The sequence below is a fragment of the Schistocerca americana genome, chromosome 5 (genome assembly GCF_021461395.2).
Source record: "Schistocerca americana isolate TAMUIC-IGC-003095 chromosome 5, iqSchAmer2.1, whole genome shotgun sequence".
In the NCBI taxonomy this organism is placed as follows: domain Eukaryota; kingdom Metazoa; phylum Arthropoda; class Insecta; order Orthoptera; family Acrididae; genus Schistocerca; species Schistocerca americana.
Window position 1 is genome coordinate 480,076,406 of NC_060123.1, and position 288,358 is coordinate 480,364,763.

A 288,358-nucleotide genomic window follows, 5' to 3' on the forward strand; every position below is an offset into this window, starting at 1 on the left:
AACGAACACGTGAAGTTTTAACTGCTGAGATACTTACAATCGAATCGAATACTCAAAAACTTTGTAAAGATGTAAAAACACACATTTTTGAGCATTTCCAGTCTATTTCTTCGCGACATGAAAACGCATTACAGAATCATGAAGCAGACATAAAAGAACTGCAAAACATTGTGCACGAAAATCACTTCACTTTGCAAGCTAAAATTGACTCTGTTGCATCTACCGATACGGTCGCGCAACTTATACAAAATCAGGAAAACTCAAAGGAAACAGTAGATACTCTAAAACTTGGTTCAGAAAAACACGCGGAGGAAATCAGCACATCACCGGAAAAAGTATTCGAACTTTCGGATCAGCAACCTAATTTATCTAAGAACGGGGGAAGTACAAGATCAGTTGGTACAGGTGATACAAGAACTACACATTTCAGATGAGACTCACGCTCCGACATGGGAAGAGGGATTTAGAAACACAGAAAAACCACAAAGTAATAACACAGGGTAATTTAGAGATTTTGAAAGGCGTTGGCAAGGTGCAGCGAGCCTTCAGATGGAACCGCCGACACGACGTAACAATGACCGATTTGTAACTAGCCGACACGATGATTTTGACTATAAGCTCTTCATCACTACGCGTAAATTTAAAAAATTCAAGAATTCCAGTAATGACATAAATCCACGAACTTGGTTCCATCAATTTGCTCTTTTTTTTCCTCCCAATTGGTCATTTGAGCACATATTAGAATTTATGCGTGACTATCTAGAAAATGAACCAGCTGTGAGAATGCGATCAGTTATTCGCGACTGTCACAGTGAAAAAGATTTCTAACATGCCTTACTTTCTGCGTATTTGTCTCAGGCTACTCAAGATCGAGTAAAACTCAGCATTATAATGATGAAACATTCCGAACAGTCTGAATTTTCCAGCCCGGTAAACGAAGATATGTTGCACTCAAACCAGTATTTGTCAAACCCGTGTAGCACCTCAGAATACATCCGCATTTGGTTAATTAAATTGCCTGAACATTTGAGACATATTATTTTAGCTGGACGTTGTAAAGATGACATCGAAGCTTTTCAGGGACTGTTGCAAGAACTGGAAATTGACACAGACAATCGCATGACACGAAAACAGGAAAATAACAACAATTACAGGTCACATCCATCACAATTCCGTGACGATAGAAGTAATAACCAGAAGCGACAAGGCTTTTATTATAACGTAAATCGCCCGCATCTCGTGGTCGTGCGGTAGCGTTCTCGCTTCCCACGCCCGGGTTCCCGGGTTCGATTCCCGGCGGGGTCAGGGATTTTCTCTGCCTCGTGATGGCTGGGTGTTGTGTGCTGTCCTTAGGTTAGTTAGGTTTAAGTAGTTCTAAGTTCTAGGGGACTTATGACCACAGCAGTTGAGTCCCATAGTGCTCAGAGCCATTTGAACCATAACGTAAATCGTTTCCAAAACAGACACTACCCGTATGACAACCATTGGCAGAATAACAATAGTTACAGGGAAAGATCACCTCTCTGTGGTAATGAATATGACAGAGATAAGCGTAAAAAAAGACAATAAGGGAACCAGAACAGTTATTATCAAGAGAGACAAAATGACTTCACACGCAACGGTCCACCTTGTAGTTATGATACTGGGAGAAATCATCCACCATATGATCGACAAGAATGAAATTACAGAAATTACCGACATGACGACAGACGCTATAATAATGACGACAGACCTGAATTTAATCGGAACTGGCGTGATTCAAACAGGGCAGGGCCCTCTCGACAAGTTGAAATTGTACAAGTTAGATCTCCAAATCCCAGTAACGATGTGCGACAACAAAGAGAAAACAGAGAATGACTTGCACCGCAGGCAGCCACGAAACGCACTTTCGAAGCTGACGACGTAGTTGCCGTGACTTTTAATTACACGAAAATGGAAGACTTTAGGGACATCTTACGCCAGGAACATGACATGAAGCAGAACAACATTGCATATCCAGTAATTCACATCACAGGAAATGACATAAAATTTTCTGCAGTGCTTGACTCTGGCAGTCCTATTTTAGTAATTAGCGAAACAGCTTTCAGTAAATGCAACAAATCGAACAATTGCCTCACACATTTTTTACACAAAATTAAATTACGAGTTGAAATTTTTAGAAAAAGTGTAGATGTACGCCAACAAACTAACTTAGAATTCTTTTGTCAGAGCCACAGGTTTACTATGAATTTTCTTATTGTTTCATTACTGTCGACGGAAATTATATTGGGTGTAGACTTTCTGAATGAATATAAAGCAATTTTAAACTTTCACGATGCTGAAATAAGTTTATAGAAGGAAGGTAAGTCAATAGCTTTGAAATTTGAAGATTGGCTTTCAAACCATTACGAGGAAATTAATCAGCTTTACCTCTTGTTGGATCATAGTTTGGAATTTTCGACGGAATTTGACACTATTAATCACTTTGCAAGTACTGACAGGGATGATATTGATGATGTATTAAATACGAACGTTTTAATTCAGAAAAATTCAAATATTGAGAACTGTAAGGACACTGATAGGCAGGACCTTTTTGACATTTTACAAGCACATTCCCAGTTTTTGCTCACAAAACAGGAACAGTTGAAGGATTTCAATATCAATTTCGAGTTCGTGAGCACACTAAATTTTGTGTCAGGCCGTACGTAATTCCGGCACATTATAGGGACCGTGTTAGAATGGAAATAAAATCTATGCTTGACGAGGGCATTATTGAACCAGCAGTAAGCTCATACAATAGTCCATTACGTGTTGTTGAGCAGAAAAACGGATCAGTCAGACTTATCTGAGATTTGAGACAAATAAATACCATAATCATTCCTGAAACAGACAGGCCGCAAACGTTGGAAGAATTTCTTAAAAATTTTAATGGCTTAGAAGTATTGTCTTCTATTTATCTCTGATCCAGGTTTTATCAAATTGAACTTCATCCAGAATGTAGGAAATATACGGCTTTTCTTTGTTTCGCCGTTTGTTATCAATTTCGGAAACTTCTTTTTGATGTGAACATTTCTCCTGCAGCATTTATTCGTGGGCTAAATTCCATATCACCTGAGTTCTCGAAACATCACATCATCTCGTACGTGGACGATATTTCAACAGCAGAAGCATCTTGGGAACAACGTAATCGTATCCTCAGAAGTGTGTTACGTATTTTTGCACAATCTGGAATTACAGTTACCTTGGAAAAATCTGAATTCGGTAGGACAAAGATGAGGTTTTTGGGTCATATTATTTGTTTTTAAAGTATTCAGCCGGAAAAGTTGGGTGCAATCAGAGGCATTCAAGTTCCATCCACAAAGAAACAAGTTCGCAGTATTCTAGGTTTCGTGATTTCCTGATTATGCAAATTCTTGTAACACGAAAACTTTGTTCTCTCAATGGCGAAAACACTATTAGGAAATGGGACGAACAGGCACAGTTGGAATTGAATTCTTTGAAAGAAGTGCTACTTAACGCGCCAATCTTAGCTCATCCAGATGTCACAAGATTTATGCCTCAGCACGAATTCTTCCAGAGTTGGTCTTGTTGCCCATTTATTTCAAGAAGCCATAGAAAATGACACTACTTATCAGAAAACCATCGCCTTTGCTAACTGCATGCTAACAAAATCTGGAAAAATTATTCCGTCTCTGAATTAGTAGCTTTAGCTATCGTTTGGGCATTTGACAAATTTCGTTTCTTTCTTTCTGGCAAACACGTAGCAGTTTATAGTGATCATCGTGAATTACAATTTCTTCAGTCATCAAAATTAAATCATGACAGGCTGAAACGTTGGGCACTGTTTCTGCAAGAATTCCGCTTCAAAATAGTGTACATTCCTGGCAAGGCAAACATTGTTGTGGACGCATTTTCACCTGCACCACCTGGCCCTTAGAAAAGTAACACAGAAACTAAAAACTAACCTCAAGAAAAATTTCAGTATACTTTGCATTCAAAAAGTAGCCTCTGAAAACTTTATCACTGCATCATTAAAAGACATTGGTTATGAACAAGACAAAGATCCGATTTGGAAAGACATCAAAAGCAAATGGCATGAAAAGACACACACGCAGATTCGTCATTATTATCTGGTTAGAAACAACATACTCTTCTAACGTTGCACTGTTTATGACAAGCTATGGGTACTTTGTGTCCCTGAAGATTTTGTTAATAAGCTCATCTGGTACACTCATTTCAGTTACGCACATTTGGTCCACGAAAATGTTATCGTATTCTTCGGACCACTTCTTATTTTAACAATATGATAAACAGGATTAGGAGAGTCTTCTCTATTTGTAAAGTTTGTCAAAAAGCTGAACCATCTACCATCTACCATCTCACATCGTGCTCCATTTTTTCCTATCATTCCTAGCAGATTAAAAGAATTTGCTTCTGTTGATCTTCTGGGACCCCTTGTCAAAATACTGAATGGATTTTCGCACGTTCTAGTCGCTGTGGAACTTACTTCAAAATTTGTTTCTTTCACACCGTTACGCAAAGCGACTGGGCGGTCTGTATGCAACACCTTTGTTAAAAATTTCTTACGTGAAGTTGGATACGTTTCTAAAGTCATTTCAGATAGCGGACCACAATTCAGGTCTGTTGTTTGGTCACGAATGCTTCGGAATCGTAAAACCAATCATGTTTTTATTTCATTGTACTAACCACATCGTAACCCATCTGACCGGATAATGAAAGACATGAAGAAGCTTTGCAGACTTTATTGTCACAGAAAGCATCAGTATTGGGGGTAGATACTTACACTTATTTCAAAACGTACGGAATGAAATGCCTCATTACTCGACTGCTTTACCACCTATTCTTGTACTGAAGAATGAAGAACCACCGAACAGAATCAGAGAGCTAGTACCTTTTCCAAATACACGTAAACTTCGACATAAAGACATAATTGATTTGGCTATTAAAAATATAAATTCTGCTGCAGACATAAGGAGAAAACTGCGTGGTAAAACAAATGCAAAAAAATTACTTATTGGTCAGAAAGTTCTCATTAAAGCCCATTCATTGTCACACAAGAAGCAACTTTTTTCTGATTTACAATGGACCTTATAGGATCCGAAGTACACTGCATAATAATTGTGCAGAAATTGGAACTCTGCATGCTAAGAAAAGTAAAGTATTACACCACATTTCTCATCTAAAAGCGTTTATTGAGAAATAATCTGCTTTCTGACTTAGTCGTTGCCATTAAGTTTTTCACTTCAAGTTAGTATTACGCTTTGTCACATTTCGCATACAGCGATGTTTTGAAGTTAAATATCTAGTCAAGAACTTATGGGACTTACTAATACAGTAATTTTATGAGTACTTTTTATAGGGAACAGACAACACAGTCATATTATGTGCACTTTTTTGCTTGTTGGTTGCAGGATTACGTAAAGACTTCAAAGTCTACATTCTTAGAACATATATTGCTAACGAAATTTTACTGCAACATTTTGGTTTATTTGAAAAGACATTTTTCATTTAAAGTACATTCTGAGAGGTCACAGATGACAGAGTATTTGCTTGAATTGACAGTTGCACTATTATACTACGATGCAACTTAGAAGTGACGCAATCTTCATTATTGCTTTTTGGCTATATCTGTTTGGTCTGCACAGTTTTTCTACTTTCTACTGGAAAGTAAAATATGTTTTGGTTATGATTTTGTGGGATACCTACAATGAGATAATTATTTTTCGTAGCAACGATACGTTAAAGTATACTACTTTCAAGGTCACAGCAATGAACGTAGTAAGTATGACATTTTTAGGCATAGCACATTACTTTTGTAAATGACAAGGCAAGTACATTGACTTCTGGAGAACTTCGCTTATGGGTGACGATAACTATGACACTTCGTACATTTTTACCGTTAGGCAATGACAGAAATTGTCTTACAGCATGAAGCACAATTGAGCGCTACATGACACGCATTTGCGAGATTGACAACCTTTAGCACTTGGGACATTATTTTTAAGAATATTTTTGAACAACTGTGATACAGAGAAGGTTTTCGGCGATACATTTTATTCCGCAGTTTTAATCTGTAATATCTGAGGGCATAGTTACATTAGCTGTCATAGGGGTACACCTACTTCGTGTATCATGCCTGTGGCAAGCGCAAGGAGCCCTGGCTGATATGGTATTTGCTTATACAGTTTTACTCATCGGTACCATATTTCTCTAACACAGAATTACACAGCTATCTGATCATTTAACTGAGAGAGACAAACATTATTTTTTTTACTATGTCGCTGACATGTCTATGTAATTACACAGTTGGATTACTTCACACTTATGAAATTGTACTTTATCACCGTTTTGGGAACTGTTCATACATTTTTAAAACCATTGTGATACTATGAGAACTTTAACAGATGTATTTCGTATGGCATCATGATTTTTGAAATACGTTTGAGTTAAATGATACTATTGGAACGAGCAGAGAACTTAATTTAAAGTTTTGAAATTATTGAAAGAGGCTACAACGATTTTGAGATTTGATTGATGTGCTATGATGATATTATTATGGTGATGGTGCGTATTATGATGTTGAGATATGGTTGTGATCGACAAGGTGATGCTATATGTTTGTTATGACGAAATATTTAATAAGTATCGCCGAATATGTATGTGTAATGAGACAATGAATAATGAGTAATGGTTAGGGATATTGGTTTATCGACAAAATGTTGGAAACCAAGAATTGTACTTGAAGAGTTATGAAAGATGAGTATGTATGTGAATGTGAGGACCACAATGCCGACGGAAATTTTTGGACATTCGTTTCTCTACACTTCCAACATAAATTTTCAACCTGTGAAATTTTTTATTTGTATGAAACTGTCATTGTAGCTCAAACTGCTGTTGTGAATATTTCGGCAAAGAGTACATGCAACCTCGACGTAAAGCTCTGCTGCGCCCAGCTGTGGACTAGCCGCTTTGAAAAATAGCTATTGTTATGTGGACTTCCAAGTTTACTGGTGCCGTGTAAGCCACTTTTAAGTTTGCCGCACTTCCATAAGTGCTCGCATAGCTGTAGAAAAGAGAGGCCGTTGATCTTGCCATTGATATTTCTTTATAGAAGGTACCACAAACACGACACGTTATTACTTGAAAACGTATGATTACACTGTGGAACTCGTACTTAGGTGCTGCTTGGTGAAATGGTTATGAATTGATGAAAAATATTCTTATGTCTACACACTTGATTATGACAAGTGTCTTTCTAAGAGAGTTGCAAGGATTGTCACTGACTTATGAAATTCCATATGGTTACTGAATGATGTTTTCATGCTTTGCTTTGTACATATTTGCTTTTCTTATTTGATATATGGTTTCTAGCTGCACTGCAGCGTTGATTTTATAAAATGAAATGTAATACATATGCTTCTGTAAGCACTTTCTGTCTACAGATCCTTTAAATAATAATATTATGATCCACATTCTTAAAAAAGAGCACTAGGTAAGGAAAAAAGCAAAAGCAGGAGAAGGGACTAATAACAGGAATTGCATACATAGTTTTCTTTTCAAGGACTTGGTAATCTTTTGGTACAGTAAGTTGTGGTGCACCACTTTAGTGTTAAGATGTGACATAGACATTAAGATGTGAATAGACATTTCCATTATGTGCGTTGTTGTCTTTAGTGTAATACTTTTTCTGCTTGTTCTTTGTCATGTTTAGGTATAAGTTACTGCATTTGCTGCTGCTATTTGTCAGCCATTGTCCTACTGAACTTTACTTTGTATTATTGTGCAAAGCCAATTTTACCACTGATTTACTTTTCTTGTTTGTTTCAAATTGATTTATATTAGTTGCAATGTTGCATTTGCTTTGCTAATTTAGATATACTGCTTCTTGCTTTGCCACTTTGCAATTTGTTTTTAATTCTTGTTTGTGTTAATTGTTTTGTGCTGCTGCACTGCCTCGTTCTCTAGTTTATATAGTGGAGCTCAGTATATTTAAGTTAGTTTCAGAGGGGTGGGTTATAGAAGAAAATGAGTAATGATGAGTTGGGAGGAAATGCATTAAGAAGTTAAATGAAAAAGGTTTGGCCAAAGAGTATTTTACAAAGAGGAATAATGGTTATGAAAGAGGAAATTAACAGAGATTAGTAGGATATGATAACAACGTGTTTAGGTAGGATTTTCTTGGAAAAGAATGATGAGGTAAGAAATATATAGAAAGCATAAATCAGAAAGCATGCTTAGATTGGGCATTTTTTGAGAGAACAAATGTTGAAATAAGAAGAAAGTTATGATTGCTAATGAAGTCCCACAAGTACTGGAGGACTAAATGCTACACTGAAAACAGAACCTGTCCTTTCCTTTTGTGTTATTCCGCCATATGTTTTTGTACCCTTGTGTGTCTGTGTTCTCCCTGTCTCTCTGTGTTTACCTGATGAGATAAATTTGGTAGAGTTTTTCTTCTTCTAATACTAAGCTGCATGCACTATGATGAGGAATACTGTTATCCTCAAATTCTGTTTTGTGTTGTAACATATTCTTTACTTTGGAAAGATGTTCAGACATTATTTATTCTATTCTGTTTTGTTTTAATGCTCGTGTGTCAAGTTAATGTTTCAAAGGATATTCTTATTCTTCATTTATTTACTTATGTCACAATTATTGCAATACTCATGCATACGCTATTTCTGTTCTTTTTGTAAAGCCTTTATTACAACAAATTTAATTTGTATTATCATATTCTTTACTGTAATGATGTTTTCTGTACCTTTGTAATTGTATCCTTTTACTATAAAATTGTAATTTATAGACACCAGTTCTTCAAGTTAAGTAAATAGTAGGGATTCATTTTACTGCACTCTTCTGTTGGTCATACTATATGTATACAATGCCAAAAGTCATGTTATTTTGTTAGTGCTTGACACATGCGTTGATAATTTAACAAGGGACTGGTTAATAGCATTGCTGGTTCTAAGGATGTTGCAAGTAAATTGTGAGAGCACAAGTGTTGGTTCATAGACTTTCTACTTTGTCAGCCAGACTCTTCAATCGTGATTTTGCACCTGCACAGTCGCAATGGATGGCTGCTGGCCATCTCTTCAAGGATTACTGTGGCTCTGCACCTTTGGTGGCCCATTACTGCCATAATCTCTACAAGACATACTGTGCGTCTGCTCTGTGGTGACCTACTAATTCTACCAATATTCTTCAAGACTTCGACTGACTCTGCTGTGGGTTTGTTCTGTTGTGGCTCATTACCAGTCTTCATGTCAAGGGTCAACATTGCGTTTCTGTTGGGAGAACTTTACTTATTCAAGACTGCATGAAGGTCTACTTTTTGTTTCTTTTACTGCTCAGACTTTGTGCGTAAAACTGTCATAGATTACTCTTCTGATGAATGATTAGGACTGTCTTTAGGGACTGTGAGGACAATCTTTGCTTGTGACCAACAGTGTATTACTAATTGTGTGCATTTCATCTGTTTGATATCGTTAATATCAAAAACTTTTTTACAAATTAGTCTTGGCCACTGCCCAAACCACTTTGTAAAATTTTTTGAGTGGAGCAGTGGGGCTACGTAAGTAGGCTGTTTATGTGTTTGTATGTTGGCAGCGCTATGCAGTGCTCTGCATTAAGAAGTCTGACAGCGCTGTGTGCACTCTGTAAGAGACATGGTGGCTGGTCGTACTCGCACTTGGAGGTGAACAGCCAGCAGTGATGGTTGTTGGGAGTGAATAGTCAGCAGTGATGGAGGTTAGAAGTTAATAATTAGCAGTGTTGGAGGTTTGCAGTATTAGCACTGGTGGACAGTCTGAACGTGTACCCGTCATGGAGATTTACTTCTGATGATTATATAATTTTATTGATCTGGTTGTCAACTGACTAAGGTAAAATTTGCTAATTACATTATTTGCTCTGCAACAAAATCTTTCGTTTGCTAACCACATGCCTATTAGTAGTTAGATTCTTATAGTAGTTAGAGCCTGCAGTTGTTAGAATCTCTTATTTAGCTGGAAGTATTGGCGCTTGTATAGCTGCAGTTCGTGTCATGAAGATTTTCTGTGAGGTAAGTGACTTATGATATGTGTGGGTTATTGTTAGGATTTCTTCTAATACAGGGCCATTCTTTTGAGTTAATTTTAAAGGGGTCAGATCACGTTACCGTTGAATATTGTGGGTAATTAATGAATAGGAAAAGTTTTAGTTCTGTTAGTCATGGCAGATCCTGTAGGTCAGATATGAAATGATAAATACTAGCAAAGTAACACTTGCTTTCAATCTCACTCAGCAGTTTAACTACAAAAATTAATTAAGAAGTTTCAACTTTACTATCTGTACATCATAGTAGGAAGATAATGATAATTATAGGTACATGATTACTAATAGTGGAGCACTACTGACTTGGACAAGATATTCTTTTGTCAGTTTACTTACTGGAAATTACTACTATTGAAATAGGTATGAAGTAATTGATTCTTTTGTAATGATTATTAATTGATTTCTCGAGGAACATTCACTTCTTTATATTGTTTAGCCCAAGTGGATACCTGGAACTCCCATATTTTGGACATTTGTAGCCAGTTTCTTATTCTTGACTGCTGTTATTGTATATTGGGCTCATCTGTTAGCATGGGGACCGAGAACCTAAACCATCGGTAGACTCAGATAGAGTCTGAACACTTTAGTCACAGCAGAATATGGGAAACACTGTTAACTACATAGTACATGAAATTGTAAATACTATTGTTTCAATAAGCAAAATCCTTGAACTGAATACTTGAAATCTTCTCTTAGTACTTGTACTACAACGAAACTTTAAGTGTCCATTTAAGAAAACTACGTGGAGTATTTCAAAACTTACTGTCACAAAATAATTATGTACTTTAGACTCCACAAAGTTTATTAACTTTTGTTAGGGATGCAAATAGCGTTTCAGTTCAGTATATTAGGATGCTCGTATTTATCGTAGCACTTGTGATAGAACCCTGTCTAGGTAAACGACTAAGGATAAAGGACGGTGGCTCAACAGAAAATTTACAGAACACGAGATTATTACTGAAAACAAAACCACAGAACTGGTCCATCGAAAGATAATGAACCCAGCTAAAAAGTTGAGTTGAAGGTGTTGGCAGTGTCGATTCCTGTGCTATTAAAAAAAAAAAAAAGGCGGCAAGAACATCCATGGCTCTTCTTGTCCAACAAGCTCTGAAAATTCTCTTCTTAACGTCGGATTTTCATAGAACAGACCTAGCCAAAGTATGCCACGAATAAAAGGTCGCATTTTTTCCGCAACCGAGGCTATATTATATAATCTTTCCGTTCTTCTCGCCTCTTTCAGTTCAGAAGATGGGCATTCTTTACTAGCTATCCGCCGACTGACTCGTGCCACATCGCAGCAGTACAGCCGCCAGATCTGCCTTTTCTATTCCCGCATAGCGGAGTTCCCTCCAAGTTCTACATGACTACAAACCCACTTTCCCTATGCATGAACCAGTAATACAATTAAAGTCTTAACTTTAATATTTTTAACAGCACATTACTTTCGAAATTACAGTCGTATGTTAATTACAATTTCATAAATTATCGTAAATAATGAATAAAACACATGAATGTTACGTCGGAGAGCACGGTTATACAGTAGGCACATTAAGTAAAAAACAAAGAACTTAGATAAGACCGTTATAGGTAATATCGATAATGGTGTTACAAGCTAAAAAGGAATGGACATCTCCAAATAATGACAAACGCAGATGCTGGAAGAAAAACAGAAGTACAAAGAAGGTATCTGCTAAGAAATCATGAATAACAGAAGAAATATTTCAGCTGATCTACGAAAGGAGGAAGTACAAAAATGTTCAGCTAAATTGAGGAACACAGAAATACAAGTCGCTTAGAAATGAAATAAATAGGAATGGCAGGGAGGCTAAGGCGAAACATGAAAAATGTGAAGAAATCGAAAAAGAAATGATTGTCGGGAGGACGGACTCAGCCTACGTAAAAGTCAAAACAACCTTCAATGAAAATAAAATCACGGGTGGTAACATTAAGGGTGTATTGGGAATCCCATTGTGAAACGCAGAGGAGACAGCAGATAGGCGGAAAGGGTGTTCAAATGGTTCAAATGGCTCTGAGCACTATGCGACTTAACTTCTGAGGTCATCAGTCGTCTAGAACTTAGAACTAATTAAACCTAACTAACCTAAGGACATCACACACACCCACGCCCGAGGCAGGATTCGAGCCTACCGTAGCGGTCGCTCGGCTCTAGACTGAAGCGCCTAGAACCGCACGGCTTCTCCGGCCGGCGGAAAGGGTGTACTGAAGGCTTCTATCAGGGGAAAGACTTGTCTGATGACGTGACAGAAGGAGAAACAGGAGTCCATAGGGAAGAGAGAGGGGACCCAGTATTCGAATTTAAAAGACCTTTACAAGACCTAAGATCGAATAAGAGAGAAGGGATATATTACGTTCCATCAGTATCGCTAAGATCACTAGAGGAGGTAGCAACAAAACGTTTATTCACGTTAGTGTTTGGAATGTTCAAGTCTAGCGATGTGCCATCTGACGTTCGGAGAAAATGTCATCCACACAGTTCCGAAGATTGCAAGAGCTGAAAAGTGCAAGAATTTTCGAACAACCAACTTAACAACTTACGTGGACTGATAAGGTAATAAATGAGAAAGCTCTCCACAGAATCGGCGAGAAAAGGAATATATGGAAAACACTAAAAAAGAAGAAGGAACAGGAATACAGGCCATCTGTTAACAAATCAAGGAATATTCTGTATGGCACTAGGGGGAGAGTAAAAACTGTAGAGAAAGATATGGATTGGAATACATCCAACAAATAATTGAGGTTGTGGGTTGCATTCGCTACTGTGAGATGAAAAGTTTGGTAGGGGAGAGGAATTCGTAGAGGCCGCATGAAACCCGTCAAAAGACAAATTACTCGAAAAAATTTGTATTTCCTATGTTAGCGCGAGTGACTAGTCTCAGCAAATGTCACTCTAGCATAAGCTGATTCGTTGAAATATCATTCTACTAAGAGACAGCAACGTTACTGTTCCTACCACTGATGGAGCTAGTACTACAGATCAAAAGGCTGAAACCAAATGAAAAGTTATAAAAAGAAACTGGATACGTCTCCCTAGCATCAGCCATTACTGTCATTTATCTGTAAAAAAATTGTTCAAATGGCTCTGAGCACTATGGGACTTAACATCCGAGGTCATCAGTCCCCTAGAACGTAGAACTACTTAAACCTAACCAGCCTAAGGACATCACACACGTCCATGTCCGAGGCAGGATTCGAGTTTGCGACCGTAGCGGCCGCGTGATTCCGGACTGAGGCGCCTAGAACCGCTCGACCACATCGGCCGACTATCTGTAAAACACAGAATTAGTGTACAGTTGATGTTTTAAGGTTAACGGATATACAGACTCTCTGAACACAAGCGATTGAAGAAATAATACCGTATGAAAGACAATTACGATATGGACAGTCACAAGAACAAAGTACTAATCAGGAGGAAACTAAGCATACGAGATGTATTTAATACATAGAGGTACGTCCCAAAGATGATCCTGTAATGCCGTATCTTCTTCCCTCATTCGTCATCGAAGTGCTAAGGTAGAAATTCATTTAAATGCCTAAAACACAGCGGCATGGAGCAGCTCGCGGCAACAACTTGGCTAAAGCCACGTCTAGATTTATTGATACTAAATTACTGCAGACATATATGTGGCACGTAGATATGTTGGCGTGGTTAAGTGCTCATACTGTTCTCGTAATATGTGTAGGATCCGAAAAGGTTTGTAGCGAACTGCACAAGATGTAGAGTAATGGATGGTAATTGGCCGTCGGCAAGCCGTCATTCCAAAACGCGTTATAAGTACTTACAGAAACTGGAACCTCTCGTTCCTCAGCTGTGAAAATAGTATTATTCCTCTTGAAATAAACACACGTACACCATTTCCAATTAATGCAGTTTTTGCTTAATAAGAATTATAAATGCTTACATGAACGAAGGGAAGACAGGAGAGGGATTAGGCTAGCTGAAGCAGAAGCAAGGGAAAAACAGAGAGTGTATCAGACCGGCCGTTGTGACCGAGCGGTTCTAGGCGCTTCAGTCCGGAACCGCGCTGCTGCTACGGTCGCAGGTTCGAATCCTACCTCGGGCATGGATGTGTGTGATGTCCTTAGGTTGGTTAGGTTTAAGTAGTTCTAAGTTCTAGGGGACTGATGACCTCAGATGTTAAGTTCCATAGTGCTCAGAACCATTTGAACCATTTTTTTAGAGTGTACCATAACAAGTGATGAACAACTTACAAAAGTTCAGAGATGGTACTTTGTTTATTTTTGTCGCAATTACTGTTACGTATTAAGTTTGTCGTCTCAGGCCATGCATATAAAAGGTCATTCAATTACAAATTCCTAATAACATTTATAACACAAAACATATACAGCACTAAGAATCATTTGATGTATCGTTTCAAGGGATTCGGTGGGCTGGACCAGAGGACTGGCAAAGATATGTTTTCGTTCCATCATTCAGATAAGCGGGCATTAAGTAAATCGTCGCGTTTCTGCTCAGCGTGTATCCTCGGGCTGTGCAGATAACGCAATGCAGGGCTGAGTTAGGGCTTATCTCCGTCGTGTGCCCTCTCGCTTGCCCGCCTGCAGCCGACTTTTGCGGCAGCAGCGATATTCTTCCGAGTCGGCGGGGAGCGCGGTGGAGCAAGAAATTGCTCCCGCGGTAATCTGCTGCTGGATGGTGTCCAGCGCGCCGGTATATATCAGGGCTTATCCATCACGGGCGGCGGAGTGCAGGAGCCATATGCAGCGCCGCAATACGTCAGCTACCTGCATGTACGAGCCAGCTCTCTGGAAAATTGTCGTCGACATTAAGGGCGGAAAACCTGTCTTCTTTACAGTCACAAGTTCTTATAGGTGAAAAAAAAGTTCTCTTACACAAAAATCACTACGGGACTGCTGTACTGTCATCATATTTTTGCATATATTGGGCTGAATAAGCTTGCACTGCTCTTCACAAACTCCTGATATATTTTGTTTTAAACATAATCCTGCTTGCGCCTCCCGCATCACATACCTATCACATGCTGAGATCCTGGACTTACTGCAGCCGATAATATTGAGCCGTGCGTGGCTCGTTTTCCCGCCATCATGTTTTTTACACCCTGTTTTTAACGTACTTTCACCTCACTACGTTAATTAAATTACTACTGTCGCTGGGTTGCTGCTTTGCCTGATCGTGAGCGGCACTAGCAGCGCGTATCGATATATCCCCTCTCTTAGTATCTTTGCTCGACTGCTATTACTTCCCGGTCGTTGTCTGTCGTAAGCGAGTTCGGGTCTGCCAGTCAGTTGGAACGTGTCTGAAGCACAGTCCGGACCTGCCAGTCGGGGAGTTGCAATGCGGCTCTAGTGCAGTCGGGTTGGAGCAGCAGTGAAGTCTGCGTCGACATGGCTCGCCCGACCATTGCCGCCATGCATCACTTGAACCAGGCCATAGTCTTGGTGGATCGTCGGTCGGTCGTCCTACCGGACGACGCGTTTTGGCTCGCCGACCGTTGATGAGTTACTTTTGGGTGTTATTCAGGTCTTCGTGCATGTGTTTGTCACGTTGTATGTGTAGTTGGCGTTATTTCCACTTACGATTACTTTAGATGTTGTCGGCATTCTGCGGCGAGTCGGTCGGTTACTGCGGACCAGGGAAGATATCTCCGTGCAGTGCAGTCGGCTGGGTCCGCTGGCGGTCCCTGCTCAGAGTCGGAGCGTGTGTGGAGCTGTCTGATCGCTACGAGCTTCGTGGTTCACCGACCCAGGACGTCAAAGTTGAGTAGTGGTTTCAACTACCCAAGCCACGTCCGTTCATGTTGTGGTGGTTCGTTTCGGTGGTTCGCTGTTGGGGAGGTTATGCTGTGAGCAACACTGTTTCTATTGCTGAAATTTAGCCGCCATCCGGTGCAGTTAACTATATTAGTTGACTACAATTCGAGTGCACCAGTGGAATTTTCTGACTTGTGGTCGTTAGTGTTTCGGATAGCTGCCCTGGCCACTAACGTAATTTCAGGTAGCGTCCTTTCCTCACCTGTTGTCGCTGTCCAACATTGTGTGTAATTTTGACCGCTAATACGTACTTCATTGTCGTTTATCTCATTCGCAACCTTTTATGTTTGAGTTATCATGTACTGATTGATGGCAAGCAAGTCGTGTCGGTCGGGCCGTAGCCGCCCCCTGGTTGGGTTCCGACGGATCAAGTGTAGTTGGGGCTCACCACCTGTCTCACCTAAGTGAACGAGGGTAGACCGACGACCCTGGAGGCTTCTGAGTGACTTAAAAAGTATCTTTAAAGCCTAAAAATTGAGGCCTTCTACCTTTAAAAGATTATGGTAATATATTTTAAAATTTTGAAACTAAATTCTGGCCTCCAGACATTTGTATTGCACCTTGCATATGTTTGTTCTATCTACCTTGCCTTGAGGCTTTCCATCTAGCGATGATATATGTTTTTCTTTATTACTTTATTTCCTATTTTAAATACTTTTTTATCTTGTTGATTTTTAAGATTTCTTGTTTGGAGGCCTCCGGCCGTGAAAGAGTCGCATTTGGTAAAGGTTCGGCTATGAGCCGTATTGGTTGTAAATGTTTTATTAAATTACAATAAATTACTATTAGAAGGTGGAACTGACCCCAACCTTATTTGGCCCTTTCGACAATCCTAATTACCTGTTTTGCCCTGCGGGTTTAGCGGGCGTTTCTCATATATTCATGTCAACTAAAAACGAACTTATAGTTTGTACTTCCCATCATGTTTTTCGTATTGTTTTTACATCAACAGGTAAATTTCTCTTTATTGATTTACAAAATCATGGGATACCTCTCAATATCTTGTCAGACTTCCTTTTCCCCGGCGTAGTGCAGCAACTCGACTTGGCATGGACTTCAAAGATCGTTGGAAGTCCTCTGCAGAAATATTGAGCCACGCTGCCTCTATAGCTGTCTATTATTGTGCAAGTTTTGGAGTTGGATTCTGGGCACAAGCTGTCATCTCGATATTATCCCATAAACGTAGTTCTTGTGGGGCAATAAGGCTGGCCAAATCTTTCACTCGAACTGTCCGGAATATTCATGAAAATACTCTAAAACAATTGTTGACCAGCGGAATGGTGCGCATCATCCGTAAAACTTCCTTTGTTTTTTGGGACCATCAAGTCCATGAACAGCTGTAAATAGTCTCCAAGTGACCGAACATAACCATTCCCAGCCAATGGTCGGTTCAGTCGGACAAGAGAATCCAGTAAATTCCATGTATACACAGCCCACACCATTATGGAGCCACTACCAACTTGCACAGTACCTTGCTGACAACTTGGGTCCATGGCTTTATGGAGGATGCGCCTCATTCGATCTGAAATCGTGACTCATCTGACCAGGCCACAGTTTTCGTGTCGTCTGTGGTCCAACCGATATGGTCATGAGCCCAGGAAAAGCGCTGCAGGCGATGTCGTACTGTTAGCAGAGGCACTCGCGTTGGTCTTCTGCTGCCATAGCCTATTAACGTCAACTTTCGCCGCACTGTCCTAACGGATACGTTACTCGTACGTCCCACAATGATTTTTGCGGTTATTTCATCCAGTGTTGCTCGTACACTAGCACTGACAACTCCAGGCAAACGCAGCTGCTCTCGGTCGTTGCGTGAAAACCGCCCTGCCACGACCTTGTCCGTGGTGAGACGTAATGCCCGAAATCTAGTATTCTCGACAAACTCTTGACACTAAGTTTCTCGGAATACTGAATTCTTTAACGATTTCCGAAACAGAGTGTCCCGTGCTCCCACTCCAGCTACCATTCCGCATTCAAAATCCTTTAATTGCTGTCGTGCGACTATAATCAGATTGGAAACCTTTTCACACGAATCACCTAAGCAGAAATGACGGCTGCATCGATACGATGCCCTTTTATACCTTGCGTGCCCGGTACTGACGGCATCTGTACATTTGCAAGTCGCTCTCCCACGACTTTTTGTCACTTCAATGTACAGTAAAGAGTTGTAAGTCACTATAATTGCCTATGAAAAATAATAATGAAGTCATAAACCTGCAAGAGGGTGCTTAAAGCTTCCCTATATTGCGCACGCGCGAAGAGTGGCTCCCTTATTGTCAAGTTCACGAAAGTTTTATGTTGAAAAAATCTGCAACCAGTTGCACAAAAGAAATTTTGTTTGTCCGTTTCAGGCTCCTAGTGCTGTTTTTCAGAAGACTGTATTAAGACATACACCACAAATACGTAAACGCTCGATATTAACAACAAAAACTTCCTAAAACGAGGTTTTAAAAATTTATGGACAAAAAGTTTCTAAAATGGTAAAATGAATTTGTTCGACATTACTCTATAAATACATTTAATTTTTTCTTTCAGTTTCTAACGGAAAGAAAAAAAATTAACTGTTTTATAGAGTAACGTGGAACAAATTTCATTTCTGTGTGCTCATGAAAACAACTCTGAAATTATGAAACGGTCGAACAAAGAAGTGGGTATAATGAACATATGTGTAAGTACAGTATCGCGGACAGTTTCTGTTTGCTTGGCGCAACTGCTTCGGGCGTGTACAACGCGATTTTGTAAACTTCTTTCCGGCAACGCTTCTTCATAGTTCTATACATAACTATTACTTCCGTCTACAGCCATTTGAGCTTCACGGGTGAAAGCTATCTAAAGCACTGCTAGTTGTCAGGAATTTCCTTAAGCTGACCAACTGTTAGTGTCTCTTAGTAGTAAAGAATAAATGTATTTAAACTTAATGTTTTATGTGGAAAGTTTCCCACGCTACTCAATGTGGTACCATGATATAATTCTGTATGTGGATTCAGCAGCATATGTGGTTACCGTCTGCGAAATTTTTTTGTGAACGTAGTTGGTACCAGAGAGTCAATAAATTTGAACGTCACGTATGATGCGGCAGTTCTTCACGCAGCTCAATGGTATGTCGTCATATCTACTGAACTACAATAGGTGGGTGGTCCTTAACCCGACAGCAATTGTTGCGTGACGGTAACGAGTAGGTGCACCAAGTTTGGTTGAAATCTGTCCAATGGTTTAGGAGGAGACATGGACATACATACACACATACATATACCATGTTTATAGTATGTATGGATTAGTGAGCGTCAAAAAGAAGTAGATATATACAGCTTAGTAATTCAGTCCTATCCAAAATTAATAACGATACATAGTATAATACTAACATACTTTAATCCAGAATGAGTTCACCAGTCCTTACATTTAACCATAGAACTGGTATGAATGTCGTTATTTACAACTCTTTCACAAGACTTATTTGCGATCTTGCCTATGTTCCGAAACTAGCTGTTTTACTACAAAGACGCATACTACTTTGGCCACGCTACCTTTTCTTCATTTTCTGACTCTACATTTTAGTTACTGATTGTGCATTTATTTATCCACTTACTCCACTCACCTGTTCCGGCCCCATGATACGCTTCTCACTTCGTTTTCGCGTTAGGTTCCCTACTAGCGCGCTACTGACCCCACAACAGCTGTTTCGACGATTACCTCTAACAAGGGAACCTCCCCATCGCACCCCCCTCAGATTAAGTTGTAAGTTGGCACAGTGGATACGCCTTGAAAAACTGAACACAGATCAATCGAGAAAACAGGAAGAAGTTGTATGGAACTATGAAAAAAATAAGCAAAATATACAAACTAAGTCGTCCATGCGCAAGATACGCAGCAACTAGGATAGTGTGAACTCAGGAGTGCCGTGGTCCCGTGGTTAGCGTGAGAAGCTGCGGAACGAGAGGTACTTGGTTAAAGTATTCCCTCGGGTGAAAAGTTTACTTTCTTTTTTTCGCAAAATTATGATCTGTCCGTTCGTTCATTGACGTCTCTGTTCACTGTAATAAGGTTAGTGTCTGTGTTTTGCGACCGCACCGCAGAACCGCGCGATTAGTAGACGAAAGGACGTGCCTCTCCAATATTCATTGAGAGTCGCGAGCTATATTTGCTGGATTCATATTGCCGACGGAATACATCTCACGTATTTAATGCACTCTCGTCCAAAATAGCGAACAGTCAAATGCCAGCCAGGGTCCTTCGTTAGCAGGAATACTCTTTCTTCCGTGCGCTGTAGTCGACTGACGTCGTGTGTTTCGATGTTTGTTTAGGTGTAGCGTCCCCATACTACGACGCAGTTACCTCGCATCGGACGGGCAGATAATAATTGTCTGAAAACAAAAAATTAAACTTTTCACTCGAGGGATGACTTGAACCAAGAATCTCTCGTTCCGCAGCTGCTCATGCTAACGACGGGACCAAAGGGCACCGGAGCTCACGCTATCCTTGATGTTGCCTATCTTGCACATCTTTGTATATTTTGCTTATTTTTTTCATAGTTCCACTCAACTTCTTCCTGTTTTCTCGATTGATCTGTGTTCAGTTTTTCAAGGCGTATCCACTGTGCCAACTTATAACTAAATCTGAGGGGGGTGCGATGGGGAAGTTCCTTATCGTAGCGACGCATGTCTTTTGTGTCACTAACATGGAGGATTTTATACGAGGGGCGTTCAGGAAGTAACGCAACACTTTTTGTTCTCGGCCAATTTCGGTTGAAAAAGTGCAGAACTTGCTGTGGGAAATGATGGAATATTTCTGCTTCATTCCGTATAGTTTCATGAAGTTCCGATAGATGGTGGCGCTGTATGTAGCCTTCAAAGTGGCGTCTATACGGAGCTGCGTTCGAAGCGGAGAGCTGTAATCGAATTTATTTTGGCGGGAACCAGAGCATCCCTAGTATTCCTAGACGCGTACAGAATGTCTTCGGAGACTCGGCAGTGAACAAAAAAGCATGACGACTCATTGGGCGAGGTGTCTGTCATCATCACAACAAGGTCACGCAAATCTGTTCGATGCCCCGTGTGCTGCCTGGCCGCACATTGCTGTGATTCATGCAATGTCGGAACGTACGGACACTCTCTTTCGAGGTGATCAACGGATCACACCCAAACACCACGCTGCACAACAGGATGTCTCTTCGATAGTGCTGACACACTCGCCCACCTGTTGGGATACTCAGAGGTGTGTGCCCGTTTCGCTCCTCGCCGCCTAACGGAAGACGATTAAGGGCAGCGAAGTACCATCTGTGCGGAATTGCTTGCGCATTGCGAGGCTGAGTGTGATAATTTTTTGTCCTTGTCCAGCATTGAAACTCCATGGAATGTCGCCACCCCACCCCACCTCACCCCCCCCCTCCCCCGCCCCACCGAAGAAAAAGTTAGAAGTCGCCCTCTCAGCAAGAACCCGTGGTGATGGTCTTCCTAGGACTCTGAAGGTGCTATTCTGCTTGATTTCTTCCCTCATGATGCAACAATCAACACTGAAATGTACTTTGCCACCCTCAGGGAACTGAAGAAGTTACATCAGAGTGTACGCCGCCACAAAAATGCAATCTAACTCGTGCTTCTTCATGACAACTAAAGGCCGCACGCAAGTCTGTACACTCGAGAGGAGCTTACAAAATTTAGATGGACTGGCCTTCCTCATCCACCCTCCAGCCAGCATCTCGCACCTTCCGACTTCCATCTGTTTGGCCGATGGGGAGGTTATTGATGCAGCAAGACATTGGCTCTGACGTCGACTAGTAGACCGGTTCCACGCGGGCATACAGACTCTCCAAGTAAAGTAGCGTAAGGCCGTCGCATTGAACGCAGATTATGTTAAAAAATATAATTTTGTAGCCAAAAGAGTTGGTAATAATATGGTGTATTGAAATATTCTACAAAACCAATCTGCTTTCAGAAAGAAAGTGTTGCAATACTTATTGAATAGCCTTCGTGTATCTGTCAATACGTTGGTTATACGCACTTAGATCTTCGTTTATGTTTTAAGGCATGCATAGTTGCGTCAGTTCCTGTTTTAGTACTTTTCCTTTTAATGCCACACTGAAACCATGTCAGGAGCTGATTACCTCTAGTTCTTGTATGATGTCATCTGCACTTATTTGGTGTCCTTATACCATATTTTTACATGTAATAAGATCCATATGTTGTCACCTACGCGCTCTTTCTGCATTAACCCATTTTATTGTTGTATTAGTGTTATTTTTGTATTATTGTAGGACTACAGCACTATGCTCCATGTACCTGATAATTTTTGATGCTCGTTAACAATGCGATAATTCTGAACGTTTACCATTTCTTTGTCTTGAAATTTTTAAACTTCCTCGTTTTGAATTTCCTGATATTCTTTTCCCGCTTGCACTTATTTGTTGTATATTTTTCTGTACAGTCTTCTGAAGACGGACACTAGATGCCTGAAACTCGTAGATCATTTTTCCAACAAATGTGCTTACCGTTGCTGAAGATGCATAAAATACTAGGTATTTTTGAATGTTGCGTACTTCATTTAATCACTTATGTAGCCAAGACGGCGAAAAGCAGTGATTAATAGCTTCAACCGCTTAAACAGTTATCTAGAGATCTTGCAAACGTATTCACAATATGCAAACAGCGCTGTAATAATTTGAATATGACTTAAGATAAGTCATCCCGACCGGCCACACTATCACTGAAAGTTACACAGATCTAGGTAGCAGCAGTGTTCAGTAGACGGCCTACCTTCATATGGCCAATTTGACTGACTGTGTGACTGGCCATTATGGCTTATATTATGTCACATTCAAATTACTTTAGCTACGATTTACAGTGTGTTTTACGCAGTCTACATAAGTTGTGGTTGAAGACGACCGTTTACGCGGTTCAAATTAATAATCACAGTTCTCTGCATTGCGATCTTGCCCAAATAAAGTTTTAACAAAATCAGCAAAAGTCAGGTTTATATATCCCTGTCTCCATATTGACTACGTCAGATAATGACAAAATTTGTTTTCTGATGGTTCCGTACCTCAGTCGATACAAACGGAACCCTTATATGATTAGATTGTTGTCCGTAGGTCCTTCTGTCTATCTGTCCGACTGTTAAAAATCCTTTTTCTCAGGAATCGGTAGATGTATCAAGTTCAAATTTAAGCAACGTACTAAGGCCTATGTTTCCTCAGCCGTGGACAGACCTTAAGCTTCCAAGTCAGTTCAGTCTAAAGACAGAGCCATCTATGTCAAATATTTTGACTGTGAAAATCTCACTCATCAAAACCTATAGGGTAATTCTCGTTGACCTACATGCATTAATTTGGCAAGAAGCAACGCTTGACAGTAAAAGTTACATGAAAAGCCCGAATACGTTAATTTGTAATTATATTATTGACTAAATGCTGTGAGATAATGTGAGCTTGCACCTTTTCTGGGGATCCGGATAACTGAAAATTTGGAAATTCTTAATAGCGCAGTAGCTAAGTCACTGTCTCTCTCACTCGAACAGAGAAAAATTACAGACGCCAGAAGATTTCCTTGCAAGGTAAAGAACGTGTTATGTACGCGTGAGGATATGCAAAGACCCGAAATAATGTGTGGCTTCTTGCGACTGAAACGTCGAGCGGAAAAAAAGAATAATTTGAAAGCAAAAGGATATTTTGATATTTGCAACAAGTGAGAAATAATGTTACACCGGAAAAATGCAAAAGATCTGTAGTAAGATTGGGAACAACTGTCCACACGCAATTTCATAGTCTACATATATACTGTTCTTTTTCTATGGGGACTCCAGCAGGAGCTGCATGCACCAGTATTAGTAACAGAAACAGAGTTAGCATTGGTCGCTGGATTATAAATCTGTATTCCTATTGCAAATTGATTTCAGTCGCTGTCAAAGGAAGAAATGCAACTCAATTATTCTTTCGGTCTGACAAGTACTCTTGATTGATGTGTGCAGATATTGCAATTTTACTGCTTGTATTCATGAGTCGATAATGCTTTGATACTAATACTGATGATGGTCACGCGATGATGTAAATCTATTTCTAACAGAAATAAGGATTTTTACTTCAACAACCGACATTGGCTCTCATTTTGTTACTAACTAAAAATGTAATCAATTGCACTCAAGGGAATGAGAAGCCGTGATGCTGTCAAACTGAAGGCTTGTTGGTCAATAAGATATCACTAATATTTAAACAGTATTCCTGTAAATAAGGTGCGACAACAAGCTAGACAACGGCTAATTCAGATATTTAGAGCGAAAGTGTATAGTTAACTGGAAGAGCAATCTGTTGTTACAAGTAAGTGAAGGTGTTATTTTTGAGGCTACACGGGTATCAAAGGTGAGAAGCTGTAACATTTCCAGATGTTGGGCTCTCTTACTGGTGACATTTAAAAACATCTCTATGGAATTTTAAGACTTGAAGACCACTGTAAATTTCCAATATATAATAGAAAGATAATAAGTATTTAGTGTCGCAATAAACATGCACATTTTATCATTCAGAATTTGCAGTTGCCATTAGACATGGTATTACAACAGGTAATACTAGTTAATAAACCCTTCAGGCAGCAGCAGCCGGCTGCGACACAAGCAGCAACAGAGAAGTAACCGATTTTGTGACTTTTACGAGTTCCTAACCAGGGGCCAATTTTATAATATCATCTGTGTGCTTTAATATTTTAGTTATTTACGTTTCTGCGTGTTTATTTAATTGCTAATAGCCACAGTTCTCACGTTTTAGTTTGAGTCACAAGGTAAACCGATTTTGTGGCATATTACAAGTTCCTAACCAGGGGTGAATTATTCAGTTCCTGCGTTTTCGTCAGGGTTTACAGTAGATTAGCGCAGCACATGCTGATAGTCGGTTTATCTGCATACTTTAATTTTTCATGGTCTTTAGTATGAACCGTGACTTCTATTGTTATGTGAAGATGTGAGCCGAGTAGGTGACACTTCGCTCTCAGCTGCAGGCTGTGATGGCTTCAGTTACACAGCTTGAGGCAGCAATGGATGGGCACCACTGTTGTGGGCCAGCCGTGGGGATCCAATGGACGTCCAGCATGGCCGAGTCCTCCGATCGGTCCTCACTGGTGGACAAACCAGTTACTGCTCGCACTGAGGTTGACTCCTCATCTGCAGTCGAGTGGGAGAACACCCCGGGCATGGCAGGCGGCAAAAGACTTCCCAGGCGGCCACACGTAAGGCCTCTCCAGTTTGTCTGACAAACAGGTTCCAGGTGCTGTCTGTGGCTGACACTGTCGCTGAGCCAGATGCTGTCGCTTGTCCTGTATTAGAAGAAACCATCCAGTCTGCAAGATCCGGACAATCACAGAGGGTGGAAATTATTGATAGTTGGGAGCTCCAACGCTAGCTGCGTTAGAGGGCCCCTTATGGACATGGCTGCCAAGAAGGAAAAGAAAACCATTGTTCACTCCGTGGGCATACTGGCTGGAATCATTCAAGAAGTGGGACGAGTCCTCCCGGACGCCATGATGAGCACAGAGTGCAGCCAACTGCAGGTGGTTGCTCACGTCGGTACCAATGATGTGTGTCACTTTGGATCAAAAGAGATTCTCTCAGGTTTCGAGTGGATAACAGAAGTAGTAAAGGCTGCCAGTCTTGCTTCCAAGATGAAAGCATTTGCAGCATAGTTGACAGTACCGATTGCGGACCTCTGGTACAGAGCCGAGTGGAGGGTCTGAATGAGAGGCTCAGACGGTTCTGCGACCGTGTAGGCTGCAGATTCCTCGACTTGCGCCAAAGGCTGGTTGGGTTTCGGGTTCCACTGAGCCGATCAGGTGTCCACTATACGCAGGAGGCGGCTACACGGGTAGCAGGGGCTGTGTGGTGTGGACTGGGCGGTTTTTTTAAGTTAGAGGGTCTCGGGAAAACACAAGAAGGGCTTCAACCACAAAGGGTGCAGGCCGAACACAGGAAGAACGTAGATACAGTAACCATCGGTATAGCAGTTGTAAATTGTCGTAGCTGTGTTGGGAAAGTGCCAGAGCTCCAAGCGCAAATAGAAAGCACTTTTGCCGAGATCGTTATAAGCACTGAAAGCTGGCTAAAACCGGAGATAAAATAATTTTTGCGAACAAAGTGTTCCGAAAGGATGGGCTAAACACGGTTGGAGGTGGCGTGTTTGCTGCTGTTAGAAGTAGTTTATCTTGTCGCGAAACTGAAGCAGATAGTTACTATGAGTTACTATGGGCAGAGGTCGTGGTTGGCAAACCGGAATAATATAATAATTGGATCCTTTTACCAACCTCCCAATTCAGATGACACAGTTGCTGAAACGTTCAAAGAAAACTTGAGTTTGATTCAAACACGTACCAGAATCATACCATTATAGTTGGCGGTGACTTTAAATTATCCCCGATATGTTGGCGAAAATACATGTTTAATTCCGGAGGTACGCATAAAACATCATCCGAAATTGTGCTAAATGCATTCTCTGAAAACTGTTTCGAGCAGTTAGTTCATGAGCCCACGCGAATTGTACAGGATTGTGAAAACACACTTCGCCTCTTAGCAGCAAGTAATCCTGAATAAATAACGATCATTAAAACGGCTAGAGGGATTAGTGAACACATGGTGGTCTTAGCGAGATTGAATAAAATAAACGAAAAATATAACCTATTCAAAAAATCAGATAAAAATGCACTTGACGCCTTTTTGAGATCAAACTCCACTCCATCGAAATTAACTAAATAAGTGTAGACCAGATGTGGCTTGAATTCAGAGAAATAGTATTGGCAGCAGTTGAGAGATTTTACCAAATAAATTAACAAACGACGGAGCTGATCCTCCTTGGTACACAAAACGGTTCAGAACATTGTTGTAGAAACAACGAAACAAACATGCCAATTTTAAACAGACGCTAAATCCTCAAGACTGCAGAGATGCTTATAACAGTTTCCACAACATAACTCTCTCTCGAAACCTGGCAGAAAATCCAGAGAGATTCTGGTAGTATATGAAGTATGTTAGCGGCAAGAAACAATCAATGCCTTTTCTGCGCGATAGCAATGGAGATACTATCGAAGACAGTGCTGCCAAAGCGGAGTTACTAAACACAGCCTTCCGAAATGCCTTCACAAAAGAAGACGTAGTAAATATTCCAGAATTCGAATCAAGAACAGCTACCAACATGAGTAACGTAGAAGTAAATATCCTTGGAGTAGTGAAGCAACTTAAATCACTTAATAAAAGCAAGATTTCTGGTCCAGGACTGTGTACCAAGTAGGTTCCTTTCAGAGTATGCTGATCCATTATCTCCATACTTAACAATCGCACACAACAGTTGCTCGACGGAAGATCCATACCCCAAGACTGGAAAGTTGCACAGGTCACACCAATATTCAAGAAAGGTAGTATGAGTAATTCACTTAATTATAGACAGGCCCATGTCATTAACGTCGCTAAGCAGCAGGATTCTGGAACATATATCGAGTTCGAACATTATGGATTGCCTCGAAGAAAACAGTCTATTGACACACAGTCAAAATGGGTTTAGAAAACATCGTTCTTGTGAAACACAACTAACTCTTTGTTCGCATGAGGTGCTACTGACAAGGGGTTTCAGATCGATTCCGCAGTTTTGGATTTCCGGAAGGCTTTTGACACTGCTTTTGACACTGCTTTTGACACTGCTTTGACACTGCTTGTAGTGAAATTATGTGCTTATGGAATATTGTCTCAGTTACGTGATTAAATCTGTGATATCCTGTCAGTTCATTGTAATTGACGTCAAGACGTCGAGTACAACGGAAGTGATTTCTGGCATTCCCCAAGGTAGTGCTATAGGCCCTTTGCTGTTTCTTTTCTTTATAAACGAATTGGTAGACGGTCTAAGCAGCCATCTTAGGATGTTTGCAGATGACACTATCGTTTATCGACTAATAAAGTCATCAGAAGACCAAAACAAATTGCAAAACGATTTAGAAAAGATATCTGAATGGTACGAAAATTGGCAGTTGACCCTAAATAACAAAAAGTGTAACGTCATCCAAATGATGAATCAGTCAAATCTAAAGGCCGTAAACTCACATAAATACCTAGGAACTACAATTACAAACAACTTAAATTCGATGGAACACACAGAAAATTTTTGGGGAAGGCTAACCAAACACTGCGTGTTCTTGGTAGTACACTTACAAAATGTAACAGATCTACTAAGGAGACTGCCTACACTACGCTTGTCCGTCCTCTTTTAGACTACAGCTGCTCGGTGTAGGATCCTTACCAGATAGGACTGACGGAGCGCATCGAAATAGTTCAAAGAAGGTCAACATGTTTTGCATTATCGTGAAATATGGGAGAGAGTGTCACAAAAATGATACAGGATGTAGGTTGGACATCATTAAAAGAAAGGCGTTTTTCGTTGCGACGGAATCTTCTCACCAAATTCCAATCACCAGCTTTCTCCTCCGAATGCGAAAATATTTTTTTGACACCCACCTACATAGGGAGAAACGATCACCACGATGAAAGAAGCGAAATCAGAGTTCGTACGGAAAGATATAGATGTTTGTTCTTTCCGCGCGCTATACGAGATTCTAATAATAGAGAACTGCGAAGCAGGTTCGATGAGCCCTCTGCCAGGCACTTAAATGTGACTTGTATAATATCCATGTAGATGTAGATTGTGTCTTTGCAAGAGAACCATTTGCAGGGGTAAGTAGCACAAGAACTGATTGAATTCATTATTTGTCAGTAATCTGGACGACGTAATGGTAACATGCCATTGGCGTAGCGAACATAACTAGCTCTCGGTGCTCGACGCATTACTGGCGTCTCCCGCCTCCTCCACGTGGCACCCGGTATGCAACATTTTATTTGCTCTCCCACTCCCCCTACTCGGCAGCCGGGGTGCAACACTGCTCTTTATTGGATCCCTGCCCCCCGCTCCAGGAGTGTACATAGTAATATAGTAATATGACATATAGTTACATGGCAGCTTGTAATATAATACATAGAATTTACACTATTGATAATATATTTTCCGGATAACCTTCTTTAAATTGCAGACCATTTTGCATCCCTCTGTCAGTGGCATCCAGCGCACAGTAGACCCAATTCCCGCTAATATACACATTTTGACAACAGAAGAAGATACCAGAGAAGACAGTTCGATGATCACAAAGATAGATATTATTTCAAGAAAAATATCATTGCAATATTGTTTATATGCCAACAGTTTACAACTTCAGTAAGATACGAGCCAGCGTTTGCAATTACACAGAGAACTTCAAGAAGCATTAGCCTACTTCCTCTGACTGCTCACAACGTTGCATCATTCCACCAGCAGGGAGAACACCCAAGCGAAGGCTGTGTTAGTGGAGGCCCGGAGAGCATTGGAAACAGGGCTTTGCACGGCCGTTTTTAAAGTCTATTTGTTTTATTGTGGAGTACAAACCGTCATATTTTCCGTATACCATCAGCACGCAGACTATCACGATTGACGGAATGAGAGAGCTGTAATTATTATTCTTAGAAAAAGGACTCCACATATTATATTAACTAACAACAGACCATAATTTATGTCAAATACTTTTAAAGTGTTCAGCTATAACCATTCCATTCAACAGTCTACAGTCATAGGTACAGAGAAAATAGTGCACTAAATCAAGCATCAAACGTGCACATCAGTGGCTTACACACAAATAGGAGCTTTTCATTAAATACGCGATTTAATTATTTTCCGTTTTTCCTAACTAATTACGGGATATATGCATCTCATCTTCACAAATCTAATATAGAATCGCATTTCAAAAGCTTCTATTCCCATCTTGTCTGAACTGCTTACAGTCTACGTTTCACTTCCATACAAGGTCACACTCCAAATACCTTCAGAAAAGTCTTCCTAATCCCGCGCACGTCCAGCACGAACGCTGGTGCAACTGAGGCGCCAGGTGGAAATGGCATGGCAAGCCGTTCCACAGGACTACATCCAGCATCTCTACGATCGTCTCCATGGGAGAATAGCAGCCTGCATTGCTGCGAAAGGTGGATATACACTGTACTAGTGCCGACATTGTGCATGCTCTGTTGCCTGTGCCTATGTGCCTGTGGTTCTGTCAGTGTGATCATATGATGTATCTGACCCCAGGAATGTGTCAATAAAGTTTCCCCTTCCTGGGACAATGAATTCACGGTGTTCTTATTTCAATTTCCAGGAGTGTAGATAAAATCGCAAATAAAAAGCTATTGGCGGAAAAGAAGAACTTGGAAAGTGCACTTACAATATTACCGGTTCCGTATAGATCGGAGAAGTCAGAGAGATAAAGTGCCCCAACCCTCTGTTACACATCAGATACTCGCAGACGGACACGTGTGACCCTGGTAGACAAGGTAACGTCGTTACCCTCTCGCAGAAGCTCGGGTAACGCTAGCTTTTCGGCGGCGCAGCGAGCACTCGCTGTGAAAGAGCTGTCCCTGTAGAACGGCAGAGCGCTGCCAGATTAAACGCCCGCGGGGATTAAGTGGCCAGCTACTCCTAATGGATGCAGTGTCTCCGCTGCGAGCCAAATTGCTCTCCTAGCATAGTAGGCGTCGGGCTGGAAGCATGAATGGGGAAAGAGGTCACACGGACTGTCCGTGTGTTTTTCTGTTCTTAACTGCATGGGTTGTTCCGTACCAGAGATGACGTAAATCATGCCTGATACTACGACAGCTTTTTAACAGCGACGCACAACAGTTAAAGGTAACAGTCAGACTAAATATTTGGTTCCTGTGGTAAATCAGGGTGAACCCGAAATTTGTGGCAGACTTTCATCCTCCATAAGATCTATCCAGGGACATATTTTCCATTTATTATCTGTGGATGGAATGCTAATGTACACTACTGGCCATTAAAATTGATACACTACGGAGATGACGTGCTACAGACACGAAATTTAACCGACAGGAAGAAGAAATTGCTGTGATATGCAAATGATTAGCTTTTCAGAGCTTTCACACAAGGCTGGCGCCGTTGGCGACACCTACAACGTGCTGACATGACGAAAGTTTCCAACCGATTTCCCATACACAAACAGCAGTTGAACGGCGTTGCCCGGTGAAATGTTGTGATGCCTCGTGTAAGGTCGGATTGTAGTCTATGGCGATTATGGTTTATCGTATCGCGACAATGCTGCTCGCGTTGGTCGAGATCCTATGACTGTTAGCAGAGTATGGAATCGGTGGGTTCAGGAGGGTAATACGGAACGTCGTGCTGGATTCCAACGGCCTCGTATGACTAGCAGTCGAGATGACAGGTATCTTATCCGCATGGCTGTAACGGATCGTGCAGACACGTCTCGATCCCTGAGTCAACAGATGGGGACGTTTGCAAGACAACATTCATCTGCATGAACAGTTCGACGACGTTTGCAGCAGCATGGACTGTCAGCTCGGAGACCATGGCTGCGGTAATCCTTGACGCTGCATCGTCGACAGGAGCACTGCGATGGTGTACTCAACGACGAACCTGGGTGCACCAATGGCAAAACGTCATTTTTTCGGATGAATCCAGGTTCTGTTTACAGCATCATGATGGTCGCATACGTGTTTGGCGACATCGCGGTGAACGCGCATTGGAAGCGTGTATTCGTCATCGCCATACTGGCGTATCACCCGGCGTGATGGTATGGGGTGCCATTGGTTACACGTCTCGGACATTTCTTGTTCGCATTGACGGCACTTTGAACAGTGGACATTACATTTCAGATGTGTTAGGACCCGTGGCTCTACCCTTCATTCGATCCCTGCGAAACCCTACATTTCAGCAGGATAATGCACGACCACATGTTGCAGGTCTTGTACGGACTTTCTGGATACAGAAAATGTTCGACTGCTGCCCTGGTCAGCACATTCTCCAGATCTCTCACTGGCTCGTCACAATACGCCAGTCATTACTCTTGATGAACTGTGGTATCGTGTTGAAGCTGCATGGGCAGCTGTACCTGCACACGCCATCCAAGCTCTGTTTGACTCAATGCCCAGGCGCATCAAGGGCGTTATTAGGGCCAGAGGTGGTTGTTGGGTACTGATTTCTCAGGATCTATGCACCAAAATTGCGTGAAAATGTAATCACATGTCAGTTCTAGTATAATATATTTTTCCAATGAATACTCGTTTATCATCTGCATTTCTTCTTGGTGTTTTAATGGCCAATAGTGTAATATTCGATTTTCAGCAATTTTAGGATTCTGGACCTCAATCGGTAAAAACGGAACCCTTGTAGGATCACTTTCTTGTCCACTTGTTGGTCTGTCCGATTTTTAAAAGCTCTTTTCCTCAGGCACATGTAGACATATCAAATTGAAATTTATGTCACATACGACGGTCTACAGGTCCGTGGCGGTGTAAAGTAGGGGACTTTGAAAGTCAATGCAGTCAAAAGATACGGCCGTTTATGTCCATATTCTGATACTCGAAAACTCACTATCGAAACCTTCAAGGTACAGGTACGGGAAGTTTGTGTAGAATCTAGATACTTGGCAAGAAGTAAGGTTTAACTGTACAAGTAAAGGAAAAGAAAACGAAAATTGTAAACTCGTAATTATATCACACAAAAACTTGTTGTGTCATCTATTATCAGACTATGTCCATCCGTCTGTTAAGATCATTTTTTCTCAGAAACGGGATGATGTATCAAGTTGAAATTCATGTCGCATACTGACGTCTATTGTCCTTTCGTGGTGTTAACAAGTTGAGCTTCTCAGTCAATGCTATCAAAAGATGTGGCCGTTTATGTGATATATTGTCATACTCCCAAACTGATTCATGAAAATGACAATTCCGGCTGAGGTAGACTTATAAAATTGGGTAAGAAGCAAGGTTTTACGTTAGAGTTAAACGAAAAAATTAGAAAAGTAATCTGTAGTTGTACCACACGAAAAAGTTTATTATCCGACGCCAAACTTTAAATCAAATATTCTCAAAAGTCTTGGAATCTCAGAGAACGATATCATGCCGCCAGTTGATAACTGACAAAAACCGTCGTGATTCTCGATTTCCGAATGTAAGAACTGTCCACATTCTTAATTATATTTGTAAGTTGGTTGATTCGGGGGAGGGGACCAAACAGCGAGGTGGTGGTGGTGGTGGTTTAACGTCCCGTCGACAACGAGGTCATTAGAGACGGAGCACAAGCTCGGGTGAGGGAAGGATTGGGAAGGAAATCGGCCGTGCCCTTCCAAAGGAACCATCCCGGCATTTGCCTGAAACGATTTAGGGAAATCACGGAAAACCTAAATCAGGATGGCTGGAGACGGGATTGAACCGTCGTCCTCCCGAACGAGAGTCCAGTGTGCTAACCACTGCGCCACCGCGATCGGTAGTTATACTTGTACAGAACCATCAGTGCGCGGCCTTACTGACACCGAACCATTTTTTCTTTTTTTTAGGTTCATAATCTTGTAACTAAAGTATGTGATATTTTGTGTAAATGCCTGTTTTGTAGTGTCCACGTAAAGTTGGTACTTTATGTAAAAGAATGGCTGTGGCCACGAGGATAAAATTATCATCTGTGTAATTAAAATGGAGAGGAAGGCAATTGAAGGAGGTCGAGCGAGATTTTGATGTAGACGCGTTTGCCGAATTACTACCTCGGTAAAATGGAAAGAGTTAAGTTCCAGACTGTGACGAAACAAGAAAGAAGAACGAATACAACATGAGGTCAAACTGAGGCAGTTTTGAAACATTCGATTAGCATAATGAAGAGGTTGCGGGAAAAGGTGTAGTGACGTTATACTACAATGAGGCAGACTTTTCGGGAGAGCCGTTAAGTGTGTAAAGTATTCAATGGAGAAGAATGCAGCACGAGAGGTAGTAGGCAAAGACTAGGACAAAATGTAATAAAATAAAGTGTAGCTGAAGGAATGTGGAAGACAAAATAAAAGAAGAGAAGACATCGCAAAAACGTTTAATGACGGACAGTAACTACCTCGAAGAAAATTAGTAGCTGGTATTGATAATTTGCGGACAGAAGTAGTGGAGACCAAGTTTAAGTGCAGGCGTGACATCTGTTATTTTGTCAGAATAAATGAAAACGTGTATAATACGGTGTAGAAATGCTTACAGTGTATTTTAACGGGACACATCAAGCTTTATGAATTCTGTCATAGCTAACAAAATACTAACTGGAGATACGTTTATGGTTGTGAGAGCACAGAACGTACGTTGAGAGAGGAAACTTAATAAACTAATGGTCTGCCAGTAAAACTCACTGTATTCTAAAATGTTCAAATGTGTGTGAAATCTTATGGGATCTAACTGCTAAGGTCATCAGTCCCTAAGCTTACACAGTGCTTAACCTAAATTATCCGAAGGACAAACACACACAACCATGCCCGAGGGAGGACTCAAACCTCCGCCGGGACCAGCCGCACAGTCCATGACTGCAGACCCTAGACCGCTCGGCTAATCCCGCGCGGCTCACTGTATTCTATTCATGCATCTTATCTAAAGTGATTTAAACCGTTTCCCGTCGACATACAGCACTACAAAGTTTTATTTCGATTAAAGAAATGGGTTCAGAAGTAGCGCTGGTTGAAGAGCCAAGCGACAAAGGCCACCGATTGGAGCGCCAAGCTGAGAGGGTCACCAGAGGCACCGTAACTGCAAGTTTCAACGCGTCTTTAGAGGACGCATTACAATTTGAGACCGGAGAGGTCGACAGTGCAAGATTTGTATATGCTGCGTATTACTATTAGGAGCACCAAAGACAAGCGTGGAGGGAGGGAGAGGAACGGGCGTCGAATGACAAGTCGCTTGTATAGGAAAAATGTTCACGAATCTGCTTTCTCCAGAGATAATCTAGTCAGTGGTCGGAGACAGAGCAATTTCGACAGCGTAAGGTACGGAATTCCCTGATATCAAATCGTTAGTAATCAAATCAAAATAAACGGATCGCTAGTACAGAAGGACACGAATGCTATACAATGAAATGAGAAAAGTCACGCAATACTCCCTAACAACGTGTCGAGCCTCCTATGGCCCTGCGTGGTGCAGCAACTAGAAACAGCGTGGACTCAACAAGTCCCTGTAGAAATATAGAGCTATGCAGCCTCAAAAACCGAAAACCGTCTATAATTGTGAATGTGCTGCCGGTGCACAATTTCGTGCAAGGACTGACCTCTCGATTATGTCCCGTAAATGTTTGATGGTATTAATGTCTTTCAATCTGGGCGGCCAGATCATTAAAATGGTTCAAATGGCTCTGAGCACTATGGGACTCAACTGCTGTGGTCATAAGTCCCCTAGAACTTAGAACTACTTAAACCTAACTAACCTAAGGACATCACACACATCCATGCCCGAGGCAGGATTCGAACCTGCGACCGCAGCGGTCGTGCGGTTCCAGACTGTAGCGCCTTTAACCGCTCGGCCACTCCGGCCGGCCAGATCATTATCTCGACCCATCCAGAATATTCTTCAAATCAGTCGCGAACAATTGTGGCCCAGTGACAAGGTCGCTCTTTCATAAAAACTTCGTCGTTGTTTGGGAACATGAAGTGTGTCAACGGCTGAAAAATGTCTCCACTTAGCCGAACATAACCATTTCCAATCAATGATCAGATCAGTTGAATCAGAGAACACAGTACATTCCGTGTAAACACAGCACACATCATTACGGAGCCACAACCAGCTTGCACAGTGATTTGTTGACAACTTGGGTCCATGGCTTCTTGGAGTATGCGCCACACTGGAACCCTGCCATCAACTCCTACGAACTGAAATCGAGACTCATCTGACCAGGCGACGATTTTCCAGTCGTCTAGGGTCCAACCGGCGTGGTCACGAGACAAGGACAGGCGCTGTCGGTAATGTCGTGCTGTTACCAACGTCACACGCGTCGGTCGTCTGCTGCCATAGGCCATTAACGCCGTATTTCACAGCACTGTTCTAACGGATACATTCATCGTACATCCCATATTGGTTTTTGCGGTTATTACACTCAGTGATGCATGTCTGTTAACACTGACAACTCTACGCAAACGCCGCTTATCCCGGTCGTTAACCGAAGGCCTTCGGCCACTAAGTTGCCCATGGTGGGAGGTAACACCTCAAATTTGGTACTCCTGGTTGACACTGTGGCTCTCACCATCTTGACTTCTCTAAAGATTTCCGAAATGGAATGTCTCATGCTTCTAGCACCAACTACCATTTCGCATTCAAAATCTATTAATTCCCCTCGTGCGACCGTAATCACATCGGAAACCTTTTCACATGAGTCACCTGAGTACAAATGACAATTCCGCTAACGCACTGCCCTTTTATATCTTGTATATGTCGTACTACCGCCGTCTTTATATTTGCATATCGGTATCCAACGACTTTGTCACCTCAGTGTATGTATGCAAAGACTATTTCAAGTCGATTTTGGAGACTAAACTCTAAAGATAGTGAGCAGTGTAAATAGTGGTATCTTACATTAATAACCAGACTCTCGCTCGCAGTTAGTTATACAATACTTGTTTATAAATTTTGCCATCTTACGAAGAAATTCCCCCGCCCTGGCGTACGGGACTACAAGTCCCACCGCCACACCTTCACCCGCCCATGTTAGGCAAAATTTTTCTGCCTGACTCATGTAGTACCATCACCGTTAGAGGGTGGTACGGGACCACAAGTCCCACCGCCACACCTCCAAAGCGAATTGCAGTGACGGAGTCACTGCCCTGTGGAAATTTACTGCCTCACCAACACAGTTAGACCGCAATAGACCGGTGACGCTGTATTGCAACATATCACCCCGGACTACAAGTAAGAGATTCTCGTGGTATGATTGATCAATGAATGTCTTGTTGCAGACGCTACTTTTGAGCAGAACTATGTCCTGCATCTGTCCGAGGGAAACCCTCATTACATTAGTTGGAAGTGTAAGGCCTCACAATTTTATTACGTCTACTCTTCGATAAGTCAAGATTTATTTGCATGTGCCACTGTAGTAGCATCTGCGTAGAAGCAAAAGCAATAATTACAATATGATGGCATTTAGTATGGGAAGAATTCAAGTAGGCATACAGAGATCGTATGTGTATGAGTAATAGTCTCTCAGCAAGTTTACAATTACGACAGACAGAGAATACATATTTACATTTAGCACCGTTTTATGTCCACCGACTAGTTTCCGGATGACTTCTGACTGTTTTGTTTAGTAGACCAGCGGTCTTCGGTGACTCGTTACAGAGTAACAATGTATTTTTCATTTATTCGGCTTGTTGCTACAAGGCCGGCCGCGGTGGTCTCGCGGTTCTAGTCGCTCAGTCCGGAGCTGCGCGACTGCTACGGTCGCAGGTTCGAATCCTGCCTCGGGCATGGATGTGTGTGATGTCCTTAGGTTATTTAGGTTTAAGTAGTTCTAGGGGACTGATGACCACAGATGTTAAGTCCCATAGTATTCGGAGCCATTTGAACCAAATTTGTTGCCACAATTACCCTTGTTTCTGTGAAAATGCCTTATCACAGTAAAAACCTTGTAATAGCCTATTACCAAAACGTATAGTACAGAGTAATACTACAACACGCAGTAGGCAAAGTATTGCCCTGTAGTTGTCGTCGCAGTAGAAACAGTTCAGCGTAGCGTCACCTGGCCACTCTTCTATTGCACTCAATGAACACATACACATGGTACTTATCGAGCAACTCTACATCAGAAACCTATTCATAGTGCTGTGTATCACTCTCTAAGTATAGCTGACACTACGAGAAGAAATAAGCCTGGGACATAACCGAGCAGTACTGACTGCAAGCGTCAACACAGAGTTGACAGAAAGTATCATGAGTGACTGAACACGTTTTTTCCCTACAGCTACACATACTGCACATTACCCATGTCTGCATTTTTGTACAGGTGGTTTTAGCTTAGTATGGATTCAAACCAAGTGCAGTAACGAATAATCGGAGGCCTAATGTCCCTCATACTGAGTCGACAATTGTCGCGGGATTGCGATTTGCACATATACAGATAGCGGCTACCGCGTACACAAGGTATAAATGCGGGGTCGTCATTTGTACTGAAGTGATTTATGTGAAAAGGTTCCGACGGGAATTAACAGAGTTTGGGAATGATAGATGGAGTTAGGCGCGTGAGACATTCCATTTCGAAAATCGATAGGGAACTAGAGATTCTGAGATCAAGAGTGTGCTGAGAATACCAAATTTCAGGCATTACCTCCTGGTATGGGCAACGTAGTGGCCGGTGGTCTTCACTTAATGACCGAGAGCAGCGGCGTTTGCATAGAGTTGTCAGTGCTAGCAGACAAGCAATACCGTGTGAAATAATCGCAGAAATCGATGTGGGACGTACGACGTACGACGAACGTATCCGTTAGGACAATGTGGCCAAATTAAGCTTCAGTAGCCTATGTCAGCAGACTACCGTCACGAATGCCTTTACTGACACAACGACATCGCCCACACCTCCTGCCCTGGGCTCGTTATCTTATCAGTTGGGTCCTAGACGACTGGAAAACAGTCGCCTGGTCAGAAGGGTACCGATTTCAGTAAGAGCTGAGGGTAGCTACCGAATGTGGTGCAGACCGCACAAAACCATGGACCCACGTTGTCAATAAGTAATTGTGCAAGCTGGTGCTGGCTCCATAATGGTGTGGACTGTATTTCAATGAAATGGAGTGGGTTCTCTGATTCAGCCTCTCCGATCGCTGAGTGGAAATGGATATGTTCGGCTACTTGGAGACCATTTGCAACCATTCAGGTGCTTCACGTTCCTAAAGAACCATATAATTTTTATGGCTCAAAATGTTCAACGTCATAGGGCCATAGTTTTGCTCCGTTGGTTTGAAGTATATTCTAGACAATTCGTGCTGATGATTTGGCCACATCTCACCCAACACGGATCCCATCGAACATTTATGGGACATAATCGAGAGGTCAGTTCTTGCACGCAACCCAGCGCCGTCTGCATTTTCGCAATTACATACTTCTATAGAGGCACCATAGCTCAGTATTCCTACAGGGGACTTCCAACGACTTGTTAAGTCCATGACACGTAGAGCTGCTGCACTAAGCCAAGCGAAAAGGCGGTCCGACACGATATTAGGAGGTGTCCTATAATTGTTGTCACCTCAGTTTATACCAAAATATGCTGGAAATATTCTTGGAAATGCCGGAAATTTTGTACAGTGCAGTTAGCACACATCCTCTTTAAAGAACGGCGATTGTCCAAGTCTCATGATATTATCAAGTAAACCTACTGAATTTCAACTGAGAGCGAGTCTCAAATGTGCAAAAAAATTTACGAAAGTTTCTCGTAGAATGAATAAGCACATGAGGTAGATTTTGTGGAAACTGACTCCGAGGGCGAAAGGCTACAAACTCGTATTTGAATCAGTCTATCTCATAGCCATTAATCATTAGAATCCGCTGTTTTCGTAATTTGACAGTTTCTTTTTCTTAAAAACTTTCACTGTCACCGATTCACTAAAAAAAAAAAAAAGCAAAGAAAAAAAAAGGGAATTCGTGTGAGCCAATAACGTTTGAATACAATAATTTTTAACTGACTGTATTCTTGTTTATTTTATCACGCCCCAGGTTTCGGCCTTTTATATCGTTTTCAAGTAATTTAGTTTATGTCTCTAACATATATTGCAAGACATCAAGCTCAAAATTGGAAAGCATTTTTTTCTAATTTGCAGTCTATTATGAGCTTGATTTCCTGCAATATATGTTAATTATATAAACTCAGTCATTTGAAAAGGCATGAAAGGCCGAAACTTGAGTCGTAGTTAAATAAACAACGATAAAGTCAAATAGCAGCGTGTTCATTTAAGAACAAAAAATATTTTCTTTCTGTTATCCTTTTTGAAATGTCTGCCTAAGGCTTCTTCTGAGGACAGATTAGGGACCACCCCAGTACACCCCACATAACGATCAATAAAAACGTAGTACAGGCCAGAGCGGCTGTTCACCCGTCGTCCGGTCTCGGTTCGAGTCCTTCCCAGCTGTGAAACTTCCTGACAGATTAAAACTGTGTGCCCGACCGAGACTCGAACTCGGGACCTTCGCCTTTCGCGGGCAAGTGCTCTACCTTTATTTTTATTTTTTTTGGCGGGGGGGGGGGGGGGGGGAGGGGTGTGTCCTTCCTCCCCTTCAACCCGTCCTTTACGCTCGCCAAGTGTTGCCTTCTCGGCCCGGCTTCTGCGCCTTAAGAATGAAAGTAACTTGATGATGTGTGATGTGGAAACGCGCTTCTTCTGAACGACAAACGAAGTATGCCCCTTCTGTTGCCTTTGTTTGCAACATGGCTTGAATAAAAATAAATGTAAATTCCATTGAGAAGGCAGTCACATAATTGTTATGGAAATGTAACTACATCTGTAAATTTCGTTCTCCGTGCGTGGAAAAACGGAAAGAGGCAAACTCATTATTGCTGATAAGTAAAATTTCCTTTTTCAGAAGGTAATGAAGTAAAATAGGCTTCTTCTGCTTGATTTTGCACATAATTAACATAAATGTGTCTTCTTGTGAAAAGAAAAGGAAAGACAGAAACTAAATAAAGGGTGTATACCAGTTTCATCACTGTGCTTCCCCGAAAACAAAGTAATAGATACACAAAGGCTTAAGTAGTCTATACTGATGATCTTCTCTGATTACTTTCTGTTGGAAATCCTCCTCCTGCTACCTGAAGTACAAACATTAACCAAAAATCATCCGTCTTATATACGAAATACTTGGATGTGTAATGCAAATTACGCCTTTCTATTGGTTACAGGATTGTTTTAGTTAAAAAATTTGCGTAATTTTCTTTGTATTTTTTAGTACACATCAACTTGTGGTGCTCAGTTGTAAGGTATACCCAGAAGTCCTCCCTATTGCTTGATTCTTTTGTTAGGATGTAATGCATCGTTTGGTCTTTCAACCAGTTAATTGCATTTCATTTTGTTTTAGGGTAAGGTATACCATTGGGCGTAGTTCTGCTGACGCTCGCTATCTTTTGTCTTATGTAGAGCCATATTTCTTTTACCCTGTCACACAGCAATCTATGCTCGTATGTATCTGGTATATTACATAATGTACACAGCGGTGACTCGGCCAATCGAATAGAGTGAAGTTTAGAGTTCGTCGTAATTTTTCTGTTTACAGCGAAGTACCAGGTCGATTTGACATACGTTGGCAGGATCTGGCAGTGAATATTTTCCCATGTTGTTTCCCAGTTATAACAAGGATACTTTTGCTCTACATCGTTTCTGGGTTTGTCTTTCATCAAGTTATCGTAAAGTCCTTTTACTTTCATGATGTCTTTTTCAGGAATCCTTGCCTGTATGTAGCTGTATTCTACGAAAAAGTATTTCAAGAGGTATAGTCCGTTGGGTATGTGTTGGACATTTACAGGTGCACTGACGTCAGCAGGAGCTATTTCGTTTAACAAATGTGCAGCAAGGGTACCACTTGGCTCTTTCCATTGTTTGTATGTGGTAGCAAGGTATAAGGCTTGCGCTTTTGCTGACATCGGTGAGATTTAAACCACCACATTTCGTAGGGAGCATCAGAATGTCATATTTGACTTTGAAAATACGTCCGCGGCTCACGAAGTGTCCTAGTGCAGATGCGATGCTTTTCAAGAAAGTCGCAGGTGGTGGCAGAACTTGTGCTACATAATTAACTTTGGATGTGATGTATACATTTGCCACTGTTACTTTTTGAAGTTCATCGAGTTTCCTAATACTATGTGCTTGTGCAGAGGCGCGTATGCTGTTAAGTAATTTTCGGTAATTCGCAGCAATAGTGTGCTTGATATTTCTTTTAAAATCTATGCCGAGACATTTAATGGTTACAAGCTCGCGTAACAGATCCTGCGTTTGCGTCCCAATTCTACGGCCGATGTTGAAAATCGCCGACTTTGTTCTATTAAGTTTTGCACCAGATGCCTGTTCATATTTTGTTACTATTCGTAGTGTGGTCTGTACTTCAGCGCCATTCACGACTAGGAAGCCAACATCATCAGCGTATGCCTTGCACACGATCTTTTCTCCATGTATTTGTAGTCCTTGTAGATGTTTCATAAGGGAGGCAAGCAGGGGCTCGATGGCGATGGCGAAGAGTGCCATTGACATTGGACACCCTTGCCTAATGGAGCTGGTGACGTCAGTCGGGCGGCTAATGTGTCCATTGATGACAAATCTGGCTGCGTTGTTTGTTAATGTATTTCTTACTACCGCAATGAATCGAGGTGGGAAGCCCATTGCGCCCATGGTGCGAAGGAGAAAACTATGATTAACTCTGTCGAAGGCTTTATCAAAGTCGAGTGAGATGAGTGCACATTTTATTTTGCAGACGTCGACCGTTGAGATTAGGTCCCTGTAATCACACAGGGTCTGGAGAATTCTTCTGTCTTTGCCCACACTTGTTTGATAAGGGCCAGTGACGCTGGTCACTGTGGTTTTCAGCCTGCGAGCGAGGATGCGGCCAAAGATTTTGTAATCGCTGTTTAAAAGCGTAATTGGCCTCAGAGCGCTTACAGATTTCGTATTAGTAGTTTTTGGCAGTAACACTACGAGTCCCTCACGAAATTCTTTCGGGATGTCATTTTCAGAGTTTGGCAGTTCATTGCAGATGAGAGTAAACTTGCCTTTAACGAGGCCACTGAATCTGCGATAAAATTCTGCCGGAATTCCATCTGCCCCTGGAGCCTTATTTTTCGTGCTTCCATATATAGCTTCTTCGACGTCTTCTTCAGTCACTTCCGAGATGAGAGTTTGTGCTTCCGCGTGGCATACTTTGCCCTGGAGGTTGATCATTAACTCGTCTTGAAGCTGTTCGTCAACCGGTTAACTAAACATCAAGGATTCAAAATGCTGTACGATTGCCTCTTTCATCTCTCTTTGCTTCGTCAGCTTCCTTCCATCATCAGTTGTTATTTCAGATAATATCTTGCGAGACGCCCTTTTGCTTTCATGAATGACATGATAAATGGAAGTGACCTCGTGCTGTGCTATATTCTGGGCACGCGACCTTATTTGGTAGCCTTCCAGTCGTTTACGCCGTAGTGCCAAAATTTTTGCTTTAATTTTGTTAATTCTTTCGTAGTTGTCCACAACTGTTGCATTAGACTTGTACAAATCCCTTAGACATTTAAAGTTAAATTCTATAGTTGATTTGTACCAAAAGTTTTTGTCTTTGGCGTAGTTTATGAAAAACCTCCGTATTTTTGGTTTGGCATGTTTCAGTCACCAGTCAGTGCCAGAGATGTACGAGCTAAATTTGCTTTCACACTCTCTCCATACCTTGTAAAATGCCTCCTGACAAGCATGGTCTTGAAGATGTGACACGTTGAGCTTCCATGTGCCTCTACCTCGGAAGGTCCCTTGTTTTATCAGATTGATTGTGCATATGTATGCAGCATGATCCGAAAAAACGGTAGGCCATACTTCGGACTGTAAAATGAGGTGTTTCAAATTGTGCGTTACATATATCCTGTCGAGACGGCTCGCCGAGTGACTTGTGGCGTGGGTGAAGCCAGGGGCTGCACCGTGCATTAAAACACGTATGTATTCATTACCAGCGATGGCGAGGCATGACAGAATCTCTGACCAGAGAGTTATTTATCGTTGCCAGTCTGCGCTTGACCGCGCGAGTCGACAGTTGGATAGTAGTAGCAGTCTAGTTCAGTTGCGTGTAGCGAGTCGGCAGGAACAGTAGTTGCGAGTTGCACTCTGTCTGCAGTAGTAGTCAGTCGGCAGTAGTGTGTGGTGAGTGGGCAGAGAGAGTAGTCAGTTGGAGAGTAGTAGCAGTCTGGTGTAATAGTCGGTGCTAGTCTGCGGGAGTCGGCATGGATCGACGGAGTGCTGTTCTTCCGAATCTGGTCAGGATTGTGGTGGACGATGTGTATTACAGTAGAAGGTAAATGAAGCAGCATTGCGCTCAGCTAATAACGTATGTTAATTGTAATTAATTTGTTCAAAAATGATGCCCCAATAATAACCTTTTATAAAGTAACTCATTTAAAGAAAAAGATTAATTTTAAGTTAAAGAATATTTTCTATGCATTTCCTCCAAGAATCAAAATTAAATATGGGCCAGCATTGCACGGAGCTGTGCCGAAAAATAAGAGCAGATATACACACAGTTTTACTGAGGTAAGAATTTATCAGGTTTAATTATTTCACAGGGCCGAAGGTCAGTGCTGCTGCCCTTATAAAATTTACCAGACATTATTATTTCTGTTAGGAAGTTACATTTCCTATGTGGCTCATTTTTTATTATTCAATGTTGTGGGAAGACAACTTTTTTCACATTTTTTTATAATCATTGACTTTCAAATTTCTTGAGGGGAGGTCACACTTGGCTCACGTTTTCATTATCATTGTCATTAATTTTTGCGGGGAGGTTACACTTGGCGACATCCGGACCAGGATCGTATTTCTTTCAGAATCTTCTGATAAGTACTCAGATATCTGCTCTTATTTACTTAAATATAATTAGCATTTGGCGCAACGCTTTTACTAATTTTGTTACTTTCTTTCACAGACCATCGGCAATTCGTTGCTCTTTGTTGTATTTGTGTTTATTGCATTTTGTATTGTCTTTGTTTCATTATTGAGTAATTGTGATTTGTGTAAAAATGCCGCGAAAAACTGTTAATACTACATCGCGAGGTATAATGAGTGAAATAACCGACTTAAACAACTTGACCGATAGTACTTGTGACACGCAGTGTAATGATGACAATCCTCCATTTACGGACAATCAGTGTGTATCGACCATTAATGTTGATTTTGATCCTAGTGATGAACAGACAAATTCAATTGTGTCGTCTGTTAATCCAGCGACAATTGATGACGCGGGACGTTCTGTTGCAATGAGCGCTGCCCAGCTCTACACAACCGGTTTGCAAAATTCACGTGACGAACAGACAAATTTTTCTAATGAAAATGTACATTATAATCAGAGTACGACAGATTTATTTAATTCCGAGGTAGTGACCGATAGTGCACATACGATCAGCAAACATTTTCTAGAATCACAGAATATCCAAATGGATACACAAAACGTGACAATTGCAGGTACACTATCAAACAACACAGAGAATACAAATGCTAATTTTGGCTCGGGTCAAATGATGGCATTGTTGCTACAAGTTCTTGAAAAACAAGACAACCTTAAAGAAGATCTCAAACAACAACTTAGTGAAAATTTCAGACTACAATTTAACGAAAATTCCAAATAACAGAATGAAAGACAAGACAATAATCACAAACAACTTCGTGAAAACCTCAAACAACAGCTTAATGAAAATAACGAAAATCTCAAACAACAGCTTAATGAAAAATTAGACAACAATTCCAGACAGTTAAATGAAAAATTAGACAACAATTCCAGACAGCTTAGTGAACAGATTAGAGCCGTTGCCGCGCAGTGTCATGATACTAAGGAGCAATTACGCGAGGAAATTGAGGCTTGTGCTAGGAAAAGTAGCGAAGAAATTAGATCTGTTGCGCAAGAATTAAGAGATATGCAGACAACTGCAACAGAATCACTTAGAGAAGAAATTAACGCAGTCGGTAAACAATGCTCTGAAAAAGCAGCACAATTACGCGACGAATTTAAAGTAATGACAGCAGAACTTTCGCGCACAATGGATGCAAAAGTAGACGCGAAATTCGACCAACAGAACAGTCAAATTGACGAACGTTTTAATCACCACCTACAAAACAGTGATACGCGTTTCCGTAAATTTATACAGGAACAGAATAAAGTTAAAAGACAAGTCATGGAAACAATCACCGCACAGAGACAGGAAGATAAACGTAAATTGTTTGCGAAAGCAAAAACATACGTGGACAACAATATTGCTACAGTGTCTGACGAAATTAATACCATCAAGCAGTTGAACACAGAATTACGTGATGAAATTTCCGATCTTAAATCGAAAACAGACACACACACAACAGACTTTCAGACAGTGACAGACAGACTCGAACAATTAGAGCTAACACAGGATTCTGATGTCATCAAAGCTGACGTTAAAAGATTGAGCGAAACCACACGTAAAATACAAAAGCAAATTAATGCTTCTGACACTAAAACCGATGATCAGATAAAAATACTGACTGAAAAATGTGATGAATTGGCCAGTCGTATTGATGTTATTGAAAGTAATAATGACAGCAAATCAGACGATACTGCACCGATTTTGTTTAACCAAACACCTGAATTCCAAAATTTACAGTAGACAATCAATGAGATCGATTCGTCTAATAACACATTACATAGAAAATTGTCAATTTTACAGCAAGAGGTAACAGAGATAAAAAATATTTCAGTTAATAACACGTCACTGCATACGGCGAATTCCGAACATTTCTCACACTCACACAGCCAGTATAATTTAGGTAATCTACAAAGAGTACGTGAGTTAGATTCCGAACAGTCCCAGTCAGATAGATTTTCATTCAATACTGAACCGGTTCCGACATACAGAGACGATAATTTTGATTACAAACATTTTCTATCAGTGAGAAAATTTAAAGTATTTAATAATGATAGAGCACAGGTACACGCTTTGAACTGGATATGAAAATTTATTTTTGTACTTTCACCAACATTTCGTGTAATGTAGAAACTACTATTAGCATGGATACAGCAATTTATTTTTGAATTTTCACCGGCATTGCCTGTAACGCAGAAGCTAAAATGTATTTGCAGCGCGTAGTAGACCTCAGGGGATTCATTACGCTTTAATGAGTATGTGCCGTAGTGTGCACAGGGCCCCGAGCTGTAGTAGTGCTGTTTCATCTTTAGTTTTCTGCACTGCTGCCTTCTCTTCTACTATCCTTTATATCTATCAAAACAGCTCTTTAACTATTGCTCTACCTAGGATTAAGAAATGAGTCAAGAAAACCCGATATGACAAATTTTACCGAAAGTGACAATTTTTTCATTAGACGCTCCAGAAATGATAACCACGAGAATTTTAATAACAGACAAAAATTTAATCATCAGTATGTGCAAAATTTTCAGCAGTCGCAAACACATTTTAGTAACAATAGACGTTTTTCATCGCAAGAGCATGAAAGCCAGCCGGTTAGCATACCTAACCAACAATGCAGTCTACAAGGTCAACCAAGCTTTAATGTTTCGCCACGTGCACGTATAGTCTCAGCTCCAACAAATAGTAATGCACAGCAACAAGGAAATCAGTACGTACAGAAAACACACTATTTCAATTCGTATCACAATGCGCCGTATAGAAATGACTATCAAGACAGACGTAAAAATAATGAGCACAATTTTCTGCGTACATTTAGTAACAGTCGATCTCATCAGCAGCAAGAACATCAGCAACGACATATTATCATGAATGAACCAGACAGTAGGTATCATCCAGAACGTAATATGTCAGGAAGAAATAACAAAACAGTTCAAATAGTCGAAATGCCACAGCATCCTCCCGAAAATAATGACACGTCAGATGGAATTTGACTAGATACAGTACAGGTTGCACATTCCAGTAACGTAAGTAGTACTTCAGATACACAGAATCTTATTCACGAGAATATTATTTGAAACATGCTTTGTTGAATGCGCCACTTTTATCGCACCCAGTTCTTACTAGAAATTTTTCCATTTCCACTGACAGTTGTAACACCGCTTTAGGCGTACATATTTTTCAGGAAATTGAAGAAGATGGCTCAACAGTAATTAAAAACATCGCGTTTGCAAGTTGCATTCTGTCACCTGCTGAAATAAATTATTCTGTTACAGAACTGGAAATATTATGTGTTGTTTGGGCTTTCACCAGATTTAGGCATTTTCTTTATGGAAGACATACCACCGTTTACACAGACCACAGAGCGATACAGTTTTTGCTTTCGGCTAAATTTACACACGATAGATTAAGCAGATGGAAACTTTATCTACAGGAATTTAATTTTACAATAGTTAACATTCCCGGCACACAAAATGTTGTAGCAGATGCACTATCTCGTTCTCTCGGCAACAATCAGCAAGACATCGCAACCAACTTTTGCAAAGCAAATTTCAGCGTCATGTACATGCAACAAGTTGCATTTGAAAATTTCATTTCGTCGTCATTACAGGACATAGCACAAGAGCAGAATAAAGACAACGTGTGGAAAGAGATTAAACATCTTTGGCAAGATAGGAATAATGTTACGATTAGAAACCATTACACTGTACGCAATGACATTCTGTTTCGCCGCTCTCATCCTAACAGCAACAATTGGTTATTATGCATTCCTGACGAGCTTGTTAACAAATTAATCTGGTATACTCATTTAAGTTACGCACATTACGGAGCTAGAAAATGTTTTCTTATACTGAGACAGAACTGTTATTTTGCCAACATGGAGAAACGTATACGACGAGTTTTAGCGTCATGTAAAATCTGCCAGAAAGCTAAGTCAGAGACAACTTCTCATATTCCTCCATGATATCCCATTGTACCTGTTAAATTGAGACACGTGGCCGCTGTAGACATTTTTGGTCCGATTCCCAGAACTAATAGAGGTTTTTGCTACATCTTTGTCGCTGTTGAACTCACTTCAAAATTTGTTACCTTCACTCCGTTACGCAAAGCTACTGCTAAAACTGTTTCGAAGGCATTTGTAAAACATTTTCTATTTCATGTAGGGCATGTGATGAAAGTAATTTCCGACAATGGATCACAGTTTCGATCTGCTATATGGACACGTATGTTACGACCTAGAAACATTTCTCCGATCTATACATCCAGGTACCACGCTTCTTCGAACCCTTGTGAACGATCAATGAAAGAAATTGGTAAACTGTGTAGAATATACTGCCATAAAAGACATATTGATTGGGACACACACATACACGCATTCCAGGATGTAATTAATTCCATACCAAATAAATCCACTATGCTATCTCCGTCTGTTATACTGAAAAATGTTGAACCACATAACAAAATTAAAGAATTAGTAAACTTTCCTACATCTCGTTTACTACGACACCATGAAATAATTGACATAGCGCTGAACAACATCAAACGTGCCGCAGAGCGCCGGAGAAGACAGCAAAAACAGGTTTGTATACGCCGTGACTTTCACGTTGGACAGAAGATATTAGTACGTACACACTATTTATCCAACAAAATAAAAGGTAGGTGCAGTAAATTTGAACTTCTATACGCAGGTCCATATCGGATTCGCAGCATTCCTCACCCCAATGTTGTACACGTCGAAATTTTGAGAACCAGAAAATCCAAAGGAAACCACCACATATCGAATATTAAACCATTTATTGAATGAAGATACTTTATGATTTAACATGCTGTAGTGCCATTTCCTAATTTTTATGACCACTTATGCAATTATATTCATGTGAATACTTACTGATGATTGTCGTATTTTTCTTGGCAAGTGCCCGGCAAGGTAAGGTTGGCAGGTCGCTTTTCTTGTCGTTACACATCAGACCGTGCATATTTTCCAGATGAACTTACGCATTTTATGACCACTTACGCAATTATATTTATGTGAGTACTTACTGATGATTGTCGTATTTTTCTTGGCAAGTGCCCGGCAAGGTAAGGTTAGCAGGTCGCTCTTCTTGTCGTTACACATCAGACTGTGCACATTTTTCCAGATAAACTTACGTATCTTATGAATAATTACGCAATTTTATCTAATGACATATTAATTTTATTAAATTCTCTCTCCATTAAAGTCTTTAATTCTCGCCTCTATTAACTACACAACATACAAGCTGAACACAAAGAAAGTCACATTTCTTGTCATCATCTTTATGTATGTACGATTGTTTTCCTGTTTTGTTTGTATGCACTATGAATTAGTTAAGGTATAGCAAACACCAGTTGACTTTGACATTTTTGCCATATGATATCTCAACATCGTGACTACTTTACTTCTTTTTTTTTTGCTGCAGCATTGTGATATTCTGTGTACATTTTTTGCATCTGAACACTGTCTATGTTTTTTTGACATATTACGTTTTCTGTCATGGTATGCTGTATGCTTAATTATGTTACTATAAACCAGTTTTTAATTAATGGGTATATGATTTAAATGCAAGACATTAATCTATGTTCATCATTTTCAGAAAGAAATAACGGGTAAAAGAAATAAATTAAACAGGAATGGGAATTTCGCCTACGGAATAAACTAAAGAAGATGCAAAAACCTTATGAGGAAGAGTAAATGGATCAGGGTTAACAAGCATTAACAAGAATATACTATACACATCGTAAAATAGCAGTCTTAACTAATTTTTTCTTTCAGAATACGAAGCGATTGATGCAGGCTGTCAGACAGAACTTCACATCTTAGTTTTAGTGATGAAATATGATAGAAATAAGGAATAATTGTATAATGAATAATGAAGTGACTTTTTTGCAGATGATAATGAATGTTGATGAATAATGATGAAGAATATGCTGCTATGAATAATGAAGTTTTTCTTTACAGGTGATGATAATAATGGAGTTGTGACAATATGGATAATGAAGTTTATGTATTTATGTATTTATGCTATGTAGTTATTTAACTATTTGTTGCAGTTCGTTTTGACAGTATGTGTTATTTTGCATAGTAGGATGACTGAAGGTTTTGGAAAGGACAGCTAGAGAACACACATATTTTTTATACACATTTCACTACCTGTTAATTCCAAGTTCACTACTTTTCAGCATAAAATGCGCTTCTTCTTTCAGTTTAATAATCCGTTTTTGTATATTTTGCAGGAGAAATTATTTATGAAATTAATGTGCTATAAGCAGTTTTTCATTAAACCCATGTCATTTATGAATGTGATTACACATACTCTACTTGTTTCATAATCTTTCTACAGCTGACTCAAGACGAATGACGTTACACATCTTCATTTGCAGCAATAATTTAAAAGCAAATATTTTCATTCCCCAGTAATTACCTAACGCAATGCATTGCTAAAAAAAATGAATGGTAATGATTACTTTAATTAGATTAATTATGTGCATTATTCTGTAATACTATGATGACTTCTGATGGTTTGCAACTAGGCAATGAGTGGCAATGTTCTCTGTAAAAAACAATTCATGAGTGTTATTATGTAAACATTTTTCTGTAATACTATGATGACTTCTGATGGTTTGTAAGTAGGCAGTGAGTGCTAATGTTCTCTGTAAATGACTTCTGATGATTTGCAATTAGGCAACGAGTGTCAATATTCTCTGTAAAAACAATTCATGAATATTATTATGTACACATTATTCTATAATACTGTGATGACTTCTGATGGTGTGTAATTAGTCAATGATTGCTAATGTTCTCTGTAAATGACTTCTGATGATTTGCAATTAGGCAATGAGTGCCAATGTTCTCTGTAAAAACAATTCATGAATATTATTATGTAAACATTGTTCTGTAATACTATGATGACTTCTGATGGTTTGTAATTAGACAATAAGTGCTAATGTTCTCTGTAAATGACTTCTGATGGTTTGCAATTAGGCAATTAGTGCCAATGTTCTCTGTAAAAACAATTCATTAATATTATTATGTAAACATTATTCTATAATACTATGATGACTTCTGATGGTTTGTAATTAGACAATGAGTGCCAATGCTCTCTGTAAATGACTTCTGATGGTTTGCAATTAGGTAATGAGTGCCAATATTCGCTGTAAAAACAATTCATGAGTATTATTATGTCAACATTATTCTGTAATACTATGATGACTTCTGATGGTTTGTAATTAGGCAATGAGTACCAATGTTCTCTCTAAAAACAATTCATGAGTGTTATTATGTCATCATTATTCTGTAATACTATGATGACTTCTGATGGTTTGTAATCAGGCAATGAGTGCTAATGTTCTCTGTAAATGACTTCTGATGATTTGCAATTAGGCAATGAGTGCCAATGTTCTCCGTAAAAACAATTCATGAATATTATTATGTAAACATTATTCTATAATACTGTGATGACTTCTGATGGTTTGTAATTAGTCAATGAGTGCTAATGTTCTCTGTAAATGACTTCCGATGGTTTGCAATTAAGCAATGAGTGCCAATGTTACTCCTGAACATTATTCTGTAATACTACATATATGGTACAGAAATGTTCAATAACTGGGCAATGAGTGCCACCCATTACTAATGTAATTCTCAATGAAGACTACTATGTAACTTAATGTCCTTCACCTTCTAACCTAATTACCTGGTATTACTGCAATATCCGTTTGTCCTTTATATCCTCATGATCATGGAGCACTATATTTGGTTTTTAGGCTAATTCTACGTTGTTGTAACAGACAAGAACGTGGTGTTGACATGACATGCTGTCCACCACCATGAGCGATGAAGATGCTATTATGGTCCAACTGTTTGGTGTACCTAATGTACTACCATAAGGATAACATGGAATATTACTACGGTATTTCAGTCTCTTGGCTACGCTGATTAATACTTCTGGGAAAAGAACTTTAGATTGCCTCACTTGGTGTTGTGCTTCTGTAGAAAGAGATGGACTTTCAGTGCAGCTGCTTCCAACCTAAAGTGCTACAACCATGACGCAATCCTTCCCTTTCCTATCCTAATTATTGTGACACAGTGAAAAAAATCATTTTTGTTATCATGATTTGTATTTATGGCCTACACATTTTTTGTGATTTGCATATATGTTCTGAACTACAGTGCATGTGCACTTTTGTCATTTTGTTAACATGATTCCTACTCATTGCATATACATTTTTTGTGATTTGCTGATATGTTCTGTACTCATTGTATATATATTTTGTCATTACCTGATATGTTCTGTACTCAGTGCATGTGCACCATATTTACTTCATGTTCTACACCTATATATTTGTATATTCTGTGATTGTAAAGTTAGTTAGTTAAGAAAAAATTTGTTGCTCATGGCAAGTCCAAATGACTCACCACCACTGCCAAACTTTTGCCCGCCCCCAGTGGAGGGTTATGAAACACGTATGTATTCATTACCAGCGATGGCGAGGCATGACAGAATCTCTGACCAGAGAGTTATTTATCGTTGCTAGTCTGCGCTTGACCGCGCGAGTCGACAGTTGGATAGTAGTAGCAGTCTAGTTCAGTTGCGTGTAGCGAGTCGGCAGGAACAGTAGTTGCGAGTTGCACTCTGTATGCAGTAGTAGTCAGTCGGCAGTAGTGTGTGGCGAGTGGGCAGAGAGAGTAGTCAGTTGGAGAGTAGTAGCAGTCTGGTGTAATAGTCGGTGCTAGTCTGCGGGAGTCGGCATGGATCGACGGCGTGCTGTTCTTCCGAATCTGGTCAGGATTGTGGTGGACGATGTGTATTATAGTAGAAGGTAAATGAAGCAGCATTGCGCTCAGCTAATAACGTATGTTAATTGTAATTAATTTGTTCAAAAAATGATGCCCCAATAATAACCTTTTATAAAGTAACTCATTTAAAGAAAAACATTCATTTCAAGTTAAAGAATATTTTCTATGCATTTCCTCCAAGAATCAAACAAGCATTGCACGGAGCTGTGCCGAAAAATAAGAGCAGATATACATGCAGTTTTACTGAGGTAAGAATTTATCAGGTTTAATTATTTCACAGGGCCGAAGGTCAGTGCTGCTGCCCTTATAAAATTTACCAGACATTATTATTTCTGTTAGGAAGTTACATTTCCCATGTGGCTCATTTTTTATTATTCAATTTTGTGGGAAGACAACATTTGGCACATTTTTTTATAATCATTGACTTTCAAATTTCTTGAGGGGAGGTCACACTTGGCTCACGTTTTCATTATCATTGTCATTAATTTTTGCGGGGAGGTTACAGCATATGTTCCCATGAGTCTGTTAGTCTTAAGTCATTAACTATATGTTCCGGTTCAGTACACTTGTTGAAACTGGGAGTTTGGTCTTTGGCATGCAAAACACAGTTAAAATCTCCTCCCAGAATAAGCACATCGAGTTCCAAATAGTGGGACAATTTCTTCTTTAAAGAACTCCCTTCTGCGGTGCCTGTTACTGGATCCTGAAGGGGCATACACGTTAATGACTTGTATTTTGTTTATTATGGCCGCTATGCCTTTACTGTTTGGTAGTTTTACTATACCTTGCACTACTATGCCCGCCTTTGTGAGCAGAGCCGTGCCCATTTCCGCTCCATGCCCTGGGTTTGTAATGGCGTTGAAGCCAGGAACGTTACCAAGCTTAATGTCTGTCACTTCTAGTAAAAGAATAATGTCACTGTCAGAAGCATATGTAAAATCTTTTAAGTTCTGTAGTTTAAAGGAACTATGAATCTTATTAAGGTTTACTGTCGCGATTTTGTATGCTTGTATGTCAGACATTCTTCGTTCTACTTGACCTAACTTTAAAAAAACATTCTTCTGTTTTGTCTCGCAAGCGTCAGCTTTAAAACGCATTTTAATAATATTCACCGGTAGCAAATGTTCCAGTGGTGTGTCCTTGCTCTTTAGAATGTTCGTTTGCGGAGACGTCTTCGTTGAAGAAATCAGCCACCTGTGGGGCTAGCTTACCGTCTGTCTTAGTTTCTGAAACTTCTGTCATTTCAGCGTCGGCATTGATATGGTCGCTTTCGTCTGTCCAGCTGGTTGAGGTTGTCGTCGTGGGTGGGACGAGTGAAGCTTCATGAGAGTGACTCGTTTCTTGGGGGTGGTTGGATGCTTTCTTTGTTGGCTTTCCTTGGACGTCTCGTTTTTCCAGCGCAGAACGAGAACGATCCACAGAAACTGGTGTCGCTTTCATGTTGCTATAGATCTGTTGGCTTAAGGTACTACCTATTTCCTTCGCTTTTTGTCGGAGTGTGGGAGCTGTCTCCTCTGCACCTTTGCGCACCAGCCGGCGTTTCTTATTTTTCTTTGGAGAATTGCCTCTCGACGGACTTTCTTCAGTATCCAAGTTAGTGTCGCTTTCCTGCAAGGTGTGTCGGTCTTCAACTTCCGGCGGATCTGCTGCCTTTACAGTTGCAGGTGCCTGTTTCGGTGGAACTTCAACTGTTTCCGTAGATTGGCGGGACTCTTGTAGGTCGTCAGCGATGACGGCACTGACGTCCATCGGAATTTCAGTGTCTGGAGAATTTGTATTTGCACACGATTCAGGGACTGAGGAAGCAGTTGGCCGTTCGCGTGCCACGGCGGCGTTAAGTTCCAGGCAGTGTTGTCATCGCAGGTGGCCTGTCGGCCTCGCCGGCCGGCAGCTGTGCAACGCGCCTCTGTATACATTCTGCGCCAACGTGCCCAGGCTTGTTACAGGCGGCACAGGTTCTCGGTTGGTCGTCATAAATTACAATCCCTCTATATCCGCAGACATTGATGTACGACGGGATGTGCTTTTGTAACTCTACTCGAAGCTGCCGTACGCCATTTAGTACTGGGAATTTATGCGCGCTTGACCATTTCTCGGCAAAGTTGCTGAGCACTTTCCCGAAGGGTGAAATTACAGCATTAATGTGGTCTGTTGTAATCTCAAAAGGCAACTCGAAGATTCGAAATGTGCGAATGCCAAAACCAGCATGTGCAACGGTGACTTCACCAACGTTTCCATCTGAGTGCTTAAATTTTATGACACCTCCGGAAGACTCAGCTACTTTTTCGCATTTTCTACGCATTTTAACAAACACGACACAAGCTACAATCGACAGGTGGATCCCAATTACATCATTATAGGAGAGCTTCACATCTTCTTCTAACCAACGTTCTACTTCAAACGACTTGGGTCTGGCATATCGAGGATCAAAGGTAAGTTTCAACATATCTTTTCGACTTGGTTGAGCCATTACTGCATGCTACTCATTACTATTCGAAGTGTTCTATAAACAGAGTTTTAAGCCGCAGCAAGCGCAAGACTTACCACGCGGAAGCACAGACGGCGCAGCGCACACCACACTATATCCTACCTCCACGCCGTCCTCCGGCGAACTTAAATGTGGAACGCTTCACGATTTTGCGTGTCATCGTTGCGCAGGGGCCATGCTAATCTTCTCTGTTTCGTTCCAATTTTAGTATATGTACCGCCGAAGCGAGTACGGGCAAGTAGAGCACTTTCCCGCGAAAGGCAAAGGTCCCGAGTTCGAGTCTCGGTCGGGCACACAGTTTTAATCTGCCAGGAAGTTTCGTATCAGCGCACACTCCGCTGCAGAGTGAAAATCTCATGCTGGAAACTTCCCAACTGTGTTGCTAGGCAGCGCATTGTACGTTAAGTTGCACGACCAGACCTTACACTTGTAACCAAAGATGTCCTAAGTTTTACGTCTTTCGCGATAAGACAGACGTGTCTGCTGTGACACCCTTGCAATTAGGAACTGAAATAGCTTTTGAATCCGAGATCTGCCACCAGATTGAGACGCTGAAGCCCAGTTTCAGATACATCGCTGCCGCCATTACCAGAGACCGCTTTGGCTGCCGCTGGGATGAGCACAGGCGGGCAATTGGTCTCGGCTGAAAACGAGCGACGCGATCTCGGCTTCCAGTTGCGAGGATTACAGCTTTCTCCTCTGCCTCTTCAACTGCGACTCACCAGCTGTGCGTCCTCTTATTTCAACCGCCGGTACTGACAATAACTGTAATCACCAATTGTCAATAATGCGATCGAGTGAAGTATGTTCGTGAGTATTTCATTACGCAGAGAAAGAAGCGAAATTCCATGTACTTTGGGCAGTTGTGAGTAACTCTTCAAAATGTCGTATCATGAACTTCTGAAAAAGATACGGCGTAAAGGAGTTATTATTTTACTATTTACTCCTACATTAATATCCGCCGAAATTTAAAAAAAAAAAAGTTGTAGCTTTTTTCAAGGAATCAGTTGATGACTTTTAATGGAACGAGCCATCTTCATGTGGACGAACACGAATAGCAACAGTGCTATTTGCGTTTACTGTAATTATTGTACTGAAAACAATATAGTGTTGTAATGGTGTCGATACGAGGACTACAGAGTTGTGGTAACTTCCCCAGTGGAAAGAGTTAAATATTGTTACGGAGAAACATTTGCGTTAACTTCATGAGAATTACATACCGGTACTTCCTTCTCTTGGTGAAGTACAACATGAGACTTACAAATGCGTATGTGAGTCAGTGGCGTAAGAGAGGCAGATAATAACGCTACTCTGACAAGGGAACCTCCCCATCGCACCCCCCTCAGATTTAGTTATAAGTTGGCACAGTGGATAGGCCTTGAAAAACTGAACACAGATCAATCGAGAAAACAGGAAGAAGTTGTGTGGAACTATGAAAAAAATAATCAAAATGTGCAAACTCAGTAGTCCATGCGTAAAATAGGCAACATCAAGGAGGAAGTAAGCTCAGTAGCGCCGTGGCCCCGTGGTTAGCGAGAGCAGCTGTGGAACGAGAGGTTCTTGGTTCAACTCTTCCCTCGAGTGAAAAGTTTACTTTCTTTGTTTTCGCAAAGTTATGATCTGTCCGTTCGTTCATTGACGTCTCTGTTCACCGTAATAAGTTTAGTGTCTGTGTTTTGCGATCGCACCGTAGTGCGATTAGTAGACGAAAGGACGTGCCTCTCCAATGGGAACCGAAAACATTTGATCGCAAGGTCGTAGGTCAACCGAGTCCTCCACAGGAAAACACGTCCGATATATTCTATACGACACTGGTAACGGCATGTGCAACACATGACAGGAATATGTTGTCGACGCACCTAACTTGTACACTTCGCGAATGGGTAAAAGGGTTCTTCTACATTGCCCGATTTAGGTTTTCTTGTGGATGTGATGATCACTCCACAAACACTGATGAAAACATGCGAGATTGTCACATAAACTGCAACAAATGAATGCAACAGCTTCACAGTCTCACAGTTTTCCCTGTGCTCTGTCAAAACATATGTTTTTAACGTTTTTAAATTTTTCCGTGTGTAGACCGTCAAATCCTGCATATGTCCAAGCAAATCTGAACATGTCCTGGAATTTTGGAGAGCGAAGTTGATTTTGTGTGAGTGCCTGAACTTTGATATTTGCCGAGCGGTTCTAGGCGCTACAGTCTGGAACTGCGCGACCGCTACAATCGCAGGTTCGAATCCTGCCTCGGGCATGGATGTGTGTGATGTCCTTTGGTTAGTTAGGTTGAAGTAATTCTAAGTTCTAGGGGACTGATGACCTCAGAAGTTAAGTCCCATAGTACTCAGAGCCATTTGAACCTTTGATGATTGACACACGATCACGTAAACAATACTGCTCTGTGTACCTGTGCAGCTTCACAAAATCATAGTCTTTTCATAAAGTATTTCACTTGCCGAAAACCAAACACATCTAACGGTTGCAAAAAAGGTGTACAACCGGGAGTAATGGTAATCACGTCTACTCCCACACTAAAATTGTACAACGCCTAATCCTTCTGTCCTGTATAGCTGTCAAGGAGTATGGCAAAATATTTGTCCTTGTAAGGAGCAATCACACTTTCATTAAAGTCTTTCATTAGTCTTTCCTCCATTTTTCCTGACGCACTGCCATTCAGAATGACATTCGGCGTTTGCGCCGGTACCCTACTCACCTGTTGCTGAACTTGCGGTCCAAATACACCATTTTTTCCTGCAAACATAAATAAAATGTAGGTAAAAGAAATCCTGCTTTGTTCAGAGCCAATTATATCGTATAACTATGTGAAGTGGCATGCAGCTGGTCTACAGTACATTCCGTGTCGCCTTCTCCAACTAACGATAACGTGTGGGTCGATTTCATTTCGTAGTTAAAACCGGACTGATCCGTGTTGATAATATATGCGTCTTCATAGTGTTGGAATCTGACGTTAGTTTCTGTTACAAACGTCTTGGAACACTCTTGAAGTTCTTCCAGTTTATTCGCGTAGTTCTTGCTTACATATTTCGTAATCTTTCTGCTCGTAATTTTGTATTTTCTTTTGAACGTGACAAGGCAATGAGATGAACCCTTGAAGTCCAGGCCGATTTGTTGAGCGTAATGCAATCCCCAAATCTGTAGGTCTGTATCATGCACTGCACTTAATTCATTTCTGGCTTTAATAAATTGTCGGTATGCATGGTTTTCTAGTTCACTGAACTTCTGCCTTCGTGTTCCACTACGTTCCACGACTTCTTTGCAATATTTAATTGTGCTTTTTTCCTCCATCCCTTTAAATTTCTTAAATTTATTTGGTACTTCACTCCATAATCTATATTTGCGTCTTTTAATTGGTTTGGACAGTAACCTGTATTGGAGCATTTCGTTCATGTAACCCAAAGAGATATTATCAGATTGAAGTCGCAGTATTTCCTCTTCGCGTTCTTCGTGCGGATCGTCAACATCTCATCATCTGGTACATACAGCCCCGCAGCAATCAGCAAGGTATCGTCATCACCACACGTACTGTTTATCAACAAATGTAGGAAATAATCATACAAATGTTTGACAATCGTTCGAACCCTTAAGGAACTTTCCGATTCCTTGCAGTTCGGAAAATATTCATTGACCTTGTTATTGAAGTCGCGAGCTACATTTGCTGGATTCATATTGCCCACGGAATACATCTCACGTACTTAATGCACTCTCGTCCAAAGTAGCGAACAGTCAACTGCCAGCAAGAGAGCCTCGTTAGCAGGAATTCTCTCTCTTCCGTGCGCTGTAGTCGACTGACGTCGTGTGTTTCGCTGTTTGTTTAGGTGTAGCGTCCCCATACTACGGCGCAGTTACCTCGCATCGGACGGATTGACGGACAGATAATAATTGTCTGAAAATAAAAATTAAACTTTTCACTCGAGAGAAAACTTGAACGAAGGACCTCTCGTTCCGCAGCTGCTCACGCTAACCACGGGACAACGGCACTGCTGAGTTTAGAAAATCGTTGAAGTTGCCTATCTCGCGCATGGACTACTCAGTTTGTATGTTTTGCTTATTTTTTTCATAGTTCCACACAACTTATTCCTGTTTTATCGACTGATCTGTGTTCAGTTTATCAAGGCCTATCCACTGTGACAACTGCCAACTTATAACTAAATCTGAGGGGTGCGGTGGCGGGGGGAGGGGGGGGGGAGGAGTGCGATGGGGAGGTTCCCTTGTGAGGAACGCCGAGAGTGAATTCATTTGCATTACCGCCTGCAACTAATGAAGGGCACATTTTGGTTGTGTTGCGGCCTTTATTTACAGCAGTGGTTATGGAGTACGAGCAGGAGTTGCTTGGGACACCATGTGGAATCTGTTCCAAATATGAAGTATTACACTCTCGTTGTGTCTATACATGGACAGACAGGAAGACGGCATATGAAGCATATTGCCAGACATTGATACCACAGTTGAGGATCAAAAATTGCTTGCATTTCAGGAGGGGACAAGGGAAGAGCTATACCAGAACTTCAGAGCACGGAGCTGGCAGAATAACTAGCATACTGTTATATAGAAAAGTGTGAGAATTTCTGCTCGTTAACATGAGAAAATACGTAATTACTCAAAAAAGGAAAAATGCTAATAAATACAGTAGTTGGGCAAATTCCATGTTAAAATCGAGTTGCTGGTCCGAGGGCTCTGAAAACTGCTGTAACATGTGGAGACACGGGTTCCATGAAGTGTTCTAATCGTTGTGAAGTGATACTGTCCGCAGCTCGTGGTCGTGCGGTAGCGTTCTCGCTTCCCACGCCCGGGTTCCCGGGTTCGATTCCCGGCGGGGTCAGGGATTTTCTCTGCCTCGTGATGGCTGGGTGTTGTGTGCTGTCCTTAGGTTAGTTAGGTTTAAGTAGTTCTAAGTTCTAGGGGACTGATGACCATAGATGTTAAGTCCCATAGTGCTCAGAGCCATTTGAACCATTTGAAGTGATACTGATCCGCACATTTTGCAGTGTTACAGCTGTTCTTAAGTAGCTAGTGCTAAGTTCATTGAACATCTGTAGGTTTCCACAGCGTCTCCTAATTTACACTCATTTTGTGTTGTGTCACCTGGAAGACAAGCTATGGCCGTGGAGTGATCCCTAAGCTCTTTCGTTCAATAGGAGAGTGGTGCTATGTGGCATCGTCGCGCTGAAATATGGCGCCTCTTTTAGAGTACTTAATTCCACGAAGTGATGTTCCATAACGTACAGCTGCCACTGGTCCTGCATACCGACAGTGGAGACTAATTGAGATCACAGCCCAATAGGCAAATATCTCGTTGACACGTAGGACCACAGGACAGGTCATGTCCAGACAGGACACTCTCACACGGCAGTATTCGCGTCAGGTTTGGAACGCCTGCCCTGCCATGTACTGAGTTCAGATACCTACATGCAGACGTAGGTTGGCTGGCTCTTTCATTAGCCGCGTCTTCTAACATTCAAGGCACTTTTAGTAACAGGAACTGGCTTAAATCTCTTTCATACACTGCTTCTTCATTCTTAAGACTGGGCAAATAAAATAATTCTTGGAAACCAGTCTTAATCTGAGAGTGTCTGTATCTTATATTATTGCGGAGAACAGTGTCCTGGATTGAGAAAATATGTTCCTCCAGTTTTAATATATCACAAATGTATAATACTGATTTTGTCTTCTCGGGAGTCCATGTTAATAATTTCTCCTTAGTTTAGAGCTAAATAATTAAATCTATAGTCAGAAAAAACATAGTTTATAATCTGTACTTGGTCTTGATAGTCCGGAAGCCTTACTTGTGCACTAGTCAGACTTTGTGTACTCTTATTGCTTCAGTAGATAAATTGTAGAACACTGTTCAGCACCAAAAAATGGTTCAAATGGCTCTGAGCACTATGAGACTTAACTTCTAAGGCCATCAGTCCCCTAGAACTTAGAACTACTTAAACCTAACTAACCTAAGTACATCACACACATCCATGCCCGAGGCAGGATTCGAACCTGCGACCGTAGCAGTCACGCGGTTCCAGACTGTAGCGCCTTTAACCGCTTGGCCACACCGGCCGGCTGTTCAGCACCACCCAGTAACTGTTCTGTGAGCTATCCGATAGTTTACAGCACCTAGAAATGTTAGGCACAGAGTACAGTGGTGCACATTATAACTACTGTTTGTAGGTGATACAATTAGGCGGTCTTCCACCGTGTCAAACACACCATTCATTCTGAAGGCATAAATCATAACTTCAGTCTGCTAACACCATATTCTCTATCCAAGGACTATGTTTTTGTTTCTTGTAGAAATACTTGATTGCCTTATAAAAACGATAAGATGTTTACCGTTGGGGCTTGTGGTTTAACATATTCTACCGCTGGATATCATCTGCTTCAAACTACCCATTTTCAACTACTTTCGAAGGGCACCAAACTACCCACTTTTGAGTACTTTTCCTAATGTCACACACGTACAGCCACCCCTACCCCCAACCACATGCATACACTCCCCTCACACCTTCTCTTTAGCACATGCGTGCGACATCAGGAAGAATAGGCAAAAATGGATAGTTGGGTGACTTATGAGCACTTATTAAGTAACTGCTGAATGGGTCACTTGAAATAATTATATCACTCGTTGCTCAACAAGTGATATTTGATGTGTTTCAGGCATAGCCCATTTTCAGAATGTCATACAAAATATCTTTATACAAAGCATAGCATCACACAGGTACATTACACAATCAGTGCTCAACTTATTTTATGCTATTTTATGCTGTATTTCTTATGAAGATATTTTGTATCACATTCTTAAAAATGGAACACACAAGAAACGTGTCATACAATTTTTTTGAACGTGTCATCTTTTCCTTTCAAAAAAACTCATTCACTGAAACTTAGTGGCAGATTAAAACTGTGTGCCGGGCCAGGACTCGAACTCGGGACCTTCGCAGGAGGGCTTCTGTAAAATTTGGAAGGTAGGAGACGAGGTACTGGCAGAAGTAAACCTGTGAGGACGGGGCGTGAGTCGTGCTTGGGTAGCACAGTTGGTAGAGCACTTGCCCGGGAAAGGCAAAAGTCCCGAGTTCGAGTCGCGGTCCGGCGCACATTTTTAATCTTCCAGGAAGTTTTATATCGGGGTACACTCCGCTGAAGAGTGAAAATCTCATTCTGGAACTCATTCACTAGTGACATAAGAATTGCTCTTGATTTGGATTACGTTTGCGTGCCTCCTATTGATTATATAAGAAGTTCTCTCGATTTGCATCATGGTTGCATGCGTCCTCCCGGATTTTATGTCGAAATGTCACTTCCTTGAGCGACCTTGAAAAATTGTTGAAAAGGTGTAGGTGAAAGAATCACGACCCTGGTTTCATATATGAGGTGAAGAATGACTGAAAATCCAAAATTGTCAGATTATGAATGTTGTATCTACGTACCTCTAATAGCATAAACTCAAGTAGTCGTAAGATATAAATGCCAATTTCTTTACGTACTTTGGTAAATAATGGACAAAACAGAGGTGTAAGTAACATTGTGCTTTTTGCATCTTGATGCTTTTGCGGCGTAATAATTCGTCCATAAAATATCTGAAATCTTCAGAGTAAGCAGACTATAGCTACAGACCGCTGCAGTACTTGCTCCCTCGTTTCACACAGAAATAAAGAAGCGACAGTGGCAAAGAGTATGCGTCGATTATATCTGTGCTACACGGTCGATTATTCATGCTGATATCCACGTGCCATTATTAGCAGTGCTGTAGCATCGTCTTTATTAAAGAAAGAACTGGATTTCACAATTTTTCTCGAGTGAAATCACTATCCTTGCTAAATAAATTCTTCATTAAAATGCTACTTTCACTACCTAACCCCAAAAAGATGAAGTCAGTGCCAGAATTTCGACGCTTCCATATTGTGTGGGGTGACTGGTACCGATGCAGTGCTCTACCACAGCCGGCTCATAGGGCTGTAAGAGGAGAGTGTTTCTGCGATCTTCCAGGCATCTTCCCTGCATTGTACGAGTCGTCTGCCAGTCATTTCAGTGACCTCTGCTGAGATTTCATGTCTTCCATTATTTCAGCCTGAAGAAGTTTACCGATAGTGATCTACGTTACTCATATTATAAAAGAAGACATATTACAAAATGCCAGGCGGGAGATACACACATACACAGCAGTTACTAGGTTTAAATGATAAGAGTTTATTTATTCTTTTGTTATGAACTACCATGCAATCTGCAACATATTAACCTGATTAGATCAGGGTTCTGAGATTCTCTCTTGTTATAGACGAACAATACTCTTTACGTCACAGCTGCTTAAAAAAGTATACTATTTTCATTGCGACAAATACTAATAAAATGGTAGTAATATAATAAATATTGGTTTAAATAAGATTTCAGCATATTTAATGACAATGGGAAGAAGTATCCTGACTAACAGCAATAATGTCGCCAATACTACTATTGCTTCTACTGATGTAGCTAGTAATAATGATAAATATGACAGTGTTTACAGGCATATAAAAAAGCTGTTTTCTGACACAGAGAGTGTTCAGACAGAGAAATGTAGCCAATTAGCGGCTTTCCAGACATAAGGAGATCTGATGGAAGACGAAGATACTTAGTTGTATTGGAAACGGGGTACGTAAGGCAAGTGATCATACAATGAAGGCTTTCACGACCGGATGTTTCAGCTGCCGAGAATTCTTCCGGGTTATATGGCCGTGGTCCATGAAACTCTTCTATCCCTCCCGTTTCGTCCAAAGCTACGTTGGACATCTTCGGAGGTGTTCCTGGTTTTTCTGAGTCTTGCCGACTGACGAATCTGACGTCGCAGAACGTCCTAAATACGTGGAATCCAGACCACGCCCACCTCCCAGGATATTTAGGCCGTTCTTCGACGTCAGACTCGTCAGTCGGCAAGACTCAGCACAACCAGGAGCATCTCCGAAGATGTCCAACGCAGCTTTGGACGAAACGTCGGGAATAGAAGAGTTCCATAGACCACGGCCATACAACCCGGAAGAATTCTCGGCAGCTGAAAGGTTACTGGCGTTTCAGTATTTACGTCGGTATCTGTGTTTTGAAGATGAAGATTTTGTTCATTTTTCTAATATAACGAGAGATGTGATTCAAGGGTTCGCTTCTTGCTTTTGAAAGGGACTTGCAGAATATGGTTTAGGAATGAGGTGGCATAGAAAGAATTTTGTTCTAAATTCTTGAATTTTCAGTAATGAGACAGCAAAGATATATACTATGCCGGAAAAAAGTACACTACGAAAGACGACGTCGATGTACCGATAATAGTTTTAGTGTCATCCGCCAAGGGATATCGTACGACATAGGTACCAGAGTGTACTCTTTCATGGGGAATGCTCACTGCCAGAAGGCTCAGTCTGGTGCAGACGTACGAGGCAAGCAGGCAGCCATGCCACGGAGATGTACTCGGCCGGCCGGTGTGGCCGAGCGGTTCTAGGCGCTTAAGTCTGGAACCGCGCGACAGCTTCAGTCGCAGGTTCGAATCCTGCCTCGGGCATGGATGTGTATGATGTCCTTAGGTTAGTTAGGTTTACGTAGTTCTAGGGGACTGATGACCTCAGATGTTAAGTCGCATAGTGCTCAGAGCCATTTGAGCCTTTTTGAGATGTAGTCGTGCTTCCTACAGCGAGCGAGTTTGAAAGGGGTCCAATTCTGGCCTTCCGAGTGGCGGGATAGTGCTTTCGGAGAATTACAACACAAGTTGTACATGCTGCGTCACTTGTGCAACGATCTTGGTATCGGTAGTCATGTGAACATTCTCACACCTATAGACGAGGTTCTGGACTTCAACGCAGCGCAGACGCCTTCCAAGATCAGGGTACTGTAAGGGCAGCAGTTGCAGATCGTACTGCCGCCACATTACAGGTAAGAGGGCTTGTGAGCCCGGACGTGTCAACACGATATCTTAGGAATCGATATTAGCAATGGTACTACGGGCACGCACACCTCTAGCCCTCCTTCCACTTACGTCACAGTATCGACGTGCACCGCTTGACTGGTGCCGTCAGAGAATCACTTGAAACGTTGAGAAACGCGCCTTGGTCTTCAGCCATGAAAGCAGGTTCTGCCTGAACGTAACGATGGTCGTTTGAGTGTGCGATGTAGTCCCGATGAGCACTGTTTCGTAGAGTGTATTCTTCCGAGATTACACTACTTCTACTCCAGGGCTTATGGTCTGGGGTGCGACAAGCTACAACTCTCGTTCATCTTTAGTGTTTCTGGAGGTGACGCCATCCAGCGCTCGGTACATACGGAGTTAGTAGAGATTCGTGCTGCTGTAAAAAGAGCGATGCGCGAAGCATATAACCACTACCACCATCATACCTTAGCAAAAGATCTTCCTGAAAACCCAAGGAAATTCTGGTCTTACGTAAAATCGTTAAGTGGGTCGAAGGCTTCCATCCAGTGACTCACAGATCAGTCTGGCCTAGCAACGGAAGACAGCAAAACGAAAGCTGAAATTTTAAATTTAGCATTTGAGAAATCTTCCACGCAGGAGGATCGTACAAACATACCGCCGTTTGAGTCTCGTACAGATTCCCGTATGGAGGACATAGACATCCCTGGGGTTGTGAAGCAGCTGAATGGGTTGAAAATAAATAAATCGCCAAGTCCTGATGGGATTTCAATTCAGTTTTACAGAGAGTACTCTACTGCATTGGCTCCTTACTTAGCTTGCATTTATCGCGAATCTCTTGCCCAACGTGAAGTCCCGAGCGACTGGAAAAAAGCGCAAGTGACGCCTATATATAAGAGGGGTAGAAGGACGGATCCTCAAAATTATGGACCAATATCCTTAACATCGGTTAGTTGCAGGATTCTCGAACATATTCTCAGTTCGAATATAATGAATTTCCCTGAGACAGAGAAGTTGCTGTCCATGCATCAGCACGGCTTTAGAAAGCATCGCTCCTGCGAAACGCAACTCGCCCTTATTTCACATGATATCTTGCGAACCACGGATGAAGGGTATCAGACGGATGCCATATTCCATGACTTCCGGAAAGCGTTTGATTCGATGCCCCACTGTAGACACCTAACTAAGGTACGAGCATATGGGATTGGTTCCCAAGTATGTGAGTGGCTCGAAGACTTCTTAAGTAATCGAACCCAGTACGTTGTCCTCGACGGTGAGTGTTCATCGGAGGTGAGGGTATCATCTGGAGTGCCCCAGGGAAGTGTGGAAGGTCCGCTGTTGTTTTCTATCTACATAAATGATCTTTTGGATAGGGTGGATAGCAATGTGCGGCTGTTTGCTGAAGCTGATGATGCTGTGGTGTACGGGAAGGTGTCGTCGTTCAGTGACTGTAGGAGGATAAAAGATGACTTGGACAGTATTTGTAATGGGTGTAAAGAATGGCAGCTAACTCTAAATATAGATAAATGTAAATTAATGCAGATGAATAGGAAAAAGAATGCTGTAATGTTTGAATACTCCATTAGTAGTGTAGCGCTTGTCACAGTCACGTCGATTAAATATTTGGGCGTAACACTGCAGAGCGATATGAAGTGGGACAAGCATGTAATGGCAATTGTGGGGAAGGCGTATAGTCGTCTTTGGTTCATTGGTAGAATTTTGGGAAGATGTGGTTCATCTGTAAAGGAAACCGCTTATAAAACACTAATACGACCTATTCTTGAGTACTGCTCGAGCGTTTAGGATCCCTATCAGGTCGGATTGAGAGAGGACATAGAAGCAATTCAGAGGCGGGCTGGTAGATTTGTTACTGGTAGGTTTGATCATCACACGAGTGTTACGGAAATGCTTCAGGAATTCGGGTGGGAGTCTCTGGAGGAAAGGAGGCGTTCTTTTCGTGAATCACTGCTGAGGAAATTTAGAGAACCAGCATTTGAGTCTGACTGCAGTACAATTTTACTGCCGCCAACTTATATTTCGTGGAACGACTACAAAGATAAGATAGATCAGAGCTCGTACAGAGGCATATAGGCAGTCATTTTTCCCTCGTTCTGTTTGGGAGTGGAACAGGGAGAGAAGATGCTAGTTGTGGTAGGAGGTACCCTCCGCCACGCACCGTATGGTGGATTGCGGAGTATGTATGTAGATGTAGATGTAGATGAACGTTGTAAGACCCGTTCTTTTGCTGTTCTTGCTACAGGAGGGTGATGTATCGTCCCAAAAAGATTGCACATTCCTACAAACTGCCCGTGGAACTTAACGTGATGTGCGAGATGTGCAGCAACGTACCTGGCCAGCACGATCTCCGGACTTGTCCCCAATCGAGTACGTGTAGGATATGATGTGACGAGAAATGAATCGTGCTACTCGTCAACAGCTGTTGAACTACCTGAATTGGTTGAGTATGAGTACGTTAACGTGTCCGAGGACAGTATTCGCCACCTGTACGATCGACTGGATGCTAAAGGCGGAACCTACATTGCTGCCTGTGGAGGCTCACCACGTATTGACATGGGTGATTCAGCATAGGTCGATAACTGGTAACTCAGAACCGCTTGTGCTATTGATTTATAAATGTAATCGTTTCATGTACTCCATACGCACTATTGCAACAATAAATCTTCAGTGAATTGGAGACCTCTAAAGGAGTGTGCTAATTTTTTTCTGGTAGTTTATCTTGTAAATAAACGACTTACGAAAGTGCGGGATTTCCGTTTTTCTGTGTATTAGGCTGACGTTGTTTTTGGTCTGCAAGATACTGAATCGCAAAGGCAGCGGAAGGAGAAAGAAAAGTGCGACCTATGCGCAGACTCACCGAAGACGCAGGCGCAGAAGATGATGACGTGCAGCGAGATGAGCAGGTCGCGCACCCAGGGGATGCTGAACACGTGCGGGTCGTCAGCCTGGCCCGGCAGGGGGCCGGCCGCCCACGCGCCTCCAGAGTCGTTGGCGGCACCCGCGTTGGCCGTAGCTGCGGGGGCGGTGGGGGCGGCGGCCGCAGTAGGCGCCAGCGTCAGCTGCAGCTGCGCCTCCATGGCTGCCGCCTGCAACACACAACACGTCTGCACTGCGGCTACGCGGCGCACCAATAGGCGACAAGGCTCTTGTTTACTAACATCACGCCTTGCCTCGCGTTGTTTCGCAGAGCAGGGAGCTCGTTGATGATTGTTGACACGGTAACCTTGCGACACCTAAATGTAGAATCAAGTAATTAAAATTCTTGGATATAATGTCTTTCTCTTATGTAAACAACTGTTTTTTCATCTAAACCCAGCTACGTTTGAGCCCCTTTGCACCATCGTCAGTCAGTAAATTTTCTTCAGATCTGTTATATGTAAACATGATTTAAGTGATAATTATTCTTACTTTCTTGTGTTTTCTTGTCATTACCTTAATTTATCTACATTATTCGGCTATGTAGGACCATCTGCACAGTACTGGATATCGTCACCTTTTCATCTTCAACTAAACGACGTTATTACAAGTTTGATTGGCGAGGTATCAAAACATTTTATCTCTAAACTTAACTTTTTTGTGCGAAAATATTATGCGATTACTTAAAGTTAACTTCCGAAAATCGTTTGTCGTTACGTTGCTATCTATAGTTGAAATGCACACTCAACACTGCACATATTTGATTGAATTTCACTCGTGTGGAGTGGCCGCGCTGTTAGATGCGCCATATCACGGATTGCGCGGCTCCTCCCGCCGGGGGTTCGAGTCCTCCCTCGAGGAAGGGTGTGTGTGTTGTTCTTAGTATAAGTTAGAGTACTAAGTCTAGGGACCGATGACCTCAGCAGTTTGGCCTCTTGGAAATTCACACACATTTGAACATTTCACTCGTATATAACTTTTTTTTCCATTTCAGGAAACAGTGTTAATTTTACTGCTATAGGTCGGCATCTGCGCGCTCGCTTGATCTGTGTGTGTATGTGTGTGTGTGTTTGTTTGTTTGTTTTGTGTCTGTTTAGCTGTTTGAGACCTCTTTTCTGTATAGTGTACGAGGGTCATTCAATAATTAAAGAAACAGATTGGTCTGGGGAAATAACTGTTAGTAGGGCAAGTTTGGTACTTTTATGGCTTTAAGTTGGCATCACTGGGATGAGTCCAGATCAGCTGATCAACATTGTTTTGCTTATAACCTCAAGAGTACACTTCAACATGGCGAGTCCGCTTGAAACTTTCACATTACTTGAACAACGTTCTGTTATTCGATTTTTGCTTGCTGAAGGTGAAAAGCCATTGAATATATATTGTAGAATGTCTAAAGTCTATGGTAAAGGTTGTATGAAACTCAGTGACTGACGAACACCGTCCTGGCCGAGCAGTTGCTGTTTTCAACTACCTCACTTGAGAGTCGAATTGATAACATTACTCGTGCCAACCGCCATGTGACTTTGGAAATGATAGATGATAAGGTTCAAGTTAGTACTGGTACATTTCATAACATTATACGTAACAAGCTGAAGTACCGCAAAACATTTGCAAGATGGGTCCCAAAGAAGTTGACGCGTCTGCACAAGGAATCAAGTTTGGAGTGTGCACAGAGTTAAAGGAACGTTATGAAAGAGAAGGTAAGCACTTTCTCAGCCAAATTTTAATGTCTGATAAAACTTGGGTTCACTACTATGAGCCAGAATCAAAAAGACAAAGCATGGGGTGGAAACACACCAACTCATCTCTCAAGAAAAAAATTCAAAACCCAAGCATCAGCAGGAAAAGTCGTGTTTACGGTGTTTTTGGATGCTGAAGGTCCAGTTTCTTGTGCTTCTCTCGATGAGCAGCGTACAATGAACAGCCAATACTAATGGGATTTGCTTTTAAAGAAGGTGAAGCCAGCCACGTGAGGGAGACGTCGTGAACCTCAGAGGAGAGGTATGTTTCCCCACCAAGATAACGCACATCGTCATATCGCTCAACTAATCCGTGAAATCATCGACAAAATGAGCTGGGAAGTACTGCCTCATCCTCCTTACAATCCTGATTTAGCAATTAGTGATTTACATTTGTCTGGTGCACTGAAGGAGGCATTACGTGGGAAGAGATTCCAGGACAACGAAAACGTGAAAATGTTTGTGGGAAATTGGTTCAAACATCAAGATAAGGAGTTCTCTGCAGCCGGAAAAACAACTAATAGCCCGTCGGAGCAATTGCATAGATGTTCAAGGTGATTATGTTGAAAATACAAAAAGTAAATTTTTGTAAAAATAAAGGCTTTTTTCTCCAGACCAATTTGTCTATTTAATCACTGAATAACCCTCGTATTTTAAATAATATGTCACATTGTGTGTACTCTGGTTTTCTTCCGATAATGCCTTCTTCATGTGGAAGTTTGCTTTTATTATTAGTAGAGGTTGCATTTGGATTTTAGTATTTTTGAAACTGCTTCTAGTTTGCTTGGGTGTTGGCGGTAGGCTATTAGCGGTCAGTAAATGTTACACGGGAGCTCTTACTTTTTAGAGTTCTGAGGCATTCTGAACATCTTGTTTTAAACTTACTGCGTGCTTCCGCTATGTATACGTATGCTGACTCACGAGAGCTTTACCTAAGTTCATACATCCGTTATCTGTTTAATTTGTCTGCAGGTGATCCCTATGTTCTGACTCTTTTCTCTGTTCCGCTGTCTATTCTGTGCCCTACTTGAATTCATTGTTTCTTTTTTTTTTAATTTCCTGTCCTGTGAACTATAATCGAGATGGCAGACATGAAGTAATCGTGGTATTAAGTGTCGGAATTCCTAGTGCGATACTGACTCTACTGCTGCTTAGATTAGCCTTTATCCGTCTGAGACGACAAGGCGTTGAGATATCTGATCCAGGGACAATTAGAGTTCCTGTAGAACTGATTCCCCGAGCAAGGGATGGAGAGTAATTCAAATGGTTCAAACGGCTCTGAGCACTATGGAACTTAACATCTGAGGTCATCAGTCCCCTAGAACGCAGAACGACTTAAACCTAACTAACCTAAGGACATCACACACATCCATGCCCGACGTAGGATTCGAACCTGTGACTCTAGCTGTCGCCCGGTTCCTGAGTGAAGCGACTAGAACCGCTCGGCCACACTGGCCGGTGGATGGAGAGTAATTGCTTACCTCCAGGACTAGTTTCATAACTGTCTAGCAACCAGCAATAACTGTATTGAGCTGTATATTAAGGGGTAGAGTTACCCGAAGCGAAAACTGGTCGAAGAAAGACACGAAGGGCCGGGTCTTCTCCATTGGAGAGGATAGTGCGGTACTGCGACCCGCTCTTTGGGCAGAAAATTACAAGACTTTAGCAAACGTAGGATGTGCCATGGAAGCCGCCATAGAGCTTTTGGTTTACAGCAGGAGGTCAGTAGTCACCAGTATGGCTATAATGGGTCACCATATGAGACGCAGCTGTGGATTGCAGAAGCAAGGATAGATGAGCTCTGCGGTAAACGGCGCCACACCTTGTACGAGGGTAATCCCAAAATTTAGGTCTCCTATATTTTTGTTTACATAGACCTGTTTATTTCTACATGGTTTACATTAGCTTACAGCTTGAACTTTTAGCTATTTTTCGACATAATCACCATTTCTGTAGATGAATTTTTGTAGTGGCTGTGGCAGTTTTTGTATGCCCATGTCATACCACCTCGCCGCCATGCTGTTCAGAAAGCTATGAACCTCTTCTTTCACCTCGTCGTCGGAGCTGAATCGCTGGGACCACATTTAACGCTGACAGGTACTGTGAGACTCTGAAAAAACTCAAACGGGCAATTCAGAACCGGAGAAGAGGAATGTTGAGCAAGGGCGTACACATTCTCCATGACAACGCTCGCCTACACAATGCTCGGCAAACCGTTGCTCTCCCGCAACAGTTTCAGTGGAACATAATCACCCACCCACCCTATAGTCCTGACTTGGCACCCAGTGACTGTCACCTGCTCCCTAGTTAAAAGAACATTTGACCGGAAAGCGATTCAGCTCGGACGGCGAGGTGAAAGAAGAGATTCATAACTTTCTGAACAGCACGGCGGCGAGCTGGTATGACGTGGGCATACAAAAACTGCCACAGCCTCTACAAAAATGCATCGACAGAAATGGTGACTATGTCGAAAAATAGCTAAATGTTCAAGGTGTAAACTGATGTAAACATAGGAGACCTCACTTTTGGCATTACCCTCGTAGTGAGTGGGGTGAGGTCACCACACCAGGGCGAGTCTCATGTTATACCGACATGGCTAGGCGCTGGGTTTTAGTGAAACAAGTGGCATTGGAGGAATTTAAGGCAGGGATCGCTTCTCGTCACTGGAGACCTTTAGCACCACGGTGCTCGAGCGACGCCAGAGAGCGAGATGACTGGATTCACCCAGTAGTAGCCATGCCTTCGAGAACAGATTGAGTTTGCCGTCTGCACTGTGTCCTTCATGGGACTTGATGCCACAGGCTCGCCGACCTGCAGTAAGTGCCTGCCGCCACCGCCGTTTAGTTCCTAGCGGGATACGGCGACACAGCCAAGCTGTTGTCTTACTGCTGTACAAAGGCAACGGGCTGTACGCTGTACACAACAAGCTCAACAACCGAGACCGTGGCCTCCAGCAAGAGACCATTTCCCAAGCGAAATGCCACCGCAGCACAATACGCAGCGCCGCTGACGTCAAGTACTGCGCCCTCAGCAGCACAGGTTCGCAGCTCAGCAGCTGTAAGTGGAAAGCGCGAAGTGCGTACATCACTACGTCATGTACTGAAGTCAATAAAAGTCATTAATAAGTGTAAGCAGTCAATTCTCAGCAACAGAAGCAGAGCTCTCCTGAAGATGGCGAACAGTTGGATCGCCAAAATATTGAATAAAGTTGATTTTAGTATCTGGCAGCAAACCCGGAGAGACTTTCAAAACTGTACACAGTGCTTACCCTGGCCTCCACGGCCTGTCATCACCACTCACTCACCCCTCAGCGTGCGGAGTGCGCTTCACGACAATCGAATCACAAATAAAACATGTGAAAGGAATAAAGAAATCTGAGAAGTGATATTGACACAACATGTGAAATGGCTTCTCAGGAATTGATAGAGGAAACATGCAAGGTTGTAGAAACATGATGACTTTCGGAAAACGATGCAAGCTAAAAGAAAACTAGAGAGTCGTTTGGACAGAAGAGAAGCAGCTGAATGAATATCGAGAACTCAAACGGCAATCCGGTACCAATCAAAGAAGGGAAAGCTGAAAGGTGGGAGTAATATGTAGAACGTCTAAATCAGGGAAGCAAAGTACAGAAACATATTATAGAAAGAGAAAAGGTAGTAGATGGAATATGAGATGGGAGATATGATGATAGAACACTGAAAGACCTAAATGGAAACAAGGTTTTTGGAATAGATATTGGCTCAGAACTATTTTGTTTCTTGTAACAGTCAGGCTTAGCGAAAGTTTTTCACCTTGTAAGCATGATCTATGAAAAGGGGAAGATAGCCCCACACTTCAGATTCAAAGGAGAGAGGTGCTGGCATTAGCGAATACTGCCGGACCATCAGTTTAGTAAGTCACGGTTGCAAAATACAGACATGAATCATTTGTAGAAGAATCGAAAAACAAGGGATGGATCAGTTTGGTTTCCGGAGGAACGTGAGACCATGCGAAGCAGTACTGACATTATATCTTATCTATCTTATCTCAGAAGATTGGTTGAATAATGCTGAACCTACGTCTGTAGGATTTGTAATTTTAGAGAACGTTTGTGACAATGTTAACTAGGCTACACGCTTCGAAATTTTGAGGATAGCAGGGATAAATTAGATGAAGCGAGAAATTATCTATAGCTTGTAAAGAACCTGACTGCTGTTATAAGAGTCGAACGACCTGAAAGGGAATTGACGGCTGAAAAGGGAATAGAAACAGGGCAGCAACGGCTGAGACAGGGTTGTAGCCTATCTCCAGTGTTTTTCGCTCTGTACTTTGAGCAAGCAGTAAAAAATGTAATTTGTGAAGGGAAGAAATAAAATCATTGGGATTGGCTGATGACATCACAGTTCTGTCAGAGACGCAAAGGACTTGTAAAAACATCTGAATGGAATGGATGATGTTTTCAAAAAAGATTATAAGATGAACATCAACAACATTGAAACAACGGTAGTGAATCGCAGTCGAATTAAATCAGGGGAAGCTGAGGAAATTTGTTAAGGAAATGAATCACTAAGAGTAGTACATCATATTTGGGAAGCGAAATAACAGATGATAGCCAAGTAGAGATTCAATAATGAGGCGGTAAGTAAGAAAAGCATTTATGAAAAAGAGGATTTTTTAAAAATCGAATATCAATTTAAATGTTTGAAAGTCTGTCATGGAGTGTGGTCATGGAGTGTGCCTTTGCACGAAATTGAAACTTGGAAGAGAAGCAGATTGGATAAGAAGAGAAGCTTTCGAAATGTGTTGCTTTAGAGGAATGCTGAAGATTACCAGCCGCGGTGGTCTCGCGGTTCTAGGCGCTCAGTCCGGAGCCGCGCGACTGCTACGGTCGCAGGTTCGAATCCTGCCTTGGGCATGGATGTGTGTGATGTCCTTAGGTTAATTAGGTTTAAGTAGTTCTAAGTTCTAGGGGACTGATGACCACAGATGTTAAGTCCCATAGTGCTCAGAGCCATTTGAACCATTTTTTTTGCTGAAGATTAAATGGGTAGATCGAATAATTGACCAGGAAGTACTGTATCGAACTGGAGAAAAAAGAAATTTATGGCATAACTTGACTTAACGGAGTGATCAAGTACTAGCCACTTTAGTAATTAGAGGGGAGTGTGGGGGTAAAAATTGTAGATGGAGACCTGGCCATGAATACAGTAAGCAAGTACAAATGGGTTTAGGTGGGAGTAGTTTTTCAGAGATGAAGAGGCCTTTACATGATAAGCTAAGATAGAAGGCTGCATCAGACCAGTCTCTGGACTGAAAACACAACAGCAACAAAATAAGGGTTGAAAAGGTGCAAAAGCACATGAGAAATCGAGCGGTGAATAGATTAACTTCCGATGTTAAGGGACGGCAACCTCTCCCCACACCCGTTTTCAGCTGTCGTCGCGGTGGCCGAGGGGGTGATTTTGGTGACGGGATTCGCTGCAGCAGCATTCCAGCTCAAGTTTTGTCGTGGGCCGGCGAAATGCTTACGGTCAACGTAAATAACATCGTTGGTGTCCAACGAAGAGTGATATCTGCCGTAAAATCGAAAAGGTTCATTTGTTTTTACTCTTACGAAAACTTGTCCTGTTAAGAAGATGATGGGAATTTGCGTGTGTGGTGTAGCGGTCATCTGTAGATCACAGTGATGACTGCGTGTGGAATCCAGTGTTATGTTTATGTTGTTGTTTCGATGAGAAGTCATATTAGTATTGGTCGTGAACATTCTTTTTAGTAAGTAACCATACAATACGCGTGCTGAAAACTAGAAATAGCTTACGTACAAAAGTAAGTTAGTAGTAAGTGTCACGTCTTAGTCTGCATGGATCATCAGGTCCCTAAGGACCACATCTGGTCTTTAATACTGGTAGTCTGGTATATTCACATGGGTTCCTGCTGTTATTTCACTCACCTGATCTCTTAATGTACTCTAAGCACCTCCAGACGAAGTACTGAAGTTCTCTAGCGACTGAATTTCTAAGAGGACCTAGATAATTAGAAACAGAGTGATAAAAGGGAAAGTACAAATCTTAAAATATAAAAAGAATAGAAAATTATCAATTTTGTAAGTTACAACACTTAAAATCAATCAAATAAAACAAACATGATTAACATTAACATCTTTATTCTTCATGTCTACATATTTATTTTTCTACATAGTAACCCTGGCAACGAACACATTGCTGCCAACGTCAGACGAATTTGTCCATACCGTCCTGCATTATCCTGCTGAAATGTGGGGTTCCGCAGGGATCGAATGGGTAGAGCCACGGGGCCTAACACATCTGAACTGTAACGTCCACTGTTCAAAGTGCCATCAATGCGAACAAGAAGTGACCGAGACGTGTAACCAATGGCATCCCATACCATCACGCTGGGTGATACGCCAGTATGGTAATGACGAATACACGCTTCCAATGTGCGTTCACCGCGATGTCGCCAAACACGGATGCGACCATCACGATGCTGTAAACAGAACCTGGATTCATTCGAAAAAATGACGTTTTGCCTTTCGGATACCCAGTTTCGTCGTTGAGTACACCATCACAGGCGCTCCTGTCTGTGATGCAGCGTCAAGGGTAACCGCAGCCATGGTCTCCGAGCTGATAAACGATGCTGCTGCAAACGTCGTCGAACTGTTCGTACAGATGGTTGCTGTCTTGCAAACGTTCCCATCTGTTGACTCAGGCATCGAGACGTGGCTGCACGATCCGTTACATCCATGCGGATAAGATGCCTGTCATCTCGACTGCAAGTGATACGAGGCCGTGGGGATCCAGCACGGCGTTCCGTATTACCCTCCAGAACCCACCGATTCCATATTCTGCTAACATTCATCGGATCTCGACCAACGCGAGCAGCAGTGTCGCGATACGATAAACCACAATCGCCATAGGCTACAATCCGACCTTCATCAAAGTCGGAAACGTGATGGTACGCATTTCTCCTCCTTACACGAGGCATCAGAACAACGTTTCACCAGGCAACGCCGGTCAACTGCTGTTTGTGTATGAGAAATCGGTTGGAAAAACTTCCCTCATGTCAGCACGTTGTAGGTGTCGCCACCGGCACCAACCTTGTGTGAATGCTCTGAAAAGCTAATCATTTGCATATCACAGCATCTTCTTCCTGTCGGTTAAATTTCGCGTCTGTAGGACGTCTTCTTCGTGGTGTAGCAATTTTAATGGCCAGTAGTGTAACAACATTTGCCTCGACGCCTCTTTTCCAAATGTACGTTACCATTTCCTACACAACATTTGTCTCATTGTTGTGACGTACCCTTGAATTGCTGTCCGATATATGCAGAACCTTTTCCTACAAATGAAAATATGAACAAGTCGTAATTTTCTTGAAACAACAAGTAAGGCATTCTGGTGAAGTATTTTAGTTAGAACGTAGTAAACTGAAATGAGGGTAACTCGATACGGGACGAACCACTCTGCTGCGGGAAACGAGTGCGATGGTTTCAGAACCGGGTGGTTCCTCACGATAGTCCTGGCACCTCGGAGCTCCAGCCGGCAACAGCTTCCAAAGCGGCTTTCGCGAGGGATCAACCTGTTACCCAGCTGTCTGATCTGCCAGCTGGGGGCAACATCCAGAGCCCTAAGGAAATCTCACTTTTCTGCTAGCAAGAGAGCGCCTACAAATTCGACCTCTGTTGCGAAGAGTTCTCACATAAATTTCGGTGTTATTTTTCAAACATTATGGTATCTGGAAATCGTCAGCATGCTAATTCCAATACTTCGACGCATAAGACCACTATTTTGCATCTTTATATCTAAGCACCAGTTCACTCTATACATCAAAGAAGCAATGAAGGAATTCAAAGAATGCTCTAAGACAGGGATTAAAATTCAAGGTGAAAGGATATCAGTCATAAGATTCGTAGATCAAGCTACTATCCTGAGTGAAAGTAAAGAAGAATTATAGGATATGCTGAATGAAATGAAAAATTTTAATTACAGAATATAGTGTGAGAAGAATCGAAGAAAGACGAAGGAAATGAGAAGCAGCGTAAATGAGAACGGCGCGAAACATAACATTAGAATTGGGAATCACGAAGGAGACGAAGATAAGGAATTCTGCTAATTCTGCTACCTAGGCAGCAAAGTAACCCAAGGGCGACATAAAAAGCAGTCCAGCGTGGGCAAGAAGCACATTTCTGGCCAAGAGAGGTCTACTAGTATCAAACACAGGCCTTAATTTGAGGAAGAAATGTGTAAGAATGCACATTCTGAGGACAACATTTTATGGTAGTGAACCATGGACAGTGGGAAATCCGGACCAGAAGAAAATCAAAGAATCTGAGATGAAGTGTTAGAGAAGAATTATGAAACTTAGGTGTACTGAAACGATAAAGAAGGAGGAGGTTCTCCGCAGAATAGGCGAGGAACGAATATATGGAAAACACTGGAAAGAAGAAGGGAAAGGATGATAGAACATTTGGCAAGACATAGCGAATAACTTCCACGGTAGCAGAGGGAGCTATAGAGGGTAACAACCGTTGAGGAAGACTGAGAGTTGAATACATCCAACAAGTAACTGAGACGTAGGTTACAAGTGCTAATTTGCAATGAAAGACCTGGCACAGAGAGGCATCCGTGGCAGGCCGGACCCTGCCGTTCAGAGAACTGATGACTCAAAATGAATAATTAAATAAAATAACAATATTTATAAGACGTGTGCAGCGGTTTAGCATTTAAAATGTTATTCGGTTTTTCACTTATCACCCGATCCTAATAATATCGCTTCATGTAATCTAAAATGCATTGAAAATAGTCATTGACCGCAAGAAAAGATTTATTTTTAATGGTGACCGGTTTCACTCAGAAAGTGACCATCTTCAGATTATTTGTAAGGTGATTGTAGGCGGTGGTGGTGTTGGTGAACGGAGTAGGTGTCATGGCTGCCCGAACATCAACTGCTTCGTGGAACCCCAACACTTGCTCCTTTCACCGCCATCATCACCGCCTACCATCACCTTATAAATGATTTGAAGATGGTCACTCTCTGACTGAAACCGGTCACCATCAAAAATAAATCTTTTCTTGCGGTCAATGATTATTTTCAATGCATTTTAAAGTAGTTTAGGTAAAACGTTGATTTTCTACAAGAGAAATGTTCTCGAAAATTATCGGCTCATTTAAGATTAGTGTTGACATGGACACAATCATTGCCGGTACACAGACATCAAAACAGAAAAGACGCGACAGGGTATATTTAGTTGTAGTCTCCTTTTAATGAGTTTTGACGTAACTCTCGTTGAAACTGGTGCTTCACAGTAAACACAGGTACTATACAAATCCTTACCATAAGGTGAATTCAAAAAGAAATAAGTCGGAGGGCGTAAAATAAAAAGAGCTGACGGTATCGTAATGACGTTGCCTACGGAAGAAAGTGTGGTTCCTATAAAAGCGCCATGGCCTCATGCTAGACAGAAGAGCCACACATATGACAGCAGAGCGAGCACGTGCATGCGTAGACTGTTCACTGCACCCACCGGTGGAGGAACTGGTGAAGTGGAGGCTTCAAAACAATAACAGAGGAATACAGTATGTTTCCTGGCAGTGGAACGAGTACTGGGAGCGCAAGTTCGTCAGTGAATGGCACAAGTGATCGGAAAGCACTGCATTTCTGTTTCCAGGATCAAGGCGTGACACAAGCGATCCAAGGATGGACTGATGTCGTTGGCCAATGAAGCACAATCTGGAAGTCCACACCGCATTACCGATACGATTTTCCAGTAGATCGCCGCGTTCTTCATCGTAAGGAAATATTCCACAACCCTTTGTTGTTCTTTTGAAGACTCTAGGTCTCTCTTTTCAGCACGCCTGAGTACGGCAGTCGGTCGACAATACACGTACTCTTTCTGTTATCACACGGATGTGCTCTCACGTTCTTCTTGTGACGAGTTTGGGGCCTTAGCTCTTTTATATTCACCACACCTTCTTCAGTGGGTCAAGGCATTACGTATTCCTTTTACGGTTCTCATTTTACATCCTCTGGCACGCTTCTTTTTGAATGCACAATATCCAGCGTGTTCGGAAATTCCTGTTATAAACTTCTAGGACTTGTAAAGGGGATTGAGTACGTCATATTTGAATAGGAACCCATCTTAGCAAATGGGTACCATTTCCGTTCTACGACTGTTCCAGTTCAGATGTTTAACTCATGCATTTAACTCATGCACTTCTGCTTCAGGAATTGGATTAGGCGTGACGCAGAACCCTTGTTGGGTAACAATTCTAAAGGAAACATAAAGATACATCCATTTAAGTACATTTGTTTGTATTAAAACTTAATCATTACGTGGTCGCATTTTTTTTAAACAGCATACTGTAGGTACAGAGCAATTCTGATGCAGTACAACAGCGGTTCTATGTGGCATCCACCAAAGTTGCTCGAGACATTGCACCAGCGACTCTGAAAGACTTAATTATCTTATATCCTTAACGACGAATAATGAAGAAGAAACTGAAATATAAGTGTCGATCTCATCTCAATAAAAGAACTTAGATGAACCATTACAGCGACGTGAAGTGAGAAATAACTGTGCACTGACTGTATCAACAGGAATTAATAAAATACTCATTACACAATTAATGAGGCTTTAAAATGTATGGATACCTGTTGGTAGACGGGATATGAAACCTTAAAAAACCACTATATCCTTAATTCCTTTATTACAATACACCAAAACATTTAATAAAAGACTAGTTTATTAACAATGCACAGTTTTGAGGTGATTGGCTTCAACAATCGTTTGTGGAATCCCAGCGTACTTGCTTCCAACTGGTCAGTCCCTGTGTTTGAATAATAAGATAAAGATTCATCCTCTGAAACGTGAAACAGTTTCAGCAAACATTGGAACAAGGCGTCATATATGGCAGTTCACTTTCACTCTAGGCTTAGTGTTTATATTGACATAGGTTTAAACCCGGCATGGGCAGCCTTGTGACTCGCAGACCTGAGTCACATTGTCACATCGTCAGAGCCCCTCATGCGAAAAGTCAGAACTGTAGCGTCAGTGACGCTAATGGTTTTACAGTAACGCACCGATATGAATGGCACCGAGTTCCCGAAGCACCACGGCAGAATATTATGCATCAAAATATCCATTTTTAAGAGTAAACTCGTTTTGTGTTCACCCCATTACAAGTGTTTACACTTATTTACACGTCGTGATGATTTTTTTTTACTTACGATTCTTTACAATACAGAGGTAGAAATTAGAATAAAAGCACACGCTTATTTTCGAAAAAAAAATTTTATTTACGTATTTGGTAATGCTCGCATTTTTCTCGTACAGTTTATACAGTTTACAACGAAGCAAGACAAAACACATTATCCTTTTACCATCAGCATTGGTACTTCAGAAATTTAAAGAAATAAGACAGCCTTAGCCATGGAATGTGATATAAAGGCACTTAAGAATTGTCAGAATACCTTAAAGTACACAGTAAATAGATTACAAGTATTACCTGGTATTTAGTCGAATCTCCGTTTTTCTTAATAACTGCGCAAATCTCTTAGTCATCGATTGTATGAGGTCAGTAATCTCTTCTTCCGAGAGTGTAGTGCATCTGAATTATAGTTTTCGGTTCAGCCACAGTCTCAAACTGACATCCTTTGCGATAAGCATGTCATACTAGGATCCCCCATAGATTCTCCATAGGATTTAAATCCTGTCTTCTCATCGAACAGCTCAGAAGTGGAACTCCTTTATCTAGAAATCACGACTTTGTCTTGTTAGACATTTGAATCCCAGTAAATTATCGTCCGTCAAATTCCTCATACATAAGAACCAATTTAATTCCAGCATTCCTGTGTAATCATAGGACTTCACCCCTCAGGGGCTCAGCATTCATTTGCTGAGTACGGGCTTGGCGACCCGGGGTCCTGAGCTGGGGACTGGTCGGCGCCGCCAGTCTCCTGTCACCGTAACCCCCGGACATGCTTCAGCGACCACCGCATGGCGCGGCGGTGGAATGTTGTGTGCTGCGGGGAATGGTAATCTCGGCTTGACCGCCTGGATTGCGAGGAAGGTAAACCTTTATAAAAAAAACCTCAATCTTACGGTGTGCAGCGCGCCTATAAGATGCATGGCTGTTGGGGTGGAACAGTCGCAAGCGGGCAACCACTGGGGCACCTGCCGCACCCCAGTTGTATAAGGCTTACTCAGGCACGCGGGGCTCCGTCTGAGCGGACCTTTAGTTCCCTAGCTGCTCGTGGGACCACAATGGACCCTTCTACCTCTACGTTTCCCCCTACCAGTGGATTGGGTGGGCCACTGGTAGGAAAACACACCCCATCGAAAAAGCGACTTCGTGCTGCGAGTCCTCCAGCGCCTGGTGTTACTAGAGATTTATCAGACTGTCGTAACAGAGCACATGCTGATGACCAGAATGTGTTTTTGATTGTCAAACGGAAGGAAGGTAGCTTTGAGAGAGTTTCTCCCTTTTATATCCACAAGGGTCTTGAGGGAATTGCAGGAACACTGAAGTCTGTGAAGCGACTGCGCGATGGGACTCTGTTAGTTGAAACTTCTAGTTCCCGTCAAGTCACTTCTCTTCGGAATGAACCTGTCTCGGAGAGTACGCTACCGAGACCGAGCTCCACTCCACTTTGAACTATAGTAAGGGCGTTGTGACATGTAGGGACTTGGTGAATATCCCCAAGGACGAGTTGAAATCTGAGTGGGCTGACGAAGGTATTGTCGATGTGCAGCATATTATGAAAGGAGACGATGGGGACCTAGTTAAATCCGATTCGTTTATTCTCACGTTCAATTGCCCTTGACTCCCAGAGCATGTTAAAGCGGGTTTCTTACGTTTGCCAGTACGGCCATATTTCCCCAACTCAATGCGCTGTTTTAAATGTCAGTGCTTTGGGCATACTACGTTGGGGTGCAATGGGATAGCCACTTGTGGTAAATATGGTCAGCCTGCCCATGAAGGAGCCGACTGTTCATCGCCTGCGAAGTGCGTGAACTGCTCTGGGAGTCACCCTGTCTGGAGCCGGGTCTGCCCCATCTATCTCGAGGAACGGAAGATACAGGAGATCAAAACATCTAAGCGCGTCCCCTATGGTGAGGCCAAGAAGCTCTTTAAGGCCATGCAGCCTCCTGTGTTTACAACATCTTTCGCTTCCACTCTGCAGAGACCGGTGCAGTTGGCCACTGTTGCTACACAAACGGATGTTGCTAGTGTCAGCACTAATACCTGCGTTTGCCAGTGCACTTGTGCTGCTGCGGTTGTTTTGCAACCTGCAGCTCTCCCCACAACGTCGGACAAGGCCGTGGTTGCTGACATTGGGGTACTTCCTGCCCCTCCCCATATGGCACCTTCTGCCCAGGTGAGTAAAGCTCTAACTGTTGACAAGGTTCTGTATTCTAAGCCCCCCAAGTCGAAGGTTTTGCCACCTGAGGAGACTAGTCAGGGTCAGTCCGATGACGATGCCATCGCACTGTCTGACATCTCCCTTGGGTCGCCATCGGAGCTGATGTACATTGATGTCGACTGGGGGCGATATTCTCGCCCCAGGAATAAATCTCCGGCCAGTACGGGCTCTCCTCCAAAGCACAGAGGCAGGGTGAAAATTCAGTCACCCTGATCACTGGCCCCCATATTACAGTGGAACCTGAATGGGTTCAGGAAGCATGCGGCCGAATTACAACTCCTTGTACGAGAGCGCCCCTTGTGCTTATGTCTCCAAGAGACCCATTTTCGGGCCACTGATGCTCCTTCTTTACGGGGCTATACCGTGTATCGAAAAGATGATCTGATGGGGGAAAGGACAAAGGGTGGTGTTGCGGTTATTGCCCGTGACATGCACCACTCATCTGAGCTCCCTCTCGTTACGGACTTGCAAGCAGTTGCAGTTGACCTTCTTGCGGGGTGGAGGCTCACAATCTGTTCCTTTTACTTACCGCCTCAGGATGCAATAGACTCTGAGGCTCTCACAGACCTTATTAGCCTACTCCCCCGCCCATTTCTCCTTCTGGGGGACTTCAATGCTCATAATGTCTTATGGGGCTCTACGACTACTTGCCCCAGGGGTCGCATTCTGGAAAGACCCATGGCGTCCGAAGAACTGTGCATCCTCAACTCTGGTGGTCCCACCCATTTCTGTACTGCTTCTGTCAGCTATTGACCTTTCCTTTTGCTCTCCAGCACTCGCGGATTCTGCTCTGTAGGAGGTGGCCGCTGACCTCCATTCCAGTGACCACTTCGCCCTTTGGATTCGCCTCCTGGATGAGATAGTGGCCTTACCAGTGCCGCCCAGGTGGCACATCTGCAGAGCTGACTGCACACTTTTCAGCTATTTAGCTGTTTTGGAACACCATGCCAGCGTCCACGAATGGGTCGACCATGTTACAGCCGTGATCTCCCATGCTGCTGAATTGTCGATCCCACGGTCCGCAAGTCATCCCAAGAGGCGTCCTGTCCCTTGGTGGACCACTGAGTGCCGCTCAACCATCCGAGCCCGCCGTGGAGCCCTGCGCCGCTTCAAGTGCCATCCCTCAGCTGACAATCTTGCGGCCTTTCGGGTGGCAAGGGCCAAGGCGCGGCGAGTGATTAAGGAGAGCAAACGACGGTCATGGCAATCGTTCTTGAACTCCATCTCCCGCTCCACTAGTTCTACGAAAGTATGGGAAGCCATGAGGAGGATTTCCGGGAAACGCAGCCAACTACCTGTCGCGGCATTGTTGCATCAGGGTTGTCCACTCACGGCGCCGAGAGACATTGCCCAGACACTGGCCATGTATTTTGCCGAATCTACTGCCACTATTAACTGTGATCCAGATTTCTGCCGCTACCGCACTGCCATCGAGTGGGATCACTTGGACTTCCAGTCTCCAAATTCTGAACCCTACAACTGCCCCTTCACAATGTGGGAACTGGTTCGGCGCTGTCTGTGGCTCATGATACTGCGCCAGGTGATAATCAAATCCTGTACAGCATGCTGCAGCACTTGTTGCTGCCATCCAAGGAAGTTCTCCTGAATTGTCTTAATATGATACGGTCATCCGGCATGTTCCCTGACTCGTGGAGGGAGGTGATTTTGATTCCCCTCCTCAAACCGGGGAAGGACCGAATGCATCCCAGTAGTTATTGGAGTACTGCTTTGACGAGCTGTGTCGGGAAGACATTGGAACGCATGGTCAACCGTCGCCTGGTTTGGCTGCTCGAGACCAGGCAGCTCCTTAGCCACTCTCAGTGTGGCTTTCGGAGATGTCGTTCAACTATAGACAACTTGACCCTGCTTGAGGTGGCCTTCCAGCAGGCCTTCCTACGTAACCAGCATTGTCTAGGTGTATTCTTTGACATTAATAAGGCGTATGACACTACTTGGCGCAGCCTTATCCTCAATCAACTCCATCAGTGGGGCTTTCGTGGCCATCTCCCCATCTTCATTCGGTCCTTTCATTCCCGCCGCCTCTTTCGATATCGGATTGATAATGTGCTATCTGATTTGTACGTGCAGGAGAATGGTGTTCCTCAGGGAAGCGTTTGACATCGCCATTGACAGTATCACGTCCACTATCCGGAGTCCTGCCCAGTGGACGATTTTGCTGTTTTCTGTTCTTCCTCCAGTCTTGTCACTGCTAGTCGGCAGCTGCAGCTGACGATAAAGCGATTAGAGGCATGGACTGCGAAGACGGGTTTTACCTTTTCTGCAGACAAATGTGTGTGTGTTCATTTTAATCGTTCTCGACGTGCTTTTACCTCCCCTGAATTGGGCCTGAGGGACGCCATTCTTCCTTTTAGAGACACTGTGAGGTTCCTGGACCTCACTTTTGATTCCAAGTTGTCGTGGTTGCCGCACCTTAAAGACCTCAATGTGCGGGCCCTGAAGGCGCTGAAGATTTTGAAGTGTCTGAGCCATCGGTCCTGGGGAGCAGATCGGGCGCGTCTGCTGCAGTTTTATAGGGCTTTCGTCCGGCCGCGTCTTGACTATGGATGTACCGTCTATGGGTCAGCGAGGCCTTCGTATCTGAAGATTCTTGACGCAGCACACCATGAGGGTATCAGGCTCGCCACTGGTGCCTTCCGTACCAGTCCCATCCCCAGCCTGTGTGCTGAGGCAGGGGAACCGCCGCTCGCCATCCGGCGGAAACTCCTCATGGTGCGATGGGTATGTCTATTCCTTGCCTTTCCTACCTGCCCTGCGTACCCTACTGTTGCCCGACCGCCTATGGAACGTCTCTTTTCCAGTCGTCCAAGGGGAACGAGACCATTTGGGATTCGTGCCAAGCATTTGCTTGAGTCCCTTGGTGTTGAGCGTGTGGCACCCCAATTCCAGGGTTTTACCTGCCTGCCTCCCTGGTTGCTCCAGAGGCCCAGCGTCCTTTTAGACTTGCCAGAGTACCGGAAGAGCTGCACTCCTGCTTTTGTTTTTACCTCCTTATTTTACGATATTTTAAACCAGAAGCCCGACCACGTACCAGTATTTACGGATGGCTCTAAACAGGGGGACTCTGTTGGTTGTGCTGTTGTTTTCCCTGATCGAGTCGTCAAGTTACGGCTTCCTGCGGCGTTTACCATCTTTGATGCCGAATTGTTTGCGATCATGCGGGCATTGAAGCAGATGAGATGTGTTCCCAGTCTTAAGTTTCTCATCTGTTCTGACTCCCTGAGTGCCCTTCAGACCATGCAACACTTGTACCCAGCAGATACGGTCGTCCAGAACATCCATGATGCCCTACTCCACCTGCAACGGCAGGGGAAGGAGGTTTCCTTCTGCTGGGTGCCGGGGCACGTGGGTATTATGGGAAACGAACTGGCGTATGTGGCTCCCAAAGGTGCATGTTCCCTCCCTCAAGTTGTTGAATGTGCCGTCCCCCTCCATGCTGTTAACCCCCTTTTGCGTTTTCGTGTTATGCGTCAATGGAAAGAGGAGTGGCTGGCAGTCGGTGAAAATAAGCAGCGGCCATGGCGTACGTCCTACCAGTCGTGCAGGTGGGATGAGGTTCTCCTCACTCGCCTCCGCATCGGGCACAGTCCCTTAACGCATGGTTTTTTACTCCGGCGGGAGGACCCCACAATCTGCAGCGCTTGTGGCGTCCAGATTACTGTCCGCCACATTTTACTTGACTGTCCTTTATTCTCTGACCAGATGGCGTTGGTTTCCTTGCCACCGGATTTGCCCTCTATTTTGCAAGACGACGCAATGACTGTGGTGAAGGTCTTACGGTTTTGTGTCCTGTCCAATTTGTTGCCTCGGATTTCAGGGAGAGGATTTTAACGTGCTGCTGGGTGGCTCACCCAGGTTTTAGGTAAGAGGTCCGCCAGTCACGATTACCTACTTGTTTCACTTCGATTTCTGTTCTCTTTTCCTTGTGTTTCCTTTCCTTTTTTAGTGCGTTTCTTTTCCTCTTGTTTTGCCTCTGCATAAGAGGACTTGGAACTGCGTCAGGCCTGTGTCTTTTAGCCGTTCTCCTTGTTCACTGTCCGTCTTCGTCCCTTCACGCATTTGTTCCGGTTTCTATGCGTTTGGGTGCTGATGACCACGCTGTTTAGCGCCCGAAAACCTCAAACCACACACACACACACACACACATAGGACTTCATTTTTGGGTGCATCCAGGCTACGTTAGACGCGCCTTTAGCACAAAATGCTGGCCCAATCATAAGGCTGGCACCGCGTCTGTTCATCCATACATTTTGTCCGCAGCTCGTGGTCGTGCGGTAGCGTTCTCGCTTCCCACGCCCGGGTTCCCGGGTTCGATTCCTGGCGGGGTCACGGATTTTCTCTGTCTCGTGATGACTGGGTGTTGTGTGCTGTCCTTAGGTTAGTTAGGTTTAAGTAGTTCTAAGTTCTAGGGGACTGATGACCATAGATGTTAAGTCCCATAGTGCTCAGAGCCATCCATACGTTTTCTTCTGTATGTAGATCACGCTGTCTCATCCCTCCAATGTAAACTTATTCTCAGTACTGGATGTTCCATTCTGTGCTGGTGTACACTGGCGCCAGCAAACAATGCGGCATAGAGGTCACAAGAAGTATCGATAGAGACCAACGACAGCCGGCCGGGGTGACCGAGCGGTTCTAGGCGCTACAGTCTGGAGCCGCGCGACCGCTACGGTCGCAGGTTCGAAGCCTGCCTCATGCATGGGTGTATGTGATATCCTTAGGTTAGTTAGTTTTAAGTAGTTCTAAGTTCTAGGGGCTGATGACCTCAGAAATTAAATCCCATAGTGCTCAGAGCCATTTGAACCAACCAGACCAACGACAACACTAACTGGATATGCGTCGCCAACCCCCTCTAGCCGCCAGCATTTAGGATCGCCATCGCGGACCGGAGCGCCAGTTAGTCAGTCAGTTTTAGGCACTCACTTCGAACCTGTTATGCCAGTTAGTTCGAGTATCTCCGCCGTATAGTACCAGCGTAACCGAGACGGAGCCGCAGACTTAGCCTGTAACACAGAGACAGGCAGCACATAGCAACCTTATAGTCAACATAGCGGACTTCTACTTCACCAGCATTGAGGCAACGTAGACTATACAGAAGAGAGCTTGTACCTCAGCACATGGAGCTTTAAGTTAAGTAGCTCTTTGTTCGTGAATACAGAACCCAAGTGTTAAATGCGTGCAGTTTGTGTTATAGAACGAGGGTACCGGCCACCAACCAACATCCTCTCCTTACTTCCCATAGTACAGCTCTACAGAGACAACGAGACGACATAAAAGCGGCTAAAGAGAATACAACAGTGGCGACTAGAACCTTCAGTGAAGAATAATTTCCTTGCTTCAGATTGCAGGGGTTTTGTATTCTTGCATGTATTCCAGGAGGGGAGCCGTATAACCAATCAAATTTCTCCTTCAGAGGCTTTGCTGCTTTTTTGTATAGCGTATTTGTGTTAACAATGGCTGTCCCGCCCCACGGTATAGTGCATTTAACACAAGCTTCTCAGTTTTAAAACCAACAAAATGCTGCCCTGCTGACGACGGTACAAAATGTGTGCCCCGACCGGGACTCGTACCCGGGATGTCCTGCGTACATGCCAGACGCTCTACCCATCTTTTTTCTATTGTTCGTTGTGTTTGGTCATAGGGGACGTCACATGATATCCGTTGAAGTTCGTTGTTGATCCCTTCACTCTTTTTTTTGTTTTTTTTTTTTTGTTTTACAGAGAGCAGCCAGATCTCTGAACGTGCACGCTGAGCTACCGTGCCTGCTGATTTATAAAATGTTCAAATGTGTGAATTCCTAAGGGACCAAACTGCCGAGGTCATCTGTCCCCAGGCGTACACACTACTTAAAGTAAGTTAGACTAACTTATGGTGAGAACAATACACACATCCATGCCCGAGGGAGGATTCAAACCTCCGGCGGGAGAGGCATAGAGGATAGTGCGACTGCAGGGACTATTGCGCACGCACCTCCCGCGAGACCCACTTCTCACCTTGTATGCCCACACACTACATTCGTAGTGTCCCTGTCCAACACACTCATTACTCGTAGAAGACATTCTTACCAAGTCCCGTAAGAGTTCGGGTAATATGAGTGCATCTGTACAGAAGAAGGTCACGCCCGGTATTGCCAGAACTATATACAGGGCTATTACAAATGATTGAAGCGATTTCATAAATTCACTGTAGCTCCATCCATTGACATATGGTCACGACACACTACAGATACGTAGAAAAACTCGTAAAGTTTTGTTCGGCTGAAGCCGCACTTCAGGATTCTGCCGCCAGAGCGCTCGAGAGCGCAGTGAGACAAAATGGCGACAGGAGCCGGGAAAGCGTATGTCGTGCTTGAAATGCACTCACATCAGTGAGTCATAACAGTGCAACGACACTTCAGGACGAAGTTCAACAAAGATCCACCAACTGCTAACTCCATTCGGCGATGGTATGCGAAGTGTACAGCTTCTGGATGCCTCTGTAATGGGAAATCAACGGGTCGGCCTGCAGTGAGCGAAGAAACGGTTGAACGCGTGCGGACAAGTTTCACGCGTAGCCCGCGGAAGTCGACGAACAAAGCAAGCAGGGAGCTAAACCTACCACAGCCGACGGTTTGGAAAATCTTACGGAAAAGGCTAAAGCAGAAGCCTTACCGTTTACAGTTGCTACAAGCCGTGACACCCGATGACAATGTCAAACGCTTTGAATTTTCTACGCTGTTGTAACAGCTCATGGAAGAGGATGCGTTCAGTGCGAAACTTGTTTTCAGTGATGAAGCAACATTTTTTCTTAATGGTGAAGTGAACAGACACAATGTGCGAATCTGGGTGGTAGAGAATCCTCACGCATTCGTGCAGCAAATTCGCAATTCACCAAAAGTTAACGTGTTTTGTGCAATCTCACGGCTTAAAGTTTATGGCCCCTTTTTCTTCTGCGAAAAAAACGTTACAGGACACGTGTATCTGGACACGCTGGAAAATTGGCTCATGCCACAACTGGAGACCGACAGCGCCGACTTCATCTTTCAACAGGATGGTGTTCCACTGGACTTCCAACATGATATTCGGCATTTCTTAAACAGGAGATTGGAAAACCGATGGATCGGTCGTGGTGGAGATCATGATCAGCAATTCATGTCATGGCCTCCACGCTCTCCCGACTTAACCCCATGCGATTTCTTTCTGTGGGGTTATGTGAAAGATTCAGTGTTTAAACCTCCTCTACCAAGAAACGTGCCAGAACTGCGAGCTCGCATCAACGATGCTTTCGAACTCATTGATGGGGACGTGTTGCACCGAGTGTGGGAGGAACTTGATTATCGGCTTGATGTCTGCCGAATCACTAAAGGGGCACATATCGAACATTTGTGAATGCAAAAAAAAAACTTTTGGAGTTGTTGTACGTGTGTGCAAAGCATTGTGAAAATATCTCAAATAATAAAGTTATTGTAGAGCTGTGAAATCGCTTCAATCATTTGTAATAACCCTGTACTTATTTAGAAATGGTATCAGTCCTTTCTGACACGTCCGAAAGAACAGACGCCATTGATGACCTGCAGCCGTCTAGAACGAAATTAGAATTGTTGGGTAGGGACACTACGAATGTAGTGTGTGGACATATAAGGTGAGAATGTGAGTCTCGCGGGAGGCAGGAGCACTGTGCCCTGTGCCCTCGGTGGCTCAGGTGGGTAGAGCGTTTCCCATGTAAGCAGGAGATCCCAGGTTCGAGTCCCGGTCGGGGAACACGTTTTCACCTGTCCCTGTTAATTTATATCAATGCCCGTCAGCAGTTGAAGGTATTAATATATGATTCTACTCACGGTACAACAAGTTCTGGCTGCACAAGCAACGGTGGCCGCACAATAGACTGACTGACACATCCAACAAATGCCGCTGCCCAGCATACTTAGGTTTCAGCATTCTACTGACGCAGAAAAGGAATGACACGAATACCTGACAGTTCAAAGCTCATTGTGCAGTTCATCACGTTCAAGGTACTGTGAAGCTACAACACTTCTTTCAACTGCATGGTACCCAGTGTTCAGGGTACTACAAAAATTATTGGCCGGCCGCGGTGGTCTCGCGGTTCTAGGCGCGCAGTCCGGAACCGTGCGACTGCTACGGTCGCAGGTTCGAATCCTGCCTCAGGCATGGATGTGTGTGATGTCCTTAGGTTAGTTAGGTTTAAGTAGTTCTAAGTTCTAGGGGACTGATGACCACAGCTGTTAAGTCCCATAGTGCTCAGAGCCATTTGAACCATTTTGAATTTTGAACTACAAAAATTATTCGCAACTGCGTCTACCGAAAAACCCATTTATGACTAGTAATCGCTGCTTTAATCAAGTACTATGAATGGCAGGTTCAAGTAGCTGCATCCAAATATCTGTTTTTTCGTTTGCAGGAAAAGCTGGAAAAGACGTGCCATCAGTGGTTCGAAATGGTTCAAATGGCTCTGAGCACTATGCGACTTAACTTCTAAGGTCATCAGTCGCCTAGAACGTAGAACTAATTAATCCTAACTAACCTAAGGACATCACACATATCAATGCCCGAGGCAGGATTCGAACCTACAACCGTATCGGTCGCTAGGCTCCAGACTGTAGCGCTTAGAACCGCACGGCCACTCCGGCCGGCCCATCAGTGGTATACAGAATTTTCGGGCATGAGTAAAAAGTGGAAATTTAAGTATAGTTGTGGCAACTTTTACAGTGACCTCATAATTCGAGGCACTGTAACATTCAATGTCCCCGATGGTAGAATACAGGAACAGATCAAAAAGTACTCTGATCCTTCTAAGGAGCTGCAGTCATGGACTGTGCGGCTGATCCCGGCGGAGGTTCGAGTCCTTCCTTGGGCATGGGTGTGTGTGTTTGTCCATAGGATAATTTAGATTCAGTAGTGTGCAAGCTTAGGGACTGATGACCTTAGCAGTTGCGTCCCATAAGATTTCACACACATTTGAACATTTTTTTCTGATCCTTCACTTCCTCAAGTGTTGCAAATCTTGGAGCAATAAGATTCAGGTGCCACAGTGGCCGATAAGTTTGACCAGGCATGAGTAGGAAGTGTAAATTTAAGTGTAGTGGTGGCAACTTTTGTAGTGACCTCATGATTCGAGGCGCTATAACATTGAGTGTTCCCGATAGTAGAATACAGGCACAGATTCTAAAGTACTCTGATCCTTCACTTCTTCAAGTGTTTCAGGTCTCGGAGCAATAAAATTCAGGTGCCAGAGCGGCCAGTAAGTTGATTTGTCGGGTCGGGTCGCCTGTTGCTCTTTACCTCCCCAAGCAACCACAACAGCGACCTCGTTCACAGCCGCACGGACAGACCCATAAACATGTAAACAGACCTGTGAATTTAGTGAAATCTTGCCCTACATGTTTTGCTGGCCATAGACGACAAGATTGCCCATCATGTAACCAACGTGTTAGACGCGTGGAAAGAAAGGCCATGCCCAAGCAGTTTGTTTGCAAGGGCACAAACACGCCAGTTTTGTCCGCTCCTAGAAAAAAAAAAAAAAAAAAAAAAAAAAAAAAAAAAAAAAAAAAAAAAAAAAAAAAAAAAAAACACGCGCATGACCAGACAGTGAACGTTGCGTTTTCCAAACCTACAACAACTTCTGCCAAACATCAGATTAAGGTAGTGACTCATTCTCGCCATGGTGCTGTGCAACAACGTTCTAACAAACTATTTGTCTCGTTACACATTGCTGGCCGTCGTGTGAACTTTTAGTTAGGCTCAGGTGCCTCAGCAACCTTGCTTAATCGTGTCACATACGAAGAGTTAGGGTCACCACACCTTTCTAAATCTAGCAAGCATCTCACTGCATACAAGGACAGGAAATAGCAATGCTTCGTCAATGTAGTTTGCCTGTCACATACAAATCTCACACCAGGACAGTGGATTTTACAGTGGTGAAATCAAGAGACAGTGAGAACATTTCTGGTTTACATGCCTGTGATTTGTTTGACCTCAGAATCCAAGACAATGTACTTTCCATAACGGTTTTTGATTCGAAAGCCAATGTAGCTTGCTTGCTTAAAGAATTTCCTGAAGAATTTCCAAAGGAATGGGGAAAGCTAATACCTTTGTAGAGCATTTTACACTGAAAGACAATGCAGAGCCAAAGTTATTTCGGACCTGCCCTGTTGCAGTTTCTTTACGAGACAAAGTAGCCAGTGGACTGAAACAATCGGAAGATAATGATGTAATTGCTCCCATTCAAGGTAGTCAACGGGCAAATGCCCTAGTTCTGTTGCCTAAGACTACTGGTCGCATTCGCAGTTGTGTTAACTTCAAGTTTACAGTCAATTCTCTGACAGTAGCTGAAAATTATCACTTTGCCCTGAGGAACTCATGGATAGTCTTGGTGTAGGACGTTTCTTTTCTAAGATAAATTTGCTTGAGGTGCCACCGCCATTCGTACCGTTGCCAACCGCTGTGCAGGACACCAACACCATATTAATAAACAGAGAACTGGAGAAATCGACAATTGCGGATCACAACCTCACGAATAAACATAAAATATTGTTTGATGAAACAAAAACTCTCTCCCATGCCTCCATGTACTGGGATTCTGTTATTAAGGAGGCTGTTGAAATAAGAATGAGCCAAAGGAACTTTAACCGTGATAGCAGATACCATCTGATCTGTGCATGGAAACGAGCACTTGATGCAGAGAAGCAGCAGTGACGTTCCTTCTAAGGTTTGCGTTCCAACGGGAGCGGTGGCGCCTCCAGCACACACATTGACACCGTCTACGAAAGCAGTACGTAATCACCGACCAATCACAAGCCGACCAATCAGAAGCCATCCACGGGCTATAAAATGGCTACCACAGCAGCAGTGAAGACTCCTCAAATACATCCGCATCCTCTACACCTCCCGCCACCTTGATCCCCCTCACTCCCTGGTTGCTCCTCTCCTCTCCCATCCCCACCCCCTGCCACGTCTTCACTGTTGTGTCCCCCCTACCCTCCATCTCTACACCCTACATCTCCTTTCCCAAGGTGGCTTCCATCAACTCCCCCTCCCAGATGGTTCCCTCTCTCCCTCTATTTATCGCTCCTATCAACTCTGATCCTCACTCCCCCTCCTTTCCTCTGTCCTTTTCCCGGGCCCCCTCTCTCCCCCCTTCCATCCTCTTTTTTTCCCCACCTCCCCTCTCTCGGCCCCCTTCTCTCCCCTGAGTCCTTTTGCATTTCCCTCCTCTCATTCCCTCTCGCATCTACCCTGCCCCTCTCCACCTTTATGAGTCCTCTCCCTCCTTGGTTCCCTCCCCCCCCCTTTTCGTTTTTTCCTCCCTTCCTCCTTCCTTGTTCTTCCCCCTCCTCCAGGGTTCCTCCCCCCCCCCCCCCCCCAATCTGCCTTTGGCTTGGGAGTGTCATCTTTGTGCCGCCATTTTCGTGCAGTGTTTTACAGTGAGTGTTTTACAGTGAGTGTTCCGTGTTGTGTTTTTTTTGGGAAGTGTTGCGAACGGCCATCATACTGTCATTGGGTGTGCTTTTTATCTCTTGCAAACATAAACCAGGCTGACTCAATGTTTTTTAATTGTGTGTGTACTATGTTACTTGTCTGATTCCTGTGTCTTTTATTAACATTGCCAACCCCGTTTTGCTTTCTGTTTCAACTTTCCGCATTTTTCCGCCTTTTTACACTTTAAATCACCGTTTTATCGCCTGTTTTTCTTGTTTCTTTTTTTCTTCCGTTAAAAAAAATTCTGTAGGTTGTAGAGCAGCGTACTAAGCTGCTGCCAGCCCGCCCCCTTCGGAGGGGGGGGGGGGGGAAGAAAATCAATAAAGAAAAAAAAAAGCTGTGATGACGAGCAGTTGCTCCTGAGGATGACGATGGAGGTAATCGCCGAAAGCTTGAGATTTTGTCCCGAATTGATGCGGAAAGAAAACCGAGAATGTTTTACATACACGTACTTCTGGCAAATCTTTGATGCAAAATATTGAGGACAACACTTTAATGGTGCTACACGATGCGGTACAGTTCATAGGCACCGCAAATGAGAACTTGCTAAAATAGTCTACCACTATGAATCAGCGAGTGTTCTAAAATGGCCCCGCAAAGTGAACGTGCACTCGTTGCAAAGGCGATTGAGTCCGGCAAATTGTGTCAATTGTTATACAGCTATCACCCTGTAAGTCATTCAAAAGGAGACCACGCGGAATCGGATTTTTGTTTTTCCAGTGTTCTGTGGGTTAGCCGGTAAAGACGGAACCCTTGTAGAATGGCTTTGTTGTTCATCTGTCTCTCTGTCTTTCTGTGTGTCTGATTATTCAGAACCAATTTTCTGAGGAAAGAGTAGAGTTGTCAAGTTGAAATTTATGTCACATACGAAGTATACGGCCCCATGGTGGAGTAAGAAATTTAAGCCTCTGTGTCAATGGCATCAGAAGATACAGCCATTTATGACACATAGTTTGATATCTTGTCCATATCGATATCGGTAAGACGCAAAAGTCGTCGAAATTTTCAATCCCCGGTATGGATAACCTATCTATAACATGAAGTTCAGAAAGTGTTGTTCAGTGCAGTTCTAAAACATTCTCAACAAAATCGAATTTAAAGTTTTATAAGCGTCTTTAATACCAAAAACAAGGTCGAGTTATGCCCCCAGGTAATGTGGCGTTTTGTTACAGTGGTTGTACGCCATGTGCACGGCCTGGGTACGGTTCCTGGTCTGGGTAAATCTGCAAACAGTTGTTCATGTTCTTCGAGCGTTATCGTGAAGAGTAATATATATAAAGTTGAGAAAAGTTAATTTATAATGTTTTCTTTTTACTTTCAACAACTTTTATAAAAGGTTGGTAATTAAAAATTTATATTTGCAATGAAAACTGGATTCTTGAGCGTGATACATAATTAGAAAAAAGAAGACGTGCACTTTTAATAAAAATGCCATTTAGATATGCGTAAATTAGCAAGGATTTGATGAATTTTATATTTAAATGCCACAAGTATTAGAAGTGGCCGGAGTAATTGGAAAAGTAATGACCGAAGCAAGACTCGAACACCGATTACTATCTCGATTGCTACCGATTGTTATTTTCCCCACCTTTATATAGTTCAAGCTTCAAGCTCGTACACTATGCACCTTTGCTCGAAAATTTTGCGTAGCCGGGAATAAAACCTAACGACCTATGTGCCAGGCGATTACTCCACCATAGCGTAATACTCACCGCCCGTTGAAAATAAGTTCTTATTTTGGATATTGGGCACACTCGGAAAACTTTAAAGATGATTTTCTCGAGAATTTTTAACAGCTACATCGAACGACTGTTTCTGTACCGAACTTTACGTGCCGTAAATATAAAACATCGCAAAAATCTGATCGCCGAATACTCTCCTTGTCAGTGCAATTACTGTCCTATTCACCGATATGTAAGTGTGACTAGCACGCACAAATGGAACAAGCAGAATGTAACTTTTTCAATTAGTGGTTTCATGCATTAACAGTAGCAGTATTCGGTTTCGATATACTCGTGATTGTCTCAACATTCCTTTAATTAAGTAAATATACATAGTTTAGTTTAAAGTTATTACAGCACGATGATTTGATGTACTGGACTAAATACTTCCTTCAATTGGAAGCCATTTTGTCAAGTCTCTAAACACCAAGAACCAAATCGTTAAATTGTCGGAGTGTATACTAAAGTGAGATTTTCAGGTACGCTTTTTGATTCATTGTCTGCGAATATTTACCATTCCAAAGTCTAACGAAAGTGTGCCACAGTATAGCAGTCCTCTAGAAAGTGCTACTGCTTTTAAGCTACCGTTTTGATCATTTACCGAAAAAATTGCAGTAGAAGTTGGAAAAGAGAGCTAGATAATTCTAAAACTACAGATTTTAGTGCTACACATATAGGCAAGACACACATAATCTGTTATTTACTGAAATGCGTTAAGAATTTGGGAATATAGAAAATAAATTTAAAGGGAGAGGCCTCGTTACAAATTGCTAGGTTCATAAAGAGAAGAAAAAAGAGTAAAAGAACAAACGCAAACATATGATACGAGATTTTTTATTGCTACGGAAGGAATAATACTTTCTACAAATGTATTTTGTGCTATAGGGTGTTACGGACGTTGCGGCTCCGCTTTCTGGTCTTTTTAAAGCATGTGTAAAACGCGGCGTGTGATTAACGACTGACGAAAACAGCGGTTGTGGGGCTGTTTTATGGCTCACTGTATACCAGCAAAATGCGGAACCTGTAATCCGGGATCAGTTCTGTTGTAGCTACAGCAGTTCATTAACTTTATCGGGAGAGCCGAACGTATTCTCGCCGATTATCACTCTCGGGTGTGGCCAGTCACGTTCAAACTCAATCAAGCTGCAGTGTAAATCGATCGCTGTCAACTTATACAATAATACATTAACAGCAAGCAGAAGGTTTGGATCACCACGCCTTAGAAAAACCACTTCCTCCATGTTTTCTTTTATAGTACCAACTGCATAATAGGACCGACAGAAAGAGACAGAATTGCTTGCTCTACTTTAAATCTCCTTGTTTTGGAACAGGATCTCTTCTTGTAAACAATTTTTCCACTATTTCGAAGAAGGAGTGCATGCCAATGTAAATAAAATGATTTCGCACTGGTATAATAACCCTTTTACCCTGCTTACCCCCTCCTTTCCGTTTTCTCTTATAGAATTTAGCGGTAGTTGTAGGGAGCCCAATTCATCGGCGGTTCGTGGAAGGTATACCGTAGGAACAGAACGTATTTGAATTCCCAGTATCGGCGACATGCTCACTCTAAATCCCCTGTAGCCAAACTAATTCCATTAACTGAATCTAACGTCGGTTTTTGGTAGAACAACGTTACAATAAATGAAAAGCATAAGTTTGCTTTTGTTCTACAGAATTCCTTTTATCGTTTTCGGCTTACAAGGCTGGATTCAGACCATTTACCGACATTGCCGCCAAGGAAGTTACAATGTTTACTATCGACTTTGGAGAAGAAGCGACACATCTAGATTCAAGCAGAAACGAACAGTTAATAACATCTTTGACACTGTAATGGCAATGCAATTTAAAAAGTAAAAAGTCAAACAGTAAATTAATGTAAAGTGAGTAAACAGGAAAAACTTTAACACAAAACGGGAACAGTAAACCTACGTAACAGTTTATGTTAATAAATAAAATCAAATGAAATTAGACAAGGCTACTTCAGGAGGTGTAAAGCGGAGAGCGATACACAAAGCAATTAAAAGAAAGAATCATCAGCGTATCTGCAGAATATATGAATAACTTAAGTAATATCAATAAGACAAACAGAAGTGAATAAATGCAGGAAAATGGAGGTGTGTGAGGGAACATACAGAAATGCCATCATCGAGACTGTTGTGGTGCTGAATTTGAAAATTTACTGAGCATGTACTGATTGAGAGCCATAGCTACCAGCTGGAATCCCACGCCCTTTACTTAGCAAACAAAGGCCAAAACTCCATCCGCTGGATGCCCTGGAAATTAATAAGTATCTAGCTCACTGTCCAGATATGATCTTGAATGACCAGACACAGCTTGATATTTCCCCTCTCCTAAACTTCACATAATCCTCTCTGCTTTTCATTACTTCCCACACCGCCCATTCCTTCATATTTCCCCTGTCCCCCTTTTTCCTGTATCCATTCACTTCCTTTATTTTATTGAAATTGCCTGTGTAATCCATACAGTCTTTAATTACAATTGTTACGTCTTTCTTTTAACTGTAACTTGTATTATTTTACATGTTTAACACCTCTTGAAGTTGTGTCATCAAGTACTGCTTTTATTTTACTTGATTCAGCTATTTGATGAAAAGTGTTACATAGACCCAGTTTTGAGAATAGTGTTCATGTTTTCCCTGTTTGCTCCTTTTATATTTGTATATTGTTCAACTTTTTACTTTTTAAAATACAGTACCACAACAGTCTCAGTGATGGCATTTACTGTATGTTGCCTCACACTCCTCCACTTTCCTGCATTTATTCATTATTGTTTATCTTATTGATATTACTTATGTTCTTCATATATTCTGTAGTTACACTGATAAATCTTTCTTTCAGTAGGTCTGTGTGTCACTCTCAAGGTTTTATACCTCCTAAAGTAGCCTTGTCAAGTACTAATTTTATTTAATTTTATTGGCTTTGTTTATTAATATAAACTGTAGGTTTGCTGTTCACTTTTGTATTAAAGTTTGTTCTGTTTACTCCCTTTATATTTGTCTACTTTTCAACTTTTTTAGTTTTTGCATTGCATTACCACCGCATTCTCAGAGAAGTTCTTTACTGTACATTTCTGCTTCAATGTAGATATATAACTTCTTTTCCAATGTCGTTTACAAACACTGTAACTTCTTTGGCGACAATAGTCAGCAAGTATGTGAAGAGGGCCTAGTAAGCCGAACACCGGTTAACAGAATAAAAGTAATATTGTAGAGCGGAAGAAAACTTGTGTATTTCATTTATCAAACTACATCCCTTATAGCAGACTTCCATCTATCTTACGAGGATCTTAAGCTTGACGAGAAGTATTCACGCAGCCTACTTCCATGATTTGGGAAACTTGCTTGTCTTCCTCACAAGTTCATAGGTCGGGAAGAATTTCCTTAACATTCCTGATATGCATCAGCATTTTGATGCTGCCTGGAAAAGTGTCAAGAGCCAGAGACAATGCCAAATGCAGCTCACACAGAGAAGAGGCAGCTGCAATCTTCATCGATAGTCCAAATCTAAGACTCCCCTCTCAGCACTCTACAGCGACAAAGACCCGGATTGTGAGGTCGTCAAATATTCAAGCGATTTTTCCCGTCATTCTTTGAACAACGTTTTCTACTCCTGCCTAGAAAAACCCATTAGAAAAATTATGGGGCACCTCAACTGTATCCTTCTAACACACTGACAAAAGAAATCGCAGCTACAGGAGCGGTTTGGGCGGCATAAAATGAAGATACTAGGCATGTGTCAACATCGGCAAGGTGATTTCTATTTTAATATAGCGCCGTTAGAATAAGAGTGACGCTGGTAGCGCCACTATGAAGATGCAAATCGAGTTTACTTTAAATACACACTTTAATAGTCGTGAGTGTTAGTTACGTTTGAGATTGTACGTGGTGAGTTGATGCCTTTAAGGCAACAAGGAGGACTTCAGTGAGTATTCATGAACAGATTGCAGGGAGTGTCTTCCAACAGGATAGCGCCCGCCAACGTAGCACTGCCGTAACACGAATGTTCTAAAAAGTGCCAACATGTTGAACTGGCCTGCTCGAGCACCAGGCTACGAGAAGCCTGATTTTCCTTCTGCGATTTGCAGAAAGACTTTTCAGAAATGTAGCCATTGTACCTGAATGTTGGCTGCGGTGATACCAGAAATGTATGGTTGCAAGAAGACCTGGCTCCGGATAGCCATGTGGCACTAGCGAGAGGGAAGACCATGGTGTTCGGTGTATGGCTTTGGTGCATAGTACTGCATCTGCAGCAGCATTTGAACAGCACATGGCACCACTGTGACACAAGGAACTGTAAGAGATGGGTTACTTCAACAACAGTTCCGATCCAAAAGCCCAGTAGCGTGCATTCCCCTAACCCCAAACCACCGCCATTTTTGACTTCAGTCACGTCAAGCGAGAGCTCTTTGGAGGGAGGAGGAGATTAGTGCTTAACGTCCCGTCGACAACGAGATCATTAGAGACGGAGCACAAGCTCGGATTAGGGAAGACTCGGGAAAGAAATTGGCCATGCCCTTTCACAGGAACTATCCCGGCATTTGCCTGAATCGGTTTAGGGAAATTACGGAAAACCTAAATGTGGAAGGCCGGACGCGGGTTTGAACCGTCGTCCTTCCGAATGCGAGTTCAGAGAGCTCTTTGGAGGGCAGGGTGGAGGGCTATTGTGTTTTCTGATCACATCTGATTGTGCCTCGGTGCCTGTCATGACCGTCTGTTGGTTAGAGGGCGATTTCGATGACAGCAGGAACATTCTCGTGGTTATCCCACGTACCCTGACGGCAAATTTGTACGTCAATCTCATGATTCAATCTGTTGAGCTGCCATTCGTGAACAGCATTCATGGTGGTTGTCTTTCAACAGGATAACGCTCGCCCACATACCACTGTTGCAACACAACGTGCACTAAAGAGGGTCGACATGTTGCCTTGGCCTGCCCAGCCACCAGTTCTGTCTTCAACCAACCACATATGGAACATCATCGGTCTACAGCTGCAGCGACATCCACAAACATCATTAACCATCCCGCCATGGGGCTCGATCCCACTATCTGATGTCTGCCACCTGTACAACACAATGCATGTACGTTTGCATGCTTGATTTAACATTCTGGTGGTTAACCGGTTATGAGTGTACCAGCATTTCATATTTGCTGTGGATTATGCCGTGCTTACATTAACTTGTAATCCTGCAATGTTAATCTCTTAACTATGTTACCTAGAAAAACATAATCCCGAAATTTCATTACTCTACATTAATTACTTTTGATATTTTTCCGTCATTGTAGCTTCCTATGCATTCGTTGGTTCAGTTGATTAATTAAGTTCAATAACTTCTGCTACGATCTCTTTTCGCCCTCCGTATTTGTATCACGGCGTAAGGGCTGAAAGATGCTTTGCCTCTAATTTCAATCCGGTATTCATCAGTCCAGCAAGGGACAGGCTGCCTTTATTCCTGTGCTGAAGGCTTAGTTTTATATACTTCAGCAGGGTGGAGGATCGTGTTGGTTATTTATCTGTCTGATCCTGGATGCTGTCCCCAAGGTCGGAAACATCAGTTTGGTTGTACAGTACCACGCTGCTCCATGCTGAGCACCCACCCATCTGTATTATTTCAGAGCACTGCTTCATTTTCTACTGTAGTGATCTGATATTAACAAGGTGTTGTCGGCAGCTAGCCCTCCTATCGATCCAAAAAATTGAAAACATTTGTGTCTTCACATTTAAGAACACAATGAATTCGCCTGTTTGAATCTAATCATAGCTAGTGTGTGTTCTGGTGGAGTGAACTCACCTGTTCTCTTGTTGGATAACGATGCGATAAACACAGGGCAACCTACCAAATCGTTTTCTTGAAGTAGAAGTAAGCCCTTTCTGTGCTCTGTAATCGTGTGGGCCGTGTGCAGTTGGAATGATACGGGACCCCTGACACGTCTAGATACGATTCTGACAGGTGGCACGTACGTAAGTATCCTGTCTGATCACCTGCATCCATTTATGTCCAGTGTGCATTCCGACTGAATTGGACAATTTCAGCAGGACAATGCGACAGCCCACATGTCCAGAATTGCTAGCCGGCCGCTGTGGCCGAGTTGTTCTAGACGCTTCAGTCCGGAACTGCGCTGCTGCTCCGGTCTCAGTTTCGAATCCTGCCTCGGGCATGGATGTGTGTGATGTCCTTAGGTTTGTTAGGGTTTAGTAGATCTAAGTCTGGGGGACTGATGACCTCAGATGTTACGTCCCCTAGCGCTTAGAGCCATTTGAACCTAATTGCTACAGAGTGACCCCAGGGACACTCTTCTGAGTTTAAACACTTTCGCTGGCCATCAAACTCCCCAGACATGAACATTGTTGAGCGTATTTGGGATGCCCTGCGAAGTGTTGTTCAGAAGAGATCTCTACCCACTTGTACTCTTACGGATTTATGGACAGCCCTGCATGATTCATGGTATCAGTTCCCTCCAGCACTACTTCAGACATTAGTTGAGTCCGTGCCACGTCGTGTTGCGGCACTTCTGCGTGCTCGCGTTGGCCCTACACGATATTAGGCAGGTTCACCGGTTTCTTTGGCTCTTCAGTGTATGTTGTAACACACTCAGTACAGTCATGTTTCCAAAAATTTAAGTTGTTGTCTTATTCATCATCGATGTGATATTTCGATGAAGAAATTAAACCACAGCAGAATGGAAAAATATACGCACTTCACAGTGGCGACAAGAGGACATGCGACATCGTTTTCCGTGTATCCACACTGCAGTATTCCAGCATCAAAAACTTCGACGACTGCATTATCACGAAATCTTTGCCACGAACTATTCCATTCTGCTGTAGTTTAATCATATCGTTGTTACTCCATATTTCTACATTTATGACGAATAAGAAAACAGAGTTTCAGTGATAAATGACCTCCATTGGCCAGCATTAATCTCAAGGTGTAAATAGTTTATTGCTTTCCGTTTTGAATCTCCAGTTTTGAAGCCGTTGCAAGGTTAAATGGGGCAGCAAATCTGATTTAATGGACATGTAGCTCTGTACAACGACCCATAATGGTAATAGTAATAACTTTCTACCGTATAGAAAATGTCAATGAATTACACATCATGTCATCACACACTAAAAGAGATCATCTTTTAATATATGACAACATATACGACTTCATGATGTTCAGAGTGCATAAATAGGTTATATATCATGACTAAGCTGTTATTAGATTAATCACATCTGAAGGGGCCAATCAATTGCCGAAATGAGTAATGTGAACATTATCAAATGCTCTTCTTGTAATAAATTATTGTTATGTAAACATTTCAACATGCCTAATACCTAACCGAACACGATTACAGTCAAGATTTAGAGTTTGAATTGCCTGCAGGGCGCATTCTCTTCTTTCTTTGGTATCCCGTTTTTTCTTCTGTGCAGCTGGAATTACGAATTTAAATTAAATTCAGAAATTTCATTTACATTTTCTCTTTACTTTCCCTCGGGGTTTCAAATATTATCATACAGTTTATGCGAACAACACAACTCAGAATTTGACTGCCCTTATTACTTTTCCATTGTACAGATTAAATGAAATATTTCAGTTACAAGCCGTCTTGTGAATCTATTCGGTGGACGGAATGTGAAAATGGAACTTCATTTTGACGCTCGCATAATCAAATTAGAAGGTCTGTACGTAACGCCTAGATGTTAACGTACAACAAAATAACATCCATCACTGTAGATTTGTTCATTTAATCTAATGTAGGAATGACTGATAGGAAATATTAGTGGACGGACGGAACAAACAAATTATTTATTAGCATAACATTACGATGTTCGCTTCGTACATTCGCTGCTAGCTACATCAGCTGAAAGCTGACACGCTGTTTAAACGAATGTCAAGTTATAGATAAGAAAATAAAATTGCTGGGTTAAGAAAATCACAGGTTCGTGAAAGATGTTTTGGCTATGAACGGGATTTTAGGTTTCTGGCTATGAGAGTAATGGCAGTATGTTCTTTCTTCACAGTCATACGTAATGAAGCATCAGATTTTAACTTACGAGTGGAATAATCTACAGTGTTAAAGAAAAGTAAGTACTACAAACGGCAAGCGAACATTCACGTTAGGAATACAACTGAGGTTATCTCGTTATTATGTGTATTTAAAGCTTTATGTCAAATGAGCATCGAAGGAAATAAAATAAAGATGTGACAACCGAAAACAACGGTGGCTTGCTAAGTATCAAAATAAGGAATGACAACATAAGAGTGTTATACAATCTGTGTACAATGGATGCTCTTTAATGCATCATTGCAGTGTTATGCGAAAAGCAGACTAACATAGGAAAAGAAAATGTGTAATGTCAATAATTTTTGACACGGGAGTAAGGAATATGTTTTTGAAACAGCATTTGTAGAAGCGAGCGTTGTGTGAAAGTGAAATGTGAGCATAATTAAATAATCAAAGAATACTTTTAAAGCACCTGAACTCACGGTAGATGGTTAAAATATGAAAAATGAAGATAACGAACGTCTTGGGAGCATTGTTCCCACGTACATAATGCTTCGTTCACAGAAAAACAGTGCCTACGGTCATAACAACATTTATTGTCAAACCGTGCTGAACAACAGTTTATTTCGTACACTATCACGTAGTTACAAAGGAGACATGATGCACGCATCATCATAAACGTTTTGTGTTTCTCTTTGACAGATACGTTCAACTGTCGTGGTAAACGACCAGCGCCAAGTTGCTGATAATGCGGACGGGTTCACAAAGACTTATGAAGTCCTTATATTCCTACTGAGAGCAGTCGCGAGGATAGCGTCGTAGTAGACGTCGAATACAGTATCTTGTTGATAGCGATGGGTAAGTACATAGGGTGATCACGAGAATTGTGCCACTGGGTGAACTCGTCTTCCTGACGCAGAACGGCAATGGCTTGGGCTGTGTGAGACTTTGCGTGCAAACCTTCATTGTTGCTATAAGAAACACAAGAAACGTACAGACACTGTGGCCTGTAGCACCACAAAACAAGGTGCCAGCACCTCGCCTAAAAGACGTAGCCTCAAATGCTTTCCTCTCACCTGTTGATCACTGCGATCATCAGAGACAAGTTTGCGCCCACCATCTTTCCACTTCTCTATCATTAATCGTCGCAGGCCGGCTGCCCAGAGATAAGATGTGAGTGGAAACCTGGTGAATGGCACCCTTGCTCTAAGCTCAGCTTCCAGCAAACGTTTCCAAAAGGTCCTTAGCTGAAACCCTCAGTGCAACATCATCCGAATCTCTCTGTATTTGTCTGACCAGTAGTGGCTCTTAGTCTGATGTCGTCCAGGCGTGTGTCTTTGGTTCATGGGGTTACCGGATTAGGACGATAACTTTCAGTTTCATTGACTCACCAACTAACGTTCAGCGCACTGGGTGTATTTCCCATGTTCTGAGAAATTCTGTCATTCAGTGTGAATATACTTAATTATTGCCTTATCTCGTTATTGGATTTTTGTCCTTTAGAGGGTATGCTTTCACTGGCCTGAGAAACCGCATTTTAGAAGACTGTACTTTGTTTCGATGATTTATTTTACTCATTCATGTCTCGTTTCAGTGAATCAATGTTGCACTGCGGTAGTCTTACAACATCTATACTCCTCTGCAAAACCTAAGGACGAGTTGATAAAGTAATTCATTACCTTAAATACTTGGTGCAAATGAATGAAAATTGGGAGAATATTGTGAGAGGTCTCCCAGCCATGTGCAAGGGGAGCGTTCCAAGCAACAGGCACTGCTTCCGGAAGGAGATGTGGCTCAACAAATGTTAAATACTGCAGCAGATGATCACTATATTGTGCAACAGGCATGTCAAACAACGGGTGCAATTGCAACCACATTTAACAGGACCACAAGACACACAATCTCACATGTTCCGTTGACAAATGCACATCGGCGGCACCCCTCGCAATGGTGCCAAGAGCACAGAGACTGAACCAACGAGGAGTGGGATCACGTCACATAGCAGATTCAGTCTGAGTAGTGATTCTGGATGTATCGCCATATGCGAGATGTGGGAATACGGAATGCACGCAGGAACATTGTCAAACATGATCGTTTTGGTGGTTTAGCTGTAGCGGTGTGGGTAAGTGCCATGGGACTTTATTGTGACACGGTAATCCATTCCAGCGTGCGACTTCCCAGGGGTGCATTTTGCTCTTACTTTATTTTCGTGGATGACAATACGTGACCACATCGGGGCGCAGGTGGATGAGCTCTTGGATCGAAAATATATTCGGTGAACAGGCTAGCGTGACTGTTCCCAGATTTAGATCCCATCGAGCAGGAGTTGGATGAGTACGGAAGACGTATTCCATCACGACCACATGCACACGAACATACAGCAGTTGTCAACTGCGCTGGTTGAGAAAAGGAACTATCTACCAGAAGAAATCCATACCAACCCTGTGACCAGTGTGGAAGCATATTGCAATGTATTCATTGCTGTACGAGATGAGCATACACCCTGGCAACACCCAGGGGGCCATTATAAATCACGGTGACTACAGTGTAGTTATATCATTTCAGTAAAAGTGATTTCTGTTCACCTCATTGGGTATTTATTTGAGTCACGTTCTGTAGCATACTATAACTGTTTTATCGCACCATGTCACTTCTCAGTGAAGTACCATGCGAAAGCTACTTTCTGTTAACTTTTGTACACCAGTGTATATTTAGTCTCCTCTCTCATCTTTCTCATCAATGTTCGTCAAATTGTTTCACATATTTATTAAAATCGATGAAGTTTTCTCTTCAAGTCGTCATCACCAGTGGAAGGTAAACCACAAGCAAAATAAGAGAAACTTTAACTTTTTCTGTCGGCTGATCTCAGTTAGTATACTCGCTCAGTTTTCAATGGCTTGCCGGAGTGGCCGAGAGGTTCCAGGCGCTACAGTCCGGAACCACGCGACCGCTATGGTCGCAGGTTCGAATCCTGCCCCGGGCATGGATGTGTGTGATGTCCTTAGGTTAGTTAGGTTTAAGTAGTTCTAGGGGACTGATGACCTCAGAATTTAAGTCCCATTGTGCTCAGAGCCATTTCTTATTTTTTTTTTTTTTGTTTTTTTTTTGTTTTCCATGGCATAAAATTTGCTTTGGTACTTGATACCTGAAACTTATAATTTTTGCAAATTGTAGTTTGATTATACGATGATTTCTGAGTGTTGGTATCTCCATCGTTCTGTACTATGAACTGATCACTTGCGAAGAGAGTATTATTTACCTTCATACTCTTATTCAATTTCATTTCAGCGGGCACGTGTTCTTTCCAGTTCCAAATTATTTCGAGGAGCGTTGGAGAAAGGCTACATTCTTTGCACACTTATCTTGGATAACTTGAATCAAATGTTTTAGGTATCTTTTCTTTTCCATTACGCTCCAGACCAGCTCCCTATCTATCATATCAATAGCTTCCACGTAAAAAACAACGATAGTGAAGTAGGATTTTAAGTTAAGCTGTAATTTCTTCTCCATTATCTTTTTTTAAGCTGAATATCTTACGTATTTATTACCTCTGCAGGATCTCCCTTTTGTGAATCCACTTTGTTCTTCCTGTAACAGAGAATATGCTATAATCTTAAGCCTGTTTTTACTATTTTCGCTTATGATTTATACCTAACACTCAGCAAACGTATTACTTGGTAATTATCAAAAGACCCCTCCATAATCTTCCTTAAAGAGTGGGACTGCTTAGGCTTTTCCCTTTTACGGGCACGATATTCTTTTCCCAACGAATTGCGTGAATTTAAGAACCATCCCACCATATTTGTCACCTCTAGTTTCATTTTACTACGGACGTGCGATAAGTAATTCTACGCATTTTTTCTCTGAAAACAGCTTGATTTTTTCAGGATTCCAATACACCATATTATTCCCCACTCTTTTGGCTACAAAACCTCATTTTTCAACATAATGTCTGTTCAATTCGGCGGCCTTACGCCGCATTACTGGGACGGCCAGTATGCCTGCATGGTATTACTCTACTGTTCAACGTCGGAACCAACTTCTTGATGCACCAGTTACCGCCCAGCTACTTCCCGCATAGTGCATCCTTCACTGGGCCCAACTCGTTGCTCCTTATGGTCTTCTGTTACCAGATGAGGAACTCAGTGGGCACACACTTTTGAGTACGATAAATGATGGATGAGTGTGTCAGCACTACCAACAACGACGCTAGTTGTAGACCGAGCTGTTTGATTGTGACCTGTCGACCACCTAGAATGAGAGTGCCCGCACGTTCCAACATTGCAGGAGTCACAGCAGGCTCACTCGATCTTGTTGCGATGATAACATACGCCTCGCCCAACGACTCAGCGTTCTTGTCTTCACTGACAGGCCTCCGTAGACATCCTTCAAGCGCCTACGAATATCTACGATGCTCTGCTTTTCCGCCAAAAGAAACTCAGTGACGGCTATATGCTCGGCTTGTGGCAGGAACTGTGAAGTGAGTGGACAGTGACTCTGTATCAGGAGATCGTTCCCGATAAAGGATGTATTTCATTGTGACACTTCCACAGTCGTATTCCGGAAGCACCATAATATCATTCGTAGCAGCGAATAAGGAACACGGTTACTACCTCGTTGCATCTCTGCAAACTTTATCCTTAGCTCTGTAAGTGATAGATTGTAAAATACATTAAATGAAGATCATACTGTTCGTTGCAGTCGTCGATTCTGGCTCACTCAGTTATCCAATTTCTGCTCAATCTTCCTTTAGATATGACGAAGACCATGCATTCTAATGAAATATTTGGTAAACAGACACCCGTATCAGTGTTATCGATTACGCTGATCGTATTTTCCGAACGAACGCTATTTCTTCTACCTCCTGCATATCTACTGAAATTCTAATCCTCACTATCAAGTACCATGAGATGATGAGGTCCCATACTCCGAGGAGCATAGGGGACGACGCGGGAGACCCGCGCCGCTGTACTAGGCAGGGTCCTAGTGGAGGTAGTTTTCCATTGCCTTCCTCCGACCGTAATGGGGATGAATGATGATGAAGACGACACAACAACACCCAGTCATCACAATGCAGGAAAAATCCCTGACCACTCTGCGACTCGAACCCGGGACCCCGGGCGCGGGGAGCGAGAACGCTACCGCAAGACCACATCAAGTACCATATACAACCAAATTTTTTACCGCCTAGAGTGTAACGCTTTCACGGATCATTTCAAATGTAGCTATCCAAGGGTACAACTTATAGGCAGAAAAAATTGTGTGCCGGACCGGAATTCGAAACAGGGCCAATACTACACTACAGCAACTGAACACATTACCCTACCACCTGTCCTTGACCAAGGAACGATTTTTCACAATGTGTAGTATGTGAGCCACTACACCTAAAGGAAATGAAATAGTCAGTTGAAAAGCATGCACTTTTCTTCATAGGACATTAAGAGAGCGCAGAGAAGGCAATAACTGAACTGGTATGCAGTTGAAACATTTACTTAGCAACCATTGGAGCTATACTTCTCCTAAAGCACTACAAGGAGAGCGGTCCTCACTAAAATATTTGACATAGACCTTAATTTGAGAAGTGAATTTCTGAGGCTGTACAGCCGTGCTCAAAAGTATCCGAACGACCTGAATTGCATTTCGCCTGAGTCGAATGCAACCCACATAGCGCAGCTGTCTAGCAGGTCCTCTAATCGCCCCTCGGTACAGTCGTTTGACTATTGAAAATGGTTCCAACAAGTCACCACTAGAAAACACTGCTCTGTATCGCAATAACTCAAGATGTAAAGTAATACCAAGGTACTACAAATATCAGGGGACAAAAAATGGTTCAAATGGCTCTGAGCACTATGGGACTCAACTGCTGAGGTCATTAGTCCCCTAGAACTTAGAACTAATTAAACCAGCCGGCCGAAGTGGCCGTGCGGTTAAAGGCGCTGCCGTCTGGAACCGCAAGACCGCTACGGTCGCAGGTTCGAATCCTGCCTCGGGCATGGATGTTTGTGATGTCCTTAGGTTAGTTAGGTTTAACTAGTTCTAAGTTCTAGGGGACTAATGACCTCAGCAGTTGAGTCCCATAGTGCTCAGAGCCATTTGAACCAACCAATTAAACCTAACTAACCTAAGGACATCACAAACATCCATGCCCGAGGCAGGATTCGAACCTGCGACCGTAGCGGTCTTGCGGTTCCAGACTGCAGCGCCTTTAACCGCACGGCCACTTCGGCCGGCTATCAGGGGACATCTTATCACAGATAAGACGGTTCTTCAGGCTTATAAGTTCACATTTATTGCAATAAATGACATACAAGAAATGTTACCACTCTCATTATTACGTCAGATAGGTAATTCACGTAGTAAGTTCGTCGTATTCATGATTTCGATTTCTTCTTCAAAATAACGTACCGTACTTATTATTTAACACAAAACGACATTAAAAATTTAAGTTATTCACGAGCAGCTAGTTGAGAATATGTATGAACTTCAAATGACACGACGAACCGTCTCGTTCTGCATATGGATTCAAACCCAGGTCATGCACACTAAGCAAAGACTTCGTGACTGACGAAAACTAACAGTCATTCCTGACTAGGCATACAGAGACCGATATACCTCAATTTTAGACAGTATCAGTTAGCAAATATCAACTTTAAATTGCGTAACGTTGACATTGTTAACGGACGCGAATTCCTACCCAGCATCTATTGTCCTTATTAACGAACTACGGGAGATGTTAAATATTGCTTCTTCACAAGTAACTTACTTGAAATGCCGTGAGGTAAAGCTTTGTGTTGGACAGGGATTCGAACCCAGAACCTAACTGGACTGTCATCGAAGCACAATCAACTGTGACATATCAGATTTTCGCGTCTCTGAAATAACGAGACGAAACATTAATTTTTTCTTTCCCAGGACTCCAACCTGGCACTTATCGCTGTTCTACTCTAGAGAAAACGAACGTTAAATTTGGGTTTGTTACACAAGCAGCGACATGTGAGCATGTTTGAGCTAGAAATAATATGACGAAGAGTTCAGTGCTGATTGGGAATCGAGCCCCACACATATCGTTGTTGACTGCACACAAAGAGACGGCAGGTACTCAATTTTTCTCCACCAGCAACTCGGAATAACATCCTTGAATTTACAATGATTTCGCAAACAGTTCTGTGTCTCACTGGGACTCAAAAACGTCAAATACCGTTAGTGTTGACAACGAATGAAAATACATTAAAAACCAAAATTATTACCCACCAGCAGAGAGGTGTTCTCATGCTAGAGCTTGATAATACATAATGAAAGGTTTAGTGCCGGGCCAGGATTCGAACCCTTTCACGCGCAATATGTAGAGATGTTGAGGAATCAGCAGTTTTGAACAAACAACAAAATGCAGTCGAGCTGTTTTGTCACGAAGGGATCAAATTCCACGTTAAGGGCGGTCTGAGTGGCATTTCCAGATCTGAACCAATTTTATCGACACACAGAAGCTCAAATAAAAGATGGAATAAGTGTCCTGTGACCCTACATTGCGTTTGTTTCGTCACTAGAAATAAATAACTAGCATAAGAAAGGTTACTGCTGATACAGTTTCTACGTGACGCGACTCCTGACTTGATTGTGGTTCATCCTAACGTCTACTTGGTAGAGAAGGAATATCGTGTTTAATGTGAATTTCAGACCACAATGCCATTATAACTTCTTCACTTCTGTCTCTCCTTACCAAAATTCATCAGCCGAAGTTGAAATCGAACCCAGCCCGTAAGTATATGAACCTAGCATCAATCCAAGAGACCACCTAATTCTCTTCTCTATCACTCATTATTCTATGATAACAATGCTGCGCCACAATGGGTGAGAATTCTGACACAGAGACTCCCTGTAGTGGTTTGCAGCATGTTCAGTACGTTCATTTACTTGGTTGACCGAATCACCATAAACTAGCTGCCTCGGCTACCCAGTGCATACATTCGACTGTTTTGTAATCACCGAAATAAAATCACGTAACTGACAACTACACAGAACTGCCAACAGTGTAGGATGCAGAAATTTAAACAGGAAGTGTTCCTTTCGACTTGAGCGACTCTATTGCGCTATCTGTTTGTTAAAAACGTCGTGCAGTGCAAAAGAAAGGCTGTAACTGTCTGTCTGTCTCTCAGAAGTCTAGGTCCGGCCATATACATTATCCCACAGCACTGTGCAATGCGCAAGTTCTAGAGGAATTGTTGTTGAGATCTGGAGGTCTTGTAGCTATGTGTCAGCTAGTAGCGTAACGGTAAGCGTAGCGCACCGTTGATAAGACGTAACGAGTTTGGGTACATTCACTGCTACATCTTTTTAAAACGCCATACTGCTGTCTGCTGAAGTTATCGATCTAATGGAACTTTGAACATAATTCCCTTCACTTCTCAACCCAAAATAGTCTCATGTGGAGAAAGGGATAACTTCTGCGACATTTTCTTCTTTTCAGGTTTAATAGATGGCAGGGCTGCAGATGCATCTCGAAACTTTTGTATTATGTATGGGGAGAGCGCATCGTGCCAACATACGTCAGAAAAGTATTTTCTACATTAGCTGTCGTGTGGCAGTGGCGTTTTATTCTTCATAAAACCTTGTTTGACAGCTTTAACTCAGAACAAGTTTTCTACGTGCATGTAATCAATAAACTGCATGTGCATTCTTAGACTGTTATAGATAACATAAGAGAATTCGCATATATCGTTGATGATTAATTTCTCTCTCATGTTAACTAATGTTTTAACAACACTAAAAAAAAACGTACGAAAGTTGTGCACTGTATCATAAGAAATAAAATAAAACTACCCACGATAACCTTACGACGAGAGTCTGTTTCAATAAAACTGAGTATCTGTACACAAGAGTGCCTCTGTCGGCACGAATTAGTAAAATACTAATCACTCGGATTTCGATTGCGTCTGTGTTTGATTGGTATGCTGTGTCATACTCAAGTGGTATGCAAATGTGGCATTTCATAAATAAAGTTATGTATTCCTAGAAACCCAAAATTTGTTTGTCGGCAGCGGAAAGAGGCGTTACCTGTTGTGCAGCATTGTAAGTTTTTCACCATTGCACTATTAGCCGAAAGTACTGTCTTGCGATTTCCTTATCGATGTGTGATCTGACTGCTTGTAGCTCTTTCACAGAAGGGATAAAACCGTTACAGTCAGCAAGACTGGAACCGCAAACCATAACAGACGTTTTCTCTGAGGTTAGCACGTTTCCACATAGCTATGGAAGAGTCATGTGTCTAGGTCTCCTCTTACGAGACCAGTAGTGGCTAGAACTCGTAAACCGCTATTTAAAGGACGAGATTAGATGCGATTTTCACGTGCAACGACTTTCCTTGGCTGAAAACAGTAAATTTACAATCTTTTGTTACAACTCAAGCGTTAATAATAACTCAGATTATTCAATGGAAATGACAGGAAAAATCGAGTGAAATTTGAGGCTTAATTCCGTGCACACCAGGAAGTAACTCGTCGATCACAGAGGTGCCAAATATACCTTGCCTTGCTGTCAAATCTCAGTTACATTACCAGTATGAGGAAGACGAACCGATGTGATCCTACAGCGGGCTGGGAAGTGACCATAGCTGGCGCCTCAAAGACGCGGCTGCTACGGACTGGAATACGTAATCCGTGATTCACATGACTGTAACTGGGTTTAGGGACTGGAGCGTAGTTACTAATGATACTCAGAACTGACTGCAAACTAAGCTTCATAAATCAGTAATTCTCATAGTTGTTTTTATATATCTTTCGTAAGTGTACTCAGAACTCAGAAAATCATTGACGAACGTTTTCGTGCCTCGCCGATAGTCGAGCACAACAAACAACTAAAAACAAAAAAAGACTGTGTGTGTGTGTGTGTGTGTGTGTGTGTGTGTGTGAGAGAGAGAGAGAGAGAGAGAGAGAGAGAGAGAGAGAGAGCGAGAGAGAGAGAGAGAGAGAAGAGAGAGAGTGTGAGGGAGAGAGATAAAAATAAAAAAGAATAAGAGGGAGAGAGAGTAAAAAATTGTTGCAAAGAAACTGAATCACGGTATGTAAAGAAATCTTTCACTAAAATGACACGTTCTACATCATTACGAAATGTCGTATTCATGATCTGTGAAACAAGTATTAAACTAATCTAATCACATCATATTGCTGACTAGTCATGAAGAGGCACGAATTATAGAAATTTTCGCCAATATCAGTAACCAAAACTAAACCTGAAAAAAAAGAAGGTGATAGTTTTTGTAATAAACCGGGGACTCCTTTAAAGACGCTTTCGTCCCTGTAAACTAACCACGAAAAATGTGTGATATACCTCAATTCAGAAGTAACAAAGTGTTTATGCATTTAAAGATGAAGGGCATGATGTGAAGTTCTGTGACGGAGGTACGAACGCAGCATGCAATCGGATTGTTAACTGAGTAAAATCAAATGTTACGTATCGGTTTCTCTTACCAGCTGCTAGATGTTTGAATCTAAATTAAGGATACAAATTTTTGTGCCTGAGCGACAATCGAACCGCACTCCTACCGTCCTTCTTTATCATCCACGAACATAGCTTAAGTAACGCTTGCTTATTCACCAACAGTAAGATGTGTGCGTGTTTGACCAGAAATAACGACGCCTATTGCGATTGTTGGCAACTCATGAACAGGCATTAAAAATGCGCATTAATTTTCACTAGCAGATTGGCATGCACGTGATAGGGCTTGAAATGAAATAATGAATATTTTTGTACTGGATCAGGATTCGGACCCACATACTTACCTTTGGAGGAGACGTAGAGAAGATTGCAGTCTTGGGAAAAGGAACGAAATGATTGAACTATACTGTTCCGAGAGGGTCAGATCCTCGAAAGATGAGGTACGAATTCGAATCACAGTGCAGTACCAAATTTTTCAATGTCTCTAGTTCAATCAAGTACAAGAAAAATAAGAGCCCTGTTCCTTTAAATCAAATCAAATAAAGTTTTCTAATGTAAGTTAGTTTACTGGAGACAGTATTTCTGTTTACCATGACTTCCGCCTATGTCATTCCCCAACGTAAACTGGCTCTGCCCAATTGGTAATGAAGGAACGTGATGTTTAATGTGGATTCTGGATTATAACGTCTTTCTCTTGAGGTTACCAGAGGTAAAGTAAATATGTTTCTGCTTCTTAAAAGTAAATGCCTGAACCCACGCATTGCACCTGTAATAGTTCGTTCCACCAGACCATTGTGGCCACATTTCCCAGCCCCATGAGTGTGCTGTAACGGATGAAGTGCTTAGCTTACAAAATTAGTCACGGTGGAAAAAAATGCGAGTCTTCTGACGTGGAGATTATGCTATTCTCATGTCAGGTTGATAATCATTTTGAATATTTAGCAGTACTTTACCCATGGATGTTAAAGTCGTTTTTAACCAATGATTCCCACAGCTACAGGAACACTACTTGTGATACCTCTTAGACAAAATACATATGCAGTGCTATAAGACTAAAAGATCGACCTGACTCAAACTGTGGGAAGTTTGTTTTACAACTTTCGTACCTAGATAAAGAGCTTTTCCTATTTGAAGTATCTGTGAACGTTGCTGCATAAGACGATTTAAGAAGAAACTTAATTGCTTCAGCTAAGACAATGTTTAAAGAAATCGTCTTAACGGCACTAAATCGTGGTTTGTGAATCGTTTACTGGCTGTATTCTGCCGCATTACGCTGGTTGGAAGGCAAAAAGCTTACTGAAAAATTTCACACAAGGAAAAGGGGGACAAAATGTCTCCCACTGGAAGGTCATGTTGTTCTATTCAAATGATTACAAAATCAGCTAAAACGAACAGTGAGGCTGTCAGTATAAGCACATTACTGTTGTCAAAAAAAAAATGGTTCAAATGGCTCTGAGCACTATGGGACTCAACTGCTGTGGTCATAAGTCCCCTAGAACTTAGAACTACTTAAACCTAACTAACCTAAGGACATCACACACATCCATGCCCGAGGCAGGATTCGAACCTGCGACCGTAGCGGTCCAGACCGCGGTTCCAGACTGTAGCGCCTTTAACCGCTCGACAACTCTGGCCGGCTGAAATTATCACTTTTTTATCCGATGTGTTGTGTCAAGGTATCTGAACGTCTTCAATTAAAACAAACACGCATTATATATAATGATAAAGAATATATGTAGGAGAAGCAATTTGTCTAATGGTTTAAATGCTCCACTGTGGTAGACAAAATTGGCTGCAAGAAAGAAAACAAACGAGGGTACAATGATTTTATAGAAGAGCACAGTATTTTCTTTCTCGCAGTCGGTTTTAACAGAAATCCCTACATTAATGTTTCCAGTCGTAACATCGTTTACATGCATTGTTAGAGTATAGATCTGATTTGTCTCATAGTGTATTAGAGTATCACGTAAGCAGGTGAAGGTCTCCATCGTTACTTGCTGAGAGCGCTTCAGTTTTATATTCTACGCATTTATTTATTACGTATATTGAAAATAAGCAAATTAAATCACACGCGTACTCGACTGTAACAATGTGTCAATAATCCAAGCCAATCGACGCACATTTTGTAACGAATAAGTCAGTTACAATTCAATATCTTTTTATGATTTGGCAGGAAGTAGCCCATAATGAAACGTGTATAGTAATTCAGTCGAAGAAATACAGTGATTTTTTTTTTAAAATATAGTTTTATTTAAGAGTGAGAGTCATTGTTCTGCTCGTCATTGATCTGGTATATACACCAATAGTTTAACTGCTGATAATTTTTCTCGATAAATCAGTTCCATAACGCCGTTAACACAGGTTTTCACAAACTCTTTGTCTGTTACGACATTCCATCCCTGCCTATTATCACCAAAATTGGCTCACAAAGTTGCAGCAGTTTGTTTCTTTCCACACAATTTTCTGTGACATCAGATGCGAGTTCGTTGATACAACTCACGAGCATCAGAAAATAAAAACGAATACCTGTTGAAATTAAGACGATCTTGATGATTCTTCAAATTTCATGTCTTCAAACAGACACACCTCCTCCACAAATCATACAGAGTTTGTATTATTATTGTGTTGTCCACTGTTGGTTAACATGTTGCTACCACGTCGCCACCGACGGCCACAGCGGAGCTCATGTCTGACGCCATAGCTCGGCCTTGTCTGCAGGTGAATCATTCGTCACTATACATGCGGCAGTCAGTTTATGAGTGATACTGCAGTCATCGTCTGTTTGTGTCCAGTTAGAGATTTTCGACTGTGGCATCGCTTTTCCTCTACCTTAAACGAACATTTTAACACCAACCATTTGTCCTTATGTAATCACTGCCTTCTGTTACGTTTCAAATAGAATAATAATAGTAGGAATAATAATAGTAGCGGCGATTAAAATTCGCTTACTGTTTTCAGTGACTGAAGTTTAATTGGTGGAAAAGGAATAGACGGTTGTAGAGGTCCCTATACATTGAACCTCATGTAATTCATGAGAACAGCAGACCAGCCCATAGCTGGGCAAAAGATTGTTAATCCATTATTCACTAATTAACGAAGTTAACTTTTCAAATAACAGATTAACAATTAGAGACGCTAACTTTCTGATAAACGTTGCCCGGCATTTTTCATGTGATATGTTTGACTGAGAATGTACCCTCAGCTTAATAGTTAACACACACCACGTTTACTAGACCTGTGGAAGGCGAAAACAGAATTTCTGAAATTTATTTGACTAGCCCGCTTATATATAAGGTAAGAATTTACACACGTCAAAAAAAGTTTTGTATCACCTCGGTTCCGAGTGTTACGGAACCTGTACAGAAAATTGCAATAGAGATCAACATAAACATCATATCCCACTGTTTAACGCTCATGAAAACCACACATTGCATATTGTACCACCATACAGCGCGACCTTCAGTGGTGGTGGTCCAGATTGCTGTAAACACTAGTACCTTTAATACCCAGTAGCACGTCCATTTGCATTGATGCATGCCTGTATTCGCCGCCGCATACTATCCACAAGTTCATCAAGGCGCTACTGTTGGTCCAGATTTTCCACTCCTAAACGGCGACACGGGGTAGATCCCACAGATTGGTAGGTAGGTCACGTCGTCCATAAACAGCCCTTTCAAATCTATCCCATTCATGTTCCATAGGGTTCATGTCTGGAGAATATACTGGCCACTCCAGTCGAACGATGTCATTATCCTGAAGGAAGTCATTCACAATATGTGCACGATGGGGGAGCGAATGGTCGTCCATGAAGACGATATGCTGCCGATATGGTTGCACCATCGGAAGGAGGATGGCATTCACGTATCGTTCAGCCGTTTCGGTGCATTTCATGACCATCAGCGGCGTACGTTACGTAGCCCTCCATGACCACCAGCGGCGTACGTCAGTTCCACATAACGCCACCCCAAAACAGCAGGGAATCTCCACCTTGCTACACTTGCTGCAAAATGTGTCTAAAGCGTTCCGCCCGATAGGGTTGCCTCCAAGCACGTCTCAGACGATTGTCTCATTGAGGGCATATGCGACACTCATCGGTGAAGAGAAAGTGAAACCAATCCTGAGAGGTACATTCGGCATGCTGTTGGGCCCATCTGTACCAAGCTGCATGGTGTCGTGGTTGCAAAGTTGGACCTCGCTATGGACGTCGGGAGTGAAGCTGCGCATCATGCAGCCTACTGTGCACAGTTTGAATCGTATGATGACGTCCTGTGGCTGCACGAAAAGCATTACTCATCAATGGTTGCTGTCAGGGTTCCTCCGAGCCATAATCCGTAGTTAGCGGTCATCCACTGTCGTAGTAGCCCTTGGACGGCCTGAGCGAGGCATGTCATCGACAATTCCTTTCTCTCTTTATCTCCATGTCCGAACAACATCGCTTTGGTTCACTACGAAACGCTTGAACACTTCCCTTGTTAAGAGCCCTTCCTGGCACAAAGTAACAATGCGGACGCTATCGAACCGCGGCATTGACCGTCTAGGCATGGTTGAACAACAGACTATACGAGCCATGTACCTTCTTTCTGGCGGAATGACTGGATATGATGAGCTGTCGGACTCTCTCAGTCTAATAAGCGCTGCTGACTTACGTTGTTTACTTCTTTGGGCGGGTTTAGTGACATCTCTGAACAATCAAAGGGACAGTGTCTGTGATGCAATATCGTCATGCAAGTCGACGTCTATCTTCAGGAGTTCTGGAAACTGGGGCGATGTAAAACTTTTTTTGATGTGAGTATTTTGCTAGCCTGATTAAATGTAGGTTTCCAGAGCATCTAATATTTTACACGAATGGTGTCTGTTCGTTTGTCATCAGCCGGATGAGCAGAGGTCGTTAGTTCCTTCGTAGAATCTTACATGCGTACGACTTCCTTACGAACATCGTGAACTGATGGGGAGGAGATGATCGATATCCCGTAGAACACATGATTAAAAATTTTATATATGCCAATTAATGCATGGAAAACTGATATTAGACCCATATACAGGGTGGTCCATTGATCATGACCGGGCCAAATATCTCACGAAATAAGCGTCAAACGAAAAAAATACAAAGACCGAAACTTCTCTTGCTCGAAGGGGGAAACCAGATGGCGCTATGGTTGGACTGCTAGATGGCGCTGCCGTAGGTCAAACGGATATCAACTGCGTTTTTTTTTTTTAAACAGGAACCCCCATTTTTAATTACCTATTCGTGTAGTATGTGAAGAAATATGAATGTTTCTGTTGGACCACTTTTTTCGCTTTGTGATAGATGGGGCTGTAATAGTTACAAACATATGGCTCACAATTTTAGGCGATCAGTTGGTAACAGGTAGGTTTTTAAAATTAAAATACAGAACGTAGGTGCGTTTGCACATTTTATTCCGGTTGTTCCAATGTGATACATGTACCTTTGTGAACTTATCATTTCTGAGAACGCATACTGTTAGAGCGTGACTACCTATATACACCACATTAATGCAATAAATGCTCAAAATGATGCCGTCAACCTCAATGCATTTGGCAATACGTATAACGACATTCCTCTCAACAGCGAGTAGTTCGCCTTCCGTAATGTTCGCACATGCATTGACAATGCGCTGACGCGTGTTGTCAGGCGTTGTCGCTGGATCACGATAGCAAATATCCTTCATCTTTCCCCACAGAAGAAATCCGGGGATGTCAGATCCGGTGAACGTGCGGGCCATGGTATGGTGCTTCGACGACCAATCTACCTGTCATGAAATATGCTATTCAATACCGCTTCAACCGCACGCGAATTATGTGCGGACTTCCATCATGTTGGAAGTACATCACCATTCTGTCATCTGTCATCTGTCATCTGTAACATCGGTAAAACATTACGTAGGAAATCACCATACATTGCACCATTTAGGTTGCCATCGATAAAATGGGGGCCAATTATCCTTCCTCCCGTAATGCGGCACCATACATTAACTCGCCGAGGTCGCTGATGTTCCACTTGTCGTTGCCATAGTGGATTTTCCGTTGCCCAGTAGTGCATATTATGCCGGTTTACGTTACCGCTGTTGGTGAATGACGCTGCGTCTCTAAATAGAACGCGTGCAAAAAATCTGTCATCGTCCAGTTATTTCTATGGTGCCCAGTGGCAGAACTGTACACGACGACCAAAGTCGTCGCCATGCAATTCCTGGTGCACAGAAATATGGTACGAGTGCAATCGATGTTGATGTAGCATTCTCAAATGGTTAAAATGGCTCTGAGCACTATGGGACTTATCTTCTGAGGTCATCAGTCCCCTAGAACTTAGAACTACTTAAACCTAACTAACCTAACGACATCACACATATCCATGCCCGAGGCAGGATTCTAACCTGCGACCGTAGCGGTCGCGCGGTTGCAGACTGTAGCGCCTAGAAACGCTCGGCCACTTCGGCCGTCGTAGCATTCTCAACACCGACGTTTTTGAGATACCCGATTCTTGCGCAATTTGCCTGCTACTGATGTGCGGATTAACCGCGACAACAGCTTACACACCTACTTGCACATCATCATTTGTTGCAGGTCGTGGTTGACCATTCACATGTGGGTCAACGCTTCCTGTTTCCATAAATAACGTAACTATCCGGCGAACGGTCCGGACACTTGAGTGATGTCGTCCAGGATACCGAGCAGCATACATAGCACACGCCCGTTGGGCATTTTGATCACAATAGCCATTCATAAACACGATATCGACCATTTTAACACGGGTAATATATCACGAAGCAAATACCGTCCGCACTGACGGAATGTTACGTGATACCACGTACTTATACGTTTTTGGGTATTACAGCGCCATCTATCATAAAGCTAAAAAAGTGGTCCAACTAAAACATTCATATTTCTTTACGTACTACACGAATATGTAATAAAAAAATGGGGGTTCCTATTTAAAAAAAATGCAGTTGATATCCGTTTGACCTATGGCAGCGCCATCTAGCGGGCCAACCATAGCGCCATCTGGTTTCCCCCTTCAAGCTAGACAAGTTTCGTTCTTCGTAGTTTTTTCGTTTGACGCTTATTTCGTGAGATATTTGGCCCGGTCACGATCAATGGACCACCCTGTACATGACGGGCTTTGTGCAAAATGTACAAAGTGATAATCAGCGGAACGTCATTAAGTTTCTACGGTTTGGAGATCTGAAAAGGTCACAAAGCTTCGTGAAAGATATTGCGGAGACATGGCTTAGCCACAGTCTGGGGGATGTTTCCAGAATGACATTTTCACTCTGCAGCGGAGTGTGCGTTGATACGAAACTTCCTGGCAGATTAAAACTGTGTGCCGGACCGAGACTCGAACTCGAGACCTTTGCCTTTCGCGGGCAAGTGCTCTACCATACCCTTTCTTTCAGGAGTGCTACTTCTGCAAGGTTCGCAGGAGAGCTTCTGTTAAGTTTGGAAGATAGGAGACGAGATACTGGCAGAAGTAAAGCTGTGAGGAAGGGGCGTGAGTCGTGCTTGGGTAGCTCAGATCGTAGAGCACTTTCCTACGAAAGGCAAAGGTCCCGAGTTCGAGTCTCGGTCCGGCACACAGTTTTAATCTTCCAGGAAGTTTCAACACATTCTTAATCCGCTGCATGGAATTGTGAATAATTTGTCACTAACCATTGACTGTGTTCGAGAGCCTTTACCCCTAAATGCAAGAATGCGTATAGCAATTTATAAGCTACACCGCTATACATAATGTGGAAATTTTGTCAATCAAGTGAATTTTGCTAATTCAGTAAATATATTTTTTACACATCAATTACACAACAAAATAAATAACTTTGTTGTTTGGTTGGTTGATTTGGGAGAGGAGATCAAACAGCGAGGTCATCGGTATAGGGAAGGAAGTTGATCGTGCCCTTTGAAAGGAAGCATCCTGGCATTTGCCTGAAGCGATTTAGGGAAATCACGGGAAACCTAAATCAGGAGGGCCTGACGCTGGTTTGAACCGTCCTCTTTCGGAATGCGAGTCCAGTGTGCTAACCACTGCGCCGCCTCACTCGGTAAATAAATTTGTAGTCAAGCTGCTACATCTTTACCCACAGACTGCGTACGACGTGATGTTTCCTGTTTGGTTTTATCTCTGAGATAACTCGTTTTGTTTGTCTTAGTTGTGTGGTTCTAAACACATGATAGTCTAGTTCCCACATGTAATGATCAGTTGACTCAGTTTCAAAATATCTGCCATAGTCTACTCAACGGATTATCAAACTGCAAATGATCAAAACTCAGAAGATTTCACAGTAGGATTGAGACATATCTCCGGTTTCCCCTTGTGTGTAAAATGTAGCACTGATTTGTGTCTGATCGTACTATTGTGTCGCTTTCAGGATGGAACCAGGGGACACATGATGAGTTCCTCTCCATTCTTTAGAGTGATTCAATGTTCTAACTATTAACAGTCTGTTGATCTTAACTATGACATAAAACCGACTTTTTCATGGATTTTCATATTGCATTCCTTCTTTAATATAAGGTGCTTCCAAAGTAGTGAGGTTACGAAGTTTCCGATCTTTCCTGTGTATTACTCTGTACGCATATCAAAAATAATTCATCGTTCCATCATTCAACCCTACTCATCACCCAGTAAAATTTGAAATTACTGCTGTTACCCTTCTCCTGCTATGCAACTGACTGGAACAATTTCACGTCATCCCACGAAATACAGAAGAGGCTCAAAATTATTTGCCTTTGTGCCACTGCGACTTTCCAGCAGCGACACAGCTTGGCAGTTAAAACGGCTGAACAGAATCCCAGCTGGGCCATTTGTCAGCATTTCCAGCTATCGCGAACTCGGAACTGTTAAGCCTACTGCTGTCAGAAAAATTTAGCACTTGTATTCCAGTACAGCTATCACATGCCGTACATTATTAGAAAACCACACACTTTCCCACAAAAAGTATACCAGTGTGGATATGTAGCGTTCGGCAATAGACCTTTTAGTTAACATGATATTAGTAAACAACATGAAGTTCATTTTTACCCACCCGGATAGCCGTGTGTGTTACAGCGCCAGTTCCGGTACGGGCGATGTGCCTGCCCGGATCGAAACCGATCGTCCGATTAACGACAAGAGCTGGTGTGCCAGGTAGCCTCTATGTGGTTTTTAGGCGGTTTGCCACATCTCACTAGGTGAATACCGGCCGAGTACCGAAGTAACGTCTCAGTTATACACGCAGATAGTTGGCGTCACATATTTAATCCCGGATGTGGGAAAAGGGTGGGAGCAATGGGGTGGCAAGCGGATAGGCATCCGGCCGTCCCTTAAATTGATCATGCCTTACACGTTAATAGCCATGTCGATGCTGCGTGGTGCGGGACAAAGACGCAAGAAAGAGAAGAGGAGGAAAAATAATGTGAAACTCATTTGCACGCAAATCAGAAAACAGGGCAGTGAAATTCTAGCTAAATAACACAAATAATCTCAAACAGTGCAATAATCTTGTATGCAAAAGTAATCTTCTCGCGAGAAACATGGTGTCTTCGAAATCTAGGATAGCATTCCGTCATCACAGTCCTTGGCGACTGGTCGCAAAGCACGGCAGAGATTGCTATGAAATATGATTACTGTGTTTCCACTTTAGTATATTAAACGGAATGATTCTGAATCTATTCTCACCTTGCAGACTAGCAAAAATCATCACATGCCAGAACCATAAGCGTGTAAAAAATGTAGGCGCTTTATAGTCCTGTTTAGTCCGCTATACATTGTACTCATTCGAGACACAGTGCAACAGCTGAATTTAGCATTATTAGCAAGTGGAAACGGTTTCTTAGCAAGTAAATGGATAATGTAGAAATCAAAATTCTAAAGCACAGTGAACATTTCTGAAGTATGTATTTTCGTATATTTACATTGATGAGCCAGAACATCATGATCAACTTCTTAACAGCTTGTTTGTCTGTCTTTTGAACAGAGTGCGTCACTGATTCTACGTATCAGAGATAAAACAATTTTTGTTGGTAGGTTTGTTGGAGTATGTGTCATTAGCTGTACACGCACAGGCCATGTAATTCATTTCCATACGCGGTGATGGCGCCCAATAGCGATCCAGATGGGCTCCATAGGATTCACATCAGGCGAATTTGATCGCCAAGACATCAATATGAGTTCACTGTAACGCTCCACAAACCACTGTAGCACCGTTCTGGATGAGAGGCACGTATAATTGTTCTGCTTAAAGATCCCTCGCCGTAGGGGAAGACATCAAGCATGAAGGATTGTTAGCGTGTTTTCGATTACTACCACAGGTCCCACGCAAGCGCAGGAGAATGTCTCCCGTCGCGTAATATTGCTGCTACCATCCTGCTGCGTCTACGGCGCGCTGTACGTTTCGAGCCACCCTTCACCTCGATGGCGGCGTCTGTGGAGACGACAATCGCCCTAGGGTGGCACAAATGTGATTCACCGGAAGAGCCGACGCGGTTCCATTGATTGACGGTCGAATCCCGATAGTCCTGTGATGTCGCTGGGTCAACATAGCACCTAGGGGTGGTCTGCTATGGAGCTCCATGTTCAGCAATGTACAATGAACGGTGTGATTCCTAACTCTTGTGCGTGCACAAGCATTGCGCCCTTTCGGCAGAGATGTCACAGTCATCATTTATCACAGACAAACATCGGAACCTCTCACTCTGTGAAGAGTCGTGGACGTCCAGCCACTTAGCACCTAGTGGTGGTTTCAACGTACTACTTCTTTCCGTAGATGCTCACCAGAATAGCAAGTGAACATTCGACATGATTCGCCGTTTTCGAGATACTGGTTCACCGACTCTGCATAATAATAATCCGCCGTTTGTTAAAGTCGCTTATGCCACGGATTTCACCATTTGCAGCCCATATCTTCGCTAGGGTGCTTCGCCGTCCGTGTCTGCCCCGATTACATTCTTTTGTTACCGCGTCACGTGCCAGAAACCACACCGGAGTGCATCCAACGTCGCAGTGGGCAGATGTCATAATATTCTGGGTCATAGTGTACGATTCACCCTCAATAGATATTTTCAGTTACCCTCAACACACAAATTTATGTGAATATCGTAGAAGTGTCACCTCTCTCAAAACCATCAACACTCTCCTCGTTTCCACACATTTCGGTGAGGATTGTAAATTACAAAAAGTTCACAGGTCTTCGTAATTCCCCGCATTGATGTAAATGATGAAAGCTGTGTCAATTCAGCTTACGGTCTTCAGTTAGCACTGTTGGCTTTTAGTGTGTAAACAGTTTGTGACGGTTTAATGTCTTTGCAGTGTTCCTATTCAACAAACTTAAGCATACGAGAGTAGCACAAACTTTACGCTTTGGAATCAACATGGGCATTCCAGCACTGCCGCACCACAACTGCGATATAGTGACATATCATGTCATGTCATGCACGCATTAGAAAACAGGCAGTCCACCACCTATGAAAACATAATTGTTAAATGTAGAGGAAGGAATGGCCAAAAGAACTGTTCATAAAAAAATTGTCTTTCAATTTTGGACTTCGCATTCTGCGAGAGAATACTGCACTCATAAAAGAAAATCTACGTCTTTCAACGAAGGAATTTGATTTCACAGTAAATGTAAAGTTTTATCACACTATTGAATGAGTATCTATTAGCGTGCATGCCTCTAACTCGTCCACATGCATGCATTTATAATCTCAGCCAAATACCGATAGCGTCTGAACGTATATGATCACTAGAGAATAACAAGTTCATTTGTGATACTGTGAACACACAGTTCTGTCTCGGTAAAATGTAAATGTCGTGTGACGAGGGCCTCCCGTCGGGTAGACCGTTCGCCGGGTGCAAGTCTTTCGATTTGACGCCACTTCGGTGACTTGCGCGTCGATGGGGATAAAATGATGATGATTAGGACAACACAACACACAGTCCCTGAGTGGAGAAAATCTCCGACTCAGCCTCAGTGATTTATTAATGATGTGAAAGAGTCCAATGAATACCATTCACATTTGCTGTACATGTCTCATGCGGGTAAGAACACATGCCAATATAAAAACTATCTATGCGTAGCTGTTCTTCTGTGTACCACAATAACTGTGAGAGTGTGTTTGGAAGCATAAATTGTTAGGAAAACACTAAATATCCGAAAGAATGTTACCGGATACCATTACCAATATCCGTTGTTAGGGTGAAGGTTGAGGTATTCTAGTAGATGCTAATACGAAATCCTAAATTTTGCAATGGAAATGGAAATTCCGTGTGGCTAGGGCCTCCCATCGGGTAGACCGTTCGCCTGGTGCAATCTTTCGAGTTGACGCCACTTCCCGGCCGAAGTGGCCGTGCGGTTAAAGGCGCTGCAGTCTGGAACCGCAAGACCGCTACGGTCGCAGGTTCGAATCCTGCCTCGGGCATGGATGTTTGTAACGTCCTTAGGTTAGTTAGGTTTAACTAGTTCTAAGTTCTAGGGGACTAATGACCTCAGCAGTTGAGTCCCATAGTGCTCAGAGCCATTTGAACCATTTTTTTGACGCCACTTCAGCGACTTGCGTGTCGATGGGGATGAAAATATGATGATAATGCCAACACAACACCCAGTCTCTGAGCGGAGAAAACCTCCGACCCAGCCGGGAAAAGAACCCGGCCGTTAGGTATGACATTCCGTCGCGCTGACCAGTTAGCTACCAGGGGCGGATGAATGATCGCACGGTGTCAGTGGCCGGGAGTTCCCAGGCGGGAAGTTCACCCACCAAGAACAAGTCTTATTGAGTGCGACGCCACATTGGGCGACTTGCGCGTCGACAGTGGCGATGAAATGATGATGAGGACAGCACAACACCCAGTCCCTGAATGGAGAAAATCCCCCACCCCAGCCGGGAATCGAACCCGGGCCACCGTGCGTGGCATTCCAACGCCCCGACCGTTCAGCTATTGGGGCGGACAATTTTGCAATTGAAAGACTTAAATTATTCATACTATGGCCAGCTCCCAGCGATCGATGGCAGTGTGTCATTAACAGAGGTACTGTATACATTCTGGTTTCCATCATTGGTGTCAACGCTGTGTCAGTAAACAATGAAACCTGAAATTCCCAACTGTAGTAGCTAAAATTATTTTCTTATCGAGAGATCTTTTATTCTTTAGTCTGTGGATTTGTGATAGTCTCAGCAGCAATATTGGAGTGTACAGTGCCATTCTAGAAGTTCTTCATTCCCACCAGGGGGTCCACAACTCTTTTGTGGACACGTGCGTAGCGAGCACGGGACCCCGAGCTAATGTGGCCCTCCTTCCTTTCCGGGCTGCATACCTTCCCTTCCCTCTCCGCATCCCTCCCCGTCCCCCATCTTCGCCCCCCCCCCTCACCTCTGTTTCTTTCCTTCCCTTTCTCCCCCTCTGGGAGTATGGTTTGTGCCTACGTCCGGAGACGGACGCTCGAAACTGTTCCAAATTCCTTGCTTTTACACTTGCAAGTCCTTGTCCTTCCTCTGTCCTTCTTTTCCTTCCCTCTTCTCCTTGCCCTTTTCTCCGCTGCGGCGTTTGAGACCCCCTTTTCTTTCCTTTCCCTTTCTCTTTTTTCCTCCCTGTGCGTGTCTGAAGGCCGACCCACGCACTTCCATGCGTAGCCGGTGACGGGGTAACGCGTAATTCCCCGCCCCGGGTAGACAGGTAGGACACGTACGTACCCCCTGGTAACGGCCAGGCCCAGGGAGGGGTGATTACCCGAGCTGATACCTTCCGAAAGTGCCGATTGGTCCCTCCGTCCGTTTGTCGGGAGGTGTGACCTGAGGTGTGAACAATCACCTAAGGCGGGTGTGCCCTCGGTGAGGGCCCCCACAAGGGAGGAGCGCGCCATCGGAGACGCTGGTAATCATGGGGGATTCTTCCGCAATGGTTTCCTCACCTTCCACTATGTCTGCTCACAAACATAAGTTCACTGAGTCTCAGCCACAGACGGTTCTTCCATCGTTGCCACAGTTCCTTGTTGTTTCTCGGTCTGACGAAGGTCACGACTTTTCCACGGTCAACCCTTTCATTATTCAGAAAGGTGTCGACACAATTGCGGGTCCTGTAAAGTCTTGTTCCAGATTACGGAATGGTACCCTGTTGTTAGAAACACACAGTGCCCTCCAGGCTCAAAAATTGCTGCGTACTTCTCTGCTCCACACCTTCCCTGTCCGGGTGGAACCGCACCGTACCTTAAATCCCTCGTGTGGAGTCGTTTATACACGCTCCCTCGATGGATTGTCTGACGAAGAAATTCAGCACTACCTGTCTGACCAGGGCGTCACCGCTGTTCATCGGGTTATGAAAAGGGTTGACTCGAACATCATTCCAACCCGCACTGTCTTCTTGACATTTGACAAAGTTCAAGTCCCATCAAAAATCAAAGCAGGCTATGAGATAATTTCCGTTCGCCCTTATGTCCCAAACCCTACGCGTTGCTATCGATGTCAGCGGTTCAATCACACCAGCCAGTCCTGTTCCAATCCGGCCAAATGTGTTACGTGTGGCAAGGATGCCCATGAGGGTGCTTGTCCACCTCCATCCCCTCACTGCATCAACTGTATGGGTGACCACGCTGCTTCCTCTCGAGATTGCCCCGTTTTTAAGGATGAAAAGCTCATCCAGGAAATAAGAGTGAAGGAAAAGGTGTCGACCTTTGCTGCTCGAAAGTTACTCGCCAGTCGACAGCCCACCGTGCCTCAGAAAGGAAAATACAGCACTGTCCTTGCTTCTCCTCGGCCAACAAAGGAGGCGGCCACGCAGACTTGCGACCTCACATTTAGTACCACGGTCGTCAGATCGGCCAGCGCAAAGATCGCCCGTTCAACCTCACCACTTTCGCCTGCCCACTCTCTGGCTCACCCTTCGTCGGGTTCTGCTAAATCTCGAGCCCAAAAATCAGACGCCAAGTCTTCGAAAAAAGAGCATTCTCGTGAAGAGTTTTTACGTACTGCAACTTCACAACCATCGGGTCCTCCTTCATCTAAACATCATACCTCCAAGAAGGCTACGAAGAAACACAGTTCCTCTCCTTCTCCGCCAAGGCGTGTCCCATCTACAGCACCACCTGGCGGAAATCGCCCTCGGCCATCTTCTGTGTTGCCGAGGCGCACTGCTGGTGGCCGGTCAACTGGCCGATCGTTGGTGGCAGGAGCTGCTCCTGACCAACCTATGGATCAGGATCTTCTGCCTTCGACTGAATGCCATTCCATGCTGTCGGTTGCAAGCTCTGAGCAGTCGTTGAGTTGACAGCACCCTTGGTCACGTTTCTCCATTTTCTGTTCACCCTATGTCCATTATCCACTGGAATATCCGCGGCATTCGCGCCAATCGGGATGAATTGTCGATCCTCTTACGATCCTACTCGCCGGTCATCTTCTGTCTTCAGGAAACAAAGCTGCGTCCCCATGACCGCTTTGTTCTCCCTCATTTTCAGTCCGTCCGATATGACCTCCCCTCTGTTGAAGGCACTCCAGCCCATGGAGGACTCATGATTCTGCTCCATGATACTCTCCATTATCACCCAATCCCCTTAAACACTTCCTTCCAAGCTGTCGCCGTCCGTCTTTCCCTTTCTGGATACACGTTCTCTCTTTGTACGGTATACATTCCATCGTCTACACCACTGGCACGAGCTGATCTCCTTCATCTTCTTGATCAGCTTCCACCCCCCTATTTGCTGGTTGGGGACTTCAATGCCCACCACCCGCTTTTGGGGATCTCCACATCCTTGTCCACGTGGCTCACTATTGCTAGACGTCTTCCACCAAGCGGATCTAGTCTGCCTCAACACTGGGGTCCCCAAATTTTTGTCTGCCTCCACGGCAAATTTATCTCATTTGGACCTTGCGGTCGGTACTGTTCCGCTAGCTCGGCGCTTCGAATGGTTCGCCCTTGATGATACACACTCGAGTGACCACTTTCCATGTGTTCTTCGACTGCAGCCTCAACTGCCATATATGCGCTCGCGAAGCTGGAAGTTTGCCCAAGCCGATTGGACACTTTTTTCGTCTCTAGCGACATTCGATGACCGTCGCTTTCCCAGCGTCGACGATGAGGTCACACATTTTACCGACGTTATTCTCACAGCTGCGGAACGTTCAATACCACGCACCTCCGAATTGCCCCGGCGCCCCCCAGTTCCTTGGTGGAACGAGGCATGCCGTGACGCAATACGTGAGCGGCGACGTGCTCTTCGCATTTTCCGTCACCATCCAACCTTGGCCAACTGTATCCGATATAAGCAGCTCCGTGCGCGATGCCGTCGCGTCATCCGCGATAGCAAGAAGGCAAGCTGGAAATTCTTTACTAGCTCATTTAACACCTTCACTCCCTCCTCGGAAGTTTGGAGTCGGCTTCGACGGTTCTCAGGCGCGCCTAGTTTCTCCCCGGTCTCTGGGCTCACTGTCGCGCATGATACCTTCGTGGACCCCGTCGCTATTTCTAACTCATTGGGTCAGCACTTTGCTGAGATTTCGAGCTCTTCAAATTACCCGCCAGCGTTTCTCCCGAAGAAACGTGCAGCGGAAGTGCGACATCTTGCTTTCTCCTCTCAAAATCGCGAAAGTTACAATACTGTTTTCTCCATGCGCGAACTCCAACATGCACTCTCTTCTACTCGCTCCTCCGCCCCAGGACCAGATGGTATCCATGTCCAACTGTTGCTGCATTTATCCACCCATAGCCTGCGTTACCTCCTTCGCCTTTATAATCGAATTTGGACCGACAGTACCTTTCCCAGGCGATGGCGGGAAGCTATTGTCGTTCCCGTTCCGAAACCTGGAAAGGACAAACATCTCCCCTCTAGCTATCGCCCCATTTCTCTCACGAGTAGTGTCTGTAAGGTTTTGGAGCGTATGGTGAATTACCGTTTAGCTTGGTGGCTGAAATCCCGCAATCTTCTAACACCAGCCCAATGCGGATTCCGACAGCATCGTTCTGCCGTTGACCATCTTGTTGCTCTCTCCACTTATATCATGAACAATTTCCTCCGGAAACGCCAAACGGTAGCAATATTTTTTGATCTGGAGAGAGCATACGATACCTGTTGGAGGACAGGCATCCTCCGCACACTGTTCTCTTGGGGCTTTCGAGGCCGGCTGCCCCTTTTTCTTCACGAATTTATGGCAGAGCGCACATTTAGGGTGCGGGTGAACACTACTCTCTCCCGTACTTTCTCCCAAGAAAACGGGGTACCCCAGGGCTCCGTGCTGAGTGTTGTACTGTTTGCCATCGCCATTAATCCAATTATGGATTGTCTCCTTCCTGACGTCTCGGGCTCCCTCTTTGTGGACGATTTTGCTATCTACTACAGCTCTCAACGGACCAGCCTTCTTGAAAGACGTCTTCAAGGATGTCTCGATCGCCTCCACTCGTGGAGCATCGCAACCGGCTTCCGTTTCTCACCCAGTAAGACCGTTTGTGTTAATTTTTGGCGACGTAAGGAGTTTCTTCCGCCCTCCTTACATCTAGGTCCTGTCAACCTTCCGTTTTCCGACGTCGCTAAATTCTTGGGTCTTATGTTTGACAGAAAACTGTGCTGGTCGTCCCACGTTTCCTATCTTTCGGCTCGCTGTCTGCGTTCCCTTAACACCCTCCGTGTCCTGAATGGTACCTCTTGGGGAGCGGATCGAGTGGTCCTTCTCCGCCTCTATCGCGCCTTAGTGCGCTCGAAATTGGATTATGGAAGCATGGTCTACTCCTCTGCTCGGCCGTCTATTCTTCGGCGTCTCGACTCTATCCACCACCGTGGATTACGTTTAGTGTCTGGAGCTTTTTACACCAGCCCTGTGGAAAGCCTTTATGCTGAGACTGCTGAACCTCCGCTGTCCAATCGGCGGGCAGTCCTTCTGAGTCGTTATGCTAGCCATCTGACTTCCATGCCTGCTAATCCAGCCCATGACCTTTTTTTCGACGCCTCCTTTGATGTCGGGTATGCAGGCCGCTCCTCCTCCCTACTACCCCCGGGAGTCCGCTTCCGTCAACTGCTCCATTCTCTTTCCTTCCGCTTTCCTAAAACCTTCTTGACAACTTGGGGTACAGCACCGCCTTGGCTCCGTCCCCGGATCGACTTGCTCAGAGACCTATGTCAATTTCCCAAGGATGGTACCCCTACACTTGTTTACCATCGGGCATTTGCTGCTCTATGTGCACAAATGACGGAAGCCACATTTATTTACACCGATGGCTCGAAAACATCGTTAGGTGTAGGGAGTGCCTATATTGTTGGCGACACCCCAAATCACTTTCGGCTTCCCGACCAGTGTTCGGTTTATACTGCGGAGCTTTACGCTATTCTCCAGGCTGTCCACTACATCCGCCGCCATCAGCGGATACAGTACGTAATCTGCTCAGATTCTCTCAGCTCTCTCCTAAGTCTCCAAGCTCTTTACCCTGTGCACCCTCTGGTCCACCGGATTCAGGACTGTCTGCGCTTGCTCCACCTGGGGGGCGTCTCAGTGGCGTTCCTCTGGCTCCCGGGACACGCTGGTATCTGTGGAAATGAGGCGGCCGATATAGCGGCCAAGGCTGCAGTCTCTCTTCCTCGGCCAGCTATTCAGTCTCTTCCGTTTATCGATCTACGGAGCGGTTTATGTCGCCAAGTTGCTCATTTATGGCATGCGCATTGGTCAACACTTCCCCATAATAAATTGCGGGAAGTGAAAGCCCTTCCTTGCGCTTGGACCTCTTCCTCCAGAACGCGTCGTCGGGAGGAGGTAATTTTAGCTAGACTCCGGATAGGGCACTGTCTTTTTAGTCATCGACATCTTTTAAGCGGTGATCCTCCCCCACTCTGTCCCCACTGCTCTCAGCTGTGGACGGTCAGACACCTTTTAATTGACTGCCCCTATTTTAATCCGTTACGCTCCCGTCTACAGCTATCGCCTGATCTATCGTCGATTTTAGCAGATGAGACGCGCTCAACTGACCGCGTTCTACAGTTTATTAGTGACAGTGAAATGACGTCAGTCATTTGAAGCTTTTTTTGGGGGACAACCAACCCCTTTCTATAGTGGATTTTTAAGCATTCCTTCTGCCTTTAGTTTCTCCAATTTTATGACTTTGTTCCCATTGCTGCTGGTTTTAAATTTCGTTTTTTTCCTGTTTCCTACGTCACGGGCTGGGCGCTAATGACCATAGAAGTTTTGCGCCCTACAACCACAAACAAAAAAAAAAAGTTCTTCATTCAACAATATGTTTATGAAAGTAATGCAAAACTCCTCCCCCTTCTGCCTCTCCTGTGTCAGGCGTAGGGGCTATTCCGGGCTCAGCATGTCTTCCTTGGTCTTCCCACACTTCTCTTGTCTCATAGTTTATAACGCATTGCCAGTTTAGGAAGTCTTTGCGGCGGTATACGAATTCCATGTTCTCTCTCTTTTTATGTTTGTTCACATCATGTACTCACATTATGATTATCCACTCCACACTTCTCTTGTGTAAATGCGAATAGATTTGTCAAAGTTGGCTTATTGTAGGAAAATCCCACTCTTATAAATTATATCCACACAGAAAGAAGCCCATTCACGCTCGGATCTGTAGCCTGCTGAGAGGAAAAATAGTGTGACAATGCCTGAAAAATGCATTGGCTTTGGAGCAATGGAGATATGAAATATTTTTTCTTGATTTTTCTGGCGTGACGACGTTCGCAGCTTTCTTTCTGTCTGTAGCATGTCAGCCCACACCATTCAAGGTACGAACTCAATATTACTTTTCACTTGACACTGGAAGCATATATTGTTTGTAGTGACACTTGAAAATTATTGGAGAAATACCGACTTCCCGTGCGACTTCCTACAGTAGTCTCCTTTTTGGTGTCTTGCCTGAAACTGCGATTTCTCTGTCAGCGCCGCTCTGTAACTATGTACTTTAAACGAAGGACATGCACATTCTACCAAATGTTCTAAGATGTTTCGTTTTACAAATTACTATATCCTGAAAAATCTGTAATACCCTTTATAATCACAGAATTTGTTATAAAACATCATTAATATTAAAGTTCCTTCCAAACAACTGTCTTTTAGAACTCATTTCCGTCAAAGTGTGAGTACATCGGGAAAGTTGCCTGGTAAATTTCAGTAGCTGAAGTTCAATGATTGCTCACTCTAAAGTAGATTTCTGTTAACTAGCATAATAACCGAAGGCCATTCTTTACACGTAAATAAAACCATTTGCCATATGGTACTTCACGTGGACGGCATTACAAATAACCCTAACACAAATTCAGTGTGCTTACCTAAATCCGTACAATATTGCTTAGAAATCAAAAGCCCCGTTTTGTTCATAAATAAAATTTTAATGAAGTCCAACATATCAGACGTAGGGTGGGAAGAAACACGGAGAATGTGTGATCTCAGATATTCAACATATTCTCCAGCTGTTCACAGAGACAGATTTTGTTCCCAGGCATGGCCGGTATGGCACATCGTTCTCTGAAAATCTAGTTCCCGCTGCTGCCTTCAGGAACTATACTACCCATTCTGATTATTGAAACATCATTGTTTTCCCATTTTGGCCTCTGCAGTGTCATGATTTTCTACTTCCAACGGTTCCATTTCTGAGTGAAGCCCAATACGAAATATTGTCTTGTCCTGCACGATACAAAGAATGGAATTTTCGACAGACACGACATGAATGCCTGTGTGGTCCATAGAACTCATACAATCATCTGAATGTGGACTGCGGCTGAAATATCTGTGTTAGAATAGGAATATATCACACCGCATCAGTAAATGCTTTATTCTACAACATATTGGAACTTCAAAACAGCACCTTCAAAACGAGAGTCCGTGTAGTTTTGAAAAACACACATTTTTACCTAAATTACTCAATCAGTATTCTAAATAAATAAAAAACCAGTTCAAAGAAAGCATATTGTATACAAAATTATAGGTTACGCCAAAATCTGGATTTTCAACTTTACTTTACCGCCGCTCATAAGAACCATGGTAGAACGTACAGTAACACCAAGAACCACTTCACCCTCTTCGGAAACCTTGCAAGCGTTATCTGTTCTCATATATTACAACACAGCCATAGTAAGATTTTTATATAAGCAATTATTATTACACTGGAATGATTTCGTATTGAAAGTGTCATCATGCAGGACCAAAAGCGATCAATCAAACGCGATCGACGGTGCCAAGCGACTACAAAACGACTACATTAGCAAGTGATTTGGCAAGACCGAACACGTTGCCCCACGAGCAGCGTAGAATATGTAGTTCTTAGAATGCCTATTAACTATAGGCGAAGGTCCCGGTTTCGAGTCTCGGTTCGGTACACAGCTTTAATCTGACAGGAAATTTCAGTTAAATATGGACAGTTAAATGGACTTAACAGTCATGCCTTGTCGTGTATCATTTCAAGTACTTTGTCAGGAGTAATTTACGTTACATTGAAGGATTTTTTATAATTAGATGGAGATAGTAATGCAAATACAACTGTATATCTTATCATTTTCAAAATATTCACAGTGCATATATCCATACTGAGAGAACAGATAACATCTAGGACAATTTATTTTAAAACGCACTGAAACAGGGAGTGTGCTCTCGCGTGTGTTCGTAACATCATATTAATCCTTACATTTTAACGCGGACAGAGAGAATAAACAGTGCATTGAGGATATAAAAGAAGCGACATCAGTGAGAAAATGAAGAAATTACGCCATAATTAATGTAAAGAGAGGACTAATATCGGCAATTTATCTTGCAAGAGGGAAAAATTAGAAGTAAAAGCTGAATGTAATTATAAATGGCGAGCAATTTGTTTGGTGAGGCGTTTCATTAATCTTTAGAAGCGTCGTATGTCTCAACTTATCTTAGGGCATTATTCTCTAACTACGACTTTTTTTAACAAGTCTCCCATTCGTAATAGAGAGAGAACGATTAGCAGCAGGAACTGAAGTAGCTGACACTGATATCGTAACCACATACAACATAGCTCGTCTACGATTCTTATGACCTGAAAGGCTAGACGGGAAAGAGGCAATAATAGAGTAGTGGAATACATTTTGCCAATATAATCGTTTAATTTCCCAAACTCATTCATAGATGACAATCTCCGGAGGTTTTGTGAGTTGCTGTAATAGCTCACAACACTAGGAAATCAATCGAGATTTTTCATCTCGTTATGCTGATATACTTGAGTAGATATCAACGTCACTTTCGCAGGCAGTGTTAACTATTTTTAAGCAAGGGAATTTACTCCCTCGCCATAGCTCCAATGATGGTGGTTTAATATTATCTTCTTCCGATTATTTTTAAGCGCCACGTGTATGTTTCTGTGCTTGTCTACAGTAGCTGTTTTATACTTATCATGCCTGCATTATACGTATCTCACCGCCAACTGTGGAACATATTCTGTCTCACTCGCTGTGTATTATAGAGTGTAACCAAAATTTAGTGAAATCTGAAGTTGCATAGAAAACAATATTTTCTGTGGCAAAAATGTCACAGTTTCGCCGCTTTCCCGTTAGGGAAAATTACCGATGTAAGCGAGAAATCAGCCGAAAAATCACCATAAGTACAAATCAACCTATTCTTAACTGTTTTTCGATCTAACAGCAAATCAAAATTTAAATAACTTAATTACAGGCCACTGAGGATGCTTTACCTCGATAAAGCTCAACGTATCTGGTGAATAAGTTACGCATTTTTGTAGTTGCAACGATAGAACAAAAATATCCTCAAGAAATACAAAGAACATCCATTATTAGTCCAATGAAAACCCGTACTGGCTTAGACAGGTGAACACCAGTGTCAACGGGTAGCTAATGTCCAATGTCAAATGCCTACCAATAATATTCTTATGGGCTCCTATTTTATCAATGGCGACTTAAACGACAGGCAAACGTTAACTTTCTCACATGAATTCATCGTTTTTGGATGAAGTGCCACTAATAAACATGACACTTACGAAACTTCCTGGCAGATTAATACTATGTTCCAGACCGAGACTCGAACTCGTGACCTTTGCATTTCACGGGCAAGTGCTCTACCATCTGAGCTACCCAAGCACGACTCACGCCCCGTCCTCACAGCTTTACTTCTGCCAGTACCTCGTCTCCTACCTTCCAAACTTTACAGAAGCTCTGCTGCGAACCTTGCAGAACTAGCACTCCTGAATGAAAGGATACTGCGGAGACATGGCTTAGCCACAGTCTGGGGGATGTTTCGAAATTGAGATTTTCACTCCGCTGCAGAGCTCTGAGCCTATAAATTTCTGTTTTCACCGATTGACCTGTGGAACCTCCAAATGTAGAGTGCGACTTAAAGGAGACATATTGGTATTCGTATCTTTCTAACTAACGTACTTGTTATGTCAGTCTAGCAGCTAAACAACATTTGATTGATATAATTTTATTATATTTATGGATAAATGTGACACTTTCTATATACACTACCGTTTGTGAAAATTGAAACACCAAGAAGTAAACGCATGAATTCATTTAATTTAATACAACAGGTTAAGTACATGACAAGTAACAAATTATGACCTTATCAAATCTGTACATGTTCCTTGAGCCCTACTATTCAGTATGCCCTGTGGCCACCATGCGCTGTAATTAGAGCTGCTATACGCCGTGACATTGAATCAATAAGGTTCTGAATACGTTCCTGAGGGATTTCCCTTCACGCAGTTTGTATCCGAGCCTACAAATCCGTGACACCAGTTACTGGAGGACCGTGACCCACCAGGTGTCGACCAGTCATATCCCAGACATGTTCGATAGGCGTCATGTCTGGCGAACCTGCAGGCCAGGGAAGCAGTGGTACCCGTCGCTCTTGGAAGAAGGCCTCTACGTTCCTCGTAATGTGTGGCCAGGCGTTGTCCAGTTAAAATGTGGTCTGTGGAGATGCCTGAAGCATGGGGAGTACCTCAGCTCCACAACCTCCGTTATGTACCGGTTGCTGTTCAACAGGCCCGCAATATGTACGAGGCAAAATCGGTTGTTGTAACCTATGGCGCCTCAGACCATCACATCTGGTGTTTGTCCGCTATGCCGCTCCACAATGCAGCCCTCCAGGTTGCGCTCACCACGGTTCCGCCGACCACGTATGCTGCCATCACTGTAGGAGACGTTGAAGCGGGACTCATCCCAAATGATTACATGTTGCCACTCAGCACCACAGTGACGGTGATCACGTGCCCATTGCATTCGGAGGAGCTTGTGGTTTCTGAACAATGGGAGCAGACGTAATGGCACGCGTGCAACCAGTCCACCCTGCAGCAGACGGCGACGAACCGTCGATGTAGACAAGTTCATACATGTTGCAGTGCTCCAGCGACGAGCCAACACTGTGGATGATGCTGTACGGTCCGTAATGGCCATGCGGACAAGATGACGGTCATCCCGTGCTGTGGTCATGCTCCGTGGTCCAGATCTAACTCGTCGCTGTTTACGACGTTCCTCTATACACTGTTTCCCACCACGCATCACTGTCGTAGCAGCATGTCCTGTGCGAGCCGAAATGTCACGGTATGACAACCCCGTTTCCCGGAGACCAGTCAGTCTGCCCTGTTCGAACTTGCTCACCTGCCGATATGGCTCCCTTCGACGTCGACGAGGCATACTGGCACTCACTGTATTGTTTCCACCTTGTGTGACAGCTCTGCACCGACAACACTAGACCAAACCAACCCTGTCGGACAGACCGAGAGAGCTCTGCTCGGCCTAAGTGAACCCCATCTCACTGCAAAACGTATCACGTACTGCTTGCACACCCGTCGCCACTTCCACCAAGTGTGGCGCTATTCGGTAGTTCCCTCTCAGTGTTACACTTTTCACAAACGGCAGTGCATTAGGTTCGTGCATAAGTTCGTAGCGTTTTTACATAAGTTTAATAAATACAACATAAAAATAAAGAGACTTTAGTCATTATTAACATATTTTAAATCTGGTTTCGCAGGACAGAGCCGATCCGGTTGTGGAAAGGGGCCAAGATCAGTTACTGTTAGTTACACAGGGACACACAACTTTATTCCTCGAAAACCAATGCACAGTTTTCTCTTTAAGACAACAAGGATCAATTCAAGGCTGAGGGCCCAAGTAACTTCACAATAATAAAGATTAAATAATTCCTTTTAAAACACCAGGATGTAGAGGAACGGCTGAAGGACTTACTTAAGTAAAATTAAAATATCGTCAAATAATTCCTTCTAAGGTACAAGAATTGAGACAAACGGCTGAAGGCCTTACTTAAATAAAATTAAAATATCTTGTCGGCTAAAGGCCCTAATAATATTTCAGATCAGCAAAGGAAATTCTTAAAGGCAAGCATTTACAAATTTCGGCTGAATCCATATTAAGGAAAACTTAAATCAATTCCGCGGCTGAAAGGCCAATAATATTTCAACATAATAAAAGGGCACCTTTAAAGACAAGCATTTACACAGTACAACAGAAAACTATCTTAAGAAAACTGCAAATATCTTGATGGCAGAAGGCCCAAACAATTATTCAAAATAATTAAAGACAAACCTTAAGATGTGCATTTACAAAGTACGGCTGAAGGCCATTTTAAGGTATCAAGATAATTAAAGAGAAACCTTACAAACAGGAATTTACACATTACGCGCTGAAAGCCATAGATTTTAAAATAAACGTGGCTGAAGGTCTAAATACAGAGCAAACGAGAATTTTAAATAAAACACGGCTGAAGGCCTGATCTTAACCTACTTCACATAACATTCGGCTGAAGACCATATACTGAACACAGAACAGACAAAAGTAATACACGGCTGAAGGCCTGCCACGGTACTTGCGTCAAAAGAAAATCACAATCACAAACAGCAGAACAGTGGTGCTCAGAAGTGTTCCAAGGGTCGGCCTGGGGAGGAAACTCTAACAACAGTTTAGGTGAGACAGGCAGCCAAGCGTAACACTAAATAATCGCGTAGCAGCACGACCTAGGGACGGCTGAAGAACCAACCAACAACTTAGTCAATTCTCACCTCACGATGCGGAGACTTCCTCGCTGCTCTTTCGCAACCGACCGACTGGCTACTCTAGTACGCAGAGAGCATTCATCTGCTCAGCAAAAATCACAGAAGCTTCACACATTTCCACGTAAACACTTGCACCAAGAGCTCCGGCAATACTAAAACTGAGACGACCGACCGAACGACCAACCAAGGTCGTCCCCACTCAAGTCCATCGGGCGAGTCTTGACTGTCCGGGGCTCACTGCAGCTCCAACCCGACTCAACTCGATGTCCGTTGAAATTCGGAGACACGGTGACCTGGGCACACTGGCTCGGATTCCCCCCCCCCCGCCCCCCTCCCCCCCCCCCCCGCCCCCCTCCCCCCCCCCCATGCAGAGGTAGAGAGGTAGCTCTAGCCCATCGGCGACGACATCTCTGCACGAGGAAGGAACCGACCCACGTCCGGCAAGATGACCAACTGACGAGGCTCAGAAACGGTCCAAAGACCAAATACACGTCAGCCAATGAGACGACCAACCGGCGGTCGTTCCCACCCCAATCTCCTTCCGTCGGACAGTTCATGTGTGTGGCCAGCGGTCGGCAAGTACTGGCTGTCCGCGCCTCACGGGCGCTCCGTCCCCCACTGAACTCCAGACACACGACGACCCGGAAATACTAACGGTCGCTCCAGAGATAGTACGCCAGAGTACTTATCGATAAGCGCTGCTGCTGCCACTCACGGGCAAAAAACCAGCAACCTAGTGATGCCTGTAAATTGAATTAAAAGAAAAACGAGGTAACAGAACCATAAAAACAAGATGACGAGCAATAAACGGGATGACCGCGAGCCGCGCACTGGTCAATATTCTCTTCACTATTTACAACAGTCTGCCAGTGCCGGGGTAACTTTTCCACTCCACGACTGTAGAAGTCACGTGGTTTCCAGGCGAAGAATTCGTCATGTTCGGAGCTCATTTTCATCCTGAAAGGAATTTCATTGAAGGTTTTTCGCTGGAGCGCGTGAAAGATGGAAATTTGAGGGCAAAACATCAGGTGAATAAGGTGGATGCGGAATGGCTTCCTAAATCAACTATAATATACGGTTTTTGTGTGTAGCAGAATGCGGGCGGGCGCGATCTATGATCACTTCGCGCAGTGTTCTTGGCCGTTGTTCTTGGATTGCGTCTACAAGATGTCTCAGCTGTTGACAATAAATGTCAGCAGTAATGGTTACACCTAGGGAAAGCAATTCGTAGTACACCACAGCGTCGCTGTTCGCCAGATGTGTAACGTTATCTTTTGTGGAATGCGCGCAGGTCTTTGTACGGGAAGGCTTTGTCTGGGCACCAACATCCGTTTCTTTTACTTATGTTAGCGTAATGGCACCGTGCCACGAGATGGCTCACGAGATCGTTTATGTCGAGCAAACAGTCATGCACATAGGGCCACAAGTTGATTTTTGTGATTTTGGCTTAGGGCATGCGGTACCCATCCATCCGACTTTTTTATTTTTCCCATTGCTTGTAAATGACGGACGTTGGTAGAATGATCTGTTCATCACATGTGCCAGTTCTCGAGTAAACTTACGTGGATTAATGGATTTAAGAGATCATAATCAAACCCAAGAGATCTTCCTTAACGTGGAGAGTCACTAATGTCAGACAGATCCTTCTTATGATGAGAAAACCATTTTGTTACCGCACTCTGTCCGATGATGTTATCCTCAAACAGGGTGCAAATATTGCTGGCTACCTCTGATGCCGTCACCCCTCTACCGAACTTAAGAGGGGTATGACGGGTGTGTTTCGATTTCTCCACTTCGCACTGCATTTTCTAACATCCACAACGACATTCACTATCTCCAAATGACAAAATGGTAATATGTAAACTGAAACAGGAATAGGAAATTACAAGTAAAATATGAAGATCAGTAAATAAACCAGTAGCAACCGAAGTACCAACATGGAAAAAAAGAACTGAATGGAGACAAACTGAAGGAAACGATTGCTGAGAGGATAAAGAGCAAAAAAGTTTTGTTTTACGTACTGCCGGAAACGCGTTCCAACGGAGGTAAACACATTTTTTTTGTTTTTTTATTTATATAGATATCAATGTGCGAACAGTCGTAGTTAATCAAGCCTGGAAAACTAAAACAGAATGAAGACACCATCGAAGATACTAAACATAAATAACATGAAAATAAAGCCACCACTTCGTAGTTAGGCTTCTCAGCGACTGCGACCACTGATAAAGATTGCTCAATATATGATCGTTTGCAGTTCGTTCTGACCTCATCTACCACTGCCTGGAACATTATAGCTACACGGCGGGTTGTGAAAGGCACTCCAGAGGCCGGCCGAAGTGGCAGTGCGGTTAAAGGCGCTGCAGTCTGGAACCGCAAGACCGCTACGGTCGCAGGTTCGAATCCTGCCTCGGACATGGATGTATGTGATGTCCTTAGGTTAGTTAGGTTTAACTAGTTCTAAGTTCTAGGGGACTAATGACCTCAGCAGTTGAGTCCCATAGTGCTCAGAGCCATTTTTGCACTCCAGAGGTAGTTTGCGAAGCATTGTCGATATCTGGTATGCCCGAAAATAGCATGATGTCTTTCTTGCAAATAGAGCCAGAAGTCAAGTAAATTCTTGTGTCGTCACGACAGAGGTAATGGACCGCATGTCCACGCATCCAGGTGACAGAGTTGGTTCGAGTCGTGGGGTAAAATGTCTCATGCAGAAACAATAACGTGCTTGCAGATATATGGTCCGGCCTAACTCGCAAGAGATAAGCCAGCATCTGCCGCACAAGGTGCCAAACCGGTTTCGCCTCTCCGCAGCTGAGGCGGTGCTCGTCAGAATCTACTGTTTTACAACCCACACAATTGGGAGATTCTGCCATGTGGATATTGTAGAGACGTTCTTGCGTCACCAGCTTCCCATTAACGACGACGTACCATTGAGAAACAACATCGGAATCAAGCATGGCATCGTGTACAGTCTTTCACATCACGCGCCACCGTACGTGAGGATATTTTAGTTCGACCACATTTAGGGGACAGCGTTGCAGCATGTCGTGATATAGGCGTCGAGTTGTGGCCATTCACGGTGTCACGAGCGCTACACTGCAATAACTTTGTTCTAATTAGAAACGTCCTATATAAAAGAGGGGCGCTGGGATGTCCTGTAATGGCACGGGCGCTCTTAGTGAAGCAGGTCGTAGCGCCGTCAGAAGCAGACTCGTGAGGCTCGTAGGACAACGGCGCAGCAGACATAAATGTGAGCTAACATAGAGGGCAATGGCCCTATCATGGACGTTAACTAGGCCGATACCACCTTTTTCCTTGGGGAGGGTAAGAGATACGTATCTGATCTTCAGTAACATACCAGCGGTGACGAAGTATCCCAGCGCTGCCATAATGCTACGAGCCAAGGGTTTCGGAATGGGTAGCGTTTGGGCGACATGCGGTATGCGGGACGCAAGGTATACATTGGCATGATACGCCCGCTGAACGATGTTGAGGGATCGCAAGCGCTGATTTGCAATTCCGGCCCTAATTTGGCTAAGAAGGCGTCGATAATTGAGCGTCGTCGCGCGTCGCATGTCGTTCATGAAATCTCAGCGCAAGCAATGTACAGTATCACTGAAGCGTAAGGGGGCAATGTGTTCTTGCTGTAGCCCAATCCCGATGCTCAAGGCGACGGACTTGCCAACGTTGATTTGGCTACCAGAAGCTGAACCGTAGGTTGCAATCCAGTCCAAAGCCGCGGCTATGTCGTCAGCTCCACGTATGACGATCATCAAATCATCCGCATATGCGGTGCAGCGATAGATGGAGCCGCCGAACTGTATCCCTGTGAGCCTGTCTCGGAGACCACACAACAAACGCTCTAAGTCCAATGCAAATAACAATGTTGATAATGGACATCCCTGTCGTACTGATCGGCCGTCAGTCTTCCATTAACAAGAACTCGAGAAGTAGCACCATTCAGAAGGCGTGTCAACACTGTGATAAAGGGTCGGGGTATTCCATGCGCCATAGAACGGCCGTGAGGAAAGTGTGGCCCACACGGTCAAAAGCCTGGCTAAAGTCGATAGACGCCAGGGCTGCCGGCAAACGTCTCACCCGTGCAAGGGAGATGAGATCCCTGTAACGACATTACGCAGTTCTGATGTCGTTGGGTCCCCCCAAGGACGTCTGATTGCTGGACATGACGTGCAATAGTGTGCCGCGAATACGTTCTGATAGCAGCCTCGAAAAGATATTGAAGTCGCTGTTCAATAACGTTAAGGGGCGATAATCGCGGACATGATTCCGTCCCTTCGGCTTATGGATGGGGACAATCAGACCTTCCAAGAACTGTACAGGCAATGTTAAACCCGGGGACATCAATTCCTGACAAATTTCAATCAAACACGGTACCAACAGTTCTTTAAAGGCTCGATAGAACTCTAATGATAATCCATCGATTCCTGGTGATTTATAGGGAGCACCTTTACCAATGGCGTCGAGCACTTCCTCTTCTGTCACTTCTCTCAGTAAAATCGGTACCATGTCTGGTGGAACTGTACCGTGGACATGTGCTGAAACGGTGTCTACCGTCGCCATACCAGGGAGCACCGCTGAATAAAGTTGAGCGTAATGCCCATAGAAGGCTTCTGCTATATCTGCTTGATCTACCACGTGTCGACCGTCGTCCGTTATCATGTCGGTTACCAGTGCCCTACGGCGCCAGGGGGGCCTACTGTGCCACGTGCAGGTTGGAGGGCAATGGTGCAAATATAGGCTGTGTGGTCGGTGAATGCAGTGGGACAGAGCTCTGCTCCTCTCGTCGCCGTCGAAAGGGTGCTTGTGACACAAATCCTGTCTAACCGATTTGATGAATGACTTTTATAATGGTTGTAACCAGGAGCTGGGCCGTGGATGTGGCGCCACGTGTCGACCAGGTGGAGATCACGCACTTTTTTTTTGGTCATCAGTCTACTGACTGGTTTGATGCGGCCCGTCACGAATTCCTTTCCTGTGCTAACTTCTTCATCTCAGAGTAGCACTTGCAACCTACGTCCTCAATTATTTGCTTGACGTATTCCAATCTCTGTCTTCCTCTACAGTTTTTGCCCTCTACAGCTCCCTCTAGTACCATGGAAGTCATTCATTCATGTCTTAGCAGATGTCATATCATCCTGTCCCTTCTCCTTATCAGTGTTTTCCAGATATTCCTTTCCTCTACTATTCTGCGTGGAACCTCCTCATTCCTTACCTTATCAGTCCACCTAATTTTCAACATTCGTCTATAGCACCACATCTCAAATGCTTCGATTCTCTTCTGTTCCGGTTTTCCCACAGTCCATGTTTCACTACCATACAATGCTGTACTCCAGACGTACATCCTCAGAAATTTCTTCCTCAAATTAAGGCCGGTATTTGATATTAGTAGACTTCTCTTGGCCAGAAATCCCTTTTTTGCCATAGCGAGTCTGCTTTTGATGTCCTCCTTGCTCCGTCCTTCATTGGTTATTTTACTGCCTAGGTAGCAGAATGCCTTAACTACATTGACTTCGTGACCATCAATCCTGATGTTAAGTTTCTCGCTGTTCTCATTTCTATTACTTCTCATTATCTTCGTCTTTCCCCGATTTACTCTCAAACCATACTGTGTACTCATTAGACTGTTCATTCCGTTCAGCAGATCATTTAATTCTTCTTCACTTTCACTCAGGATAGCAATGTCATCAGCGAATCGTACCATTGATATCCTTTCACCTTGTACTTTAATTCCACTCCTGAACCTTTCTTTTATTTCCATCATTGCTTCCTCGATGTACAGATTGAAGAGTAGGGGCGAAAGGCTACAGCCTTGTCTTACACCCTTCTTAATACGAGCACTTCGTTCTTGATCGTCCACTCTTATTATTCCCTCTTGGTTGTTGTACATATTGTATATGACCCGTCTCTCCCTATAGCTTACCCCTACTTTTTTCAGAATCTCGAACAGCTTGCACCATTTTATATTGTCGAGCGCTTTTTCCAGGTCAACAAATCCTATGAAAGTGTCTTGATTTTTCTTTAGCCTTGCTTTCATTATTAGCCGTAACGTCAGATTTGCCTCTCTCGTCCCTTTACTTTTTCTAAAGCCAAACTGATCGTAACCTAGTACATTCTCAATTTTCTTTTCCATTCTTCTGTATATTATTCTTGTAAGCAGCTTCGATGCATGAGCTGTTAAGCTGATTGTGCGATAATTCTCGCACATGTCAGCTCTTGCCGTCTTCGGAATTGTGTGGATGATGCTTTTCCGAAAGTCAGATGGTATATCGTGAGACTCATATATTCTACACACCAATGTGATTAGTCGTTTTGTTGCCACTTCCCCCAATGATTTTAGAAATTCTGATGGAATGTTATCTATCCCTTCAGCCTTATTTGACCTTAAGTCCTCCAAAGCTCTTTTAAATTCCGATTCTAATACTGGATCCCCTATCTCTTCTAAATCGACTCCTGTTTCTTCTTCTATCACATCAGACAAATCTTCACCCTCATAGAGGCTTTCAATGTATTCTTTCCACCTATCTGCCCTCTCCTCTGCATTTAACAGTGGAATTCCCGTTGCACTCTTAATGTTACCACCGTTGCTTTTAATGTCACCAAAGGTTGTTTTGACTTTCCTGTATGCTGAGTCTGTCCTTCCGACAATCATATCTTTTTCGATGTCTTCACATTTTTCCTTCACCCATTTCGTCTTAGCTTCCCTGCACTTCCTATTTATTTTATTCCTCAACGAATTGTATTTCTGTATTCCTGATTTTCCCGGAACATGTTTGTACTTCATCCTTTCATCAATCAACTGAAGTATTTCTTCTGTTACCCATGGTTTCTTCGCAGTTACCTTCTTTGTACCTATGTTTTCCTTCCCAACTTCTGTGATGGCCCTTTTTAGAGATGTCCATTCCTCTTCAACTGTACTACCTACTACGCTATTTCTTATTGTTGTTTCTATAGCGTTAGAGAACTTCAAACGTATCTCTTCATTCCTTAGTACTTCCGTATCACACTTCTTTGCGTATTGATTCGCCTGACTAATGTCTTGAACTTCAGCCTACTCTTCATCACTACTATATTGTGATCTGAGTCTATATCTGCTCCTGGGTACGCCTTACAGTCCAGTATCTGATTTCGGAATCTCTGTCTGACCATGATGTAATCTAATTTAAATCTTCCCGTATTTACCGGCCTTTTCCAAGTATACCTCCTCCTCTTGTGATTCTTGAACAGGGTATTCGCTATTACTAGCTGAAACTTGTTACAGAACTCAATTAGTCTTTCTCCACTTTCATTCCTCGTCCCAATCCCATATTCTCCTGTAACCTTTTCTTCTACTCCTTCCCCTACAACTGTATTCCGGTCGCCCATGACTATTAGATTTTCGTCCCCCTTTACATACTGCATTACCCTTTCAATATCTTCATATACTTTCTCTATCTGTTCATCTTCAGCTTGCGACGTTTCCCTACCACGTTCAAGCTTCTGACATTCCACGCCCCGACTCGTAGAACTTTATCCTTTCGTTGATTATTCAATCTTTTTCTCATGGTAACCTCCCCCATGGCAGTCCCCTCCCGGAGATCCGAATGGGGGACTATTCTGGAATCTTTTGCCAATGTAGAGATCATCATGACACTTCTTCAATTACAGGCCACATGTCCTGTGGATACACGTTACGTGTCTTTAATGCAGTGGTTTCCATTGCCTTCTGCATCCTCATGTCGTTGATCATTGCTGATTCTTCCGCCTTTAGGGGCAATTTCCCACCCCTAGGACAAGAGAGTGCCCTGAACCTCTATCCGCTCCTCCGCCATCTTTGACAAGGCCGTTGGCAGAATAAGGCTGACTTCTTATGCCGGAAGTCTTCGGCCGCCAATGCTGATTATTTATCAAAATTTAGGCAGTGGCGGGGATCGAACCCGGGACCGAAGACGTTTTGATTATGAATCAAAGACGCTACCCCTTTTCTTTTTTTTTCTTTTTTTTTACGCTACCCCCTTTTTGCACCACTTTTTTTCCTTAAAAAGCTTCTTAGGAATATGGAACTAAAATAATAAATAAATAAAAAATAAAAAAATATAAAAAATCTAAGTGCCACCGCCACTTGTCATCCTATAACAAAAAAATCTGATCCACTTCAGGCGTTGGCTCCTGAGTAAACCCACCCCAGAGAGCTGCCTATAGTCCAGGGGAAGTATGGGAATCAAGGTTAGGGCTATTCGTTGCGACTTTTTCTTTTTTTTATATTATTACATTTAGGGAGCGTGTACAAATGAGAATTCTAGTAACTAAGTGTTACAAGTAAGTGTTACAACAACAAAGGTGGCATAAAAGAGTAATCAAAATAATAAAAATATAAACCACTGATGTAATTCTAACTAAAAGGTTCTTCAATAATGTAACTGGTTCCACTTGGAGCCTTGCCATCGTTATCTGAAATCTCCAATAGCGCCTTTGAAGGGCATCTGCAACGGAGGCATTCTGCTTCGCTAGTGCCTCAAGGAAAACAGTATCCTTGCAGCAGCTTGTCTCTTCCTTTGGTCATGGCTGACAAGGCAGAACGTTGAGCCGTTAGTGTGATGCGGCACAGCACATTAACCACAGCCTGGCATTCCCCAGCTGAGTGGGGGGTTAACGAAAACGCTGCGTAAATAATTTGCGAAGAGCGTACGGTATTTCTGTGTGCTTTCGAGGGCATTGTGAGCATTTTGTAGGAACCACCAGTAATCAAGCTGCTCTTTCTCTCCGTCGCTAAAGATGTAGGCGACGGTAAGTCCCTTGAACCATGTAAGCGCATGATATTTTGCAGCCGGAAAGTAAGTTTCATCGGGACAGAGTAGGGTCTGCGGTTCAATCATATCAGGTGTGACCCGGAGGTAACAAGCCAGTATCTTCTGTGTTAGTCGCCACACTCCGGACGATGATGCGCAAGTAAAACGATGTTCATCGGTATCCAAAAGGTGACAATCTGGGCAATAAGGGGATTCTGCCAGTCCAATAGTGTGAAGTCGCTGGCGTGTGGCATATTTTTTGTTGGCGATCTGATACCACTTCGAACGCACCGTGGATGACAGAAAGTGGTGGTGTATCGTTTTCCACACTCTTGGCCAGTGAACCGTAGGGTACTTGTTTTCCACCACGTTATGGTGAACAGAAGGTTGGTATAAAAATCTTTCGCCTTCGGTGGACGTGTGGCGGAGAGGTTCAAGCTGGCATAGCTGTAATCAAGAATGAAGGTCGACACATGGGAGAGCTGTGGTGCGACGTGCGCAACCGACACCGGCGGAACGTGAGAGACTGGCATCAGAACCTGTAGTAAACGACCCGTGAGAGAGGTATATTGACTTTTCCATCGTTTCCTCATGTTGCTCATGTAAAGGGCAGCTGCTCTCGCCCTGACGTTGACCAATCCCAGCCCTCCTTTGTGCACTGGGAGGGTAAGAGTGTCGTATCGTACTTTAAAGATATTACCTGCTGAAACGTAGTAACTGAAGGCCGCCTGAAGCCGGCGACCTATCTGCAGCGGTAGTGGGAGGACTTGTGCCACGTGGTTGAGTTTGGATGCTACGTGGAGGTTCAGGTATTCAACACGTTGTAGCTGATTCAAGTCCCGGAGCAGGTTCTGTCGCACCATTGCGCGTATGACCTGTAATAACCGTCGGTAGTTTGCTGCAGCTGTTTTACGTACATCTTTCTTGAACGTGATGCCCAAATATCGCAGATCAGAAACTGGTGGGAGGGGAGCGAGGGCTTCCGGTCCGAGACCACGCCCAATGTCCAACGCCGCCGACTTGTTGATGTTCAGAAGACTGCCTGCGGCCTGTCCGTATCGCTCAATCCAGGTTAGTACGCTTTGAACTTCGTCATTGGAACGAACCAGCAGTAGCAGGTCGTCAGCGTATGTCCTATAGCGAAAAGTGACCTCCCGCAGTGTGATACCAGATAGGCGGTGGTTAAGGCCCCCTAGGAGTGGCTCGAGTGCGATTGCATAAAGGTAGGTAGAAAGGGGACAACCCTGTCGTAGAGACCTCTTAATGGGTACTGGTCCTACCGTCCTTCCATTGACCTGGACGTGTGAGCTGGCTGCGGTCCAAAGACGCCGTAGGGTGTCGATGAGGCCCGGGGCGAATCCCATACAGTCCATCACTCGTAGGAGGAAGTTTTGGTGCACTCTATCAAAGGCGCGGTTGAAATCGACGGAGACGATCGCCGCTCTCAGACGGCACGCAGAAGCGATCGCTATTAAGTCCCTGCAGTCACCGGTGGCCATGTGTATGTTGGCTTCTCCCCCCTGCGACGTCTGTTCTGGAGCGAGGATCATCGGCAAAGTCGTCTTAATACGGCTCGCCATAATCCTGGTGAAAATCTTGTAATCGGCGTTCAACTTTGTAAGCGGCCGATAGTCGTTAATCGATAGCCCTCCACCTGGCTTGTGTACTGGTACGAGGAGACCTTCTACAAACGCTGGCGGCACAACACAGTCTGGAGACATAAGTTCGCGGAACATTATAACCCAGCGAGGCATCATGATGTCACGGAAAGTCCGGTAGAATTCGACGGGCAATCCATCAGGTCCAGGAGATTTATTGGCCGCACCTTTGTCCACGGCGTCTTCGACTTCTTCGAGTGAGATTTCCTCTGTTAGTGCATTCACGGTAGCCTCGTCGATAGTACGTGTTATCTGCTGTAACACTTCAGTAGTGGCCTCGTCAATGACGGTTCTTTCCTTGTAAAGATGACGAAAATAATCCTCCACCGCCTTTATTATGGTTGCTTGGGTCGTACATAAGCGACCGTCGTGTGTTCTGAGTTGTGTGATTAAATGCTGACGTTGTCGGCGCTTATCCGCCACAACGTGGTGCATAGTGGGTTCCTCTGCAACCGTTCGGTCGTGCCGTCGCGAGCGGACTACTGCACCTTCTAGTCGACGCTTCGTCAATGATAGTATGTGAGCCTTGATTCTGCTTTGGTCATGTTGTCTCTCCGGGGAAGGGGGTAAGGCGTCGAGGTCCCTGAGTGCCGCGTAGTAAAAATCGAGGGTCTGTCGGTGCCACGCAGTCACGTCCTTGCCATATCGCATAAGTGTCCTACGGATTGCTGGTTTGGCACAGAGGAGCCACCACTCCAGGGTCGAGGTGTATCGTGGGTGGCGGCGTTCACAGTCAGTCCACGTTGCTGCAACTTGCCGACGGCAATCCAGGTCCTGGAGATGAGTTATGTTGAGCTTCCAAAAGCCATTGCTGCGCCAGACTTGTTGGGGGCGTAGGTGTATAGTGCAGATATAGGCACTGTGATCGGAATAGGCTTGAGGCCATAATTCGGCGTCCACCACACCTTGTGTGAGATCTTGTGACACATATATGCGGTCAAGTCGGCTGGCCGAATGACTGGTAAGATGAGTGTGGCCAGAGCGGTTACCGTGGACTTTTTCCCACGTGTCGCACAAGTGAAGTTCTTGGATCATCGCACCCAGTTCCGGACAAGGCATGTAATGTGGGATTTGGTCCTTGGGGTGAAGTACACAATTAAAATCGCCGGCGAAGACGCTGTGGTCGTATCGTCCAAGGAAAAGGGGAGCGACATCTGTGGAGTAGAATCTGGCGCGGTCGTGACGTCTTGTGGTACCCGACGGCGCGTAAACAGTAATGAATCGGGTGTTGAGTGCCGTAAATGCTATTCCTCGCGCGGAGGGAAGAAACGTGACGTCGGTAACTTCAATACCTTCACGCACTAATATCGCCACTCCGGTGTCTGCAGGGCTACCGGGCGTCACATGTGTGGCGTAACCGTAAAAGTGCGGTAGTGCAGTCGTTTTCACTTCTTGTAGGAAAGCAAAGTCAACTCCCATGGCTCGTATGGTTTCTTTCAAAAGTTGGATCTTGACAGGAGAACTGACCATGTTGATATTCATTGTCACCAGGCGGTAAGCCTGGCAACGCGTTGTTTGGGCGAGGTTATCCATGTTGATGTTGGAGAGAAGCGAACATCGGAAGTGATGTCACCCCCCGCCGAACGCGGTCCTCCCTGTGCTGCTTGATCCGGCGACGCCTCAGCCGGCCGCGGGTCGGGATCGTGTGTCTCGACGTCCTCGGCCCACGAAGCGGGCGCGGATGTCTGTTCACGTTCCATAGCCTCGGAATGTTTGGTAGTAAGGGACCGGGCGACTTTGTTGCCTGCACTGGTACCTTCCCGCTGCTCACTGTTTCTGTCAATGGGCTGATGTTCGAAAGCTGCATGTTTTTCTGTCTGTTCTGCAAGGTTGGAGTCAGTGGAAACAGCCTCAGCTTCGCGGCTGGCTTCTTGAGGGGTCAGTTGTTCTTCCCCGGCCGAATGCGAACCGCTGTGTTCCGACACGGTCCGACGACGGCGCTTTCGGCGGTTCGGTGATCGCTGTTTCCGTACATGGCCTTCATTGTCAGAAGACGGCACTGACTCACGCTCCGCCGGAACAAACGCTTCGGTCGGTACAATAAGGGAATCAATTGCCATATTGCCGGCGTCAATGTCTGTCGCGTTCGGTAGCTCCAGAGTCGTAATACTATTTTCCACCACTGGCCAGGTCGGCGGATCATCCAGGTTTTTGTCCGTGGAAAGTGATTCTTGTACCGCTGAAGCGGTCGGCCGTGTCTGTTGTGTGGAGAACGTCGTGAGCGCCGCCGCGTATGTCACGGGTAGAACAGTCTTCGCCGCTGGTGGTGCAACGTCCTTCGGTGGGAGTTGTGTGATCCGACGCTGGAGGCACTCGGAACGAAGGTGTCCTTCTTTGCCGCATCCGGAACACGTCTCCGGCTGGCCGTCATAAATAACTATGGCCCGGCATCCTCCTATCTGTAGATAGGATGGCACGTGTCGTTGGAGATCTATGCGCACTCGGCGTACTCCATTGAGTACTGGATACGTCTTAAACTGGGTCCATTTTTCAGCCACGTGTTCGTGTACCGTGCCGTAGGGGCGGAGCGCCGCTACAACTTCTGCCGCCGGGAGTTCAAATGGAAGTTCGAATATGCGGATAGTCCGCAGTCCCATTGCGGCATGGCCGACCTCGACGTTGCCAACATTGCCATCTGCGTGGCAGAAGCGGAGTTCTTGTTTCATCTCACGAAGCACCTTGTCGCATGTAGTTTCGTTTATGAGCTTTACATAGACCGTGATACTGACGATCGAAAAGTGAATGCCGACAATGTCGGCAGCCGGGATCTTGGCTTCATCTTTTAAAAAGCGTTCGACTTCGAGCGCCTTTGGTCGGGTAAAGTCGTTCCGAAATGTGAATTTCAAGGTTGATCTTCTGTATTGTTCTGCCATGGTCTTGTACCGCTACGGCGTCACGTTAGTGTCGGCCGAAGAAAGTAAACAAGCCGCGCGGGCTCTCTCTGACAGCGGATAGCACACACCGCACGTCTGCTTCGCTCGGCTGCGAGAGCCGCACTAACACACCAATGTGAATAGTCTTTTTTGTTGCCACTTCCCCCAATGATTTTAGAAATTCTGATGGAATGTTATCTATCCCATCAGCCTTATTTGACCTTAAGTCCTCCAAAGCTCTTTTAAATTCCGATTCTAATACTGGATCCCCTATCTCTTCTAAATCGACTCCTGTTTCTTTTTCTATCACATCAGACAAATCTTCACCCGTTGCACTCTTAATGTTACCACCGTTGCTTTTAATGTCACCAAAGGTTGTTTTGACTTTCCTGTATGCTGAGTCTGTCTTTCCGACAATCATATCTTTTTCGATGTCTTCACATTTTTCCTTCACCCATTTCGTCTTAGCTTCCCTGCACTTCCTATTTATTTTATTCCTCAGCGAATTGTATTTCTGTATTCCTGATTTTCCCGGAACATGTTTGTACTTCATCCTTTCATCAATCAACTGAAGTATTTCTTCTGTTACCCATGGTTTCTTCGCAGTTACCTTCTTTGTACCTATGTTTTCCTTCCCAACTTCTGTGATGGCCCTTTTTAGAGATGTCCATTCCTCTTCAACTGTACTATCTACTACGCTATTTCTTATTGTTGTTTCTATAGCGTTAGAGGACTTCAAACGTATCTCTTCATTCCTTAGTACTTCCGTATCCCACTTCTTTGCGTATTGATTCGCCTGACTAATGTCTTGAACTTCAGCCTACTCTTCATCACTACTATATTGTGATCTGAGTCTATATCTGCTCCTGGGTACGCCTTACAATCCAGTATCTGATTTCGGAATCTCTGTCTGACCATGACGTAATCTAATTTAAATCTTCCCGTATCTCCCGGCCTTTTCCAAGTATACCTCCTCCTCTTGTGATCCTTGAACAGGTTATTCGCTATTACTAGCTGAAACTTGTTACAGAACTCAATTAGTCTTTCTCCACTTTCATTCCTCGTCCCAATCCCATATTCTCCTGTAACCTTTTCTTCTACTCCTTCTACGACTGCATTCCAGTCGCCCATGACTATTAGATTTTCGTTCCCCTTTACATACTGCATTACCCTTTCAATATCCTCATATACTTTCTCTATCTGTTCATCTTCAGCTTGCGACGTTTCCCTACCACGTTCAAGCTTCTGACATTCCACGCCCCGACTCGTAGAACTTTATCCTTTCGTTGATTATTCAATCTTTTTCTCATGGTAACCTCCCCCATGGCAGTCCCCTCCCGGAAATCCGAATGGGGGACTATTCCGGAATCTTTGGCCAATGGAGAGATCATCATGACACTTCTTCAATTACAGGCCACATGTCCTGTGGATACACGTTACGTGTCTTTAATGCAGTGGTTTCCATTGCCTTCTGCATCCTCATGTCGTTGATCATTGCTGATTCTTCCGCCTTTAGGGGCAATTTCCCACCCCTAGGACAAGAGAGTGCCCTGAACCTCTATCCGCTCCTCCGCCCTCTTTGACAAGGCCGTTGGCAGAATAAGGCTGACTTCTTATGCCGGAAGTCTTCGGCCGCCAATGCTGATTATTTATCAAAATTTAGGCAGTGGCGGGGATCGAACCCGGGACCGAAGACGTTTTGATTATGAATCAAAGACGCTACCCCTAGACCACGGCTACTGAACATCACGCATGAGCATTTCCAATTCCGCACACGGGACGCGATATGGCTGCTGATCAGACGGAGATAATGTACAGTTAAAATTTACTCCGATCACCATATCGTCTATGCGGCCCATAAATAGAGGCGTAATATCTTCCGAAAAAAAAGCGGGCCCGATCTCTCCGTCCCCCTTATCCTGAAAGTGCCTATACATTGATGAGTCGTACACCGTTGACAGTTACGGCCATATGCCGCGCGGGATTAGCCGAGCGGTGTAGGGCGCTGCAGTCATGGACTGTGCGGCTGGTCCGGCGGAGGTTCGAGTCCTCCCTCGGGCATGGGTGTGTGTGTTTGTCCTTAGGATAATTTAGGTTAAGTAGTGTGTAAGCCTAGGGACTGATGACCTTAGCAGTTAAGTCCCATAAGATTTCATAGACACACAGTTACTGCCATGGTTCTTGCACCCGGTAAGTACAGTACGTCCGTAGCCGCCAAGCCGTTCCGTAGCAGGACAGCCACACCACAATCGGTAGAAGAGGCGTGGGAGATGTGGGCGGTATATCCGTAGAAGGCAGGGAAACTAGCGACCCATACTTCCTGCAAGAGGGCCACGTCGATGTCCGCCGCATCGTGCATGCGTTGTAGCATTGTCAGTTTGTATGGTGCCCTTATCGCCTTTGGCAAGGCGAAAGGTGTGCTGCCTAGTCTCTTCACCTAGGGTAGACGCCATGGCAATCGAAGATAACCGCAAGAGATGCCGGATCCCCGACCCCTTATAAATTATGAGTCGTTCACGCTAGGAGTGGCATCCACAATGCCACCCCCTCCCCTGTCATCCGTGCCCTCTCCAGGAAGTTCCTCAACATCGTCCGACCACAGTGGGTGCTACACGATGCTGTGTAGTTGGTCGGCACCTAAATCTCTCTCACGCACGTCGTCTTTGGTAGAGGTAGACGGAGCGCCACCCATCGACGCGACCAGCTGCATCTGTGGTGCAAGAAGTAACTGGGCACTCGTAGTATGGGCAAGTGAACTGTCTACACCACTTAGATCCTCAGCAGGCGCAGCATCCATGCCGTCTGACGAGATGTCACCTTCTTGACCCGTGGTGTGTAGGAGGCAATCGTCGGAAGGGGTCCGCCGACGTCGCTTGCGTCGTCGAGGCGAACGTTGTTTTCGAACGTGGACGTCCGTATCCGAATGTGGGAGGCAATCCAGCGTCGTATCACCTTCCGCTAGGAAAGCCGCGGTCGGGACAATGTTCGCGTCCACGTCCATCTCGTTCTGATTGTTATGTTGCGTCTGGATTCCGTGGGACTGTTGCTGCTGTTGTTGCTGCGGAGGAGGCGACATATGGGTTAGCATCTGGGGTCCTTCCTCTTCCTCCCTTGGTCCTTCTGACGTCGATGGATGTGCCTAATCGCCCGTGTCGTCCACATCTATGGTGCGCATCGTCGTCTGAGCGTACGTCAGGGGCAAGATTGTCGTCCCTGTCGGGGAAACAGTCTCCCACTGGTGTCTGCGTAATTCTGCGTTGTAAGCAGCTCGATCGTACATGGCCTTCCTGCCCACATCCGGAACAGGCACGCGGTTGACCGTCGTACATTATGATTGCACGACAGCCACCGATGTTCAAATAGGACGGCACATGTTTCTTGAGCTCGAGTTTAATTTGGCGCACACCACTGTAGACCTTATACGTCGAGAAAGTTAGACACTTTTCTGCAATGTGACTGATGACAGTGCCATATGGTCGGAAGGCGTCCTTGGCAACTTCCTCTGGGACCTCGAAGGGGAGCTCAAAAACCCTTACAGTCCTTAGGCCATGCCTGCATGGTCCACCGTCATTGCACCGATATGCCCGTCAGAATGTTTGAATCTGAGTGAGTTCGAGTATTTAGACACCACTGTCGCACAGATCTCTGCACTGGTCATTTTAACATAAACCACGCTCGCCGTTATAGAAAAATGTATTCCGACGACATTCGCCGGATCTAAACGTAGATCGTCGCATATGAACTGTTCTATTTCATAGGCTCGAGGACGCGCGTAATCTGGTTGGAAAGTAATTTTGATCGTATCATGGCGCCATGTGTGTGCCATAGCCGCACTGAACTTGGAACTCGTGCCGCGAGAAGGTAAACACAAGCATGCGCTCACGGTCGCGCACGGCGGGGTGCAGCGGACGTCCTCGCCCCACCGCAGCCGAAAGCAGACTGACATTTGAAGGTAGAGACAAAGGACCCTTGATAGTGTAGGTATCAGTGATTAAATGCGCACATGGGAACGCGGCAGGCAGATGGGAATATTTTGTTTGTACGATTGTTTTAGTGGTATGGTGCAACGAACTATTAGCGCCAATTACTACGTCTGATCGGGGTAGTGAGGTGGAGGTGGAACACCATCATGCGGTAGCCACATTACCCTTCGTACCACCAAACGCACGTCTTTCAGCAGGGTAGGCAAGTCGCCCTTTAGGCCGTCGACACACGGACCGTGCATTCCAACGCTGAGCGTTGAGCATGGCGAGTTTCTGACGGCCTAGCGTTAAGAAACCACGTTGAGGAGCCTTCCCGAACATGCGGAGCAATATTTAGCATGTCAGATATTTCTAAGGTGTGTTCGAACATTGACCAATGGAATGGAAGAACACCACCTACGTCAGATGACCCCTCTCTCATCAGAGTCGCTGGACGCCATTCTGGCTCTGAACTGAAGCCTTTTCTAAGCACCAAAAAGTTGCTGATCTCCCGAAAAACGGTCGTAAACTGTACTTTTTGTTGTAATATAGCGACGGGAAACGTCGTATTGATGATTAAAAGAGTGTTTTAACTTGTGTATTGTGAAAGTATGCTGTTTCAAGGCAACGCGGTATCGAGCATCCATTAAAAACGCATTATTCTTGGCACAATATTTTATATGTCGGTTAATAATGTATCAACGATTAATCCTTTCAGATGAGCCGCATGGAGTAGCCGTGCGGTCTAGGCGCCTTGCCACGGTTCGCGCTGCTACCCCCGTCGGAGGTTCGAGTCTTCCCTCGGGCATGTGTGTGAGTGTTGTCCGTAGCCTAAGTTAGTTTAAGATAGATTAAGTAGTGCGTAAGCCTAAGGAACGATGACCTTAACAGTTTGGTCCCATAGGAACTTACCTCAAATTTCCACTTTCCAGATTCAGGTGATGATAACATGCAATGTATGGGTGCTAGACGTATGTGGTAGGCGTAGCGTAACGAATTGAGATGCAGATAAGTTATGAAATAAATAACGTATTACTGCTTCGCGTCCCACAGTATTAAAATAATTCTTTTAATAACCTTTGCGTTTCCTAGTCGGTTCCAATACCTTATTGTTAGTTCAATGGAAGAATAGTGTGTAATACTCTGTGTTATGTAAATATAAGTGCACTCTGCCGGAGCAGTGAATATGGTCGCCTTGCTTTATCTAGAAGAGTCCTTGCCTACTTACGGTAATATATTTTGCACTTCTTTGTGGCGAGTTTTGTATTTCTCATGTTGTACATTCTGCTACTGGATTGAAACAGTGATCAAGTAAGAATGATGATAGAGCTTTACTAAAAAATGAGAATGAAGTCTATGTCCTCATTAGTGGATATTGTAGGCTCCAATTTCCTTTTTCTCTTACACCGTATTCATGGATATAGAAATCTCTATTTATGTGTACTACAGACAGAAAAACTTGACTAGCGTTTGTACACTGGATGAAATGTTCGTTTTAATAGAGCTAATGTAGGTATTTTACGCTCATCCATTCCATAAAACTGTGATCTGCGAGCGAGGTGTAGCGGATAACAGCCACTGGAGCGCGATGCGATATCGTATACCATATTGAGGCACACGTACCGTATGCACAAGTCACATCGATTCTGAGCGTTCAGCACCACTTTGAAATGGGCACGCTCAACAATGACGCCCGTGCGCCGACTGCTATAGGAAGTGCAGATATGTCTCATCTATGAGGCACTGTGGAAGGATGTCTAGTCCCTGGAGGATGTCGCCAGTAATCAATGCAGGCACACTGAGACAGATCCAATGCTGATAGCTCGCTGCCACCATACCATTAAACCCCTACTCTAGACACAGCATTCCCTCTCGCCTGTTGTATTCGCATGTCTGCTGTCAATGACTGAACCAAAACTATCCTAGATGTTTTATTCCAACATACAAGTGTGTGTATTTCCCTAGGAGAGCATTTCCATGTGGCGCTTTTTCCCCTGTCTTCTCAGGTGTCTTTTCTTGCAGTTTGTTCCATTTATAAAAGTCTGTGTGCATATAAGAAAAAGCCCACAGTGCATTCTCAGAAGCATGACACTGCAGCCGTCAGCCTGGCCTCCGTACCACCGCGTCACAGTCATAGGATGCAGAGTATGCTGCCCATGTTGGTTGTAGCTCTGCACTTTCATCACTGACGCTACATATTAACGAGTGAGATGTCCTTCCAGCTCCTCCAATAGAGCCCCTGGAAGGTCACCACGAGTGTCTCTGACAATGAGATTCACTCTTTCCTTCAGGCCTCTTCACGAACGGTCACATCACGGCACGTCGTAAGAAGAGTTAGAAAGCGTACTGCGTTTTTACCGTGCGAGGGAGGACTCGAACCTCCGGCGCGAGGGGCCGCGCAGTCATCCGAGGGACCCGAAGTGTTTCGTGTTTCAAGAGTCGCTATGTTGAAGACTCATACTGAATACAGGGAGAGCGAAAGAATATCACCCGCTAAGTCACAACGCGAAGGAGTATGTGAGTTAAGTGATCTTGACAGACAGACATTAGAGAGGACTGTGTGCAGTGGTGGCTTTAATTTTGGCGGCCATGCCACTCCACTGGCACCATTAACTACTTGTACAGCCGATATCGATACTGGTCATACGCCTGAGTAAGAGCCTTTGGTCGAGGATTGTATTGTTGGGTTAGGCTGGCCGTGGTAACGGCAGTTAGCGGGGAGGTCATGTGGCTCGCGAGTTGGTTTTCATGGCATTCCTGCTGCCTGGGCATCGAGCTCGTAAACTCCGAGTTGTTAAGTTGGTCGCAGCCAAAATTTTCCGGCTGGATCAAGTATTGATAGCGGTGAGATGCGGGAAGGACAGCTGACGCCAGCAAACACCGGGCCAACTCTGAAGGTTTAAACATTACGGAACTGAGTGGGGTTAATTGTTGTCCTTTTATTGGTACTTTTTATCGTAAGCCCACGTCTATGTTAATGTAAAATTGGACTCGTTGTGTTCATTACGCCTCCGAGTGATTGTGTGGATGGTCGCCTATCAGTGTAATTGATTATAATATGTTTGTTCCAAATCATATTTATTTATTGCAAGTGTACGAATATTCTCTGTTGTAAACTGAGTCGATATAATTGGGGCTGCAATATAGTCTGTGTCGAAGGCAATGCATCGTTAAAAGAGTGTGCTCTGGTATTTAAATATTCAGGGGGTAGTAGTTCACGTCTTCAGTTTTCATGTAATACGAGTATTAAAAAGCGTTGTGGCTTGTATGTGTAGCCACTCCCGCAATAAGTTAATATTTTCTACATCTTAAATACTGTCGTTTGTAGCCTTATTTGGGCACATTACTGGTTCCTTTCTGACGCATGCTGGCAGTGTAGTTCTGGCAGCGGACGACGCGTTCCTGTTTCCTGGGCCTCGAGCAGGCACGTGTTTTCTCCCCACTGCGGCGACACTTCCGCCGTCGCATGACTTCTAGGTTTGCCAACAGCCAGGTGCGTTCATCAGCTGCCTCATGTTAGCTCAAGTTAAGTAAATTTGATCGTTTTGTGTGTGCCACTGCAAAGTGTCACCCAAACAATTTCAGAACCCTTGATCTATTCAAGTGTTAGGAGTTGAGCAACCACGCAAGCCGTAAGGTGTGTTCTGCACATCCGGTGTTCTTTGTGACCATATTTGCCTTTTAACAACTTGTTTAAATCTTGTAGCCCCTATTTTGTTAATTCTGGAGCGTGTTAAGTTTTAAAGGCTTTTATTTATGAGTATGAACTCTCGAGTTTTTTTTATCCACAGTCATTAGCTAATTCCATTCATTGTCAAACTTACAAGGCTGCTGCCAGTTTTCTGTAATAATTGATTTCTGTAATCTGTCACCTTTCTTGTATTTTCAGACGGAGTATATTTATTTTAGAATTTGCTGCTGGTGCGTACCAGTTGGTTCAAATGACTCTGAGCACTATGGGACTTAACTTCTGAGGTCATCAGTCGCCTAGAACTTAGAACTAATTAAACCTAACTAACCTAAGGACATCACACACATCCATGCCCGAGGCAGGATTCGAACCTGCGACCGTAGCGGTCGCTCGGCTCCAGACTGTAGCGCCTAGAACCGCAAGGCCACTCCGGCCGGCGCCTACCAGTTGGGAATCACATTAAAACTGTATGCCTTCCCAGTTTTTCTAGTATTTTGGAGAATTGTTTATTCATTTAAGGGTCTTCATTAACGTTTCTGCTGGTGTGTACCAGCTGGAGATTACATTTAAATTATATGCCTTCCAAGCTTTTCTTGCAGTTTGGGGGATTGTGTGTTTTATTGATTAAGGGATCTTATTAAGGCTTATAAATTGTTAAGAGCCTTCCAACAGACACAATCAGTGGCATGACATGTTCTCTTTCTGTAGTTTGGGTGCACGTTGTCTGTTTGTTGAATGTTTTATCCATGCTTGGGAATTGTTAGTACTTTTAGTGGTAGTCATTTGTAATTTGTTTTACTGGTAAAAATCATTTTGTTGAACCAGATTGCAGTCACACCTATTTGGTTTGACTTCTTACTTGTATTACGCGACTTACGTGCGTACCTGGTTTTAAGTCCTGTTCTTAATGGTATAAATGACTTAATTTTTTATTAATAAATGGATCCTGTTCACGTGATTTACATTACTCTGAGCGTTGTTATTCATTTTTGACAAGGTTTTTAATTTGTAATCATAATATTTGTTTTTAAGCAACAAAGTCTATTCCATTAAATGATAAATGATGTGATGTGAAGGTCCACCTTCCACGTGGTTCCCTAAAAATTATCCCAACTCTTGTTGTGAGGTATCACAAAAGAGACGGTCACAACATAGAGGACGAGACCTGCAAAACTCACTGTAGAACTGACTGCCACATTTTCGATCTCTGTCAGCACCAAACCAACATTAAGGGAGTTCCAGAAGCAGTAACTTGCTGGACGAACTGGTGGTCCGAAACAACCTATCAGTGATTCCAATGCTCAGAATTCGAAAACGCCGTTCCGAAGCCATAAAATCTGTAATATGGAGCAAAGGAAGAAAGTCATTAGGTGCGATGAGTCTTATTTTACACTGCTTCCAACTTTTGGCCGTGTTTACCTCCCGAGAGTAAAACACGAGTTAGTCCATATCGTGGTACCCCGTGGACCCCACGGTTACTCAGCAATGTCTCATTACTGCCAAGAGCTATGTGACCATTTTGGGCCAACAGCTCCATCCAATGGCACAACGTTCGTTCACGAATGGTAACGCTGTCTTCCAAGGCCACAGGAGCCCCTGTTCACACAGCTTCCATCGTCCAGGATGGGTTTGTGAGTGCGGGCATGAATTGTCTTATCCACCCAGGCCATCACAATAACCAGATCTCAGTATTATTGAGCGTTTGTGGTCTAGTTTATAGAGGAGCGGCCAAGATAGTTGTGCTCGGCCATTATAATTATTTTTCAGTAAGAATGTTTGTGATTCCCTTGAAAATCAGCAATTTTATTGATCCATTCCAAGACGACAGGAAACTGTTTTGAACGCCAACGCGTTTCCTACGTCGTAGTAGGCTTTGTAATGTGTCGTTTTATTGGCGTTTTCACAGTTTTGTCCGACACCTGCACGAGGACCCTGACTGAAACCTGTCGAGTGAATTCTACAGTGTGTCTTTCAAAGAAATCGCATTGTCTCCCGCTTATCGATATTCTGATCTGCGTCCGCAAATAATCTAGCAAATTCATCAATATTTACATACATACTTGATACTTGAAAATCTATTTTTTAATTACAGTAACGTAGGAGTAATGATCGACGCTGAAGTCTTTCCGCAGTTTCTTTAGGTAACGTTCAACGTATACCAATGTTTTATGGCTGGCGACTAGTAGAATTTCTTGTATACATGAATTTACTTTGTGAATTATTACCATCACCACATTATCTGGAATGCATTTAGATTTTTAGATACAAAATAAATCTTTTAATACGTCCGAATTCTTCTGGGAAAAAGCAACGCCCGTACCGTTTTCAAAGTGGTTTGTTGATAACAGTAAACCATTTTCTGGATAGTTGTGTTTGTAAACATTGTACTGACCTCACACCAGTGTATTAAACACAGAAAAATTTCATCTCTATCATGCAGATATTAAAATTTTTAAACGTTACGTAAGATCTGTGCCTCGAAGCGAACAAGAATTTTTGAAAACTAGACACATCCTTTTGCATTATAGTCTTTTGTTTCCTGTGCTGAACATCTTTCGAACTCAAAATCAATATTTGTAATCCTCTTGGGGATATAAAGCACAGGAAGTACATTACCTTAGTAAGAACTTAAGCTTTTATAAAAAATATTGTTTGAAAGTCGCCCCATGGGCGATAGTTATAGCGAAGCTTCCAACCACCATCAAGTGTATAGCCTACTGGCTATACGGTTGGCCGGATGCTGAATAATTTATAGCCTTCAGAAAATGGTCGTGTATACCTAAGCGGCGATCTAAACTGGAACGAATACGTAAATAATACGGTCTATGGCGTGCATGTGGCAGACTAGGATTCACGGCAAGAGTCCTCAGGAAGTGTAGTCCATCCACGAAGGAGGTAGCTTATAAAAATCTCGTTCCCACAGTATTTGAAAATTGCTCTTCAGTTGGGGACAAGTACCAGATAAGATTTATAGAGATAATATCCAAAGAAGAGCAGCTCATTTCGTCAGAGGTTCGTTTAGCATGCTCGAAAGCGTTATGGAGTTCTGTTCCAATTCCACTGGCAGACCCTACAAAAAAGATATTTAAAATCTCGTTAGTCTACGCTCCTAAGAGAGTCCACCAATATATTGTTTCCTGCTACAAGAACCTCACGAAATAACCTCTAAGGAACAATTAAGAGATTCGAGGAAACATGGAGTCTTACCAACACCCCGCGCATCATTCGCAACTGGAACAGGGAGGGAGAAACGACAGTGGCACATCAAGTGCCGACCGCCACACACCATAAGGTGACTTGCAACGTATACTTCATGTGCATATCTTGGTCAGCACTAGGTTTGTGATCATGGACGTTGCAGGTGCTTTTTATATTGGAGCTTGTAATTCGTATACCTTTCCATTTCTCAAACAAGGACCTTTTTTGGATTAATTGTTTTTCTTTGACAGTCTTCTAGTTCCATTTTGTGTCGGTGATCGTTAAATTTTTCTGTTTTCTTATTGTTATTCTATCACGCCAGCTATTTCCTGTTGAGACGGAATGTATTAAAATGTTATTATCTTTTCGGATTACACTTATTTCAAAGTATCATTGTTTGTTCTTGGCTTCGAGTGTAAACTCTGTAGTTACATGTTAACTTTTCCTCTTCCATGTTGAGATGAAAAATTTGTCAAATATATTTTGCTATGCAATGTTATTGCTTTGAATTTGTGTAATGTAAGACAGTTTTGTTAGTTAATTATAGTTTCACGCCACGAAATGAACTACCAGATCGTTAACCATTAAAAAATAACATAGGTGCTTGCGTATGCATATTAATTAATAATAATAAACGTCCGTGATATCGGCTCGCCTAATGCAGTATGTGGGTAAGAATAGTCATTACTGACTGTTGTATTACAGAAGTATTCAAAATTGCAAACATTGCGCCATATGTCGCTTTATTGAGAAACCTATTTTTAATGGTTCTATTACTGTTGAATTATTAACGACAGTTACAGACTGCCTGCGTATGTCTATTTCTGTATGGACTCCAAAATACATGTCTTCATCAGAAAAGAGGTACGCTGTTTCAGCAGTTTTAACGGGCGTAAACTATTCCTTCCGGATCCGGCATGCGGAGAGCAGAAATTGTACCACATCATCCACAAATTTCTCTCCAAGCTTGTCAGAGTTACGCGACGCACTGCACTCGTTCACTGCCAGTACTGGATAAACGATGTTTAAATGTCCTTTCAACTCCACGACATCCAATTATCCAACGTGCCTTGCGTGCGGGAATATAGACACCGAAACGGCTTTTGTATTTTAATGTATACTGCCCTCACACCAACCACCGAACTCCATTAGTTTGACGAGAATCCCTAGCGAATGGAAACATTCTGTAAAAAGTAATCGCATTATATATTCTTGCTAGCCGATCACCAGGTGTCGCTACCAAATCTAAGGTGATTTTTTTTTTCTCAGGTATCCAGAATTTTTGTGCAATATAAACACATCAACAAAAATTTTGCGTCACCCCGGTTCCCAGAACTCCTGCAGATAGGTATTGACTGCGTCCTGTATCACAGACACACTCCCTTTGACCGTTCAGAGATGCCACTAAACCCGCCCAAAGATGTAAAAAATCATGCATGAGTAGCGCCTATTAGACGGAGGGATTGACAGACGATCAGTTCCAGTCATTCCACGAGGAAGGAGGTACGCGGCTCCTGTTGTCTGTAGTTCAACAATGCCTAGACGGTCAATACCGCGGTTCGATCGCGTGCGCATTGTTACTTTGTGCCAGGAATGGCTCTCAACGAGGGTAGAGTCCAGGCGTCTCGGAGAGGACCAAAGCGATGTTGTTCGGGCATGGAGGGGATAAATAGAGACACAAACTGTCGATGACACGCCCCGCCCAAGGGCTGCTACTGCAGTGGATGACCGCTACCTATCGGTGGAACCCTGACAGCAACGCAGCCATGTTGAATAATGCTTTTCGTGCAGCCACAGAACGTCGTGTTACTGTGCGGAGTAGGCTGCATGGTGCGCAACTTCACTCCCGACGGCCACGGCGAGGTCCACCTTTGCAACCACGACACCATGCAGCGCGGTACAGATGGGCCCAACATGCCGAATGTACCGCTCAGGATTGGCATCACGTTCTCTTAACCGGTGAGTGTCGCATATGGCTTCAACCACACAATCGTCGGGGACGTGTTCGGAGGCAAACCAGTCAGGCAGAACGCCTTAGACACACTGTCCAGCGAGTGCAGCAAGGTGGAGGTTCCCTGCTGTTTTGGGGTGGCATTGTGTGGACCCGATGTACGCCGCTGGTGGTCATGGAAGGCGCCGTAAAGGCTGTAAAATACGTGAATGCCATTCTCCGGCCCATAGTGCTACCATATCGGCAAATGTTGTTAATGACTCAAAAAAAAAAAGGTTGAAATGGCTCTGAGCACTATGGGACTCAACATCTGAGGTCATCAGTCCCCTAGAACTTAGAACTACTTAAACCTAACTAACCTAAGGACATCACACACATCCATGCCTGAGGCAGGATTCGAACCTGCGACCGTAGCGGTCGCGCGGTTCCAGACTGAAGCGCCTAGAACCGCTCGGCCACACCGGCCGGCGTGAATGACTTCCTTCAGGATAACGACATCGCTCGACTAGTGTGGCCAGCATGTTCTGCAGACATGAACCCTATTGAACTTCCCTGGGATGGATTGAAAAGAGCTGTTTATGGATGACGTGATCCGCCAACAACTCTGAGGTATCTATGCCGAATCGCCGTTGAGAAGTGGGACAATCTGGGCCAATAGTGCCTTGATGAACTTGTGGATAGTATGCCACGACGAATAGAGGCATGCATCAATGCAAGAGGACGTGCTACTGGGTATTAGGGGTACAGCAGTCTGGATCACCATCTCTGGAGGTCTCGCTGTATGGTGGTACAACGTGCAATGTGTGGTTTTCATGAGCAACAAAAAGGGCGGGAAATATGTTTATGTTGATCTCTAATCCAATTTTCTGTACAGGTTCCGGAACTCTCGGAACCGAGGTAATGTAAAACTTTTTTTGGTGTGTGTATTTCAATCTCTTTCTTCTTCCACAGTTTTTGCTCTGTATTACACCTTCCAGTATTATTTCCTAGTGTCTTAACACATATCCCGTCATCCTAGCCCTCTTATTGTTCAGTGTTTCCAATACATTCCTTTTCTTGCTGATTCTGCAGAAAAAATATATTTCCTGTTTTATCTGCTCCGACCATATAAATATACACTAATGACATTTCATGTTACTTAATATGCGTGTTTGATTGACTTTAATGTTCGTTTTGTATGTTGCTATCTGTTGGGTCAAAATGTTTCCGTTGTAGCTCTCCATTAATGCTCTGCTAACTTCTTGATATTCGACCGAATTGTTGGCAGCACTTGTTTAAGTGATGTGAGTGCAACAATAGATTGATCCACAAAGTCAAACAAGAATTCACGTCTTAACACCTCCCTATAGTTCAAAGTTCACGTCTACTCTATCTAGAAGTCCACAATCTTACGCTGTCATTTCAAATACTTTTAGTTGTGATTAACATTCTGTACACTTCCACAGGCCACACTTCAGTGATTTCATACCACCAACGGACCCTTGTCGATATGGTCGCTGTCCTAAAATAGCCAGCCAGCTGCGGTGGCCGAGCGGTTCTAGGCACTTAAGTCCGGGACCGCGTGACTGCTACGGTCGCAGGTTCGAATCCTGCCTCGGGCACGCATGTCTGTAATGTCCTTAGGTTAGTTAGGTTGAAGTAGTTCTAAGTCTAGGGGACTGACGATCTCAGATGTCAAGTCCCATAGTACTCAGAGCCATTTGAACCATTTCCTAAAACAGCCATGAATCTACCATTGAAAAATTCACAGAAAGTGTTAATTGTACATTTTTGCTGAAACTAAACATCTAAAGATATCACACAAACATTTCTTACGTCCTGATTGTTAAGACATGTTGCAGTATTCTAAAATACGATCGATAGCGAAATGGAAACCACAGTCAAAACAAAAAATAAAAAAATTTGCTTGCTGTACCTCCCAGCTACTTCTCTACATAGTCGCGGCCCCGGCTTAGATATTTCTCGTAGTGTTGTACTATCTTTCCAATACCCTAGTCATAGAAGACTGCCGACTGTACTTTCTGCCACTTCTCTACGCTGGTCTGCAGCTCTCTGTCCCTGCCAAAATGTTGTCTCCATAGCCAACGGCTCAAGTGAGCAGATATGAAAATCAGATGTTCACACTAGCTGGTGGGTGATCAAAGCCCTCCCACAGAAAACGCTGCAGGAGCGTCCTCATTGGCCCTGCAGTGTGGGGACGAGAATTTTTGGCATGGAGTAGGAAGACCATGGCAGTTACATCACCTGGTGTTGCAAGAAATCGGGCGAAATCTGTCAGCAGACACCCATACTTGTCGGGAGACACTATTTTGTAGGCATCTTTAGGTGCTGCCAGTGCTGTCGGAACAGAAAAGAACAACGCCACGCGATCAACGTACATACTAGAGGCACTGCCCAACATATCTGTGCAAAGCTTCATCCAGTTGTCACTGATGTTTAACATTTCGTAATCGATCGGACTTTACTTCCCGAATGACCCAAGTAATAGGTAATAGGTTTTTAAAGACAACAAATCCTATATACAGGGCGTACATTAAGTACGGGAACACTTTCAATTATTTATTGCATAAGAACCAAACATTGTACAGATATAATACATATGTCATTTTGAAGAGAAGCCCTGAAAGGTTTTTTTTGCATGTCTACCGCCATGTCGTAGTTTGGTAATTTGCCGATAGTGTGAGCTAGTCGCAAACTTGGCGAGTTCAGGTGCGGAGCCGGCTTTTTGTGTGTTAGGAGTTCGATAAAAACAAGTGTGCTACAGCTGTTCAAGGGATGTTTAGAACCAAGTACAGTAAGAAGCCACTAGCAAGGAAGGCCATTTACAACTGGCACAAAATAGTCATTACAGTGGGTTGCTTGTGCCCGGCAAAGTGAAGCCGACGTCTCAGTGTGAGTGAAGTGAATGTGGAGCGCGTACGAGAGACATTCATAAGGAGTCCAAAGAAATCGGTGCGTCGTGCATCCCGTGAACTCGAAATGACTCCAACGACAGTGTGAAAAGTCCTGCGACAGAAGCTGTCTATGAAACCAATCAAATTAGAGCTAATGCAGAAGCTGTGTGACGACGACAAAGACAAGCGGTTTGTTTGCAGTTGCAACAACAGAATGAGGATGTGGATGGCATTGTTGATTGCATAATTGTCGAATCGGAGGCACAAAGCATCCACATGACTGCATTGAATTTGAGCGCGATTCCCCAAAAATAAATGTATTTGCGCTTTGCCACGTCAAAACTGTACTGGCCATTTTTCTTCACGGACAGCACTTTCGCTTGATATTCCTACTTGGTCATGTTGTAGCAATGGCTGATGCCTCAAATGCAATCGGAATCTCTGTTCATCTTTCAGTAGGATGGGGCTCCACCCCATTTTCATCAAGTTCGTGGGTACCTGAATACGGAGCTGCCACATCGATGGATCGGCCGTGCTACAGAAAGGGACAGCTGTTTCATGAAATGGCCTCCCCGTTTACCAGATCTCACACCGTGTGATCTTTTTTCTGTGGGGACACATTAAAGACCTGGTGCAGGTGCCGCCTCTGCCCCGTGATGTAGCAGAGCTCCGGGAGAGAATACGGGAAGCGACTGCCACAGTCGACGATGCCATGCTGGGACGGATATGGCAAGAATTCGATAATAGTATTGACGTCTGCCGGGTCACTCATGGTTCGCATATCGAATGTTTGTAAGGAAAACTTACAGAGTTTCTCTTCAAAATGCAATACGTATGACATCCTCACAATGTTTAGTTCTTGTGCAATAAATGATTGAATGTGTTCCCAGACTTATGTATACCCTGTAATGTCAGTAGTCTGTCACATGTGAGCATTTCGGTTAGTAAATGTTACACTCTTTGTGCGACATCGACAAGTGTTGCTTAGATTTTTCATATTGAAAACTAGTTTACTAGGTTAACTGATTACGCTGGCTTCTCCGTAACTGGAGATTTTGTAGGCTATCCTATGTGTTATGTTGCACTACCTTCATAGATAGCCTTGCATTCTTAATATGAGATGCTCTGTATATCGACATATCTTCCACTATTATTTTTAATTAGTGGTATGTTGGTATGGCCACTTTAAAATTTTTCTACTATGGTTTTATTAATTTTGTTTCTTGACAATTTCGTTATATACTTCTATTATTTTCGTTTCTCGACAGTTGCATAATACACTGCGGGTCTTGCTTTTATAGTTTGCTCTGTACTAGGTCTATCTTAGCCAATCCAATCCATAAGTAAGGTGGTTTCAGAGGTATTAGTAGCGGGTAGCGTTTGGCAGGAAACGTGGTGGTGCGGCCGTGTTGTTAGCTATGTTTTATTCAGTAGTCCCTCCCGCTCTCGGTATTAGTTCCGGTGACGGCCACTCTCTGACGTATATGGACGTATATGTGTACTCAGGCGTCGCATTGAGGTTCGCGCAGCAGTCTCTTGACCGGTCTTGATGGGCGTCAACGATATGTGGTGCGCTGAGAACTTCCGTGGTCCCGTTTACCGGGTGTGGTACTCGTTGACTCAGAGAACCTTTTCATCCTTCACTTGCACGGGATCTCCCATGCTACTTGATAAATCTGCCGGATTTTTTACACTGGTACGATTTTCTCGCATGCAGTTCAGCGCCTGAAGAGGGAGATTGCATCCTGACACCTGGGCTGTGTGTACGATTTTATCCAAGGATTTGTCAAGTACATTTGGAGCGGAGGTATTTTGCATGAAAAGCATAACAACTATGTTAAATGAAATAATAAGTAAGTGGTTGCATATAAGACATTTAATTTGTCGATCGTTTTCTGACACTTAGTGTCCTAATTGAGAAGGCTGTACAGGAAAATGCAACCTTCTGAAGAACGGCGCTACGTTCACGAAACCGGCTGAGAAACTAAATTTCTTATAAGCTACTGGTTTCTTATTATTTCGTTATACACGAATACAATTGCTGAAAATGGGCAAAATACCAAACTATGTTAAACTCATCGCTATCAGAAGTGTTGTACAACCATTTCACCAGTGTTTAAGCGGTGAATTCGTTTTCTCTTGTTACATATAGTGCAATAATACCTCTCCGGAATCACTTTCGAGACTGTTTCAACATCCAACGTCAACATTTTGAGCACTTAATATGACCGTCGACTAACATGAAAGGGAAGCAGCAGCTGAGCATGGAGTGAGGCAGGGCTGTAAACTATCTCTGATATAATTTTAGATGTTAGTAAACCGCTTCAGCCGTATTTAGCACTTTCTTTGGGATCCCTACGGGTTTCACGACACTAAAAGCTACGTATTCACGTGAACATCTGTGTAACAATATTTCCAGAAGGAATAACAAACGTGACGTGATAGTTTTCTAAAATTATTTTAAAATCCCCGATATTATTCAATCTGTGCATCGAGCAACCTGTGAAGGAAACTAAGTAGAAACTGGGAAAGAAAACTGAAGTTCAAAGGGAGTAAATGAAAAATACGTGTTTACTGTGGACTTAGTAATTAATTGAATGCACTCGAACTAAATTCGAAAATGAGACACTAAAAGCGGTTGATGAGTTTTTCTATTTCAGTCGCCAAGTAACTGATGATAGCCGAAGTAGACAAGACATAAAATGCAGACCGTCAACAGCAAGATAAGAATTTATGTAAAAGACACATTTCTTGAAAATAAATTTAAGTAGCTCTTTTTCGATCATCTGTACAGAAATGAAACGTGGAAAAACTCAGGAGAAAAGAGAATAGAAGCGTTTAAAGTGTGCTGGTACTGAAGGATGTCGAAAATTAGATGACTAAATCAAATAACTAATGAGAACGTACTGAATCGAATAGGGGAAAAAGTTTATGGCACATTCTGAATATAAGAGTGGCTCAGTTGAAAAATCAAGGAATATCAGTTTCATAATGGAGGGAAAAATAAAGGTTAGCAGTGTTAAAATTGTTAAGGGAGACCAAGGCTGGAATACAGAATGGATTTTCAAGTATATGTACTAGTAGATTTCGATAATTATGCAGAGATCATGCTTATACCGGATAGACAAACATAGACGGTGGACCAAACAAGTCTTCGAATTTAGACCACCACATCAACAAAAACAACGATATGGCAGTCGTAATAAAGCACAAAGACCGTACTAAAGATAACTATTTGTTTATATTTGGTGTAGTAGGTCACCCGTTCGTGAGACTTCGTCTTATGATGGTGGTACACTCGTCTGTGGTGCAGACATCTTACCACTATTTGATCAAATCTGATTAAGTTCCACACATTTGATGCCGTAGACGTTTCCTTCAAAGGCTCTTTGCCACAGAAAAAATTGTACAGGAATATTTAAAAGCTTGCACACACATAGAAGGCGCTAACAGAGCAGTAGAAGTACTACAACAATGGAATATGCCCTTAATGTCTTGGAAGTGACCCTGAGCCATTGAAGGCATTAACATGTCAGGAACAAGAAGGATCGTCAGTACTATTATGTACTGTTTATTCAACAACCTTGCACATCACAAAAAGTACATCCAAGCCGGCCGCTGTGCCCGAGCGGCTCTAGGCGCTTCAGTCCGGAACCGCGCTGCTGCTACGGTCGCAGGTTCGAATTCTGCCACCGGCATGGATGTGTGTGCTGTCCTTAAGTTAGTTAGGTTTAAGTAGTTCTAAGTCTAGGGGACTAATGACCTCGGTTGTTAAGTCCTATAGGGCTCAGAGTCATTTGAACCATTTGAGTACATTCATTACAGGGATTCACCTGGAACACCAAGCATCGCGTGAATCTCACCATATGATCCTGGCGAGATTTCTTCGTCGGGAACTTGTTCATGTTTACGAGGCATTTGATATATCCGTACAAAAAAAGAAAAATTAAATAAAGACACTTCAGATCAACGGAGCAATGTGGCCATGCAGTTGGGCGTACCGATTCGACGCCTAAGATAGGTGCCGTTCAGTGCGTTATGTACTTGCACAGGGAGGTACGGATGAATTACAAGCAGATTTACATACGCATAAATAAAACATTACTTCTGCTTACCTTACGGCGCAATTTGTGCGCAATCTCTAGAATCAGTCTGCGTAGTTCCTATAAAGAAACTAATTCCGTGCCACAATTAAAAGCTACTTTCGTTCGTCACAATATACGCGAGACGGTAATCAACAAATAAGTGAATACTGTATCTCGAGACATTCATCCATTCTGGATGCGTGTAGTTGTCCTGTATTAGCTGTCCTACCAAGTCACAGAACTGAGGTGTAATACGTGCCCAGTAATGTTGACATAGAATAGTTTCAGACACAATAGATGTGCCTAGTAGTAGCAAAGAATCAGTGAGAAAGAACACTAGAGCCAGAAATAAATGATATTATGATATGACAAACCAGTAGCTTCTTCATCTTTAAGGCAGTAATATCTATCACCACCTGACCCGAATTGTACCAAAAAAATATAAAAACTCAAAACGAAATGTGAAAAGGTGTCATCATGAACAGGCTTGCTCTTCCTGTGTAGTTGTTTGAAAGTCAGAATGCATTCAGGAGGCATGGTGTTGGATCTAAGTAAGTCTCAGTATTTTGTTTAGCCACCTGATGTGAATCACAGCACAGTAAGCGATTTCTGTATGCTGTACCATGAAGGTTCATATTCCACTAAATGTCACCAGAAAACAGTTGGATGAGCCGAAGATCCAAGCTTGGAAAAAAAATTTCGTTCCTTTTAAGTAGCTAATCTTTCAGTTAGTTTCATGTAGCGTTCGGTGACTTCCACATTGTACTGATCTCTTCATTTTTCGATATCTACTGTTCTCAGTTTCTCCTATAATTTGATTTGCTTATGATTTTTGTTTACTCTTGCCGTTACTATTCCCGTACTGCTCTGTATCATAGAAAACAATCAACAACCTGATGAATAAATTCAGTTTACACACAATATACATACATTTAAAGCAAAAAAGTGGGTCCTTCTTTCCATGAAAGTAACGTAAAATAATTCACGAACTGTAGTTCAGGACGAGAATTATTGTTGAAATTTAGACACCTACTTCAGTCTGTCGTTTGATTCTAGTAACACAATATGTGTGAAGATTTGGAATCCTCCTGGCAACGATGCCTGGTATAAGGAGAGGCAATGTTTATCGGCTAATCACATGTCGGTGACATCTGCACGTCCAGTCAAGGTCTGTGGAGGAGGAGCAAGGCTGAATTATTTGCGATAGTAGCGATAGATTCCGGTGGCGGCTGGCAGGTCCGTAGTGGAAGACTGTCCGATGTGGACTACCTCAGTTCCACTATGTGGTCAGTTGTATTGTACTTCCATAGATTGCTTTGTATCCAGTTAATATGCCCCGCTGTAATGATGCGACTTTACTGCTTTTCATTGATAAGCCTCAAAACTCATCCTGTCGATATCTATTTTCCACAATCTCTTCACGTCTTCTGATACAGATTTTTCCATCTAGTATCTTGCAGCTCTTCTTCCTAGAGGCACTTAATTTCATGCTATTTCACTTCAAGTAAGTTTTAGAATTCATCTATAGATTCACGTTTCAAATGATTTCAGTTTGTTACTGGAATCCCATTTCATATTGTGCTCCAGATGTACAATTTAAGGAATATGTCAATCAGTTATTTCGTTAATTTTTTTAAAGTTATCATAGCCTTTGTTGTTCTGATCTTGATATCATTGATATGATGCCCATTATGTGTATTCTTGTTTCCTATCTGGACGATTTTTTCACATGCTTTATAACACTTTCCCCATTTACCATAAAAAACAAGTAGTTGTAAGTTTATTCATATATGCAGGAATAGTAATGCTACGCAACCAACAAAGGACGAAACCTGCAAGAGAGTGGATGAACCGCACATATTTTTAATTTAATAAACCCAATTTGTATTCCGTTGACACAGTCTAAGAAGTCACACAAAATTAATTTCCCATTTTCTGCGTGATGCACCATGTACTTCAATTTCGATTTATTTATGCCATGTATAATTGAAACCGTCTCTTGTTACTAAAAACCGGACAAGAGCGTGTAGGACTCACTCACGCACGCTCTGATGGTTTCGTAAAATTTAATTAAATATATGTACATATATTTTAGAAACCACAAAACACACGACTTTAACAAAACATTTGGAAATCAAATCAATGGATACACTCCACGAAACTTCTGTTTCAGGAAGCAAAATGGAGAATTGGTAATAACTATAAAAGAAAATTGTCAAGAAATAGCCAAATATTTCTCACGACCTCTCAAATGTTCACAACCAATTACAGGATTCCCCAGAGTACAACCAGAGCACAAGAACGAAACTTCACAATTCAAGAAGAAATTTGTAGTCACATCAAAAAGGTAAAAAATAATCAGTTATGGGGAGAGGCTGGAATTGTAGCTGAGCTACTGAAGCACCTTGGTACAAAGTCCTTAAAAGTGATGTCTCAAATCATCCAAGAAATATGGCAGACAGAAAATTTTCCAGAGGATTGGAAATGTGCACTAATACATCCGTTGCGCAAAATGGGAGAGAGATCAGATGTAAACAACTACAGAGGCATTTCGGTTTTGCCGATCACTGCAAAATTTTATCAACGGGTGTTTTAAAGAGGGCACAAGAACAAACACAACGTACAAATTCAGATAACCAATTACGCTTTCGACCTAATAGATCTTTCCCAGAACAGATCTTTAATGTTAAATGTTAATGTTAAAACTATTTTAAAAATTAAATCAATTGGGTCGAAACCACTAGTCTGCACATCTGATGTGCAATATTCTATAAGAAGGCAGTATTCTGTAAGAATAAGAACGCTGACTAGACACCAAAACTCCAGAACTGATCAAACAAACACTGTCAGTAAGCAAATCAAAAATTAAAGTTAATAGATGAAATTCCGGAACCATTCTTAGTTAAAACAGGAGCAAGACAAGGAGATGGGATCTCTCCACTATTGTTCAGCGCAATATTAGACAAAGTGGTAACACCGGTTCCCGTCAGATCACCGAAGTTAAGCACTGTCGGGCTGCGCTAGCACTTGGATGGGTGACCATCCTGTCTGCCTAGCGCTGTTGGCAAGTGGGGTGCACGCAGCCCTTGTGAGGCAAACTGAGGAGCTACTTGATTGAGAAGTAGCAGCTACAGTCCCGTAATCCGACATCCGGCCGGGAGGGCGGTGCGCTGACCACATGCCTCTCCATATCCGCAACCAGTGGCGCCTGTGGGCTCAGGATGACACGGCGGCCGGTCGATACCTTACGGTCTTCCAAGGCCTGTTCGGACAGAGTTTTGTATAGTTTAATATTAGAGAAAGTAATGAAAGAATAGGAAATGGAACCAAGAAAACAAAACCTTTGAAAGCCACTCGAACTTGGAAGAGGTCAAAGAAAATTGAACACCAGATCACTTAGCGATTCTAACCGACAGTGAAGAAACAGCAGTACAACAAATCAAGACCTTCAAAGAATGTGCAGAGAAGGTGGGCCTGGATACTCATTTGAGAAGACTGAATTCGTGTGTTCCAAGTTAGATATTCCGAAACTTAAAGCATAATACAGTGAAATCAACAGAGTCAAACACTCAACTGACAAGGGAACCTCCCCATCGCACCCCCCTCAGATTTAGTTATAAGTTGGTACAGTGGATAGGCTTTGAAAAGCTGAACACAGATCAATCGAGAAAACAGGAAGAAGTTGTGTGGAACTATAAAAAAATAAGCAAATGCAAACCGAGTAGTCCATGTGCAACATAAGCAACATCAAGGTGATGAAGAACCTAAGAGCGCCGTGGTCCAGTGGACAGCCGGCACGGTAGCTCAGCGTGTTCGGTCAGAGGGTTAGCTGCCCTCTGTAATAAAAAAAAACTGAGTTAATGGATCAACGACGAACTGAAACGGGTGTCTTGCGACGTCCGCCCCGAGCAGATGCAACGAACAAAACGAGATAAAAAAAAAAGGTGGTTAGCGTTTGCAACTGTGGAACGAGAGGTCCTTGGTTCAAGTCTTCCCTCAGGTAAAAAGTTTGATTTTTGATTTTCAGACAATTATCAAAATTCAGGCACTCACATATAATCAACTTCGCTCTCCAAAATTCCAGGACATGTTCAGATTTGCTTGGACATATGCAGGATTTGACGGTCTACACACGGAAAAATTTGAAAAAGTTAAAAACTTATGTTTTGACAGAGCACTGTGCGACTGTGAAACTGTTGCATTCATTTGTTGCAGTTTATGTGACAAATTCTTATGTTTTCATCACTTTTGGGAGTGATTATCACATCCACAAGAAAACCTAAATCGGGCAAGGTAGAAGAATCTTTTTACCCATTCGCCAATGGTACAAGTTAGGTGGGTCGACAACATATTCCTGTCATGTGACGCATATGCCGTCACCAGTGTCGTATAGAATATATCAGACGTGTTTTCCTGTGGAGGTTGACCTATGACCTTGCGATCAAATGTTTTCGGTTCCCATTGGAGAGACACGTCCTTTCGGCTACTAATCGCACGGTTTTGCGGTGCGGTCGCAAAACACAGACATTCAACTTATTACAGTGATCAGAGACGTCAATGAACGAACGGACAGATTGTAACTTTGCAAAAATAAAGAAAGTAAAATTTTGTCTCGCGGGATGACTTGAACCAAAGACCTCTCGCTCCGCAGTTGCTCACGCTACCCACGGGACCGCGGCGGTCCTTACCACGAAGGTTCCTAGATTGTTGCCTATGTTGCGCATGGACTGCTCACTTTTTATATTTTGCTTATTTTTTTCATAGTTCTACACAACTTCTTCTTGTTTCCTCGATTGATCTGTGTTCAGTTTCTCAAGGCCTATTAACTGTGCCAACTTATAACTAAATCTGAGGGGGGTGCGATGGGGAGGTTCCCTTGTCAGTAAAATTATTGAACTAAAAGGACTTGAAAAATAGCACAAAAAGCTGATTGCACAAAATCAGTAAACCGTCCTGACTTGTTTCAAGTGTGTTTAACAACAAATACCTGTCAAAAAGGCACAAAAATCAGATATTACAACACAGTAATCAAACCGACAGTCACATATGCAACTGAAACACTCTCATTGAATCGAAAACTAGATTTACAAGAAATTAAGAAAGTAGAGAAAAAGACTGTTAGATAACTTCTGCGATCATTATACACACAAAGTAGATATAGATTGCAAACCGTCGAGATAACAGAAAAAGTATCAGAAAGTGAGTAATGAAATTCTATTGCCACCTCGACAGATTACCTGGGAACAGACTAACTAAACGTCTATTGGACTATGTGACATCACTTTAAGCATCAAAACTCTGGGCAACTGAAGTTAACAGCATTTTCCAAAAGCGAAAATTGACGTAACAAAGACATCAGACAGGGATTCATTCAGAAGCAAAATTGATATGTGGAAATTTTCTCTAGTGATGGAACCGATATCATACCGACCAAAGTGGACTGAAGCAAGCGAGAAGGGCATCGGGGACAAAATGAAGAAATATTGGGAAAATATCAAGGACCATAAGAAAGACTGAAAGTTTCGTGTGGCTCGATGGTCTGGTGTAAGGCTTTCTGCTAAAAGTCACTTCGGCGACTTGCGTAGCAGTAACCTATCACAGCCACCCATTAGTGGAAAGTTTAACGTTTACCATTTCAACGTGGAATACCGACGACATGTTATTTCTGGCGACCCCTCTCATCGTTAAATGGTGCAGGCTCGGTTAAAACGAAGACTGAAAGATCAGTGGCCCCCCGAGATTCGATCGTGGACGTGCTTTGCCCTTAGACCAGCAGACTCGACACATATGTAGGTAGTTCATCTATAGTTTTTGATGAGTAAGTTTGCGAATATCGAAATACGTGATTTTACTATGGGACGTAGTCGTCAAGTTCATACCTCTATCCACTCCTGAGAAAGAGGGGTTTAACAGACGGACAGACAGATGGTCGACAAAAGTGATCCCATAATGGATCCGCTTTTACCAATTGATGTACGGAACGCTAATATATGCTTTACATGGTTCTTGTCCTTACCGTGGCGCAGGTACCATCTCTACCGTAGTAAGAGCCGTAATTAAACTTGGCCTCTCCCTTAATCAATGTGACTATGCTCAAGTTACTAACAGGAATTGACAGCTGGAAATATAACGCTACACAAATAAGAATGATAGACTCAAATAAACAAAAATACACTCCTGGAAATTGAAATAAGAACACCGTGAATTCATTGTCCCAGGAAGGGGAAACTTTATTGACACATTCCTGGGGTCAGATACATCACATGATCACACTGACAGAACCACAGGCACATAGACACAGGCAACAGAGCATGCACAATGTCGGCACTAGTACAGTGTATATCCACCTTTCGCAGCAATGCAGGCTGCTATTCTCCCATGGAGACGATCGTAGAGATCCTGGATGTAGTCCTGTGGAACGGCTTGCCATGCCATTTCCACCTGGCGCCTCAGTTGGACCAGCGTTCGTGCTGGACGTGCAGACCGCGTGAGACGACGCTTCATCCAGTCCCAAACATGCTCAATGGGGGACAGATCCGGAGATCTTGCTGGCCAGGGTAGTTGACTTACACCTTCTAGAGCACGTTGGGTGGCACGGGATACATGCGGACGTGCATTGTCCTGTTGGAACAGCAAGTTCCCTTGCCGGTCTAGGAATGGTAGAACGATGGGTTCGATGACGGTTTGGATGTACCGTGCACTATTCAATGTCCCCTCGACGATCACCAGTGGTGTACGGCCAGTGTAGGAGATCGCTCCCCACACCATGAAGCCGGGTGTTGGCCCTGTGTGCCTCGGTCGTATGCAGTCCTGATTGTGGCGCTCACCTGCACGGCGCCAAACACGCATACGACCATCATTGGCACCAAGGCAGAAGCGACTCTCATCGCTGAAGACGACACGTCTCCATTCGTCCCTCCATTCACGCCTGTCGCGACACCACTGGAGGCGGGCTGCACGATGTTGGGGCGTGAGCGGAAGACGGCCTAACGGTGTGCGGGACCGTAGCCCAGCTTCATGGAGACGGTTGCGAATGGTCCTCGCCGATACCCCAGGAGCAACAGTGTCCCTAATTTGCTGGGAAGTGGCGGTGCGGTCCCCTACGGCACTGCGTAGGATCCTACGGTCTTGGCGTGCATCCGTGCGTCGCTGCAGTCCGGTCCCAGGTCGACGGGCACGTGCACCTTCCGCCGACCACTGGCGACAACATCGATGTACTGTGGAGACCTCACGCCCCACGTGTTGAGCAATTCGGCGGTACGTCCACCCGGCCTCCCGCATGCCCACTATACGCCCTCGCTCAAAGTCCGTCAACTGCACATACGGTTCACGTCCACGCTGTCGCGGCATGCTACCAGTGTTAAAGACTGCGATGGAGCTCCGTATGCCACGGCAAACTGGCTGACACTGACGGCGGCGGTGCACAAATGCTGCGCAGCTAGCGCCATTCGACGGCCAACACCGCGGTTCCTGGTGTGTCCGCTGTGCCGTGCGTGTGATCATTGCTTGTACAGCCCTCTCGCAGTGTTCGGAGCAAGTATGGTGGGTCTGACACACCGGTGTCAATGTGTTCTTTTTTCCATTTCCAGGAGTGTATTAAATCAAACCGTCAATTACAGGTATAAGGAGTTCACTTAACCCTTGTTCCACATTGGGTTATTTGGGTAACTTTTATAACTATGATATCCAATTTTTCAGGTGTATTGAAAAAATTGGTTCAAATGGCTCTGAGCACTATGGGACTTAACTTCTGAGGTCATCAGTCCCCTAGAACTTAGAACTACTTAAACCTAACTAACCTAAGGACATCACACACATCCATGCCCGAGGCAGGATTCGAACCTGCTACCGTAGCGGTCGCGCAGGGTGTATTGCAACTAGTGTACACAAGACTCAGGTTATTCCTTGTTTTCGTCTTTATAAATGTGACTATAATAGCAAATTATAAATATTTTCAAATAAGAACATTTAAATGAGAAGGAATGCAATGCAAAGCAATGCAATGCAATGCAATGCAATGCAATATTCGTAGCGGTCACGCGGCTCCAGACTGTAGCGCCTATAACCGCACGGCCACTTCGGCCAGCTTCGGTCAGCAGCAGAAATTCTTAGACAAGAGGTGTTGAAATACACCAGAAAATGATGGCAAGTGAGAGGGAGAGAGATTCTGTGAAATGACGATACGATACCATCAGAACATTAATCGTTATCTGAAACGTATTACGGATGACTTCTTGGTTCGGTTGCGATCGTACCTTCTAGATACTGTCACATCCATCGTATCGAAATATTTTTTTTCCAAATGAAATAACAGTCATGGTGGAACCAATCTACATTAATTTTATGTGTATGGGACATTAAGGAAAAATTATTGTTTGTTGGCGTTAAATTATTTCACTACTGAACCCAGACACCCACGTCATCGATGACGAAATTTCGTATTCAGTTGGGTGTCCTGTTTAATTCTACAGACATATGAAGTCTCTTCATAATACTTTTGAACGGAATCTGGACCATAACAAATTTCTTTCTACAGACAATAAGGGGCTTCCTTTGGGAAATTTACCTCGCGTGGTCGCAGCCTTTTATGGATGCAGGGACGAACAGCGCAGTGCCCCCAGTGCGTGCGTTGCTGAGGAAATCCCCGTGACACTCCTACCCATTCGAAAGAAGATCAAGCGCGTTTTGCAGGTCTTCATGTTTTATTCCGACAATGTCGCCATCATATATATTTGCTCAATTCTCTTACCTGAGTAAACCGCCTTTGAGAAGTAAAATAGCGACATACAGAGCGGTAAAGGATATCAGATTTCTCATTTCTTCTGTACGTGGTGGTTTTCAGCACTGCATTCTTGGTATCATCGACCCACCGTCGGGGAAACACTCACAAATAGAAGGTGAACGCATGGTTAAAGTAAGCGTGTGACTTAATCTCTGTAAAATAACTTTCAGTTCCTTGTATAACAAGTAATCCCACGACAAAGTCTGCTGTACATTATGTTTCTTCTTTTTAAATTACCTTCCGCAATTCATGAACTGCGAAATACATATTGTGGTACACATGTCCCTCCCACTGTAATGCAGAATCAACTAATTAGCTGAAGCTACACATCTTTCTGCAACACTTGCCATTTCATTGTTTGTAATTGGTTACATAAATTGCCTCTGTATATAAAAGGCAACGTCCAACTGACTGACTCACTCACTCACGCATCATCGTGCATCCCAAACTACTAAGGATAGAAACCTGAAATTGGCAGATGGTGTTGATCTTGTACTGCAAGAGTCGTTTAAGAAGGGATTTTTCGATATTCAATCCCAAAGGGAGTAAAATAGGCGATGAAAGGGTTTTTGAAAATACCCCACTATTAAAGCAATTTTGAAGCTAGACCTACGAAAATTGGTGTTAGTTTTCTCGGTCAGAAATAAAGAAACAAGTGTTTCAGTTTTTTTTAATTTAACCCCTAAGAGGGCAAAAAAGTGGGTAATTTATTAAAAATAAAAAGTTATTAAATCGCTACTAAATTATTCTTAAAGCCACACGTATGAAAACTGGTATTTGACATCTCAGTTACAAATAAAAAAAATATTTGTTTCACTGTTTTTGGAAATTTAGTCCCTAAGAGGATGAAATAGTGTTTTACGAAATATTCCATTACGAAAGTATTTTTAAAGTAAAACTGTGACAATCTGAAGTTGGATTCTCGATTGGAAATAAAATATACGTATTTCACTGTTTTTGGAATTTCTACCCCCTACGGCGGTGAAATAGAGCCAGAAAGACGCACTGATTCATCATCGCCAGGACAAACCGCTAAGGATAGAAACGTGAAATTTGGAGAGGTTGTGGATCTAATATTTCAGGCATCGTTTAGGAACTGGCTGTTCGAAATTCCGTTTATAAGGGTTGAACTAAAGGATGAAACGCTTTTTGGAAATTTGTCACCATTAAAGCAACATTGAAGTTTCTAAGGAAATATTTCATTAGACTAGCATTTTTGAAGCTAAAGCTTAGAAAATGTGGATATGGCATCCCTGTCAGAAAATTAAAAAATGTAAGCATTTCGCTACTTTTTGTAAATTCAACCCCCAAGTTTGGCGAAATAGGAGGAGAAATTTCTATGCAAATTCTTTCTTGTGAAAGCATTTTTAAAGCTAAATCAATGAAAATTTATCTTATATTCTCGTTAAGAAACCAAAAAAAAAAACCTATTTCACGGTTGTTGAAAATTCAACCCTTTATGTGATGGAATAACGCCAGATGGTACACTGACTAATCGTCGCCCAGACTGAAACCCTAAGGACAGAAACTTGAAATCTGGAGAGAGGATGGCTCTTATACTTTAGGCGTCGTTTAAGACAGGTTTTTTCGAAATTCCACTCTTAAGGATATGAAATAGGGGTTGAAAGGCTTTTTGAAAAAATGTTACTATTAATTTCATTTTGAAGCTAGAACTACGGAAATTGGTATTTAGTTTCTCAGTCAGAAACAAAAAACTACGTGTTTCATTATTTCTGGAAATTCAGTGACTGGGGGTGGAGGGGTGAAATAGAAGGTAAAGTTTCTTTTTTGACTACCCTATTAGATATAAAAGAAATACCTATTTCAATGGATTGTGGAAATTCAACCCCTAAGGTACTGAAATGGGAGATGAAATTTGTTATGAGAATAATTCGTTACAGTAAAACGTTTTTGAAGCCAAATTATGAAAATTTGCATTTGACTCCCAAGCAAACAGTGATTAAATGTCTACAGAAATATCACAACAAGAAGTCAGAAGGGAGAATTAAGAAAGGCCTCCAACTTTAGCAATCAGAACCGTTTTTAGGTCAGAAGTACATTCAGAAAACGCCATGCTTCTATGGCCTTAATTACCTTCTAAAGTTTAGAAGATTTTACAGTTTGTACACAATATTAAAATTATATTTAAAAAAATTCTAGCAGACCATTCAGTATACGCGAGCCAAGCAACGGGCGCTAAACTGATTTACTATAGAAGGTGAAACCGCACTCCACAAACAAAATTTAGGAGCTTCTTGAAGTTTACTTTCTGAGTGTTTCGGTATAAGGAATCAGTGGTACCTGTTGGCTCGTTCCAGGGCAGTTGAATTTCATTTGTTTTCTTACATACATTTATTTGGTACTGGCCTGGAAATACCTGCACAACATTTCACGTGTAGGCGGTATGCGTTGTTTTGTTACATAACGCACATGTTCTATTTCCTCATGACACATGCTGTCAACGACAGTAACACCCACTCTTATCTTCGCCACTAAGCATGCATACAGTGCTACGCGTTTAGGTTATAGGGTTCATTCAGTGTTGATAATGATACACAACAGTGTGGACAGGTATGATGATGGGGCGCTGGCCTATGTGCACTTCGGGTACAGCTTTACTGAATGCTGTGCATGAGCGGCACAAAGGTGCTATGCTCAGATGTTCCCGCAGCAATGGCAACTACATCACAGTACTTTCGGATCTGCAGGTTGTAGCATTCTGTATGTCTTGTTTTGTGGTTCTGTGATTACACATTACAAGTTCTTTCACTGTTGTGTGATGTTTTTATAGCAACAAAGATAAATGAAACGACGAAATGAAAGAACAATAATTACATTATTAATCTGTAGTGAGGTACCGGATATGGTCCCATTTACTAATTTATTTATTTATCACTGGTTTACTGCTTGTTTAGTCTGACTAGATTAGGGCCACAAGGCCCTCTCTTACATGTGACCAGGAACGACACGTTTAAGAAATATTATATATGCAGTCACAATAATGTTAACATTCATTATGAATAAAAATAATAATTGGCAATAATAATAACAGTAGTAACACTAATAATGATGATAAAAATAATATAAGAATTAAGACTGATATTAATTAGCTATTACATCAAACTCCATAATAGTAATTTGCATTATTAACGAAAGTACTTATTTGCAATAACTGTATTAGTAAGAATTGTAATAGTAATAATGGTAATAAAGTAATACTGGCATTGCGATTGATAATTATTAGTTTAGCACCTATGAGAATGCAAATCGGGTTTGCTTTAAAGACATACTGTGACGGTCGTGAGCGTTCTTTACTTTTGAAATTGGACGTGGTGAGCTGATGTTAGTCAAAGATGCCCTTAAGGCGACGAAGACGCCTTAACAGCACTCACTGAGTTTCAACGACGTCGTATAATATGGCTACAAGAAGCTGGATGTTCCTTCAGCGATACTGCAGAAAGAGTTGGTATGATTGTTGCCATTGTACAGGACTGGTGGCAGCGGTGCTCACAAGAACGTAGGGTGGCAAGAAGATCACGCCCCGTACGGCTACGTGGCTCTACCGAGAGGGGAAAGGTGTTGTATTCGGTGTATAATTCTGGCGCATCGTACTGCATCTGGAGCAGCAGCTTGAGTAACAGATGGAACCACAGTGACTTAAAGAACTGTTACACATCGGTTACAGCTCCGAGCAGACGCATTGTAGTGTGCATTCCAGTGATCCCAAACCACCGCTATTTGCGACTTTTGTGGTGTCAAGTGAGAGCTCTTTGGAGGACAGGTTTGAGGTTTGTTGTGTCTTCTGATGAAACCCGGTGGTCATGTTTTGGTTAGAAGGAGGTCAGTTGAGGGACTGCAACCAACCTGAGTGACAGACTCACTGAACCTACACCTGGAGCTATGCTCTGGGGTGCGATTTTGTACGACAGTAGGAGCATTCTCGTCGTTATCCCACGCATCCTGATTTCAAATTTGTACTTCTACCTGGTGATTCAACTTGTGAACAGCATTCCCGTGGGTGTTTTCAAACAAGATAACGCAACCCAAATTCCGCTACTGTAGCTCAGTATGCTCTACAGAGTGCCGACATGCTGCCTTGGCCTGCTGGATCTCCAGATCTGTCTACAGTCGAGCACATATGGAACATCAAAGAGCGACAACTCAAGCGCCGTCCACAATCAGCATTAACCGTCCGTGTATTGACCGACCAATAGCAACAGGCATGGAACTCCCCCACAAACTGCATCGGGCAACTGTACAGCACAATCCATGTACGTCCGAATACTTTAATTCAGCATTCTAGCGTTTAGACTTGTTATTAATGCACCAGCAACGGCGTATCTCGCGCTTACGTTGTCCCGTGACCTTGCAATGTTAACCACTTAAGTATGCATTCTCGATATTTCATTACTCTACGATAGCTATTTTTTGTGTTGCGATTCTTTTTCCGTCAGGGCAGTACAGTGATGAGAAGCAAATACTGTTGAAAGAAACCAGACTGACTTTGTTATTTATGCAAAATCCAAAGAACCTAAAACTTGGAGGTCAGGAAAGGACTAGATCCTTAATCCTCCTCAATATGAAACCATTGCTGAGCCACTGTACTATGTCTCTCATTTCATGGCTTCTGCTACCATCATCTTCCGCACTGCAAAAATGTGTCACAGAACAGAGGAATTTCTAGTTAGTTTCAAAAATTGTGGAACTTTGTGAAAATATTGAGTATATTATTTCCATATGCCTCTCTTTCAATGCTCATTTCTGTTAAAGAACTATGAGGTTCATTAAATTATGCCCTAATACTTTAAATATGGTTGTAAATGGGGCTATGTGCAGCGAGAAGCGGGTAATTTTACACATGAGAAGCTTTAAGAGTTTTATTTGGGCAGGACATTTCTCGTACTTAATTGTAGTTTACAGGGTGATACTTGTAGGTTAGATAATGTTGTAGAATATTATAAGCATGTAGTGTTTCGATGAGTGAATCCATGTTCTCATTGCTGAGTATGCTGATCATGAGGTACACTCTGCGTTATTCTCTTAGAGGTTTGAAAGCACTGCTTTTGTCTCATCTGTGAATTACGTATGAGATCTGTAACAGTACTGTGAAGTTACCACTTTGACTTTAGTGCTTTTTTATCGCGTGGCTGTAGAACGATACATAGCGACTGTGAACTTCCCTTCCTATTGGCAGCTTCTTTTTGAGAACATCATGTAGTTTTACAAACACACTAACGGCAATTATAACTTTTCTCTCTGCTGCTTTCCTGTCCATCCATACTTTGACTTCAACTGCTTTAAATATGAAATATGAACTGCTAATTTCAAGCCGCGGAGGGTAGCCGCGCGGTCAAGGACGCCTTGTCATGGTCCGTGCGGCTACCCCCGTCGGAGGTTCGAGTCCTCCCTCGGGCATGGGTGTATGTGTTGTAAAAATGGTTCAAAAGGCTCTAAGCACTATGGGACTTAACGTCTGAGGTCATCAGTCCCGTAGACTTAGAACTACTTAAACCTAACTAACCTAAGAACATCACACACATCCATGCCCGAGGCAGGATTCGAGCCTGCGACCGTAGCTGTGTGTTGTCCATAGCGTAAGATAGTTAGATTAAGTTGTGTGTAGGCTTAGTGACCGATGACTTCAGCAGTTTGGTCCCATAGGTCGTTACCACAAATTTCCGAATTTGCTTTGCTAATTTCAGTGTGTTCTTTGCACACTATTTTAATCGTATTATAACGGCTGCAAATCCTAGTGTCAAAGTATCAATAAGTTTGTTTTCGGCTTCTGAAGTTTGTCTGCAACAGAATCAACCACTATTATGTTAGCAAAACAACGATAGTTTACATATATTCAATAACACAACTTATTTCTTCTTTAACAGAATTTAAGCATCTAAACACTTTTTCATGGGCTGCGGAGGTTACTTGTACTCTCTTCTTGCCTGAACTCTCTTCGTGTTCTCAATCACTGAAGAAATGATCACACTCACGTCAGTGTCGGTCAGCGCAACGGACAAACATTTAGTCTTCGTCACAGGACTTCACTTTAATACCGTGTAACAACGTCTGTATCCCTCCTTAGCTGAGTAGTCAGCGCTTCTGACTGCCATGTAGCACGCCCCGTTTCGATTCCCGCCTCGGGTAGAGATTTTCTCCGCTCGGGGACTGGCTGTTGTAACACGTAAGTCAATAATTAGCATAAATACCGAGGGGAAATACTACTTAGAAAAAATGTGAAAGGAATGTAGGTACTGAAACAAAACAATGGAAATGAATGTTTTACGTTACTGCTCATAAATTTCTCTAGCTGACCGATTTGCGGCTACCTTGGTGCATCTTAGAGTTTTGCTTGTGCTGTGTGGCAGAAAGCCTACACTTCAGCCACTTCTTTATTTCATGATGTATTATATCTATACATCGGATTTGAAAGACTTAAAGTTGCCATTATAATTCAATGCCTAGTTTTTGAGAGGCTCATAAAAATCATCGAGTCGTCACAGTATCATACTACGACTGGTGGCCCGCATCTCGTGGTCGTGCGGTAGCGTTCTCGCTTCCCACGCCCGGGTTCCCGGGTTCGATTCCCGGCGGGGTCAGGGATTTTCTCTGCCTCGTGATGGCTGGGTGTTGTGGGCTGTCCTTAGGTTAGTTAGGTTTAATTAGTTCTAAGTTCTAGGGGACTGATGACCATAGATGTTAAGTCCCATAGTGCTCAGAGCCATTTGAACTACGACTGGTAGTTATTAAACGACACAACACTGCTTTTCACTTACCACACAGTGTTTTTACGCTACTTGTGAGTCTATCATTGTCTCACCATTGACGTTAACAACGTCCTTTCACTAGTTCTGATCGTATGTATATTACCCCTCATTCACCTCCTCTTTTGTGTTAACCTCTCGCACTCAGCTATGTAGTCTCTATCCTGCTCTGAACTGGTTTAGTTTATTCCTATATATACTTCTGGTGACTATGTTCAGTAATTTGACTGTGTCAGCATTCGAAATTAGAAACGTCATTTCACCAAGATGGGGTTTATATCTAAAAAAAATTCTAAAAAGATATCTAAATAATATCTAAAAAATGTCTTAATAAGCACGGGTGCCTTCGGTTGTATACAGCTCGCAAATGTTAACGTAGCACACATTGGCAGCAGCTGTAGCATCATACGTAACTGACTTTTAGCAGTGTATTTGTTCCCTCTTTATTGTAACGACTGCAAATAGATTTTTCTGCCTCGATTAAACAAATAAGACCAAATCTGCACATTTATGGGGTGAGGATATACAATCCCACTGAACTGACTGTGGTTCGCGCCTTCTCCACACCATATTTTCTTTACAGAGCTTTGTTTGCTGATGTGTTACAACCATAACACCAACATAGCCGAAGTATGCCAGACATGGTAACACACTACACCGCACATTTGTGTGTGTCAGACGGTCATTTACTGCCAGGAGGCCTCAGCGTACTGAGGCCATGAGAGATAGCGTTCAGGCACTCGTCCAATGTGATGGCTCCAGAGCGCTTTAAGCAGCAGCCAGCTGCGGCGTCTAACCTCTCTGGTGCGGAGAAGAGGGTAAGGTGTGGGCGAGGATTGGGCTTATGTAGAATGAGACGGTGAAGATCTACAGGTTATTACCCACTGTACATGACACAACATTTGAGCATTGGCCGCGTTACAGTCACATGCTGGGGTTGGATATCATCAGATGGGTCTCCTGCCCTTCGTCGCATTTAGGGTTATCACTTTGCGGATCAGTGTGCGCACATCATGAAGCATACTGTTGTGCCAAGTGATAGAAAGTGCACTCCCAATGGAGCGATCCAGTTACAGCAGGATTACACATTTTTGCACACGACACTAATCGTTTAGAAACACTATTTGCCTACGCAGACGTCATCCTGATCTTATCCAGCGTGGAAATTGAATCCCGCTGATAATTTATGAGCTAAAATGAAGCGTCGCTTGAGCATACTCTGCCGGTACCGCCCTCAGGCATATCTGACCTAGTGTGGTACCTAGTGTTGGATACATGGGAGATTCTCGCGGACGATGAAAGATATTTTCAGAGACAGGTTGCCTCCATAGCTTGTCGCCTGAGGCAGAGCATTGATGCCAACGGTCCGTGAACCTCACAGCAGCCTCAGCTCTAATGTGAACGTTCGTCGTGCCATATCACTCTACTTTACATCACAACATGTATTATAAGTCTATTTTTGCTAACGGGAAATCTACGTGCAATTATTATACTTTAAATTTTATTTATTGATTTAGTGCTACATAAACCGTAACATATGTAATTATTTTTTAAAATCGCAGGAAGTCAATTTGAATCGAAAAAAAAATGGTTTCCTAATACGAGAAATTCAGAGAAAACGTTGAATATAGACTAATATGAGAACGAGTAAACCTTAAACAATATTCCCATTTTTACTGCCTCTCCAACATTTTTAGCGTTTATTATGCAAAGGAAGTGCAGTGGAGCATACAAATGAACGTTTTCAAGTTAACTGTCTTTGGGAGCCCAAGGACAGCATTCCATGCACTATACACGAATTTCTAGGTTAGTCTACTGTAGAATATGCATTCACTGTCTTCTTCTTCAGATTGAACATCTGAAGCATTGTAATCAACAGAATTTATATTTGATCTCTAATGACTGGAAGATTTCGTTTCCTGTGTTCTTCTAGATTTACTTTTCAAGAACAAAACTTTCCTTTCTGTCTCATTTGATGCTACTACAGTTTTCTCCTCTTTGAATTTTTTCAGACATCCCCTGTATGGAGACGATTTTAGCTAGTTAACAGATACAGAATATATTGATTTTACCAGAACTTGTGGGTCTTGATGAGGCTTGATTTATTTTGCATCTTGTTTATCAAACTCCTAGCGTATTGAAAAACCATTGTCTGTAAATATATACCTCCAGATGTAGTTCATACACTGAAGAGACAAAGAAACTAGTACACCTGCTTAATATCGTGCTGGGACCTCGCGAGCACGCGGAAGTGCCGCAACACGACGTGGCATGGACTCGACAAATGTCTGACGTAGTGCTGGAGGGAACTGAGACCATGAATCCTGCAGAGCTGTCCATAAATCCATAAGAGTGGGTGGAGATCTCTTCTGAACAGCACGTTGCAAGGCATCCCAAATACGCTCAATAATGTTTATGTCTGGGGAAGTTGATGGCCAGCGGAATTGTTTAAACTCAGACGACTGTTCCTGGAGCCATTCTGTAAAAATTCTGGGCATGTGGGGTGTCGCATTGTCCTGCTGAAACTGCCCAAGTCCGTCGGAATGCACAATGGACATGAATGGATGCAGATGATGAGACAGGATCCTTACGTACGTGTTACCTGTCAGAGTCGAATCTAGACGTATCAGGGGTCCCACATCACTCTAACTGCACACCCCCCACGCCACTACAGAGCCTCCATCAGCTAGAACAGTCCTCTACTGACATGCAGGGTCCATGGATTCATGAGGTTGTCTCCATACCTCTACACGTCCACCCCCTAGAGACATTTTGAAACGAGACTCGTACGACCAAGCAACATGTTTCCAGTGTTCCACAGTCGAATGTCGGAGTCGACGGCCCTGCCGAGGCATAAAGCGCTATGTCGTGCTGTTATCAAAAGTATACGAGTTGGCCTTCGGCTCCGAAAGCCCATATGGATGATATTGCGTTGAATGGTTCGCACGCTGACATTTGTTGATGGCCCAGCATTGAAATCTGCGGAAATTTTCGGTAGGGTTCCACTTCCATCACGTTGAACGATTCCCTTCAGTCGTCGTTAGTCCCGTTCTTTCAGCACCTTTTTTCCGGCCACAGCGTTGTCAGATATTTGATGTTTTACCGGATTACTGATATTCATGGTACACTCGTGAAATGGTCGTAGGGGAAATCTCCAACGCTACCTCGGAAGTGCTGTCTCCCACCGCTAGTGGGCCGACTATAACACCACGTTGAAACTCACTTAAATCTTAATAACCTGCCATTGTAGCATCAGTAACCCGTCTACAACTGCACCAGACACTTGTCTTATATAGGTGTTGCCGACTGCAGTGCCGTATTCTGTATGTTTACATATCTCTGTATTTGATTACGCGTGTCTAGAGTCTTTGGCGCTTCAGTGTACGATCTTCCATTATAACTGCTCTCAGATAGGCCTCTCCCAACTGCCTGGCAAGCAGAAATGAGGTTATTACTTGACCAAGGTTACAAGACCTCCGGGTTTATACTTCTTAGGGATAATGTGTTTTAAACGGTTTAATGAAGTCCACATAAGGAGCTGAATTGTATTCGTGAAATGAGCTGATAAGCAAATGATATTGGCACCGTTTCCTCTTTCACTGTCTGTCACACAAATGTGAAATGATGCCCGTCAGGTATTAGCCATCAGATGGTCTTACAAAATTCATAATATCGTCAAACCAGTTAGTACAAATACTAGTCTGAATCCAGCTACTTGGCTTGCACGCTGAAGTTATCCTTACATAATGTCTGATATGCGATGACACATATTATGGTACCCATCCTATTGCATGCTAGGAATAAGCCACCTTGTGTTAGAAACCTAGCCTCATATATACGCTGTTCGGTTTGAAGGACAATCACATAAATATTGTTGAAACAGATAGCTTCAGATTTCGGATATTGAATCCCTACAAGTACGTACACTCAATAAACTTTCAATCCTGATCTTTTAAAATCAAGGAGTATCGACAAAGTCCAGCTCCATCCTAATGGTCTTATGGTCACAGCTCTATGCCTCAGATGGTGTGAAATCTAATTTCTGATACTTTCCGAGATGGATCAGCACTTAATATGGGCAGCCTCATATTAGCAAACTGTTCCGTAACAGTCACCTTTATTCCGTATTAAAAACATTTTCGTAGATGATAGTATGGTGCGGGTGAGTTAAAAGCAATGGCATATCAGAAAACTGTAATTTTCTAAAATCAAATTCTAATTGCAATAAGCAAACCATATTGCATTCCTGCATGTGGAATGTAGTTTCGTAATCGCCGACCACCGAAAGTATTTGAGTTGTACTTCCCCTAGAAATTACGTTGAAAAACTATTTTCTACGCTTGCTCTGCCAATCTAAAGTTCGTGTAATCTCGTACCTGCTCATCTCTTTCGGGTCATTATACATGTCCAACCGGATTACAAAAAATTCAGAAGCATTATGCAGAATAGTTGAACTTATTTTTCCCAGTTTTCACTTCGATACCAAACTTTTTGAGCTCATCGTTAACTGATAATGACAGAAACTGAATAAAACAATTAAAATCCGTGCCATGGCTAGGGCTTGAACCTGGGTCTCCTTGTTTACTAGGCAGGTGTGCTAGCCAATGCACCACTAGAGCAGTATAGCTAACACAAAGGCATGGACTACCGTAGTCCAGTGCCCTCCCTAATACAAACTTCAGTTCATGTCTTCAACTTACTTTTCTCCATCTTGGATCGCCACTATTGGCGAGGCTCTCTGGTACTGGAATAGCACCGCAGCCCTGGACGTAGTTTTTGGGACAGCGTTGGACTAGGAGAGTCTGTGCAGGCAAAGATGTCTCTTCCCATCTTAATCTGGACCTGATTGTCTTCTAATCAGAGAGTTATAGAGAATTTCAGTGCTCCCGAATAAGAGGTTTTGGATTGCACCTGAGCTTGGCGCTTACATTTGAGTGGGAAATTTGAAAAGAAGTACAACATTACCCGCCTCATTCATGCCACAGAACTGAATAATTATTCGATTAGTTACGCTCTCCGACATCTGAAGTATGAGCTTCGTAGAAGATAAAATTTTTCTAGACGTCTGGTTGATCTAAAATCAGTTACTCCTCAGAATAGTAATATAATCTCATCCTATGAAACAGATGCTCTTAAAATAGCTTGGATGAATTTTGTTTAAGGTTTTATGAGTTTTATGATACATTTTTGTTAGATCTCTTAAAGGCTACAAGTAATATGCACCAGCGTCGTTTTCATGAAGACAAGAGAAGCTACCACAGAAATGCTGGTGGCACTCGCCACGATTAGGACATAAAAAATTGGCCAGTTGGTGGAACCGAACAGTTGATTCAACGAGTGACGACCAGGTACTTTAACTGTAAACTACTTGCACAACGACGCTAACTCCGCATTCGTACAGCATCCAGCGCTCCCGTTCAAATCACTCACTATTTCACGATGGCTGTAGACGTCCTGTACTTCCGCCTTTAAAATGTAATTGGTATTTAATTATTAATTGTTGTTAATGTTCATTATTATTTAAAGTATGTCTTGCTCGTATGATGATATGTTGCCGCTATAATCCAACACTGGCGTTAAGGGTTTAGGGGGTGGGAAAAGGGTGGGGGGAGGAATGTTGCTACAATCTGTGACCTGGGTGTACGCGCTGAGAACGCCCGATGTGTGACACAAACTGTACACTGATTCCTTCCCGGAGAGTTGGGGAGGCGACAGAGTGTGAATAGGCGTCTGATGATCTTAAGTTGTTAATCTCCTAAGACCCAATATCAGCAGCACCACCAACTAAGGGCCGTGTGCTGTCATGGAATGAACCGCTTTTTGCCGGAGACGATGTGATTCCCTTATAATCTCCGACGTTCGGAAGGAATCTGAGTAGATGTTCGCCTTTAGTTGGTGTCCCGTCAAGAGAATGTAAATTAATGGTTGAAAGTGTAATTTCTTTAATTACAACTATCTTACTCGCGACAATCAATATGATATGGCAAGATATCGTAGTGTGGGGAGGGTGGGAAATATTCCCAGAATGAGAAGAACAGCCGCTGTCTGTGTAATACTGTAAACTCCCGTCATATTTTAGAGATTCCCTTGCTGTTTACCATTTAGGGTAACGGTGTGACGTAACAAACGCAGGTGGTGGACCAATTACTTGCTTAAAACCACAAATGGCTATCAGTGTAGGGCTGTGGTACCGATCACCAGCCGCCATGTGTAGGACGCAGCAGTTTTAGACAGACATTATCTACACGTCCTGAAAAGTTTAGGTATGCCGTATCCGCTGTAGACTGACTACACTCTACCTGTAAAATACTGTTGTAAGGTCCTGTGTTGTTTGGCCCACTGAAAACGGTCAGCTTCATGTGCTGGTGTGAGCCATGGCCTCTTGCGAGGTCCACATACCCTTTCTCATTAAGTTAGTTCTGAGGAAAGTCTTGGGGCTACCCGAGATTTTATGCTTAAACGGAACAATGCTTCAATAATTTACAATGATAGTTCTTCAATGATAATTTTTCGATAACTTACAATGATAATCGTGTATTTTCATGAACGAGATCAAGTGGCCCAACATGCACTTATAATTGCACTGCCTAATACGGAACTGAAAGCAAGCGAAACTCATATTAAATCCAAAACTCACTATGAAATGGAATAAAGGCACAATACGCTTCCCTGACGTACATGATGTAAAGTAAAAGCAATTGAAAACTAACAGAATCTGATACCTTTCTCTCAAGACCAGACAGCACATTTGTTCACTTACTCGGTTCAGCCAGAATTGTCTCAAAATCACCCCGTTTAGCAAAACAACTCCTGTGCTCTTAAAAGTAGGAGAACAGATTCGTTGAGTTTGAAATGACCAGCCAAAACCTCTCGTTCCCCTCCTAATTTTCTCATCCTTGTCCGATAGCGCCTCCTTCTCTCTAGCGTCTACAACTACATTATCCACAGAACGGTTTATAAGTTCTAAAAGTAGAGCGAGAAATTCATTGGGTATGAAATGTCCAGCAACGCTCTCGCTACAAGCTTCGTCTTTTTATCCTTCTCGTGGCCTGTTCCCTTCTCTGTAGTGTCTAAAATGGCGTATAATGCTGGACGGTTCTTCTATTTTTTTTTTAAATGAGTAGAATTTAACGTCGCAGATTTGATAACGGCTCAACAGACATTACGTGCAAGTGACAAATTAAGTGACGTTACGTGGAACGAACTGATGAGAGGGTTTCAACGTAGGGAATCATACTACCAGCAGTACATTCCCGACGTAGACACTGAACAAAAATTTTAAGTGTCTTACATTGCTATTACTTCAGTTTCTTCATTTGCTTTCCCATCAAAGACGAAATGGAAGAATTCGCTCAGTAAAAAGGTTCTTATTTCTGCTGTTTACTAAATGATAGAATTTTCTGTGATGAGGGAACCTTGCTGAAGTCTGGGAAGTATATTCCAAGTATGGGTTTCAACAGGTAAACAAAAGAAAAACGCGAAGTACAAAGAAGAATGGTGGATGAAAACTATTTTAGATCCAACAACATGGTGTGCTACGATGCATCTGAAAGGGGTGCGAGAGACTTTCAATTCAGTTCAGTTTCCCCCGCAATGTTTGCTCGTAGAGATGGGCCTGCATTCACTGACAGCAGCAATTTCTATCGTGTTTGAAACAGATTGTGATTGACAAGCCGTGGCACACACTGGTCCCGTCGGGTGGGGTTAGTTTACGGCCACTGTTCTTCCGTTTGGCACTGATACAAAATTGCTTGTACACAAGTTGGAAATTCCGTGGCACACACAGGTCCCGTCGGGTGGGGTTAGTTTACGGCCACTGTTCTTACCGTTTGCCACTAATACAAAATAGCTTGTACACAAGATGTAAATTCCACATTGATTCAGTTTTAGATAGGGCAACTTCGATCACGGTGTAATACACGTCCAAATACTTGTCCAACACCACGTACAGCGCTTCTAAATGACCGATGAACTGTATTAAGGTAATGACTAGTGAAAAAAAAAGTGCTCAGCAGTGGAGTTAGATCATTGGCTCATCAAAATCTTATTTGTCAGAGTAACTTCTACAATATCCCCCAAAGAACTTCCACTGGTATCGTAAATTCTTTAAGATGTCTTCATGTACGCCACCAATTTAAATGTGTAAAGAACTTGAAAATGCAACGTGATTGGATGCATTGCAACCACTGAAGCCAATTCAGGGAATTTGCACTACGAACGCTCGTGTCTCGCGTAATGAAGAGCTCTGCTAAACTTCTTAGGGTCAATTGAAGCCGCATGTCGTGAGCAGACTTGGAAACAGGTCTACGGTTTCCGCAGCCGGATCGCTTCCGCCGAGGTACGCCTGGAAGGTAATTCATGTCACTGCTCCGTTCGCTGTCTTTTTCTCTCAACTCTTTCAGACTTGTGGCAACAAATGTTGTTGGGTCTAAACTCGTTTCCATCGACGATTCTCCCTTTGGTTACGGGGTTTTCGTTTGTTTAGCAGTTTAAAAAATACTTTGAATATGATTGTGTGGGTGTTAGAAAATTAACGTAACATGGAAACAGAGAAATGAACACATGCAATGACAGACAAGGAGGTGGGGAGGGGGAAACGAGAGAGAGGGTTGGCAACTTCACACTCAACGAATCTACCTCTGCCCTCCCCCCACCTTCCCCTCCCCACACGCACATAACTTTTTTTAAACAGAGGAGCCGTTTTCTACACAACCTCTTGTAGACACAACAGAAAAGGTAGCGGGCCGTGAGAAAGATAAAAAGGGAAACCTGCAGCCAGAGATTGGCTGGGCATTTCATCTACAATGAACCTCCCTTTCTACTTTTTACAGGGGAACCTTTCTTTGTGTGTAGAAGCAGACACTACAAAGAAGGGATACTGTCGGAGCAGAATAAAGCAGAACGGGAGCGAGAGAATCTGGTTGGTCACCTCAAATTCGACGAATCTTATCTCTAATTCCTAAGAGAAGAGGAGTCGTTTCGAGATTATGGGTGTTTTTGAGACACTGCTGACTGAATCGGGTAAGCGAGTAGACGTGCTCTTCAGAGCATGTCTGGCTGGTCTTGGGAGAAAGGTTTCACAATGTGTTTTGTGATTCATCGTTTTCGATTACGTTTACTCGAGCTCAGGTATGTTATAGAAGCGTTTTGTGTCTTTATTCCATTTCACAGTGAGTTTAGGGTTTAATGAGAGTTTCTTTATCAATATTTCCATGTTAGGCAGTGCCACTTCCCCACTCTGTCAACAATGATTTACTCTAGTGAACATTAATTGAAAGACGAGCATGTTTTCATGTTATTTGCGCTGGATGGGCGATATTGGTTCAAATGGCTCTGAGCACTATGGGACTCAACTGCTGAGGTCATTAGTCCCCTAGAACTTAGAACCAGTTAAACCTAACTAACCTAAGGACAGCACAAACATCCATGCCCGAGGCAGGATTCGAACCTGTGACCGTAGCGGTCTTGCGGTTCCAGACTGCAGCGCCTTTAACCGCACGGCCACTTCGGCCGGCGGCTGGGCGATATTAAATCTTTCTTTCATCACAAACGATTACCTCAGTTTTTGCACAATGAGTGCATTATTGATATTTTAAGTGGATCTTACAATGTTGCGTGTTGGGAGAACTCTTGTCGATGTTTTAAATGTTTTGCTTGCAATTATAAATGCCTGTTGAGCCATTTTCCCTCACTCCAGAAAATAAACGATTGTCACTGTAATTTATGGAAGCCTTTCTCCGCTTATGCATAAAGATTCCGAGTGGTACTTTACCCACAACCTGTATAACGAAAATAGGTAGGGAGGCCGAGTAGTAACTTCCGTAAGTATTTAATTACATCGGAATTGAATTATGTATAAAATATGAAAATGCTAAATGTGCTTCACCAAGTCACTTTCCAGCAACTGTTTGTTTATAAGTCGTCTTATGTTGCGCCAAATTAGATTACCGTTTTCATTGAGCCATGGTTTAGTTGATTCATATTGGGGACTGATGACCTCAGAAGTTACGTCCCATAGTGCTTAGAGCCATTTGAACCATTTGATTCATCTTAATCACTGAAGAAAGAGGTAATAAAGCTGGTTTGAGGGTGTAAAGCAAAAGGAAAGAGTTAATCCCAAGCGAACAAAAGTGTTTCGTTTAATGGCTTACCCGTAAGATAGTCCTAATAATTTAACTGTTAACTTTCATTTTACGATCTTTTGCCAAACTAATAGACGCAACAAGAGTGTTTCACACTGATAATTTTCCATTGGTTTATCCCTTTACAATTATACTTATTAGGTCCCCTTGCCTCGTAAGTGATCAGTAATTTGCAGTTTTCCGTCGACAACAGATATCTAGAAACGTCTTTCACTCTGAAGGACATTGTTTTTTGTGTTATCATAAATTCGTCTGACGATTTGGCACTCACCCAGATCACCGTATCCACAAACGAAAAGTCACATTGTCTGTTGTCAGTCTTCGATACAATTAATTCATACATATTCCTTTCATCTGGAGCCTCATTTGATTGAAGAGACGGGAATAACAAGCAACTAGGTCGGCCTAGAAAGGTGCACTATTGCAGTCGGCTAATTTTTCGTGGATTCCTTTCAACTAGGTATCTGTGTCCACGTGGTTTCTCGTGATAAAACAGTCAGTCATCGTTCTTGCTTCTTCCCCATAACCTAGCATCAGCATTTATTAATTTTTCTTATTGTTTTAGATAAATTACCATCACCCTCACATCAGATTCCGTTAGCAAAATGGTACAAATACAGAACCATTTAATCAGAAATGCAAGCGTCGTAAATATTATAAAACATAAGATATGAAACTGACACAAAAACAGCTGTACGTAACACGTATTGTCGTTCAGTTTCATAATTTTTCCTTTCTCTGATGCTGCTATTCTTGACTAAACCATTTACTGTTTATATGCCGCATACACCGATCTGAGGATAATCATTTCAGCTCTAACTTATTAATAGAGCCAGAAATCCCTTGCGTTCAAAGACATGAAAATTATACAAATTCAATCACTGGATTACTGTACTCTTCATGCTGACCATCAAACAACTAGCGCTCATTTTACCTCAGTGTCCTTAAAATATAACAGGTAAACTCCACCGTGAAAGTAAAGGGAAAAAATGTTTATGAACGCAGAAGATAACTTTAGTACTGACTAAATCTTTTGCTTTTCTCAGTGATGAAGACGATGGTGTCTTTCAGTACGACGATTTCGCCTTAATTATGCCTCACAATCATACAACTGATTCATTAACAATTATTAATTTCGAGAGGAATGCTGAGTTCCATTAAAGTTTTCATTGCAGTACAGTGAAAGATTGAAATTAATAATCTCGTTGAAAATTGTTTAACGGACGAGAAACTAATTTCATAGTGAATCGCATTATGCCCGTTTCATCCACTAAAATACCTTTTCATGTCTCTTTTTGACAGTACAACCGTACCAAAATCGTTGCGGATAGTTTACTTAAGGACATAGCTCTTTAATTCACATATTTTGCAGATTTTTTTATCTATCATCCGTCACAGCCTCTTGGCAGTCTTTGACATGCTTCAGATGAATTTTATTGTTGGACTTTCATTTTGGAGTAAAACCTGAATTAGCATTCCATGGGTTTTAGCTGAAGTTTGCTGCAACACTTCAAAATCCGTAAACACAACAGAGCACGATACAACTAAATCAGCAAAAACCTACAAACGGGTGGGCTAACAAACGTTTTACTTAGAACGTTTATTGATGAAAACACGACAATATTCGGAAACTGTCAATAGCTCCCTAGTGATGTGATAAATTTGCTAAACATACGTAAAGCACCATTCAGAAGTAGACGTTGGGGAGAAATTCGCCATATTGGGATGAGCACAGAGCTGAATAACGTTCTATCGTCAACTTCAGCCCAGAAATATGGATAGCTACAAAGAAGTTATTGTTAGAATATTGATTCCTACCGATTCTTTCTGCTGTAGAAAGTTAAGGCTGGAGAGGATCTTGACGAACAGTTTATAAATTTTGATTATTTTACTTACGAACGAAACAACAGGTCCAGTGAGGAGAAAAATAACTGTAAATGTTCACCAACTATAAATGAAACAACGACTGGAGCCTGCTATATCATGTCGCGTATCGAACGCACAGCTATTGAAAGTTATGAAATCAATAACGCCTTCTTCCCCAACCCAAAATACTGCGAAGGTCTCATAATCCACTTATGAGTATCTGTGAGCCGCCAAGGCCTTTTTTCCGCCATCTCCAGGATCCCGCTGATGAAAATTCTTTTCAACCCACCACCGCTATACCTCCCACCTAACCACAGGTTGCGCGAGCAGTCGTGATTCAGCCAGCTGATCGATGGAGACGAATCCAGATGGTAATGTAATACAAAATGCACGAAAATATCCCGGTTCCTGATTTTTATATATATCAGGTGGTTATAATTAAAATACGGCTACTCACAGAGTTCCACAGTGGACTATAATTACCGTACGGCAGCGAAATGTGGTACATATGCCAATGCGCCAATGCGGAGCCGATTTTCGCTGCAAAAAATACGCTTCAGTGAACCTGTTTTGATGAATAGCAGCAGTTACAGTGCTGCATTGAGAGAGTATCGCCAGTTAAGAGGTGTGATGAGAGTTAGGATATCAGTCAATGGGTTAAAGAAAGTAATAACGAAATTCTAAAACATGGGTGAGCTTGGTTGGCACCTGTCGGAGGAAGGCGTCCTCTCCCGTTGGGAGTTAGGGCGAAGTTGCTGTTGCTGTAACTTCGGACGCAGCACGTGCTTGGGATAGTTCTAGTCAGGAGGGAACGTTTTCACACTGATACCATTATAAGATCCAGTATAAGATCAACTGTAACCTCATGTCCGCAGCAATTTCCCAATTTGATCTTCGGTTTCTGGCACGAATCGAAGTCGACGAAGCCTAGCGGCACAATGTTCTTTGGAGTGACAAACATTTTACGCTATAGGGTGCAGAAAAAATTCGCAGAATTTCCCAATTTAGGGCGCTTTTAAACCGCGAGTTGTGCATGGTAAGCCACTACACTTGCTAATATGGCTGTGTTGTGGGGATTCACAACCACTTTTACTAACGTTCCGACCTTGTTTGAAGAGAATACACCCAGAGGACCCGTCATGTGTACAGTGACGTCTGCACGCTACCGAGAACGCCCTGTACAACACGTTATTCCTGTCCAGCTGTGTCTAAACCACGGTTATTATCCAGATGTGGCACCACTTCATATCGCTAGCCCAGTGAAAGACCTGGTTAATGAAGTCTTCCTCGAACGTGTCATTTCCAGAGGTTTTCCAGATGCATGGCCTGCAAGATCACTTGATCTGAACCCATGTAAAATTCTGCTTTGGGGATATCTGAGTTTGTCAGGGACACGCTCGGTTCCACCTGAATGCCACTAAATAGGAACACACGTTGCTCAGACTTTATCGGATCTGCTGATAGCAACTGTTGATCACGTCGTTTTGTTGATGGAGTATCTCAAATGGTTCAAATGGCTCTGAGCACTATGGGACTTAACTTCTGTGGTCATCAGTCCCCTAGAACTTAGAACTACTGAAACCTAACTAACCTAAGGACATCACCCACATCCATGCCCGAAGCAGGATTCGAACCTGCGACCGTAGCGGTCACGCGGTTCCAGACTGAAGCGCCTTTAACCGCACGGCCACACCGGCCGGCGATGGAGTATCTCGTCGACGTCTCTGGTGCCCATACTGATCAAACTGAGTAAGCAGCTGTTAATAATAAAATCAACACTGTGCGCTTCTCACTTGTCTGACCTTTTCCGCCTATATCCTGTCCTTAATCCCTTTCATTTGAAAAATTTCTGTACGTCTTTCTTGCATTTGTACCTGGTGGCTAAAACTGAAACTATTTTTTTTTTCAAGCGTAAATCGCTTCCGCATTAGTGCATTAGCATATTTACGACGTTTCACTGCCATACGATAGTTACAGCTCACACTGCACAGCTGCACTTTAATTATAACCACCTGATATACTATTCTAGCTGAGTAGCTGGCGTTGCCAGATATGTATTTATTCCAGTCTTCTATTAGTCCTTCTCAGTCTTCTCCTTATCTCTGTCTGTCTTCTCCTTCTACCCTCTTTGTCCATATCCTCAACCCCCTCTCTCTCTACCTCTTATACCCCCAGTCACTGTCCACCTCCTGCTGCCCCAACCTCTGTACACCTCCTCCTCACTCTTCTCTCTGTCCCTCTCCCCCTCCTCCCTTCTCTCCTGTTCATCTCCTCCTTTTTCCTTCCCCTGTCCACCTTCTCCTCTGCTCCTTCTCTGTTCATAACCTTCTCCCTCCCTCTCAGTTCAGGTCCTCCTCCCCCCACTCTTTGCCAATCTTTGCCTTCCCCTGCATCTCTCCATCGCCTCTTACCTTCCTCTGTCCATCTCCTCCTCTTCCTTCCCTCTGTCCACTTTCCCCTCCCCTTCTCTCTGCCACCTCCCACTCCCCCTATCTCTGTCCACCCCTTCCTTTCCCCTCAGTGTCTGTCCATCTCCTCCTCCGTCATTCTCTCTCCAGGTTAACACGCTCACCCAATAGGAGGCTAGTGGTCCTTATTCCCCTCCCACCCTTCACAGTATTACAGTATTTCTAGCCATCGTAGCCAATATGTGTACCAAATGCAGCTGAAATCGTTGCAGGGGCTTAAGATGAACTTTGTGCCCTTCACTGTGCCTATGTACACACATGTCAAGTTTGTTTCACATATTTAACATATTTTACACGTATTTACACACATTTTTCACCTGCATCTCTAGTGAATTTCCCTCTGCAGTTTTAGTTTGACGCAAGTCAATGTTTATGACATCGTATCACTTTTAATATGTTCTGTACAGTGATATAATTTTGGAGGTACGACCAGTGCCTTATGTGGGTAATGTCTGTGAAACGTGTTTTAAATAGATTGAGAGGTAATGGTGTAATATATTAGAAAGTCATGAATGATGCCCCCGTTTTTCACCCATCTCGTCGTTTATGACGTCGTTTTGTAGACAGATATACACTACTGGCCATTAAAATTGCTACACCAAGAAGAAATGCAGATGATAAACGGGTATTCATTGGACAAATATATTATATTAGAGCTGACATGTGATTACATTTTCACGCAGTTTGGGTGCACAGATCCTGAGAAATGAGTACCCAGAACAACCACCTCTGAACGTAATAACGGCCTTGATACGCCTGGGCTTTGAGTTAAACAGAGCTTGGATGGCGTGTACAGGTACAGCTTCCTGCGCAGATTTCAACACGATGACACAGTTCATCAAGAGTAGTCACTGGCGTATTGTGACGAGCCTGTTGCTCGTCCACCATTGACCAGACGTTTTCAGTTGGTGAGAGATCTGGAGAATGTGCTGGTCAGGGCAGCAGTCGAACATTTTCTGTATCCAGAAAGGCCCGTACAGGACCTGCAACATGCGGTCGTGCATTATCCTACTGAAATGTAGGGTTTCGCAGGGATCGAATGAAGGGTAGAGCCACGGGTCGTAACACATCTGAAATGTAACGTCCACTGTTCAAAGTGCCGTCAATGCGAACAAGAGGTGACCGAGTCGTATACCCATGACACCCCATACCATCACGCCGGGTGATACGCCAGTATGGCGATGACGAATACACACTTCCAACGAGCGTTCACCGCGATGACGCCAAACACGGATGCGACCATCATGATGCTCTAAACAGAACCTGGATTCATCCGAAAAAATGACTTTTTGCCGTTCGTGCACCCTGGTTCGTCATCTCGACTGCTAGTGATACGAGGCCGTTGGGATCCAGCACGGCGTTCCGTATTACCCTCCTGAAATCACCGATTCCATATTCTGCTAAAAGTCATTGGATCCCGACCAAAGCGAGCAGCAATGTCGAGATACGATAAACCGCAATCGCGATAGGCTACAATGCGACCTTTATCAAAGTCGGAAACGTCATGGTACGCATTTCTCCTCCTTACACGAGGCATCACAACAACGTTTCGCCAGGCAACGCCGGTCAACTGCTGTTTGTGTATGAGAAATCGGTTGGAAACTTTTCTCATGTCAGCACGTTGTAGGTGTCGCCACCGGCGCCAACCTTGTGTGAATGCTCTGAAAAGCTATTCATTTGCATATCACAGCAATTCTTCCTGTCGGTTAAATTTTGCGTCTCTAGCACGTCATCTTCGTGGTGTATCAATTTTAATGGCCATTAGCGTATTTTTTGGTTCAAAATGGTTCAAATGGCTCTGAGCACTATGGGACTCAACTGCTGAGGTCATCAGTCCCCTAGAACTTAGAACTAGTTAAACCTAACTAACCTAAGGACATCACAAACATCCATGCCCGAGGCAGGATTCGAACCTGCGACCGTAGCGGTCTTGCGGTTCCAGACTGCAGCACCTTTAACCGCACGGCCACTTCGGCCGGCCGTATTTTTTGTACGTGCATGCAGCGTCATATGTAGTTACTGTCTGCGAAATGTGTTGCGAACAGAGTTAGTAGCAACGAAGTAACAAATTTAAATGTCTTGTGGCAGTTTTTCACGCGTCTCTGTGTTTACGCCGTAATATCTCCTGAACTAAGTGTTGTGCAATGATACAGTTTTGCTATTACATTCAATTGTATGTGTGAGTACTGTCTGTAAAATGAGTTGCGACTATACTTGTAGTAAAGAAGTAAGAAATTAAAACGACATGCTTCGTGCGGCAAGTTTGCTGCATGAACACTGAAAATTTTCTAGGCAATAAACTCTTTGCCTTTCATCATTTAGTGGGGGTTGTCAGTGAGTAAAAGTTTGGTAAGAGTTAGAAATTGTGTGTAACTTTTGTTGCAAGTCTCAAAATGCTCCCATTCTCGAATACAGAATGAGTAAATCATGGGAATTCACCTTCCGTGAGCTACACTGCACCCACCCCCAGCCCTTGGTTCCTACACCCACACTGATTCTATGCAGACAATAATGATAAGTGTACCAAATTTGGCTGAAGTCGTTGGAGTGGTTTAGGAGGAAATACGGAACATTCATATGTGGGTATATACATATGTACATACATTTTGTAATATATACCGATTATTACGATCGAAAATTAATTATTAGATAACAGCAGTTATCTACCACTCATGAAATCATAGGTTATAAAACACATGTGCAGCCATTGCGAAACTGGTTATGTTATACACAAAGAGAGATATCCAACAATTAGAGCTGAGCAGCTGTAGACGTTTCTTAAAACTGTTCTGATATTTCGATATGATTTGTATGACTTGTACGACATGTTTCAAGTTGGCTGAAAATAACAATATTTCGCTCCCTGCTTCCTGTGTTTTGCAACTGAGTAACAATATTTAGTAAACGTAAAACACATTGAAAAATAAAATATTGTGACGGAATACTGTATCTCGAAACAGCAACTGTTTGATCTACTGAAATGGAAACTGTTGAATGCTTGTTCCACATCTTTCTGTAAACACCAATAGGCGAAGAACATGTAAAAAATTTTCACAGATATATCCTTCAGTGAGACTGGTATTTTCGGTTTTATTTATGTACGGAGCGATGATCTATGCGTTATGCAGCCGCTGTAGCTCCTTCTGGCCCAGTGCCAACTGCTCCTACCTTTTTCCCGAATAGCTGTCCGAAAATATTTATGCCTTTGCAGATAAGAGAGGACACCCCTCTCTGGAGAATCCGAAACCACAGAAATATTGCGCTGCTCTGTAGAGGTTGTTATCTTAGCTACCACAGTCTAATACCACTTACCAAAAGCATGTTCAACATAATCCGTGCGCCATTTAGCGAGACCGTAGTCAGCGATTCTGAGACGAATGTCGTGTCGGTTAAATCGTCAAAAGTGCTGACAACATTAACTCTAGCGCACAACTACCGACGTATTTCCCGTAAGAATTCTGTAACTTACTTGCTCATAAACACTTTCGGAAAAGTAGCTCAATTGTGTGACGAACGTCTGGTGTGAACTGTCAGTGCTTCTTTGTATGATAGCATTTGTTTCCACTGTACAACTGGGACCCAACATAACATAATTTTAATTACCTTATTGTACATTCCATTTAGTTTAATTTGCTTTAACGTTTAGTTTTATCTGTTCCTCTGAAGTTGCGTGCAAGTAGATTTTCCATTTCGTCGTCATTTCCTGTCAAATAATACCAATTTTAAGTCTAGGGGTTTAGCATCCTGTTTTCAGTTAAGATTATAAACAAACTATTTCTCACAGTCCGATATTCATAACATCCTAGTTTAGTTGCGTTACTTCAAGCCTGAAAAAGCGTTTAACTTAACTAACGTTTATTCTAAAATGGTAAATTTGTCACAAATATGAATAAATGTTGTGATTCTCAATGGCGTAGAAAATACTTTGTTTGTATTACAATAAATCTGATACAAAATTTCGGTTTTTTGTTTGAAATAAGTACAATGTAAAACGTCCGATAGGTCAGATAAAACCACGTGCGGTATTACTTTTTTATGTATTTAGAGTGTAAATAACAAACTGCACATTGAAAGCAAATAGTAATTAACGTCTGTAATTTTCCCTGTCTTCTGATTGCCTTTTCATTAGTAGAGACAAACTCTTGCCTGTTTCAAATATCCTTGAAAGGTCACGGATGTGAGCGAACAGATCGAGAGTGCATCATGACTTGATAACCATTTTTGTGCAGTTTTACTGACTTCATGCTCTCTGTTTAATAGCATCATTGAACTTAGTGGCCGGCCAGAGTGGCCGAGCGGTTCTAGGCGCTACAGTCTGGAACCGCGCGACCGCTACGGTCGCAGGTTCGAATCCTGCCTCGGGCACGAATGTGTGTGATATCCTTAGGTTAGTTAGGTTTAAGTAGTTCTAAGTTCTAGGGGACTGATGACCTCAGAAGTTAAGTTCCATAGTGCTCAGAGCCATTTGGACCAATGTTAGTATGCTTTTGTTAGCCTACGACTGTTTCTTGTTTTTTTTTCCTCACTGCTTTGGTTTTATTTTCTTTATTAGTATTTTCTTGTTATTCGACATTTTTTTCAGCAGACACTATCTTTCTGTAAAGGGTTTTATATCTGTGACAAAAATTTTTGTAAGGTATTGTTGCTGAACCTGAAAAATGAAACTAATGATACAATAGTAGTTAACTTAAATATTTGTACTGCTTGTGAACTTTAGCACCAGTAGGGGGGAGTGTTGTGACTTGGAACACTTCTCAAAAGCTCGCCTCTAGTCAGCCCTACAGTACAAGTTCAGTATATTCTCTTATTCCATTTAGAAATGATCGAATTCACTTTCTGTGCTGCAGTCCTTTTTCTTAATTACAAAAATTATTCCGAAATAAAAGGTTTCTTTCCAAATGTGAGAACTGTTCCAAGGAAAAACATAGTTGTTTACCTGAGAAAGAATATTTTGTTCAAATGTTAAAAAAAAAAAAAAAAAAAAAAACTTATCAATACTCCAGCTAGCGGTCTGTTTCATTATTACTTTTCTGCTCACCAGTAATGAGCGAGTGAAACGAAAATAAGAAGAGATGACAAAAATCAGTTACAAGTGAAAAAAATTTTGAAATCGAAGCTGTTAGCAAATAACGCCCATTTCCATTTTCAAGACAGGTAAAATTATTAAGACATCATTGAAACTCAGAGCAAATATCAGGTGTTCCGTAACGAAGACCTTCTGTTTCAGCGTACAAGCTGGTGCACAATCGACGAAGTATGGTTAACAGTCCACACGTTATGTAACTAATATGAAAACTATTGAATTTTACTCACCATAAAACACCAAGACGTGGACGTACATGAAAGCGACCAAAATCGGGAAAACCATTTTGTTGGATAATCATTTACTACATGGTACTGAAATTTCAGTTTCTGAATATTACATTCCTGTTCAACTTCTAAATGTGATAAAAATAATTGCAAAAGATTGCACCGGGCCGTGCCCCTTTGTTGTTCTGTATTTCCTCACGTTATTTATTTCTGCGGTGTTTCCAACCAGTTTAATGCAGTCACAATGCCGGTAATATTTCGGTGTTTGGCAGATCCAGAACTTCTTCAAAAGTGTATGCATGGAAAAACTCAAAATCGAAAGTTACAAGTCTCTGATAGGAAAACCATGCCTCAAGATAACATTTGTTTTCATAATTTCTGATGAAGTTGCAGGGTATTATGCTTGTTTGGTTTTCAGTTGTGCTAATCTTGGCAGACCACGGCTAGGAATTGATCCACGAGCTTTCACATTCTCGATATTGAAGGAAAACGAAAACAGGAGAATGGATACAGCTGACATTATTATTACTCAGGTTGAAAATCAGGTGAACCTTGGAGGATATGCGGAGAGAAGATTGAGGATGAAGAGGAGAATGCTTGTGGTTTGGACTAGTTCACCCAGATAAGGTAAGGCATAATACAAACGCTTTCGAACATTTGATTCAGGCTTAACTTAATATACATTTTTGCAGCTTTATTTACCTTTTGCTCACAAACCATTTACATTGTAGTACCCAAATTTGGCATTCAAGTAGTCAATACTACACTGAAACAGTCTGTGGAACAAATTTTCATTTACTGCGGTAGTAAGGCACTTATGTAAGAGAAAATCCCTGTACATTTGGTATATATTTTTCGCAGAAATATGGGAAGCCCTAAAAATCTAGCAAAAGGAGACATCAATATTCGGCTCCACAGATTGTAATAGTGTCATATCAAACTTCGTACACAACTACATTAATTTCGTTCCGTTAGATTTTTCATAAACGGAACATATGTACTCACCTTGTTGGTAAAATTTAAATTGTTTATAATAAAAACATACAACTTCAACAATTGTCAAAACGTATGTGTTCATCGATGTAACATTTCCAAACAACTATGCCAAATTTATTTACATTACATTGAAACCGTTGTACGAGTATTTTGTAAGGATTTCTTCAAACTATTGTAACTTTGCGTACGTCCCCCCTTAACTGAACAATTAACCAAGTTCCCGAAATCGTGTTAATATATTATACAGCACATAAAGTATTAATATTTGAAATCGTTGCGCAAAATATAACGTCATCTTTCACAACAACAAAAACAATAGATAATGTCTGAAACTGCTTGTGGCGGTTTCTAGTGCGCATTCCTTCACTGATTCCAAACCCTGTCACTAGAGTGAAACAACTTACAGGAAGCATTATGTGTTCTTAGATACACTATCCTACAGACACAATACGCTTCCCTCCATTTGTAAAAATTCTTTCCAAATTCTCTTTCAGTACAATAAAAAAACAGAGAATTTCATTCTGGCGTTGGCTTCTCTATCATCACCCCTATTCTTTTTTTGCCACCTCTCTTGACTAACTTTGAATTTCGACTTTTGTAAAAGTATTTAGTAGGCATGCAGTTGGAAGACATTTTTTACCCATACATGATTTTACTATTATTATCTGGCAGAAATGATCTGAGAGTCGAAGATCCTTCACAATTACACAGCATATTTCCCTCTCCACATATGCGGCTACATTTTCGGTTACCGATGCTTTCGTTGTTGGGCTGTTGACCGATAGGGCCCTGCAAAACTGTGATGGATGTTAAACATGGTGCTAACCGTTTCATTTGTGATATTTCTTTTTATGTTTGCGCCTACGCACGAAATCATGTTGACGTTTGAGGTTGAAACATTACATAGAATTTCCGTCAGTTTATTGAAAAAGGTATCCACACGCAAAAACGCGATTCATAAACAAACAAACTCATTAATTTCTTGTTGTCAAGACCTATTAATTCAACAGCCATGTATGTGACAACACAGTATCTGATTATCATGAACGGAACACTTCCATCATTTCTTTAGAGCCAATTCTTATACTGTGGCTTCAGTAGGATTAGAACACCGGTCTCAGCTACAGTGACGTATATTTACATGAGTAATGAGTTTTATACACATCTTAATTGCAAATATGATCTACGTTCTGTCTAAAGACATGTTTAAGAGAGACAGGTACTACCTAACGAATGAGTAAACCAGCGCGTGTAAGAAGTCAAGGGAAGTTGGATCAGAGACAGATTGCAGTGAGGTGTCGCCAAAAAATGGGAATGAGTGCTCATTTACAATGCACATAGTATAAATTGACTAGACAGAGAGTTCTAGTAAATCAGCAGTGTATCTTAGAGTCCTGCATCGATGACAATGTTCGTCAGCTTGGAGCTGCCTATGGTAAAAACCAGTTCCCTTCCATCATTTGTACCTCGCTGTGACTGACGTGTAGATATATTATTAACCTACATCAGTTTCGCGTACTATAAAGGCTTCTGCTATACGAGGTATTAATTGGTGGAAGGTACAAACAATTTTTGTTCAGTATAAAATTTCTTAAATTATTATCGTACTATCCTTCGCCGTAAAGTATGGTGTACTTCGATAACTTTGTCCTGCTTCGACGTAACTCTGGTGCCCAGTCTTCCCGCTAAACTGTACAATTAATTTTATTCCAGTTTTTAAATTAAACCATGCAAATTTGAAATCAGTGTAACAGGGCATTTTGAAACTTTACTACCGATGTAAATCATGAACTGATTACGAGGGTGGATTAATTAGTCAGGTTCTTAAAACAGTAGACAACTCTGTTACGTCACATAGCCTTTGGTAAAAGTAAATCTCGTAACAGCTATTATCAAGATTTCAAAGACATGTTGTTATATAACGAGAATGTCTTAATTAGCCGATCTCACACTTTTCCTAGAAACGTAGTTAAATACATGGGGTGGATAAAAATGTAGAAAAACCAGAAACACATTACCACGTCTAATACGATGTAGGAAGGCCATTGGTACATAAAACTGCTTCCAATAGTCTCTGAATGGATGAATACGGGTCCTGTACGGTTTTCAAGATACTCTTATACAATTATCCAGCAAAATAGTGGCAAGTGGATAGCGTTCACAAACAAAGGCTCAATAATATTGAGATCTGGTGATTGTAGGGGTCTGGGGAGATGCGACAGTTCATCGTCGTTCTTAGAAATACAGAATTTATGAGATGTGTGAGCAGAGGTTCTCTCGTCTCGGAACACAGCGTCATCATTTAATATCACGACGTGGGTAGCCAAATATTTATCGAACGGCCACAATCTTTACTCTTGAGACGTAAATTTGTCCAGAAGTTGGAAACAAAGATTCATACGGCCAAATGACTTTCTTTGCAGCTGGTGACCTCTTATTTTTTGTCACAGTCCTCTTCAACAGCCGATTGTCATGATCACTGAACACACACTTCCGTCAGAGTTATGACTTACGGGTTGATGTTTATCCTTCCCTGTTTGCGGTGTAAATCTTCGATATGGTGCCACTTGAAACACCAAACACTCTGGCTACTTGGATGCAGAAGAGCCCACCACAAAAAAAAACAAAAATCTGCGCACGTTCGACATCAGTTTGCTCCGACATAATGCACTCACAGGTACACAGAACACTGCTTTCACCTCTAATGACACTTGTAAGATATTGAGGACATTGCACACGTGCCGTTCGTGGTCAAATACAGTAACGCAACATGCGGGTTTGGTTGTCATGTGCATTTCTGTCCAATAACGCATTTCTCTAGATGATTTCCTTTTTCCCAGTCCGTCTATATTGCTATGCCCACTACCATTGGAGACGGTTTATTACTGCGTAGCCATGTTATTAAGCGCATTGCTTATTTAGTTCCATCCCATTGTTTGAAATAAATTCGCCCGATCGTATTAGACGATGAGTGGAATGAGTGTGTAACATACTTTTTGATAATAAGCTTTCCATATGAACGGTTACACCTATTATCGCTTAAAGTTGCGTGTATGTAATAGATGGGTGGCATATGGGTACCGGATCTGTTGAGCCGAGATCAAAAATCGTAACTCAGGAACGTATCACAAACATGCTGATGAAAAGTTAAAGAAAGGACTTCTGACATTCCAGTGTACACCACCCCTACATTATGCCAAATAAACGAAACAGCAATCCAAACAGTGGGTTGGCGAGAATGAAACTGCAGCGTAAAAATAGAGAAACATATTGTTGATGGGAGAACAGTTTCCTATTGTTGTGGAAATCAAGAGATGTCATCACGAAGGAGTAATTTAAAGAAAAACTTAAACAGCAAGTTCGTTCTATCAAACGACTTTCTTAGACTTTTGACGGATTGTTAAAGGAGAACATCCATCCTAAAGCATCCGTTCTTCTTTTGATGAAAATGCACGAATTCGGATTCAAATGAATTCAGTGCTCACAAATACCTCATATTTACCGATTTTAATAACGCTTTCTGTGACAACATTCTGTAGCAGTGATTTGACCTAATCAGGCTGATCTGTAAGTATATTCCTCACATTTAAAGATTGCATTTTCTTCTTGCATCTGTTGTTCGCCACAGAAAGTATGTTTCTATGTTCTTGTTGTTGGGAGTATACAGCATTGCATGTTAGACCTTTGGTATATGTTATCGTGATATTATAAAAAAGTTAACATTACATGCAGAACTTATGGGTATGAAGAATTACTCGCGTTGATATGTCTCTAGTCAAAAAGTTTCACTTATCAAGTCGAAAACAACGAAATTAAATTTCTCTTTGCAGTTACGTGTCTTGAATCCTGGCACGCAGCTAATGGTGTATCCTGTTAAGTTCATTTCTGCATTTCAAGGGGAAAGTTCCCTGCTGAATTGAATGATGTGTACGACAACAATGCACAATCACACTCACACTTTTACATGCTGCAGGCGGTTTTGTTGTGGTCAAACACATCTGAATAATGAGCAACAATATGCCAGATTGTCTCTCTGTGAAGATCCGAGTGATGCAACAGAGCCAGGTCCTAATTCTCGAAAATCTGCGTATCATAATAGAGGCGAAAGTGAAAAAATTAAAAGCAGCCGAGTAGTTTTCAGTATCTTGCAGTACATTTTGAACATGACGAAATTAGTCCCCTTCTAGGTTCTGAGATACTGCTCACAGCCATTCAAAATGTCTGCCACACTGAGACAGCAGCAGAAATTTTGAACCTCTGTTATGTCAACACGGGTGACTTCTTTAGCTGCCTAATCACCGCAAGTGAGTGCTACGACCACGAAATGACAAGGTAGAAAAAGCAGCGAGACATATGAATTCATCGCTGCTGAAAAAGGAGAAGACATGGAATAAACGATGATGAATCGTTTTGTGGAACTCCCTTATGTGGTGTAGCAGGTTATGATCGTTAGGGGGCCAACTACACTACGAAAAAAGATTAAAGGATCACTTTTTCGAAGCTCCGTAACTGTCTCCCAGTGTGATGCATAAGTTTTAAATTTGACTTTAAGGTGCCTGCAGCCTTCTTTTCTAATGTTGCAAAAGCGTGGAGTCCTGCGACGCTACACTCGGGTTCAGTGACGCTTGAAACAGCAAGGTGTCGACAAATGTGAAAAAAACCTTCACATTCAAAATTTCTTGGAAGCTATAGTGGGATAATGATGTCAGATGTGACGCTGGCACCAATTTCATCTCAATTCTGACCAGCGCCACCACGCAAGTCTCACATGACGTGAAGGTCGCCACAACCTCTCTACCTTTTGTTATGGGTTACCCAGGAAAATATTTCGGACACTCCGCCTCTCAGAATCGATACGGAAAGGCCTGAAGGGTTGTCACTGCCACCGCTTCCCTTTGGTTGGTGATTCGCACACCTTTCGCAGTCGAAATCGACAGTTCACTATGTAATAAGCAACAGGAAAATTTTGAAGACAATTTTTGATAGTGGTAACACCTGATAGCAAGTGCTACTCTGAGATAAAGAGGTTAGCGCAGGAGAGGAATTCGTGGCGGGCCGCATCAAAACAGTCAGAAGACTGATGACCGAAAAAGAAAAAAAAAAACAAAAAAAAACCTTCTCTAAGGACAATGCAGAGCTGCATCCCCATTGAACACGATCGCAACCTATTGGAGAGCAGCACCACCGCAATCTTTGCTCTCTTGTGCGACTACTTGGGACCACTGAAAACCATTCGACGAAATTTGAACTTGTGCGCGAATAAAATAACAAAGTATCCTTATAAGAGAACCCCCATTCGGCAACAGCTTCGGTAGCGCCTGGCAGTCAGGCAACACTTTCGACCGCTCTTTGGTGCTGTTTGCCTACATTTACTTTATTGTGTTTCATTCTTTTACAAAAGAAATATACGTCTTAAGGACAATCAGTGGAAGAAATACATACATTCGACAGCAGGCAATAACAATATTAACAATAATAATAATAGCAATAATACATCAATGTTTACTTAAATAGCACAGAAGAGTGAATGTTTCAACATCAGTGATATAAATTCATCAGTGACATAAATTATTGGTCCTGCATGCTGTGCATCATTTCCCTGTTTCATGCATTGAGAATTTATAGAATCGTATTTGTTCTGAAAGACAACGTAGAGGGAAGTCCCTTTTTGTCTGCGAATAGTTAGTGCACCAAATGAATATTCGTGGGTCGCAGATTTCGTGGGTCAAGAGCACGACAGCCAGGCAGTAGATAGCTGCCGAAGTGTGAACATTCTGGAGTGGAAAGCGAAGCAAAATTACTTTCAAATTATTATAATAAGGCCACGATTGCAGTACTGTCCGCATATTGCGACGCGACCTAATGCTGGGTGCTCTAAGAGATCGGGCAGTGAAAAAAAAAAAAAATATGGAGCTATTATTTTGAAGAGCCATGACTGCATGATACTTCCCAACACCATCGCCACAGCAAATCATCACTTCGACACCTCCAGAAAGTGTAGGCCTACAGATAATTTAGATTTGTGTCAGTGCATCAAACAGCCATTTTATTTCAGTGAATATAGATGCGCATGTCTAAAGAGAATTTCATTGGCCAATGTTATGTAACCTGTGTTAGGGTCTCGTTCCTGATCCTGAAAGTTTCTGTGTTTCCATAAAAGCGAAATTAATTATTTGATAATATAACTAAATCGTGCAAAGCCTTGAGTCAAGTTATTCAATTTGTCTAAAAGACACTGCAGTGAAACAACTGTTCCACGTCGTCATAAAATGAAATTGCTGGATAAAATAATCCGTTTAAATTTTCATATTCGTTTAAATTACTTTTGTTTTAACTGATGTTATAAAGTCTGACTTACGTGTTAGACGCTTCTATGAATTATAACTATTACTAGGTGTGTTCCTCAGTGCTTATCAGTTCTGGTGTCCCCATATTCTAGAAATTATTTGGCTCATTGATTAATTATTTTTCATTAAAGAGATATTTTTTTCCCTTTGCTGGTTACTTAGCGAACGTTATAGTGTTGGAAGTTTTATTATTTGTTCATGCTTCACAACTGCGAGTTTAGTAGAAGTTATGAACGACTGACGTTGCTAGCACTTTCAGTTCAAGCTTACCTTTTATTTCTCAGCTCAGTCAAAACTACTCCGAAATTAATTGTCAAATTTGGACTGGTAGCCGTTTTTGTAAATCTGGTCACATTATCTTCATATTGGTTAGAGAAGGTAGATTCAAATCCAATAGATACGATTCTGTTTGTAATGCAACACTGTGTTCGGATGGAAACTGTCAGAATGCTTTAACTCTTTAAGTACACGATCATGGTCACTTAACCCTATAAAATGGTTACCAGTAACATTTGCCAGTTTTCGTTAAAAAAATGAATTTGTCATACATGGGCTAGACTTGCATTTAGCAAAAGACCTGTTACAGGGGCAAAATGATAAACTCCACTTCTTTGTGCTATCGAATTTGTCCCACCACCTGTAACGTTCCCTGGCAGCACACAGGAAAGGATTTTACGATGTAAACTATGAAGCAATTCGTATGTACTGTAATTGTTTAACAAAAAAATATTATTTAATTTTGTATAAAGGACATTCGTTATTATTGTAATATTTTTTGTAATAATATTCTCGATGTATTTATGATTGTAATATTTCTATACTCATAATGTAATTACGAAATATGTCAATATCTGCGATAAGAAAATTGTAAAATACAGCTACAGAGGGGAGTAATGTTGTAAGATTGCAAAGAGACATTAACGGTCGGCAGTGGTATAAATAGGAATACATAATGTGCATTCTTTGTCGTCTTTCTCGAGAGCTGAGAGAGAGAGGAACCTGTGACGTACCATTTTATGAATGAGTAGACTTCTTTTGTCTGTATCTATCGTTAGCCGCCATTAGAGGAGAAATTACAAACTAATGTAAGTTTAATTATTGTTGTGGTCTAAATACACTATAATTTATCAAAATTGTGTATTACTAATGTAAATTAGCTTGCCCCTGTCATCTATAATATTGCTTTAAAGAATTTTCAGCATTTTTAGCAATTATCGCTGGTGTTGCTGGGCTGTGCCGCGACCCAACGATTTGCAGCGGCGGCACATTTGAAAAATTGTTCCGCTAAGAAAAATTAACCAAACCCGTAAATCGGGAGCAGATAAAATTAGCAGCGAATTACGAAAATATTTTTCTTATACAGCAATCCTGAGACTGGCGGAATTTATTACTGGTTTCACATTTGTGCATTTATAGGCGGATAGTTAACATTGAAGTTTAACAATCTGTTGGTTCTTTCAATTTCTAAAGCAAATAACTTAAACGTATAGTGAAGTGTGTTTTATCAATGATAATTAAACGTTCAGGTCGGCTTGGCAATATTTAACCATTTTCTGCTAACAGAGACAGTCTTGTGTTCCATAGCTAACGCCGGGAAAGAATTCAGTAAATGTTTAAAAAACCACTGCATTTAGAAAATGTGTGCCAAGGCCGAAATACGTAAAAAATTTAATTTACACAATTTTCAACTAAATATTCTTAATCAGTTAATATGAATTTATCAGCATGAGAGGATTGACTAAGGTTCAGGCAATTTTAAATGTGCTTAATTCTGTCTAAATGAATTTTTATTACCACACGTAAATAAGGGGTTCTACAACAAAGTTCGTACTGAAAGAAAAAAATAACAAAAATATATAAAGTAACATTTCCATCCCCAACATTTTCAATCAATTCATTTTATTTTTTTTTTATTTCATTAAACACCATATTCTCCTTATATAGCACCCTCACCTTATTTGTATGAAAGAACTGTTCCGTGTCTGGAACTTCGATAATGATGACAAGATGATTTTTAACGTTAAATGTTTCCTGAACAGGAAAAATCTATACTTCTACAACGAGGGTCTGTAACAAGTGATCTATTACTGTGAAAATTGTGTCGCATGGAAAATTGAATACTTAGAGGAGGAAGAACACCAACACCAAGTTTCATCCCCTCAGATGAAATTTTTTGAGGTGGTAACTAAAGGTTCGTAACGCTTCATCAGATTAGTTACAAAACCGTTTATTACCCTTACATGTTTTATTTTGGTAACTACATCGTTTTAAACAATACATATTACGTTATCCATACTTCGAAAGGGGAGTTTCAAAACATAATGTTAAAATCTACTGGGAAATTATGTTTCAAAGTGCCTCTGATACTCTTTTGTTTTTTGTTTTTCGGACACATCTGGTATGAAATTGGCTGTAAAGAGGATCAGACAACTTTGTCTTGGTATGAGGTTTTGTTTGTGTTTTTTTGGGGATAATGCCATTTGATTATATTTTTATATACACATTGTAATGGTTTTATTGTGATTTATAAATTTTTCATTTTTTATCAACATCATGGAAAATGCATTAAATGTGGTATACTATTTCTGGGCAAGAACCATATTCATCATAAATATTGCAAAATTGCACAGGTTGTAAATTCTTTATTCGTGAAGACTACTACTAAGTATTGCACAAAAGCAAAATACTTATTTTGAAACGTGATACTATGTAAACTGGGTGAAACAGAAACAAAATGGATTATGTAAAGTAGTGCAGTGCATAACAAGTCACCACACGTCAACGTAAGCGCAGGTCTTGATCAAAGTAAGACACTTGAGACTATGGTCAATTCCGTTTTGGTTGAGAACAATTGTGGCCAGTAATATTATAAAGTGTTGACACTGACATATGTAGTAAATTGTGTAACTACTTCAAGAGAATAAAAGCATTCTATTACTTAGTGAAATTCTTTTCGACTTGGATCATTATTTTAAGTACGACTTTAAGGCAAACAATCTGAGTTTTTGCTGTAATTAAAAACCAGGCATGCGGTTCAGACGCACCACCCAGACAAGGCGAAGCAAAGATTTACAGCAGTCATTGATACAATTGAAATTACTTTTTCTTTACATAATTCTGCGAAAAGCTAATAGCGTACTTACGCAGACTTTATTTATAGTAATTCTTGTCTTCTCGGGTGATAAGGAACACAACTAACTCGCTGTAAGAGGAAATAAATACACTCACGTGCCAATTTCTATGGAACAAATTACACTACTGGCCATTAAAATTGCTACACCACGACGACGACGTGCTACAGACGCGAAATTTAACCGACAGGAAGAAGATGCTGTGATATGCAAATGAATAGCTTTTCAGAGCATTCACACAAGGTTGGCGCCGGTGGCGACACCTACAACGTGCTCACATGGTAAAGTTTCCAACAGATTTCTCATACAAAAACAGCAGTTGACCGGCGTTGCCTGGTGAAACGTTCTTGTGATGCCCCGTGTAAGATGGAGAAATGCGTACAATCACGTTCCGATTTTGATAAAGGTCGGATTAAAGCCTATCGCGATTGCGGTTTATCGTATCGTGACATTGCTGCTCGCGTTGGTCGATATCCAATGACTGTTAGTAGAACATGGAATCGGTGAGTTCAGAAGGGTAATACGGAACGCCGTGCTGGATCCCAACGGTCTCGTATCACTAGCAGTCGAGATGACAGGCATCTTATCTGCATGGCTGTAACGGATCGTGCAGTCACGTCTCCATCCCTGAGTCAACAGATGGGGACATTTGCAAGACAACAACCACCTGCACGAACAGTTCGACGACGTTTGCAGCAGCATGGACTATCAGCTCGGAAACCATGGCTGCGATTACCCTGGACGCTGCATCACAGACAAGAGCGCCTGCGATGGTGTACTCAACGACGAACCTGGGTGCACGAATGGCAAAACGTCATTTTTTCGGATGAATCCAGGTTCTGTTTATAGCATCATGATGGTCGCATCCGTGTTTGGCGACATCGCGGTGAACGCACATTGAAAGCGTGTATTCATCGTCATACTGGCTTATCACCCGGCGTGATGGCATGGGATGCCATTGGTTACACGTCTCGGTCACCTCTTCTTTGCATTGACGGCAGTTTGAACAGTGGACGTTACATTTCATTCGATCCCAGCGAAACCCTACATTTCAGCAGGGTAATGCACGACCGCATGTTACAGAATCTGTACGGGCCTTTCTGGATGCACAAAATGTTCGATTGCTGCCCTGGCCAGCACATTTTCCAAATCTCTCACCAACTGAAAACGTCTGGTCAACGGTGGCCGAGTAACTGGCTCGTCACAATACGCCAGTCACTACCCTTGATGAACTGTGGTATCGTGTTGAAGCTTCATGGGCAGCTGTATCTGTACACGCCATCCAGGCGTATCAAGGCCGTTATTATGGCGAGAGGTGGTTGTTCCGGGTATTGATTTCTCAGGATATGTGCACCCAAACTGCGTAAAAATGTAATCACATGTCAGTTCTAGTACAATATATTTGTCCAATGAATATCCGTTTATCATATGCATTATTCTTGGTGTAGCAATTTTAATGGCCAGTAGTGTATTAACAAATTATTTAAGTGTTAGAAGTAAAATTTAACTAGTGATAAATAAAGAAAACCGAAATCAAGTAGGACCATATACATTGAATTCAGTTAGGCTTTTGTCGATAAACAAACTTATACCTAAAAAAATGTGTTTTGGTTTCTTAGCAATATGATCTGCTCACCCATCGTAATTCATTTCAGCTATTTTCAACCTGTCAGCAAGGTATTACGTGGCTTGGTACAACAACTGCCTAATATTTTAACTGTTAATGCATTCCTTTCTGCCGTTCAGTATTTCTAAACCATCAGTTCAGAAAACGCGTTGTACAAAGTTGGTTTAACACTACATTAGTACTGGCAGCGTAAAGAAATATCGTCGTGCAAACAGCTCTAAAAATCTTTCGAAACTGTGTGCTGGGTATAAACGCCACCGACAAAATAAATTCAAGAAATGCAGATAACTTTCCAAACTGGTTCTTAATCTTTCGTGTTAGCTCGAAGTTTTTTTTTCTATGTGCTTTGATCTCACGTAAACAAGTTTCATCACAGCCAGAAATCAGTGGCAATGGAAACTCTACAAGGAATAACACGACACAGTTCGTAAGTCGAACTTGAAGCAAGTTCTGCTCCTTCTTAAAGAACGATCGCTACGGCCCATTAAATGTGTCGAACGGCCGCGCCTGAAAGTAAACGCTTTTAATTTTTACTCTGGCGAAGTTTCCAAAGATAAAGTTTTATATGCGGGAGCTCTAAACACGAATTCTGCAGTGATGTTTTTTTATTAGTGCTTCCTTTTGCAGAATTTAGGCCCGTAAAATATTTTGCCTGTAATATATTAAAACATTCATTTCGCTATGACAAATTTTACAGTTAGTTTCCTGATCATCTCAGTCATTGCAGTATTACTCCCCTTTCTCTTTCTACGGTTCAGAATTTATTTACTTATTTTCTGTGGACTAAACGTCTCGAAATATGACAGTGCGCGCATACAGGGTGGTCAGAAACAGTCTGAAGAGCTTGTAAGGGTATTTCAGGGGAGGTTGTACTGTGAAATAATTGTTAAAATAAAAATCCGATAGGTTAAGCCGTTTCCGAATTATTTAGCACTGAAGCTAACCATACAGGTCGTCGCGAGCGCAAATTCAAAACGTTTGTTTGAGGTATTGTCGCCAAGTTTGTTCTTCGTTTTGTTTCTTCATACTAAACAAACCTTTTCTTTCCTGACCTAGCTTAACTTTAAAGCTACCGAAAAATGCACATTTCAACTGGTAATGAGCGTCTGAACAAGTTGTAATTCACGGAACCACAGATTTCTGTGCATTACCGCATTTTAGCGGGTTTAAGTTCTTGAATTTGGGTACTTCATAACCTGATTGCCTAACTTCAGTGTTATGTAACTCGGAACCAGTGCAAAGTATGTAATTTTTTTTAGCAATTATTTGTCAGCACAACCTCCGCTGCAACATCTACACAAGCTTTCCAGCCGTTTCTGACCACGCGGTATAAATATTGGTCTGTATATCACTGACAGTCAGTTCAACTTGGAATAATTTACGTACAATCCAATAGAGCCCCACTCACAGCTCTTAGATAAGAATCCTGTCTTACGCACACTTCTGAAGTCTGTAGATTTGTTTTATATCTGCATCAAAACTTCCACGTCTCATTTCACAAATACATGGAGGTTCAAATGGTTCAAATGGCTCTGAGCACTATGCGACTTAACTTCTGAGGTCATCAGTCGCCTAGAACGTAGAACTAATTAAACCTAAGGACATCACACACATCCATGCCCGAGGCAGGATTCGAACCTGCGACCGTAGCGGTCACGCGGTTCCAGACTGAAGCGCCTTTAACCGCACGGCCACACCGGCCGGCAAATACATGGAGGCTTTGTGTGAGTCTGTATATTGGCAGAACTGTTAAATGATAAACATCCGAGCAAATTCTCACAGGTTACGATACTCTAGTATCGATTTCTACTTTTTTTCTTGTCAAGATGTCCATCAACTTTTTTGCACGAAACTGTAAGAATATATCAAAACATTTAGGAATGTGACATTTCCTTAAAATTCTTACTCTTTCACTTGAATCCCTTCCGTGTAAAGGTGATGCAATAAGCGACAAACACGAAGTACGTCACCAACATCACATTTTGTGATATAGACGGAAGATCTCTGGAAAAGGCGAGTGAATATATATCATCAGACTATTGCTGAAGGCCCATCATAGAATCACCAACAACAGTATACAAAGGACAAATATGTTGCAGAGTGAATCTTTTGCAGTACAGCGGACTGTCCACTGTTAAGAAACCTGTGGCATAGTAAAACTACTTGACTTAGGACGTCAAGCGTGGTCATCATTGGAATCTTTCTGTCTCAGAGCTGTCCAGCTCTGACAGGTTGAGAATATGGATTCTTTGTAGCTGAGGTGGTAGCCCTTTGTTTTTGTTCCGATGATAACAGGAGCAAAGACCACCGAGTGGGAGGGTCGCTGATGTCCGGAAAATATATGGGGGTAGGGGCCAACAATGATTTCTCGAACGTTATAGAAGTTTGGTGTAAGGGTATATTTCTGGCGAAACCAAAAAGTAAGACATTGCTCGATGGAAATGATGCACCATTTATTCAGAGGAATGTACTTGTTCATGTCCTTTAACTAGGGAAGACTTGAAATATGCCGTCAGGAAAGATAGTGTTTTGATTTGAAATATACATACTAAAAGTGTCACTGTTATTTAGCCCAGTGGGCAGAAGTTTCCGTCACAGCTGGTGCTGAGAAAAATATTCTTGTTACGTTTGATATCAAAATTGACGTATCTGTTGTCACAAGAGGGGAAAAGGTTACAAACAGGGGTAACTGTCACTTTTTTGAAAGAGATCGAGGGTTGGCCAAGCGCGGATCATGTAGATGGCAATGTATTATCCGATGCAGTGGAGCTACTCGACGTGACATGGACACAACAAGTCATTGGAAGTCCCATGCCGAAATGCTGAACCATGCTGTCTCTACAGCGCTCCGTCAATGCGAAAGGGTTGCCGGTGCAGGATTATATGCACGAACTGATCTCTCGTTTACGCCCAACAATTTTCCGATGGGATTCATATCGGGAGATGTGGACGGCCACACCGTGCACTCGATCTGTCCAGGCTGCAGTTGTGGCCTGTTGACACGGCACATTGTTATCCATAAGAGTTCCATCATTGTTTGTGGACATGATGAATGGTACCAAATGGCATCCAAGTAGCCGCAAATGACCATTTCAAGTCAATGATTGTTTCAGTTGGAGCAGAAAACCCAGTCCCATGTAAACATAGCCGACATCATTATCTAGCCACCCCCCAGCTTTTACAGTGCCCTGTTGACAACGTGGGGTAATTGTTTAGTAAGGTCTGTGGCACTATCGAACGCTATCGTCAGCTCTTACCAGCTGAAATGGGGATTCATCTGCTCACGCTACGGTTTTCCAGTGGTCCAGGATCTTACCGCTATGGTCAGGAGCCCAGAAGACATGCTGCAGGCGACAACGTGCTGTCAGCAAAGGACTCGCGGCGGTCGTTTGCTATCACAGTCTATTAATTCCATATGTTGCCACACTGTCCTAAAGGATACGCTCTTCGTATGTCTCACATTGATTTCTGCGGTTATTTTGCCTTACGTTGCTTGTCTGTTAGCACTGACAAATCGACACAAACATTACTGACGTCGATCGTTAAATGAAGGATGTCGGCCACGGCGTTCTTCAAGGTGAGAGGTAGTCTTAGACATTTGGTATTCTTAGTAAGCTCTTTGTTGAATTCTCCAACAGTTTATTGAACGTAACTTCTTCTACAATACAATAGCTGGCTGTACAATAGATGTAGACGTCCGTCGATCTAGTCGGAGATGTAGTTCCTCTCGGTCGGCCGGTACTTCGATCGGCGGTGCAGTACAGCGGCTTCGATGATATCTTCTCGGAGACTCTGCCATAGCGGTTGCCATTAGCAGCGGACAAAGACTGGTCTGCCTTCGACCGCCCGGGCCTATATAGTGAGCTGGAGTCAATAGAAACCCGGCGTAGGAATCCGTGGCCGGATATGTCGCAGCGACTGTAAGGAAAGGTTCCTATTAATCGACTAGAATCTTCGGCGTGTTTACCTGATGTCTTCGCCTGTTTGGCTGTTGGTTTGTTTTCCTCATAGCGTGGCTGTTATGCGATGCTGCCTGCCATTTAGGGGAACTCGATGGCAGACAGTACACTCTTGACACTGTGTATCTCGAAATGTTGAATTTCCTTACGATTTCCGAAATGGAGTGTCCCATGCGTCTAGCTCCATCCATCATTCCGCTTTGAAAGTCTGTTAATTCCTATTGTGTGGCCATTTTCAAGTCAGAAACCTTTAATAAGAATCACTTCAGTACACATCTCTGCCAGTTAATTGCCCTTTTATACCTTGTGCACGCGCTACTACTACGATCTATATAAGTGCATTTTGCTATCCCATTGCTTTTGTCATCTCATTATTACCGAATTAGTAGATTATTTAATATTGACAAGTAAAACACATACAATAGCATACGAAATGACTCTAATTGTTGAATGAAAGATTTATTTTGAGTAATGACAATAATTAAACAGGTAGATATGATCAGATCAGACGAATAGGCCATTGCTCTTGACTACTACAGATATACTAACTAGCATGCTGTAGGTATAAAGTGATGTTTTAGACAATTATTGCAGATGGCCTTATGATAACGATTGAGTTGGTAAACGCGACAGCAGTGGAGAATCCTTGCCGGGCAGTATTTCAGTATCCTTACATTTAGTGTTTAAAGTCCCACGTGACAGAATAGTTTCTATAGGTGTCATTGAATGTGAGTGAATAACGCTCAGCTCTTTGTTCTAACTCCCACTAGTGCCACGAGTTCATAGACAGTGCGATGGGAAGGCGAATACTCTGAATCGTGTATTCTGCGTCAAATCTGGGGTTACGCTCATATCATTTTGTATATAACTATGACACTTCCGTATGCCAAAATAATTAGAGAATACACACTTGAATAATATACTCTGCTGTATTACGTGAAATCAGTACTTCTGCCGCCTATAGGCACTGAAATACAGCAGTGGTCAAGGTTGAAAATTTTTGTCAGACCGGGCCACTAATCCTCTTCTCTATAACGGCTAACTTAACTGCCTCGAACTTCCGGACAAACTTCCCGTCCTGTCCAAGTTCTGAACCAGTCACACGTTAATAGTGCCCCACTGCTCGTAGCATTCGCTAAATCCCGCAAGAGTTTGGAAGATACGGTGCATCTGGGAAGAGAGAGAGAGAGAGAGAGAGAGAGAGAGAGAGAGAGAGAGAGAATGGCGTAAACGCATACAGTTGAAAGTACACGTTGTTAGAAGCAAAATAGTCTCAGTAAACATAGGGTCGAAAATGCATACCTTAAGATCTACGAGCAATTTTTGGTCTTCGATTCTGTGAAGCAAATGTATTCTACTGCAAGCTCTTTGCTTTCCACATTTTGGGAAGTAGCAGAATGGACCAAAACAAGAAAAAATGTCCAGTAAACATTTGATCTAAAATGCATGCCTTAAATGTTATGAGCAATTGTTCATAAGAAGAATTGTGTTTCCAGGTAGCGAAGATGAGCACGAGCTCATAGCTCTTGAGGTTTGCATTTTAGAGCACATGTTTACTGGACATTTTTTCTTGTTTTGGTCCACAGTACTACTTCCCAAAATGTGGAAATCAAAGAGCTTGCGGTAGAAGAGATTTGCTTCACAGTGTGGAAGATGAATAATTGCTCGTAGCTCTAAAGGTATGCATTTTCGACCCTGTGTTTACTGAGAATTTTTTGCTTCTAGTATCGTGTGCTTTCAACCGTATGCGTTTACGCCATTATTTATGATATTCTGTCTTTACCATACAAGTTCGGTTTGTGTTTACTAGCCATAAAATCTCTTCCATGGCACATAATTTTATTCAAAGTGCACGAATGTGTCAGCAGAAGGAGTGCAACGTCAGAGCTTGAGCAGTGAACGTGAAGCAGATGAGTTTCACAGGCTGCAGCATTGCTGAACTTGCTGGCTCGATGAACCAAACACGTAGGTGCAAGTCTGAGCACGATTATGCATCGCTGTAACTTGGCTGGACACCACTGTAAAAATCTTTTTTTCATAGCATCGTTGTGTTTGTACTTTGCACCTAACTGTTTCGAACGACTGCAAAATTAGGAAGTGGGTCAATGAAGTTCAGGCCGGTCCGAGCAGGCGGTGATTTGAACATCCTAACACCGGCTGTTGGATGCAGAGCCACTCTGCAGTGTACATAAAACAGGTCATTTCATTCCAGAGTTTTCTAGCCATCTTAAGGCGTATGCTGGTGAAAGTACATATAACTCCCCATAGCTCCCCTATTTTAGCCTCCTATTTAGTGTACCCATTTCTCGCACTCCATGTGTCGATTCACATGCTCTTCTGCTGCGAGACTGTGCATTACTCCAAGCGGCATCTGTGGTGATAACACATCTCATCGGCAGTAGATCAATTCACTTCACGCTGTAAGCCGGCCGGTGTGGCCGTGCGGTTAAAGGCGCTTCAGTCTGGAACCGCGTGACCGCTACGGTCGCAGGTTCGAATCCTGCTTCGGGCATGGATGTGTGTGATGTCCTTAGGTTAGTTAGGTTTAAGTAGTTCTAAGTTCTAGGGGACTGATGACCTTAGAAGTTGACTCCCATAGTGCTCAGAGCCATTTGAACCATTTTTTTTTCACGCTGTAAAATCACAGAATGACGTTAGCTACACAGAGCATGAGGTGGGCGTAGCAGCCACCATAGATCTCGATGACCATCTGGGCCTCAGTTACATCTCCATCATACTCCGCATGCCATCAAATGGTGTGTGGTGGAGTATACTTGTATACCACTGACTGAGCCCGTCAACCCTACTCTACACTCGAATTGCGGGCCTGAAGTATGATTGTTGGTAGGCCTCTGTATTGGCTCTAATTTCTCGAATTTTCTCCTCGTGGTAATTACGCGATGGGTGTGTGGGGGAAGTAATGCGTCGGCCAATTCTTCCCGGAAAGTTCTCTCTCGAAATTTCAGTTGTGAATCTTTCGGTGATCCACAACACCTTTCTTGTAACGCCTGCCAGTCAAGTTTGTTGAGCATCTTGATAATACTCTAGCAACGGCTCTTCGTTGCATCTTATCTCTTCTATTTGTCCTGCTTGATATGGGTCCCCGATAGATGAAGAATACTCAAGAATCGGTCGAACAAGCCCCTTACAAGCCATTTACTTCGTGGATGAGCAACATTTCCTTAAGATTCTTCCTTTGAATCTGAGTCCTTCATCTGCTTTTCCCACTATTTATTTTATGTGGTCATTCCAGTTAAGTCGCTCTGGATAGTTACTCCTAGCTATTTTACGGTAGATACTGTTTCCAACGGTTTGTCATCAGTTGTTGTAGCTGTACGGTAGTGGACTTTGTCAATTGCCAAAGCCTGCATCATCCACTAATTCTCTAAAGGCCATTCTGCAAATCCTTACTCCTTGGTACTGTGTTATAAACAACCGCATCATCCACGAATGGTCTTAAAGTACATCCGACATTTTCTACTGGGTCATTTATGTATAGTGTAGACAGTAACGATCCTATCCATGGAGTACTCCGGAAATTCCCTTTGCATCTGTCGACTTCATTCCGTTAAGAACGACGTGTTGAGTTCTATAGGCAAGGAAGTCCCGAATCGAGTCACAAATCTGCTCCGATACTCGATAAGCTAGTATTTTTGCACTAAAAAACAGTATGGGACAGTGCCAAATGCCTTTCTGAAGTTAAGGAACACGGCATCAACCTGATTGCCGATGTCTACGGCCCTGTGGATCTCTTGAAGGAACACAGCGAGCTGTTTCGCATCAATGAGCATATGAGAACTGTGTTGGAGAAGACGAATGGTCGACTTCGGTTTATTGGGAGAATTTTAGGAAAGAGTGGTTCATCTGTGGAGACCACATATAGGACGCTAGTAGCGACCTGTTCTTGGGTAGGAAGACATCGAACCAATTCAGAGGCGAGCTGTTAGATTTGTTACCGGTAGCTTGAAACAACACGTAAGTGTTATGGAGATGCTTCGGGAACTCAAATGGGAATTCCTGGAGGGATATTTTTTCGAGAAATGCTATTGGCAAAATTTAGAGACGAGGCATTTGAATCTGACTGCCGAACGAATCTACTGCTGCCAATATACATTGCGCGTAAGGACCACGAAGATAAGATACGAGAAATCAGGGGTCATACAGAGGCATAAAGTCGTTTTTCCCTCGCTCTGTTTGCGAGTGTAACAGGAAACGAAATGACATGTAGTAGTACAGGGTGTGCTGCACCACACACCGTACGGTGGCTTGCGGAGTATCTATGTAGATGTAGATCTCTATTTGCGGAATCCGTGTTGATTTTTAAATGCAACAGCCCAGCGATGACTACATGAAAAGTGTTGTGGTTTTGAATCAGAAGGAAATGTTCGAACAGAGTCAGTAACTGAGGTAGGCTTGTAGTCACGCAGCAATGTGTCAAACCGCAGAAGTGTCCTAGAGGACGGTCAATGCCCCAGCCCGTTGACACGTTATAGTACGATGTAGTAACGTGTCGCTACTACTGAGACAGCAGGTCGATGTCTCTGGCTGCTGGCATGCTGCCCTCTAGTTATGACTCTGGGCTGTGGCTGAGTTCAAAGACATTACACTTCCTTCCCCCTAAGACAAATCTGCCCTACCGGAATTCTATAACACATGCACTCATTCATTCGCAAGTATTTACGCTTTGTGTCCTAACAGTAACACCTAATCCATTACACCATTTACATTACCTCACGCCGGCCGGGGTGGCAGTGCGGTTCTAGGCGCTACAGTCTGGAGCCGAGCGACCACTACGGTCGCAGGTTCGAATCCTGCTTCGGGCATGAATGTGTGTGATGTCCTTAGGTTAGTTAGGTTTAATTATTTCTGTGTTCTAAGCGAATGATGACCTCAGAATGATGGCATACTGTCAGTGTAGCTCTGCTAGTCCTGCCTTAGTATTTACGTGCTAAAAGTCGCAACTCCCACATTCTCGTATTACATACATCGCATATCTCTGATCCCTCGAAAAAAAGTCACATATGTAACCTTAAGTCATACCCTATGAAAGGTGGCTACGCTGAGTCACAGCGCCGGAGATTGCGCCAAAGATTATTATTCCGCCGCCTCCACTGGGTGCAGTTGTCGTTCAGCGGATGTCGAGAGCAGCCGTTGTTCTGTTGCGTGAGACTAGACGATCTGCGTGCTGATTGAAATGTTGTACTGTTCGGTTGGTGTAATGTACAGGTGGAAGAAGATGCAACGTCAGAACATATTTGAGAAAGGAGATGGGCTTTTGATTTACGATTCTGGTGTAACGAAATATTTTCGTCAACGTATAATGAGGTAAAATGGTATTACAGTTTTCTTTAATAACAATCCCTCTTGCTCACAGGTACAGTCAACAAAGCATCTGGTTCGTGTTCATTTATTAGACTTGTAATTCTGGTTTCTGTGTGCAATTACAGTATTTCTTGTTTTTCAATTAGTTCGTTGTAAATGGTGTTTAAAATATTTTGTGGTATTGAGAAAGAACCGAGCCAGATACATGTACGTTGAGCCACACTACTACACACAGAACAGTTACACTTGCGCTTTGTTGTTTCGTAGCTTTTATAGTTGCAGGGGACATAATTAATCAGTTGTGTTAATGGAAACTCCTTGTCATTCTTTATTTTTATTATTATTTTATGCAGTCAGGCTGCGTGCTAATAATAGTCAGGGCCAAACGGTTACGAGACTTCGTAACCAGTCACACTGCTAGTAAAATTATTGCATTTATTCATCAATATTAGTCTTTTCTTTTTAATTAAGCCTCCATGCTCCTACACCTACACAAATAAAACATATAAAAGCCAGGCACTTACAGTGAGATGTATGACAAACGAGGAGTGTTCAATATGCGGTACAACACATTTTTTCCTCAAAGCAGGTTGGTTTTATTCAGGATTCAGTTACAGCATATTAATCCCCACTATTTTGGGTTAGCTTTGAACATCATCTCCGTTCAATCCGACGGCTTTACGCCACCTTACTTGGAGGGCTAGTACGCCCCCATGGCATCACCCTATTGGTTGACGTCCCAACGTCACCCTGTGACGATCTTCGACACGCGATTAGCTCAGCACAAACTGTCCTTCGTTTCTCTTTTTGGCGAGGAACCCAGTGGGTACACAACTTTGAGTAACCCAACTGGTGGACAAGTGTGTCAGCACTACCAACAGAGACGTGCACTTGAGCAGCTCGAATCGAAGTCTCCGCACTGTCCAACACTGTAGCAGTCACAGCTGCGGGAGGCCGGCCGGCACGTGGGAGAAGAGACAGGTTTGCGTGATGTTCTTGCCATAATCAGTGTCGCCTCGGGCAACGATTCACTGTGCTTTTGTTCACTGCCAGGTCTCTTAGTAATTCTGGACGGGCCCGTGAATATCTGCGACGCTCTGATGTTTTCGTCAAAAGAAACTCAATGACAGCCCTCTGCTTGGAACGCACCTCCGCCATTTTGAAGGATATATATAGCTCCGACATCTATCGTAACTTCATGAAACTACAGTGACTGAAGCGGGAAAATTACGTGATATACCTCAAAAAATTCCTCATTTCTTTAACGGAATTTGGACGAGAAAAAAAGTGTTGTATTACTTATTGAATGTCTCTCATATTTTATTATTGTTTCTGTTTTTAATAACCAACTTTTGGGGATTATTTAAATTGTGACATTATTCGTAAATTGTCACCCTGTAGGTGTTAATAATTTGTTCGGCTAATTGTGCTTGTTAACAAGGAAAATTCCATATACTAATTTTCCAGTATTGTCAATTGTTACTGACTTTCTAGTTCTTGGCCATTCAAAAAATTTGGAGGGGTTGGTTATCTAAAATACACACTGTTGTGTTATTTTAAAAGAAGTGTTTGTAAATGTTATTATCTTCATGGAAATTTACTTTTCTCTTACACTGCTTTTTAATTGGGTGGCTCGATCCGCGTTCTTGCATATTCGGATTTATTTTCAAGATACCTTGTGTATGTGTTTGAGAAGCACCCGGCGTTTGCCTAATCCCATCAGTGTGTTTTGTGGCACGTTCAGACTACTGGGCGACGTCGAGGTTTTAGTCCTGTCTCCCGTTGTGCCACCGTGGATCGATTGAACTATTTGTAGCTCGAGTATTTGCACTTTGCTATTATACTCTTAAAATTTTCATCTTGTTGGAAAACAAGATGAAATTGTGTTGTTATTACGATTGATGTTCAATTACCGTTGCCCAGTCCTTCCACTGGTGTGTGGGTGAGTACCAGTAGTTATTCTTTCTTTTCGTATACGAAAACATGTAGCAAAGTTCTCAATCATTTATCTCTTGAAAATTAAGCCAAGTTCATTGCAGATATCAAATGTAAATTATTAAGATTGCTATGTATTATCTAGCATGTATATAAAATCTATAGTATGGGATTTGCCTATAATAACAACAGCAAACCTCACCTCATTGCGTAGTCACATGCCTTAGTACACAATGTGCCAGTTGGTTATAAATAAAGTGAAGTTACTCACAGACGTTCGGTGCGGACTGTAATTATAGTATGCGAGCGAAAGTTGGTAGATATTCTAATTAGTTAAAGTGGAACCAATTGAAGGTGGGAAAAAACTGATCCCAATCGGGGCCATCAGATACGAATCTGGCGCTGTGAATGCAGGAACGACGTACAGTAATGTTTCCATAAGTAATGGATTAGGTACGGGGTGAGGGTGGTACAGGCCAAATAAGTGAGAAACACATAATGTTGAAGTTATTATTAACAGCTTCTTACACAACTTCTTCAATGTGAGCACCAGAGACGTTGATGAGACGCTCTACAGCGCCAGATTTGTGCCTGGTGATCAGAATCGGGCTAATTTCTTTCCAAGGTAAATCAGTTCCCGACTAACGCAATGGAATACCTATCAAGTTTCGCTGTCATATAATAATCATAGCCCATATTGACCTCTGTGAGAAGCTCCAGGTTAATTATATTAGCTAAAAACTATATTAGTTATGAGCACCAGAATACTCACGGCATAGATATTCGTACTACAGGGCTGGAAATAAAATGAAAATTTGACGCGATGCGGAGGAGTTTCTTCGCATCAGACATGAACTTGAGACTTTTGGCTGTATCAGGCTGAATATGAGGTACAAGAGTAATTTCAGTGCATTTAATTCGACAGCAGCTTTTAAACTGTAAGGGTTTCGCTCGTCAGAACCGTCCTCGATAACTTTTTAGAGTGTGAGATAGTGACTCAGAGAAAGTGACTTACAGCTTTTAATTAGTGCTGAACTCCGTTTAATCATGTCTTAGCGTAACTGTGTAATTTCCTATAGTAGAGACGTCCAAGATCTGTTCATCTGCTAATTAGCAGTCAGATTGTATCTCATTAAATTCTCTTAAGGGTGCCAGTTGGCAACAGCAGCCGCCAACCGAGCTTCGTGGAGCTGCATTAATATCTACCCGTGCAGCACCCCGCTGATTGGCATGACACGCTGTGCTTTCCGCTTCCGACAGATAACTTCATGCACATGCATCCCATTCACTGAATGTTATTCCTCATTATATCACGTAACACCTGTTAACTTGGTTCGCATTAATCACGAAGCGAAACATGTCGAAAATTAAATATTATGCACGTGTAGTCACGTCATAATTTATGATACGAGGTTCGATTTTTTTTAATGACATCCAATCACTTTCTCTTCTTGAAGTGTTCAACCGAAAACTGAAAAGATTTTTCATTTCCTTGGTAGGTTCGTCCTTTTTTTCACAATTTGATATGTTGCTGTCCTTGAAATCAGTATACAGTTTTCTTTTGTAAACGAAGTAAGCCTTTTGCACATATACCTTTAGACTCCCTTACATCACAACTTGATGACCCTTCAAATTAATACGACAGAGGTATTTAGCTTTTACTGTTCAGTTTTATGACGAGATTCTTCATACCCCTCTGGAATTACTACAGTGGAAGCCACTAAATCTGCAACACTGGGAAGGTAACAAAAAATATATTTTTCTTTTACGTGTGATTAGCTTTTAGGACAGTTGGTGCATTACAGGGTGCGATATTTAGAGTGAAGATTGACCCTTCTGGCAGCAATAAAGTCCCCGATCCGGCTGCGCAGTGACTTGGAATGATCTTGTATGGCAGACTCCAGTACGTCATTCCACGCTGCTTCATCAGTATACTACTGTTTATCAATGTTACTGGCTGGCGAGCGGTGGTCTTTAAGAGGCTCTCCACGACCCGTGTGTAGCTGCTTTCATTGGAATTCGCTGTAGGGGGGACTGTTCATAAACGAATGGGGGGAATGGCTTTAAACTGATATACAATATAATTTATTCATTAATTGCGTTCAGGGTGAGATTAAAATTCAGGAAGAAAGGATATCCATGATAAGATTCGCTAATGACATAGCTATCCTCAGTGAAAGTGAAGAAGAATAGCAGAATGCGTTGAGCGGTGAACAGTCTAATGAGCAAGACCAAGGTAATGAGAACTGTCAGAAATTAGAACAGCAAGAAACTGGACATTACAACTGGGGTTCGCGAAACAGGAGAAGTTAAGGAATTTGCTACCTAAGCAGCAAAAAATCGTACGACGGACGGAGCGAAAAGGACATAAAAAGAAGAGTAGCACTTACGAGAAAGGCATTCCAGACCAGGAGAGGTCTGCCAGTATCACACATAGGTCTTAACGTAAGGAAGAAATTTCTAAGAGGACAGCATAGTGTGATAGTGAGACATGGATTGCACCTGTAGTCTAGACGACGCCGGCACGATAGCTCGGCGTGTTCGGTCAGGGAGCTGGTTGATCTCTGTAATAAAAAACTGAGTGGAAGGATCAGCAAATGAACTTTAACGGATGTCATGTGACGTCCGCAACGACCAAACCCAACGATCAACAACGAAACAAATGAAAAAAAAGGGGGGGGGGGTAGCGTTTTAGATTCCTAATCAAAACGTCTTTGGTCCCGGGTTCGATTCCCGCAGCTGTTTAAATTTTGATTAATAATCAGGGTCGGTGGCCGAAAACTTCCGGCATAAGAAGCCACCCCTCATTCTGCCAACGGCCTTGTGAAAGAGGGCGTAGGAGCAGACAGTGGTTCAGGGCACTCTCTTGCCCAAGGAGTGGGAAACTGCCCCTGAGGGCGGAAGAATCATCAATGATCAACGGCATGAGAATGCAGAAGGCAATGGAAACCACTGCATTAAAGACACATAATGTGTATCCACGGGACATGTGGCCTGTAATTGAATAAGAGTCATGATGATCTCTCCATTGGCAAAAGATTCCGGAATAGTCCCCTTTGGATCTCCGGGAGGGGACTGCTAAGAGGGAGGTTTCCATGAGAAGAAGATCGAATAATCAACGAAAGGATAACGATCTAGGAGTCGGGGCGTGGAATGTCAGAGGCTTGAACGTGGTAGCGAAACTAGAAAATCTAAAAAGTGAAATGCAAGGCTCAATCTAGATACAGTAGGGGTCAGTGAAGTGAAGTGGAAAGAAGACAATGATTTCTGGTCAGATGAGTATGAGGTAATATTAACAGCATGGGAGATTGGAGTACAGTTGTAGGGGAAGGAATTGATGAAAAGGTTACACGAGAATATAGGCTTGGGACAAGGAATGAGAGAGGACATAGACTAATTGAGTTCTGTAACAAGTTTCAGCTAGTAATAGCGAATAATCTATTCTAGAATCACTTGTAAAAGGCCGGGTGATACGGGAAGATTTCAGTTAGATTACTTCACAGTCAGACAGAGATTTAGAAATCAGATACTGGATTGTAAGGCGTTCCCAGGAGCAGATATAGACTCAGATCACAATATAGTAGTGATGAAGAGTAGGCTGAAGTTCAAGACATTAGTCAGGAAGAATCAATACGCAAAGAAGTGGGATACGGAATTAGTAAGGAATGACGATATACAGTTTAAGTTCTCTAAGGCTATACATACAGCAATAAGGAATAGCTCATCCGCAGTACAGTTGAAGTGGAGTGGACATATCTAAAAAGGGCCATCACAGAAGTTGGGAAGTAAAGCATAGGTACAAATAAGGTAACTGCCAAGAAACCATCGGTAACAAAAGAAATACTTCAATTGATCGATGAAAGGAGGAAGTACAAAAGTGTTCCGGGAAACACAGGAATACAGAAATACAAGTCGCTGAGGCATGAAATAAATAGGAAGTGCAGGGATGCTAAGATGAAATGGCTGTAGGAAAAATCTGAAAACATTGAAAAGGAAATGGTTGTCGGTAGGACTGACTCAACATCAGGAAACTCAAGACAAGGTGATAACATTAAGAGTGCAATGTGAATTCCACTGTTAAATGCAAAGAAGAGAGCGGATAGGTGGAAAGAATACACCGAAAGCCTCTGTGAGGGGGAAGATTTGTCTGATGTGATAGAAAAGATACAGAAGTCGATTTAGAATAGTTAGGCTATCCAGTATTAGATTCAGAATTTAAAACAGCTTTGGAGGACTTGAGATCAAATAAGGCAGAAGAGATAGATAACATTCCATCAGAATTTCTAACATCATTGGAGAAAGTGGCAACAAAACCACTATTCACGTTGGTTTGTAGAATGTATGAATCTGGCGATATACCATCTGACTTTCGGAAAAGCATCATCTACACAATTCTAAAGACGGCAAGAGCTGACAAGTGCGGGAATTATCGCACAAACAGCTTGAAAACTCATGCATCCAAGAGGTTTACAAAATAATATACATAAGAATGGAAAAGAAAATTGAGGGTGCGCTAGATGACGATCAGTTCGGCTTTAGGAAAGGCAAAGGCAGGAGAGGGGCAATTCTGACACTGCAGTTAATAATTGAAGCAAGACTAAAGAAAAATGAATTTCATAGGATTTGTTGGCCTGGAAAAAGCGTTCTACAATGTAAAATGACTCAAGATGTTCGAAACTCTGAAAGAAGTAGGCGTAGGCTATATTGAGAAATGGGTCATATAAAATATGTACAATAGCCAAGAGGTAATAATGGATGACCAAGAACGAAGTGCTCGTATTAAAAAGGGCGTAGGACAAGGATGTAGCATTTCACCCCTACTGTTCAATCTGTACATCGAGGAAGCAATGACGGAAATAAAAGAAAGGTTCAGGAGCGGAATTAAAATACAAGGTGAAGAGATGTCAGTGATGCGATTCGCTGATGACATTGCTATCCTGAGTGAAAATGAAGAAGAATTAAATGATCTGCTGAACGGAATGAACAGTCTAATGAGTACAGAGTACGGATTGAAAGTAAATCGAAGAAAGACGAAGATAATGAGAAGTAGTAAAAATGAGAACAGCGCGAAACTTTACATCACGATTGACGGTCAGGAAGTAGGTGAATTAAGGAATTCTGCTACCTACGTAGTAAAATAACTAATGGCGGACGGAGCAAGGTTGACATCAAAAGCAGACTATCAATGGCTAAAGGAGCATTCCTGGCGAAGAGAAGTCTATTAATATCAAATATCGGCCTTAATTTGAGGAAGAAACTTCTGAGAGCGTTCATATGGAGGACAGTATAGTATGGTAGTGAAACATGGACTGTGGGAAAACCAGAACAGAAGAGAATCGAAGCATTTGAGATGTGGTGCTACAGACGAATGTTAAAAATTAGGTGGACTGATAAGGTAAGGAAAGAGGATCACTGTGGGGATCCGGACGGGGGGTTGTCGGGGACGGCCAGCTCGTCCCACGCATCCCACGATCGGGCTACGGCTGTGGCTGCCCGGGATACTGCCCACATTGAGGCTGACCCCTCACCCGTGGTAGAGTGGGAGGTCGTCTCGACGTGTGGCAGAGGGCGGAAGACATTCTGGAGGGCTGAACGGAAGGCCTCTCCAGTGTGTCTGACGAACCGGTTTCAGGCTCTGTCTCCGGCTGATACTGATATTCGGCCAGACATGGCTGCTTGTCCTGTTCCAGAGGTTGCCCCTCAGTCTGCTAGATCCGAGCAGTCGCAGAGGGTGGGCTTACTGGTAGTTGGGAGCTCCAACATCAGGTGCGTAATGGGGCCCCTTAGGGATATGGCTGCAAGGGAAGGGAAGGAAACCAATGTGCACTCCGTGTGAACACCGGGGGGAGTCATTCCAGATGTGGAAAGGCTCCTTACAGATGCCATGGAGGGTACAGGGTGAGCCCATCTATAGGTGGTCGCTCATGTCGGCACCAATGATGTGTGTCGCTATGGATCGAAGGAAATCTGGCTTCCGGGGGCTATCTGATTTGGTGAAGACTGCAAGTCTTGCTAGCGGGTGAAAGCAGAGCTCACCATATGCAGCATTGTCGACAGGACTGACTGCGGACCTTTGGCACAGAGCCGAGTGAAGGGTCTAATCAGAGGCTGAGACGGTTCTCCGAACGTGTGGGCTGCAGATTCCTTGACTTGCGCCATAGAGTGGTGGGGTTTCGGGTTCCCCTCGATAGCTCAGGAATCCACTACACACAGCCGGCGGCTACACGGGTAGCAGGGGTTGTGTGGTGTGGACTGGCCAGTTTTTTAGGTTAGATGGCCTCGGGCAAGTACAGAAAGGGCAACAGCCTTAAAAGGGTGCGGGGGAAAGTCAGGACATGCGGGGACCAAGCAGCAATCGGTATTGTAATTGTAATCTGTCGAAGCTGCGTTGGTAAAGTACGGGAACTTCAAGTGCTGATAGAAAGCAGCGAAGTTGAAATCGTTAAACGTACGGAAAGTTGGCTGATGCCAGAGATAAATTCTGCCGAAATTTGTACAAAGGCACAGACGGTGTTTAGAAAGGATAGATTGCATACAACCGGTGGTGGCATGTTTGTCGCTGTTAGTGGTAGTGCATCCTGTTGTGAAATAGAAGTGGATAGTTCCTGTGAATTATTATGGGTGGAGGTTACATTCAACAACCGAGCTAGGTTAATAATTGGCTCATTTTACCGACCTCCCGACTCAGCAGCATTAGTGGCAGAAAAACTGAAAGAAAATCTGGAATACATATCACATAAATTTCTTCAGCATGTTATAGTCTTAGGTGAAGATTTCAATTTACCAGATATAGACTGGGACACTCAGATGTTTAGAACGGGTGGTAGGGACAGAGCATGGAGTGACATTACACTGAGTTCACTATCCGAACATTACCTCGAGCAATTAAACAGAGAACCGACTCGTGGAGATAACATCTTGAACCTACTGATAACAAAGAGACCCGAACTTTTCGACTCTGTAAGCGCAGAACAGGGAATCAACGTCCATGAATATAGAAGTAAATAGGAATATAAAAAAATGAGAGGAAGGTTTATCTGTTTAGCAAGAGTAATAGAGGCAGATTTCAGACTACCTAACAGATCAAAACGAAAATTTCTGTTCCGACACTGACAATGTTGAGTGTTTATGGAAAAAGTTAAAAGCAATTGTAAAATGCGTTTTAGACGTGCCGAGTAAAACTATGAGGGACGGGAAAAACCCACCGTGGTTCAACAACAAAGTTAGGAAACTACTGCGAAAGTAAAGAGAGCTTCACTGCAAATTTAAACGCAGCCAAAACTTCTCAGACAAACAGAAGCCAAACGATGTCAAAGTTAGCGTAAGGAGGGCTATGCGTGAAGCGTTCAGCGAATTCCACAGTAAAATTCTATGTACCGGCTTGACAGAAAATCCTAGGAAGTTCTGGTCTTACGTTAAATCAGTAAGTGGATCGAAACAGCATATCCAGACACTCTGGGATGATAATGGCATTGAAACAGAGGATGACACTCGTAAAGCGAAATACTAAACACCTTTTTCCAAAGCTGTTTCACAGAGGAAGACCGCACTGCAGTTCCTTCTCTAAATCCTCGCACGAACGAAAAAATGGCTGACATCGAAATAATTGTCCAAGAATAGAAAAGCAACTGGAATCACTCAACAGAGGAAAATAGACTGGACCTGACGGGATACCAATTCGATTCTACACAGAGTACGCGAAAGAACTTGCTCCCCTTCTAACAGCCGTGTACCGCAAGTCTCTAGAGGAACGGAAGCTTCCAAATGATTGGAAAAGAGTACAGGTAGTTCCAGCTTTCAAGAAGAGTCGTCGAGCAGATGCGCAAAAGTATAGACCTATATCTCTGACATCGACCTGTTTTAGAATTTTAGAACATGTTTTTTGCTCGCGTATCATGTCATTTCTGGAAACCCAGAATCTACTCTGTAGGAATCAGCATAGATTCCGGAAACAGAGATCGTGTGAGACCCAACTCGCTTTATTTGTTCATGAGACCCAGAAAATATTTGATACAGGCTCCAAAGTAGATGCCATTTTCCTTGACTTCCGGGAGGCGTTCAATACAGTTCCGCACTTTCGCCTGAAAAACAAAGTAAGAGCCTACGGAATATCAGACCAGCTGTGTCACTGGATTGAAGTGTTTTCTGCAAACAGAACGCTGCATGTTGTTCTCAATGAGAGACGTCTACAGACGTTAAAGTAACCTCTAGCGTGCCACAGGAGAGTGTTATGGGACCATTGCTTTTCACAATATGTATAAATGACCTAGTTGGTGGTGTCGGAAGTTCTATGCGGCTTTTCGAGGATGATACTGTAGCATACAAAGAAGTTGCAGCATTAAAAAATTGATGGGAAATGCAGGAAGATCTGCAGCGGATTGGCACTTGGTGCAGGGAGTGGCAACTGATCGTTAACATAGACAAATGTAATATATTGCGAATTCATAGAAAGAAGGAACCTTTATTGTATGATAGCTGAACAAACACTGGTAGCAGTTACTTCTGTAAAATATCTGGGAGTATGCGTACGGAACGATTTGAAGTGGAATGATCATACAAAATTAATTGTTGGTAAGGCGGGTTCCGGGTTGAGATTCATTGAAATAGTCCTTAGAAAATGTAGTCATCAACAGAGGAGGTGGCTTACAAAACACTCTTTCGACCTGTACTTGCGTATTGCTCATCAGTGTGGGATCCGTACCAGGCCGGGTTGACAGAGGAGATAGAGAAGATCCCAAAAAGAGCGGCGCGTTTCGTCATAGGGTTATTTGGTAAGCGTGAAAGCGTTACCGAGATGTTTAGCAAACTCAAGTGGCAGACTCTGCAAGAGAGGCGCTCTGCATCTTGGTGTAGCGTGCTATCCAGGTTACGCGAGGGTGCGTTTCTGGATGAGATATCGAATATATTGCTTCCCCCTTCTTATACCTCCCGAGGAGGTCACGAATATAAAAGTAGAGAGATTCGAGCACGCACGGAGGCTTTCCGGCAGTCGTTCTTCCCATGAACCATACACGACTCGAACAGGAAAAGGAGGTAATGACAATGGCATGTAAAGTGCCCTCCGCTACCCACCGTTGGGTGGCTTGCGGAGTATAAATGTGGATGTAGAAGTAGGAGGTTCTGTGCATAATAGGAGAGGAAAGGAATATGTGGAAAATACTCATAAGGAGAAGGGACAAGATGATAGGACATCTGTTAAGACATGAGGGAATGGCTTCCATGGTACTAGATGGAGCTGTAGACGGCAAAAACTGTAGAGGGAGACAGAGATTGGAATACTTTCGGCAAATAGTTGAGAACGTAGGTTGCAAGTGCTACTCTGAGATGAAGAGGTTAGGAGAGGAATTCGTGGCGGGCCGCATCAAACCAGTCAACAGACTGATGACAAAAAAAAAAAAAAGAGACATAGACTTTCCGAAAACCAGAACAGAAGAGAACCGGAGCCTTTGTGATGTGATGCTAAGGACAATGGTGAACATTCGTTGGACTGATAAGTTAAGCAATGAGGAAGTTCTCCACAGAATCGGCAAGGAAAGTAACATATGGAAAACACTGACAAGAAGGAGGCACATGATGATAGGACATCTGTTAAGGCATCAGGGGTTAACTTCCAACGTACTAGAGGGAGCTGTAGAGGGTAAAAAGAAGAGAAAGATAGAGATTGGAATACGTCCAGCAGATAGTTGAGGAAATTTGGAAATTTGTGGTGAGTTCCTATGGGACCAAACTGAGGTCATCGGTCTCTAGGCTTACTTTGAAAATGAATTTCCATCGATCCAGGAACATCCAGAACATTCACAGTACCTGTCGAACCATCAACTGCCTCAAGTTCATCTTTCAAGGCATCAATATCTAGTGCAACAACAACCACATCTACAAGTTCATTGTCTTCATCAACCAGTCCTTCAAAATTATTATTTATAATGCCTAAAGCTTCATCCATTGTAATGCACTAGAACATTACATTGTAATTTGCTTGAACTTTCTCTATTTTATTGTGCTACACTGAATAAAGTAAACATCACTCACCAACTCCACTGCTAGATTTGAATTCAATTATTTCATTGATTTTATAACAGCTGCGTAATAAGACGATACTGTCTCTTCCCAGTGATCTATAAATAGTCAGTCTTTACGTTTGCTAAAGAATAATGTAGTCCAGTAACGGCAAATAATTTACTTGCGATATTGTTGTACAAATCATTTCCTGTACAATCGGAGTCAAAAGACACTAAGAAGTAGAAACTGATAAGCACTGTAGAATATAAAAGTAACGTGCTGCGTTTGTTAAGTTACCCATTTATTAATAATCAAATAAAATCCAATGTACCTTACAAGTAGATCACTTGAAGACGACGTGTTCATGTCTCGTGATATACAATGTAACTCTGAAGGGTTGAAGTTTCTCAAGTGCAACCTGGTTTCAAAGTAAATCAAACACTCCAAAATGCTATCTGATTATAAAATTATATGAGCACCTGTGGTTGACCGTGAAAACCATGGCAAGCAACGAACTGAATGTTAGCGCAACTCAGAGCCGAATATGATGAAAATGTATCGAACTAACTTTAGCTGAAATCAAGTCTTTAGAATAATGCAATTCTGAATCTGGATTCTAAACTCGAGTAAGTAAGGTTTATTGAGTATTGCTCGTCAAGTAAATTCCCTGCACTCTAATTGGTGCTGGTTCACTCCCACCATATTACATCCTAATTCCTGTTGGCTCTGTTTCACCGTAATTTCTGTTGAGATTCCTCAGCGTGAGATGGCTGCAATCTGTGAAGTATTACGTCGCCTGGTCTCGTAAGCACTACCCCGATCATGGCGGTGGACAGCGACGGCACGCGTCGCGATGTTTCTCAGACGAGATCTGCAATAATATTCCTACTCGACGGCAGAGGTAGGAATGACGATCTGTTTCTTTTCGGTTCGGCTGAGAGGGACAAGATGATTCTGAAGTTAGGTGGGGTGGACTTAAGCGAATCAAAATTGTTGTTACTTAACCTACACTTCTTACGGTTTAGTTTTTTGTGGTTAACAACTACTTCTTTAGTAAGTGGAAATGTCCTCTCCACTCACCTTCGTTGTCTCCAGCCTGTGGTGAAGTTCGTTACAATTTCTAACATTTACACTCCTCCCTATAACCAGTACTCTCGGTTACAATTATTTATCATTTCCCTCTGTCTCCATCGCTCTCTACTTGACAGTTGGTTGCAGTTAACGAATGGGAAGCTAGCATTTCAAGTAGGAAAAGTTCAAGGACTTCTTTGTCGTTTTCTCGTAGCTAAAAGTAGAAAAATCCTGTATTGGGGGCAACCTGCTCTCTCAAGGGGCATCAGGTGTGTATGTGTGACAGTCTTCCGGCTTGGGCATTTCCTTACAGTAAACTGGGAAGCGAGCTTTACTTTGGACTAGAGCGATTCTCCTAATCTTTCCGGGCACGCAGGTGCTGGGATGGCCCGGCAGGCCTAGCGCTGCCGACTTCAGACTAGGGAAGGTAAGTGGCCACGGCCGCACAGCTAAGCTGGACTCCTTACATGGATTCCCAGGTTACTACTAATTGTAAATGAAATAAATGAATCCTAATACTCTGTATTGTAGCTCTATGTGGCATCTTACTGCACGTCATCCACCTCACTTTCGTATAACTTGATAGCACCGGAGCACACACACACAAGATGTATCACTAAATGTGTTTGCCTCTGTAAGTTGCGAAGAAATAGGAGACGGAAATATTTATTGCAGTAAGCCACCATAAAAACGTTACACTGTCTGCGGAACTACGAACATAGTTTATTGTGTTATTGTCCAAAGAGTTTCAGCTAAAAGATACTATTTTTTAAAGTGGCAATATAGTTGTTTCTGTCATGCACTGGAATCAGTAACACCAGCTGTCTATATATCAATTTAAATTACATTCCTATCGCTTTTAGTTTGGTAGCTACAACCCTTCAGAGTTTCAGGCGCAGATACCACACGCTGTACATAATACATGGCTGTGTGGCGAGTACGAACGTAAGAACGTAATGGCTGCCGGACCTCTTCGCCTAGGATATCTCATGGCGTGACGCCATGGCTGCTTCAGTGACATCGTGTCGGCACTCACCCAGCATCAGCAGCATGCCAACATACTCGCTGTCCGTGTATGCCATCCTCATCCGATGTCAGTAGCTGTGGTATATTGAGCCCCGTTTGTTTGTGTGGCTCGAACTGTCGGGTATACGGCCGTGTGCGGCGACAGTCGGTAGTGTAACAGCGCAGCCGCACCACATTTAGAAGGCGCATTGCGTTATGCAGGTATCTGCCCCTGAAACTTTGAAGAGTTGTAGCTCCCAAACTAAGAGCGATAAAAATGTAAATTAAATCGATGAATACACAGCTGGTGTTACTGATTCCAGTGCATGATAGAAACAACTACTGTTCCATTTAAAAAACTGTATCTTTTTGCTAAAACTCTTTCGATAATAACACAATAAAGTATGTTGATAGCTCCGCAGATCGTGTAAAATTTCTTATGGTGATCTACTGCCTATTACTTAGTAACCCACAGAGGCAAACACATTTATGTGTGGGAAGAAAAAGATATTTTACATTCAGTAATAGAAATTTCGTGAGTATGATGTCTTCGCAGCAAAAAGCGTGTTTGTTTTAACAACTGCCACCTCAATTTATTGATGACATCCGTAACACACACTCTCTTGTTTTTTCTGTAGTACAAAATGTGCGTCGCTTTTTTGAACTGTTTCAGTTTTCTGTGTCAATCTGAATGCCAACTCGTAATTCCATGGAGCAGCTATACTACGGAGGATGGACAAGAGTAGTGAAGGTAGACTCATGATTTCTTACAGCTTTAAATATTCTGCCAATAAAGCGCAGTCTTTGCTTCATCTTCCCCAATAAATTTTCTATGAGTTGGTTCCAGTTCAGGATGGTCGTAATTGTAACCCTAGGTATTTAGTTGAAGCGACAAATATTAACGTTGTGTGATTTATCGTGCAATCGAAAGTAAAGAAAAAAATACTAAGGGAGTTTCTAAGCTTAACATCTGCACTCGACAGACGGGCCACTAAGAAGTTTCTCTTAATCTCACACCCCCGACAATTTCTACGTGTTGGTTCCTATGTAAGTTATTCCCAATTGTAACCCGTAGGTATTCAGATGAATCGACAACTATTAAATTTGTGTGAATTTTCGTTCAACCGAAAGTACAGTAAAAATACTAAGAGAGTTTCAAAGCTTAATGTCTGTACCCGAAAGACGGACCACTAGTAAGTTTCACATAATCTCACCCCATGAAACATGTAACTCAAGACTTTAGCCTAGAGACTGAAGATCAATACCGTAAAGCTGATATCAAACTTCCTGGCAGATTAAAACTGTGTGCCAGACCGAGACTCGAGCTTGGGATCTTTGCCTTTCGCGGCAACTGGGCTACCGAAGCACGACCTATGCCCCGTCCTCACAGCTTTACTTCTGCCAGTACCTCGTCTCCTACCCTCCAAATTTTACAGAAGCTCTCCCGCGAACCTTGCAGAACTAGCACTCCTGAAAGAAAGGATATTGCGGAGACATGGCTTAGCCACAGCCTGGGGGATGTTTCCAGAATGAAATTTTCGCTCTGCAGCGGAGTGTGCGCTGATATGAAACTTCCTGGCAGATTAAAACTGTGTGCCGGACCGAGACTCGAACTCGGGACCTTTGCCTTTCGCGGGCAAGTGCTCTACCAAGTTTGATATCAGGGCACACTCCGCTGCAGAGTGAAAATCTCATTCTGGAAACATCCCTCAGGCTGTGGCTAAGCCATGTCTCCGCAATATCCTTTCTTTCAGGAGTGCTAGTTCTGCAAGGTTCGCGGGAGAGCTTCTGTAAAGTTTGGAAGGTAGGAGACGAGGTACTGGCAGAAGTATAGCTGTAAGGAGGGGGCGTGTCTCGTGCTTGGGTAGCTCAGTTGGTCAGCCGGCACGGTAGCTCAGCGTGTTCGGTCAGAGGGCCGTGTGCTCTCTGTAATAAAAAAACGGAGTCAAGGAATGAACGATCAACTTGAATGGGTGTCTTGTGACGTCCGCCCAGAACAAACGCAACGAACAATACCGAACAAAATGAAGAAAAAGAAAAAAAAGTTGGTACAGCACTTGCCCGCGAAAGGTAAAGGTCCCGAGTTCGAGTCTCGGTCGGGCACACAGTTTTAATCTTCCAGGAAGTTTCATATCAGCGCACACTCCGCTGCAGAGTGAAAATCTCATTCTGAATACTGTAAAGCCACCACCACTTTTCTATTTTCAGGAAGTATATTAGAATACTTCCATCACCGCATCAGGTTCCAACCACTAACGTCGAAGAAAGCACGAAAGTTGTTGTGTGAGTTAGAGAACTTATCTAGATAGCCCATTCATTATAATACCACTCGTAAGTATTTTCCTTCCACGTCCACTGCGTTATCATTGCAGAAGCACGCTGCGTCTTGTATTACGGGCTCCATTCCCCATAACCGTTATCCTTTTTAATACGCAATTGCAGGCTCACTCCAGTCCCCATTCCAATTTTCTCCTCTCGCTGTGGCGCCAATACAGGTAATTCTGTAAGCGCGGTAAAACACAAAGGAGCGCAGCTGCGCCTGTTTCGGCTCGGGCCATTGCGGGCGTCACAGGCAGCGGACGCAATGCGTACGCTGTGCGTGCGAGTTGGCGTTGCAGCGCCTAACGGCCACGGCCCTCGCTCGTTAGCGTTGCGGATCCGGCACCGATCACACACCCTCAGCCGCGCCTCTGCCCGCTGCCCATGTCTCCACGCCGCGCTGCTGCTACACGTGAGCGTGAGTTTAATCGAGGGGGTTAGCTACAAGCGCTTTGCGATTTCGGAAACTAACTCCCTTCAGATTCGTATACCATTCTGGGTTGCGCATCGCTACACTTCCTGTACGAAATACGAAACAAAAATCGTGTTAAACAGAGAAAGAAGACGATCTGTCATGTCACGAGGTTATTTCGAATGTAACAACAGAAAAATCACTTACCTCGAAAAATGTATCTGCAGCCAACGTTGCATATCCGAACTAAAAGTATCGTTTATTTCGAACATTACAAGTATGATACATATACGAAGATCAGCTAACTGAAGAGAACCAACACGAGACATGCTCTTCAGTACAGGGCCAATACAAAGATCAAGGACTACGAGAGTATTGCATTCATAGCCAGGATGAAGATGACACTAATCATACATCTCGTAACAAAACTGTATTCCAACCAAACGTTTTAAAGGTGATAAAGTAAAACACGTTTAAAATTACTTAACATCAGCTTTTATGTTTTATTTTGTTTTGTATAAATATTATAACGATTTTTGTATCCTTAAAGAAGCCCTTATGTAATATAATTTTAAATGTCCATTACTTTATATTCTTGAATTTGTCTGACTGGAACACAATTGTGTTTGACAACACCACGTGTAGCTCTGCTAAAGTATCTTGGCATTCTCTTATTTGCGCAGCACTGTTCATAAACTTCAGCTCTTAATGACCCCATTGACAAAAGTATAAATGGGTAAGGTTGGAGATCTTGGCGGCCAAGAAACATGATGATTTCTGCCGGTTCTTCTTCCGGGGAATGTTGAATGTAGATTTTTTTCCCCGTATAACAAACATACATATACTCCAGTACGACTACCTTACTTTTTTCCAATACTTGACCGCATCCAATACCCTTGGATCACGTAATACTTATGAAAAATCGTTGTCAAGAATATTTTAATATAGCGCAATATGGCACAAGATCTACCGGCTGGCCTAAGGTTGATGGTGGCGATGTGGTGACGTGGTAGGGCGTTACAACCCACTTGGAAACAGCGTCCTCGCTGGCTATTAGTTGAGCAATGCTTGACCCTATAAGACATGACGAGTTTTCTGGGGCTGTAACTGGCTAGAGCGCTGGAGACAGAATCTCTTTTGTGGCCGCAGGGTGCATTAACTAGTATTAGCCACAGTGAATGGACATGAATGTTAATTCACTCATTTGTAATTTGTAATACTGTGCTAGAACTGTCTTAAAAATAGTTAGGCTCAGGCCAAAATCGAATGCGGTCACGAATGTTCAGCAAGAGTTAATTTATTATCATTATTAATATTATTGTTATTATAGTGTCAAGTACTGTATTTTGTGTAATAACCTCCTATGTAAAGTCACCAGTGCTGCGTCAAGAAGTACAGCATGGTATAAAAAAGGCATCCATTGGAACTAATTTTAATTGCTCTTCACTGAAAGGTAGTTGCCAATTTCCCTACGATTCTCAGTGTCACAGCACCTCGTCATAAATGAAGCTACCACCGAGCGCCATCTTGTGCAGCGAGAGGAGGTTCTTTAGAAAGCTCCAGGCATAACAACTAGAATATTTTGCATTTTATTGTACCTCTCTAATGACGACTTTTATACGTACCTTTAGTGTGTTAAGGGGAGCTGGAACGATGCATCTCCTTCATGTTAATTTTAGCAAATAGAAGGAACATTTTTTCTAAAACCATTAACCATAGTGCTCTGAAATTTGGACTACATGTTCAGTGACTATTTCTCTACAAAGTTATAATGCCATGTTAAGAAATATTTATTGGTTTTTGTTTTACAATTTTTTAAAGAGATGCTTATTTTTTTCTCTAAAATTTTGCACTTTTTCTTCTATAACCATTGAATTATACAATATTTTTTTACAATTTTTTATAAAAATGAAGGAAAAGAAGTAAACAATAATGTGTATAAATTTATTTGGTATACTGTCAGCAGTTTTTCAGCAAATTTTCTTCAAAAATAAAAATTTTTCTTTGCTGTCAAAAAGTTTCTTGCTGGAAGAAGTTCTATCACTCATTGTGTATTTTCTTAAACACTCAATTGCTGAAACGGGGCATATTGATATCCACAAACCAAATACTTAAAACAGGTACGAGCAAAATTCGTCAAATACGCGAAATTGAACAGCTAAACAACACAAAGCAAACTCCACAAGTCAACACACACGATATTGCGTTTACGTTTATCGATATTGGCAATCACTTGTCACAGAGATAATGGCATACAGCGTTGGAAGCCAAAACACTGTCTAATTCCGCAAAGGTACCCTGCTTGCAGCCAGCGAGCGGCGCTACAACCGTTTACGCGGCGCGTCAACTTTGCGCCGATACAAAACACATTTAGAATTCATTTAGAAGGGTAAAATTTGATTTCTTTTATTCAGAAAACTCCAAATAATTTTATAATGAAAAAAACTAAAACCGTTAATATTGTCAATTTCATCGTTCCGGCTCCAGTTAAATCAGCTACTGGGACACATCTCATTACGAGTGAAAATGTAACGTGTTACCTGACGACTGAGATGTGGAGGGGCCCCGTCATGCTACCAGAGCATACCCATCCTTGCAGCCAATGGGACCACTTCCAACAACAGTGCAAGTTCGTTTTAAAGGAGGACTAGGTAACATGCCTTTCTAAGACGATGTGGTAACCCAACTATCAAATCAACTGATTGTGTGTCATATCACAAAACACATTTACACGGAAACGGTCTTGAAAATTTGTCTACAAAGAAGCATTGGGTTTTCGTCGGACCTTCAATGTCAGTGACGAGTGTTATTGATTCTGTCACGAGTACGAGTGAAGATGGCTTTATCAGCAAAGAATATTAATGGGATTACTAGCTAAACACATATCGTTTACTTTTGCATCCTTGGAAAATTGGAAATTGGTGGTAAGTTCCTATGGGACCAAACTGCTGAGGTCATCGGTCCCTAGACTTACGCACTACTTAATCGAACTTAAACTAACTTACGCTAAGGACAACACACACACCAATGTCCGAGGGAGGACTCGAACTTCCGACGGTGGGAGGCGCGCGAACCGCGACAAGGCGCTCTAGACCACGCGGCTACCCCGCGCGACTTTGCACCCTGGTTGAACATATTGAATCCACTGCAAATGTTTAGGAAGGCATGTGAAACACTGAAATATGCAAAAATTCAGTTTTAGCTTGTCAGGAATACGTCCTAACAACTTGTTTCGTGTCCTTCGTTTACCCACCATTTGCACGTTCAGATAATGTATGACATAGGGCCACTACACCAGTCCCACGTAGTTTGGTGAAAACACGAGTAAACACTCTTAAGTATGGTACACTGCGGCTAGAATATCGTTCACAAGCCGCAGCATCGTTTTCTTTACAAAATTCCTACATAGCATGCTTAAGCGAAACAGGATAAATGGGCAACAAATCACAATCACGTTTGAAAAAATCAGTTACGTAAACGCAAGCAAAATTTCAAAACTTGTACCTCAAAACAAAACACCCGTTGCAAGTCGAGTACCAATATGCAAAATCGTAACTTAAGTCTGTAAACAGTTGTATCGTGGAAGGGACATTTGAGTAAGATATTTCTTAATACACGTGCTGGAACTGAATCGTGACTTGTGGGAGAACGGGAGTAGAAATCAGTCGTAGCATTTGCGACATTGGGTAGAAGGATTAATACTGAAACTTAAATGGCTAATAAGACAGGAGGTGATTATCCCCAGAATCACTGAAGAAAGGAATATGCGGAAAATATCGAGTAGAAGCAGGTTGTAAACTGGCCTTCTGATCAGGTGGAGGCATAACGTGTCCCTAGTAAAAACATTGTTTTACATCCAAAAGTAACATGGATTCAGATATGTGACCTTGAAGGCCATGCATATGGAAAACCTCTGGATATAACGCTTTGTGTCAGGTTGCATTAATCAGATCTTTCGGTGGGCGAGCATCATGAGGTGTTGTCCCACCCTGATGGAAATCGGTTTCCACACAGTTGCGTTCTTCCAATGCATGAATCACATGCTGTACAAGGAGGTAACGTGCAGAGGCCGCCGTACACCTTTGTGCACTCTCTTCGAGGAACGAACCAAGAATAAAGGTGCTTGTGAATCCACACCACACAGTCACATACAGGGAATATAACGGCTATTCGCGCACAACATGAGGCTTAGCAGTACCCCAAATTCGGGAGTTCTGGATATTTACTGCACCCTATAGTGTAAAGGTTGGCTTTTCATCATAGAATATTGCCCGGCTACGTTTCATTAACTTCGATCCTTGCCAGAAACCGAAAAGTAAATTCAGAATGTTGCTACGGATCGAGAGGCTTCAATTACTGCACCGTCTGGATCTTGTACGGGTACCAGTGTACAAATCTTTCCGTACTGTCGACCATGGGATGGACAATTCTCGTGACACTGCACGTGTTGCATCCTCAGCTACAGCAACAACAAGCTCGTCAATAACTTCCAACGTGACAGGACAACTAACTCTTCTAGGTTGCACCGGCCACTGTGGCGGAGTGGTTCTAGGCGCTTCAGTCCGGAACCTCGCTGCTGCTACGGTCGCAGGTTCGAATCCTGCCTCGGAAATGGATGTGTGTGATGTCCTTAGGTTAGTTAGGTTAAAGTAGTTCTAAGTCTAGGGGACTGATGACCTGAGATGGTAAGTCCCATAGTGCTTAGAGCCATATGAACATTTTTTCTAGGTGGCACACCAAGCTCACCGGTGTTTCGACTTTCATTATCATCTGCTTTAAACTATTTAAAGACAGCACGCCGTGACCCTTCAGTTGGCGATACACTCTTAATGCAGCACTTTAATTACTGCTGTTGATGTAAAACTATTTCACTAACAGCGCATGGTCTCTCTTCTCGATATCCATACAGTTCACACACGTTATGGCTTGTCGGATTACAGCGGAGATGCCATTTCGTCATACAAACAATGTACAGCGCCACATTTGTACCTGGTGGCCTAAAGTTGAACTTATTCCAGTGTAAATAGTTTCCTCATTAATGCATTAGTGTATCTGATAAGTTTCGCTGCCGTGTGATATTTAGAGCCCGAATATGACGCCCGTGAATTGCTGCCCGGTATAAGGGACAGTTTAATGAACAGAAGACAAAGTGTTCATTATTGAAAAAGTAATCGCCATAGTTGTTGACACATAATGGCACTCTGAGACAAGCCGCCGGCCGGGGTAGCCGAGCGGTTCTAGGTGCTACAGTCTGGAACCGCGCGACCGCTACGGTCGCAGGTTCGAATCCTGCCTCGGACATGGATGTGTGTGATGTCCTTAGGTTAGTTAGGTTTAAGTACTTCTAAGTTCTAGGGGACTGATGACCTTAGAAATTATGTCCCATAGTGCTCAGAGCCATTTGAACCACTTTTTTGAGACAAGCCTGTCCGTGCTTTCATGCAAATATGTTTGTGGCGGCATACGCAACTATGATTGCAAGCAATCGTACACCTCTTCGTCCGAAACAAATCTATGATCACTAACGTCTTCCTTCAGGGCCCCAAAAATATGCAAATCGCATGGGGAGAGAGCGCGGCCGTATGGTTGACATGTATTGCCTTCCCGACGACACTTCTGCAGCGTAGTCAAAACAACGGCAATATGTTTACTTGCTTTTTTTTCATCTGTTCGTTTTCATTTGACTACCCAATATATTTTCATATTTATAGTTCAATAGGGTGGCTGATATTAGGTGAAAATACTTACTTCTTTACAGGTCAAAAGAAATTTTTACGGTCTCTTTCATTTCTGTCACTTAAGTCATTCATAAAAATTCGGAATATGATTGACACAATTCTTGTACACTATTAATTTACTATTATTTCATTTTAATTTTCGATGGTGATTCCCTACGTCGGTGTGTAGCGTTTTCAAACAGCCACAGCACCCATGCGATACTCCCGCACTTTTATAGTTTTAAGTAATGTATCTAAATAAGTGTAGTCGTTGGGATAATGATAGTTGTGAGAATGAAGAGAAAAAATATTTAAAAATGAACCGAATGATGTGAAATAATAATTATCAATTCATGATACATCCATGTATACACATTTCCATGTGTCCAAAAATGTGTTTTACTTTGGGTATGCAGAGAGGATATAAAATGTAGACTGGCAATGGCAAGGAAAGCTTTTCTCAAGAAGAGAAATTTGTTAACATCGAGTATAGATTTAAATGTCAGGAAATCATTTCTGAAAGTATTTGTATGGAGTGTAGCCATGTATGGAAGTGAAACATGGACGATAAATAGTTTGGACAAGAAGAGAATAGAAGCATTCGAAATGTGGTGCTACAGAAGAATGCTGAAGATTAGATGGGTAGATCACATAACTAATGAGGAAGTATTGTACAGGATTGGGGAGAAGAGAAGTTTGTGGCACAACTTGACCAGAAGACGGGATCGGTTGGTAGGACATGTTCTGAGGCATCAAGGGATCACCAATTTAGTATTGGAGGGCAGCGTGGAGGGTAAAAATCGTAGAGGGAGACCAAGAGATGAATACACTAAGCAGATTCAGAAGGATGTAGATTGCAGTAGGTACTGGGAGATGAAGAAGCTTGCACAGGATAGAGTAGCATGGAGAGCTGCATCAAACCAGTCTCAGGACTGAAGACCACAACAACAACAACATGTTTGTCCCGGCTTGTACGACAGGCAAAGATCGGGGACTGCCAGTAGCGCCACGTAACCCGTAACTTCAACTCAACAAACATTTCCAGTTACAAAATGGTTCAAATGGCTCTGAGCACTATGGGACTCAACTGCTGAGGTCATTAGTTCCCTAGAACTTAGAACTACTTAAACCTAACTAACCTAAGGACATCACAAACATCCATGCCCGAGGCAGGATTCGAACCTGCGACCGTAGCAGTCTTGCGGTTCCAGACTGCAGCGCCTTTAACCGCACGGCCACTTCGGCTGGCGATTTCCAGTTACAGTAAGCGCGTTAGGCCGTAGTAGCTGTTTGTAAATCACAATTCCAAGCGGAAGTGACAGATATGTCTATTCAGGAAGTTTATTCGTTTAGAAAACTCAAGTTGTACGATGGTTAGAGGTAATGGACTATTGCAGTGGTCATAGATATAACCTGTCGCAATGCTGTAAACGAATTATCAAGTTAATAATTAATTTAATACAAATAGCATGTTATTTTGTAATTAGATAATGTGAAAAGGCAGTCCCTTTTTCGCTATTTATAAGCTAGCCTCGTAAAATATAGGTATGTATCTGGGCATCCACATGCCTATTATAATTAAATATCACTTTTATGTTGAAATTTTCCATAAACTGTAAGCTTTAGTGCAAAATCGGTATGCAGTGTTAGAAGCCGGTTAAAAACTTAACGAAATTTCATTCATCCCTTTACGATTAGTATGTGTTGAGATATTGATTATAATATGCAGGGAGTCTCACCTAACTTTGCCACCTTATGTATTTTAGAAAGGAAACAATATGTGAATAATAAAATTACTGAAGAATGCACCTATGTAAGAGACTCACACAATGGGCAAGAGTGCACAATACGTAACTTTAAACAATCATCACATTCAAAATATTTTTTTTAATTGTACATGTACATTTTTCTACGGAAGTCAGAGGTACAATTAGTAGCCGCCGACTTTTCTGAGCGTCATACTGTGTGAAATACGTAAACTTTAAAGCGTGCCAACGAGGCCGGCGCCACCGTTACTGCCGTAATGCGGCGACCAAGGGTTGCCTACAGCAGGCTTCAAGACAGTGCAGGTAACCCGCCTTACAGGTTTACAGCATTGTGGCAGCAACCTTGGCATAGTTTCCGTATTTAACATCTAAGTATTCCAGAAGCGATAAGGTTTACAGCAGAGAAACCAAGTCAGCCATCCTTAATTGTACCTCTACTTTTCACTTCGGTGGACAAAACATACAAATACTATTTTACAAAATGGAGCAATTTTGTGATGAAAGTGATGTTTATTTCTTTGTAGGATTTAGCATTCATGTCACTTGTGTGAGCCCTTGACATTGGAGCTTCCGTGGCCCATTCCGTTTTTCATATTTTGTTTCGTTTCGGAAATTACGAGATGGCAAATTTAGGTGGGACTCCCTGTACATGAGCGGTTGGTTTTACAGAGTATCTTCCTGCATCGATGCCGGCTGAAAATCGTTGCTTACGGTAATGGTCGCTGTTGTGATTTTAATGCAGATGCGTTGGTGGACTAGCTGTTTGCATTCTGGAAAGGAGAGCTACAGGCTTGTGGCATGCTGTATAGATACTACGTCGCCTGGCCATGTGACTTGCTAATGCTCTAGAAAGACGTTATGCTGTAGGTTCCTTTTGAAAGTACTCTGAAATTACTTACGTGATGTCTGAATTTTGACAAAACCTCGATTGTCTAATTTCATTAGACTTATTGTTCGTTTGCACCCTTGAAACCAGAAGTATGATATGGATGTCGTGCCCACTGAAAAAGGAATGCTGCGACCTATAGCTTATTCCGTTAGGTAGTATCCTTATAAATAAAATATTCCGTTTTAATGCGTTGTTAATAAGGTTATAGATTAGTTTTTCTGTCTTTTCCAGGTACTACATATTCTTTTGTAGCTGTCTGGTAATTTATTTCTTGTCAGCTATAGCTCAATTTTACCAATCTTAAGTAAGACTCATTTGTACGATAATTGTTAAGCGCTCACTACTTCACTCGCATTGACTGTATGGTCTGCACAGATTTTTTTAATCAAATTTTTATGTTGTTTAGAAATTTCAACACATTCTAAACTTTCCACGCTAATTAAGACCATAGAAGCATGAGCTTTTCTGAATGTGCTTCAGACCAAAAGCGATTCTGGTAGGTGGAGGGTTTTTCAATCATGCGTTTTGACTACTTGTGATATGTCCATAGCAACCTTTATCCCGTAACATGTATTTCTTTATGTCTCGTCGAGGAGTCAAACACCAATTTTCATAGATTTAACATTAAAATTGTTTCCAAACTCACATATTTTTATTAAAAAAATCATCCCCTATTTCACCCCCTTAGGGACTGAATTTCCACGAACACGAAACACATATATTTTTAATTTAAAACCGAGTGGTCAAATACCTATTTTCATAAATTTAGCTTTAAAAATGTTTTTAGTAGTTCTTTAAAATAATTTATTTTCAAACAATTTTTCAGGAACTATTTTACCCCTTAGTCGCTGAGTTTTTGCTGAGATACGAATTCCTTTACTTCTGACTGAGAAACCAATTTTCGTACTTCCAGCTCAAAATATTTTCAAGAAAGGTTTTTTCCACATTTCACACCATTAGGGGTGGTATTTGGAACAATCCTTCATTAAACTATGCCTATACGATAAGATCAACATCCTCTCTAAATTTCAAGTTTCTGTCCTTAGCGGTTTGGGCTGGGCAAATATGAGTCACTGAATCACTGAGGCCCTGTATCACCGCCTTAGGGATATAATTCTCAAAACAGTTAAACACGTAATTTTTTATTTCTAACCAAGAATCCAAATACAAGTTTTTATACATTTAGCGTTAAAGTGCATTCACGATGAAATATATTCATAAAACACTTCATCTACTATTTGACAGTCTTAGGCGTTGAATTTCCAAAAACAGTGAAACGAGTATTCTTTATTTCTAACCGAATAGCCAATTACAAAATTTTCAGAGATTTTGGTTCAAAATTGCTTTCATGATGAAATATTTCAATCAAACATTCGCCCACATGCTAAAACATGGATTTCTTTATTTCTGACCAAGAAATCAGAAACCAGTTTTCGAAGTTCTAGCTTAAAAATTGCTTTAATAGAGACATATTTCCAAAAAAGGCTGTCATCCACTATTTCACCCCCTTAGGGGCGGAGTTTTGAAAAATCTCTTCTTAAACGACGTCTACAGTTTAAAATCAACGCTCTGTCCAAATTCCAATTTGCTATCCTTAGCGGTTTGGGCTGGGCGATGATGAATCAGTCGTATAAGGGAGACGCAGGTTGGAGGAATACTCAAGCATTGTTAGATTCAGTGAACGATGTCAGAATGCACATCCAGCGTCTGTGAATGGTGTGCTTGAGAATTTGACTGTGTTATATGGTTTCATCGTCGTGAAACTGGAAACCAAAGTGTTTGGCCGTGGTGAGTACACTTATTTTAATATTGCGCTGCCGATTCTTCAGATTTGGAATCCGAGTCATTAGATTAAAATTGATAATGCTGTGATACGTGCGTCGTGCACATCTTGTGGAGCACGTGCTAGAGTCAAACAATCAGGTGAAAGCAGCAGTACACAGACATCGTTGTGGCATCTTCCCCCAGAGCTTGCAATAGGATGTCACCAGCTAAAGAGGTGCAATTTCATGTATGTTGTTGAGCCCTGGTGGGCCGGCCAGTACTATCTCAGATATGAGTACGATCGATTTACGAGTACAGAGGTTTGTCTTGGGGCTTGGGCCGGCTCTGGATATAAGCGAGTGCCAAGGGGAACAACGCTTTGAGAACGGAAGGCGGCGGTGCGCGAGTCGGAGATTGGCTGGCGGGCAGACGCGAAGACGGCGTGCCTGAGGCCTTGCGGTGGTTGTCACGTGGTTATACTGGAGGCAGCAGGAGTTGGGCGGCGCGGTGCATTCTCCAGTGGCCTCGTGAGATGTGGATGTGCGCGCTTCCTTGGAGGGACACGCTGTTAAGGTCTTGCGAAGTGATGGTCTGTCAACTTCGCAAAATCGCCCGAGCATCAAGACACCCAGTTAAATACTCTAATTACTAAGAGCGCTTAGTTAACTGTGATTGTGATCGCTCTTGGTACAGTAAGACGTTGCCGGACGCGTGATGTTATGTGTGTTCGATTTTACTTGGTGCCTCTTACTAAGCGTGTGCTCTGCTTCCGCATAATATTGATGTATTTCTACAATGTTAGTTCATTATCTATTATTAGCAAGTGTTTAATTTGCTTACGATATCGGTTAATCCATATCAATATCTCCACTGCCGGCAATCTGACTTTTTATTTCTGAAGGTTACCGCGTTGAGCTTTGCAGGCCCACTTAAGATGGCCAGTATGTGTGTCATTAAGTCGTAAGGAGTGTCTCTTCTCGTGAGCCAGTTCATGTCCCACTCTTAGCGCTTGTTTATCAGGTACTGTTTCACTTAAAGAAAGGACTTGCGAGTGAAATTAGTTGTTGGTTAGCCCTGATTTTATAGTGTTAATATACTGGTCAATCTTCAATGTTAAAATTAAGGAAAGTGTTTTTGGCCTCCTGTTGTCGAGTGTGGTCTGTGTTTCATTGAGATGAGGCAGCGGGCAACCGAAGCGCAGAGCTTATCTTTAGATTACAAGTTTGGCTTACGGGCGATGGACTTGGCCTGAGCTCGTGTGTTCCTCTTCCCTAGCGTTTCCGGGGTTCACATTTCGGTGGCCTACTCGATGTGGGGTTTCCAACGGAGCCACGTCTTGGTTCGAAGTTAAGTATTACTTCCCCCAACGTTCGTGATTAAACTTATTCGTTACAAGCTTGGGCCTTACTTCTGTTGTTACACATTTATGACTGTACGAAGTTGTAACTTTCTATGCCCTAAAATCCCATATTACAAGCCAATGGGCATTTGAATAATTACGTGGTTTGCTCTGCAAGGTACTCTAGTCTAGTAATTTGGAAGATTGCCCAAGTTACGTTTTAATAAATATGTTCTAAGTATTCGTGTTAAAATTGAGGCTGTGTGTCCACTGTTATTTTACATGTAATGTTAAAGTATTGGAATTGAAAGAGTCTTAAATAATGTGACTTAAATAGAGATGTTTTGTTAAAGTTATGGTTAAGTTCAGTCTTAGTGGCGTTTCTCAATGTTTATGGGAGATCGTTGGCTAATGAAATATTAACTTGCTTATGATTTTATGTAATGAGTGTTTCGTAAATAATCTTGCCTTAGTGGCGTCTGTCAATTTTTATGTGAGATTGTTTTTGGTAGTTAATAAACACATTGAAATGTATATGTTCACTTTGTTGGGTCATCCCTTCCACTCCCTTTAGATCTAAAGGTTAAACAAAGCAGGTGTTGTGTAATATCGTTCCAGTTGTCTCAGTTATTACAACATTATAATTTTATGCGTCGCTGAGTTAGCATAAAACAATTCAAATCGACACACTGAACAAGGTATTTTGTAAGAGAGGAACATTAGTCGCAAGTTTAATGTAAATAATGTCATAAATTGAATCTAACAACATTAATAACTATATTAGAAACAAATTGTTTATTTATGTGTTTCATTAGTTATTCATCACGCCTTAAAACAGATCATGGGGAGAAAGTACGAGCGTAAAATTCAACATGAAGCTTTAGCAGGGGAAGATCCGCAAAAGGCTTCTGAAGCAGGAAACAGTGGCTCAATGAAATTATAGGACGCAGAAAAAACATTTGGAATAGTATACAAAACATTAAAGCGACGTCTTGAGACATCTAGTTTTGTGAAACGACCTTCAGGTTAGTCATGTTGTTCTTTAACGAATGTTGGTGGGGTTTAAATGAAATCCATTTTACAACATTCCTTACCTTTATGTTGAGGATGTCTCGGAATAGAAAACGAGAAAAGCCTTGTTTAATGTATTCAGTCTCTTCCGAAGACAGGTTTCCCACCTAGTGGAGCAGACATCTGACGTTTGGTCTTTTCATATGCAGAAAAGCATGATATAACCCACTGCTTCAACGTCATTTAGGAGAAAGAACATGAAGTAGCTGTGCGAGAGGCGCAGGGAATTTCGGTGGCAAGATGGTTGGAAATGAACCGCACCGAACTCGGAAACTAATTCACTCTGATATTGTAAATATGTTACGAAAATGGCTTTAAAGAGCATTCAAGCAAGATTTACAATGCTGATGAATGCGGTCTGCAGGAGAATAATGACCCAAGGAATGTCCTTGGTGTGTAGGGTTCCCGTGATGGCGATCGCAATCACGTCAGCAGAGAACGGTGAGATCACCAATGTAATCGAATGTCACAGTGCAGAAGGGAGATTTCTGTCTACATAAGGCAAAGTTTGAAGATGGGATGCAAGCGGATTCCGTCGTTCAATTGAACAAAGGATCAGCGTATGTCAACTCAGAAGTCTCCTTTCACTGGCTGAGGAGTCCCACAGGAAAGACCTGGAAAGCTGCTCCTTACATTAGATGGTCACAGATCACACTTTTCTGATCAGTCTGTGCTGGATTTCGCATATGAACATGAAGTGACACTGCTCCCACAACTCACACAGTTCAGTATCTGCGGCCCCTAGACCTGTCGTTCTTCAAGCCATTAAAAACGTTTTAGAAGCTGGCCGTAAACATCTGGACCCATTCTAACCCGGGACGCACAATCACCAGACGTCATTTTGGGTATTTCCTGAGCACTGCATGGAACAGGGCAGCCAGTGTTGGAAACGTCAGCGTGGGTTTTCTGAATGCGGAATTGGTCCATGTAATCTGCAAAAAATTCGAGAACTTTCGTTTACCATTTCTGTCAACTTGAAACGGCATTTGACAGACAACCACGAACTTAGTGCCCCTTCGGTAGTAGCTTCAACAAGCAGCAGCGGTTCCAAAATTTCCTTCGCGGAAATTAGCCCTATCCAAAAACAGTAGACACCCAACCAAACTAGAAGAGACAAGCAGACTGTGGAAGTCCTTACGAGGGTGGAGGAACGGGATGTGTTGAAATGAAATGCTGCTCCGACGACAAAGAAAAGATGAAAACTACCGCAGAAGAGAAAGATAAAGGACAATTCGTCTTCAGAGTCCTCTACTCCTGCGGTGGACGATTTTTATGCCAAAAAGGGCCCAAAATGCGATTGGCTTCAATGTATAACACGCAAGAAAGAGCTACATGATTTTTTTCAGCAAAGGCAGTCTCCATTGCAAGAAAGAAAACAACAAAGCAGATATACTGTTCCTTGTTTCCCTCGACTCAGTGATTGACAATGGATGTTATGCAGTGACCTTTGAAGCTGAAACAAATTTTGCAATTTTGTCCCTCACAATTGTTATTTTAAGATATAGTGCATCTGCCTCCCTATTAACTGGCATTTTCCCCACCAGGACGTTGACATATTTGGTGTTTCTGTCCATCACTTATTTTTGCTGGTAAGCAGACATAAGTGTTAGGTATTGGATCGTCCGCGAGTTACTTTATACCAAAACTTCGAGTTTCTTCAAGTTTCTATCTTTGGTGGTTTGGGCTAGGTGATAATGAGTCAATCAGTAAGGAAATTACCTTACATTTATATGATGAGAGGGGACATAGAGCAGAGTTCTACGTAGACGGTATATAAGGTGCAACTTTGCTAGTTTGCAATATGCCAATCCATTGAGAGCACCTGGTATCACCAGATACCAAGTTTACTGCGCCATTGTTGTATGTTTCTTTTCATGTGGAGTTTGAGACTTGCAAATATCGGTTAGACTTTCCGTTTTCTTTTTACCTAGTCTGAAGGTGTGTCCTGTGTGTTTGAAACTGGTATCGAAATGAAACGGTCTCGTGACCGCACCAATAATCGCTATTCTGTGTAATATTGAATAAAAATATGCATGTTTCTGACGTAGTAGGTGATTGGAGTGAGCATTGATAATCACGTCCGTACATGTGGGTTTTCTAAATATTGGGAATGCATGCCTACCATTTTTGTTATGAGCCGTCAGATCTAGGAAATTTATCTTTTTGGGTACTTCAAATTCTGTCGTGAATTTTATCTCGGAATGCATACTGCTTAACTTCTGTGCCACATCTTCTATTTGCGGTTCACTACCTACATAAAGAATAATTGAGTCACGACATATCTTCCGTAATATACTATATTCGTCAGAATCTCTGGAATCGTCTAGACGGAAGTCTTTTCTAGCTGATTAAGAAAAATGTCTGCTATTGTTCCTGCCAAGCAGTTTCCCATAGCGAATCCATAGCCTTGTCTGTAACATTTAATGTTAAATAGAAAGTAGTTACACGACAGAACTAACTGCAATATTTCCACCACTTCTACAAATTCAGCTTGGCCTAGACGCCCATTACGTAATAAATTAGTTTTTATTATTTCTAATGCTTCATTGATGGGAATATTTGTATATATGTTCTCGATATCCATTGGTGCGAATGTGATACCTGCGGTATCTCGACATCTTTTACTTCCTGCGCAAAGACCGCACTGCTTTTAACATTGTATGATTCTTCGTAAACAATATTAGCTTTCAAAATTTTATTGTGTTCCCTATTAATCTCGTATATAGGACAATCTATATTATTAATTGGCCTAATGGGTTTTTCTTTTTTATGAAGCTTAATTTGCGCCCCTAGGTTTTGTGTACGTGCTTTCATTACCTATGTGTACGTTTTTTCTTTGTCTGATAACAAGAAATTCAAATTATCTGTCCTTTTGTTTAATTATTTCTTGAAATTCTTTGTCGGGTCCATTTTAACTTGTACAATGTTATTTTTCTTAAAGAAATCTCCTGTCGTTTTTATGTAAACAGTGTCATCAATCAAAACGGCTGTGTTGCTTTTATCTGCTCTGGTGACGAGAAATTTGTGATCTTTAAGTTTGTTGTTGAGCTTTGTAATAACTTTATCCTGGGTGATTTCGTTTCGTGAAAGATTTTGGGATCTTTTCAAGACTTTTTCACTTTTGGCTACTATAATAAACTGTTCACCTCTGCTCAAGTTTTCCTACTTCACCTGCCATTTTAGTTGTAGCTATTTCTTGTTTCTTTCTTATAATATATTGTAATCCCCTGTGTAAAAGCTGTTCTTCGTCAGTGTTTAAAATCACAGTGGACGAATTTTCAACATGGTTAAAAAATTTTTGCACTTGTTGTGCTTTACTTTTTTGCTGTCTCAAACCGCTGGAATTTAGATAAAAAAATTTCTTCTCGCGTCTCGTCTTAACTAAAATTAGCTCTTTATGTATGTGATCTTCACTCATATCCCACTCGACAGAAAACTGTATTGGTAAAAGAATATTACTGAGCGATAGGTGGTCTTTCATTATTTTCTCATTTAAAAACTGTTCTATCTTGTAGGCCTCTTTCAGTTCGACCTTCATACATCTTAACTCACTTTCGCGTTTAACTTTTCTGGCAATTTGGAAGGTATTATTTATCTTAACTCTCGCATATTTAGTAACTATTCCCAATTCTAAACATTTCTTCTTGAAGTGAATTTGCAACAGACGCATTCTTCAACATTTACGACGATCTGTTCACCTGACCGAATCGTTTTTACTAATACGTGCCTCAGCTGAGGATGGAACCATCCGGCGGTCGAGTATCGCACTGTGTAGTGCGGGCCGCAGCAGATGTCAAGGCGGAGAAGCGTGCCCTCCACCAGCATCAGAGCAGAGCACTACACTCGTCCTACTGCCCGTGTCGTCCCTGCCGTACTAATGGACAACGGCATAAACAAACAATAGCCGGAAATACAACGCCACCGGCGCCATAAATACACTCTACAAGTGCTACTACTATTTTCATCTATAGCAATGTTTTCTTCTCGTTCTGAAATTTTATTTCACTAATTTAACGATCTTTTCTGTTATTTTAAATTTATATACATTTGACCCAAATATTAATATTAAATTTGTCATATTTTAGGCTTTTGAAAAATAAAGACAATCTTATAGAGGACGCGCGCATCTAGCGCAAAGAGGAGGTACAAAATCTAACACATTTTTTTATCTATATAAGACCGGTGTTTTACATTTTATAGCTAGTTTGACAACGCATGAACCTGTGTTCAGTGTATGCCGCCTTTAGGTATGAACTATATGTATTTCGCACAAATTCAGTTAGATTACTAATAACCCTGTTTAAATATTGCACTTATTTTTAGGTTTAATATAAATTTTCTTTTTGTTATAGAATCTGAAGATGGTCACTGTGTGGCCGAAACCGGTTATGACTGTGTCATAAGAATGAAATAAATAAAGAAAATATGTAGGGACTGTATTATGCTGCTCTTGGTCCTAAGCGATCTTGCGGTTGTCTTTATATTCCACGGAGTATTTTACCTGATTGACAATCATGTTATGCTTTTACATTTTAGTTTTTGTTCCAATGACATTTCTGGTTGACGAGAGCACTTTTACTCAGACGTTTTAGACCATGGTTTAATTACGTAATTATGGAAGTAATCCTTTTAAGTGTATATTATTAAATCCATGTCATTTTATTTTCGGTATTCCATATAACTTTTTATTCTGATGAAGTTTGCTCTAGTGCAATCGAAATCGTGGTCAACTGACAAAATTTTGTGCAGCCGAAATGGCACTATATACTTCCTGTAATTAAACTTCTTTGAGCTAGAACTGGCCACCTCCGAACCAACCCTCCTGTGTGGTCGGTGTCGACCTGTTATATCCCAATCGGAATCCCAGTTTCTATTTTCAATTTGGATTCTGTGCCAAAATGTAATGTTTACTGAAACTATTGTTTACCATTTGCGGTTGAGGGCACTGTAATCAACAAATATTAAGTGTGCCTGTTTCTGCAGTTAAGAACCGAGGCATTTGCCTCTACATTTCATTTACAATACAAATGCAATCCTTTGTGTCTTAATGGTTGATATTTACGTTAGAGATTTGCTTTGGTGTTCCAAATTTGATTTCAGTACAATCTGGTTAACTGTTTAAATTTCTGGTTAGAAACTACGTTGAGCATGAATAAGGATCAGTGGCGTGTCTGTAATAGTTTCCTGTTCCCACCGGGATGCTTGATACCAGTGAGCCCACTTGTCTCACACGATTGGGCTGCTAGGTTCCGGTCAGTCTCCTTCCCGTTGCCATAGGGGTGCTTGGTTTTGATGAATAGCTTTGCCTCTTACGATTCGGGTGCTTCATTTCGGTTGGTTGGTTAGTTAATTTGAGGGTGGGAACCAAACAGCGAGATCACCGATCCCATTGGATTAGGGTAGGTTTGGGAAGGAAGTCGGCCGTGCCCTTTCATAGGAAATATCCCGCCTTTTGCCTGAAGTGGTTTAAGCAAATCACGGAAAACCTAAATCAGGATTACTGAACGCGGGTTTGAATCATTGTCCTCCCGAATGCTAGCCCAGTGAGCCAACTCGGTCCGTCTTGATTTCAGTAAATCCACTTGCCTCTGCCGGCCGTGGTGGCCGAGCGGTTCTAGGCGCTACAGTCTGGAACTGCGCGCAGGTTCGAATCCTGCCTCGGGCATGGATGTGCGTGATGTCCTTAGGTTAGTTAGGTTTAAGTAGTTCTAAGTTCTAGGGGACAGATGACGTCAGATGCTAAGTCCCATAGAGCTCAGAGCCATTTGAACCATTTTGAACCACTTGCCTCTCGCCATTGGGGTACTTGATTTCAGCAAGTACCCACGGCAAGAGCGCCTGTCATTATCACTTCAAGGACATGTTACCTTATTCAAACGGTTGTGATTTGTATTCTGGCAGTAACCACTCAGTGGCCAGCGCAACAATTACGGCGGTTCGATGGAAACCCACATCAAAATCAGTCACCCTGATGGCAGGGTTCGTGGGCGGCCGTCGAAATCAAGCATTCCGATGGTTTTGAGACACACCACAATCAACGCCCTATGGAACAGAAAGCTACGTTACCATTAAATGGCTTATTTTCCAGCAATATCAACGTCTATCCATATTACTTGTGCTGTATAATCTCAACTGCAACACTCAAGCAATGTTTGAACATCAATATCGACCTTTAGAACACAATGATTAATATTTACATCGTAAACGAAATGTCGAATCACATGCGTCGCTTCTTAATTTGCAAAAACAGTTACACTTATTACTTGTTGATTATAGTGCCATTCAACTGCAAATGCGAAACAATGCTTTGAGTAAACCGTACGTATTTTTTTTTTTTTTTGGCATAGCATCTGAATATGCAAAAAAAAAAAAGGGGAGCGGGGGGGGGGGGGGGGGTGGGGGTTTCTGATTTGAGAAAACAAAGTTTCCCCGCCGACAAAAGAAGGTTGGTTAGAAAGTGGCCAGTTCTAACAGATGTGTCTCTCACTCACCTAGAACATAAATATTTAGTTGTCTCGTATTAGATTAAACGCCAAATTTTCAAAACTCTTCTGTCGCAACACATCTCAAATGTTCCCAAAGTCCATGTTACACCACCATATAATGCTGTGCTCTACACGTGCATACTCACAAATTTCTTCCTCAAATTACGGCCTACGTTTGATATTTGCCAGGAATGCCCTTTTTGCAAGTGCCAGTCTGTTTTTTATGTCCTCCTTGCTTTGTACACTTTGAGTTATTTTTCTGCCTAGGTAGCGGAATACCTTAACCTCGTCTGCTTCTTGAACCCCAATTCTGATGTCAGGTATCTCGTTGTACTCATTTCTGCTATCACTCGTTACTTTCGACTTTCTTCGATTTAGTATCAATCGATACTCTGTATTCATTAGACTGTTCGTCCCATTGAACCGGTCCTGTAATTATTCTTCACTTTCGCTGAGGATAGGAATGTCATCAGCGGACCTCGACACTGACATCCTTTCACCACGAATTTTAATCCCACTTTGGATCTTTATTTGATTTCCGTCATTGCTTCTTCGACATACTGATTGAACAGTGTGGGACAAAGACTATAACCCTGTAAATTAACAACATGGTCACTTCTCAGTAAAAACAAACTTGTCTTAAACAAACTGTTATATTTATTGAAGAAAGCAGTTCATATTCACTATCTTAAACATTTATAATAAAAGGTTTTGCTCTTTTAGATCTTTAAATAACAATTCACCCAGCTTTTCTGACACTGTCATAATACCTTTCCCAGACAATTTGCTTGTGAATTAAATCCGGCAATGTTCATAAAAATGAAACCCTAGGCAATTCCCATCTTCTTGTAATTGTTTGAAATGGAGTATCAGGCACACATTTTAGCTAGAACGTCAACTCCACCTTTTGTCACGTTGTACTCAGTTAAGATTTGTTGTGTGTGTGTTTCTTCATCTGGTGTCGTCATGTCATGCGCAGCAGACAAAAGTATGGTAGCACAAGGAACATATTAAACTAATGTATTATCCTCCGGAAATCCAAACATTGCACTTCCAATTTTGTTTTGTTTTGTTTGGGAGTAATTCTGGAAGAATTTCACTTCTGTTTCTCGTCATTGTACCAATGTAAGTGATAGTCTTCTGCAGAAAATATTCAGGAAGGAGGTAGCTTATGTACCAGTTGTCATTTGTCTTTTCACTGTGTCCTCAGGAGCACTAGGTAATCGATATTGTCCAAACTGCAAACAGCTTAGAAACATAGAAACCTACTATAACTCATTGCAGTCCTAAGCAGTAGCATTCCTGTTCCATCTGCTGCCCAGATTTATTGTCCTTATTCTTCTCCTTCTTCTTAAATAAAATCTCCATGTTATGAAATAATAGCTGTGTACATTACCTCTTTTGCGTGAGAATTGATGTATATCTCTCTGTTTATTTATGTAGGTATTTGTAAAGTGTACGATTTCATCAATAAAGTCAAGGTCAGTCACTTTCAATAAACACTAGTTTCATTAGTCATACCCATCACCTTTTTCTTCGGATCTGGAGGAGTTAGTTCAATGTTTTTGTGTTGGTTTTGATGTTTTAGCACACTGGCTTATAAACCAACATGAAATTTTGTCTTTTCAATAAAGAACCCTCGTACATCTGCTGTCTCTTCGGGATTATCACCATCCTCACCTTCAACTTCAGATCCACTGCCATGATGCTGTTCAGTGTTTTCATCACTCAAATCTACTTTACTCTTCCCCAAGTCTGAAAAGTCTGGATGGATTTTACCATCACCTTCTTCGAGTAGTATACGAATTTCTTCGCCTGATACATCCATTGAATTGGAAAAAAACATCAAAGAAATGAAATGAATAAATACATTCAGATGCCAGTGTAACCAAAGAAACGTTTAATGTGCATCTATAAGAACTAAAAAAAATAGGCTAACAAGTATAGTTAACCTTTTAGTACACTTTCCCCTGGACATTGACTGGTGGAACAAAACTTGCAGCTGCCACACGAGCAGCCGCGCGTTGTAATTTTTACGACATTCGACACGTCGGTGCTTGCAATCCAGAAAACAAACTGAGAAAGCTAACCAAATGAACTGAAGCCAGTTTAACATTGTCGAGAAAACATCAACAATGGAATACATGGCAGCAATGTCACACTAGCTCAAGGTTAAGGCATTGATTAGTAATAAAAACTGCTGCTCTTTCACTTTTTACAACAGCGCGCCCGCTCGAGGGTTAACGGCCTTATTTATACGAGTACTTCGTTCTCGGTCTTCTACTCTTGTTTTCCCCCTTTGTTCTTGTGAGTACCGAACATTACGCGTCTTTACCTGTAGCTTACCCCTATTTTTCTCAGAATTTCGAAAATCTTGCACCATTTTGTGTTTCTTTTTCCGGTTCGAGAAATCCTATGAAAATGTCTTGATTTTTTATTTGATCTTGCTTCCATTATCAACAACTAGGTCAGAATTTCCTCTCTGGTGCCTTTACCTTTCCTATAGCTAAACTGATCTAACTGTGGTGTCACCGACAGACACCACACTAACAGTTTCTCATTTTCGATTCTTCTGTATACTACTATTATCAGCAACTTGACTGCATTAGCTGTTAAGCTAATGGGGCGATAATTTCCTTGCTGGGAAAGAGGCAAAATCGTGATTCGTCAGACCACAGTCTAGTTTCGATGTTTGGCCCATTGAAGACCTGCAGCTGCATGCGCCGCTGTGAGCAACGGCGAGGTACTCGATTCCAAATACCCGTTGCATTCAGTTCCTTCCGTAACGTTCGCTCCAAAGCCGTTTATGATGCATATGCATTCTGTGATAGCATCTACTCCTGGAGAACTGCCATTTACAAGGCTTAGCGGTCCCTTCAGGTCTCCGTCGGTTATAAGCTGCTTATAGCCATTGTTCTTACGCCATTTGATATTTCTGTGATTGGTACATCATCGCTTACAGAAACGTCAGATAGTCGGCAAATTCATTCACGGCGTGGTAATTAGCACTTCCAAACATGATATCTTCTTCCCACCATTCTATTACGTCTCCAAGTCAACCGATCTTACTGCCCTGTCTGGCACACAGTGTCTCATTGCCACGACTTCGATCAGCGATGGTTCCAATTCTATACCACCTAGAGCTCTCCAAAACAATGAGCTCCTTTAGAGAGTTGACTAATAGTACACAGATGGATGTAGCCACATGCAACGAGTGAAGCAGTTATTCAAGGAGACAGTGTCAACAACAGTGATCAACATTTAGAAAATGAATTTTCGTTGTACAGCAGTGTGTGCTCTGATTATAAACTTCTTTGCAGTGTACATGTGCCAGACCCGTTACTCGAACCCTTAACATTTACCTTTGACTAGCAAATACTCTACCGAGTGAGGTCTGAGCTACTAGAGACAGCTTAGGGTCGGCCCTCATACCTGTATTTCCGCCAGTACCTTTCTCATAGATTCGAAACTACAAAGGCCTCCTGCCAAAAATGGTTCAAATGGCTCGGAGCACTATGGGACTTAACTTCTGAGGTCATCTGTCCCCTAGAACTTAGAACTACTTAAACCTAACTAACCTAAGGACATCACACACATCCATGCCCGAGGCAGGATTGGAACATACGACCGTAGCGGTCGCGTGGTTCTAGACTGTAGCGCCTAGAACCGCTCGGCCACACCGGCCGGCCTATGCCTCCTGCCAACCTTGCGGAACTAGTGCTGATGGAAGATTGGAACTGCAATCAATTGGCTTAGCTACAGCTTAGAGGATTGTTTCCAGAATGGATTTTCGCTTGGCTGCAGAGAGTGAGCTAATTTGAAAAGTGTAGCAGTGTGACGGAGTGGAACTCGAAACTGGAACCTTCGCCGTATGCTACCATATGCTATTCCACTGACAAGGAGAACACGGTAACTGTCATAAACCGATTTCCCAGAACATTCGCTCAGTGGAAGAGGGGTCAAAATAGCCGAACACGTGTCTCGCCTTATCAGTAAACATTCGATCATTGCTCAGAAAACGACGGTCAAAGTTTTCGGCGTAGTTTAGATGCTTCTTAGAGCACATATCAACCAAAATGGTTCCACGGTGGGTAGCTTCGAGGCCTCTCACTTTCGCGCCCTATGTTCGACACCCGATTATTGTTTTTATTTTCATTTCTTTCATTTATCTACTCATATCCGTAGAACGTTACTACACGAATGTTCCTTATGAAGTTAGGTGATGCAAGGGCGTTACAGTAATTATAAAATTACAACTGGATTTCACAATAAGTTTCATACATGTGTTATATAGTACATGTATGTGGTACTTCCAGGGTTTACAATCATTTTAAAATTTCATATTCTTATATTTCATTCTGATGTTAATTCTTATGTTCTATTCTTAAATTCATTCTACTGGGAGATTTGGTGCTTGCTCTCGGATGATACCGATGGCAGACATATTCGAAACATAGAAGTTCTGAACACCGCGAGCATGGCGAGAAGGCCTGTTTGCTACAGTGACATTTCATCGCATGAATCACAATCGGGAAATAAAAATTGTTAACACTGTTGAAGGCTTCACGCGTAGGCAATAATTTCGTGACAATCCACGCGTATCTGATCACTCTACCGAAAACTGGCTCTTGCAGTTGATCAGGAAACAATATACACTACAGGGACTCCGCCGATAACAATTTCAAATAATTTCCTCATTGATTTCCTTTTTGACATTCGTACACCAGATATACAATTTCTAGACTAATAACAACAACGTTATTTCAGTATACGTGCCATAATCTTCCGCATACACGGGTAGATAAGTAAAACAAAAATAAAAATAAACACGGGGTGCAAAAGTATGAACCGGTGATGCTAGCCACTGCGTCATCGTGTCAGTTCAACTATTTAATCTTTAATGCGCACATAAAGTGCTTTGAAAACCTTGACCATCATTTTTGAAGGAACGGTCGACTATCTACCGATAAGCCGAGACACATGTTCCCTTATTTTGACCGCTCTTCCACTGAGCGCAGTTCCTGGGAAATCTGTTTATTACAGTTGCCGTGTTCTCCTCGTGAGCTAGCCAAGCAATATTGTCATCACAGCCTTACTTTCGCCAGTACCTCTGTTGTACATTCCAATAAACGGATTGTCTTCGATCTGATCTCGAATACAATCAGTACTGTAGATTTATTTGATCGCTACTCGCGTAGTTATTTCTTCCAGTAGTAATGGAGATGCTTAACATGCTTCAACGTAAAGAAATTCTGAGAGTATCGTTCAAAAGAGTAAATAAAAGCACTCAAAATAAAGAGATCTGATTTATTTATATTATTTCCTGAAAATGTGTTTAAGTGTGGTGCAAATGAGTGCCAAATATGTACTTTTATTATTTAACAATGAACCAGTAGACTAGTGAGGCTACAAATTTGCTAGCGTAGGCAGGCGCTCAAATCGATAACTAAAGGCTTGATTTATTGCAGTCTTCAGTAATTGTCTATTTCCTTAAATTTTGTAGGTGACGTTAGAGTTTGGTATCGGTGAGAGGGTGTTTAAGGCCGAACTTTAGCACGAACGTCTTCTTTCCCTTAGTTACCTGACGATGAAGGACCTTTACACTTTCACTGAATTTCGCTTTTTTCAGTCGATGATACGACGGCACTGGATTAACACTCCAATATTTTGTGTAAGATAGAATCTGACATGACCTACATTATTTTGCTGTTTCTTTGGCGATTTCACCGTGAGCCGAGATTTGTGTATTCACAAAAACTAATTATCCCATCATAAGCCGAATAAAAATGCATATCGAACATGCAACATCATATTTTTCAGTATTGTACTATAGCTTCTGAAAGCTGCGAGAAGAGTTATGAGGGATAAGTTTTAAAATGTTCCATCGAAATTGGAACAGAGGACACCTTCCCTTTACAGCTAGACCACATTACGACACAAATCAGGCATGTGTCTCTCCCTCATTGTCCGTTTGGTAGCTACGTAAAAGACGAAAATACTTGGTAATATCTGCGTGGAACGATTTTCCGTGACTCAGAACCATAAATCAATAAATTATTGCCACACCTAAAGGGAAAATCACTACAGATTCTACAGAAATGACGAGAATATATGAAAGAAACGTAACTGGATAACACTGCATATATGAATACTACATGCTCCCGTTCAAAGTGACACGTACAGTGAACGTGAAACTGAGTGGAGAATGATGGTCACGACTGTGCGATAAGTGGACATCCACAAACTATACATATACCTTCCACATTTCGTCCTAAACCACTGGAACGATGTCAACTAAACATGGTACACGTATCACTTACTGCTGAAAAGAATCACTGTGGAAGTGAGAATCACGATCCTGTAGAAGGGGAAAGGAGTGGGGGCGTGGGAGTTAAAAAGCGGTGTAGCCAACGACGGGTAAATACACACACCTCGGTCATCCAGTATTTGAGAATGAGAGCAGTTAGAGACTTGCAACTAATTGTACACATGATTTCAAACCTTTACGAAACTTTTATCACTGACGACCACCACAAAATTATGAAAGAAAAAAAATTATAGCATATACATCGCTATTCATGCAGTAAAAATGCAACATGAAGCGTCACGTTTTAATTTATTACTTCTTTACTATTAACAAATTTCGCAGACAGTATCCACATATGTTGCTGAACCTGCCTACAAAAATATATCGTTGTACGACATATAGTATGTAACGTCACCTTAGAAAAATTATAAATGGCAGTGCGGATAAACCTCTTACGTTATTTGATTTTCAGACAGCTGAGCACAACTGAACCTACTCAGACATTTCTCTCTTTACTTATTCTGATCGGCACTAACTACTGATAAGCATAGTTAGCAAATTAAAGATTTTGATAGAGAGCAACCAATGTATTTACCTTAATAATGTACAAAAGTCATCATATATATATATATATATCTATCAATTCATGACATCCATCTTTACAAATTTCCTTTTTCTGGCGGACACGCGTCCATATCGTCCGCTTACAGCACCCTCTCAAAACTCTGGCATCTCTTTCTCCACATCCACCACTGCTGGCGGCTCACCTCCAACTGCCCAACGCTACCCGCTGTTCACATCCAACTGCCCAACACTACAATAGCGAATATTCCAACAATGCCAACCAGCCACAGACTGCACACAGCACAGTCAGTGATTTTCATACAGAGCGCTACATGACGTTACCAACATAAAAACCTGAACAGCCTACTTACAATAGCTAAGGAGATACGACGTCAAACACTGAGATGCCTGAAAAACTGACGTAATTCATGATGTTCTAACTTATCACTTCCTTAGTACTAATTCCATTCACAACACATTTAGCAGAAATCAGGCCCACATACTACTGCATCTATCTCGAGAATTATGTTAAAGCACAATCCACAGCTTATGAGACACTACGTCATGAACAATGAACTGCGTGAAAATGAAAGTGTAGGCAAAGTTGGTAGATTTGCAGTTGAAACATGTGTGGAAATATTTATTAAATATGTTAAACAAATGATAAATATATTTGATATTTGCATATACAGACAAAGCCACAGGTAAAAGGCCCAAACTAAACCCCTAGAACGATCTCTAAAAAATTTGGAAAACATATTACTTACAATCTGGAAAGAAATGGGATAGGGAGAGGAATCACCAGCCTCCCATTAGGGTGTGATAATGTGGAGAGAAAAGGGAGGACGAGTAGATGGACAGCGAGGCAAAAGGAGGAGATAGACTCAGATAAAATGATATGGACAGAGACAGGGGAGGAGGATGGAGGTAAAATTGGAGAGGAGGAGATAGAGAAAGGAAAGAGGAGGAGATGGACAGAGATACAGATATGAAGAGATAGGCAAAGCGAGGGGGAGGAGGAAAGGGAAGAGAAGATGGGTAGAAAGAGGGGAGTGGAGAAGATGGACACAGAAAGGGAATGCGAGGAGATGACTAGGGACAGGAGGGTGAAGATTAATAGAGATTGACGAAGATAGGGGGAGGCGGAGAGTGAATTAGAGGGGGAGGAGCACAAGAGGGAGGAGCAGGTTGACAGAGAGAGAGAGAGAGAGAGAGAGGATAGGAGATAACTGAGAGAAGTGCAAGAGGAAATGGACAAGGAGTGGATGAGGTGGACAGAGAGAGGAGATGATGGATGGAGAGTGGTGGGAGAAGCAAGAGACGTTAAGAGAGATGGACTAATAGAAGACTGGAATAAATACATACTCGGGAAGCCCCGGGCACTCAGCTAGTGAAAAAGTGAAAAGCTTTAATTGGTAAAAGTATAATGTGTTCGTGATGTCGAAACACGAGTGGCACGCCAATCGATGGCGTATATGCCTCTAGCCGTTTGGAGAACCCATCACGGCTGATCTGAGTGGATCCAAAAATTACGATAGGAGCGTCAAGGAGAGATGCTTGCTTGCGGTCAAGAGAGTGAGAGGAGACAGCATACAGCCACCACTCGCGTCTTTCCCACACTGCATATTGGTCGCTGCATACACCTGTCACAAAACATGCCCTGCCAGTGGTTCAAACTGGTGCGAACTGCGTCTGCTCTGAAATACAGGCTGGCTCTGGCGTGTAGGCGATGGGAACAATACTGAGCATGAAAGAAAAATTCAGTTTTTCATTATTTTGCTAATAACTGCTCTCCTAATCTCTTCAAACAGGTTGTGCCCTCTAGAAACGAGAATTTTTGTTTGAACATTATCAGTTAACTCATCCAGCATTCCTACCCAGTGTGGTTACTGGTGCACCATAGTTAAATATCTTGACAGTTCAGCATCACAGATCAGCAGTCCTGGACAGAGTTGACACACTACAGCATCTACTGCTCATCTCTACCATCATCCATCTGTGTCTTATATAGTGAGGTCTCACATCTTATAGCACCCAAGGGGTGCAATGCATTTTGTTTTACTCTCTAAATGTTTTGTTCCTCTGCTATACCTTCTAACCCATCCCTTTACCGTTTCCCGATTCCTTAATGACCCTATGAAGTTCGTCCATGATTATGTCAACTGTGAGATCTCTAGTCTCATTACCTACCACTGGTAAGACTTTCTTCAACATTTCTAAGCTAAATTGGAGAACTATACGCAGATTACAGAACACTAGATTGCTCATAATTTACGAGAAATCGACAGCAATGGAAACAGTGCTGGTGCAATAGTCTATTACTCTTGTTTATCATCTGCGCAACACTGTGATAATTATGCGTCATGTAAGCTACAGAAGTGTAGATGCTTTTCACACGCTGTTCAGCAGTTTTTTCTCTGGCGGAAATTATGTTTGGGTTATAATATAGCTCACAACTGGTGTTATAGCCTAGCGGAATAATGAATCCGTAACAACTGGCTAGTCTCCACACATTCCATCACCTAATGCCCATCTGTGCCATCGTATTGGTGTCCCCGATATTGCTGTATGGTGCTGTGTGTAAATTCCACTCCAATCAAAATGGACTTGATTTCATTGAGCCCTTTAGCACAATGACCACTACGTTATCTTGCTAATTGCCACTTAACAGGTCTGTACTAACAATTAGACTTTGATAATTCTCAAATATCCCGATAGCCTAGACGCATCGCTGATATGAAACTGTCAGCCAATATATTAAGAGCAGAGTGCGCCAGCTGCGAGACCATATATTGGAAATTTACCCCACGCACAGCTGGGTGAAATTCTAACTGGTATTTCTTTTCTATCTGTCATAAGTGTACTGTAAATTTATAGTATCCGCAGCGCTTGTTTTCTAATCATTATTAATAGAAGTTAGTTTCCCTTCTCATGATAATTACAGACGGAGCGACAATATTTCCTAACTTGTAAGTAAAACATATTAAAGACTTTACTGGCACTTTACTCTTTTTTCTTTGTTTCTTTGCACAGTATACTTCATTGATTAAAGTCTTAATGTTATTTGTTGCTTACAGAAGTTCTCTGTCGATGCTCACGTACCACAGCCAATGCTGTGTCGTTCCTATTTCATTTGTGTTCCCTTTTTTTTTAGATAGTGCTAGTAACATCCTTGAGATGCAGTTTTTTTTAAGTCTATAAGGTTCAAAAGATGTGTTTCTTTCACAATTTTTACAATATATCCACGGGAAATGCTATGAAATAGTGAATCACATCTGGTTAATGAGGTTTTCAGTTTGCAGATCGTTAAAGACAGAAAAACAAAAATGATTATGACAATTATCGATTTATTAAGTTAAGTTTGCAGTCAGTGAATTTGTTATCGGAAAACTAAGCTCTGCCCCTGAGCCTACGTACTGGTGTATTCTTTTGGTATTCCAGCCTTAGCAGCCGCATCTGAGATACAAGAGGTATATTTCACTTCCGAGCTTGCTCAATTGGTACGTCAATTGTGGGAAAGCTTCCTTCCTGCCACTGGTATAATCTAGACTTGGCAGCAACCGAAATATGTTTAGAATATATGAATAACAATCCCACGCCAAGATCTAAACACTTCTCTGGTGCTGACTAGTTTCAGCTCACTGACGATCGATCTTCAGAACAAAAAATATTTCTTAATTCAATGTGTATCAGTCACATTGAATTAAATAATAAATTTTATTAATCAGAAGATGGCTCGTTAGTAAGCTAAAAACGTTATCGATAAAGCAATTGTAGCGACGCGGACTTAGGAGTTTTATCCACAACATTTGACATAGCAAGCTGTGTGTATCCCTATTTGACATTGTCAAATAAAAACGGAATATGTTTGGAAAATGTTTGGCAACTCGTTGATCATTGAGTTGCTTCCTGGACGGGACAGAATTATACCACTGTATACAGGTGATATTTCTGGTTATTTCCATTGAATAATCTCTGTCATTTTCTCTTAAGTTGTGACAGGGAGCTATAAATTAGTGGTTATGAGTCCAGAACAGTCGATCCAAGCCTAAACTGCAGTTAATTTCGTGAGTTACGTTGCACCCTGCACGTTCTGTCGATCTCATTTTTTAGACGTTGTACCCCGTTTCGCCTGCTTCATTTACGGCATTTTTTTATTTTCTCCTTTCCTCAATTAAATTCAACATCTCTTGTGGTAACCAAGGATTTCCAGTAACCCTCGTATTTTTATCTAAATGATCCTCTGCTGCCTTCACTATGTCATCTCGCAAAGCTACCCATTCTTCTTCTACTGCATTTCTTTCCCATGTTCATGTCAATCGTTCCCTAATGTTCCCTCTAAAACTCTCTACAACCTCTGGTTATTTCAGGTTATCCAGCTCCCATCTACTCAAATTCCTACCTTTTTGCGGTATCTTTAGTTTTAGTCTACAGTTCATAACCAATAAACTGCAGGCGAAGTCCACATCTGACCCTGGATTTGTCTTTCAGTTTAGAACCTGGCTCCGAAATCTCTGTCTTACCATTATATAATCAAGCTGAAACCTTCCGGTGTCTCCAGGTCTCTTCCACGTATAGAACCTTTTTTCCTGGTTCTTAAACCAAGTCTTGGCTTTGATTAAGTTATTCTCTGTGCAATATTCTACCAGCGGCTTCCTCTTTCATTCCTTTCCCCCATTCCATATTCATCTAATATTTTTCCTTCTCTTCCTTTTCCTACTATCTAATTCCAGTGCCCCACGACTATTAAATTTTCGTCTCCCTTAACTATCTGCAAAATTTCATATACTTTTCTTCGATCTCTTCATCAGCTGCAGAGCTAGTTGGCATATAAACTTGTACTATTGTAATACTCAGATAGTCACGAATTCCACGCTTGTTAAAACCAACTGCACCGCAGTTAACGACATCGTCAGCCCAGGTCTGAACCGCGTGTTCATCCGGAAAGTAATTTGCTTGACAGCTTCTTTTGTGAAATCAGCCGAGTGCAGGCAGGTGATATCGTGCAGTAGCAACACTCTATATAATTTTCTTGGTCGTTTCTCTTATGCTGAAACCAGAAGTCTCTCAGTTATTGGCACCAGATCGCAGCTGGTATGAACTACGCATGGGCAGCAGTTGAGGAGTAGTCTTCTGTAAGGGCTAAGCCATTAATTTCTTGTTATTAATTTAAGATAGAGCCTCTATAGCTTCTCACTAATAACAATACCGCGTAAGAATGCTCGTTGAGTGAAATAAGGTCGTTCAAGCAAAAATGCAGGTGTAGTCACCCAATTCAGTTTTGTTGCTTTCAACTGGAGCACGGAATACTCTTGTACCTTACGTCTGAACGTTGCCAATTGACTAGAAGTGTCAGAGAAAGCTTAAATGGGAACAGTTCATCAAATGCGCAGTCCGCCCCTGGTAGCTGAGCGGTGAGACTCATTTTTTGAATGCTGTAATTCATGACTGCAATTATCTGTCACCTTATTTATTTCATTTCATTGTAGCCATTTTTGTTTCTGTTTCTAGTGAAAAAAAAAAAAAAAAAAAAAAAAGCTGTCAGCGCGACGGAATGTCATACCCAACGGCCCGGGTTCGATTCGCGACTGGGTCGGAGATTTTCTCCGCTCGGAGACTATTGTGCTTATCATCATCATTTCACCCCATCGACACGCGAGTCGCCGAAGTAGCGTCAGATCGAAAGACTTACATCAGGTGAACGGTCTGCCCGACGAGAGGCCCTTGCCATACAGCAATTCCATTTTTATCAAATGTGCACATTGCTGGGACTTCCTGAATATGGAAAATTACTCATGGCAGAACGCTTTTTGTTGGAACGAGAAAAAATTTTCCCGATGTGATTTCTCCGAGAGCACAAGCCCCACACACAGCACGTGTGTTTCGAGGAACCTTCTCTGCCCTCACCCCTCTGTTAAAACCAAAGTGTACAACACGTCGCTACTTGTAGACATCCTTCTACTTGAGACTATATGTTCTAACGCTTAAACAACAGTTACTCGATTCAAGAATCCAAAATACGATCTACAACTGCAAGGCAAATGCTATAAATTCAATTAAAAGTTACAGGTGATAAATAACTTCCTAGTCAACTACCTGCCCACAGAACAAACATAAAAGTTTAGAACTTATACAAATACAATTTTCTTTTAGGCAACATTTAACTGTGATGAAAATTTACACACTTGAATACTCCTCACGTCTTATACCATGTGGGCAACGTCGCACAATTGTGCTAAAGCAAGTTTTTCACTCGGTTTATCGTTTTTTAGGTTGTAAATGAAACTAAAATAATAAAAATGTTGTGCCTGACAATGCCAGAGCAAATAAATGCCAAGGTGCGCTGCATCGCGATCTTCTTTGTAGGCATATGATGCCAGCGGGAATCTGGTGGTCGGTAGCGGGTGACCAGTGATCGGTGCCCGCTGGATGGCGAGAAAACTTTCGAGTATAAATCGTTCCGATCTCGGCTCAGCCACAAGATCCTTCGCTGATATTTTTGTGGAAGGTTTTGCTACTGCTGATACTTTAGAAATTGAAGCAAATTACCTTTGAGAGTCCATTAAAGCTACGCGTTTAGCAGACAAACGAAATACGGTTTAAAAAAATATAGAAGTGAGTGGGCTGTAACTGTTAAATTTGGTCCTACAATGTACGACGTTTCTCACTAGACCGTGAGAAAAGGCAGCACTACAACAGCACTGACAGAAGACAATTCTTCCAGAGATTTTCTAATCCTACATTGTTGTCAGATCATGCAGAAGGGCAGACTCAGTTCTGAATGGCAGCCAGATTTACTGACGCGTCATGTGAGCGACTCGGACTTGTCTCTGTGGCGGCCAGATTGTTGCCATTTTAATGAGAGACTTTACGTGAAGTACTCAGACTCTAATTCGGTGTTGCACATTGACACAATCTGCCTTAAGAGACTGCTGGGTGCTTTCGTTAGTGAGAGGCGATACCAAGGATAAGTAAACAGGTTAGGATCTTACACTCCTGCTAATGGCACTACCATTACTGGAGACGATGTATTCTAATGAAGGCAAACGAACACAGAAAGACGATGATCACCATGAAAAATTTGTAAACTAATATTTGAAATTTGAATCACCCAGAGGATCTTTAGGAAGGACCTATCAACTGATTCTATGGTTGAGTTTATAATGATTCCTTTTCTATCTTTTCAATTGAGCCTGCGCTCAGTCATGAAAAATTACGATACATACATACACGATACATGCATACACGTGGTTAGACTATGCATAGCAGTCACAAACACATGGCCACCACGGTAAATAGGAGTCAGCCTGTTTTCGGAGAGATCAGCCAACCAGAAATGTCTTAGTTCTGAACAATCAGGTAGGTGGAAAGGGGCAAAATTTTACAGCTGTGATCCTCCTGTCACTCGTCGCACATAGGGAGCTCTTGTTTATGTAGAGTGCTGTAATTTTGGAAAGCGGTCACATGGTTAAACGGGGGTAATCACAGCAGTAGTAACAGTTAGAGTGACTGGACAGGAGTGGTAGTGTCGTCAATAGAGAGACGATCAAAATGCCCTATCCCGTTCCCTTAGTCTGTGTTTCACGTTTGAGTTTACAGTACCTGTCAACTCTATGAGAGAATGTAGGTCTACGAGATTCCTTCCTCGGTACCTCTTCAAACAATAGCGTAGAATCTCAAAGCACTTTAGAGTAGGAGACTTGTGTTACCTAGTTTCGGCCTAGGGCGCGTAGACTGCTCGCCGGAGGTGACATAGTGATGTGGTGTCTGGTAACAGCTGCCCTCCTCCTGAAAGTGAAAAGAGAAATTTATACACTATATCTTCAGTGTCTGAGTCGGTAATCGGATTAATTTAGACAAGTGAAACTGATGGAATAATATATTGATCATACATATTTTCAATTACTTTTCCGTAATGTATGGGTACATACTTGTTTTATAGATACAGATTTGGATGTAAATAATTGTCAAAAGTGAACCATTTATTTTCTTATCTTGTATGAAAATAGATCTATTATTCAGTTTGAAAGTGATGGTACGTATCTGATGATACGTGTCTGTTAATCTGCACTGTTCTGGAAAAAGTGAGTACGAGATACTGAATGTAATGAAAAATATTAAAAACTGGGTGGAAAAGAATGAGAGTGCGTGAGCATGTTCACTGTACGCAGCATGCCATGCGCGCACGCCACACTTCCGCCTGGCGGTCGGCCCAAAGTTTGTGATGATTGACAAACTGCCTATTGGCTTCTGTCTCGGGTTCTTCGGTCGACGTTCATCTAATGATTTTACTGACGTTTCGCTAGCACGATTGGCTGGCATTGTCAAAGCTTCACCCTCCATTGCCGGTGGTGAACTGGAGCCGAGCTCGCGGCCGCAGACTATTTGTGCCCTGGCGCGCCAACGTTCGAGGGCTTCTCCGCGGTCATTTGCGGTGCGGTTCTCCTCTTGCTACCTGCGACGGTCGTTCGCTGCAGTAGGGAAGCCAGGATCCGTTTACCTTAAGGCTTTCCTCTTTCTTGTTGAAACTGTTCGCGTGTTGTAGTATTTCTACAGCTTCCCTGAACAAGCACGTGCGATAGTCCTTCTCTACAGCCAGAACTTCCGCATCGGCGAATTTTATTTTTTTAAATATATTTTTTTGTATTAGAACGTTTGAAATCCTATGGGACTTAACTGCTAAGGTCATCAGTGCCTAAGCTTATACACTACTCTACTCAACCTAAATTATGCTAAGGACAAACTCACACACATCCATGCCCGAGGAAGGACTCGAACCTCCGCCGGGACCAGCCGCACAGTCCATGACCGCTCGGCTAATGATGCGCGGGGAATTTTATTACGTGGTCAGTCTCACTCAGTGCGTGCCCTGCCACGGCCGATTTCTCCACCTGCCCCAACCTGCACTGTCGCTTATGTTCTTTGATCCTGGTGTTGATTGATCGTCCAGTCATTCCGACATAAACTTTTCCACATGTGCATGGTATACGGTATATTCCCGACATTGTAAGTGGGTCTCTTTTCTCCTTTACCGATCTAAGACACTCTTTTATCTTCCTCGTCGGTTTGAAAATCGTCTCTACGCCATGTTTGCGAAGTATACGGCCGATTCTGTCTGTCATTCTGGCATTGTATGGCAGAAACGCCGTACCCGATATTTCTTTCTCTGATTCCTTACTTCGCCGAATGTTTGGTTCTATTACACTTATAATTTGTGGAGAACCCATTGCTCCTGAGAACACTTCCCAGGTGTTCCATTTCGCGTCTGAGGTGCTGCGGCTCACGTATTCGTCCAGCTCGCGTTACGAGTCTATTAATCATGCCTCTTTTCTGGTTCGGGTGGTGGTTGATAGTTTGTGTAGGTATCGGTCCGCGTGTGTCGCAGGCTTTCGCCATCCCTTGTGACCAGCGCATCTAGAAATGGCAGTTTTTTGTCCTTTTTTGTATTTGAGTTATTATATCTTTGCAGTGCCTTAAACGCTTCATCGAGTAATCTTTGATCTACTCTGTCCAGTGCATGAGATTACACGCAAAAGCGTTTATGAGGTTAAACGGGCACACATGTTAAGAATACACAACTACTGTTAGGGGTGGAACAACGTACATCTCCTAAAAGTTCTACCAGTTATGCAAATGCTTAGCTGAGATGTTTTTTCGGATTCGATGATAGTCTGATGCTAGACCAAAATCGATGGTCTCTCATACGTTATACTGAAACAGGTTTGTACAACATTCATTAATGTTGTACAACACCACCTCCATAAAATATTTCCTTTGTGACCATTGTTTTTTGATTTCGTCTTTAACATTACATACGACAAGACCATTTATATCATACTCGGCAACCAGAAGACGTTCCAAGAACGAAACTGGTCGTAGTACAACACTTTTATAATAATACAGCTGAGGTGGTTTCCATCACTCGTTTAGAAAAATGCGTATATATTTTTTTATTTGAGTCTGTCTGTGATCTTTACTTACATTGCTTTGTGATCCGGACGGTTATTAGTTTCTGTAAATATCTTGATCATAATTACTGTGATTAAGGGAGAGGCCAAGATTAATTACACCTGAACATAGTAGAGGAAATTGATGCCTGTGTCACTGTCAGGACAATAAGTTGTAAGGTTGATGCAATGGCAGGCGGCAAGACGGTAGGGTTTTACATCTGGTGCCTCGTGTACCGCCATAACAGCTTTGCTGCTGAAGGAAACGTAAAAGAATTGCTTTCTGTGCAAACCAGAGCGTAATTACTAGCTTATTTTGTAACTAAACATGACGCAGATGCTGCGTACCATGTCGACGGAGTGCGCATCAATAAGCTATAGATCATGAAACATGTAGCTGCCATCAGCGGCTCTGCCCAACTACGTCAGACGGTAATGGTCCGTCACGGCTGCGCAGAGCCGCGCCCAAGCCCGCTAATGGAACAGGCCAGTACCGCCACGCGCCGAATACAAAGTCGCGATACAGGAAACTGTGAATAAAGTGCTAACCCTACTACACGCCGCTCTGCTGGCGCTTCTACGGGACATCGTCACGCGTAATAAGTCTATGAAAAATGTGTGAAAAGGATTACAAATTAAGTTACGTACCAGAACGTAAACCAATTTCCGTTCGTAATTGATAACCTGCCACGGCTGGCAACAGAAACAAATAACACACATAAATCACCGCAGCAAAAATTACTAAGACGTGGAAATTTTATGTAAATGTGCGGCAAATGTATAAATTAAATACATGAAGAATGATATCACGTCGTCTATTAATGTGTGTCGTCTCAGAGTCGTCACCGATGGGATGCCTTAGAACGCCCGCGCGCTCTACCGCCGCGAGTAGTTTTGAGCGGCGACTTGGCAGTCCGACATTTGGTGCCTCCTGAAAAACGAAGCTGCCCGTCCTGGATAGATATAACGATTATTCCATTGCATCATGACGTGGCTGTGCAGCAACCTTACTATGACTAATGTTAAAAACAGTAATAGGTTGCACAGTGTACTTTATTAACTCAAGAGCGATGTTTTCCGCTCGGGTGGGGCATCATTGGATTATCTCATGAATGTTGGCGACAACAGCCATGGCAGCGCAGAACAAGACTACGCGCACAAAACGGAGCCGGAGTTATATATATGAATGCTCAGTTAGAATGCGGAGGGACTTCCGAGCCGTTTCGATCTGAGGCGCGTTTTCTTTTATTCCTGGTTGGTTAGATATATGTTCCATGGATCATTTGTAGGATGTTTAATCGATATGACGTGATACGAGTCAGTTACGGCGTGTACATACGTTATTTGCGTTAACATTAATGAACACATTATCATATTATACCTACCCATGCAACCAAACATAAAAAACTAAATTTTTCCCTTTTTGTAATTGGCTATCAGTTTTTAAATGGAAATTCGTCGGTGGAACAGAGGAATAGGAGGAGTTGTCCAGAATAAATGATTTTAAATTAGATTTAAAACTTGTTTCACTACCTGTCAGGCATTTTATGTTATTCGGTAAATCATTAAAAAATTTTATAGCTGTATATTCAATGCCCCTCTCAGCCACTGACAGATTTTAGAACGGGTAATAAAGATCATCATTCCACTTGTGATGTAGGAATTTACGTCACAGTTCTTTCCAAATTACGGTGCTATGACTGTTCATGAGGTAACCTCATGACGTCATACCCGGGCGAAACGCGTAGTTGTTGAGTTAATCCGGAACATTGTACAACCCGCACCTGTTTCCAGTTTATGACAACAGGAGCGCCCTTGCGCGACCAGTTTCCACCCTGCAACGACCATCAATGGACACCTCCCCCCTCCCCCTCCCCCCCCAACCTTGCCGGAGCAAACTGCTTCCACGTCAGGGACGTGCTTGATTTCTTGTCTCTGTATCGACTGCGACTACCATCGAGTGGTCCAATGTGTTAAGGCTGTTTGATCTGGTTGTGAGGCCTATTGTATGTCGTTGTATGAGCAGGAAGTCCTGGGCTGCCTCAGTTCAAAATGCTTCAAATGGCTCTGAGCACCATGGGACTAAACTGCTGAGATCATCAGTCCGCTAGAACTTAGAACTACTTAAACCTAACTAACCTAAGGACATCACACAAATCCATGCCCGAGGCAGGATTCGAACCTGCGACCGTAGCCGTCACGCGGTTCCAGACAGTAGCCCCTAGAACCGCTCGGCCACTCCGGACGGCGCGGTCTCAGTTATGATTCAGAAAGCCTCTAGTTACGGTTCAGAAAACTCTTGGTGTAGTTGGCGTGAAGCAGTTTGATTTTTCAGTTATGGGAAAAGCCCTGAGCACAAACTTTATTAAATTTTTTTCCTAAATGTGGACGGGTGTTGGCCAATGTAAAAGTTAGTTTTACAATTACTTAAAGCAATTCATGTCACGGCAGTATTTTCCGGGTGTGGGTAATGGAAGATCTATAGATTATGAGTTATTAGCATATTGTTTTATTACGCTGCCATTTACGAAATAATTGTAGCTGCATTTTGTGTTTATTGATAAAGTTGTGGTGGATTATCCATTTAATTCTTTAAAATCCTGTGACTGGATGAGATTTTATGAATATTGTCATTTTTTTGTGGGAAGTTTTTACGTAGTAAAATTGCAATATATTTGGAGGAAAAGTACCACGCTCACTTCTACATAGCTCTTTCGTTCACTTATTTTGTACCAGTAAGCAACCAGTGAAGCAAAACGCAACCAAAGTTATAAAAACTCAATATTATAGCCTATCCCTGATGTTATTCAATCTGTATATTGGGCATGAAACAAAAGAAAAATTCGGAGTAGGAATTAAAATGCATGGAGAAGAAATAAAAACTTTGAGGTTTGACGATGACGCTGTATCTCTGTCAGAGACAGCAAAGGACCTGGAAGAGCATATGAACGGGATGGACAGTGTATTAAAAGGAGGATATAAGGTGAACATCAACAAAAGCAAAATGAGGATAATGGAATGTAGTCGAATTACATTGGGTGGTTCTGAGGGAATTAGGTTAGGAAATGATACACTTAAAGTAGTAAAGGAGTTTTGCTATTTGGGGAGCAAAATAACTGATTATGGTCGAAGTAGAGAGGATATAAAATGTAGACTGGCAATGGCAAGGAAAGCGTTTGTAAAGAAGAGAAATTTCCTAACATCGAGTATAGATTTAAGTGTCAGGATGTCGTTTCTGGAAGTATTTGTATGGAGTGTAGCCATGTATGGAAGTGAAACGTGGACGATAAATAGTTTAGACAAGAAGAGAATAGAAACTATCGAAATGTGGTGCTACAGAAGAATGCTGAAGATTAGATGGGTAGATCACATAACTAATGAGGAGGTACTGAATAGAACTGGGGAGAAGAGAAATTTGTGACACATCTTGCCTAGAAGAAGGGATCGGGTTGTTAGGACATATTCTGAGGCGTCAAGGGATCACCAATTTAGTACTGGAGGGCAGCGTGGAGGATAAAAATGGCAGAGGGAGACCAAGAGATGTATACACTAACCAGATTCAAAAGGTTGTAGGTTGCAGTAGGTACTGGGAGATGAAGAAGCTTGCACAGGCTAGAGTAGCATGGAGAGCTGCATCAAACCAGTCTCTGGACTGAAGACCACAATAACAACAATTTCGAAGAATGTTTGAAAATTAATGTAAATGATACAGGTAACAATTTCATGTATTTTTCTAGTGACAATTGCAGTACGACATATTTATGTTATTCTGCATCTTTTGTCTGCAAATATTTTCAGAAACCAAAACAGGTACTCAAGATTTAGAGAAGCTAGAGACTACACAAACATCTGTCAAAAAATTATGTGAATAAGCTGGGATTGTATAATCTTCTCCAAAAGACGTTTCAGAGAATGGTTAGGGATAGTTTATGGAACGATTTCATATTGGGCTCGTGCAGTGTTCAATTGTTCCTGACCAACTAGTGGCACTTCAGTTGGCTGTTTGTCTCAACTACTGACTGCCAAAACCAACGGAGATTCCAGGCAGAGTGGCAACAGCGCCAGGTTTATCGGCGAAGCAGGCTGAAACGAAGTTTCATTATTCTCCAATATTGTTGCATCTGTAGTCATAAAACAAGATTACTGTTGTAGTTACTGCCTTGCTGCTGCAAGACAAAAACTGTAAGGGTGCTTGTTTTCATTGTGGCAGTGTTCGCGTACCTATATTCCTTGGCAGTTTTCGTAATTAAAACCTTTTAACTGCCTTCAGTAGTACAGTAACTGATAACAGTAAAGGCTTTAATTGTGTCAGTTTCATCATTGGTCAGTGGATGTGTCACCAACATTTCTGTACCAGAAAAAGATCCTTCAGTTACTTTAAACGTACTATTCTCTTTAAAATGTCACGTGTTGCTAAGTAATAATAATCTTTATCATCTACTGTGGTACTTCAAATTTTCTTTTAATCGTCTGTTACTCATGCATTGCTCAGTGACAAAAATTACGGTAATACCATGTGTGCACATTGCCACGTGGCCAAAATGAATTCTTGCTATGGCAGGAGCCACAGTTGAGTTGGTCAGGAAACATTCTTAAATTTCTTCTGACTGTGTATGTCACGATTCGGAAAAAATCATTTACGCCTTGGGAAATAGTGTGTAATAACAGAGACCCTAACCGCATAAGGACTCAAGCCTCTAACGACCAGTCCTAATTTTATTTCTGGCGGTGTACTA

General features: G+C 42.5%; 1 non-coding gene across 1 annotated transcript; it reads right to left on the bottom strand.

The window, feature by feature from the left end:
• Window positions 1-55,772: 55,772 nt before the first annotated feature.
• Window positions 55,773-55,879, bottom strand: LOC124617263. The gene has a single exon (XR_006980018.1). It is a non-coding gene; the product is annotated as a U6 spliceosomal RNA (small nuclear RNA).
• Window positions 55,880-288,358: the final 232,479 nt, after the last annotated feature.